General features: G+C 44.2%; 2 protein-coding genes and 1 pseudogene across 3 annotated transcripts; 1 reads left to right on the top strand and 2 right to left on the bottom strand.

Annotated features, from left to right (window-relative positions):
• Positions 1 to 8,998: 8,998 nt before the first annotated feature.
• tbc1d12b (TBC1 domain family, member 12b) lies at positions 8,999 to 114,770 on the bottom strand. 2 transcript variants are annotated; one of them, XM_055646590.1, is made up of 14 exons: positions 114,084 to 114,770; positions 70,103 to 70,226; positions 59,809 to 59,865; positions 47,746 to 47,855; positions 37,789 to 37,871; positions 36,678 to 36,795; positions 36,470 to 36,576; positions 34,520 to 34,600; positions 31,656 to 31,750; positions 29,474 to 29,545; positions 28,187 to 28,315; positions 25,708 to 25,817; positions 22,224 to 22,482; positions 8,999 to 10,803 (listed from the first exon to the last, which is right to left on the bottom strand). In XM_055646590.1, the coding sequence occupies exons 1-14, from the start codon at positions 114,710 to 114,712 to the stop codon at positions 10,735 to 10,737; spliced, it is 2,043 nt and encodes a 680-aa protein (XP_055502565.1). In that variant the 5' UTR covers positions 114,713 to 114,770; the 3' UTR covers positions 8,999 to 10,734. The 2 variants fall into 2 exon arrangements, with proteins under 2 accessions (XP_055502565.1, XP_055502566.1); XM_055646591.1 differs by lacking the exon at positions 59,809 to 59,865.
• A 45,194-nt stretch (positions 114,771 to 159,964) lies between these two features.
• Positions 159,965 to 160,069, bottom strand: LOC129704406 (U2 spliceosomal RNA; annotated as a pseudogene).
• Positions 160,070 to 178,607: 18,538 nt separating this feature from the next.
• On the top strand, positions 178,608 to 180,187 carry drd6b (dopamine receptor D6b). The gene has a single exon (XM_055646589.1). The coding sequence runs from the start codon at positions 178,633 to 178,635 to the stop codon at positions 180,070 to 180,072; it is 1,440 nt and encodes a 479-aa protein (XP_055502564.1). The 5' UTR covers positions 178,608 to 178,632; the 3' UTR covers positions 180,073 to 180,187.
• Positions 180,188 to 244,990: the final 64,803 nt, after the last annotated feature.

Genomic DNA, 244,990 nt, shown 5'->3' with positions numbered 1-244,990 from the left:
GAGTGAGTCCCACTGCAAATTGAAAGAGCAGCACCTCTTATTTCACTTGGGTAGTTTACACCCCAGCGGTATGAACATTGACTTCTCCAATTTCAGGTAGTCCTTGCTTTCTCCCTCCTTCCCCTCCCATTCCCAGCTCTCCCACAGCCTACTTGTCTCTGCCTCTCCCTTTCTTTTCCCCGCACCCTCCCCCCCACCTACCCCCACATCAGTCTGAAGAAGGTTCCAACCCGAAACGTCGCCTATTCCTACGCTCCATAGATGTTGCCTCACCCGCTGAGTTTCTTCAGCATTTTTGTCTACCTCCGAGGGCAGAAAGGTCAGTGTGGGAATGGGAAGGAGAATTAAAGTGTTTAGCAACCGGAAGGTGTTCAGTGAAATGATTGCCCAGTCTGCGCTTGGTCTCGCCGATGTATAAGAGTCCACATCTTGAACAACGGATACAGTAGATGAGGTTGGAGGAGGTGCAAGTGAACCTCTGCCTAAAATGGAGAGAGATAGATGGAGAGGAGGGGAGTAGGGAGAAGAGAGATGGAGGGAGGGATGGAGTGACTGAAGGTAGGGGAAAGGAGAGGTGAGGGAGGGATTGGGGGAGGGGAGGAGGGGGGAAATAAGGGGGAGTGTGAGGAGGGGGAGAAAGTGCTGGGGATGAGGGGAAATGAGCTGCCCCAGTGCAGTTGGGGCTATGGGTGAGTGGTGGAATATTGCATTGGGAGACCAAGTCTCCTGTGTGACAGGGACAGGGACTTGGTCTAGTTTTGTTCATCAGAAGGAGAATGTAACCAGCAGAAGATAGACACAGAAAGCTGGAGTAACTCAGCAGGTTGGATAAAGGAAAAGCTGCAGCATAAGCTTTGGGAAATTCAAATACATTTGATGCAGGTGGTACACACTAAAAAATACTCACAAAGAACAAGACTGTGTCTTGCTGGCCCTCCACTCCGCACTGGACCACTTGGACAACAAAAACTCATATGTCAGGCTGTTATTCATTGATTACAGCTCGGCATTCAACACAATCATCCCCTCCAAACAGGTTACCAAACTCGCAGAACTGGGTCTCTGTGCATCCCTCTGCAACTGGATCCTCCACTTCCTCGTCCACAGACCACAGTCTGTTCGTATTGGTGGAAATGTGTCAGCCACGATAACAATCAGCACGGGAGCACCTCAAGGCTGCGTGCTCAGCCCCCTGCTGTACTCACTCTATACCCATGACTGCATAGCGAACCACAGTGCGAACTCCATAATCAAGTTCGCTGACGACACCACTATTGTGCAGCACTTTGTTGCAACAGTGGTTGTTTTTAAAGTGCTCTATAAATAAAGTTATTATTATTATTATTATTATTGTGGCGCGTATCATTGATGGGGATGAGTCAGAGTACAGAAGAGAGATCGAGCTACTGTCCATATGGTGCCAGCGCAATAACCTGGCCCTCAACCCCAGCAAAACCAAGAAACTGATTGTGAACTTTGGAAGGAGTAGGAGGGGGACCCACAGCCCCATTTATATACGGGTCGATGGTTGAAAGGGTCAAGAACTTCAAATTCCTGGGCGTGCACATCTCTGAAGATCTTTCCTGGTCCGAGAACACTAACGCAATTATCAAAAAAGCACATCAGCGCCTCTACTTCCTGAGAAGATTACGGAGAGTCGGATTGTCAAGGAAGACTCTCTCTAACTTCTACAGGTGCACAGTCGAGAGCATGCTGACCGGTTGCATCGTGGCTTGGTTCGGCAATTTGTGCGCCCTGGAGAGGAAAAGACTACAAAAAGTAGTAAACACTGCCCAGTCCATCATCGGCTCTGACCTTCCTTCCATCAAGGGGATTTATCACAGTCGCTGCCTCAAAAAGGCTGGCAGTATCATCAAAGACCCACACCATCCTGGCCACACACTCATCTCCCTGCTACCTTCAGGTAGAAAGTACAGGAGCCTGAAGACTGCAACAACCAGGTTCAGGAATAGCTACTTCCCCTCAGCCATCAGGCTATTAAACCTGGCTCGGACAAAACTCTGATTATTAATAACCACTTTCTGTTATTTGCACTTTACCAGTTTATTTATTCATGTGTGTGTATATATTTATATCATGGTATATGGACACATTTATCTGTTTTGTAGTAAATGCCTACTATTTTCTGTGTGCTTAAGCAAAGCAAGAATTTCATTATCCTATACAGGGACACATGACAATAAACTCACTTGAACTTGAACTTGTGATGTTGGTGGTAATACATTAATATAGATCAACAAGGAGTTAGTTAACTAAATGAAGTCAAGCTGTTGAAAATCAGCAATTTGATAAACAGAACCAGTGAGATGCTAGGGACCAGTGCTTAGTCATTGAGTTTTACAGTGTGGAAACAGGCTCTTCGGCCCAACCTGCACACGAGCTGGCCAACATGTCCTAGCTACACTAGACCCACCTGCCTGCGTTTGGTCCATATCCCTCCAAACCTGTTCTATTTCATGTACCTGTCTAACTGTTTCTTAAACGTTGGGGTTTCCCGAGCCCCCATTCGCCGTGATGGTATTTCAGTCACAGTGGCTGACGTCAGAAGATCCTTCAGAGCGGTGAACCCTCGGAAAGAGCCTGGACCTGATGGTATACCCGGTCATGTTCTAAAAACCTGTGCAGACCAACGTGTAGTTTTTACGGACATTTTCAACCTCTCACTTCTGAGGTCTGAGGTTCCCACCTGCTTTAAAAGGGCATTCATAATACCGGTGCCCAAGAAGAACAAGGTGACGTGCCTCAACGACTATCGACCAGTGGTACTAACGTCTGTGGTGATTAAGTGATTTGAGAGGTTGATTATGGTGCATATCAACTCATACCTCGACAAGAACCTCTACCCACTGCAGTTCGCTTACCGCCACAACAGATCAACGGTGGATGTGATCTCGCTGGCTCTCCACTCCGCTCTGGATCACTTGGACAACAAAAACTCGTATGTCAGGCTGTTATTCATTGATTACAGCTCGGCATTTAATACAATCACCTCCCCCCCCCCAAGCTGGTTACCAAGCTCTCAGAACTGGGTCTCTGGGCATCCCTCTGCAACTGGATCCTCGACTTCCTCATCCACAGACCACAGTCTGTCCGTATTGGTGGAAATGTGACAGCCTCGATAACAATCAGCACTGGAGCACCTCAAGGCTGCGTGCTCAGCCCCCTGCTGTACTCACTCTATACTCATGACTGCGTAGCCTGGCATAGTGCGAACTCCACCATCAAGTTCGCCGACGACATCACTGTTGTGGGACGAATCACTGATGGTGATGTGTCACCATCACTTGACTTGATTTGACTGCACCAATTGGTGCACGTGACAATAAATGCAACTTGAACCTGAACTTGGAACTGGGTCTCTGACACTCCACCGCTAGGCACTTGAGACAATTCAGAAAAGATCCACTTGGTGGATTCTTGGGACACAGTTATCTGGTGAGGACAGGTTGACAGTTGGGCTGTACAAATTACAGAGATTTGAAGAATATCATTTTATTGAAGCTTTCTGGTTTAACAGATGGATTGCTGCAAGGATGATCAACCTTGTGCAAAACGACATGACTTGAGGGAATAATTTCAGAATTACCTGGTCAACCAGTTAAACGAGAGTTGATACAACTAAACTTCTAAGCAAGCTGAGAAAATCCCTTTTGCAACTGGATCCTCAACTTCCTCATCAACACATCACAATATATACAAATTGGCAACACTTCCTCCTCCATATTTTTTTTCCTTCTTTTTTTTCTCTTCCTCCTCCATATGCATCAGCACAGGGGCACCTTAAGGCTGAGTGCTCAGTCCCCTGATCTACCTCTTCCCAGTCACATGCTGACCTTTCTGTCCTGGCCTTCCTCCAAAGCCAGAGTGAGGCCACACATGCAAATTGAAGGAACACTACCTCCTATCGCATACCGTTTGGGTAGCAAACCACCCAATGGAACATTGATTTCTCACACCTAGTTTCTTCCCTCCCACTCCGCCCACATTGCCCCACCTGGACTCACACCTACGTCTTGTCTCCTCCTCCACCCACATTCCTTTCACCAGCTTCACAACTTAGGGCACGGTGGCACAGGGATAGAGTATAGAAGTGAGATCGACCGGTTGACCAAATGATGCCAGCACAATAACCTGGCTCTCGATACCAGCAAAACCAAGGAACTGATTGGGAACTTTGGAAGGGATAGGATAGGGACCCACAGTCCCATTTATATCAACCTCCTGGTGGAAAGGGTCAAGAACTTCAAATTCCTGGGCGTACATATTTCCGAAGATCTTTCCTGGTCCCAACACACTGATGCACATCAGCGCCTCTACTTCCTGAGAAGATTACGGGGAGTCGGTATGTCAAGGATGACTCCCTCGAAATTCTACAGGTGCACAGTAGAGAGCAAACTGACCGGTTGCATCTTGGCTTGGTTCGGCAACTTGAACGTCCAGGAGCGGAAAAGACTGCAGAAAGTTGTGACCTCTGCCCAGTCCATCATCGGCTCTGACCTCCCCACCATCGACGGGATCTATCGCAGTCGCTGCCTAAAAAAGACTGCCAACATCATCAGAGACCCACACCATCCTGGCCACACACTCATCCCTCCGTTGTCATCGGGAAGAAGGTACAGGAGCTTGAAATGTGGAACATCCAGGTTCAGGATCAGCCATCAGGCTATTAAACACTACATCAAACACACTCTGAACAATAACAGCCTATTATTACTATTGTACATTATGTTTATTTATTGTGTATATGGTCTATGATATATAGACACACCATATTTTTTATCTCCTGTTCTGGATTATGTTTACATATTCTGTTGTGCTGCAGCAAGCAAGAATTTCATTGTCCTATCTGGGACACATGTCAATAAAACTCTCTTGACTCTTGGGATAGTCCCAGCCTCAACTACCTCCTCTGGCAGCTTGTTCCACACACCCACCACATGCTGTGTGAAAAAATTATCCCTAAGATTCCGATTAAATCTTTTTCCCTTCACGTTAAACCTATGTCCTCTGGTCCTCGATTCTCCTACTCTGGGCAAGAAACTCTGTGCATCTACCCGATCTATTCCTCTCATGATTTTATACACCTCTCCAAGATCACCCATCATCCTCTTGCGCTTCAAGGAATAGAGTCCCAGCCTACTCAACTCACACCTTCTGGTCCTGGCAACATCCTCGTAAAGCTGCTCTGTACGCTTGCCAGCTTGACAACATCAATTATCTACATTCAGTATAAAATACCTGGGTGAAGTATGTAATAGACCAACATTGATTTTACAAAGATAAACATAAACATTATAGGAATTACAGTAAAATATTGAATAGTGGGAAAATAGTAGAGACAATATAACAATACTGCAGGGCCTGGAGGACCTAGGTGTCTGTATACAAAATGTAGAGTTAGTGTGCAGGTTCAGCTGACAATTAAGAGAAAGAATACTGGTCTTTATTCCAACCATAGAAATAGAAAATAGGTGCAGGAGAAGGTCATTTGGCCCTTCGAGCCAGCGCCGCGATTCATTATGATAAAGGCTGATCATCCACAATCAGTAACCCGTGCCTGCCTTCTCCCCATATCACTTGATTCCACTAGCCCCTAGAGCTCTATCTAACTCTCTTTTAAATTCATCAAGTAAATTGGTCTCCACTGCCTTCTGTGGCAGAGAATTCCACAAATTCACAACTCTCTGGGTGAGACGTTTTTTCTCATCTCAGTTTTAAATGGCCTCCCCGTTATTCTTCGACTGTGGCCCCTGGTTCGGGCCTCCCCCAATATTGGGAACATTTTTCCTGTATCTAGCTTGTCCAGTCCTTTTATAATTTTATATGTTTCTATAATGGGCCTGTCCCACTTAGGCGATTTATTCGGCGACTGCTAGCACCCTTCATAGTCGCATCTGGTCGCCGAAAAGTTTCAACATGTTAAAAGGTACGACTCTTTGGGCGGCTAGTCACGTCCATACAGGAGTCCCCCACGACATGTCGCCTGTATGGTCATTAGTTGCCCAAAGAGTCGTGCCTTTTTCAGGTCACCGTTGGAATTTCAACATGTTCAAATTTTTCGGCAACCAGTGACGGGTGCCGGCAAGTCTCCAAAAAAATTGCGTAAGTGGGACAGGCCCTTAAGATACCCTCTCATCCTTCTAAATTCCAGTGAATACAAGTCCAGTCTTCCCAACCTGTCCTAATATGACAGTCCCGCCATCCCAGGGATTAACCTCGTGAACCTACGCTGCACTGCCTCAATGGCAAGGATGTCCTTCCTCAATTGCGTGGAGGGGGATATATTGTGCTCCGTTAATGAGGAAGTTGAAGGCACTTTCCCTGGCAACCGCAAGAGATGCTACACCTGTCGCTTTACCTCCCCCCTCAACTCCATTCAAGGACCCAAGCAGTCGTTCCAGGTGCGACAGAGGTTCACCTGCATCTCCTCCAACCTCATCTATTGCATCCGCTGCTCTAGATGTCAGCTGATCTACATCGGTGAGACCAAGCGTAGGCTTGACGATCGTTTCGCCGAACACCTCCGCTCGGTTCACATTAACCAACCTGATCTCCATGTGACTCAGCACTTCAACTCTCCCTCCCATTCCAAATCCGACCTTTCTGTCCTGGGCCTCCTCCACGGCCAGAGTGAGGACCACCAGAAATTGGAGGAGCAACACCTCATATTCCGCTTGGGAAGTCTGCACCCTAGTAACATAAACATTGAATTCACCAATTTCCGGTAGCCTTTGCTGTCTCCTCCCCTTCGCAGCTCCCCCTCAGCCCTCAGGCTCCTCTTCCTTTTTTCTTTCTATTCCCCGCACCCCCACCCTACACCAGTCTGAAGAAGGGTTTTGGCCCGAATAGTTGCCTATTTCCTTCGCTCCATAGATGCTGCTGCACCCGCTGAGTTTCTCCAGCACTTTTGTCTACCTTCGATTTTCCAGCATCTACAGTTCCTTCTTAAACAAATTACAGACAATAATGAGAGATCAATCATGTGATTGAATGGTGCCAGAACAACAACCTTGCTCAAACTCAGTATCACTAAGGAGCTGATAGTTGACTTTAAAAGAGGAAGACAGAGGATCCACAAACCTGTCGTCCTGATGGGTTGATGGTGGAGAGAGTCAACAACTTCAAGTTCCTAGGCATGCATATTTCTGTAGCTCTGCCCTGGACCCATCACACTGATGTAATCATAAAGAATGCCCATCAATGCTTCTACTTCCTTAAAAGACGGAGGCGATTTGGTATGTCGACAAATACTCTCCTGGACTTCTACAGGACTATGCTAGAGAACATATTGCCAGGTTCAGTAACTCGAATGACCAGGAATGAAGATGACAAAAAGAGGTGGACACTGCCTGGTTCATCACAGGTACCAACTTCCTCATCATCAAAGAGATCTATAGGAGACATTCTCAAAGAGGCAGCCAGCATCATCAAGAACCCACACCATCCTCACTACATACTCATTTCACTCCTGCCATTGGAAAGAAGGTAGAGGAGTCTGAAAAACATGATCTCCAGGTTCAGAAATATCCTCTTCCCAACAATCATCAGGCTATTTATTGAACACTACAAACACCAACTAAATCACGGACTGTTTTGGTTGCACGAGAAATGCTTTTTTGCATTTGTTTTTGTATTAATCGTGTATTTCTTTTTATTTAATTTTTTATTTGTATATCATGTTATATATTGAGTTTACAGATGTTTACTGGTCTGTTATGCTGCTGTAAGAAATAATTTAATTGTTCCATTTTGGTACATTTGACAATTAAACTTGATTCTCCTGATGAAAAATTTATTCCGATGGTGCGAGACTGAGTTCTTGATTTTGGCTGCACCATTAAGTGTATGATGTTCCAAAACTCCCGCCGAGTAATCCCAAAATAACTTTCCTTCGCTCCATAGATGCTGCCTCACCCGCTGAGTTTCTCCAGCATTTTAGTCTACCTTTGATTTTTCAGCATTGGCAGTTCTTTCTTAAATAACTTGCTAACAGCCATGTTAACAAATGAACGTGAATAAATGAGCAAGTTGGAATCACCAGGAACTCCCAAAGGGCAGGTAATTAACATTTGCTTGGTCATCTTTCACTATTAATGTTATGCAAGTAAAATAGAAATTCAAAACTAAAGATCACAACATGATTATTGAAGTGTGTAGGAAAGAACTGCAGATGCTGGTTTAAATCAAAGGTAGACGCAAAATGCTGGAGTAACTCAGTGGGTGAGGCAGCATCTCTCGAGAGAAGGAATGGGCGACGTTTCTGGTCGAGACCCTTCTTCAGACCGATATCAGGGGAGGGGGCGGGACAAAGATAGAATGTAGTCGGAGACAGTAAGACTAGTGGGAGAACTGGGAAGGGGAGGGGATGGAGAGAGAGGGAAAGCAAGGGCTATTTGAAGTTAAATCGGTAGACACACAATGCTGGAGTAACTCAGCTTCCCTCTCTATCCACTCTTGCTTTCCCTCAATATCCCCTCCACCTTCATAGTTCTCTCACTAGTCTTACTGTCTCTGACTACATTCTATCGTTGTCCCGCCCCCTCCTGACATCAGTCTGAAGAAGGGTCTCGACCCTAAACGCCACCCATTCCTTTTCTCCAGAGATGCTGCCTGTACCGTTGAGTTACTCCAGCATTTTATGATTATTGAAGAAACGTGCTATGGAGATTTTAATTACGATCGCTTAATGTACATGTCATCCTGAAGTGGGAAAATACACAAAAACATTTTACCTGGTTTCATTAGTTTGATGCCAATCGCCTGGTTTTGCAGAAATCGTTAAGTATCAGCCGAACACCAAACTAATTAATGAGTCAAAAAGATATACCAATGTAGGTCTCAAGCTGGGAGTGTTAGACATTTTTGCTTATTTCATCACTAAACCAAGTACCGAACCATTCTTGTATTTTGTTTAAACACCAGACAATTTAAACCCATTTCAAGTTTGCAAAATTGAACAAAAAGCACACATTTGAAGGCACTTGACTTCATACTTTATTTACATATGAAACTGGTGTCTAGTGGTATTATTTGTGGACTGTCTCCCTCCTATATACAATTTGCATATACATTATATTTGTATTCAATATGAAATCTGTACAATAGAAAGCAAGATAAAGAAATTCATTTAACTAAATGAAAGGATATATAAATAAAAAATCTTACATTTTAAAGTATTTTGCACTCCATCTGTAGTACATTAATGCTTATAGAACATGCCAATTCCTTTAAAGACTTCAAAACAATCTCAAAAGTAAAAATTCCTACAGAATTCATATTCAATATTAACTTGCAACATGAGAATACAAGAGCTGGTTTTGCTAAAAATACAAAATAAAGTACAAATCCTTTCAAATTAACAAAAAAAGAAAAATGTAAGAAAGTATACTTTATAATTTGCACACGAGACAAATCTCAAATTTACACAAACATCTGTCACTTTTCACAGCAGAAATTACATCAAGTTAGAAAAAAAGCCTGATAGTTTAGCCCTCTGCTTTTTCGTGATTACCAACAAATAATTTCACCTCCTATTTCCGCACTGTGAGCAGACAAGTCCTGAGCAATGTAATATATACACTGCCACAGGTTGTGGTTCTCAAATTTCATCACCTGATTTGAAATAAATGTTACTTAATGTTATCATGGTTTACATTCCAAAACTTGTGCAAAGAACTGCCATTTTGGGGAGTTTCCTGTATTGCACATTATAAAACATACACACAGTTGCTCATGTCAAGTCCATAGCACCTGTCTGAGGACAATCACAAAGAATTATCAGCTGAGAGACACCGACTTCACTGGAGTAGTATCATATTTGGAATTTTCTAAACTTGGACATTTCACAGTTCTACCATTCTGTTGGTAACTCACCTGTAAGCTTGGAGATTATACAACACCCATAGTTCCATTGTTGAAAGCACCAGAATAAACAGATATTACTGAAATAAGTCTTTAAAAATCATTGTAGTACAGTTCAGTAATCACTAAATGCCACAGTTCAGTATTTGAATGAAAAAAAAATCATCAGATTTCCAGAAGACAGGAACTACATGAAAATATTAAAGAGAATGTTGTGTAATATTTTGAAACTATGCACTAACAGGTTGACAAATGCGTTCTTGCAAAACAGAAGAGTACTGGTTAGAATGCTCTCCCTTCCTTGTTTTTTTTTATTTCAGATTCCTTGAAAGCAAAATGATTGTATTAAAAAGGTTAAAAAAAATCCCAAATATGATCATGGCTAAAAAGCTACACATAACAGGATAGCAATTCAAAATCCGTTTGGTCCAAGTTAGGTAGTTTCTGGAAATCAGCTGGCTTTGGAGGTATGCTGGGCCACAGAAACATGGTATAGTAAGATGGTTGGTCTATAAGTGCTCCAAAATTTTACATCTCAGTTTTCAGTCAGCTAATAAATGCAGAATAAACTACTCTGCACAGGGCTCCACTTTTCATTTAATACTGACACTAGTGTAAACAATTATTTTTGCTGGGCAAAGCCACAAGAAGCTCCACTGCCCCTTTAACCTCTTCCCATCAATGCGTGCAACATACACAGATCTTTGGGTCATCAATAGTCCAAAATATTCAGTTCTTTAACCCCAACTGACAACAACTTTAAATAGATGAACTGAAGAAATTCCCATGTAGTATTGCTACACCATTAATTCTAACAAACTCCTGCAAACATCAAAAGTCCTTAAAGGAATATTAACTCTTCAGGGCGGGACTGTGGTTCTTCTCAATCTCTCTGTTTTCCTTCATCAGTGAAGCAAACACCTGCAGGTTATAAAAGGGAAGAATGAGTTCTCGTGTACAAATAATTCAAAGCAAACTGGTTCATAAATTGACTTTAGAATGGAGCTGCATGGCAACGTTGGTCATTATGGTAATTATTATTATGTACTTAAAATCAAATTACAAGGAAAATGCCTCTTCGGGTGCTGAACCTATAGATTTGGAAACAACAATATATTTGTTTCCAAATCTATTTTCCAAATATTGTTTCCAAATATATTTAATTAGAGTTGCTTTGGCAGACATCAGAGAGGTGAATTCCACACAGCTGCATTATCATTGCTAGAGCACCATAACTCAGTGCTTTAACACGGCATTGACTGCTACTGAAGCCTGAAGAAGGGTCGTGACCCGAAACGTCACCCATTCCTTCGCTCCAGAGATGCTGCCTGTCCCGCTGAGTTTCTCCAGCATTTTGTGTCTACCTTCAAGTCAAGTCAAGTTTTATTCGTCACTTGCATAGAAAGTGCAGCGAAATGAATTTGCCAGCAGCGGTACAATAAAAAAGAACATCCAATACAATACACAATAAAAATTGAACACAAACATCCACCACAGCATTCATCACTGTGGTGGAAGGCACAAAGTTTGGTCAGTCCTCCTCCATTTTCCCCAGTGGTCGGGACCACAACCCTCAGCAGTTGCCGCTGCGGGCGTCCGGATGTGCAGACAACGTAAGTCCAGGTAAGTCCTGAATCGGTGCTTCCCCGCCGGAGACCACGGCGTCAAGATGGTATAAGCCGCAGGCCGGCGGTCGAAGAGCTAAAGTCCCTGCCGCGCCTCAGCCGGAAGCGCTGCAGACCGCAGGGCCATCAGTGTAAATCAGCATCTGCAGTTCCTTCCTGCACATTGACTGTTACTAGCTGCACTTTAACATTTTGTATTATTCCATAATCCTAGGAGAGAACCAAATGTTCACATTTATTGCCACCTCTCATTGAATTACTGGAGATGATGAGGAGGTACGATTTATACTCATCTCCTGGTAGTGGGAGACCCCTAGTGGTTGAAATGCTCTCATTCATTAAAAGTGATCATTATTGGCTTGAATAGGACAGACTATAATAAATGAACAGTACACAGTGGGAACATGAACACAGAATGTGGAAGCTGGAGGAAAGGATGCTCAGAGATTTAAAAAAAGCAGCAGGTATGAATGCACTAGGAATTGGACAGGTTGGGAGAGTGGACAGAGATGTGGCAGATAGAATATAGTGCGGAGTCAGACTATTTTCTAAATGGGGAGAGAATCCAGAAATCAGAGGTGCAAACAGGCTTGGGAGTGCTGATGCAGGATTCCCAAAAAGTTAATCTGTAAATCGAATCAGTAGTAAGGAAAGCAAACTCAATGCTAGCATTTATTTCAAGAGAGCTTGTACACAAAAACAAGGATGTAATGCTGAGGCTCTATATGGCGCATTCGGAATATTGAGAGCAATTTTGGGCACCATATCTGAGGAAGGATGTGCTGGCTCTGGAGAGGGCCCAGAGGAGATTTACAAGAATGATTGCAGGAATTAGTAGGTTAACCTATGATGTGCGTTTGTCCGTACTGCGTCTGTAGCCTCAGAATGAAGGGATGTTCTTTTAGGAAGGAGATGAGGAGAAATGTCTTCAGTCAGAGGGTGGTGAATCTGTGGAATTCTTTGTCACAGAAAGCTGTGGAGGCCACATTAGTGGCTATTTTTACGGCAGAGATAGGATAGATTTTTGATTAGTACAGGTGTCAGAGGTTATGGAGAGAAGGCAGGAGAATGGGGTTAAGAGGGAGAGACAGATCAGCCATGATTGAATGGTGGAGTAGACCCGATGGGCCGAACAGCCTAATTCTACTATCATTTATGACCTTATGACCAAGACATGGGGAACTTTGTAGACAAAGGCAATGATAGGAATTTTTGTTTCCATCAAAATGTACCCATGTATATAACCTCCTCAGTGGCAGGGAAAAGGCACAGAATATTATGTGAAAGGCTATGGTAAATGAGAGCAGAAATAGAAAGGTCAATCAGAGTAATGAGTGGCTAGACATGTGGTATAGGAGGAGAGGCTTCGGATTCTTGGGTCACTGGAAGCAGGGCAGCAGAAGGAGGAACTAGTTCAAGAGGGAGGCTCTTCAAGAGTTCAAGAGGCTATATTTAAGAGTGAGTTAGATGTGGCCCTTGTGGCTAAAGGGATCAGGGGGTATGGAGAGAAGGCAGGTACAGGATACTGAGTTGGATGATCAGCCATGATCATATTGAATGGCGGTGCAGGCTCGAAGGGCCGAACGGCCTACTCCTGCACCTATTTTCTATGTTTCTAAGAGAAATGGGATGCACGACAAAAGGAGTGAATCTTATCTTCGTGGGGAGTATCACTAGTGTGGTGAGAAATGGTTTAAAGTAAATGGCCTCACGGATGAGCAATCACATGTGGCAGCTATAAAGAGAGGCACAAAATAAAGGGAGCATAAGATGGAATATTCTGTGCATACTGTAGTACATCAGGTGGGGCAGTCAAAGGGAAGGGCAAAAAAGGTAAATTTAGAACGCATGTGTGAAAACTCTCAAAATAGGTACAGATATTCATGCGGGAATATTGTCCTATCAGTAACAGCAAAGACAGGCAAAATACAGTTAGCTGAAGTGAAAAATATGTTACACTCTACTGTAGCAAAGAATAAGAATTTCTTATAAGAATAAGGATCCAGAAGGATTTCCACAAATAGTATATTTTGAGCTCAGCAACAAAGGAGACTTCACTGGATCAGGGAATTGTGCCAAGTAGACCCGGTAACCAACTTAAAAATAGTAAGCATGTATATCTTCATTCATATACTGCATCCATATCTCCCTCTATCACCATCTCTCATTACTCTTTCCCAGTCTCTCAGGCTGAAGAAGGCTCTCGACCCAAAATGCCATCTATTTCTTTTCTCCAGAGATGCTGCCTGTCTAAACTGAGTTACTCCAGACAACTCCAGCAATCTATCTTAAGCATCCCGTGAGATGCTTTAGATTACTGAAAAAGAACAGGAGCAAGCTGTTTATTAGTGGGAGCAAAGCTTCAGATTTAATTTGACAAAATGCCATGGGTAGCGTGCAACCAAAATACATTAGTAAAACAGTAACATAGTAATAAATCATCATATACCTATTAAAAGACTGATCTTGTAGTTGTGTGTATTTGTTTGTGTATAATCACATATTCTCGAAAAAACGACACGCTAACGGTAAAATCTTTACATATTGCGGCAGACATTTTTTCCGTGGAGTCCAAAATCACCTTATCTGAAAAATTAATTCTATATTTCTATAGTTATTAATGAAAATGCTCAAAAATCTGAAAAAAATTTGAAAAAAACCTCGCTGCCTTCTTCCTCATGCTGTGAGTGACATCACCCACCCGACCACTTCCCCCCATACTCTGGCCCTACCTCCTGGAGCCTGCAGCCGCTAGCGAGGGAGTATTGCGTTTGTGAACCAGCCTTCTCCTGTGACGACGCGCCCCCCCACCCCATAAACTCCCCCCCCCCCCCCCCCCGCTCCCTCTCTGCCCCCCGTGTCCCGTGGGGGCCACGGGTAGGGGACGGGTGTGTTGGGGAGCAGACCCAACGGGTCTGCACTTGGTCTAGTCTTCTTTAAAGATGTTTCAGGCAAAAGCCATTGTTATAAGAGAAAGGTCATGAAATAAAATCCAGACCTCTCTGTACCAAAAATAATGAATAAACACAAATATCAATGATTTTCTGCTCTACTTTTGCTACAAAAACACATACTTTGTACTTGTTCAATGTATAATTGAGTTGCTAGTGGCATACTAAGCCCAAAATAATTTTCACATTGCTCCAAAAAAATAATTGTATTTCCCCCAGAATAAGTTTATAATATATTGACATAAAAAAAATATTGTGCCTATCCCCATCCTTTATTTTATAAAAGGTCATAATTAGAATTTTTACATCCTGGTTTGCCTTAATCTTCAATCTGACTGACTCCATTAACGGAACAAAAACACCATATCCAGACACTCGCCCCAGGTGACACAAACAGGTTTGGAAAGGGAAAATCCAAGCCAAAAACTTATTCCGGCTGGTCTCCTCTTAACCAGAGTCTTAATTGCCTCCCAATTATACCTGGGATTAGAAGAATGGGGTTGATTTCTCTAGAACTGAGAGGCCGAAAGGAGGGATTTTGATGGAGTAAAAATGACTAATTTCCCCAAGGCAGATAGTGATAGGGTTCTGAGCTCAGTACATGTAGGCAATGAAATCAAGCCAACGTACATGGCAAGTTGCTATTCTATTCCAACTCAGTAGCTTCCCAGACACACTCTCGTCATCAGGAAGAAATATTTCCATCATCCATTGCTGATTTAATGCTTAAGTGTCCCCTTGCTTCAATCATTTCAATGCTGTCCAAGTCAGCCTCCCATTTTTGCACCCTCCATAAACTAAATTATCCCAAATTCTTCCGCTCCCTAAGTATTATTCTAACTTCACTTGTGTTTGTTGGCTTATGTTAACTTCCAGGCCAATCTATCAATCTATAAAACTCTGTGCCTGACGTCTGGCTGCCTTTCTGCCTTTTGATTCGTGCCCAATACTCGCAGATGTCCAATCGGAATGGCCGATGCTCGCAGATGTCCAATCGGAATGGATCCTTTTACTTTCTTCCTTTGATTCACTGCCACGCCGAATCCAGACGCTCAATCTTCCAGATCTTTTCCATTTCGGCGGAGATTTCGCTTTTCCTTTTAACTATCCGCTCCTCATTACATTACGTCGCCTTTAAGTACACGTTTTTAATCAAATCCTTCTCCCCCCCCTCCCCCCCCACTCACTCATTTTGTCGCCTCCTGCTGGCCAGCGACCATAACGGCTGCTGGTGCCCGCATTTCAACCTCAAGAGACGCCATTTAATTCGGCCTTTCAAGAACGGCTTCAGTTCGAGGACCACGTCTCCCGTGGGAGCTGCGGGTAGGGAACGGCTACGGGTAGGGAACAGCTGCGTTGGGGGAGCAGACCCAACGGGTCTGCCATTGCACTAGTATATAACTAAAACTCTGATCATTATCTTCCGGTTTGCGCACACTCTCATTTGCGTAAAAACGGTACGTGATAGCGCTACAATTTTTCGCGAGCTTACTTTATCGTTCTCCTGTGCTGTGAGTGCACCAAGTTTCCTTCCGATCGGTGGTCTGATGTAAGAGTTAGCAAGGTTTTAAAAATCCTAAAAACCGCTCGTGCACAGATTGATCTCCTCTCCTGACGTTCAGCGCCGCGTGGATTGGTCTTTTCTCCTGTCACCCTGCGGGACGGTCTGCCCCTTCCTGCACCATCGCGGCTTTACTGGAGCTGAGGAGGGCCAGCGGAGGTTTCCAACCGGACACAATATTAGGAGGGACCGGAAGCCTGGCACGGCACGGGAGATGTCGCCAAAGGGAAAGCAGAGAATCTGATCCTGGCGGAGGAGAGCGTCCAACGCCCGTTGTGAGTCCCTATCAGCCCTTCCCCTCCGGTCCCCCTCGCTGGCTCCTGCCCCCCTCCCCCGTGATACCGCCCTCTCCCCCACAACCGTCTTTTCTCCGAGCTCTCTCCCCCCCGCCCCAACCCCGCGCTTCCCCCAACACCCCCACCAACCGCTGAAGCCGTCTCCCTCCCCCGGCTACAGGATGCTCCTGTCGGTCCCCGCCAGAAGCCGTCCCCAACTGCAGGATGCTCCCCACCGCCCCAGCCCCCACCTGAAGCCGTCTCCGTCCCCAGCTGCAGGATACCCCTCCCTCCCCCACCTGAAGCCATCCCCCTCCCCCGGCAGTAGGAGGCAGCTCCAGGCCACGGGCCCGAGAGCCCCCTCCTGAAGCCATCCCCCTCCCCTGCTGGGAGCCACTCCCCTCCACCGGCCCCCGCCTGAAGCCGTCCCATCCACAGCTGCAGGATGCTCCCCACTGGTCACCGCCTGAAGCCGGATGACCATGACAGTGATAGACCAGTGATAGGGAAGCAGCAGCGGTTAGTCCATGACAGCAATAGGCAGCGGCAGGCCACCTCAGGGGTAGGCAGTAGCAGGCTATGGCAGTGGAAGGCCACGACAGCACTCCCCCCCACGACAGGCTCCCCCTTAAGCCGTCCCCCTCCCCCAGCTGCAGAATGCAACGAGAGGCTCAACAAGAAAGAATGGACTGAATAAATCTCATCTTTAAATTGTTGTTATATTTTAAGAGTTATTCACATTTGAAGCTTTAATAAATCCCTTTTCCACTTGCCGTGCCCGTCAGCTGCACCTGCGCAGTAATACCTGCGTGTTCTACGTCACAATGGGAACCCAATGGGAGGGAATGGCTGCGCCGCCAGAGAGCCGCGAATAGTGGGTGGGGGGTTGAGGTGGGATAAGTGAGTGCAGGATGCACCCCCACCGACCCCCAACAGCCACCGCCTGAAGCCGTCCCCCTCTCCCGGCTGTAGGATGCCCCCCACCCCCCACTGGCCCCCGACAACCCCGCCTGGGGCCGCCCCCCTCCCTAGGCTGCAGGATGCTCTCCCCGTGACCAGTCCCTGACAGACCCCGCCTGAAGCCGCCCTCCTACTCTGGCTGCAGGACGCTCTCTCACTCCCCCCCTCCCCACCGGCCCCCGACAATCCCCGCCTGAGGGGGGATGGAGTGCGTGCGTGAAGGGTAAGAGGTGAGTAGAGGAGGGGGATCAGGGGTGTCACAACAGGAACCCATCAGCTGCGCCTGTGCAGTTAGGGGCTATGGGTGAGTGGTGGAATATTGCGTTGGGGGAACGGGTTGCGTTGGGGGACCAGGTCTCCCGTGTGACTGGGACCCAACGGGTCCCACTTAGTCTAGTACCATTTAAAAATACTTCTTGTTTTCAGATATCTCCCTCTATTTCTGTAGTCTCCTTCAACTCTTATGTCCACATACTTTGCTTCACTTGTGGCAGAGATGCATTTAACTTGCTAGGTCCCAAGTTTTAGAGTTCTATCTGTAAAGTTCTTTGAATATTGATTCAAAGGATGAGAAAATAGGAAAAGCATGTCAGTTTTTGCTTGAATCCATTGAAGTGCTTTCAAATGTTTCCCCACTTGTCCTGGAAGACCCAAATCGAAGCAATGGCCAAGAAAGCACACCGATTCCTCTACTTCCTTAGAAGGCTTAGGAAATTCAGCATGTCCCCAACAACTCTCACCAACTTCTACAGATGCGCCATAGAGAGCATTTTATTAGGATGCATCACAGCATGGTTCTTGGTTTCGTGGTCCTCCAAAATATTCCAAATGGAATTTAAACTGGAGGTGGTTTGGGTACAGCTCCACCCAACACCACAAGACTGCAAAAAATTGTGGTCGCAGCCCAGACCATCACACAAACTCCCTTCCATCGATACTTCAAGCTGCCTGGGCAAGGCCACCAGCATGACGAGTGTCGCCCTGGTCATTCCTTCTTCTTCCCTCAGGCAAGAGGCACAGAAGTGTGAAAACGCATACCTCTAGATTCTGGGATAGTTTCTTTCCAGGCGACTGAACCATTCTATCAACAACTAGACAGCGGTCCTGAGCTCATGAAGACCCAAGGACAATCTTTAATCACACTTTTCCTTGCACTAAATGTTATTCCTGTACATATATCTGTACACTATGGATGGTTCAATTGTAATCAAGTATAACTGTGAATATGCAGACATGGGAGTGCTTTGGCAATGTAAGGTGACTGTGAAACTTGGCTTCACTAGTGGTTACATCACAGGTGCTGCGATTCCTGCAAATCACGTCATCACCAAGTCCGGACCCCTATAGAAGTTTCTGTTTTGTTTCAATGTACTGACGCTTGTTCTGTATCAGTGTTTGGGCAAAGGGGTTGCCTCCCACTGTATTTTCCAGCCACTATCTGTGATTGGGCTAAGGGATTGTCTCCCCCTGTACTTTCCCGCCACTGTATATTAGTATAAATAGGGGATCGTTTCATTGGGGCGTGTTGGTTGTCATTAATTCTGTTCTGTTTGCTCGAGGCTGCTGCAGGTTCGAGTGAGTGGATCCGAAGCCGGCCCTGCGGTGAATAATAAAGAAGGGTTTGGACTCCAGCATTCGATTCAGTGTTTTACTGACCCAGACAAGGGGTGGGTAGAAGAACTGGAATTACCATTGTCTTTCCGCTGACTAGATTGCACGCAACAATAGCTTTTCACTGTACCTCGGTACGCCTGACAATACACCATAAAAAATATATTAACTTTAAGGTTCTATATCAGATCCTAATTGCTGTAACTATCCTTTGGTTGTTAAAGAAAAATGAAAAAAAACGATCTCCTTCCTCCCACTTTACTTCAAAAAATTAGAACTTCGTCAACTCTCAAATATCCCATAACATCACCAATGCTGAGGTTTCCTAGTTCATTTCATCTTATCCCATGATATTAAATATCCTCTCAATAAATCTCTAACTGCGGTCATACATACCACATTTCTGTTTAAACTCCATGTTACCGGTTACTGTCTCCTTTCACTGGCAATGCAATATGTGCCGAGAATACAATAACTGCCAGCACTCACTGGGAAATGGAGGAAACATGATAACAATATCCATAGTCCACACAATACCTGTAAATCTAGAAATTGCCATCCGTGTTTCACTCAGGTGGCAAATCAAAAAATAATGAATTAACACAAATATCAATCATTTTTTGCTCTACGTTTGCCACCAAAACACATACTTTGTACTTTGTTCAATGTATAATTAAGTTGCGAGTGGCATACTAAGCCCAAAATAATTTCCACATTGCTTCTAAAAGCCAATTGTATTTTCCCCCAGAATAATTTTTAAATATGATGACATATGGTGCCTATCCCCACCCTTTATTTTATAAAAGGTCATAATTAGAATTTTTACATCCTGGTTTGCCTTAATCTTCAATCTGACTGACTCCATAAATAGAACAAGAACTCTATTTCCAGGCACTTGCCCCACCTGACAGAAACAGGTTTGGAAAGGGAAAATCCAAACCACAAAACATATTGCCGGCTAGTTTCCTCTTAACCAGAGTCTTAATTGCCTCCCAATTCACACAATACCATAATTTTTCCCTTTCTTCCCAACATAAACCCACCGCTGCTCATTCTCTAAACTTCATCTTTTACTTTTGGTTTAACCTAAAGACCCAAAAGATGAAACATATAGTGATTTCTAATTTTACTTTGTGAATACCATGTTACTAGACATGTCAAAAGTATCACAGGGTTGGTAGTACTGAAGCCTTTTTAAGAAGTCAGATGTTTGAATAACACAGGCATCTGTTGATCACACATCTGACCATGCACAATTTGCAGAGAGTAGGAGGCAAAAATGTGAAGCAATACATGGATTCATCTTTACTTTCCACACCAATAAACTTCATAAGATGTCCAAGGTCCGAAACGTTGTTCAGCACAAAGGGTAGGTACGTCATTAACAGCTTAAGTTACACCCTGTTCCAGTGTAGTTTATTGTTACGTGTACCGAGGTACAGTGAAATGCTTTTGTTGGGTGCTATCCAGTCAGCGGGGAGACAATACATGATTACAATAAAGCGATTGTAATGTGTGACTGTAGGTCTGCTTCTCAATTACTCGCCTGGGCTGGGCGCCGTCTTGGATAACTTTTGCTTTGATAACAAAAAAGAGTAAAATTGTCAGGTGCTTATCAATTAATTCATTCTTTATTCATGACACATGCAGCTCTTTGCAGCTCAGCAGGCCAGAAATCTTTATCAGCTTTTGCACATCCGACAGTCTCAGTTACCAGCAATTCTGGCTCGTGCCAACATGGATTAACGTAGCTGGTCTATTGAATACTGTGGGGAACATGTATGCCTTGTGAATCTCATGAGTAAACAGCGTTGAGAATGATATTTTATTCACTTAATTTTGTGCATCTTCGAAATGTTTGGGTTCTGAGTGCATTTTGGCATGAGAAACTAAATACATCAGTCATGTCAGTCATTTTATCTTTTAACAATGTAATGAGAAACTTTTAATCAAGCAAAGTGATCTCCTTCCCACAGACCTCCCAATCTTTAGTAGTAATTAAACCCAGTAATTTGAGATAGGAACTGCAACTCACCTTACCTTGCCTCCAAATAATTTCAGTAGCCATTGATACAGGGTTACAATCAGTATCAAATTACACAATCAGAAAAGATGTGTAGGAAGGAACTACAGATGCTGGTTTAAACCAAAGATAGACACAAAAGACTCAGCGGGTCAGACATCTATGGAGAAAAATAATAGGTGATGTTTCGGGTCGAGACCATTCTTCAGAGTCCGAAGAATAGTCTCGACCCGAAACATCATCTATTTATTTTCTCCAGAGATGCCGTCTGACCCGCTGAGCCTTTTGTGTCTATCTGCAATCAGAAACGTCATTATCAAAAATAACGCTCAACATTTAACCCAACAGGAAATGTGTAATTGTTGGCAACAAATAAAAGCTAAAAACAAGTCTATTATCTGTTGTTAAATCAGGAGGTTCTTATCCATGCAACAAATGATACTGTCATTTACAAAATCATATACAAAAGTAAGACATGTAATACTTTCTTAAACTCTCAGCAAACTAAACTTTAAAAGCTTTAACGCACCTTGTACTTTGGAATATTTACATGACAATATGCCACAATTGACCTCCGATTGCTTTGAGGTATATTGTTCTTAAACTAAAGGCATATTCCACAATATATATTTAGAGCTACTAATAGTTGTGAATGAAGCACAATACTTATTCAACTACATGTGCATTTTAGAAGCTAATCTAACCCATACCTTTGTAAACTGCATAAAAATTAAAACTTTTTGGATGGATATTTTTTAAAATATTTCTGAAGTTGTTAATATTCAATTGGATCCTGATCCAAAACTAATAATATTAGGAATATCAGAACAAAGTATAAAACTTACAATAAATCAAAGACATTTTCTTGATTATAGTCTAATAATTGGGAATAAATTAATACTAAAATTTTGGAAATATCCAACAACCCCCACATGTGGACCACAGAAATGTCTGAGACCTTACACTTGGAAAAAATTAGACTGGTCTTAATTGACAAATCAGAACTATTTGCTAGAATATGGTCTCCATTTATTGATTTTCTAAAAAGGTAAATTGGTTCAAATTGGACTGAAACTTGAGTCCAGGAATTGATGAATAATTACACTTTATAATCTATAGACCTATCTCCAAAATTGTGTTATTGGTAATTTGTTTTTTCCCTCCCGTCTCTATTAGTTGAGTTTCTTTTTTTTTTCTCTTATTTCTTTTTCTCCCTACAGCTCTAGCTTTCAAAAAAAAGCTTTGTATATATGTAATTGGTAAACAATTTTGTTATTATATGTATATGCTTCTATTAAAAATATTATTTAATAAAAACAACGTGCATTTCCTCACCTGTGTCCATTTTTTGTTACTACTGTGCATTTGAACAGTAGTGATGCAAGCAAAGAGTTTTTCTGATGTGATGTCTTCAGGCAGTTTGGTAAGAAATTGAGCTATGTGAATAAAATCCATTTGCACTAAAATTTCCTCGTACAACTTGAGAATGCCCAGTGCTGTCCGAAAAAGAAACTCTTCCCCATCACGGCAAAAGACATCCCAGACTCGACAAGCCAGGTCCAGGGGGAGTGACTTACTATAGAGTGTAAATATCCTGCAATTAAAGAATACAACTATTAAGTGAATTGCATCATAGTGGCTGATGTAGCCTCCTGCCCAACCAGAGGAAACAATGTTCTGCACTTAGTTTACACTAATATTACTGAAGCCTACAAAGCCCTCCCCCTTCCCCACCTTGGACAGTCTGACCACCTCTCCCTGTTCCTGCTCCCCAAATACACACCTCTGATCAGACGTGTGAAACCTACCATGAGGACAGTGAAGGTTTGGCCTGAGGGGGCTGTCTCTGACTTACAGGAGCAGTTTCAGCAGACAGACTGGAGTCTCTTTGCTACTCAGTCCACCTTCAATTCACAAGTGGACATCAACTCGTACACCTCAACAGTTCTGGACTATATAAAATTCTGTACCGATAATGTCACTACCCACAAGGAGATAAAGACCTTCCCTAACCAGAAGCCGTGGATGAGCAGGGAGGTCAGACTCCTACTGAAGGCTCGCGATGCCGCTTTCAGATCTGGCGACGCTGAGGGATACAGCTCATCCAGGGCCAATCTGAAAATGGGAATTAGGATTGCTAAACTCAATCATAAACAGTGGATTGAGGAGCATTTCCACAACAACTCTGACCCCAGGCGCATGTGGCAAGGAATCAAATCCCTTGCCGATTACCAGAAAGTTAACACCCCTCCCCCAGACAACGCCACACCTGCCTGACGAGCTAAACCACTTCTATGCTCGCTTTGACCGGGACAACAAAACCCCAGCCATTAAAGTTGCTCCACCCACGAATGAACAACCTCTCAGCCTCTCCACCTCTGCTGTACAAGATGCACTGAGCAAGGTGAATGAGCACAAAGCTGCCGGCCCCGATGGCATCCCTGGCCGGGTGCTTAGGGCATGTGCTGGACAACTATCCCCAGTCCTCGCCGACATTTTCAATCTCTCACTGGCCCAGGGTGTTGTCCCCACTTGCCTCAAGGCATCAACCATCGTGCCAGTGCCCAAACAGTCAGCTACAGGGAGTCTCAACGATTTCCGCCCAGTGGCACTCACCCCTTTCATTGCAAAGTGCTTTGAGCGGCTGATCTTGGCTCACCTCAAAGCCTGCCTCCCCCCCACACTGGACCCCCACCAGTTTGCCTACCGGACCAACAGGTCTACAGAGGACGCCATATCGGCGGCCCTACACTCTGCCCTGACCCACCTGGACTACAACAACTCCTACATCAGGCTGCTGTTCATTGACTTCAGCTCTGCCTTTAACACCGTCATCCCCGCCAGCTTGATCACCAAACTCAGTGGACTTGGCATCTCCACCTCCCTCTGCAACTGGACACTGCACTTCCTCACTAACAGACCACAGCCTGTTAGGGTCAATAACCTCACCTCATCCACTATAACACTGAACTCTGTGTGCTCAGCCCTCTCCTCTACTCCCTCTTCACCCACGACTGCATCCCAAAGTACGGATCCAACGCCATTATTAAGTTTGCTGACGATACCACGGTAGTAGGACTGATCAGCGACAACGATGAGTCAGCCTACAGGGAGGAGATCCAGCACCTGACAGCCTGGTGTGCCAACAATAACCTCGTCCTCAACTCCAAAAAGATGAAGGAGATTATTGTTGACTTCAGGCAGACCAGAGGAGGCAGTCATACCCCCATCCATATAAACGGGACTGAGGTGGAGCGCGTCTCCAGCTATAAATTCCTCGGAGTACATATCTCGGAGGATTTGTCCTGGTCCCTCAACACCTCCAAGCTGATCAAAAAGGCACAGCAGCGCCTTTACTTCCTGAGGAGGCTCAAGAAAGCCCACCTGTCCCCCCGGATCCTGACCAACTTTTACCGCTGTACCATAGAGAGTATCCTGACCACCTGCTTCACGGTATGGTACAGCAGCTGCACTGCTGCGGACAGGAAGGCACTACAACGGGTGGTGAAAACCGCGCAGCACATCATCGGTGCCCCGCTCCCTGCCATGGATGCCCTCCACCGAAAACGGTGTCTGAGACGGGCTGGGAAGATCATCAAAGACCCCTCACACCCCAACCATGGACTGTTTGCCCTCCTCCCATCAGGGAGGCGGTACAGGAGCCTCAGGTCACGTACTAGTAGGATGAGGAACAGCTTCTACAACAACACAATCACATTGCTGAACTCGGAGTCCCGCCGATAGATTTCTCCGTCCCCTCTGTCCCCATTGCTTAATTATTCTGTATTTTTTGATTATTCTGTATCTTCTCTCTTTCTATTTTTTTTTTTTTTTAATTTCTTTATGCACAACTACTACAGACTGACTCAAAACTGCATTTTGTTGTACTCATACTTGTATTTGTGCGATGACATTAAAGTTGAATTGAATTGAATTGAATTGAATGCAATATTAAATATGCGATATGCAGTATACAATCCTGTTTACATCAACAGGAGATGGTGGAGAGGGTCAAAAACTTCAAATTCCTGGGCGTGCATATTTCCGAAGATCTTTCCTGGACCCAGCACACTGATGCAATTGTAAAGAAGGCACATCAGCGACTCTACTTCCCGAGAAGATTACGGAGATTCGGTATGTCAAGGGGATGCTCCTGAACTTCTACAGGTGCACAGTAGAGAGCATACTGACTGGATGCATCGTGGCCTGGTTCGGCAACTTGAACGTCCAGGAGCGGAAAATACTGCAAAAAGTTGCGACCATTGCCCAGTCCATCACCGGCTGTGACCTCCCCACCATCGAAGGGATCTATCGAAGTCGCTGCCTCAAAAAGGCAGCCAACATCAACAGAGACCCACACCATCCTGGCCACACACTCATTTCACCACTACCATCGGGAAGAAGGTACAGGAGTCTGAAAACTGTAACATCCAGGTTCTGGAACAGCTTCTTCCCTACAGCCATCAGGCTATTAAACACAACAACAAATAAGCTCTGAGCTGCAACAGGCTATCATTATTATTGCACTATATTTGTTATTTATTGAGATTGAGTATGTATGCATGTGTATACACACACTGAACTTTTTTTCTTTTCCCGTTATGTACTGTGCTTACATATTCTGTTGTGCTGCAGCAAGCAAGAATTTCATTGTCCTATCTGGGACATGACAATAAAACACTCTTGATTACAAATTATACATCCTCATGCAACAAAAGTGAAATATAATGAGATTGGTTACGATGGCTATCAGTCATGTCCTAAAATAACAATATATCATAAAATGAATTTAACATACCCATTTTTTTAATGCACTTACCAGTCTATAAGGTAGATATCAGGAGTCAAACTATTTTTCATGAAGTGCACAAAAAGCTTTGGAAGATTTTCCTCAAAAAACACTTCAAATGATGCAAAGTATTTCAACATCTGAGGAAAATCAACATTTTTATAATTAAATACTATCTAAAATGCTCCCAAGGAATGTTGGCATTGGTTTTCAAAGTAAAAGCATCAACATTTCTACTTTGACTTTTGAATCAATTCTTACATTTAGAAAAATAAGCCAACATACAAGATAGTAAATGGCCCAAAATGAATGCTGGATACGAATTTCATTCGTCACAAAGTTATTTCAAAAACATTTTGTAATTCCTGTGGCCAGTTCACTACGAACACATCTAATAGGGAAATTGTGCACCACACTACTGCCCAATGGTGTCATTATTAATTAACTATATTTCTCTAGATACTGTTAGATATGTTACATTATACAGTTTTTACAGCTATTCTTTCGAATGATGCAAGTTATATTTGACCAAAGATAAATTAAAATAAAAAAAGACTATTCTTTAATATGTGGACAACACATTCAATGTTTTTTCATGGTATAGAGCAGGGGACTCCAAACTATTCAGCACGAGGGCAATATTATATATTTGGCACATTTTTGTGGGCCGTACGAAAAAATAAAGAAGTCACACACACACAGAGACACACACACACACCGATAGACAAACACACACACTGATAGGCAATCACACACACAATGACACACACACACTGATATAGACAAACACACATACTGACACACACACTGATATAGACAACACACACACACTGATATAGACAAACACACATACTGACACACACACACTGATATAGACAAACACACACACACACACACACTGATATAGACACACACACACACACTGATAGACAAACACACACACACACACACTGATATAGACAAACACACATACTGACACACTGATATAGACACACACACACTGATAGACTAAACACACACACACACTGATAGAGACACACACATACTGACACACAGTGATATAGACACACACACACTGATAGACAAACACACGCACACACATTGATATAGACAAACACACATACTGACACACACACTGATATAGACACACACACACACACACACTGATAGACAAACACACACACACACTGATACACACACACACACACTGATATAGACAAACACACACACACACACTGATATAGACAAACACACACACACACATTGATAGACAAACACACATACAGACCCGCACACCGACACACATACACAGACTCACACACATACAGGCTCTCACACTCTCCCTCTCACAAACATACACACGCGCTGTGATCACCCCTCAGACATATTAACAAAGACGCACGCACGCACAATGCTCACCCATCGGGCACACACACACACACACACACACACAGAGCCGGCTGTCGATCCGCTGACCTACGGGGGGGGGGGGGGGGGGGGGGAAAAGGGGGAGAGAGAGAGGGGGGGGGAGAGAGAGAGAGAGAGAGAGAGACACACACACACACACACACACACACACCGGAGCAACACAGGAGCAGTGGCACGGTGGTGCCGCGGTAGAGTCACTGCCTCACAGCGCCACAGACCTGCCACGGGTCCTACCCTGACTACGGGAGCTGTTTATATGGAGTTTGTACCTGCGTGGGTTTTCTCCGGGTGCTTTGGTTTCCTTGCACCCTCCACGTTTGCAGGTTAAGTGAATTTGTCCTGAGTGTGTGTAGTGATTGTGCTAGTGCGTACGGGCATTGCTTCGATGGGCCGAGAGGCCTGTATCTGCGCTGTATCTCTAAAGCTGCGCAGCCACAGAACCCGCCAAATAGCCCGCCGCACGGAACGTGTTAAAAGCTTGCTACGGGCCGGATGTGGTCCGCGGGCCATAGTTTGGAGACCCCTAGTATAGTGTGATAGTTTGTAAGTAGCATTTGTACTGATCACGAGCAGTGTCAAATGTGAATATTCCATCTGCACAGGTACAGAACAGAAACAGATAGAGAAAATACACAACAAAACAGAAAGAGAAAAGACACCAGTTGTATTGTACTTCCACAGCAAGCTTTTCTAAATATGGTATGAATGCTGGATATAATAGGTTTTTCCGATTTAATGTTCTTTCACTTTGCACCAAAAGAAGGAACATATCTTTCAGAATGAATAAAATGTAAGTTTAATCTGGAAAAAAAACTATGTTGATATAAATGGCTGTTTTTTTCTATAGAAAACTGAAACAAACTCAAAACTGGTGTCAAAGACCAATGTTGGGGAGTTCTCTGAAGCATCAGGTAGTATCATCACTTATAGAATAAAGGGGAAATAACATTCCGAAAGTGGATTTAGATCAAGGACTTCAGTCATGTTTTTAAATGTCTTGCATACTAGACGGTTCACATTCCATTGGAAATTTAATAGGGGCATGTAATGTGTTTCGCAATGCATACCACAATTTCCTTACCATGTCATGATCCACACGGAAAAATGCCAGCTGACAGGGTTTGTTCAACAGGTTGGCAAAGGCTATGAACGCATCGGCTTCTTCTAAATTAAGGATGAGGACAGCAGCAACAAAAGACATTCCTTGGACCTGCAGAAAATAGTACATTTCTAATTGCCTTTAGTTTAGTTTAGAGATACAGCGCGGATAAAGGCCCATCGGCCCACGAGCGATCCCCGCGCACTAACACTATCCTCCACACACTTGGGACAATTTACCTTTACACCAAGCCAATTAACCTACAAACCTGCACGTCTTTGGAGTGTGGGAGCAAACCGGAGCACCCGGAGAAAACCCACGCAGGTCACAGGGAGAACGTACAAACTCCACACAGGAAACACCAGTGGTCAGGATCGAACCCAGGTCTCTGGCGCTGTGAGGCAGCAACTCTACCCGCTGCACCACCGTGCCGCCCCTTGTGACTTTATATAACTTGACAAGATTCAGAATTCAAGGCAATGTCACGTTTCCTCTAACACAAATCACAGTTTATTATTTTGTTACCTCCCAATGCCTCAGGCAAACAGAAGTGGTAATGACTATGCAACATTCAATACCAAAAAAATACTTCTAAAAAAAAGTTCAGCTTGTTAAAAGATTAAAGGACCACAGAAATGTGCAACATTTATACTTTATTTCAAAGGGGAAATATTTTAGATTCCCTGGAGAAGATTTTCATAACGGCACATGCGAGTTAGCTCTAGAATGTGACAGCTACTTGATATATTATAAAGCAGCTGAACAGAAACAGCAGCTGATGCCTCTGAAGTAAAGGAGCTTGTACCTCTGAGGTTGAAAAGAGAACAATAAATCAGGTAATAAGCAGCCGAGCTGTTCTACTGCCAAAATTCTAGCTGTGATAAATAAAACTATAATAATCTGGCAAGTAATTAAAAAGCAAAAAAAAGCAAAGCAAAAAAAAGGCAAATGATGCAAATCTGAAACCTCCCCGAAAATGCTAGAAACACTCAAGCCCAAAAGATCATCGAGTTGTGATATTAACTGTATTTCTCATTCTGAACTGCTGGGTATATCTAGAATTCTGCGTTTATGTTTACCACATGGCACAAAAGATACTAAAATAAATGGACCAAAGACCTGAAATATTCAATGGGACTGAATTCTGATATTACTCACGATACAATTCTGATATGTATTCACGATATAAAAAATGTGTACACCAATACTATCATGAGAAATGTTAAGACAACATAAAAACCTCATTTTAGGACAATATAAAATACTTACATATCCCACATCGGGCCTGTAGCAGGTATATGCCCCAAGAACACTGTGAAGAAGGTCATGATATGGTCCACCCTTCAAAATTAACATATGACTGTCAGATCTATCAATATGAATAACAGAAAAACAAATCCAATGAACAATTCCTTTCTCTACCATAATCTCACTTTCAACTTTTCTTCCTATATCACCCCACCCTCACTTACATTATTGCTTGAACTAAATAACTCAAATTGCTCTTTTGACTCCACCTACATACACAAAATGACTAAGATGTTAAAAAATCCAGAGAAAACCCAGCGTTATAACTGATAAGACATAGCAAATCTGGGCAATGATTAGACCAACACAAACCTTGAATGATATTGAGTAGGTGATTGGGTTTTGCCCAGGGCGGCACGGTGGCATAGCGGTAGAGCTACTGCCTTACAGCGCCGGAGACCCCGGCTTGATCCTGACTACGGATGCTGTCTGTATGTTCTCTCTGTGACTTGCGTGGGTTTTGTTGCCTCGCACACTCCAAAGATGTAAAGTTTTCTAGGTTAATTCGCTTGGTATAAATGTAAATTGTAAAATGTAAATTGTCCGAGTGTGCGTGCAGGATAGTGTTAGTGTGCGGGGATCGCTGGTCGGTGCGGCCCCGGTGGGCCGAAGGGCCTGTTTCCGCGCTGTATCTCTAAAAACTAAAAGACAGAGCCTCACATAGAAAATACACTTGTAGAAAATGGATGGATCAAATAATTAATTGAAGGGCTGAGATATGTAATTGATGCTACATTTGGACTTTCAATAGTGAGATAGATTTCATAAATGTTGAATTCACCATTTTTAATCAACTTCTTAAAAGGAGGTTAACTTTGCCATTTCATATTTCAGCAGAAATGCACCCTGCTTAAAATTTGACAATACCAATACAATAAGATTCATTTAAAAGAGTTTAAATCAATATTGTTTAAGTGAAGCGTCTGAATGAACCAAATGAAGAACAGGAAGCTATTCCACTCTCATTTACCAAGGGAAGGAAATGTATAATTTCTAGTCTTGTTCCATAAATATGGAAAAATGTAGTTTCAATTACAGAAACCTTTAAAAATATATATATATATGACATAGATGGTGGTTAAAGGAGTTGTCCCACTTGGGCCGTCATATACGCGACAGGCCAGTAGTGACTGACGGGCGACAGCCGTGGGACAGGCCCTTAAGCTTACTCTGAAGACAGGGGTTTAAGGAGGCATTGTTTAAAAAATATATCATCTGGTTGTTTAAACATGCCAAATGTATTACTGACTAAATGTTTTAGTACTTCCTCTGAGGAATGTTCTTAATGCATTCACAGGCATAATTAAATCATTATCTATAAACTCCATTGAACTTTTCTCAATGCACCAACTCTCCTAATTTTAACCACTTTATGTATCAAAAATAGGTCACAAAAGTTACAAAAGTAGGCATTTCTCCTTGGTTTCATTAAAAATGAACTAAACTCAAAAAAACAAATTCCTGCTCAATTAATATGCTTGATGCTTGATTACCTTTGAATGCATTCCTTCAGATTTACTCATCTCAAAATATTTTGTCCTTCCTATTCAAAATAGTTTTGGCTAAATTTGACTACTGACTTTGACTAAAAGGTCAGTCCCACTTGGCGAATTTTTCGGCGACTGCCGGAATCATTGATTGGCGTATCAGGTCACCGGAAAATACGCGGCGTGATGACGTGTGACGCGACGTGACGACGCATGACGCGCGGTGTTTTTTCAAGTGTCGCAACATTTTTTTTGTCGCCGCTGGATTTTGAAATGTTCAAAATCTTTTGGCGACATTGATATGACGCTGGCAAAATTGTCAAGTGAGACAGGCCCTTAAAGGCTTAGGGGGATATGAACCAAACATGGGCAGGTGGGATTCCTATAGATGGGACAGCATGGGCATATAGGGCCAAAGCACCTGTTTCCATGCTGTATGATTCTATCATTCTATGACTAAGTTGTTTCAAAATTCAAGTCAACGTGGTTTCATACGCCTTAAATGTTTTATAACATATATATGTGCATCTAGCTCATCCCTATTACTCAGTAAACCAAATATTTTCAGTCAGTTGCCACATTCTATAAACAAGCATGAAATAGATCTGACTTAAAATTGTATGTTATTAATCAAACTTTTAGGTTAAATCTCAAACCTTCTGGAAAATGAAGAGAGATGGGAATGTACGGGAAATATCCAGCTTTATCAATTCAAGACTTGCTTCCCTGTCAGCTCCTGATGCTCCAGGTTCTAGAAATAAATGACAGTAAAATTATGACTGAAAATGAAATGTGGAAATTGAATCTTCATTGTGGCTTTAGAACGCAAAACAAACCTACCGATATTGGAAACCAGAAAGACAAGTAGAAAAATCTGGAGATGTTAACATCTGTGGAGCCAACATCTGTGGGGTTCGAGACACATGATTTTTCCACAAATGCTGCCTGACCTGATAAACATCTGCCATGATTTTCTGTTCATTCTACACTTGGCTGAATGAGTCCAATTTGTTAACAGTGTGAGGGTTCCTTTTGTTATCATGTGGCTGGCATTTCCAGTAGATGCAACACTACCACAAATTACACTGGGACTTGCGCATTCAACATTCAACTTAGATTCACACACAAGATGCCAATGATTATGCTTCATTTTTCATATCTTTCTCTTCTTCTTGCTTATGGCGTGCACAGCCTAAAGTTGTAGGACAACTTGTTCTATTTGATCTTATTTGATTGTGCACGCCAGGTTGATTGCATTTGTTGAAACATCATATCAAAATATACAATATCTTATTTTGTTTATTAAATAAATGTAAATGATAAGAGTACGCAAGTAACATATGGGATTTTCTGGGAAGGGAGATGGACAATACTGAGTTTGTAGTTTTAAAAACTTGACAAAGCTGCACATTACATAGAAACATAGAAATTAGGTGCAGGAGTAGGCCATTCGGCCCTTCGAGCCTGCACCGCCATTCAATATGATCATGGCTGATCATCCAACTCAGTATCCCGTACCTGCCTTCTCTCCATACCCTCTGATCCCCTTAGCCACATCTAACTCCCTCTTAAATATAGCCAATGAACTGGCCTCGACTACCCTCTGCAGCAGAGAGTTCCAGAGATTCACCACTCTCTGTGTGAAAAAAGTTCTTCTCATCTCGGTTTTAAAGGATTTCCCCCTTATCCTTAAGCTGTGACCCCCTTGTCCTGGACTTCCCCAACATCGGGAACAATCTTCCTGCATCTAGCCTGTCCAACCCCTTAAGAATTATGTAAGTTTCTATAAGATCCCCCCTCAATCTCCTAAATTCTAGAGAGTATAAACCAAGTCTATCCAGTCTTTCTTCATAAGACAGTCCTGACATCCCAGGAATCAGTCTGTTGAACCTTGTCTGCACTCCCTCTATGGCAATTACTGACTAGTTATTTTTAATACTTGTTGTTTTGGATTGATTTAATGTATTGAATTGATGGTTTGATTTTGTGGGCGGCACAATGTTGTAGCGGTAGAGTTGCTGCCTTACAGCACCAGAGACAAGGGTTGGATCCTGACTACAGGTGTTTGTCTATATGGACTTTGTATGTTCCCCCCCGTGACTTGTGTGGGTTTTCTCCGGGATCTCCGGATTCCTCCCACACTCCAGTAGTTAATTGGCCTGGTATAATTGTAAATTGTCCCTAGTGCGTATAGGATAGCGTTAGTGTGGGGGGATCGCTTGTCGCTGCAGACTCGGCGGGACGAAGGGCTTGTTTCCGCGCTGCATCCACCAAACTATTAATATTTATAAGAACAATTCAAGATAGTTGTTTCCTATTAAGCCTAAGTATAGAAGAATGGTTGTAAATAAAGTAGAGAAATAAATCTATATTGCATTTTGAAAATTGTCTAAAGAAACTTTCCAGCATTCTCGTGCTGCATTCACATTTGAACAAATGTAAAAGGTCATAAACAACATCGCCTCAGCAAAAAGCATTAGAGTGGGAGAGAGGACACTGCATTAGCTCCACACGCAGAATTCGTTTTCTGCTGAGTAACTTCTACTTTAATGAAAGTGTTGTCAATGAATAAGAATATGCATGTAACATATGGGATCGGCAGGCAAGACCGATGAACAGAACAAAGTTTAAAGGTTTTAGAAACTTGCGCACCGCTGCCTAGTCATTTTTAATCCTTTTTGGTTCATGCAGAGTTTGCAAAAGTAGTGATTCCCTCATTAGCAGCTACAAACACAGTATGCTTCATCTTCAAAGCATCAATGCTGTAGCACTTTCATATTGCAATCTGTAAAGCAACATTAGATGCTAATTGCGTGTGCATTATCTTTCGGATGGCCTCCAGTGAAATTGGACAAGTGCTGTCTTGGAAGAAAAGATCTTGGTGGGTAAGTGTTCACAAGATCCTCGAAAATTCAGATATTCGCCAGTCACACTATGCTTCATTTCTACAATGTACTGGGTGATAACAAATCCTCACGTAGTCCTAGTCACATTTGCAGAGGTGCCATTTTATATTGTATCATTAAGCTGGGTGGTTGAAATGCAGGATCTACCAGTAGGTGGTTGGCTCCTTCAGTTATCCACATCTTCCAGCACTTTACTTGAAAATGACTGAGTTTTCAGTTGAAACAGTAAGCATTTCTTGAACCTGAGATATCTCAGGACCTTTGTGAATAAGCAGATGACTTTGAAGGTCCTGGTTGTCGTTGAGTTTTTTTTTAATGCATTGAAGGTAATGCGCAGTGAAAGCTGATGGGAAAGGGGCCTAGGTTAACTATATTACAAACAATTCCACTGCATAATGAGGGGACTATGCATATTAGTCTACTGGTACACATCTACCAAAGAATGACTGTTGCATTTTTAAGGTGGCAAATGCAAACTGTGGGGGGGGGGGTGGGGTGGAGGAAGGAGTAGAATGGATAAGTAGAGAAAGAGTAAATTATAAACAGCAGAGAAGAAGCATCGCTATTTTAGCATGGAGCAGAGGTATAAAAACAGATGTGTAACACAATTTTACCTTCAGTTTCATTCTCAGATCCAACCTCACTGAAGTTTTTCCATCGCTCCTTAGCTCTGGACAGGAAGATTTCATAAAGCTCTGTCAAATGAAAACAATATCAAAAATGAAGGCAATTTCAAAATAAGTTGATTTCTACCAGTTCCATTTAGTTTATTTTAGAGATACAGCGCGGGAACAGGCCCTTCGGCCCACCGGGTCCTCGCCGACCAGCAATCCCGGCACATTAACACTATCCTACACCCACTAGGGACAATTTTTACATTTACCAAGCCAATTCACCTACAAACCTGTATGTCTTTGGATTGTGGGAAGAAACCGAAGATCTCGGAGAAAACCTACGCAGGCCACGGGGAGAACGTACAAACTCTGTACAGACAAGTACCCGTAGTCTGGATCAAACCCGGGTCTCCGGCGCTGCATTTGCTGTAAGGCATCAACTCTACCGCTGTGCCACCGTGACCGCCCCAAGTCAATCAAACCTGGAGCTACGTTGCAATCCAGTTCCCATGGCAGGGTGTAACCGTGACCCAGAATGGTTCACTCTCTTCTTGGTCAACACAGCATTCCATTCAGCAGCATTCATCAAGCCACAAACAGAATATCGTCTGAACAATGTATGACTTCAAATTCATAGCAGATTTGCTGGCCACTTTTGATTGAAATATTGATTGTGTTGTGGAGATTGTAAGTTCACTTCCAGGCCTCGTTCAATGGAATAGATGTTGTAATATAGCATGGAAATAGGCCCTTGGGTCCACTTCGGCCATGCTGACCATCTACACTAGTCCCACCTGCTGTGTTTGGCTCGTATCTCTTTTAACCATCCCTACCCATGAACCTGTCCAAATGTCATTTAAAATGTTGTTATAGTACCTGCCTCAACTACCTTCTCTGGCAACTCATTCCATACCCACCACTCTCTGTGCGAAAACATTGCCGCTCAGGTTCCTATTAAATCTTTCCACTCCCACCCCAAACCTATGAGCCTTGTTCTTGATTCCCCTACTCTGGGTATAAGACTGTGCATTCACCCCTATATATTCCTCTCATGATCCCGTACACCTGTATAAGATCATCCCTCATCCCCTGCACTGAAAGGAATATAGTCTGAGCTTGGAGACCTATAGCTCAGACCCTCAAACTATAGTCGGGCAAGCAAGGACTATATTCCTTGCATAGGCCCTCTAGTCCTGGCAACATCCTCAAATTTCTCTGCATGGTTTCCAGCTTAACAACATCCTTCCTACAGCTGGGCGACCAAAACTGAACACAATACCCCAAATGTGGCCTCACCTACAATTTTTACAACTGTAAGATAATATCCCAACTTCTGTACTCATTGCCCTGACTGATGAATGCTAATATACCGAAAGCCTCCTTGACCACACTATTGACCTGTGATGCCACTTTCATTGAACTATGTATCTGTACTCGTGGACTCCTCTGCTCTACAACACTCCCCAGGGCCCTGCCATTAACTGTGAAGTTCCTGCCCTAGTTAGACTTTCCAAAATTCAACACCTCGCAGTTATCTGCATTAAACTCTATTAACCGTTTCACTGCCCACTTACCAGCTGTAAAATTAAGAAGAATGGAACAAGATAAAAGATGATCAGAACAGGGACACTCGAGTTATCCACCTCTATAATAGTCCATTGATTTAATAAATTCACCACAACCAAAGCCATACAGAAAGTTCCACAAATAAATTCCATTGCCTTATCTTTTTTCTATGAATCTCAACTTCCCAATTTGTTGTAATGAGTGCAAAAAACTCAGTTAGACCATGGTAGTCATACAGGCCAACTCACTGCCAATGTCATCAGCCAAGCTCATGCAAGCACAAATGTAACAAAATACTGTTAGAAGTGTTTGTTAGAATTCTTCTAAAGCAGAACGTTTTGCCTTTATGTCTCAAAAGGGCAAGCAGAAATGCAGCATACGTACCATGAGTGATATTGAGTTCGTTGCCAACTGCCAAACTCCACACTTTCCCTCGGACACTCGGAGGTATACCCTGCCACCACAGCTCCCGCACCTTCCGTGTATTTCGACTAAGTATATGAGAAACAAACGAAAAAAGATATGTAACTATCACAATTTGACACTAATTATTGTATGGGTGAACCATCAGCTGGACAGATGCTACACTTACATCGTCTCCCAGTTGGGAAGAATATCTGTGTTCCAAATAATCATGGCATGAGCAATGTTTTCTTCCTGACGGAATCGCTCCTTCATAATTTTTTTTCTTCTCTGTGCTTCTTTTACCTCTAATCAAGATTCCAAAAATATATTTCAGTTACAGTTCACAAGTTACAAATGAGCAGCAATCAAACCTGCCTCGATTCATATTTGAGGTGGCAGAGAAGTCTTTTATTTTCAGAACTTTGACAATTGCCTCCAAGGTCACCGGAGACAGATATATAGTTCCTACCCTTGAAAGGTTCCTCCCACATGTTGCCTTCTCATCACCCCTACCACCACTCACACCAACCTTGCTTACATATAACACTTTAATTTGGTATCCTAGAACTTGCTGGTCAAACTCAATTTGTGATATTGTATATATTTGTTCGTTACAATAATAATTAACAAAGCGTAGCCAAGGAGCGAAAAAGACTACAAAAAGTAGTAAACACTGCCCAGTCCATCATCGGCTCTGACCTCCCTACCATCGAGGGGATCTATCGCAGTCACTGCCTCAAAAAGGCTGGCAGTATCATCAAGGACCAACATCATCTTGGCCACACACTCATCTCCCCGCTACCTTCAGGTAGAAGGTACAGGAGCCTGAAGACTGCAACGTCCAGGTTCAGAAACAGCTTCTTCCCCACAGCCATCAGGCTATTGAACTCAACTCAAACAAAACTCTGAACATTAATAGCCCATTATCTGTTTATTTGCACTTTATCTGCTTTATTTATTGATGTGTGTATATATTTATACAATGGTATATGGACACACTGATCTGTTCTGTATTTATGCCTACAATATTCTGTTGTGCTGAAGCAAAGCAAGAATTTCATTGTCCTATCTGGGACACATGACAATAAACTCTCTTGATCCTTGAACCTTGAACTTATAGATTGTAAAAAAAACTAGTTGGAAATCTCATGGCAAAAAACAAAACACAATAGGTTAATTTTCAGCACAAGAACAGTTCTTCCAAAACATTTTGTTTGAAGAACAAGGAATAAATCTCACTATATCACAGATGGCAGTACATGCAGCCTAGACCAAAATGAGGTAACTAACTGGAGCACCTCGTTTCTTTGCTTCTGCCACCATTTCATCATATTCTTGTCTGTGCCTTTGAGCTTCCTCAGCTGATTTAGCAGGTAGGTGCCTGTAAAAATGATAGTTTTATTGTAAATATGGGTGTAAAAGTTTCATTATCAAATAGTAAAATCAAAGCACAGAAAAACTATCAATGTTACCATTTACTTGTGCTAAAATCCATTCAAAATCATGTTTTCATAGTTTCTGCTAATAGAAATCTACCCAACAAAAGTAACAACTGACATTTGAAGCCATGTAGTCATGTTAGACAAATATATTTATTGAATGACTGAATTTCCCCAGCACCATAAAGCCTAGTTTTACCTCCCCAGCCCTTGGTTTAACACCAAAACACAACTGCCCTGGCAGACCCATTGCTTCTGCCCGCTCCTGTGCAACATGAAATGATTTCCACGTTCCTCGACTCAATCCTATCCCGCCTGGTCTAATCCCTTCCAACCCATGTCCAAGACACCTCACATACCTTAGTCTCTTCACTTACTTCCATTTTCCAGGCCCAGGTCCCTCATCTTTACTATGGACATTCAGTCACTCGACACCTCCAACCCCACCAGGAAGGCCTTAAAGCCCTTCCTCGACCTTCGAACCAGCCAATTTCCATCTACTAACACTCTCTTCCATCTAGTGGAGCTGGATCTCGCCCTTAATAACTTCTCCTTCCACTTCTCTCGCTTCCTTAAAAAAAAAGGCGTAGCTATGGGCACTCATATGGGCCCCAGTTACGCCTGGCTCTTTGTAGGGAACGTTGAACAATCCCAGTTCCGGGCGTACACTGACCCAATCCCCAAACTTCATTTCCATTACATTACCGGTGCTACCTCCTGCATCCATGCAGAACTCATGGACTTCATTCACTTTACTAACAATTTCCATCGTGCTATCAAATTTACTTGGACCATCTGCGACACCTCCCTCCTTTTTCTAGATTTCACAGTCTCCATCACAGGAGATAGACTGTCGACTTTCATCGACTATAAACCTACCGACACCCACAACTATCTCGACTACACTTCTTCTCACCCTGCCCCTTGCAAAGACTTTATCTCCAAATTTCTTCGTCCATGCCGTATGTGCACCCAAGATGAGTGTTCCATACCAGGACATCAGAGCTGTCCTCATTCTTTAAGGAAAGGAATCCACCATAGATGAGGCCCTCGCATGTCTCCTCGGTACCCTGCAGCTCTGCTCTTGCTCCCCCTTCCCCCAGTCGCAACAGGGACATTTCGTTGTAAATGCATTTCGTTGTCTCTGTACTGTACACTGACAATGACAATTAAAATTGAATCTTGAATCTTGACATAGTCCCTCTGGTCCTCTCCTTTACCCCATCAGCCATCGCATACAGTGAATAATCCTTCAACATTTTCACCACCTCCAACGGGATCCCAGCACTAGTTACATCTTCCCATCTCCACCCCTTTCCGTTTTCCGCAGAGACCATTCCCTCTGCAACTCCCTGGTTAACTCATTCCTTCCCACCCAACCCGTCCCCTTCTCATATACCTTCCCCTGCAATCGTAGGCGATGCAACACCTGTCCCTTTACCTCCTCCCTCGACTCTGTCCAAGGACCCTGACAGTCCTTTCAGGTGAGGTAGAGGTTCGCTTGCACCTCCTCCAACCTCATCAAATTTATCTATATGGGCGAGACAAAGTGCAGACTGGGCAATCGTTTCTCTGAACACATTTGCTCAGTCCACCTTTGCCCACTGCGATCTCCTGGCTGCCCTTCTCATTCCCAAACTGACCTTTCTGTCCTGGACCTCCTCCATTGTCAAATGCAAATTGGAGGAACAGCACCATATATTTCGCTTGGGCAGCTTACAACCCAGCGGTATGAATATTGATTTCTTTAACTTCAAGCATCCCCTCTCTCTTCGTCCCTTGCCCACCCCAATTGTTGTACCATTTCACTGTCATCCTGTAGTTTCATTGTATGAATAACTCATTATCACCTCCTCCACAGCCAACAATGGTCCACCACCTTTCCTAGATCTTTGCTGTTTGCACATCTTTCACTCATTTGTTCTATTTACTGTCTATATCTCTTGTTTCCCTTTCCCCTGACTTTCAGTTTGAAAAAGGGTCTCGACCCAAAACATCACCTATTACTTTTGTCCAGAGATGCTGCCGGACACGCTGAGTTAGCTCGTAGCTAACTCACCACATAACACCGCGTAGCTCGGAGGCTCCAGCTGCAGCCGCAGGTCCGGTGGACTGTCGGGACAACGGGAGCTCGCGGGTCCAGGTGGAGAGACCGCTTTCCGGAGCTCCCGCAACGCGACTTCTCTAACCCGTGTCGCGGGGTTGGAACGACCCGGAGCGGGGCCGTACATCGCCCGTCGCGGCTTCATGGCCGTGGGACATTCCAGCGCCCGCCAGGGGCTCCAACTTTGTGACATTTAGACCGGGAGCGGGGCCGTACATTGCCCTGCGCGGCCTAAAATGGCCGTGGGACTTATCATCGCCCGCCTGGGGCTTGGACATCGGGAGAGAAATGGAAAACAGGGGAGAGAAAAGACTTTGCCTTCGTTTGTTTTTGTAAATTGAATTGTGTGTATGTCTGTAGGATATTGTCTTTGTTTGTATGGCTGTGGAAACGCAGTTTCGTTTGAGCCTCAATGAGGTTCAAATGACATGTAATAAATATTGATGATATTGATTGATTGGTTACTCCAGCTTTTTGTGTCTATCTTTGGTGTAATCCAGCATCTGCAGTTCCTTCCTACACATTTATTGAATTAGTTTTTTTTTTAATCCAGGGAACATAATAAAGGGCCTGACCTACTGTACGAGCTAATTCAAGAGTTCTCCCAAGTTTCCCCTGATTTGAACTCGGAGAATTATGGTAATAGCCGCTCGTAGCTACTCGGGGCTCTCGTGGACATTTTTCAACGTTGAAAAATCTTCACAAGTCTTCACGAACTTACCGCGTTTCCCCGAGAAGCTGCTGTTAGCATTACGAGCCGCTAAGAGACGTCCTGAGCTCCGACAATTCGCACCCCTTCACGACAATCCTGACCTAAAGCATCACCTATCCGTATTCTTGACCTAAAGCATCACCTATCCATATTCCCTGCAGACGCTGCCTGACCCACTGAGTCACACCAGCACTTATTTTTTGTAAAGAAGCATTTGCAGTTCCCTGTGCTTCTAATTAAAACCATCATGTTGAAATATTTACATTAACTTTTGTGACAAAATTACTGAATGATAAGAACAAAAGTGACACAGGAAGAAATTCTCGCGTATTCTCACATATGTTTCGTTTTAGAAAGATTGGGCTTTTGCGGAATGCAAAGCAAGCAAGCAAAAAACCAAATTGATGAGTCTGATTGAAAATAGTCCTGAGGCTTTCGATATGGACATTAAAATCAAGAGGCTAAAAGCCTGTCCCACTGTACGAGTTCAAGAGTTCTCCCGAGTTTGCCCCGATTCGAACTCGGAGATTTACGGTAACGGCCGCTCGTAGGTACTCGGGGCTCTCGTGGACATTTTTTAACATGTTGAAAATTATTCACGAGTCTTCCCGAGCTTACCGCGTTTCCCCGAGTACCTGCCGTTAGCGCTACGAGCCACTAAGAGACTCTGACGTGCCCGAGCTCCAACGAACCCGCTACGTACATTCTGCGTGCTTACCACGAGTGATTTTTTCAAAACTCGGGAGAGCTCTTGAATGAACTCGTACAGTGGGACAGGGCTTTAACTAAGGAGAAGGTAGATAGGCACAAAAAGCTGGAGTAACTCAGCAGGTCAGACAGCATATCTGGAGCAAGAAGGTAAGGCAGCTCATGGTTCAAGGATGGAATATGTGTTTGGAGTCAGAAAATGCAGGTGTGACACTAAATGTATCTGTATTTGTCAAGGAGAAGGACAAGGGGACAGGGAGATCAGCGTTGCGAATACTCATATATTAGGGCAGTTTGAGATCAACAAGGTGGTGGTGTTGCGGCTGTTGGAGAACATCAAGGTGGATAAATCTCCAGAGCCACATGAGATCTATCCCAAGTGAATGAGAGACGCAAGAGAGGAGTTGCAGGGGTCTTGACAAAGATATTTGTATCATCTCTCGCGACAAATGAGGTCCCGGAGGACTGGAGAGTAGCCAATGCTGTTCCTTTGTTTCAGGAAAATAGCGATAATCCAGAAATTATAAACCAGTGGGCTGCACAGAGATAGTTGGAAAGCCATTGGAGATAAATTTTCTGGGTAAGATTTGCTCTCATTTAGCAGAGATAGGCCCATGAATATGCAGGGAATGGAGGGATAGGGAGCATGTGCAGGCTGAGGAGATTAGTTTAACTTGGCATTGTGTTCAGCACAGGTAAGGTGGGTCGAAGAGCCTGTTCCTGTGCTGTGCTATTTTATGTTCTATTCATCAAAAAAATTGAAGGAAGAAGATAGTACGTAACAGAACTCAAATTCAGATTTAAAATAACCCCTTACATTTTCTAGTGCTGAAAAGAATGATCTGCTTCAACGACAAAACCGCCGGCTTATTGCCATTAGATTTATCACAATACGATTGAAAATACTGCTGTGATATAAAAGCTTAATATTAAAATACTACGGTTTGCTATCTTTAACAAATTGGGCTTTCTACATTAGATATTTAATTGCCCTACCCCCACTTCACCTTCCTCTCCCCTCCCCCCCATGCATCAAAAATGATCACCTAGCCTTTGAGGGAATACACTCAAATTATTCACACTCTACTTTTCCTGTCAACGGTGACATTGAAAATGCAAATATTTATTCAGACCAGCTAGCAAACAGTCTGATATTATTTAAATTACTTGGATTGACTGCATGATGCAGAATAGAGTTTTCTATTAAAATACTGCACAGTTGTAGCAAGATCAAGTCTCAACCAAATACATGTTTTAAAAAAAGATATATTTTGCAACTGAACTGAAACAAAAGCAATGAATTGTTACATGCACAAAACAGTGCAAGGTGTTGGTGAGACCATGCGTAAAGTGCTGTGTGCAAATCTGGTCACCTAGCTATAGTAAAGGATGCCATTACGATAGGCCTGTTAGTTTGACTTCAGTGGTGGGCAAATTAATGGAAAAGATACTTAGAGATAATATATATAAGCATCTGGATAAACAGGGTCTGATTAGGACTGAGGCACCCCACTAGTCACCTGCCTCCAACCCGATGGTTGTTTGTTGGGTTGGAGGCAGGTGACTAGTGGGGTGCCTCAGGGATCGGTGTTGGGTCCTTTGTTGTTTGTCATGTACATCAATGATCTGGATGAAGGTGTGGAAAATTGGATTAGTAAGTATGCAGATGATACCAAGATTGGGGATGTTGTGGATAATGAAGAGGATTTCCAAAGTCTACAGAGTGATTTAGGCCATTTGGAAAAATGGGCTGAAAGATGGCAGATGGAGTTTAATGCTGATAAATGTCAATAAAGGACAAATCAAAATAGGACATACATGGTAAATGGTAGGGAATTGAAGAATACAGTTGAACAGAGGGATCTGGGAATAACCGTGCATAGTTCCTTGAAGGTGGAATCTCATATAGATAGGGTGGTAAAGAAAGCTTTTGGTATGCTAGCCTTTATAAATCAAGAGCATTGAGTATGGAAGCTGGGATGTAATGTTAAAATTGTACAAGGCATTGGTGAGACCAAATCTGGAGTATGGTGTACAATTTTGGTTGCCCAGTTATAGGAAGGATGTCAACAAAATAGAGAGAGTACAGAGGAGATTTACTAGAATGTTGCCTGGGTTTCAACAACTAAGTTACAGAGAAAGGTTGAATAAGTAGGTCTTTATTCTCTGGAGCGCTGAAGGTTAAGGGGGGACTTGATAGAGGTCTTTAAAATGATGAGAGGGATAGACAGAGTTGATGTGGATCAGCTTTTCCCTTTGAGAATAGGGAAGATTCAAACAAGAGGACATGACTTCAGAATTAAGGGACAGAAGTTTTGGGATAACATGAGGGGGAACTTCTTTACCCTTGGTAGCGGTGTGGAATGAGCTTCCAGTGGAAGTGGTGGAGGCAGGTTCGTTGGTATCATTTAAAAATAAATTGGATAGGCATATGGATGAGAAGGGAATGGAGGGTTGTGGTATGAGTGCAGGCAGGTGGGACTAAGGGAAAAAAGTTGTTCGGCACGGACTTGTAGGGCCGAGATGGCCTGTTTCCGTGCTGTAATTGTTATATGTTATATGTTACAAGATGGAAATGGTACAAAAAAGATTCACACAGATGTTACGGGGCATGGAGGGCTTGAGCTATAAGGAGAGACTTGATGAAGCTGGGACTTTTTTTCTTGGAGCTCAGGAGGCTGAAGATTGACCTTATAGATGTATACAAGATCATGAGGGGAATAGATAAGGCAAATAAATGGTCACTGTATTATTCCTTGGATATGGGTGTCCAAAACTAGATGGCAGAAATTTAAGGTTTAGAGACGACCTATGGGGCAACTTTTTCTTATTACGCAGAGGATCGCGGGTATGTGGAACGAGCTGCCAAAGGAAGTTGTGGACATGCATACATGCTTAACAGATATTAGGACAGGTACAAGGATTGGAATAGTTTAGGGAGATACTATCTAAACGCAGGCAAATGGAACTATTTCAGGTAGGCAAGTTAGCACAAATGAGATAGGTCAATGGGCCAGGCTTCTGCTCTGCATAACTATGACAAACAAATTTACTGGCCACCATGTCATGTGGATAAAATGTGAATACATCGCTAGCTTGTACTTAATCAAATTTTTGAAACTTGCAACGACGGGCCGCGCAGCCAGAAGGGCCCAACAGGCTGTGGCTGTGATCTCGATGCCTCCCGGATCGCTGCGTAGAAGCCCGGGTCGGGTGAAACGGCCGACGGAGCCCGCAGCTGGGGCCTGGGTCGGCACCATGGAGGCGTGAAGTGGGCTGTGGGGTGTCGACAACGGTGAGGCCTCGCGACGATGGGACCTTGGCGGTGGTGAAGCCTCGCGGCGGTGGCGATGCCTCACGGGTCAACCCGCGGTCGAACAAAAGGGGGAGCCGGCGTGCTTTGTAACTTTGTCAGTAACGTAGGTGGCCGCTAGTTGTATACATTGTGTATGCAGCAAAGAATCTCACTGTGCCCAGTCACGTGACAATAAAGTATTCCTATTCCTAAAACAAGATGACAAGCGGCAAACCAATGAACCTTCATGTTGGATTCAAGTAGCATTATAATTTCTTATTTCCCGGAATTGTTAATTCCGTCTCTTTCTCTTCATAGATGCTGCCTGAATTGCTGGGTATTTCCAACAAGTTCAGTTCTAAGAAATCTACTTTAAATCTATTTTTTTGGCACTACAATCGTTGCACTCTTTCACTCGTGTGGGATCGTGCGTATGCATCGCATGATTTTGCTGGTTTGTATGAAATACAAAGCATTTCATTGTCTTCTGCTACTACTGCAGTTTTCGTGACAATTTTCCTCATTCTATTGAATGTTGATAAAACACCTGTCAATCCTTGGAGCTAAGCTCTCCTTTGGGTAAAAGCCCTCGGGATTTGGAAGGGTTTAGGAGGCAAGGAATTATTGGCTGATGCCATTGGCAATAAATCCTCAAAACAGAATCATTATTGTTTTTAGGTACAAGTGGTCCAAATGGTTTATAATTTTTGCCTACAAAAATATAGGCTTAAAAAAAGAAATCACTTTTGTATTCATTTGTTGCACGAGAAGCGTTCATAGCTTTTATGGATACATCTTAGATTGCATAAATTTGGGTTAACTATGACAGCATTTCCTGTAACTCTAAAAGCCAAGAAATATTAATATCCTTATACACATTTTGTTGGGTGAAATAATAACTTATTTTCAAAATACTGGAGTAACTCAGCGAGTCAGGCAGTATCTCTCGAGAACATAGATAGATAGGTTATTTCAGGTCAGGACGCTTCTTCACTGATCGGGGTGTGGGGGGGGGGGGGGGGGGGGGGGGGGGGGGGGAGAACTAGTGGGGGGAACTGGTGGGGGCAGTAAAAAGCCTGGCAAGTCATTGGCGGATACAGGTGAGCGGGGATTGTTAGGCAGATGGATGGACAAGGGCTAGAGATTAAAAGACAAATAATGTCAGATAAGGACAGAAGTGGTGTGAATTATGAAACCAGAGGAAATATTTTTTTTTTGTAGACTAGCATCTGTAGTACTTTGAATCTCTAACTTATTTTCAATTTGAGAGTTTACAGAAGCAAAAATATTGTGTGAAGTATTAAACTATTACTAAAACTCTCATCTTGACCACTTCCGGTTTGCTTATTTTGTTTTTAATTTGCGCATAAACGGTACGCTTTATTGCTAGGATTTTTTCGCCACCTTACTCACTGTTCTCCTCTCCTCCAAGCGCACCAAATTTTGTTCCGACCGGTGGAATTATACATAAGTTATGAAGGTGAGATCAGCAGATTGGTCTTCTCGCCTGTCAGTCACCATAAAAGTAATGCCCCTTCCGTCACCCGCAAGTGCTGATTTAGTCCGTAAGAGTGGAGTTGGGAAAGTCGCTGTGTGAATCGGGAGGTGCTGTGTGGTGCCCGCGGCCAGTGAGTCGTGTCCGTCCCCCGGCACACACCCCCCTTTTCCCCCGTCCCACACCCCCCCTTCCCTCTCTCCCCCCCCCCCCACACACCCCCTTCCTCCCCTCCTCGTCCAGACACACTCCACCCCACCCCCCCCACCGTTACCCCCTCCCCCCAAACCACCCCCCTCTCCCCCCCTCCTCCCCAACACCACCCCCCCCCCCCCCCACACCACCCACCCACGCCCCCCCCACACACCACTCACCCCCTGCCCCCCCACACACCCCGCACCCCCCCCCCTCCCCCACCACCCCCCCCTCCCCCACGCCACCCCCCCCCCCCCCCCCCCCACGCCACCCCCCCTCCCCCCACACGCATTGGGGAATGGGTTGCATTGGGGGACTCCCGTGTGACGGGGACCCAACGGGTCCCACTTAGTCTAGTAATATATAAAAGCTCCAGCAAGTTAATTTATACATCAATCTTGTCTGCCTTCATTTAAAACATTCTGTTCCACTAATGTTTTTAATTTCTGTTTAGACTCCCTATGAAAGTAATCTAACATTGTTTTTGATGACGTGTGAAGAATAGAAAAGAACATCACCAAGAATGTGCATCTCAAGTATACTTCTCAAGGCAGGCAGAAGCAGCATCAAAGATGTTTTGTCTTCTTACATAACCATAACATAACTCTGGCTAAAATGAGGCAATAACACGTCACTGAGCTACTTGTTCCACGTAATATATGCAAACATGCAAGTGGGATTCCTCCTGGCAGCGAGCAGTGCAGCCGGGAATGTTCCCGGAGAGCGGCACGGCCGGGAGCATTCCCGGCGAGCGTGGCCGAACCCTCTAGTGGGCCCGGTTTGTCGGGACACACGCCGCGAGATCTTTGCCGACATCTTTAACCTGTCACTTCAACAATTTGTATAGGAAGGAACTGCAGATGCTGGCTTACACCAAAGATAAGACACAAAATGCTGGAGTAACTCAGTGGGTCAGACAGCATCTATTGTCCACATCCACGACAAGTAAACCTCTATCATTCTCGTCCCTGAGAAAAGTGACAATTGACTAGCAGCTCTAATATTGACTATAATAAAGTGCCCTAAAAAATTAGTTATGGGCACAGCTACCCCAGGGACTCTGGCAGGGGGTGGAGGGAGTCAAGGGTAGGGGGGGGGGGGGGGGGGGGGGGGGGGAGAGGGAGGGAGGGATCAAATGCTACAAATGTTCACACATTGATTGCCCACATCTATTCTCAGAAAGTTGGACTGAATGGTAGCAGAATTGAATTCTGTATGGGTGCAATATATCTTAATGCTGTGAATGAAAGGGAATAGAGGGTAGTAATTGGTGAACTAAACCACTCACTACATGATAACAAACTTACGCTGGTCGATCTTCCAGGATCAATGCAGTCGTGGAGAGTGGCTCAAATTCAAGATTACGTCGGCGTTGCAGTGGAATCTTGGTCATTCGGCCAGTTCGGGCTTCATATTCCTATTTTCAGCAAAAAGAGCAAATGAACACAAACATACTTCTAACAATTAAAGACTAATTGGTCAGATTAAAATGCATTCGCCCACCCCATCAACATAAAATGAAATAGAAAGAACAGCTGATAGATTGAACAAATCTGCAACTGTTCAAATAATAGTTTCTGACAGTCAATTAAAATCAACAGTTCAGTTTTAAGGTCACATATTTTCCAATGGTAAAGCACCGTTATATCATTAATAATAATACTTCTTGGAAGTTAATAGTCATCATCCATACAAGTATACTTATTTGAAATGTAAATCACCCAATTTACTATAGCACCGCAATTAATTCTAGTTTAGACGTTAGAACGGTAAAGGAAAAAAAGACACAGTATCAAACCAGTTACAGTAACCTTTCCACACCTACTTACCCAGCTCATATATTTTGTGATAATGATTACTTGTTTGATGTTTTGTTTGCAACAATAAAACTGAAAATCGCATCAAACGTCACTGGAAGCAGCACAACTCTTTTGATCAACCATGAATCATCTATGTATAATGGCCTTTGGGATATTTTAAAGCAATAATTTGTGGACTAATTCAAACAAAAATCTGACATATTCAACAAAATACTTTTCTCCCATTTATTTCCCAGTAACTTATTCTTGTGCACACCCATCAACACCGACTGCCGAGAACAAGGAGGGACCCAGCAGCCATCGTGAACACAACTGCAAAGAAAGGTCCTGTTGGTCACTGCATGCAGGAGGAAGGAGGTGGTGATTATGGACATGACGAGTGGAACAGTAGGAGAGGGATCGATTCCTCCATGCCTTCACCATCAGCTGTAGGAGGTGCTCCCCGGGACCTGGGCAAGGAGATGGGCGTCGGGTCGCGGGCCTGCTGCAGCAGCCTGGGGCCTACCTGGTCTTCCAACATGTGGACCGCACATTAGACTTTTTCTTTATAAATTGAGCCAAAGTATGGCAATTGTGCATTTGGTGGTTGTGCAACGGGGTTTCCCTGTGCTGTGCATACGTGACAATAAAGAACCATTGAACCATTAATTGTCTGCCATATTACAATGTACTAAGACAAATCCCACCAACCTGAATTGTAAGAACTAATATTTACGTTGAATTTAAAACAACTATTGTAAATAGAATTAGTTAAGTACAAACTATTCAATTCAATTCAATTTATTTGTCATTTGGACCCCTTGAGGTCCAAACGAAATGACGTTTCTGCAGCCATACATTACAAACAAATAGACCCAAGACACAACATAATTTACATAAACATCCATCATATTGCTGTGATGGAAGGCCAAAAAAACTTATCTCTCCACTGCACTCCTCCCCCCCCACCCCCCCCCCCCCCCGATGTCAGAGTCAAAGTCAAAGCCCCCGGCTGGCAATGGCGATTGTCCCGCGGCCATTAAAGCCACGCCGGGTGGTGCAAGGTCGCACACCGGGTTCTTGATGTTGGAGCCCCCGGCGGGCGCTCGCAGAGTCCCGCGGCCATTCCAAGCCGCGCGGGGCGGTGCTGTGAGGCCCCGCTCCAGGAGCTCTTCGACCCCGCAAATACCCACACCCCAAATAAAAAATAATAAAAACGCAGACGGGCTGCAGAGGCCGCTGCTGACGAGAGTCGCGCCGCTTACCGAAAACTAATTTAAAATCAGAATTGTTTATTGTAATTTGAACATGTTTATGACTGCAGAAACGTAATTTTGTTTAAACTTCCATGTTCAAATGACAATAATCTGATTCTGATTAAAGCCTGAGCAGTCCATAATTGGATTTGTATAATAATATTGATAATAATAGTTTTCAAAGTATTTTGTCTGAATAACTGAGCTAAAAATTAGATTTATGTGTAATGTGCCGACTTTTGGAAAAACATTTTCAGGAATCGCCAAAAGTATTGTCCTGAATCTTAGGAAACTCTTTGCACTATGCAAGGCTACATGTTGGTGATTCTAACAATGGCAAAATTTGTGCTCTCACGCCCACTGAATGATACATTTGCTCAGAGATTTTGCATGCATATTTCACTGATTTAATATATGATTTAAATGTCAACCTCTACCCCATTTATAAAATGTAAAATACAATTACAATTTTAAATTTACATGATTCATTCCATTTCTAAAAGAGTAATCCACAAACCATTTTTAAAAACGTTCATGGAGCATCTTCATGCATATAAAATGCACTTTTCCCTAAAACTCAAAATAGTTCAATGACATTTATATTAACAAACTCAGATTTGTTATAATTCAGCATTTCAAGATTATCTGAAAAGGATGTGATTTGTTACTGCCAAAGGATTTAATTTTTTAAAGTGGCATTTTATTTAATGTACCAAACAAAATATATTTTGGACAGGGCATAGAACTGCGAAATAGGCCACTCGGTTAAAGTGTGCACTTTAATTGTCTATTCTATTGTTCAGCAAGGTCATGCTGATTTTCTATTTGGCTTCATTCTCTGTTTTCTCACCATATTTCCTTAACCAATTCTCATCACCAAATATAATTTGCATTTTAGCCTTGAATATACTTAATAAATCAGCATACACAGCACTTGGTTAGAAAATTCAAACGCCAGAGAAAAACAAGATCTCCTCAACCTTAGGTGGTAGACCGTTAAAACCGAGACAATGCCCATTTACCCGAGGTATCGATGGCTAATTCTGGCCTTGCTGCCAGAGAAACACCGTCACAGCATTTAACGTTGCGAATCCTCTCAGAATCTTGTGTTTTCAAGGTGATAATCTTTCCTCCCTTTAATCTACTGGCATATTCTGCTTAATTTTTCCTCAAAGGACAACCTCACAGAAATAACCCAGTCAATCATCACTGAATCAATCCAAGGCAAGTACGTACGTACTTTATCAAATCAAATGAGATTAAAACCAATTCAAATGAGATTAAAAAAGAGATTCACCAGCTGAGTTTCTCCAGCATTTTTGTCTACTTTCAATTTTTCCAGCATCTGCAGTTTGTTCTTAAAACTGTACATGGTATTCTGGCAGTGGCCTGTGCAAAGCCCTGTATGGTGAATATGCATTTATCATGTACTCTAACCCTTTTGTAATAGGGACTAAAGGAATCTCTGGAAATAAGACATTTAGGCAAGTTTGGAATATGGTTAACCCTTGATCGTTGGAAAAGGATGAGGGGAAATTAGGCTAACACATGTGAAGGTCATTTAAAGGTCATTTTAGAAGCGGCAGTAATTAGATTGTACAGCATAGCTGGCAGGAGCAAAAATAAACATTGGGTGTTTTTAAACTAGGCTGAGTGCAGGAGAATTGCTCACAAGAAGTGACACAACAATGCATCTTGGTTATTATTTATAGCAATGATTTACAGAACAAATAGGGAAAATGGCTATTAAGTAAAGGAAGACAAGTTTCACCTGTCAGACAAATAGAGGGAACTCCCCCAGAGGTAAAAAGGGATCAACATTTACAAAGTTGATTACTGGTGAATTATTGTAAAAATGTTAAATCTGCATGTAACCATTGTTCTGTGTATATTACAAATTGCTGCAAGTTTTCAGAGTTAATTAAGTATCTTCAAGGCCACACATGGAGCGCTTCTCTAGTGGACACTGTGACAAGGCCAGAATAAACTGACTTTTGAGAAACTTGCCACTGCTGTAAGAGATTTTCTTTGTGTCCTGAACCAATCTGAGCCATGATTAAGAGAGTGGCTGAGGCCCATGTGAACGCAAGATTCAGGGTGCAGGGCAAACACACAAATCCTGCCAATAAGGACCAACACTCCATGTGGCTTGATAACATTTTGTCCCTTCATGCTAACTATGCCTTTCAAAGGCAGTTTCTCCCTATTAAGAACATTTAACGCTCTCACTATTTAAGTAACATTCTGCTTTTCAATTCTAGTAACTGTGCGTTTCACATAATTTACACACACCTTGATATTAAGAGCAAAATCAGATACATTATATCCCGTCATTTCATCCAAGTTATTAAAACAGCGGAGGACTCTAGTTTTGGATTTATATTACCCCAACTAAATATGAAATTCTATCATATTATGATCACTCTTTCTCAGAAGATACTTTACTATTACATTGTAAATTAATCCTTCTTGTTGCAAGAGCAAAGCTAAATTGGCCTGTTGTCTGGTTGAGTTACCAACATGTGTTGATAGTAAGAGATGGCAGGAACTGCTGGAGCTGGAGGAACTCAATGGGTCAGGCAACATCAGAGGAGAAAATGTACAGGAGATGTTTCAGGTCAGGACCCTTGTAGTTGGGGAGAGAAAGCTGGAAAACAAATTTGGGGATGGGCCAAGTGATAGGTGGATACAAGTGAGGGGGGTTTAGTTGACAGATGGGTAGAGTGAATGACAAAAGTAGAGGTGAGAAGGAAAAGGGGTTTCAGATAAAGAGTGAAATGTGAAGCCAGAAGGAAGGAAATTGAAGGCATTTACTACCCAATGTGAATAGTAAATTCTCAAAATTGAAGTAGCACCACCCTATCCCCATTCTCTTCTCTGTGTCCCCTCCTGCCTTTTCTCCTACTATGCAACCCCATACCTCCTTTTCTCTCCATCGTACACTCATTCACCACCCCAGAGTCACAGGCCTCCTGTGACCACATTGACCTTGTGTCACAGGTAGCCTCTGGACCATTGGCTTCTACCGGCTTGTGGTCCGATCTTCCCAGTGGCGGAAGGGCTATGGAGCTGTACGCCTCTTTAACATTGGCATACAGCAGGTCCAATGTTTTCATATCCCTGGTGGGAAAGTGGGTTATGTACAAACCAACATTTTTCACTCTACTTAAGAGGGGGATGAGAAGCGGATAGATGAAGTACATTACAAAGGCTAAAAATATTTCGAAGCTGGTTAGAGATACAACATCGAAATTGGCCCTTCGATCCACCCATGCTGACCATCAATTCACACAATGTTAGGTGAAATAGATAGCCTGGTCTATGTTTGGTCACGGTAAAGGAGGTCACAATGGGAGCACTAAATGCAGCAGACAAGATTTGAAGAGGTGCATATGTCTCCTGGAAGGAATGCTGATATTCTCAGGATGGAAGTGTAGGGACAGGCATTACATCTTCTGTGGTTGCAGGGGAAATTGTTTGGAATGGGATGGGATAGGTTTGGAGGGAGTGGCCTCTAAAATAAGGGGTTTTAGAGGGAGTGGGCGCTACGGAAAGCGGAAGAAGGTGAGGATGAAAACATGTAGGAAGAACATGTGATGGGATCTCGATGGAGGTGGCAATATCAAAGAATGATGTGTTGAATGCGGAGCCTGGTGAGACAAAAGGCAAAGAACTCTACTCTAGTTCCACCTGGCGAATGGTGAGTGGGAGTAGAAATGTGAGACACGGAGGAGACAAAGAAGAGGGGTCCATTCACATCAGCAGGGGATGCCCATTTACTGAAGGAGGATATCTTGGATGTCCTAGTGGAAAGCTTATCTTGGGAGCCGATGCAGAGGAGACAAAATTGGGACTAAGGAATGGTGTCCTTGCGAGAGGGATGGAAGAAGATGCAGTCTAGGTAGCTGTGGGAGGCAGTGGGTTTGAGGTCGACGTCAGTCTGTCTCCTGTGAAACAGACAGAGAGATCGAGAAAGGGGAGGGAGGTGTCAGAGATAGCCCAAATGAATTTGAAGGCAGGGTGGAGGTTAGTAATGAAGTTTAAGAAGTCCACGAGTATTGCAAGGGTGCAGAGGGCAAACCCGATACAATTATCGATGTAACAGAGTTGTGTCATTAATGATGCCAGAATACGTTTGGCACAAGGACTGTTCAACATAACACTTGCATGGCACCAGCTATGCCCGGTACATTAAGCACTCCCTGTTCCAAAAGTACTACAGCAGGGGCCTCTAAACTATGCAGTACGAGGGTCACATTATATATTTTGCACGTTTTTGCGGGCCGTAGGAAAAAATAAAGAAATGTCACACACACACTCTCTTTTCCAGCTTTCTCTCCCCATCCCCACTCTTCAGTCTGAAGAGACCTGATTTCAAATCCATCTGTCTATTTCCTCTGCAGATGCTGCCTGACCTGCCGAGTTCCTCCAGCATTCAGATTTTTGCTCAAGTTTCTTGTAGCTGCAGTTTTTTGTGTCGCCAGCGTGCATCCATATAACAATAGCATAGCATTGGACCAATTGTACAACTTCAAAGATGCGTTTTCAATGTACCTTTTTCTACGCTTCTTTTTACATGGAAACAAGGTTTTTTTTTCTCGTTCTTTTTTATTATTTATTTATTATTTTATTTTTTTGGATCACAATGCATTTAATGTCTTTTTGTCCTTAAATTTTGACTCCTGCATTAAACATTTGCATTAGTCACTGCAGTTGAGCGCAGTGCCAGCACAAATCTTTTTTTGTTTTTTTTTTGCTTATTTTAGTAGAAGTTAATACAGTACAAAACAGTATAGTGGAACCTAATTTTAGGTGCCAACTATGTCATACCGTAATCCATTCTATGTACAACCTCTAGTTTTATGTTATGAAAAGGAAGTAAGCAAGACAAGAAAAAGAAAACAATAGAAAGAGGAAAAAGTGGAAAAATAGATGGTAGAGAGTAGAAAAACGTGAAGTGTGTATATAAAAAAAAAAAAAATAAAATAAAAAGTGGAAAGTAGAAATAGAAGAGAAGGCCCCTTAAAAGAGAATGTTTCAAATCTGTATTCGGAGATGTAGATCTATCCGCGTCATGAACTGAAATCAGCAATCTTTACGGTACCGCTGCATCACATGATTCCAAAAAGTCGATGAAAGGAGACCAACTCCTTAAGAATTGGTCATATTTATCTATTAGTCAGAGTCTCATTTCTTCAAGGCGTGCTATGTCCATCATATTCCTAATCCACATTTTAACAGTTGGTATGGTTGTATTTTTCCAAAATTTAAGTATCAATTTCTTTCCAATTATTAACCCATAATTAAAAAAAACATTTTGGTCTTTATTTAAAGGAAACAAGGTTTTGATTGTTGGAATAACAATCTTATTAAAGCGTCTCCGTACTCTGACTTTGCTGATTTTTTTTGATTTTTTAAAAAAAGGTACCTAGCAATGTTTGAGGCCCAATCAAATGAAGCCGCTTAATCAATGATCTGACCTGCATCAGTGGGTATGTGACAAGAAAAATAAAAAATTGCCAGGCACGAGGAAATAACATGATATTGCACGTCCTTACCATCAACATGCTGTTTACCATCAGTTGGCCAAAATCTTAACAAAATCAATCAGTAAGATAGGGCTTGGATACTGTGGGTATAACAACATCAGGAGCCGAATACAGATGACTCCCACATTACAGCTGTCTGTGTTGCAGACTTTTTACTTTACACAGAATTCACATATCACTAACCAAGAATTTGTGAAACTGAATTAAATTTGCTCTCAGAATATGAAAAAACTAAATAGATTAATACAACATTTATTTTTCTTTCAACTATTGTTTGACGTATGCACAATCAATGTGGCTTTGTGATGAGGCTGATCTCGGAAAGCAACCCCGCAATAATGCGGGGATGGCGTGAATTCTGCAATGAGCACATAGGACCATTCACGCTGCAACATTTCTCCATATCATGCTCCTCCCTGGCATGCATATATCAGTGATCCTTCATTATTACTCAGTAAAGATGTTCGATTTCACTATATAAAAGCAATGTGGCAGATACTTTGCCTCAGGCTCCAGCAGCTCAAGATGCTGCACCTCCATTTTTCAATAGCGTTTAAGAGTGGGCTTTAAATGCTAAATCTACCTGCAACTCCTTTCATCCATGGAAGAATCAAAAAAGACCAACAAGCATTAAAAAGTGAAATGGTTCAGTAACAGAGCTATGATGTTGCTCACAGGAAAAAGAAGCACAAATGATATTTGCTACATTCCAAATGCAATGGAAGCAATTTCAAATTAATAATTAAAAGAAAACAATTTTAAAATAATCAAATCCAAAGAAACATGGGTTTTCTAAACAAAGACACATATACCCAGTCAATCAAAGAATATGTGGTACCAGTCAGCAACTCCAACAGGTGGCAGCTGTTATTTAAATCCAATCAGTAGAAACCAGAGCTTTTTAACAATTTGCTTCCTGTATTCCCTAAATTACATTTCAGCAGCCTATTCATAACGAGGAACTACTAAACGTGCCAATGGACTGCTGGTACGGCAGTATTTCAAAGACCATCTTATTCAATTGAAGCATTAAATAGAAAAAAGTCACTCTCAATAATCAACTGCAGAGATAACTGAAATAGCTTGTTTGCATTCTGGAAAGATTTCAGGACCAGAGGGATGGCAAGCCTAAATTCGGAAGTTTAATTGTTCAGATAAACAATAATCAATTCTGCCTTGGAACTTGAGAGATAGTGGGATCATTCTGCTTATGAAAGAAATAGAATATCATCCAGCTCAGAAGATGTTTCAAACAGCCAATTGATCGTAAAGTTCAGGAAAAACAAAGTTGAAGTTTCTGAATTCTTGTGAATATGGCACAAGGGAACAATGTATATTTAGAAAAATTGTTTAGCATTAAAAACAATACTCAACACAGAAGCATAATTAGGCTAAAATTTCCAAAGGAAAGTAATACTGGGATGCATGAGAAAAGTCTCACCAAAAGGGCTCCATGGGCAAAGGTACAAGGACAAGAAGATAAACAGAACTGGATTAACAATGAAGATAGACACAAAATGCTGGAGTAACTCAGCGGGACAGGCAGCATCTCTGGAGAGAAGGAATGGGTGACATTTCAGGTCAAATCCCGTCTTCAGACTGATAGACAGGATAATGGAAATAAGCAAAGGTATTTCCCTTGGACTGGGCAACAGAGGTAATGCACTGGTGGAAAAACAGAGGCTGCAGAGAAGAATAGAGGAGATTTATGCATCATTGTTACCTAGACCATTGAAATTCAGAGAGAGAACAGCAGGAAAGATGCTGTGGATTTGGAAGCTAACAAACTATTCAAAGCCCTCAGGGAAAAAGGAGCTTGCAGTTCGGTGGATTGATTTCTGAGCATGTGTTTCAAGAGTGGGGCTTGTGAGGCGAGTGCTTGCATGCTGTTTTCAAAAACTGTGAGAATCTTAAAATGTGCACAAGAACGCAGTTGAGGGATGATAGTTGAGAATCAAATGTGCAATGGAATAAAGGTCACAAGTATAAATAAGCACCTTGGCCAAAATGAGTCCAGTTTAGTTTCTTGTCACGTGAATTCAATTCAATTCAATTTTATTGTCATTGCACAGATACAAGTATGGGTACAACGAAATGCAGTGTAGCGTCAGTCCGTAGTAATAGTGCAATATAGAAATAAAAATACAGAATAAGTAAACAATGTGGACAGAGAGACTGGAGAAATCTATCGTCGGGACTCCGAGTTCAGCAATGTGATAGTGTTGTTGTAGAAGCTGGTCCTCATCCTACTAGTACGTGACCTGAGACTCCTGTACCGCCTCCCTGATGGGAGGAGGGCAAACAGTCCATTGTTAGGGTGGGAGGGGTCTTTGATGATCTTCCCGGCCCGTCTCAGACACCGTTTTCGGTGGAGGGCATCTATGGCCGGGAGCGGGGCACGGATGATGTACTGAGCGGTTTTCACCACCCGTTGTAGTGCCTTCCTGTCCGCTACGGTGCAACTGCTGTACCATACCGTGAAGCAGGTGGTCAGGATGCTTTCGATGGTACAGCGGTAAAAGTTGGTCAGGGTCTGGGGGGGGACAGGTGAGCTTTCTTGAGCCTCCTCAGGAAGTAAAGGCGCTGCTGCGCCTTTTTGATCAGCTTGGAGGTGTTTAGGGACCAGGACAGATCCTCCGAGATGTGTACCCCGAGGAATTTGTAGTTGGAGACGCGCTCCACCTCAGCCCCGTTTATGTGGATGGGGGTATGACTGCCTCCTCTGGTCTGCCTGAAGTCAACAATAATTTCCTTTGTCTTCTTGGAGTTGAGGACAAGGTTATTGTTGGCACACCAGGCTGTCAGGAGCTGGACCTCATCCCTGTAGGCTGACTCGTCGTTGTCACTGATCAGTTCTACCACCATAGTTTGTCGGCAAATTTAATGATGGCGTTGGAGCCACTCTTAGGGACGCAGTCATGGGTGAAGAGGGATTAGAGGAGAGGGCTGAGCACACAGCCCTGTGGCACGCTGGTGTTCAGTGTTATAGTGGAGGAGGTGAGGTTGTTGACCCTAACAGACTGTGGTCTGTTGGTGAGGAAATCCAGTGTCCAATTGCAGAGGGAGGTGGAGATGCAAATCCGCTGAGTTTGGTGATCAAGCTAGCGGGGATGACAGTGTTAAAGGCAGAGCTGAAGCTTTTGTTGCATGCTGACCAGTCAGTGGGAAGACAATACATGATTACAATCGAGCCATTCACAGTGTACAGATACATGATAAGGGAAAAGTATGAAATGCTGCTATAGGAGTAGAGATTTAAAAGTATGAAGTGATCGTAATATTTGATTGCAGATCTGCCGCTGTGGCTAGCACACAAATCTGGGTTGGGCACCTTCTTGGAAGAACTCGAAGGGGAAGGTTCAAGAAAAACAAAAATGATGAGGGTTAAAATAATAGGGTAAATGGGATCTTTATTGAGGTCTGGCTTGTTTGACCGTGGGAAAGGAAAACTAACAAATCATCTCAATCTGAATGACCAGGAGATTTTTAACATTGCAAAACTGTAGGGAGCTTGATGGTTCTGCAGAGAAAAACGATTAAAAAAAATATCTGGTCAAGTGGGTTGAGGGTGAATGTCGTTTTTTAAAGTTTGATTTCTACTGGATGAGTGCAAAACAACACAGTGCTCAACATGGTCCAGGCAAATCTGGCAATGGACGGTTAAAGCAACTGAATGCCAGAAATCGTTCCAATGTAGCTCATATTGCGCCAGGTATTGTGCTTCCCTGTAACCTTAGCTATGAGATTCCAACAACGTAGGCATAACAATGTCATCTTTATAGTGTAAACACATAAACAAAGATACCCATTTTCAAAAACTATTTGTCCCAGAGTACTCCTGGAATTTTCTGTATCTGTATTCTGCTTTAACTTTGAAAGGACGACAAAATATATTTGCACTAGGAAAACATTTATTGTGTTCTGTGCTTTACGATAATGAATCTGCAACCAGTTATATGTAGAAGAAAATACTGTTGATGACCTCTAAAGAAAAGTCGTCCTTGTGTTACTAGTCAGTAGAATCAAATTTGAAATTGACTGGTAGGTCAAATCCTGCCAAAATAGTTAGGATAGTAAAACAAAAACTATTAAAATGGCAAGAACATAATTACATTTTCTGCACATTCATTAAAAAATTGTTCCCCCAAAAAGCAATTGTCAAAATAGCTTAATGATCCATGTACCTCAATACTACAATAGTTAATAGTGAATACTTCTTTTTTTAACACTATTGCAGTGTTTTAGAATGCACATGTGTTTGAACAGTTGAGCAATTACATAAAATATAAATACATGCAAACTCTTTTACGGTTAAATAACTGCTACACAAGATATTTCAGTAAATTTAGTTCAAATTTATTTTCAGATCAAATTGAATTATGTATGCTATAACTTGAATCACTTTCAAGACCAAATCCAAGTCAATGTGCTTAGCTTCAAAACAAATGTTAAATTAGATCTGAAGGCAAGTTATCATTTTGTTTTAAGTTCCCAATATATTTTATCTAGCATTGAAAGATTGATGAAGAGTGCATAAATGATCGCGTGAATGGTATTTTGGGTACGGAAAACAATGGTGAATGTCAATGCATCCTGCTATTTCATTCCAATGGATGTTTCAATGTTTTAATGCCGCTACAGTGATATGCATTGTAAGCATCATGCTTGAATAAATATGACGTACAGGTGAAAATACGCACATAAACCAACAGCCAAGTCATGCATGGGTTAACAACTGACTGGAAGGAAATGTAGTAATTTCATACCCCTGTCATGAACAGGTTAGGTGCAGACACTGACGCAAGACTGCAACCATAGCTATCCTGATGAAAGAAACATAGTACAACTTTAGTCATCAACAACACAAGCACAGGGACACACAATCACATTGAAAAAGGATTAAGACAAAACCTTGATATAAAAACTTCAAGGGCCAAAAAGTAGTTTTATTATAGGATGGTTTATTATGAAACAATCTAAAATGCATGATACAGTGTCTACAATGCCCTCCATAATGTTTGGAACAAAGGCCCATCATTTATTTGTTTAAGAGGGAACTGCAGATGCTGGAGAATCGAAGGTTACACAAAAAAGCTGGAGAAACTCAGCGGGTGCGGCAGCATCTATGGAGCGAAGGAAATAGGCAACGTTTCGGGCCGAAACGTTGCCTATTTCCTTCGCTCCATAGATGCTGCTGCACCCGCTGAGTTTCTCCAGCTTTTTTGTGTAACCCATCATTTATTTATTTGCCTCAGTACTCCACAATTTGAGATTTGTAATAGAAATAAAATCACATGTGGTTAAAGTGCACATTGTCAGATATTAATAAAGGCCATTTTTATACATTTTGATTTCACCATGTAGAAATTACAGCAGTGTTTATACATTTGCCCCCCCCCCCCCCCCCCCAAATTTCAGGGCACCATAATGTTTGGGACACAGCAATGTCATGTAGATGAAAGCAGTCATGTTTAGTATTTTGTTGCATATCCTTTGCATGCAATGACTGCTTGTAGTCTGCGGTTCATGGACATCACCGGTTGCTGGGTGTCTTCTCTGGTGATGCTCTGCCAGGCCTGTATTGCAGCATTCTTTAGCTTACGCTTGTTTTGGGGGCTGGTCTCCTTCAGTTTTCTATTCAGCATATAAAAGGCATTCTCAATTGGGTTCAGATCGGGAGATTGACTTGGCCACTCAAAGAACTGACCATTTTTTAGCTTTGAAATACGTCTTTGTTTCTTCAGCCGTATGTTTAGGATCATTGTCTTGCTATAGAATGAACCGCCAGCCAATGAGTTTTGAGGTATTTGTTTGAACTTGTGCAGATAGGATGTGTCGAGACAAGAGTCAAGAGACAAGAGACATTTATTATCACATGTACCAATTGGTACAGCAAAATTTGTTGTCACCTTACAGCCATACGAATAAAAAGAGCACAGAACACGATAGTCTTTAACATAGACATCCCCACACAGCGGAATCAAAGTTTCCCACTCTGAGGGAAGGCACCAAAGTTCAGTCATCCTCCTCTGTTGTCCTCAGTTGTTCACCCGTGGTCGGGGGGCTCCCGAACCCCTCGCTGTCGTCCGATATTCAGATCCGCTCGCCGGATGATGAAACTCCGACGTCGGAACGAGAGAACATTCTCAGCGGATTGGACTTCCGAATCGGCCACTTCCTACGGAGACTGCGGCTCCCGAAGTCCACAGGCCGAGCTGGGCGGAGATTCACACTGGCGGCCCTCGGAAAAGGGATCCCAGGACTCCACGATGTTGAAGTCAGCGTCGCCCGCGCTGGAAGCTCCGCAAACCACAGCTCTGCAATGTTGAAGTAGCAGGCCCGACACTCCGGAGCTTCAAACCGCGATCCAGGCAAGGCATCGCCCGCTCCGCGGTGAATCCAGTGCTGCGCCGCTGCTGAAGCTTTGGTCCGGTCCCCGGCAGGAAAGGCCACGCCAATCCTGTTGGTACGCCGCGAGGAATTGACTGAGAAACGGTTTCCCCTTACCCTACCCCACCTCCCCCACATAAAAAATACTAAAAAAAACCTCCAAAGCAAACTAAAAATAAAAAAAATAGAAAAACAAACAAACTGTAGGCAGAGGCTGCCATCATGCGGCGCCCCTTGTGGGAATTTACACTTCAGAATTCATTATGCTACTACCATCAGCAGTTGTATCATCAATGAAGATAAGTGAGCCAGTACCGTCAGCAGCCATACATGCCCAGGCCATAACACCCCCGCCACCGTGTTTCACAGATGAGGTGGTATGCTTTGGATCTTGGGCAGTTCCTTCTCTCCTCCATACTTTGCTCTTGCCATCACTCTGATATACGTTAATCTTTGTCTCATCTGCCCATAAGACCTTTTTCCAGAACTGTGGTTGCTCTTTTAAGTACTTCTTGGCAAACTGTAACCTGGCCATCCTATTTTTGTGGCTAACCAGTCGTTTGCATCTTGCAGTGTTGCCTCTGTATTTCTGTTCATGAAGTCTTCTGCGGACAGTGGTCATTGACAAATCCACACCTGACTTCTGAAGAGTTTTTCTGATCTGTCGGACAGGTGTTTGGGGATTTTTCTTTATTATAGAGAGAATTCTTCTGTCATCAGCTGTGGAGGTCTTCCTTGGCCTGCCAGTCCCTTTGCGATTAGTAAGCTCACCAGTGCTCTCTTTCTTCGTAATGATGTTCCAAACAGTTGTTTTGGTAAGCCTATGGTTTGGCTGATGTCTCTAACAGTTTTATTCTTGTTTCTCATCTCATAATGGCTTTGTTGACTTTCATTGGCACAACTTTGGTCCTCATGTTGATAAACAGAAATAAAAGTTTCCTAAGGTGATGGAAAGACTGGAGGACAGACTAGGTGCTGAGAACTCTCTTATACCTGCATGAAGGAGGTAATTAAACATATCTGAGCAACTACAAACACCCGCAGAGCTGTGTCCCAAACATTATGGTACCCTGAAATGGGGAGGGGGGGGGAGACTATGTATAAACACTGCTGTAATTTCTACATGGTGAAACCAAAATGTATAAAAATACCCTTTAATAAAATCTGACAATGCGCACTTTAATCACATTTGATTTTTTCTATTACTAATCTCAAATTGTGGAGTACAGAGGCAAATAAATAAATGGTGGGGCTTTGCCCCAAACATTATAGAGGGCACTGTATATAAGGACTTCATGTAAAAAAACAAGTACACAAGTAAATTGCAGTTTTATTTGCATTATTTATATTTTACCCTTAAGTTCTCCCCAATATCCCAGCAAGTCAAATAAATATCCAATTGCTAAGTAAGTCAGCTCTTACTGACAAACTGCTTAAATCATACCTATGCTGATTCTCACTCAATGATGACACCGAGTACAATTAACAGCAAATGAAAATATGTTTGAATAAATCCCTTTCTCATTGTGTCCACTGTTCAGGCATAACACATGAAACTATCAATTTGTGGAACCAGAATTTTCAAACGAGGATCTGAGGGGTTATCTCCTATGATCCATAAAATTGTCAGATGGGAGAAAAAAAACAACTTGCTCTATTGCTACCCAGTGCTCCAGCATATCCAGCAATACCAACCCCATGGTCGGGGAGTCAGAAAACCATGTGCCTTGATTGGCATTAGTCAGTCCTACGCTCTCTGGTTGCAAGAGATGTCAAATTGTGAGGTGGAATCTGACCAAAAGAAAATTATGATAAGAAAAAAATATTAGGCCTCGAATTTATGCATTTCATACCACTCACTTCATGACTCACCTCTATGCTCCAAAACTGTGATTACATTAGTTGGTTCATCCTTCTTTAAAAAAAATCCTGTGGACAATTTAGCTAATCTAGTTCAGTGTTTCAATTGAAGCAAAAATATATATTTGAAAGAGTAAGATCATTGTACCATAGAAAACATTTCAGCAAAATTTGAAGTAGTGCTACTATCTGCATAAGTTGGAAATTACTGATGGGTACGATTTCGATTTGTTATTTCAGTAAATGCACCAAACTGTCAGTAGTGATTCTCAGATACACTGATGTTGAAGCAAGCAACAATATACCACATTAGATATAGAACAAATATCTATGGACCATGTAATTTATTACCATGTAATTGATTGGGCCATCACAATTTTGGCCTGCTCCAATAATATTTAACACATTGACTTTAATACTACCTTGCCTTCATTCCTTCTCAAGTCCATGTTTCAATTATGACTCGTTTCCTTCCCCCTACCCCACTCCACCCCCCCACCCCCAATAAAGACAACCCCTTTTATACTTTGGACAGCTAGCATAGGGATGAGTTCTGCATGCTAGTGGTTGACCTGGATAGAAGTAGCACGAGCGCTAGACCTAATGACAGGTATCACCGCACACTATTGCTCAACATCACATTGGGGTTTGATCTTGCTAGAATTCCCCTGTCATATGAAGGATAAACTATTTTCCAGACCCTATATCATGGAATATGAGAGTGGAATAGATATGGCTTGTGGCGGAAAGTACAGAATGGTGTACAATTTATTTTGTGATTATTTTACTATGGCGGTGGTGCTTTAAAAAAAAAAATATATATATATATATATATATATTGTAAGTGCCTTCATATTTTTAAGAATTAAAAACAAAACAATTTAGTTCAATGTGGATGGATACAATGAAAGAGAGAAACTAGTAATAATATAATAATAATAATAACTTTATTTATAAAGCACTTTAAACAACTGCAGTTGCCACAAAGTGCTGTACATGAGAACTCATGGACAAGAAGTTATTACAAACCATTAAAAACCGTAAAACAAAGGACTATAAAACAGTAAAAATTAAAAGACATTAAAAGCACTAAAAACAGGAGCAATGTCTCAGCCAGTGTCGAAAGCCAGAGAATAAAAATGAGTTTTTAGGGTGGATTTGAAGATGGACAGTGAGGGGGCCTGTCTGACGTGCAACGGCAAGGTGTTCCAGAGTGCCGGAGCAGCAACAGAAAAGGCTCTATCCCCTCTGAGCTTCCGAGTGGCACATGCTCGGCAGCTTTAAGAGTGCCCTAGCAAAGTAGGGCACCGAGCAGCTCCAAACATATACAGATACAAAGATACAGCACGGAAACAGGCCCTTCGGCCCACCGAGTCCACGCCGACAGCGATACCGCACACTAACATTATCTTACACGCACTAGGGACAATTTACAATTACACCAAGCCAATTAACCTACAAACCTGTAGGTCTTTGGAGGAAACCAGAGATCTCGGACAAAACCCATGCAGGTCATGGGGAGAACGTACAAACTCCGTACAGACAGCACCCGTAGTCAGGATAGAACCCGGGTTTCTGGCGCTGTAAGGCAGTAACTCTACCGCTATGTCACCGTGCTACCATAGTGGTGCTGGTGCCAGGATAAGGTGTACTACTAACATGAAGATCACAATTGTCAGCCTGTAGGTGAGTGGCAGCAGGTGGCTTCTATGCAGGCTTCAACACCGCCCTCCAGAAGAGGAGATACATGATGAGTTTCTTGCAGAAAACCCATACCCTTCCAGGAGACTAATCTGTTGGTTCCTGGTGGCGAAGGGGGTTTTCAGTCACCTCAGCTCCCTATCAAGTAGGGTGGATACTTTGTTGGCTCCGATTTTCCAGCCTCAGATCCTGGAAGTCCAGGATCTTGTTCCTATCCGTTTGCCCCACCTCGCCGTTTTGCACATGGATAGCGTGCCATTGCAGTTTGTGAATGTGTACATCCTCCCCAGGCCCAGCATATTGCAGGCCCGCCTTTCTCAGGACGTGTCCACACTCTGGAACTCCATTGACCCTGGTGAGTGCATTATCCCCAGGGGGGTGGGGGTGAGGGACTCACTTAAACTGTACCTCAAAGGAGCTGATCATTCTGGTATCCAGTGAGGCTGGCCGTCGATGAAGAAGTTGAAGGGGCTCTTTTGGCGGGTGAATATCTAGCAAAATCCTGGCTCCAGTGCCTACACCTGGAGGTCTGGGGGGCTTTCGAATTGAACTCCTGTACGTTTCAAAGGCCTCGGCAGCCTCGGTGTGGCGGCTGGTGCCGAGCTCAGACCACCACCTAGTGTGGGCCGAGTTCGCCCTGCTGTACACATGGGTGACACCCACCTACTGGCACGTTAACAACTGGCTTTAGACTTCCTTTGGACATTGAGAAACAGAGTGGGCAACTGCAGTGCAGCAGATAAATGCAAAGTTACCCACTTTGGTATGAAGTCAGGAAAGTTGGGTAGGATTTACATGGTTATAGACTAGGAAACATTGATGAACAAGGAAATCTGAGGCATTTTCTACACCAATCATTGAAAGTAGATTCAGCAAGCAATTATTATCACAAATGTTAATTTGGAACAATGAGGGAACCTATTGAAATGTAAAATTCTGGCTGGGGGAAAACAAGGCCACGTGTCAGGGTACAAGGACTGGCCTCATTTAGGACCACAGTGGAGGAAAAAAATCCAGAAGATTGCCAATCTGTGGAATTCCCTACCACAGAATGCTGCGAAGATGATGATTGTATTTAAATTTGAGTCAGAATATAGAATCAAAAGGCATCAAGGCGTATGAGGAATATGAGAGTGGAATAAAGGATCATTCACAATCATCTTGAATGGCAGGGTAAGCATTAAGGTAGGTATGTTGCAAAACTTATCTTCAGCGGCGGTGCAGATCTGTCGCTGCCCGTGTGCGAGGTTTTGGCGCCTTTGAAAGGGGGCGGGTTTAAAACGCGATTTTCTCTCGGCTATTCAAATCGAGGTTGTTCAGCCTACTTAGTTGCTGACGAAAAATCGCTGCGACATTAGTTCGCTGCAGCTATTTTAAAACTAAATTGGTTTATTTAATTGTTATAGTAGGTTAAAAATCATCCTCTAAACCCGCGACCGCCGCCAACGGGACGGATCTCATGTAGGGGACAACGCAAGGTAGGCTGTTTATTTTTACATTAAAAAGCGCTTCTTAAGATCCCTTTATACAAAATTATATGTTGCTAGTAGCTGATTTGGGGGCCCATTAAATCCTGCAGTATTTTTCTGGGCATATGGGCTTCAAATTCACCGCAATGGCAGCGTTCCAAACCAGCGCGTTCCACTCGAAAGCTGATGGCCATTAATTTACAGCAATTGAACGCTAAATTCCTTCCATTTGGCCTATAAATTAATGTCAATGAGATTTAAAAATCATGTTTTATTGTGAATTCTTGTGTGAATGTTATTTGGACACTTTGGCTATTTAAAAATGTTAATCTTTCCTTAAGAAATGGATAGATGTTTAGATCTAGTAATTGAATTTTGGAATTAGCTACAATTGGGTAACTAACTAATTATATGCTTTAATTTCAGGTCATCCAAGTAAGATTGTTTAATATTTGTTTCAGAATGCTTCAATCTATAATAACTGAACATTTATTTCAGTTCTCTTAATTTTTAATAAAGTTGTGGGCTTTAGACTGTCCTCGATCACAGCTTTTGTGTTAAGTCAATGGAAAATCAATAGGGAACAAGATGCTAATTTCCGAGTATGAAAATGGCCATAACTTTTTTAATACTGAAGATATGAAAGTGAATTAGGTGTCAAATTAAACTTCTTTTTATGCTTAATCTGATGGGATCAATTGCAGACATGATTTTTTAAATCTCAAAATTTTGTAACATTGCTAATTAAGGGCTGAACGATACACCCAGCTCATACTTTCTATGATTCTAATTGTACTTAATTTCAAAGAATATTAATTTTTCTTCCACTGTTCCTTTGTTCTTCCCCACCTGCCATGCAATACTATCCAAAGTTTTGCTGATTATTCAACTCATAGATGATGTCACCACAAACAACCTCCAGTACTTTCTCAGTACAATGGCTAGAAGCCCATCATCAATTTTAGGCCACATTTAAGCACCATGAAAGACGTCAGGGTCTTATAGATCAAACGGCCAGCCTCTTCCCACCACAAGTTCACCGGCATTTAAATATTACATTAAAATATTCTTTATTTTACGCTTTCAACTTCAATGCCATATCCAACCTTAAATTTTAATTAAAGTAATGGAATACTATATGTATAAAGATATTTGAAACATTATTTGTTTTTAATGTTTAGTTATCTTTGCCAAGGCAACAAGCAGGCATCCATTCTAATTCAAGGTATCACTTTGTTATTCTGCCACATGACACACGAGAAGATCGGTGTACAGAAACTTCACTGAAGAATGGTAATATTAAATGCAGGAGTACATTACACTAACAGGGGACAGATAAACTTTCTTTCCACAATAGAATTAAAGGAATGCATGAGATAACTCCTGGCAGCAATGGTGGAATTTTCCATCTTGGTGAAGTCTAAAAAAAAGTCACTTAAACCTTTAATTTTTTCCCACATGCACAGGCAAAACACTGCAATTAAAATGGACAAAAATCGCCTGGATAATATAAACTATTATGCATGTTTTAATTGATAGAAGAAGATTGCTCCTCATCACTAAAGATCCTGTCAACGTATCACCGAGATATACAGTATGTATACCATGATTAGTGATTATTGTGCAAGTGCAAATAAAAGCTAGCTTAGATGAGGCATCTTGGTTGGCATGGATGAGGAGCCCAAAGACCTATTCCTGTACTGTATAACTATGTCTAATATTAATGTATTCCACTCCAAGTTGAATGGAGCATTGCTCAATTGAAATCATAAGATAAATATTTCCAATCCAGATAAAGGAAGGATCCTTATCAGGTAATTTCTGTTTTAAATTGGACCAAAGGGCCGACGTATTCAAGAGCCTGTCTCATCACTAGAACAGATTTGGAGGGATCTGGACCAAATGCAGGCAGGTGGGACTAGTGTAGATGGGGCATCTTGGTTGGCAAGGGCAAGTTGGGCCGAAGAGAATTGTTTCTGTGCTGTACAATTCTACGACTGAGTCATTTCATTAATTTCAATGAAAAGTTCAGAGTTTATTCTCTACCCCCAGATGGAGTGGAAATTTAGAACAGGAGTGAACAAAAAATATGATTCATCATTAGCAGTTGGGGCAGCACAAAAAATAATCTTCAGAATGTTTGATAGATTTTTGGTATGAAGAACAGCATTCAAGTTTTGCATGTTGACATCAATATAGTTATTAATTGATTGCCTTTCAAAAATCACATTTCACGTTCCTTTCATGACATCCCAAATCATTAAAGAAAAATGTATTCACTTTTACAAAAATAACGCAATCACTTACAGTTTACAATCCTAACACTCCCCACAGTACAGACAATCCACAATGCTTTCACGTGGCCTGATTAGGCAATGTGGAATGCCATTAATGGCCTAGTTTTGACAACAAACAGCTCTGTAGGTTTATTGCTGTGAAGCACAGCTGTATCAGAGCCCAAGGATTTGACAATATCAGCATTATTAATGCCCATTGCAGTTAATGTATAGGTTTAACACTCAATTAATCTTGGTAATGGTTCCCAATGGTCAGGCAACAGAGATATAACATCACAATCTGAGTCCTCACTATGTTACCCCATGAACCATCTCTCTCCAGTCTGCCTTCCCTTCCTTTAAATGGAGCATATACCTGGGTGTCAACAAATCTTTACCCTTTGATCCTCCATGCCAAGTCCTGTCTCAGGAAAAGATTTCTCAGTGACAGTGGAAAAGATTCAAGGATATTCTCCAAACCTTGAGATTTTCACTGACTCCTGAGAATTGAACTTATAACTAGTGCAGTAGCAGCCACAAGATCACGGCAAACTTTCCAAAATGAGTTGAATTCGTACCTGGATGCCAAAGCAATAATTCTTCCCAACTTGTCTACTTCTAGTCGTCAAATAAATTAAATATTAATAAAACAGTAATAACCTTTCGACCTCAATGAACTATGAATGAGGATATACGATCTGGCATCATCAAGTGCACCTAACACTACACAAGTCTGACTTGTTTTACAAAGAAAGATCAATTGCTTTATCCTGCACCTTTTTCTTCAGATGAGCCATGTCTGCAAGCCACATAATACTCCAGCTAGTTTTTTAAAAAAAAGATAATTTATGCTACAGAACATTGGAATCCTTAAATTATCGACAACATCCACGTCAAATGTCAACGCACCTACATTTAAAAGATTACAAAAATGCAGGTGCTGGAAATCTAAACTAAAAACAGAAAATGCTAAAAGTACTGAACAGGTTGGGTCTAGCAATGAGTTTTCAATCCCAAACAATAACTGTTTCTAATTCCATAGATGCTGGCTTACTTGCTGAGTGCTTCCAGCACTTTGTTTTCATTTTGAACTGAAGAATTCTTACTTCATACCAATCCAAATATGTTTTTAATCCACATCACAGCTTCTTAACGTTCATTGATCATTGTCAGTTCACAAGAAGGGTCACAATAAAAAAATATTGCCTCAAGCCAACATTAAAGAATCAACATCTACCAAAATGGATGGTGTCAATTAAGCAGCAACGTCTTTTACAAATACAATTACAATACAAATACACGTTGTAGTACGGTACAAATACACTAGGTAACAAAAAATAAAGGACTTTCTTTTCAAAGTATACCTGCTGTATTGTTTTGGAATCTTTCTGTGAATTCTCCCTTGGAGGAATTTTCCCAAATAACTTCCAGCCAGGAGCACTAAAGGTGGAAGGAATTGTTTCTTTCGTCTTCTTAGTAAAAAAGTTTCTAAAAAACAGGAATGAAGAAATGTTGGTCAATGATATAGAAACATAGAAACATAGAAAATAGGTGCAGAAGGAGGCCATTCGCCCCTCAAAGCCAGCACCGCCATTCATTGTGATCATGGCTGATCGTCCCGTATCAATAATCCTGCCTTCTCCCCATATCCCTTGACTCCACTAGCCCCTAGAGCTCTATCTAACTCTCTCTTAAATCCATCCAGTGATTTGGCCTCCACTGCCCTCTGTGGCAGGGAATTCCATTAATTCACAACTCTCTGGGTGAAAAAGTTTTTTCTCACCTCAGTCTTAAATGACCTCCCCTTTATTCTAACACTGTGGCCCCTGGTTCTGGACTCGCCCAACATTGGGAACATTTTTCCTGCATCTAGCTGGTCCAGTCCTTTTATAATTTTATATGTTTCTATAAGATAACCCCTCATCCTTCTAAACTCCAATGAATACAAGCCTAGTCTTTTCAATCTTTCCTCATATGACAGTCCCGCCATCCCAGGGTTCAATCTCGTGAACCTATGCTGCACTGCCTCAATCACAAGGATGGCCTTCCTCAAATTAGGAGACCAAAACTGTACACAATACTCCAGATGTGGTCTCACCAGAGCCCTATACAACTGCAGAAGAACCTCTTTACTCCTATACTGAAATCCTCTTGTTATGAGGTGAGGTGTTGAATTGTTTATTAACTTTATTTGCTTGGTTTTGCTGTGTTGTTCGTACTCGTGTTTTATGTTTTTTAATTTATTGTTTGGATTTTCGTATGTAATTTATGCGCCTCGTGTTAGTTGTATGTTCTGTTGTTCTGCCTGTTTTATGATGTCTTGCTTGTTTTCTTTTTTCTGTACAGCACTTTGGTCAGCTTTGGTTGTTTTTAAGGTGCTTAACAAATAAAGTTATTATTATTATTATGAAGGCCAACATTCCATTAGCTTTCTTCAGTGCCTGCTGTACCTGCACGCCAACTTTCAGTGACCAGTGCACAAGGACACCCAGGTCTCGCTGTACCTCCCCCTTACCTAACTTAACCCCATTGAGATAATAATCTGCCCCCTTGTTTTTGCCGCCAAAGTGGATAACCTCACATTTATCTATATTATACTGCATCTGCCATGCATCTGCCCACTCACTCAACCTGTCCAGGTCACCCTGCAACCTCCTAAAATCCTCTTCACAGTTCACACTGCCACCCAGCTTCGTGTCATCCACAAACTTGCTAGTGTTGTTCCTAATTCCCTCTTCCAAATCATTAATATATATATGGTAAACAGTTGCGGCCACAACACCGAGCCTTGCGACACTCCACTCGCCACGGCCTGCCATTCTGAAAAGGACCCGTTCACTCCTACTCTTTGCTGCCAGTCTGCCAACCAATTTTCTATCTATGTCAACACCCTACCCCCAATACCATGTGCTCTAATTTTAGTCACCAGTCTCCCGTGCGGGACCTTGTCTAAAGCTTTCTGAAAGTCTAGATACATCCACTGGCTCCCCTTCATCCATTTTACTCGTCACATCCTCAAAAAATTCCAGAAGATTAGTCAAGCAGGATTTCCCTTTCATAAATCCATGTTGACTTGGACTAATCCTTTTACTGCTATCCAAATGCCCCATTATTACCTCTTTAATAATTGACTCCAGCATCTTTCCCACCACCGAAGTCAGGCTAACTGGTTTGTAATTCCCCATTTTCTCACTCGCTCCTTTCTTGAAAAGTGGGATAACATTAGCTATCCTCCAATCCACAGGAACTGATCCTGAATCTGTTGAACATTGGAAAATGATCATCAATGCATCCACTATTTCTAGAGCCACCTCCCTGAGGACCCTGGGATGCAGACCATCAGGCCCAGGGGATTTATCATCCTTCAGTCCCATTAGCCTACCCAATACTATTTCTTGCCTAATGAAAATTTATTTCAGTTCCTCTGCCCCCTTAGATCCTCTGTCCTCCAGTACATCTGGGAGATTGTTTGTGTCTTCCTTAGTGAAGACAGATTTGAAGTACCTATTCAACTCTTTTGCCATTTCCTTGTTGCCCATAATAATTTCACCTGTGTCTGCCTTCAGGGGACCCACATTTGACTTTGCTACTCTTTTTCCCTTAACATATCTAAAGAAGCTTTTACTGTCCTTCTTTATATTCCTGGCCAGATTCCCCTCGTACTTCATCTTTTCAGCCCGTATTGCCCGTTTTGTTTCCTTCTGTTGTCCTATGAAAGTTTCCCAATCCTCTGGCTTCCGGCTACTCTTTGCTGTGTTATACATCTTTTCTTTCAGTTTTATTCTATCCCTAACTTCTCTTGTCAGCCACGGTTGCCTCCTACTCCCCTTAGAATCTTTCTTCCTTTTTGGAATTAAATTAACCTGCGTCTCCCGGATTATGCCTACAAATTCCTGCCATTGCTGTTCCATCGTCATTGCTGCTACGATCCCTTTCCAGTCTACTTTGGCCAGCTCCCCTCTCATGCCTTCATAGTCCCCTTTGTTCAACTGCATCACTACCACTTCCAATTTAACATTCTCCTTCTCAAATTGCAGATTAAAACTAATCATATTATGATCACTACCTCCAAGCGGTTCCTTTACCTCGAGTTCTCTTATAGAAACATAGAAAATAGGTGCAGGAGTAGGCCATTCGGCCCTTCGAGCCTGCACCACCATTCTATATGATCATGGCTGATCATCCAACTCAGTATCCTGTACCTGCCTTCTCTCCATACCCCCTTGATCCCTTTAGCCACAAGGGCCGCATCTAACTCCCTCTTAAATATAGCCAATGAACTGGCCTACGTTCTGTGGCAGAGAATTCTAGAGATTCACCACCCTCTGTGTGAATTTTGTTTTTTCTCATCTCGGTCCTAAAAGATTTCCCCCTTATCCTTAAACTGTGATCCTTTGTTCTGGACTTTCCCAACATCGGGAACAATCTTCCTGCATCTAGCCTGTCCAACCCCTTAAAAATTTTGTAAGTTTCTATTACATCCCCCCTCAGTCTTCTAAATTCTATCAGTCGAGTCAAAATGCAGAAGACGCTCTAAAAATTGCAAATAAATTTAGATTTAATAGATCTATTAGGCTCTTAAAGAAAAAGCAAAACAAATTTGTTTCCCGTACCACAGATTTTATAACGTTCAAGGAAACTTAAAATATTGGGTTACATTTTACATAGGAACTCCCAACTTGCTCACTGAACCTATGCCTGGTTAATCATGGCACAGGATCTGTTACATTATTCATATAAATAAGAGGGAGGGAGCAAAGGAACAGTCAGCAAAGTAAATATCAAGTAATTCACATTTTTATTAACTGCAATTAGTTCAATATTCAAATTCTGATACATCAATAGTTCAGTGATACAGGGCTCTCACTGAACCTTTTTCCCTGTTGCCAGCCGGGTAACCTCGGCAGCTTTTTAGGCTGCCAAATGACAGTTTAGGTGGTCATTTAAGACGGCTTGCATGACGCGTGCGATAATGTGCTCGGACGAAGTGCGTAGTTACCAGTCTGAATTATGCTCAATGAAGCTTTCACATATTATTTCTGCTTCAAATAAAGTCACAAACTAAACATATTGACCAATCAAGACATGAGATATACCACAATGACATGCAGCAAAATTATAATACAGTATCTCAACTCTTTTTACACATTGCAATTAATGCAATTTTTATTATTTCTTTCCACTTCCAAACATGTGGTTATTCAGCGTATGATCAATCTCGGTGAGACCAAGCACAGGCTTGGTGATCGCTTCGCACAACACATACACTCAGTTTGCAATAACCAACCTGATCTCCCTGTGGCTCAGCACTTCAACTCCACCTCCCATTCCGAGCCCAAACTTTCTGTCCTGGGCCTCCTCCATGTCCAGAGTGAGGCCCACCGTAAATTGGAGGAGCAGCACCTCATATTTCGCTTGGGCAGTTTACACTCCAGCGGTATGAACATTGACCTCCAATTGCAGGTAGTCCCCTGCTCTCTCTGCTTCCCAGGTCTCCCTCAGTCCACTGTCTCCGCCTCCTCCTTTCTTCTTCACCTCCCCCCCCTCCCCCCGGCACCCTCACATCAGTCTGAAGAAGGGTCTCGACCCAAAATGTTGCCCATTTCCTTCGCTCCATAGATGCTGCCTCACCTGCTGAGTTTCTCCAGGATTTTTTGTCTACCCATTCACACAAGTTCTGTTATCCCACTTTCTTCAACCACTCCCTGCACATTAGGGTCAATTGTACAGAGACAAGTTAACCTACAAAACCAATGCGTCTTTGGGATGTAGGAGGAAACCTACACGCTTGCAGGGAGAATGTGAATAGTCAACACAGACAGTGCCCAAGGACAGGATCGAACACAGATCTCTGGCGTGTGAGGCAGCAAGTCCACCAGCTGTGCCACTATATTTTATTTTCCAACACACAAAAAAATTATAGGTTGATAACTTTGGTTACTAAAAAAAAAAAAAGAAACTATCCATTTTCAGCCTTAAATCTCTAAGTGACGCTATGCCCCCTTTACAGCTACTGTATTTTTTAATTCAGTTCAAGGCTATTGGGGCAGTACATTGGCCATAAAGATGCTGCCTAAAAGTGCCAGAGACCCGGAATTGATCCTGAATATGGGTGCTGTCTGTATGGAGTTATGTTTTCTCGTTTATAACATAGTTTACAGAGTGCTATGTTTACATATTCTGTTGTGCTGCTACAAGTAAGGATTTCATTGTTCTAACTGGGATGTGAGAGAATAAAACACTCTTGACTTACGTCGCTGATGTATGGGATAAGACTAGAGTACGGGTGATTGGTGGTCGGCGTGGACTCGGTGGGCCGAAGGGCCTGTTTCCACGCAATATGCATTACATAGAAACATAGAAAATAGGTGCAGGAGGAGGCCATTCGGCCCTTCGAGCCAGCATCGCCATTCATTACGATCATGGCTGATCGTCCCCAATCAATAACCCGTGCCTGCCTTCTCCCCATATCCATTGATTCCACTAGCCCCTAGAGCTCTATCTAACTCTCTCTTAAATCCATCCAGTGATTTGGCCTCCACTGCCCTTTGTGGCAGGGAATTCCACAAATTCACAACTCTCTGGGTGAAAACGTTTTTTCTCACCTCAGTCTTAAATGGCCTCCCCTTTATTCTAAGTCTGTGGCCCCTGGTTCTGGACATTTTTCTTACATCTAGCTTGTCCAGTCCTTTTATAATTTTATATGTTTCTATAAGATCCCCCTCATCCTTCTAAACTCCAGTGAATACAAGCCTAGTCTTTTCAAACTTATTATATTTTGAAAGTACTTAAAATTCTTCCCTTCCCACCCGTACCAACCCATCCCCGGGCACTTTCCTTTGCATCCGCAAGAAATGCTACACTTGTCGCTTTACCGTCCCCCTCTAGTTCACTCAAGGACCCAAGCAGTCGTTCCAGGTGTGACAGAGGTCCACCTGCACCTCCTCCAACCTCATCTATTGCATCCGCTGCTCCAGATGTCAGCTGATCTACAGCAGTGAGACCAATGAGCTTGGCGATCGTTTCGCCGAACACCTCCGCTCGGTCCGCATTAACCTACCTGATCTCCCTGTGGCTCAGCACTTCAACTCCCCCTCCCATTCCGAATCTGACCTTTCTGCTGGCCTGGGCCTCCTCCATGGCCTCCAAAGTGAGCACCACCGGAAATTGGAGGAGCAGCACCTCAATTTTGCTTGGGCAGTTTATACCCCAGCGGCATGAGCATTGACTTCTCCAATTTTCGGTAGCCCTTATTGTCTCCTCCCCATCTCAGCTCTCCATCAGCCCTCTGGCTCCTCCTCTTCTTTCTTCTTCCCACCCCCCCCTCCCCCCCCCCCCCCCCCCCCCCACCCTACATCAGTCTTAAGAAGGGTTTCGGCCCGAAACGTTGTCTATTTCCTTCGCTCCATAGATGCTGCCGCACTCGTTAAGTTTCTCCAGCACTTTTGTCTACCTTCAAAATTATTTTAATGTCTTGCAATTATAAGGTCAGGTATTATGCTAATTTGTAAATTTTTATCAGTACATCATTAAAAACTTGTTACCTCATTTAACCAAACAATCTCTTTCAGGATACGAATTGGTTCCATTATAAAATAAGTCACTTACAGTTGGTTCAGGTTTAGTTATTTCCTTCAATTGCCTGTACCTCAGTGCCAAGTGCCATGTATTAGTGAATAGCAATCCTGAGCAAGTGGCCCAAGTGCATCAGGCAATGGAGCTGGATTAAGGAAGTTTAAATGTTTAGTTGAAGCATGGGGTAGGTCCAAGCAGCAACTTGCATAATGGAAAACTTGCAAGAAACTTGTTTACCGAGTAAAGTCAAAAGCTATCCAATAGTCTCCTCCAAAAGAAAATGGAAATATAGTTAGTTCATTGAATAAAGAGCAACAATAACCTTTCTCGTGGATGTTAAATATCAAGACCTTGCAAATATCTCTTAAATTCAACATGAAATTCAGCATTTGGTGGCAGCACATGTCCCACTGAGTTTCAGTTAAACATGCAGCAAACTAAAACTAAAGATATCCTTAATGGAAGTGTTTAAGAAAGAACTGCAGATGCGGAAAAAATCGAAGGTAGACAAAAATGCTGGAGAAACTCAGCGGGTGAGGCAACATCTATGGAGCGATGGAATAGGTAATTCCTTAATGGAAGTGGTATCTTACATTTTTCTTTGTTTCCAAAAGACACGATGAACACAACCTTGTGAGTGTACCCCTATGAATTCCCATTGGTGAATCTGACTGCATACTTCTCAACACTTTTCCTTCCTCAGCGCATCTGTGCTAATTTCTTAATACATATTTGTTAACTCTACTGGACTCCGCATATTCCAGTTGAAGTAGACTGTTCATTTAAAACTTGCTTCCACAATCATAACTTACACCGATTTTGTCACACATTGTCTATTGATCTAGCAATGTCTTCACTTTTTAAATCTTGTTTTCACCTTCCTCCACAGCCTTACTTTTCCTTATATCTGTGACATCTTCAAGCCATCGCTCCACCACTGATGGCCATACTTGACTACAAGCTCCAACATTCCATCCCCAGACTTTTCAACTCTTGCTCCTGTAAACCTCTCCTTAAAATCTACTCTAGCAAACTTTTGATTTTCTGATCAATCATTTTGCATGTCAATATCAGAGTATTTTAATATAATTCTTAAATTACCTTGGATTGTTTATATTCAGATTGAAAATGTGCTACATAAATACAAATATCTGTTGTATGACTAATCATACAATCCCACTGGTGTTACAGCACTTTTCCTTTCATTCGAGAAACAATGTGAAAGAGTAAATGGAAAACATCTGAACATTATTGAAACAACAAACTGAACCATCTATTTAATAAATCTCAATTTGCCACCATTTTACGTTGCGCCATCTCTTAAAAATCAAGGGTAATTCTTTTTTTTCTTTTATTGCTTTATCTTCCTAATCCAACAACCACATTTAGCAAATTCAATTAAATGTTATTTTCCAATAGAGTGGTGAAGACAATTGAAAAAAACTATGTTGGTACATGTCAGCGCATTTTTATTTTATACTAGACCAAGTGCAGACCCGTTGGGTCTGCTCCCCCAAGGTAATATTCCACCACTCACCCGTTCCCCCAACGCAATATTCCACCACTCATGCATATATAAGCAACTTATTTTTGCTTTTGATTAAAGATTATTCCAAATTTATGATTCACAAGCTCAAATTCCAGATATGTAATGATCCAGGTACAAGCAATTTTGTTTCATGGAAATTTGTTATTGAATAATGAACTGAAAATGTAAACTACTTGATCCCCCAGCACTCCCTTCTCCTCTTCAATCCCTAGAAAGGGGGGGGGTGGGTAGAAAAGTGGTGGTAGATAGGGAGGGGGAGTGGGGTGGAGAGGGAGAGGGAGAGGGAGGGGGGGAGATGGAGGGAGAGGAAGGGGGAGGGGCAGAGAGGGAGAGAGGGAGAGGAGTAGAGAGGGAGGATAGAGGGCGGGAGAGGGGAGAGAGAGGGAGAGGGGCAGAGAGGGAGTGCTAGAGAGAGAGAGAGAGGGAGGTCGGTAAAGGGAGAGGGAGGGAGTAGAGTGGGGGGGGGTGAGTGACGGGAGAGAGGGAGAGGGCGAGGGAGGGGGTAGAGAAGGGGGTAGAGAGGGTGGGAGTGAGGATAGATAGGGAGGGGGTAGAGAGGGGGAGTGTAGACATAGCAACCACCCTCCTCTCCCTCAATCCCCCCTCTCCCTCCTCACCTCCCCAGTGGCCCCATAGTCGCGAGGCCTCACCGCTGCGGTCTCGTTGTCTCCTTCACCGACACTGTCTCAATGCCTCCTTGATGGAGTCCGGGTCGGAAAAAGCAGAACGTTAATTTAAATGCTGGCCTCCCTCTGAAGTCACTGGAAGCTGGTGGCCGCCCACTCCCCCTTTGTGGTGTCACTCGAAGCAGGTTGAAGGACTTTTGCCATTTAAAAACTTGGTTGTAGCTATTTATAAAACGCTATGACTTGTGAAATATAGCATGAAATCTGAAGTGAAGCGGTTTATTTTGTCGACGGGGTTAATGTGATTAATAATCTGTGAAAATTTAAGCGTTAGCGCGTAGCGTTTTGAGGAACATCACACACACACGCATGCACGCACGCAATCAGACTTTTATAGGTATAGAGATTTAATATACACTCCAAGGCTTTGGATCCAGAGAGAGTCAGGATTAATTTGTTACATAAAAATGAATAATGATAACTCATCTAAAACCATTGCACCATAATCATTTTATGAAGATATGGTCTCTACATGTATTCCAAATTACACTATAACAAAGCAGGTCAATTTGATACAAAATTGAATTGTTCTGCACTTGGCCCGTCAGGTCCATTCTTCAGTTCTATTGGTTATATGATATACTTAATCAACTTCACTTCCCCAACAATATCACATTACAAACACACCACAAATTACACGGTATTTTCAACCTCACCCAATATTTAGTCACTCCCATAATGACCCACAGACAGCTTCCATGTAAGCACACCACAACAGCTAGTGAAGTTTACATAGATTTGCACACACCAGCTTCTGCACCATGTACTTTAATTTTGTGACTTTACAATATAATTCAGATCAATGTGAATCTCATCAGTGCTGAATTTACTGAGATGATGGTGCCAATGGTTAAGGCCTTTGTACACTCTGGAAAAGGAAAATACTAGGAGAGTTTTGCCCATAATTTTTGTACTGTACCCTTTGCTCTAAATGTATGGATGGTGATGAGAACAAAGACAGATTATTTTCATGGTTAAATAACAAGATCTTATCGGCATGGCAGGATCGAGTGTTCCAGTCTCGTTGCATGACTACAGCACAAATCAAGGCTCACTGGAGAGCGGGGATGAGATATTAAACTAAGTTCTCAGCTGCACTCACAGGTAAAGACAAAAGGTTTTATAGTGGAGGAGCATGGCATTATTTTAAGAGTTATAAGAGTAGTTCTAATATCTTTGTATTCATCTGTCAAAAAACATAATTTAAAAAAAACTGAGGTACAGATATTAGTGACTAAACTTTAGAACTAATTAAATGCCATGCAGTTCATTGAGTTGCTTGGAAGACAATATACAAATATAATTAAATAAAAAGAAAAACCTACGATCCTGGAAAACTGAAATAACAAAGAATATTAGAAAGAGCAGGTCAAGCAGCAATTGTGATGAGAGCAACAGATGTACTCTTTGAGAACATATGCCCTTTCATAAATCAGTTTGTTTGAAAGGCACAGATTTTTACATAAATGATCATTTTTTTCTACATAAAGGGCATTTTCAAAAACCATTCAAGAAAATAATTACTTTTCCTACAAATTGTTATTTTTGACAAAAAGTATGTTATAATATATAATCAACCATTTTGAAAAGTGTCATCTGTACAACAGAAGGGAGAGGAGGTGAAGAGGCAGCCTGGAGGGAAAAACTCCACACTGGCTGACCAGCCAGCGATTACAACCACCTCACCCCCATGGAAGTCTCTGTCACCAAAGCCCACGACTGGTGCAATAAGTTTGATCACTCCACACAATTTTCTGTCAGTAAAATTCTCTCCCTTAGCACATAACATTTCTTTCTGCAATCTCTACAATCACACTTAGAGTGGTTTCAGCTACATCATGTCCCTTGGACATGTATCTCTAAATTAAACACATCCTCACAGGGCACCAGTGTTGAGGATTATTACTTAGAATGATTTGCCACCTATCCTCACTGTGATTGTGGTCTGATGATCAGGAAGTCGAGAATCCAATTGCAGAGGACCATGTTAACTCCAAGTTCCACAAGTTTGCAGAAGACCTTGGACGGGATAATGGTAGTGAAAGCAGAGGGTTAGTCTATGAATAGGAGTCTGATGCAAGTATCCTTCTTATCCAAGTGTTCCAGGGTTGAGTGTAGGGCCAGGGAGGTGGCATCAGCCATGGACCTGTTGTGGCGGGAGACAAACTGCAGTGGATTAAAGTTGCCTGATAGACTGGATTTAATGTGTTTCATAACCAGCCTCTCAAAGCTCTTTATGATAGTGGATGTTATGGCCAGTGAATGGTAGTTTTTAACAAGTGAAATCTTTATTTTCTTTGACACCAGGATGATAGTGGTCTTCTTGAAGCAGGTAAGTGCCTCAGAATGGAGTATGGGGAGATTAAAGATGTCCCTGAACACTCCACCTGGGCCAGTTGCATTCCACGGAAGGAAGGCAGACCGAACTTTTGCAACAGACCCAGGAAAAAGGCACACTTAAGCGTGAGTGGACAGGCACCGCTTAAGTGTGACGGGACGGGATCACCCTGTTGGCCTTCTGCTCAAATCGAGCATGTAATGTATTAAGTTCATCAGGGAGGGCATACTATCACCAGAGATGCTGTCTGACTTTTGCTTTGTAGCCAGTTATAGTATTGAGGCCCTGCCAGTCGTCAGGTGCCCTGGTGATTATATTGGGTCTCACGTTTGTCCTGGTATTGTCTTTTGGTATTCCTGATAGGTTTGCGATGATCATAGCGAGCTTTTCTGTACCGCTCGGGATCATTTGACTTGTGAGCAGCAGTCTTGGCCTTCACCTGAGAATGGACCTCATGGTTCATCCATGGTTTCTGGCAGGGGAACAACTGGACTGTTGTCTTCGGCACACACTCCTGGAGTCAAACTTTGAGATGTAGCTCAAAATATTATACATATGGTTGTTGCATGGAAGCATTTAAATTTTCAAATGGAAATATGCTTTTCATGTTTTGAATAGCCGTGCACAACTCATCATACCTGCATTATATTACTTTTTTTGCTCTGTACTTTGATCAGTACTTTATTGCCCAGTCGTCTGAAACTCTCAACCATTCAAAATTCTTTGTCCAATTCCATTATTTCTGTAACTCGTTTCCTGTTTACATTATGTCATTTCCTGAATAGTATTAATACTTTCCACAGCTGAGGTACTGCTTTACCAACTGAAACAAATTCTACACAAGGTCATGTAATTCCCAGTGGTAGTTACATTTGTACATGCTCCATGCATAGTTAACTGAGACAAGCTATTTCTACTCGACATTGGTAACAAAATAAAATTGCCAGATGCCGTAATAGATTTGCTCCATCTAAATAAAACCATTACAGATGTCAATAGACATCAAGGCTAATTTGTTAATTAATAGGACTTGCAGCATCAAGGACCTTGCTTTCTTTCTTTGAAAAAAAAGTAATGCTTTTACACAGCTTTGTAGTGAAGTTGAAGAACTTCTCATTTTGCTGAGCTTGCAATGAATTTAAAACTTTGGCTCACACTCTATAACTCGAAAAGCTGAACATTAATTGTTGCCACATGTGGATTTGACAGAGTTGGGGAAAAAAAAATTATTGGAACGCGTGTGAGAATTATTCACGGGTAAGAGAACTTAAGAGTTTAGTTTATTTTAGATTTAGTTTAGTTTAGAGATACAGTGCAGAATCAGGCTCTTCGGCCACCGATTGTGCACTGACCAGTGATCCCCACACCCTAACACTATCCTAGACACACTGGAGGCAATTTACATTTTACAATATACATTTGTACCAAGCCAATTAACCTACAAACCTGTAAGTCTTCGGAGTGTGTGAGGAAATCGAAGATCTCGGATAAAACCCACACGGGTCACGGGGAGAACGTACAAACTCTGTACAGACAAGCATTCATACTCAGGATCGAACCCGGGTCTCTGGCGCTGTAAGGCAGTAGCTCTACTGCTGCGCCACTGTGCCGTCCTCAAGAGTTGTAGTGTATATTTGTAATTGGTTCGTGGTGACATGTTTCAGAATTAGCTCTATTACCAATTAATTTAAACTAATACAGTATTCCTCACTTTTTTTTCCCATTGTAGGACAACATAATGAGACAAGTTTTATACTTTGTTAACTTGCCTCTGAATCCACCAGGAGATGAATACAGAAATAAACAAAGTAATTGTGCGAAGGAAGATGAAGCACTGGCCTAGGTGGAAGACTGAAGATCTGTATTTCAAGGGTAGATCATAAATCAGTCACTAGTCTGTAATTTTAAGAACATTCAAAATGTTGCGGACAAAATGTGTAGGAGGGAACTGCAGATGCTGGTTTAAACCGAAGATAAACACAAAATGCAGGAGCAACTCAGCGGGACAGGCAGCATTTCAGGAGAGAAGGAATAGGTGAAATTTCTGGTCGAGACCCTTCTTCCGACTGAAAGTCACGGGAAAGGGAAACGAGAGATATGGTGAGTCTATTCAAAATGCTAAACTCTATTTGTAGATGCTAATAAGATTACTATTTATTTGTAATGTCTTTAGTTGAGATTTGACGGTGCCCAAAGGGCGATACAAACCTTCATGATAAGACAAGAAGGTTGAAAGTAATAACACTGGTTGAACTATGTCAAACAACGGAGCCAAATCAATATCTTCTCTTCTACATTTGGAAATTGGTAACATTTTTAATCAATTTTTTTGAAGATCTAAGAAATGTTCAGTAACTTTTTATATTTATAAATAATAACTGCGACACGAGTTGACACTTCAACATAAAGACATACTTTGCAAAATATTAGACGCTCATTTTTGGAGTTCACGCAAGGTGCGGTAAATTTAAAAACAATTAAGCAAGATCGAAAGCACAGCCATATTCTTTCCTTTCTAATAATCCTGACCTCAAATTTGAAAATGAAAACCTTGTTGACTTGATAATAGTCCTAGAGTCAGCATCATACAGGGTTGAAACAGGCCCTTCTTCCCTACTTGCCCACACCGACTAATATGCCCCATCATTATCAGAATGTAAAACATCATACCTTAACATTTAATTTTATTAGCATACTCTGATTATTAAAATGCTTGCGCGCTTATCCTGGTGTTATAAATAAGTACTTTGTGTTTTAATTGTAATTCAGGTATACATTCAGCATTCACGCTCGCCGACCAAACAATCTATACATAAAATGTTTTAAAATGCATAGCAACTAACACTTTTTAGAAATTGTCACATACAATTTAAAATAAAACCAGGCAACAGTTTGCAAATGTTTAAGAGGGAACTGCAGATGCTGGAGAATTGAAGGTTACACAAAAAAGCTGGAGAAACTCAGCGGGTGCAGCAGCATCTATGGAGCGAAGGAAATAGGCAACGTTTCGGCCTATTCGGCCTGAGTTTCTCCAGCTTTTTTGTGTAACAGTTTGCAAATGTTTAGCTTCGCAATAAGTTAATATAGTTTAACGGTTGATACTCATTGGCAAAAATCCACCACTCTTTTCCAGTAAAATAATTTTCATGTTAAATAGAGTAGAATTAACAGCTTGATATTGATGTAATCAGAAATTAATTGCAAAGGTAAGTTCAGCAATTTATAAGCATTTTGAGACCATCCAAAATAAAAGCTAACCTATCCACTTCTGATTTTCAATTTGCTGATCTGTTACAGTATTTTATATCTTTTTTAAAAACGTTGGATTTTATTTCCTGTGCAACACTGACAAAGTTGCAAAAGCTGGATAATGTTGGTGATATACTTTCAGCACTCCAAAGGTCAGGAAAATTATCAGCAATCAAGCTCTTCAAAATAAATGACTGTCTTTGCAAAAAGTGTATTCTTATTTTGTTTAGAATGTTTCATCCCTTTTTCATGGCATTATAGACTAGAAATAAATGATCACAGTAAATGCATTTAATGATTGCTGGGTTTTGGCAAGAGAGAAAATCTGGTAACTTCCAATGTAGACAATATTTGCAATTTTATTATTTTTCTAAATCATACATACATTATAAAATAGGTAAACGATGAAGCAGGGTATTATAACATGGCAAAATGTTTTTTTACGCCAGCTAAAAGTCCCAATAAAAATAATTTGTCCTACAACGGTGGCACAGTGGTAGAGTTGCTGCCTTACAGCGCCAGAGACCCGGGTTCGATCCTGACTGTGGGTACTTGTCTGTACGGAGTTTGTACATTCTCCCCGTGATCCCGAGATCTTCTGCTCCCTCCCACACTCCAAAAACGTACAGGTTTGTAGGTTAATTGGCTTGGTATATATGTAAATTGTCCCTAGTGTGTGTAGGGTGGTGTTAATGTGCGAGGGTCGCTGGTCAGTGTGGACCCGGTGGGCCGAAGGACTTATCTCCGCGCTGTATTTATAAACTAAACTAAAACTAAACTTACCCTGTGCATTGGACTTAATCAAATTGTTAGACACCAAGCTGAACACTAAAATGCTAACTCAACATTAAACCAGGGGCCAAGTATTTCCAGATCAAATGCCTTCTCCATTGCTTCAGAAGCTTTGGGAATTTTTCCATGAAAACTTGCTGAGTTACCATTTAGGGCGGTGTTTTAAAGCTAACTGTTCTCGAAGAGGTATTAAAGGACCTGAAGTGGTTAAAGTACAAATTAATCTTTAAATGTATTTCTCCAAAGTGTGTAAACAATTAACAATGATGCCACTCACTATCAACAAAACACACGCACGCACAGAGATGGGAGAACCTAGTTCCAGGCACGAGAGAAATGCTGTAAAGCACAATCCCTCAAAGTTCTGAATACAGGGAGATTTTTTTTTTAAATGAGATAAGCAAATACATGCACTCGGTCAGGTGCTTCATGGGAAAGCTCCAAGGGCAAGCTGTCACCATACACACAAGGTTAGATTGGAGAAGTCCTGTTGGAAGTTATGCTCAAATCAAACAATACTACCCTTCAACATCAAATGTTTTGAACGTTGATCAAAAAAAAATAGATTTATTTGAGCAAGTCCTAACTTGTCAGTTTCACTGCCTGCTCACTTACCCAATAACATAGCTTTGTCCTCAAATATTTTCACCACCAACATTTAACCAAATTGGAAAAGCAAGTGCTGACATATGCAAAAAGACACAGATGCACTTCAAATTAGAGGGGTTGCTAATTAAACTGATACATAACAAAATAGTCAACCGGTTGATTCAACTCTGGCATCTTGTGGCAAGGAACATGTGTCTGCTTACTGCAATGAGCCACAACACTGAAAGTATATGCATTCCTTATGAATGACCTCTGGGTAATTAACTTGTAAAGGAATATTTGTCTCTGGTGACAATGGAAATCAAATCGTAATTGCTTCGTCAGACCATAATTTTAACCCAGCCTGCATACATAATTGATACATTCGTTCCCGCCAAAAAATCTCTCTACTGGCCTTTTCCAGCTGAGCTCCCAATTTTAATTATATGTGTTCTTTCAATTGTCTGAGCAATATGTTGATTTTGAAGAATTTTCAACTGCAATTTATCTGCACAAACTGCCATGAAATAAGTGTATGCATTCAGAGGCAATGAAGACAATAAGCACTATGCCAAAAAGAATGAACGACTTTGTAACTCCGACTATGCATGTGATTTTTCTTTTTATAAAATAGAAAAGGGGGGGAAAACATTCTGAATTTACTGTCAGCAGCTAGCAGCCTATTCTGCTGTCAAACTAAGTGGCAAGAATGGACTTTGTGCATCGGCTACTGTAAATTTGCACTCTCAGGCCAAACTGAACCAGAATAACAAAGGCTTTGACCATATAAAGGGCAGCATGTGGGGGAATTAAACAAGTAACACAAGTAATGTCAATTAACCACTGAAAAGGTCTGACATGGTTGGCTAAGGCTCACCTTGTCGTTTGAAGTCCTTCAAAGGTGTTGTTACTTGCGAGCGGAGCACCAAGGGAAATTCCTTGTATGTGCACATACTTGGCCAATAAACTTATTCATTCATTAAACTTATACATTTATTCATTCATTCATTCATTCAAATCTGTTTGTCGATGTCACTAAAGTGGATGGTATTGTAGATAGCGAAGATCGTTATTAAAATTACAGCAGGATCTTCATCAGTTGGTTTGTGAGTTGAGCAACAGTTAATGGAGTTTAATGCAGATAAATGTGAGATATTGTATTTTAGGAAGTCAAACTAGGGCAGGACACTGCCACTGTGAATGGCAGGGCTCCGCGCGCAGTGTTGTAGAATAAGGAGTACATAGTTCTTTGAGAGTGACTTCACAGATAGATAGGGTGGTCAAGGTGGCTATTGGTACATTGGCTTTCATCAATCAGGGTATAGAGGTTGGGCTGTTATGATACAGTTGTGAGGACACATTTGGATTATTATGTTCAGTTATGGACATTCTGCTGTAGCAGAGATGTTGTTAAGCTAGAAAGTGTGCAGAGAAGATTTACGAGAACGGTGCCAGGGCTTCACCACTTTAGCCATTGGGGAGAGGTTTGGTAGGCTAGCATGGGGAATAAGGCATGATTTTATAAAAGCATATCATGAGGGTGAATGCAGAATGTTTTACCCAGAGTTGGGAATCAAGAACCAGAGGACATGAGTTTAAGGTGAGGGGGGAAAGAATTAATAAGCTGGGGGGCAACATTTTCACGCAGAGGGTGGTGGGTATGTGGAAGGAGGTAGTTGAAGCAGGTACTGGAACAACAGTTAAAACAGGTGTTCTCCTGAGATGCTGCCTAACCCATTGAGATACTCCAGCACTTCTGTAATCCAGCATCTGCAGTTTCTTGGTTCAACATTTAAAATACATTTAGACAGGTACATGGATAGGAAAGGTTTGGATGGATCTTTGAAGGCAGATGAGATTAGTGTAGATGGGTCGTCTGTTTGGAATGGGCAAGTTGGGCCGAAGGGCTTGTTTCAATGCTGTACGACTAACAACATTCAATTAAAAAAAAAATACTGAATACTTCCTCCTCATCATTCAAATTAATGGAGACAGCGTGCTCACATCAGCATTCAACACCCACATATTTTCCATTCATACAGAACACTTAACATAGAATTGCCTACGTAAAGAAATTCCAACATTATTGCATTATGCTGTTGGCATTTCCTACAACAGGAATCTGATCCTAGCTCAAAAAGCATCATGAAATTGTGAGCATAAAATTGTGAGCATAAAATTTCAATTGACATATCTATTCAAAAATATAACATGCAAACTAGCAAAATACAGAAACTAACCCATTTTAACTTGAAAATGAATGGATTAGGTACATCGAATGTACTATTCATGTAATTTCTCCATGCAGAATTGTAACAGGCAAAGAAAGGGGCTTAGTTTGAAACTTCCCCCAATTTTCTATAGCTGTGCTCAACTATCTTATAGCCAATGACCCACATTCTGCTCCAGTTCTCAAGTACTCTTTACCCCACAAGCATTATTGTGCCCAGAGATACAACGCAGAATCCGGCCTTTCGGCCCACAGAGTCCGCGCCAACCAGCGATCCCCGTACATTAACATTATGGACAATTTCCAATTATACCAAGCCAATTAACCTACAAACCTGAACGTCTTTAGAGTGTGGGGGGAAACCGGAGCTCCCGGAGAAAACCCACACACGGGTAGAACATACAAATTCTGCACAGACAGCACCCATGGTCTGGATCGAACCCGGGTCTCTGGCGCTGCAAGGCAGCAACTCTACCACTGCACCATCGTACCGCCCCACATGCAGCGGTAAAATGGGATGCAATAGGCGGTAGTGACCCTGGCAGTCATCAATATGAGCTTGCTCAAGGTAGAAGGGCATGGTTATTGTATTGTATTGTATTCAAATTTATTGTCATTGTCTCAATTTGAGACAACGAAATGAATTTCCCGTACAGGCAGTATCGTTAAAAAAAAAATCACAAGAAAAATAATAAAAATAAATAATAAATAAATAATAAAACATATTAAAAATAAAATTGAAATTGAATTAAAAATTTAAAAAAAAGCACAATTACACAATGGCAACAGCACCACTGCCTGAATGTGGAATTTCAATCTCACGATGGATTGCTTGGGAGTACTACCACTGACTGAGCTAGCCAAGTCCTGAAAGAGAAAATTAAAAGAGTCTACAGCAGGTAGTTAGCATGTGACATCAATGTTAAGAGTGACCCACTGCACAATTCTCATGAATACAAAGTGCCACCTGGACATTCCACACACCCTCCTTCCATTATGCCAAATGTGATAGATCTGGGTGCTCAAGACGAGGAACTACAATATAAGCATATTCAACTATAATCTGAAATCTCATCCCATCCCCTCCTCCCTCTACCCTTATCACGAAGCTTCACCGCTATCCTGGTTCCAACGATGAACACAGAAGGGTATGCTGGCAGCAGCATCAAAGGTTAGTGAAACTCATGGCACAAAGCAGCAAAACACCAGATGTCTGCATGTGAGCTGAAGATGAAAGGCAAAATTAAGTAACCTCACTAATGAAATTACAGCTTTTAGTCTGTCAAAACTACTCATGAAAGGTGATGGACAACTGAACAACTAACAAAAACAAGCAGTGCACAAAACCCAGATCCACAACAACGCTGCAGATTCTGCACTTAATCCAAACGGCAAATAATATGATGGATTTTTTTGCAACAGGATGAGAGAGTATGAATAAAGTCACCTCATTAAGTGAAATGATAAGACCACATCAAACAAATGTGCATTTTTGGGCTTCACACTTGTTATAGAAACAAAAATTGTCCTATTAGTTCCTGAGATAGTCCGTCATATTAGGGCACATTGACTAAGCTGAGTCTCTATATTCTAGGGTTAAGAGAATCAAAAATACCTCAATTAAATTGTACAAAGGCTAGATAAGAGAGCTGTAGGAATGTTATCCATGGCGGAGAAGATTAGAACTAGGGAGAAACCATATAGGACTGAAATTAGAAATTTATTTCCTCAAGTGTTGGAGAAGCATTGGAAATCTCCATCCCTTAGGACTGTGTGAATAATTGATTAACATTCAAAACAGATCAATAGATTTCAGGGTATCAGAGGAATCGGGGGATAGGAAGAAAGGACAAGAAAACTGTATTGTGACTGAAAACATAACTGTGATTTTGTTTTGATAGTGGAGCATGATCAAGAGGTTTAATGCACCTCCTCATTTCTTATAGGCACCTCATTCCCATCATAAACATTATCTCTAATAACTGCATGCTGCATCATCTACAAAAAACATTGCAGTAACTCACTGAGATTGCTCCTTTAAGACCTTTCAAATGCACAATGTTCATTACCGAGGACCAAGACATTGTACACTGCAAACTTACCACAGCATCATGACATAGAAATATAATCACTGCTCCTAGTTTGTCAGTTTACTGGTGATAAGTAATTTAACTGAAAGAACAACCATATATGCAAGAATGACAAAACCATTAGGTCATCTGAACATTTTCAGCTGAAATTTGTACTCAGTTATAAATATGAGAAAACCTCCTTCGGTAATAAGAATTAAATTATTTGAGCAAATACTATTGACAACTTCCATCACGGGACACACACACACACACACACCTTTTTTTCCCCCTGCATAAAAGATGGGTTAAAGCCGATTTGTTTTACATTTCACATATGATTTGTGTTCAAAAGTATTATGAATGTAAAAAAGAATGTGCACATGCCTTTTGCAACCACAGCCCAAAAGAATTGTAGTCATTTAAAATGCTAGAATTTAGGCCGCCAGCCAAGTTGAGATTTTTGTAAGATGACAAACATCTCAACTGTTAGTTTTGTCATTGAATGTCATGTGCCTCTCCACAAAGTGCAAGATTCCTCTTTCTTTACTCATATTTTGATGATGCATACTCCTGAGCTGTAACTCGTGGCAAAGTTTGATTTATATTTTAAAAGCATTCCAGTGGTCTGATGAATGCCATTAAAACCTTCACCAGTTCACCTCAGATTCTCATTTAATGCAAATAATGTGTTGAACTATGAACTTGCAGTTTAAATTTGATGGTGAATTTCGAGTTCTACATGGGTAATTTCTTTCACATTGGATTTAAATATTAGACGGCAGTGTCCTATTAAAAGAAAACATGCCTTAAAAATCCAGAGTTGGATTGCATCTGAAAATCCAACTGGATAGAAGATTACCAAAACATATACATTATGTGCACAAAATGACATAGCAGGAGCTCTTTGAACAAAACAGCAGGGTGCAGTCCAAGTAAAACAGTAAAGAACCTCCATGGAAGCTTGTATAACCTTTTTTAAGCATGTTTTAACAGGGCACAAATAAGTGTCACATGAAAGACATGAAAGACAGTTCTGACGAAATCAAATGAATAAAATGCTCTCAAACAAAGACAGTTTCCAAACAATATACGTATCCAGCTTTTAAAAATCTAATCTGCATGAATCACTGTTCATACAGTGCCCTCTATAATGTTTGGGACAAAGACCCATCATTTATTTATTTGCCTCTGTACTCCACAATTTGAGATTTGTAATAGAAAAAAAATACATGTGGTTAAAGTGCACATTGTCAGATTTTATTAAAGGGCATTTTCATACATTTGGTTTCACCATGTTGAAATTACAGCTGTGTTTATACATAGTCCCCCAATTTCAGGGCACCATAATGTTTTGGACACATGGCTTCACAGGTGTTTGTAATTGCTCAGGTGTGTTTAAATGCCTCCTTCATGCAGGTATACGAGAGCTCTCAGCCCCTAGTCTTTCCTCCAGTCTTTCCGTTACCTTTGGACACTTTTATTGCTGTTTATCAACATGAGGATCAAAGTTGTGCCAATGAAAGAAGCAATTATGAGACTGAGAAACAAGAATAAAACTGTTAGAGATATCAGCCAAACCTTAGGCATACCAAAATCAACTGTTTGGAACATCATTAAGAAGAATGAGAGCACTGGTGAACTTACTAATCACAGAGGGACTGGCTGGCCAAGGAAGATCTCCACAGCTGATGACAGAAGGATTCTCTCTATAACAAAGAAAAATCCCCAAACACCTGTCTGACAGAACAGCAAAACTCTTCAGGTGTGGACTTGTCAATGATTACTGTCTGCAGAAGACTTCTATGTTAAGATGTAGTCATTGTGGTTAAAGGGATCAGGGGGTATGGAGAGAAGGACGGTACAGGATACTGAGTTGGATGATCAGCCATGATCATATTGAATGGCGGTGCAAGCTCGAAGGGCCGAATGGCCTGCTCCTGCACCTATTTTCTATGTTTCTATGTTTCATGAGCAGAAATACAGACGCAACACTGCAAGATGCAAACCACTGGTTAGCTGCAAAAATAGGATGGCCAGGTTACAGTTTGCCAAGAAGTACTTAAAAGAGCAACCACAGTTCTGGAAAAAGGTCTTATGGGCAGATGAGACAAAGATTAACGTATATCAGAGTGATGGCAAGAGCAAAGTATGGAGGAGAGAAGGAACTGCCCAAGATCCAAAGCATACCACCTCATCTGTGAAACACGGTGGTGGGGGTGTTATGGCCTGGGCATGTATGGCTGCTGAAGGTACTGGCTCACTTATCTTCAATGATGATGCAACTGCTGATGTTAGTAGCATAATGAATTCTGAAGTGTAGACACATCCTATCTGTTTAAGTTCAAACAAATACCTCAAAACTCATTGGTCAGTGGTTCATTCTACAGCAAGACAATGATCCCAAACATACTGCTAAAGCAACAAAGGAGTTTTTCAAAACTAAAAAATGGTCAAGTAAATCACCCGATCTGAACCCAATTGAGAATGCCTTTTATATGATGAAGAGAAAACTGAACTAGCCCCCCAAACAAGCATAAGCTAAAGATGGCTGCAATACAGGCCTGGCAGAGCATTGCCCGAGAAGACACCCAGCAACTGGTGATGTCCATGAATCGCAGACTTCAAGCAGTCATTGCATGCAAAGGAAATGCAACAAAATACTAAACATGACTACTTTCATTCACATGACATTGCTGTGTCCCAAACATTATGGTGCCCCAAAATGGGGAGACTTTGTATAAACACTGCTGTAATTTCTACATGGTGATACCAAAATGTATAAAAATGGCCTTTATTAAAATTTGACAATGTGCACTTTAACCACATGCGATTTTTTTCCTATTACAAATTGTGTAATAGAGACAAATAAATAAATGATCGGTCTTTGTCCGAAACATTATGTACGGCACTGTATATCCAATTCCGAGGAAAAGAAAACTAATAAACCCACCATTAATTCTTTACATATATGCAACTACATATGTAATTTTGTTAATCTCTATTCTAAACAGCATCAGCTCATTTCAGCTGGAAAGATAACACTTGTCAAAGCAAAAATAGTGTTAAAAATTGGTGAAATATGTATTAAGCGTAATTTCAATTTTGCGTAAAGGCTGGAGAGAATTGAAAATATTAAGGGGTTGCACAGTGACGCAGCGGTAGAACCATACAGCGCCAGAGACCCGGGTTCAATCCTGACTACGGGTGCAGTCTGTACGGATTTTGTACGTTCTCCCTGTTACCACGTGGGTTTTCACCGGGTGCCTCGGTTTCCCCCAACACATCAAAGATGCACAGCTTTGTAGGTCAATTGGCTTTGGTAAGTTGTGAAGCTATCCATAGTGTGTAAAATAGCGTTAGTGTATGGGGTGATCGCTGGTCAGCGTGGACTGAGTGGGCCCAAGTTTAATGTCTATTACAGTAATTCCCACAGACGTTCAAAACCAATTCCAAAAAATACTATCAATTATGCTGTTCTTATGATCATAGTGGGCCTCAATAACGTGACTATTTAGCCTCCTATGCTCAAAAGAAAAATGGGCCCAATCCACCCTCTCAAACATACAGGTGGATTTCTTTTGCGCCCTTTACAACTTAATAACATCTTTTCTATAGCTGGATGACCAGAACAGCACACAATACTCCAAGTGTGGTCTCAACAATGACTTGTACAGATGCATAATGATGTCCTAAGTTTTGCACTCAATACCCTTTACATTAAAGGCAAGTGTGACAAACGCCTATTCCACCAGATCACCCTGCCCATCCGAAGCACCATTTTTGGGGAACCATGCATCTGTACTCCCAGATCTCTTTGTTCCATTACATTCTAATATTTACTGTGCAAGTCCTGCCCTCGATTGTCATATGAAACTGCAACACCTCATACTTGTCAGAGTTAAATTCCATTGGTCATTCATTGGCCCACCTTTCTAACTGATCTAGATCCTGGTGTAAAGTTATATCCTTCCTCAATGTTGGTGCCATCTGCAAATGTACTAATAATGTCAATTACATTGTCATCCGTATCGTTAATGTAGATAACAGTGGACCCATTACTGACCCCTGTGGAACACCACTGGTCACAGGCCTCCAATCAGAAAAACAACGCTTCATGGTGACCTTTTGACTCCTTCCATCAAGCCAATTTTTAGTCCAATTGGCTTGTTCACCTTTGACTCCATGTCCTTCGAGACTATATTCCCATGTGGGGCAGTAAAAGGCCTTGCAAAACTCCATTTCAACAATGTCCACTGCCCATCCTTCATCAATCCACTTGGTGACCTCTTACAAAAGCTGTCAGGCTCAGGAGTTATGATTTCCCACACACAAAGCTCAGCTGACTATCTGCAATCAGTCCATGCTGATCCAAATGGTGGGAGGTCTTATCCCTCAGAATCACCTCCAACAACTTTTCCACCACCTTTTCTCCAGTGATGCTGCCTGACACCATGAGTTACTCCAGCATTTTGTTTATCTTCCCACCACAGACCTCAGGCTCACTGGTCTGTATTTCCCTGGCATGTCCTTGCTGCCTTTCTTAAATAATGGTACAACATTAGCCACCTTCCAGTCTTCTGCAACATTGCCAGTGCCTAACGATGATGCAAATATTGCCGCAAGGCCTTGACAATATATATATTTTTAATTTCAAGGTTTCATGGTTTCAAGGTCAGTTTATTGTCACATGTACCAATTAATGTACAGCGAAATATGAGTTACATACAGCCATACTAAGTGAAAAGCAACAAGACAAAGTCATACAAAGTCAGAAAATGCACTTTGTCGCTGGGGAATTGTCCACCTTGATGCACTTTCAAACCACCAATATCTCCTCTTTGGCAATTTATATATGGTCTATAGCAGGGGGTCCCAACCTTTTTTGTTCCGTTTACCACTGGCAACTTTTCAAAGTTGTAAATTGTAAATTTACCCCCACCTTGTTTTGTTCAGTAATTTGAGTTAACACTTCTACGGTAACCGACAAAGGGGAAATTTTAAAATACTGTTTTTACCAAATCCAGAATCAACAAATATACCCCCTGGGTCGGCGAAATTTACCTTCAGGGGGTAAATTTACCTCGGGTTGGGAACCTTTGGTCTAAAACACCTCAACTCGTTTGCCTCATTTTCTAAGCTCCTAGAATCTTCTTTTCAGCAAACAATGATGAGAAATAATAATTTAATATCTCCCCATCTCTATGATTATACACAAAGCCTGCCAAGCTCATCTTTAATGGGACCTATTCTTTCTCTAGCCATTCTATTACACTTAATCTAATCAAATTCCTTATCTGTTGCACAATATACTTTGCTAATAAAGTAAGTATGAGTATGAGTAGGATGTCTTAAGATTTTCCTTGCCCGCCAGATGCTCTTCATGTGCACTCAGCAGGTCAGGAAATGGTTACACAATGTTTTAGTTTGGGGCCATTCTTCAGACTGATTTTGAGTATGGAGAGAAAGCTGGGAGAGAGGTGGGGGCAGGACAAAGCTTGCCAAATGATAGGTAAACACACGTGCGGGGGGAAGGATCTGGCAGATGGGTGGAGTAAGTGACAGAGGCTAGAGGTAAAGAGAGAAGGAATGAAATATAAAGCTAGAGGACTGAACGTGGGTGGAAGGGGACAAGGAGACTCAGGGATGATAATGAATGTGTGACGGAAAGGAGAAGGATGACTGGAGAACTGGGAGATGTTTGAAGAAATGTGTGCAGTTCAGTGGGCATGGAGGAGGCCAAGGATAGATCGCCCAATTCCTAACCATTTTAACTCTCTATCCTATTCGTTATGGGAACTTGGTGCAAGAGTGCTTTTGGGTCTCAAGCCATTGTTTATTTGACATGGATTGATTATTTCATCACGTTTTTAAGAACATGCACACACAGGTGTACACATAAATTTACACACCTGAAATTATTTCTTGCTCTGTTTTACATTCAAAGGCCATGATACTGGTTTTGAAACCAGTGGGTGTATTCATAATCATTTCAGTTGGCTAGGCCCAAATGTTTTATTACTAATTCAAAGAAAATGAAAACCAGACCTTAGAAAAAACATACTTCGACCAGTTATAATACCCAGAAGCCAGAAAACTAGTTTAAAAGGATAAGTCAATTAACTTTGCTTGTCTGTCTCTTCAATAATTAGCAAACGCCAGTTGCCTACCATACCAAATCACATGTGTGTTTACATGGGAAATATCTGAACAAAAACATCAAAAAGAAAATACACAAAAAAAACCCAAAATAATTCCAGGAAAAATGCAGTTCATTATTTTATTATTGCTTCAATTATGCATAACAATCTCTTTACATAAAATGTCTGCAATACAACGAACATCCAGTACTGAAGAAGGCATTCATTAAGATATAGATCAAAATAACATTTAGATTTAACTTCGTTTTATGGAAACAACAGCATTTACTGAAGTGTGAAATCACACAAGCTAGTAACGGTTTCCTAGCAATAAAAACTTTCCAAATTGATGTACAAAAAACAACAGATAGACATCACTGAAAATCACCAGTGCAGGCGAGAGAAGAAAACTCAGTCACCAAACATTCTGGCATGAGTGCTGAAAACCAAACTTGGAGAACTGAGACCAGTAACAAGAAGCCATCACAACTGGAGTGCAAACAGCTGCAAGCCAGATCTCGAGAGCAAAAATGCACAGACTGTGGTTCTCCCTTTCAGAAAGTTCTTGTAGCACGTAGCATTTTGAAATTAGATGCTATAGATGAAGCAAAATTAAATTTAAACTGCATGTAAAAGTTCAAAATAGTAATCACTGTGCCATTACTGCTAAAATATGAACAACTCATTTAAATGTGCAGGTTATTTACCACAAATATGGCATAATCATGAAATACAAATTATGAAAATGGTTCATGAATTAGTCTGAAAAAGGGTCTTGCCCAAAACGTCACCTATTTCTTCACCCCAGAGATGCTGCCTGACCCGCCGAGTTCCTCCAGCCTTTTGTGTCTGTCTTTGGTTTAAAGTTCTGCAGTACCTCCCTACACATGAAAATTATTCATCCTTTCTACAATTCTAAGACTAAAATCTTCAATAAAAACTGTTGCCAAATAACACATTTCATTATATTATTCCACTAAAATATCAAATTACAAAAGTAAATCAACAGATTTATTTTTCTATCACAAACAAAATTAAAATTCAATTGTTTAATTCATAAATTAAGCCTCATATTTTGGCTAAACAGTTACTACTCCTTTTGTTTTGATGAGCCAGATGACTGGACTGGTCAGATTTACATACACACTTGATGTTTTGATACCATGATTATCTCATGGTACCGGAGGGCAATCGGTAGGGAGCATTCTGACTGGTTGCATCGTGGCCTGGTTCGGCAACTTGAACATCCAGGAGCGAAAAAGACAACAAAAAGTTGTGACCACTGCCCAGTCCATCACCGGCTTTGACCTCCCCACCGTCGAAGGGATCAATCGTAGTCGCTGCCTCAAAAAGGCAGCCAAAATCATCAAAGACCCACACCATCCTGGCCACACGCTGAAACCCCCTTTTCACGGGGCGACTTGACGCAAGAGGTAACCAGAGTTTAACATCGTGGGAACCTCGTGCGGTAACAGTACGGCATTCGTGGACCACCGTGGCGCTAACGGCAGGTAATCGTGTAACTTGGGTACTCGGGAGAAAATTCAAACATGTTTGAATTTGTCCAAGAGTGACTTGTACACTTGTGGTTGAGCATTGCAACATTTTATGAACGTAGTGGCCAGTGCGATATCCGTAGTAACTCTTGCGGTCACCGTGGGAACTCCTGCGAACGGTGAACCCGGAAGTTGGATAGAGTGAATCCAGCCAGTTTGCTATTTACATACAAATCTAATAAAACTAGCTAACAAGCATTTCATTAATGTCAGTGTGTCTCTTTTTGTCTGAAAGCAGTTTCTAACTGGAGGAACTCCGCGGGCCAGGCAGCATCTACGGAGGGAAATTGACAGGCGAGCCTTTCCTCAGGCTGCCTTATCTCTCTACCCCCCCAACTCCCACCCACACACACAAATGCTGGAGAAACTCAGCGGGTGCAGCAGCATCTATGGAACGAAGGAAATAGGCAACGTTTCGGCCCAAAAAGTTGCTTATTTCTTGTGTATGTGTCGGAAGGAACAGCAGATGCCGGTTTAAAGAGAATGAGTTCGACGGCAGGCAGCATCTTTGGGGAGAAGGAATGGGTGACATTTCGGGTCGAGACCCTTCTGATATGCTGCTTGTCCCGCTGAGCTACATGTTGTGTCTATCTTCGTTTTAATCCAGCATCTGCAATTCCTTCCTGGCCGAACCCGATTGAAAGATGAGAGGCTGGGCGATAGAAATCATTAATTGAATTAAATAACTAGATACCTGTCTAATCGTATCTACAGGATTGGACAGGCTAGATGGAGGAAGAATGTTCCCGATGTTGGGGGAGTCCAGAACCAGGGTCCCAGTTTTACAGTCTACCGTGGGAACTCTTTAATTACAGCGGGAAACCTTCAGTTTCCCAGGGGGTCTGGACGGGACTGGAGTTGGGAGGGAAAGGTGGGGGAGTCGAGGGAGAGGAGGGGGAGACAGATGGGGGTGTCTTCATTTAGTGGCGGTGGGTGTCTGTCACTGAAACAGGCAGGTGAGATTTCACATTCACCTTGTGTGTGCCTCTCTCTCTCTCTCCCTCCCTCCCTCCCTCTCACACAGGCATGAATGGAGGAACTCCGCGGGCCAGGCAGCATTTATGGAGGGAAATGGACAGGCGACCCATTCTTCAGGCTGCCTTGTGTTCTCTCTCCCCCCCCCCCCAACTCCCACCCACACACGCGAATGCTGGAGAAACTCCGCGGGTGCAGCAGCATCTATGGAACGAAGGAAATAGACAACGTTTCGGCCCCGCTGCACCCGCTGAGTTTCTCCAGCATTCGTGTGTGTGGGTGGGAGTTGGGGTGAGGGGGGGGGGGGGGGAGAGAGAGACATGGCAGCCTGAAGAATGGGTCGCCTGTCCATTTCCCTCCGTAGATGCTGCCTGGCCCGCGGAGTTCATCCATTCATGCCTGTGTGAGAGAGAGGGAGAGAGAGAGAGAGAGAGAGAGAGAGAGAGAGAGAAAGAGAGAGAGAGAGAGAGAGGCAGTCCTGGTCAGTCCTTTGAAGATAGACACCAGTTGCTTGGAGCAACTCAGCGGGACAGGCAGCATCTCTGGAGAGAAGGAACAGGTGGCGTTTCGGGTCGAGAGCCTTCTTCAGACTGAAAGTTTCACCTCTCAGTAGATCATAAAATAACACAATCATCACGGTCAATGTGAGATACAGTGTTTATTCATATTTGACAAAATAAAAAGACGACTTCTTGCACATATTGAGAGAGGGTGCATCACACCAAACAACATTTGTCTAAAAAAAACAGATTATTCTTCAGCTCATTAAAGAGCTCGGGTGAAAAAAACCAATTTAGTGTGTGACAACAAAGTAACATCATTTGTGCCACGTGATTAACTACACTACAGTCCACGATGTTCATTCATGATTAACGGGAAAGATCGGGAGACGGACAAGTCACTCGCAAAAATGACAGAATTGCCGAGTACCGTGGGAACTCTTTACTCTACCCCCGTTATATCGTGTGATATCGTGCTAGACCACGACCACTCCACTCTGGCTACATCTTGCGTCAAGTCGCCCCGTGAAAACTAGCCATTATCTCACCATTGCCACCAGGTAGAAGGTACAGGACCCTGAAAACTGTAACATCCAGGTTCAGGAACAGCTTCTTCTCTACAGCCATCGGGCTATTAAACACAACAACGAATAAGCTCCGAGCTCTGAACTGCAAAAGACTATATTAATATTTGTTATTTGCACTATATTTGTCATATATTGAACTTTTTCTTTTTCTCGTCTCTTCCCCCGTTATGTACTATGTTTACATATTCACATATTCTGTTGTGCTGCAGCAAGTAAGAATTTCATTGTCCCGTCCGGGACATATGACAATAAAATACTCTTGACTCTTTTGTAATACTTCCCATATCCTCAGCATTCTCAAAAGTTGTTAGAGCCTGTTATAATTTAGGCAATTGTACCAGAAAACTCCAGCAAAGCAGAAGTTCCACACATAACAATGAGATGAAGTGTCACTGAATTTGCTTTGGAGGCATCAAATGAAGAATTAACATTGGCTGGAAACAAAAAGTTCAACGAGCTGCCTCCCTACCAAGAAGCTGTATACGAGGGAGAGGCAATTTCCAGCTGCCGCTGATTTCTTTACCATCTGTGAAAGATGGCAAAAGCATCCGTACCGGGGGTTGTACTTCCACAGGAACAGCCGGAAAAATGGAGATCTCAAATTCTGCTTTAAGTATTTACAAAAAGTTCTGGGTCCTCCATTTTGTTTTAAAATAATCAATATTAAAGTCAATAAGAATGAAGAAGAGTCTTGGTCCAAAACATCATCTATTCCTTTTCTCCAGAGATACTGCTTGACCCACTGAGTAACTCCAGCATTTTGTGCATCTAATGTTAGACATGATGTTAGAAGTAAGCTAGTTGCCTTGAGTCATAGGTAACAGTGGATATATGCATGAAATCCAGTGTTGTTGGTGGCAATACTACTGCTAGAGTAAACATTTTCAATTAGAAAGAGTAGTAAAATGTCTGGGGAAAAAAAGTTAACATTTAAATCCACGAGTATGATTTGTTGGACTGTCAAAGATCTGTGGGTGTTATATTCAAGGGTCAGTTCTGCATTATCTTTCAAATGGACAGAGGGAGCAGTGTCAAAGTTCTCATTGATTGCAGTTTAGTTTAGTAATACAGCGTGGAAACAGGCCCTTTGGCTGACCAAGTCCACACCGACCAGCAATCACCGCACATTAACACTATCCTACACATACTCGGGATAATTTACATTTATACCAAGCCAATTAACCTACAAACCTGTACGTCTTAGGAGTGTGGGAGGAAACTGAAGATCTCGGAGAAAACCCACGCGGTCACAGGGAGAAGGTACAAACTCTGTACAGACAGCACCCATAGTCGGGATTGAACCCGGCTCTCGGGTGCTGTAAGCGCTGTAAGGCAGCAACTCTACCGTTGCGCCACCAGGTATTAACCCAGGTATTTATAATTATACTCACTAATGACATCAAGCGTAAATCATATTAGTTGCTGGAACAGATACAAGAACTGCAGAAAGACAGAAGAATAGAATTGTGAGCAATGGGCATACAATGAAGTTTAGAAAGAATAATGTAATGTCCTATATTTCAAATATATAAAAGGGGTATGGGGGAATCAACATAGCAGAAAAGCTGGTGCTAATAAATTATACTAATGCCCATGCAAATACAAGACAATAAATGAACAGCATTCAGAAACGTATATGTACAAAAATAATAGAATTATTGTACACCCAAACATTATGAAAAATTAAAATCCTAGAGACTGCATAACATCAATGCATGCAGTCATCAATGGGGAACACATCAGAGATTCTACAGAAAAAGAGTGAGTTTTAAAGAGAAAAAGCATTAGTGATCATTCGTTCAGTCACAAAGTAGCACGTAGTAGACATTTTAAAATACGTTTTATGTCATCTGAGCCTGACGTCAAAACACCCTTTGTAATTTTCTTTTGCAAAAATTAAATAAATATTCAAAGGTAAGAGAGTAATTCGGGAAAATAAAGTAGTTCTGTATCATTATTATGGGCGTCACACTTACTGTTCTATAAACAACATCAATTATTGAAGCCATACCAAGTAAATGTGCCATACCAAGTAAATGAATACTCAAGCTAAAGCCTCTTCACAATCAATTAAAATGACATGCTGAAAATTAAAAAACAAACTGCAAAAGAGAATACTGTTGCAATAAAATGAAGCCCAAAGTCCATAATTCATTGCTTTTCATAAACAGAAACTAAAATTATTCAAGATGTAGAAACAAGGAACTTTAGATGCGGGTTTACCAAGGATCAGTCTGAAGAAGGGTCTCGACTTGAAGCATCACCTATCCACTTGAAGTCATGATGGGATCTGTTATAGAAGTTATCCGTTGTCACATTTACTTGGCTGATCAGTTATTTTCATAATTTAACACCTGTCTCTGCCTTCCTGCAGGGATTACACAAAAGAACAAGCTCATGGATGATAACATGGACTCAGGGTCCGAGGGCTTGCTTCTATGCTATACAACTCTGACATCCTTTAATCTTTTTTACATCCTATAGTTATTCAAGAGCCAACCTGCCTGATGCCAAAAAGCTCAATTAAGTAATTCCTATATTATTTCCATGTATATTGCCATTGATTTAACTTTACAGCTGCTACATCTTATAATCCTCAGTGAAGGAATGGCTTCTTCAAAAGGACAGTCCAGTTAGCTTTTTGTTTGCTACTATTCAGGCTTCCATGAAGTCTGACGTGTTCAATATGTCAGGATATTAATTATTCTCCGACATGCTTAATGGCAGCTGGAACAACATCCAAAGAAATATTCTCCAAAAATATTCCATAATCCTACAACTCCACCTCTTCGTACTTGACAGGAATTATCCTAATTTATTTTCCTTTTAGTAATAGTGATTAGACAGACAGTTTGGAGAAACCAATATTACTCCTCTCTGTTTGAATACTAGAAAAATCGCCTTAACACTCTCCTTGAATTACCTAACTGCCTGTTAAGGCATAATCACAGCAGCCTGAGCAATTTGGCACTGCAGAAGCTAAATCTGCTTCAGTGATAAACTGCTGGTATGCAAGCATATGAATAGAAATAACAACATGGGTCATGTATACACTTAGGCTATGTCCTCTAGATTAAATACATCTGCTTTGGGGAAACCTTTCCCACTTTCTACCCTATTTGTTCCTATAATAACTATGTATTCATTTGAGGGGGTCTCTCTTCAATCTCCTCCACTGCAAAGAAAACAAATCCAACCTTTCTGGTCTCTTTTCATGACTATAATGTTTCATTCCAGGCTACATCTTGGTAAACATCCTCTTGTATAATCATATCCATCCTATGGAACGGTGACAAGAAATGTGCTCTGTGCTCCAGCTGGCATTGGATAGATGCATCAACAATAGCTAATCAAATGAACTTACGATCTTCAGAAAGGATATGACATTGCTTCACTTATCCTTCCAGTAAATTAGGAGGATTATGTGGAGACAGCATTAGTGGTATATTTTCCATGTTGGAGGCTGCAATTGTTATATATCAATTTCTATCATGTGTTCTCTCAGAAAACACTATGAATGGCTCCAACAATTCGTACTAACTGCTGCAGATGCACTGTAGAAAGCATTCTATTGGGATGCATCGCAGCTTGGGATGCAGGATGCAGTAACAGCTCTGCCCAAGACTGCAAGAGATTGCAGAGTTATGATGTAGCCTATTCCATCATACAGACCAGCCTCCTCACTAATCTACACATCATGCTTCCTTTGAAAAGCAGCCAATATATTCAAGGACCTTTCTTACCTGATCATTCCCTCTTCTCCCCTCTCCTGGCAGGTGGAAGAGACAAAAGCTTGAAAGCACATGCAGAATGCAGAAACAACTTCTTCCCTGTTGTTATCAAACTATTGAATGGTCATCTCATAAAATAGGGTGTAATCCCAATCTTCCAAACTACCTTACTGCAGATCTTAGAATTTTGTTATGTAACCAACACCATAATGCTCTCACTATATTTTTCACTCTGCTATTTTCTGCTTTGCACGACCAGTTGTAATTGTGTAAGTTGCCTGTACTTATGTATAGTATGAATTCGATAGCATACAAAGCTTACATTGTATCCTGATACATATAATGATAATTAAACCAATACCAATATCTAGCAGCTGATGATTTTCTCAGTTATTCAATAGAGGTAATAGAACACACATCTATGAGAAATGTGTTGCCAGTACATCTTGTCTCACCACTGTGCACCCAGTGCTAATATTGCCCTCCATTGAACTGTGAGATAATAGGAGCTCCCTTCTATTCACAGGAGCATTTCAAAAAAGACCGAACAACAATACAGGTGCTCAACCTTTTATCCGAAGTTCCAAATAACGAAAAGCTCCGAATAGCGGACATTTTTTCGGTCCTTGAAGAAAGGTCCTTGAAGACGTTCACCGAGGGCGGCCCGCAGAGGTGACAGTGGAACCTCCGGTTGGTCCTCAAAGAAAGGGGGACTAAATCCCCATTCATAAAAGAGAAGGTGAGGGTATATTGCGCGGGAGGGTTAATAATTGACAATCTGCTGCTGCCTGCCCGCTGAGTTAAAAAGTTCCCACGGTAGACTCGCGATACACAGTGTATCGTGAGTCTTGCGTGGGAACTTTTTAACTCGACGGGCAGGCAGCAGCAGATTGTCGCTCCCTTCAGTTTCACCGCACCTACACCCCTCTGCTTCCCGGCCATGTATGTGACCCCTTCCCACCCCTCACCAGCTCCCCGCCCATTGCACCAGCGCGGGGGCTTTGCACTGTCTTCACATTGGAGTTGCCAGCAGGTCAGTGCCAGTCACCGGAGACGTTAGGACCAACGGGACACCGGCCCCCAGGCCCACTGCAAGCACGGAGATCCCAGAGACCCACAGCCAGCAGCAGCCCAGCCCCGTTCCAACTCCAGAGGAACACGCTCCCCGTAGGGACCGAAGCTGATGGTGTGCAAGGTACGTCTTGGTCTTGGGGTTGCGGATGAGGGGGCGCAGCTCGGGCTGTGACGTCTCCGGCGACCCCCCCTGTACAGGAGCTGAGACTGGGAACTGTACCGACCTTGCAGGAGAGTGGGGTTGTTTGCAGTTGCAGAGGGGGGCAAGGGCAGTACAGTTCCCAGTCTCAGCTCCTGTACAGGGGGGTCGCCGGAGACGTCAGGACCAAAGGAACACCGACTGCAAGCACGGAGATCCCAGAGACTCACAGCCAGCAGCAACTCTAGCCCAGCCCCGCTCCAACTCCAGAGGAACCCAGGTTGCGGATGAGGGGGCGCAGCTCGGGCTGTGGGCGAACTGCCACTTGTCGCTGTAGCGGCGAATTGGGGAGCGGGTTCTTGTTGGTCCTGACGTCTCCGGCCACCCCCCTGGACAGGAGGTGAGAGACGTCAGGACCACCAGAAGCCGCTCCCCGATGGGCTGCTACAGCAACAAGTGGCAGTTCGCCCACAGCCCGAGCTGTGCCCCCTCATCGGGACACCGACCCCCAGGCCCACTGCAAGCATGGAGATCCCAAAGACTCACAGCCAGCAACAACTCTAGCCCAGCCCCGCTCCAACTCCAGAGGAACCCGGGTTGCGGATGAGGGGGCGCAGCTTGGGCTGTGGGCGAACTGCCACTTGTCGCCGTAGCGGACCATCGGGGAGCGGATTCCTCTGGAGTTGGAGGGACAGGGAGACACAGCGGCTTTTGAGAATGGTGGGCAATCACTTCCAAAGTTCTGCCCACACAGTCAGTACACCTCTCCTACACTTGTCTCCCGCACTAAGATCATCTCGCAGAGAAAGATCCCAGCCTAACCCTCCCTATTCTCTCCTATTCTGCAAGAAACAACTATATTGAAGACTCAAACTCGCGATCGAGTAACTGCCGGGATCGATGCGCAAACTCGCGACCTTGCGGATATGAGCCGAGCACTCTACCACTGCGCCAGCCGTTAAAATCTACGCTAAAAATCTTCCATTCCGAAAGCCGAAAAATTCTGAATTACGAAAAGTGTCTGGACCCAAGGCTTTTGGATAAAAGGTTGTGCACCTGTACTAGAACTTTGTTATGCCACATGCAAGATGTTCATCGCTTGTTATAATGCGGTTATTTATGGCCACATACTTTACCCAAGTATGCTTCTGTACAGGATGAAATAGTGTTCTCCAAAATAAAATAACTCCAGTGTGTCCTGCTGCAAAAAGGATCGGATTTGTGAGCTCCTTAGTGAGAATAACTTTGGAAATGAATTAACAATGAAGCCTATGTGAAATTTCCCTGGACTAAACCAAAAAAGACCGATTTAGATGAATAATATTCCAAAGAAAATACACAATGGCTTGTACAAGGACCACTTGCTTTATATGATCCAATATCAATGAAAATAAATTAAGTATTGAACTGCAAACAAAAACGAATACAGAAAATATAATCTCAAGACATTTGATTATAACCAAAACATTTATTTGCACCGAAGGAAATAGGCAACGTTTTGGGCTGAAACCCTTCTTCAGAGGCCCGAAACCTTGCCTATTTCCTTCGCTCCATAGATGCTGCCTCGCCCACTGAGTTTCTCCAGCATTTATGTCTACCTTCGATTTTCGGCATCTGCAGTTCTTTCTTAAACATTTATTTGCACCATCTGCAACTCTCTTGTATGCTCTTCCATCTCCACCAATCACATTTTCCCGCATGCAACCATCTCTTTACTTCATCACATCATGCAAAGACTCCAGATAAAGCAGAAATCCACTCGAATTTTAGTGTATTGAATTCAGTGCTCATAATGTGATTTTGTCAAGAAAAAAATGTAAATTGGATAAATTTCTCACAAACTTACGTGTCTTACAAATCAAATGTGACCAAAAAGGTTAATGACAGCAGACCTGCAGGCGTATATATGTATTTGACAGAGTTCCGTATTGGAGGCTGCTCTGGAAGGTTAGATTGCATGGGATCCAAGGAAAGATAGCTGAATGGATGGAAAATTGGCTTTATGGAAGGAAGCAGAAGGTGATGGTGGAAGGTTGCTTTTTGGTCTGGAGGCCTGTGACTAATGGTGTGTCTCTGGGTTTGTTGCTGGGCCCATTGCTGTTCGTCATTTATACAAATAATATGGATGAGAATATACATATCCAGCAAGTTTGCAGATGACACTAAAGTAGGTAATGGAGATGGTTTGTCAAAAATTGCAGCAGGATCTTGATTGATCAGGTAGGCTGAGGAATGATTGTTACAATTTCATACTCAAATGTGATGGGTTGCATTTCGGCACGTCTAACATGAGCTAACATTATTTCAAAGACGTTACCTTAACGCCTGATAACGGCGAAAAAACGAATACTTAAATTTTGGAAACACACATCAGTCCCTACTGTGAAGATGTGGATTACAAACATGTCCGAGACACTACATTTGGAAAATATTAGTCTTGTCTTGGCAGAAAAATCATATCAATTTTTCAAGACATGGACACCCTTCACCAAATTCTTACATGGATATTATGGCGCGACACAAATTTGGATTTAAATCCGATTCTGGGTTGGGTGGGGGGGGAACGAGGGGCAGGTATATCTCCACTTTTTTCTTTTTCCTTTTTTTCATCTCTCTTATAACTTTATTCACTCTTTGGCCACACTACTTCGGTAGTCTAGGGGTCTTATCTTTTCACTTTTTCCCTCACTTGTTCTTTCTCTCTTTTCTCTAATTTTCAGGTTAAAAGGTTAAAATTGAAGCTGTACAATCATTGTATAATTTTACATGCCGTATGTTTTATTCTTGTACAATTGCTTCTAATAAAAATAATTAAAAAAATAAAATAAATAACATGGGCAGGACCAACACTCTGGGGAGTGTTGTAGAGCAGAGGGATCTATGAATATAGATACATAGCTCCTTGAAAGTTGCATCACAGGCAAATTGGCTGGTACCGGCACATTGTGATGCTGAGTTGGGAGGTCATGTTACAGTTGTACAAGACATTGGTGAGGCCACATTTAGAATATTTTGTTCAGTTTTGGGTGTCATGTTATAGAAAATATGTTGTCAAGCTAGAAAGGGTGCAGGGAAGATTACGAGGATTTTGCCAGGTCATGAGAGCCTGCGCTATACGCAGAGGTTGAGCAGGTTAGTACTTTATTCCTTGGAGTGTGGGAAGATGATTTTATAGAGGTGTACAAATTCATGAGCTGAATAGATCAGGTAAATGCAGAGGCTATTATCCAGATTCAGTGAATCAAGAATCAGGGAACATTGGTTTAAGGTGGAGGGGGAAAGATTTAACAGAAACTTTAAGGGGTAGCTCTTTTCCCCACAACGGATGGTGGGTATATGGAACGAGCTGCCGGAGGAGGTAGTTGAGGCAGGTAATATCATAGCATTTAAAAGACATTTGAACAGGTACATATAGAATAGGTTTAAATAGAGCTAAATGGGGGCAGGTGGGGCTTGTGCAAATGGGGCTTAGTGGTTTTCATGGGCTAGTTGAACCAAATGTCCTGTTTTCATGTTATATGACTATACTTTGAATAGCCATCCATTACCCTTCTCCTGTATCTTTCAGTTTCATTTTTTCCTTTTCCGTACTAGTAGCCAGTTTTAAAATGATTGTTACAGTGGCAATTTTCATCTCACATTTTCACTGGGATTTTTTCTAATCTGCGATACCTTTCCCCTTGCCTGCATTTGGCCCATGTCTGTTTCAACACTTGCTGTTCAAATAAATTTAAAAAACTTGTAACTGTATCCATTCCCATAGCTTCCTCTGGCAGCTCATTCCAGATACGGACTAGACTCAGTGAAAAAAAATAGACACAAAAAGCTGGAGTCATCAGCGGGTCAGACAGCATATCTGGAGAAAAGGAATAGGTGACATTTCGCATTGAGGCCTCCGTAATGTGGAAAAAAGGGTCTCGATCCGAAACATGACCTTTTCTCTAGAGCCGAGTTACTCCAGCTTGTTGTGTCTATCTTAGGTTTAAACTAGTGTCTGCAGTTCCTTCCTACACCCTCAGTGAAAAGGTTGTTCAAAATCACTTTTAAATCTCTCCCCTCACACCTGAAGCCTCACCCAGTAGCTTTTGAATCCTCTAACTGGGAAAATGACTGACTATTCACCTTATCCAACCCCCTCATGATCGTGTATACCAATAAGATCACGAGTCAGCCTCTCACACTCCAAAGAAAAAAGCTCTGGCATATCCAACCACTTCCTATAACTCAGGCCCCAGAACTGTACACAGTACTGCAAGTATGGTCCCACCAACAACCTGAATGGCTAAATCATTATGTCCCAACTTTTGTACTCAATAACCCTTACGCAAATGTGCCAACCACCTTCGCTACACGGGTCTGCCTGACACGACGTTTTAGGAATTACACACCTGTATTTCCATATCTCTGTTCTGCAACACTCTCCAGGACTCTACCCTCAACTGCCCTGGTTTGACATCCCAAAGTGCAAGAAGCCTGCTGAAATCTAATATGTTTGAAACCAGCTAATTTCAACAGCACCAGTCATCAAAGAAGCATTTGGGAGAGAATGCCCAATACCTGTTGAGAAAGGGCAATATATGTTTTCACTGTCAGTGTTGCTTGCTGAAGCTACACTCCTAACTGAAAGTTCTTGGGCAACAGGATGGCAAACAGAATGATTTTTGTGATTTATCAGTTACATACAGCACACTCTGATGGTAATGTGTAATTATTAGTCTGGATTGCAGGATGAGATTGTTTCATGAGGAGGAAAATTAATTCACTCTCCACTCAAAGATTAGAGTAGAATTGGTCAAGATGCTGATGCAAAGGTCAAATTGAAGTGATGACATGTTCAAAGCATAATTTGCCATATTTTAATGTAAAGGGCAGTACATTAAATTACACATTTGAAACGTTAAACTACTAATTTTAGAGTATAACGTTCCAAGAGTTGATGTTAATGATATTTGGCAAGCAGAGGACAGAATAAGCAGTCTTTTAATCTAACAAATGTCACAAACACATTCATGGGCAAATTCAAGCCTGATACTGGCATTGAAAAGATTGTTATCGGATAAGTTTTTAATCTGAAGATACACTGCTTTTTGGTTGGAATAGTCATTTAAATATATGTGAATGTGGTGAACACATGGAAGAACCTAACTGAACAAATCAGTTGAGCAGCTCGATTGGCATGGATGAGTCGGGCTGAATGGCCAGTTTCACTGCCCTGTAGCTCTGTGTCTCCATGCTCTGCTTATCTGATATGGCAGACTGGATTAATCCACTAATGGCACCCAGACAAGCTCTACAACCAATGGAAATGAAAACATTAGCATTTAGAGTAAAACAGCACTTCTAACTCAATGTTCATCTTCAATTATATTTGAAAATAATTCACTTGTAGATAGATACAAAATTACTGGAGTAGCTTCTCTGGATAGAAGGAATGGGTGATGTTTCGGGTCGACACTCTTAACAGACCCCTTGTAGATATCATTCTATGTTATTTATCTTCTGATAAAAGTCCTGGCTTCAGTCAACAAACTTTTAAAATACAGACTTGTTGCCATCGAATCCAGAAGCCTACAATTTATTGACTGATTTGAAATACCGAATCTATCAATATTCCATGCACCCAGACTTTAGTTTCATTGAATGGAGATTACAGAGTTAGAAATAGCGAGGCAAAAAGCTTTGTATCTTAAACATAAATTATAAAACATTAAACTGAAAAGCTATTAGTGTATGCTGGTGATAAATGTTTGAAATTCTTAAAAGTTATTGTTTTAAAATGTCGTGCTTCTTGTGTACTAGTTGTTAAATATCGCTGAATGGCACCAGCATTTTAAAATGAGATTACCCTAAAAGGATCCTGCTCGAGCAACAAGCTTCAATTTCTTTCCATCTCCATATCATTTGTTCAGCACCTCCTCAGAAGCATAGCCAAATTATTGGGGAACTTATCAAATCCAATTATTAATTCATACTCTAATTTGAAACAATACACACTGTAGTCCTTGTGCTAGATTTCCTAGATGAAGTCAATGTCACCAAGTAGGGCAAACTAGGCTTTAGATATCTGCATAATTATAAATGTCCAATGGGCTAGATCACATTTTCTCCTGTCAATGAACAAGGTCGTGCTACACCCCTCAGTTTTTACGGATATGAAGCTGAGGTGCACTATTTCAACATTGTATACATTTGACCATCCATACTTTTCTGCAAGCACACTCAACCAACTGCAGAACTGCCAGTGAGCTTTAAATGCCCTATGGGTCCACATTGGGTGGCAACACCCATTTTCACACAGTATGCGACACTAGGTAAATTCCGTTGACTCAGTTTTCCTACCATGAAATGGTCTCACAATGTTTCCATCCAACAGCCCATCCAAGAAATGTCAGAATTTGTGCCACCATATGATTGTGTAAAATGGGTGGCATGATTTTTTTTGCAAAAGATTGTCTGTAGAGAAATGCAATCAGCTGCTTACTGCAATGAAGGAAATGTTTCAGAATCATGTGATAGAGCGGGTAATGTAATGCATCTGGAGATCCAGCAACTGTAGATGCTGGAATCGAGCAAAACACAAAATGCTCGAGTAACTCAACCGTTCAGAGAGGAGTGGATAAGCAAAAAAGACAAAGTGCTGGAGTAACTCAGGGGGTCAGGCAGCATCTCTGGAGAACATGGACAGGTAACATTTCAGACATGACATGCTGAGTTACTCCAGCACTTTGTGTTTTGTTCTTTGGTGGATCTGAGAGCTATGAAATTGCCCTACTCCTCTCTTTCCCTTACCTATAATTTAGCTCAAAAGCAATTCTTCACTTTAAATTTACTTTTGAAAGTTATTTCTGCATCTACTTTCAGAGCCTATCCAGACATTGGTTTCCAGATCATAATTACTACTAATTTGTCTGTGGCATTGACAAACAATTTTGCCTCATCTTCTTTATCAAAATCTCTCAATTTAAAGAAATCCAATGGACAATTATTAATCTCCCCGTTCCAAAGCCCCAGCAAAAAGCCTTTGTTTCTGGCGCCCCTTTGGAAATGTACTGAGTATATATTGTCGTGCATCATCTTACTTCCTAGACTTTATTCTAAAATGAAAAGTCATAAAAAATTTTTAATATTTTACAAAACTGACTGAATAGACTATGCACAGCTGTACTGCACATTTCATTGTTCTATGAATTTGCTTAAACATCAGGATTTTTGGAAGCGCTGTTAGAAGATATGTATTAAACTACAAGTTTTGTTTTCGGGAAAAGGAGTCATTAAAAAAACTTGGGACAAAGACAATCTGCATCCGAAGTCAAACTATATTTGGGATGTCGACTCCAAATGTCGAACCACAATTCGAAAAAACGGAATACGCAAACTTGAAATGAGTGGTCTTGTGGTGGAACTAACATTCACTCCAGATGTCCAAAAGTGTTTATACTACCACGCCTTGACCCGCAAGGAATGGTTTCATTGATAAAAGCAAAGTAGGAGCTTGATATATGAAATAATCTAAAACAAAAGATATTTTCACTAAATGTCCATTTCTTACAGCTACCCAGGTTCACATATTCCAAATATTCACCACATCATTGTTATTCATAAATACTGCTCATTTTCAGTTTTTTTCAAAAACACAGTAAATTTCTAATAGCGACGCTGCCAGCGACTCTTAACTCATTGTTCTCTAACCCAACAGGGCAGCTGATTGAGGAAATAACATGTACATGACCAAAAGGTTCCTCCGAATTAAAGGACGTTCCTTTAGGAAGGTGATGAGGAGGAATTTCTTTAGTCAGAGACAATAGACAATAGGTGCAGGAGTATGCCATTCGGCCCTTCGAGCCAGCATCGCCATTCAATGTGATCTTGGCTGATTATCCCCTATCAGTACACCGTTCCTGCCTTCTTCCCATATCCCCTGACTCCGCTATTTTTAAGAGCCCTATCTAGCTCTCTCTTGAAATCATTCAGAGAACCTGCCTCCACCACCCTCTGAGACAGAATTCCACAGACCCACCACTCTCTGTGGTGAATCTGTGGAGTTCATTGTCACAGAAGGCTGTGGAGGCCGAGTCAATTGATATTTTTAAGGCAGAGATAGATAGATTCCTGATCAGTAACAGGTGACAGGGGTTATGGGGAGAAGGCAGGAGAATGGGGTTGAGGGGGAGAGATACAGTGGCCTCTATAATGTTTGGGACAAAAACCCGTCATTTATTTATTTGCATCTGTACTCCACAATTTGAGATTTGTAATAGAAAAAAAAATCACATGTGGGTAAAGTGCACATTCCCAGATTTAATTAAAGGCCATTTTTATACATTTTGGATTCACCATGTAGAAATCACAGCAATGTTTAGGAGCAGAAATGGAGGGACTATACATAGTCCCTCCTTTTCAGAGCAGCATAATGTTTGGGACATAGCAATGTCATGTAAATGAAAGTAGTCATGTTTAGTATTTTGTTGCATATCCTTTGCATGCAATGACTGCTTGATGTCTGCAATTCTCTTTATAATAAAGAAAAATCCCCAAACACCTGTACGACAGATCAGAACACTCCTCAGGAGTCAGGTGTGGATTTATCAATGACCACTCATCACAGAAGACTTCATGAACAAAAATACAGAGGCTACACTGCAAGATGCAAACCATTGGTTAGCCGCAAAAATAGGATGGCCAGGTTACAGTTTGCCAAGAATACGTAAAAGATGAACCACAGTACTGCTCAAGTTCAAACAAATGCCTCAAAACTCACTGGCCAGCGGTTCATTCTACAGCAAGACAATAATCCCAAACACACTTCGAGAGCACCAAAGGAGTTTTTCAAAGCTAAAAAATTGTCAGTTCTGGAGTGCCCTTAGTCAATCACCCGATCCGAACCCAATTGAGAATGCCTTTTATATGCTGAAGAGAAAACTGAACGGGACTAGCCCCCAAAACAAGCATAAACTAAAGATGGCTACAATACAGGCCTGACAGAGCATCACCAGCGAAGACACCCAGCTACTGGTGATGTCAATGAATCGCAGACTTCAAGCAGTCATTGCAGGCAAAGGATATGCAACAAATTACTAAACATGACCACTTTAATTTACATGACATAGCTGTGTCCCAAACATTTTTTTCTATTACAAATTTCAAATTGTGGAGTACAGAGGCAAATAAATAAATGATTGGCCTTTGTCCCAAACATTATGAAGGGCACTGTAGATCAACCATGATTGAATGGATGAGTAAACCTGCTGGACCGAATGGCCTAATTCTCCTCCTACCATTTATAAACTTTAACCGTAGGCCTGTGTTTTTGTTTCTGTTTCTGATCAGAATTTAAGCCTTCTGCTGTTGGCCGAAGTGCCTTCAGCTACAAAATGCTTGAATCTCAGCGATCTCAACATCATTTCTGAAGGAGGGTCTGGACCCGAAACGTCACCCATTCCTGCTCTCCAGAGATGCTGCCGGACCCGCTGAGATACTCCAGCATTTTTGTGTCTACCTATCATTTGTGGAGGTGAATTACAGTGGGTGCGTCCCCTGGGTTGTGGTGACGGTGAGTGAGCGGGTTACCTGCTGATGTACTCGGCGATGGCCAGTTTCTTGGGCTTGGCCCCCTCGCCGTTGGGTAGTGTGGTGGTGGGCGGCAGCTCCAGCTCCAGCTCCAGCCCGTCCTCCAGCTGCTCGGCTGCGCTCTGCCGCCGACTCGCTTGCAAGGAGTTGCCGGGGTGGAGGTTGCCGTCCATGTAGTGTGGCGCCTTGTTGTTGTTGTTGTGGGGCCCGGGGCTGTCAGGCTGCTCCCGGCCCCGGGCTGGGGCTGGGACTGGACCTGTCCTCATCCCCGCTGCCATCGCCCCGGAGCCGCGGGCAAGGAGCAGAGTCCCCGGGCACCGACTCCAGCTCCAAGCCCGGGCCGGTGCTCGCTTCCCCCGGCGAGGAGGAGAGCGACGAGGCCGGCGACGACGAGGACAAGGAGGAGGAGGATGCGGAGCCGCCCGCCCGCGGCCTGGACCCCGACCCCGTCCCCGACCCCGCCGCCACCTCGCCCGCGGAGCAGCAGCCGTTGACGAGGCCCCCCAGCGCGGGCTCGGGCTCGGGCTCGGAGCGGCCGGTGAAGCGCGGCGGGGCCGGGGCGGGGGCGGGGGCGGGGGCCGGGGCCGGGGCCGCTCGGTGGGCAGCGGGGTCCCGCAGGCAGCTCTCATGGTGACTCTGGCGGTAGATCATTCCCGACATCAAGCGGCCGGGCCGCTCCGCTCCGCTCAGCTCAGCTCAGCTTCTCTCGGCGCCGGTGCCGCTCCTCCCTCCCTCCCTCCCCACCCACCGGCCTCCGACACAGGCAGCCGCGTCCCACTCACACCCCCCCGCCCGCCCGCCCGCCCGGCGCTGCTCCTCCTCCTCCCCGCTCCCTCCGCCCACCCCGGAACTGGCGCCGCACTCGCAGCCCGCAGCCACCGGAAAGGAGCAGCCGGGGGACGGACAGTGACGTGAGAGGAAGATGAGCAGGAGCAGCAGTGAAAACCAAAGATCGTAGAGGGACAAGATAGACCACTCCTCGAAAAACGCGTAGTATGACGTGTGTGACCGTCGACGCCATATTGTTAAGCATTTATTGGGCTGTAATGGCGTCCTCAGCTAAATCTACATCTCACTGCTCCGCTATCAAGTATTCTAATCGTAAATCTAAACGACCCAACCTGTCATTCTTTAGGTTCCCCAATAAAAAAGAAAGGTGAGAAAATATTTTTATTATTTTCAGTCGATATTCTGTCGTGAAAATGGTATTTTCTGTTCTCCCATCAACGGCCATTGGGAAACATTAGTCGGTACATTAGAAAGTTCTTAGACTTATTTTTAATAGTTCTTTACTCACCACAATAATAAAGACAATTTTAACACTTCTGTACGTTTTTGGTTTTGTTTTGTAAGGGATTAGTCTGCACAATATGGCCCGCGGACACATCAGGTCCAGTGACCAGGAGATTTTTCGAGTCCGAGAATGGGCGGCTGTTATCCATTATATTCCTCGAACATAGGGACATAGCAAACAACACTCACATACATAGACATCACAAGCAAAGATCACAAGCCCGCCGTGAAGAAGGGTGCAATCAAATATTATATAACTCTGCTCTATCATCTTTGCGTGCAATGGTGGGTCGGGGGGTTCGGTGGCGGCGGCCGCAATCAAAGATACTAGTGGAGCTCTGCTCTATAATCTTTGGTCGGAATGGGACGGCTGCGCGTTATAATGTGCTATCGTTCCACTCTCCCTCTCCCTCTCCCTCTCCCCCCCCCTTCTCCCTTTTCCCCTACCCCCCTTGTCCCTGTCCCCCTTCGTCCCTTTCCCACTGATCCCCTGCCCCCTTGCCTTTTCCCCTTTGGTTCCTTCTCCTCCCCCTTCTCCCTCTCCCCCCTCTCTGTCGATCTCTCTCGATCTCTCTCTCCCTCTCTCGATCTCTCGCTCCCCTCTCTTCTCTCGATCTCTCTCTCTCTCTCTCTCTCCCCCTCTCTTCGCGATCTCCTTCCCTTCCCTCTCTCCCACCCTTCCATCTCTCCCTCCCTTACCTCTTCGTGAGAGTTGGCAGCTCTGCTATGCCTTGGGTCCCAAAGAGGATAGATAGAAAATACTTAATTGTCTTTGTAAGAAGATTTTAATAAGCTCTTCTACATTTAAGGTAAATTGACAAATTAGAGACAAAACACATTTTCAATATACAGGTTTCTCCACACAACTGAAAACAATTGCATTTAAGTGATATATCATCCATTGTTCAGGCAAGTAGCACTAGGTTACAATAAACTTCCTGCATATTCCAGGAATTCATCTCATAAAAATGGGAGAGGCTTAAATGCATTGTAAAATCATAAATCCATGTTGACTTGGACTAATGCTTTTACTGCTATCCAAATGCCCCATTATTACATCTTTAATAATTGACTCCAGCATCTTTCACACCACCAAAGTCAGGCTAACTGGTCTGTAATTCCCCATTTTCTCTCTCGCTCCTTCCTTGAAAAGTGGGATAGCATTAGCTATCCTCCAATCCACAGGAACTGATCGTAAATCTATTGATCGTTGGAAAATAATAGAAAGATAGAAATTAGGTGCAGGAGTAGGCCATTCGTCCCTTCGAGCCTGCACCGCCATTCAATATGATCATGGCTGACCATCCAACTCAGTATCCCGTACCTGCCTTCTCTCCATACCCTCTGATCCCCTTAGCCACAAGGGCCACATCTAACTCCCTCTTAAATATAGCCAATGAACTGGCCTCGACTACCCTCTGCGGCAGAGAGTTCCAGAGATTCACCCCTCTCTGTGTGAAAAAGGTTCTTCTCATCTCGGTTTTAAAGGATTTCCCCCTTATCCTTAAGCTGTGACCCCTTGTCCTGGACTTCCCCAACATCGGGAGCAATCTTCCTGCATCTAGTCTGTCCAACCCCTTAAGAATTTTGTAAGTTTCTATAAGATCCCCTCTCAATCTCCTAAATTCTAGAGAGTATAAACCAAGTGTATCCAGTCTTTCTTCATAAGACAGTCCTGACATCCCAGGAATCAGTCTGGTGAACCTTCTCTGCACTCCCTCTATGGCAATAATGTCCTTCCTCAGATTTGGAGACCAAAACTGTACGCAATACTCCAGGTGTGGTCTCACCAAGACCCTGTACAACTGCAGTAGAAACTCCCTACTCCTATACTCAAATCCTTTCGCTATGAAAGCTAACATACCATTCGCTTTCTTCACTGCCTGCTGCACCTGCATGCCTACTTTCAATGACTGGTGTACCATGACACCCAGGTCTCGCTGCATCTCCCCTTTTCCTAGTCGGCCGCCATTTAGATAATAGTCTGCTTTCCTGTTTTTGCCACCAAAATGGATAACCTCACATTTATCCACATTATACTGCATCTGCCAAACATTTGCCCACTCACCCAGCCTATCCAAGTCACCTTGCAGTCTCCTAGCATCCTCCTCACAGCTAACACTGTCCCCCAGCTTAGTGTCATCCGCAAACTTGGAGATATTGCCTTCAATTCCCTCATCCAGATCATTAATATATATTGTAAATAGGTGGGGTCCCAGCACTGAGCCTTGCGGTACCCCACTAGTCACTGCCTGCCTAATGAAGAACTCAACCATATTATGGTCACTCTTGCCCAAGGGGGCAGTACAACAAGATTGCTAACTAACCCTTCCTCATTACTCAATACCCAGTCTAAAATAGCCTGCTCTCTCGTTGGTTCCTCTACATGTTAATCATATGTATAAATATATATGTATGTGTATATATATGCATGTATATGTATATGTGTGTATATATGTATGTATATATATGTTTATATGTGTGTATGTATGCATATAAATGTATCCATATGTATGTGTGTATTTGTATGTGTGGATATGTATGTGTATATGTATTTATGTATGTGTATATATGTGTGTGTATATATGTATGTGTATATATATGTGTGTGTAAATATATATATGCATATATATATTATTACTATATAATTATATATATAATTGCCTTTATGGTTTATGTATATCATCTTACAAGACAAATAAATTAATAGCGATTATTTAAATCAAAGTAGCTTCTGATACATGAGAATAAACTATTATCTCTAACTTGCCTCTCACACACAGACACACATTCATATAAATATATTAAATATATATACGTTAAATTTAATTTTTTGCAGTGTGTGTTAAAGCAATACAATGCAAGGGAAACTACACAAAGGAGGGGTCTGTTCCCGCTACAAGATACTTGAGGATCTTTGCTTTGGATCAAAGATTATAGCGGAGCTCTATAATCTTTGCTTTGAATCACAGCGGGTGGAATACCGGAAGTCGAGTGTCGCTGTAACAAATGGCGGCCGTGACGTTCCGTTGCGTACTACACGTCAGCCCATTGAATTTCGAAGGAGTGGTCTATCTTGTCCCTCTACGATCTTTGGTGAAAAGTAAAGCCTGAGGGAGGGATATGGTTGGAAGCAAAGATTCTCTATAATCTGAGGAAGGACATTGTTGCCATAGAGGGAGTGCAGAGAAAGTTCACCAGACTGATTCCTGGGATGTCAGGACTGTCTTATGAAGAAAGACTGGATAGATTTGGTTTATACTCTCTAGAATTTAGGAGATTGAGAGGGGATCTTATAGAAACTTACAAAATTCTTAAGGGGTTGGACAGGCTAGATGCAGGAAGATTGTTCCCGATGTTAGGGAAGTCCAGGACAAGGGGTTACAGCTTACGGATAAGGGGAAAATCCTTTAAAACCGAGATGAGAAGAACTTTTTTCACGCAGAGAGTGGTGAATCTCTGGAACTCTCTGCCACAGAGGGTAGTCGAGGCCAGTTCATTGGCTATATTTAAGAGGGAGTTAGATGTGGCCCTTGTGGCTAAGGGAGTCAGAGGGTATGGAGAGAAGGCAGGTACGGGATACTGAGTTGGATGATCAGCCATGATCATATTGAATGGCGGTGCAGGCTCGAAGGGCCGAATGGCCTATTCCTGCACCTAATTTCTATGTTTCTATGTAATCTTTGGTTGGAAGGGCACAGAGAAAGAGGGAGGAGGGAGAGTATGGAGAGAGAGGGGTGGAAGAAGGAAGGAGGGGGGGTTCTCCGAGATCTTCGGTTTCCTCCCACACTCCAAAGACGTACTGGTCTGTAGGTTAATTGGCTTGGTATAAATGTAAAATTGTCCAAGTTGGCCATATGCAGAGTACTGCCCTGCCCACTATAAAATTCAGAAGGTTCAGAAGAGAGGGAGGGGGAAGAGGGAAGAGGGAAGAGGCAGGAGGCAGGAGAGAAGTGGGGGAAGGAAGAGGCAGGAGAGAAGTGGGGGAAGGAAGAGGCAGGAGAGAAGTGGGGGAAGGAAGAGGCACGAGGAGAGGACGGGGAAAGGAGAGGAGGGGAGCAAGGGAGGCAGGGAAGAGGGACGGGCAGCAGTCTCGCCAACCACACATGCCAGAGTCTGACGAAGGGGCTCAACCAATATGTCACCCACCCCTTCTCTTCAGAGATGCTGCCTGTCCCTCCAGCTTTTCGTGTCTATCTTGGGCAGAGGAGATGTGTCAGCTCACAGAGTGGCAGCTGTGGCCCGGGTGGATCCAGACCATGCTGGGAGGCTGAGACGTCCTTGCCTCCCATCATCAGGGGGCAGGAATAGCCCATGTGGTTGACTTCCCGTGCCCCAAATGTATTCACCAGAGCGCACCAATTAGGCATTTCTTTCTCCAGCGGGTCGAGCAGCATCTTGTTGTTTGCAGCAGTTTTGTTGTTCGGTCCTCAACCCTAAACAATGACAATCCCATGCTGCCTGTACTGCTGAATTCCTCCCAAGTTTTTTTTTGTCCCTGATTCTAACATCTGCAGTATTGTGTCTCTCATTTCAAAACTGACCTTTACATTTGAAAGTCATCAAAGTTAATGCAATAATAATCAAGATATCAGTGTGTGCTGATTATTCGGCGTTACAAACACGTTGGCAGCTTTCCCTAAAGTTATTTTGGCGGGGGGAAATGGTTAAATTTGCAGCCGTTCATTTGAAAACAATGCTGCAAACTCGCTCATGTGAAGGGAACTGTGTAGGGAGCACTGGGCAGATGACAAACTTATGGCTTTGGTAGAACATTTCTGTAATCATGAATGGAACAAAGTTCACTGCAACAGAAAAGCAGCACTCATCGTACATGACCTTGCTTTACAAATAGATTACCAAGGTATGGTGGAAAGATTTCGTAGAGAAGTGTACCATCAGAGTAGCGCAGGCAGTTGAGGGGATTGTGCTTGTGGTTTAGCGGTCACAGATGTCAGTGAAGGCATCCCTGTGGGAGGGTGGTCTGCAGAGATATTCTCCCTACAGAAAATGTTGATAGGAGGGTGCCTCCCTGTGAAGTTTCGGCAGAGAAGTTAATGAAACCACTTCTTATATTGAATGTTATTCCTCGTAGTTACTTTCAACCAAATGAAAATGGAACCACTGATCTTGCAGAATTATTTTAAGCCACTGATTTTTGAGGGAAGACCTGCGGAAGATATTGGGGTTTTGTGACTGAGATCCGTTTGTGTCAATTGACTGGAGATTTTTCTGTGATCTCTGGAAAAACGCACGTGCAAGTTCACACAAGTGTCTGTCATGCTCTAAATGTCATGGTAACCATCCTCTCGGGCACCTTGCCCAGCAACTTTGCAGGTTGATTTTGGAGAAATTTCATATGGTGGCTGTTGTTTCAGAAGCAGGTAGGAAGGCAGGGTTGGCTGAGTTTGCTGAGCATACATTTTGTACCAGATTGAGGTCACAATTCTTCAATCACCCATTTTCAGAGCCATTGTTGTAGAGTTATACAGCACGGAAATACAGTTATACAGATGCCCCATCTAAGCTAGTCCCATCTGCCCCTGTTTAGTCCATATCCCTCTAACCCTTTCCTTTCCATGTACCTGTCTCTTTTAAATACTGTTGTAGTACTTGCTTCAACTACCTCTGGCTGCTCATTCCATACCCACCACGCTCTGAGTAAAAAGGTTGCTCTTCAGGTTCATACTATATTTTGCCGGTCTCACCTTAAACAAATGGCCTCTTGTTGAATCCCCCACACTAGGTAAAAGGTTCTATGCATTCACGCTATCTATTGCCTCATAATTTTATGCACCTCTATAATATCACCCCCCAGCCTATTGTGCTCCAAGGAATAGAGCCATAATCTACATAGCCTCTTCCTACAGCTCAGCCCCTCCAGTCCTGGCAGCATTCTCGTAAATCTTCTCTGCACTCTTTCCAGCTTAATGACATTCATCCTATAGCACAGTGACCAAAACTGAACACAGTACTCCAAGTGCAATCTCACCAACATCTTGTGCAGCTGTCAGGCAAACGTTATGCGGTTGTACTGAAAGAAAAAATGAAATTCAGCACTGACCAAGAGCATGTAGATCAAAGCACAGGAGAGATACCTCAACACTATCTCCATAACAGATAAGTTCATCAATTTTCCACTATTCTTTCCCAAACAACATTCCTGGTACAGAAGTCCTAATTATGCACAATGGGCTCCAAGCCACCTACTTGGAATACCTGACACTGCATTCCCAAATCAGATACACTATTCAAAGCTCTCACATAAAGGGATTACCTTGAAAAGGTGCAGCATTTCCACAAATTCCTCACAATCTCTGGTCATGATTGATCCAAGTGAATCAATCTTTCCGAAAAGAACATCCTTTAATTCTGAGGCTATGAACTCAAGTCCCTGACTCTCCCACTAGTGGCCATTAGTGGAAACATCCTCTCCACATCCACTCTATCCAAACCTTTCACAATTCTGTATGTTTCAATGAGGTCCCCCCCTCATTCCTCTAAACTCCAGCGAGTACAGGCCCTGTGCCGTCAAATGTTCATCATAGGTTAACCCACTCATTCCTGGGATCATTCTTGTAAACCTCCTCTGGACCCTCTCCAGCACATCCTTCCTCAGATATGGTGCCCAAAATTACTCACAATATTCCAAATGCGGCCTGACCAGTGCCTTATAGAGCCTCAGCATTACTGTTTTTGTATTCAAGCCCTCTCTAAATAAATGCTAGCAAATAATGTTGTCATTTCTGATATGTGGAAGAGAATTACTTTGAACATTTTGCATTTCTTCTGCATTTATGGCCATTGACATTTTCGAGGGAACCACTTGAATGTGTGAAGTCTTTGTTCCCACCTTGGGTTAGTTGTACTGCCACTTGTTTGTAATGAAAATGTGAAATATGTCAGGTGATTTATAGTCATGTTCAGCTGGTGTTTTCTACAGAAGTTTTAGTTTAGAGATACAGTTCGGAAACATGCCTTTTCCGCACTGACCAGTGATCCCTGGGCACACTAACACTATCCTACACACACTAGGGTGTAAATTCACATTTACACCAAGCCAATTAACCTACAAACCTGTACGTCTTTGGAGTGTGGGAGGAAACCGAAGATCTGGGAAAAACCCACGCGGTCACTAGGAGAACGTACAAACTCCGTGAAGCCAACACCCATGATCAGGATTGAACCCGGTCTCCGGCGCTGCAAGAGTTGTAAGACATCAACTCTACTGGTGCGCCACCGTGCCGCCCTCTGAAAGTACTGAAAACTTTTTCCTGTGAACGAAAAGTTTCAATTTTATTAATGTCAATGAGGTAGAAAATTATGACAGAAACAGACTTTGGGCTTTCTACTATTGATGCCATCTGATCTTGCTGCATGTCAGAAAATCTGCATTATGATGTGTGAAATTCTCTCACCAAAAAAATAATCCATGTCAACTGGGTATTCCCATTGAAAATGTATTAAGGCAAAGTCTATTACCACAATATTCATCTGATGATGCTGTTTCTTTGTGTTGTTGTACAGATATATTTCTAAATGTCAATTTTACTATGCAGTATTTCTCAAATATAGCAACAAGAGTTTTACTTTGTGAGTTTCACTCTTCTGCAGGTGGTAATTTGTAATGCCGGGTAGTTCCCCTGACTCAGTGTGCAATTTAGTGCCACCATCCAAATAACTATTTGTACATGATCGTACACGTGGGCTATTGGGTAACTGTCAGCCTTGAACCTAAGGCTATATATCAACCCCTTAGAGTGTTGTGGTTATCATCTATTACAGCCATGGAGCAACACACCAAGATTATCTCAACAACCCCACCCAGCTCCACAATCTCGACCACCAACAAACAGACAAAAGAAACAAGATTAGGGGAAACAAAGTCACTACCAAATTTCGCATTTATTATTTAATATTTTCCTTCACCAGCATTGCAAGCAATATTCTGGAATACTGTACTGAATAATGTACTGATAATACAAGGGAAAATTCTGCTTATTAAACCTCACTATTATATATGGCTCTTATCATCAAGGTGCCTGTTTATTACTCCAAACCTCCCCCCCTCCCCCGGTAAAGATTGTTGCAATTGAATTAGTTCATAGCTAGTCCTCCCAATTTAACTTTTTTAAGCAGTGTTGAAAAGTAGTGGAAAATAGTTTAAAGATTTTGATATTGCAACATCAAATTTTAATATCACACGGTAGGCTAGTTAATAGACAATAGGTGCAGGAGTAGGCCATTTGGTCCTTCGAGCCAGCACCGCCATTCAATGTGATCATGGCTGATCATCCCCAATCAGTACCCCGTTCCTGCCTTCTCTCCATATCCCCTGACTCCGCTATTTTTAAGAGCCCTATCTAGCGCTCTCTTGAAAGCATCCATAGAACCTGACTCCACCGCCCTCTGAGGCAGAAAATTCCACAGACTCACCACTCTCTGTGAGAAAAAGTGTTTCCTTGCCTCTGTTCTAAATGGATTACTCCCTTGGTTCTGGACTCCCCCAACATGTTTCCTGCCTCTAGCGTGTCCAAACTCTTAACAATCTTATATGTTTCAATGAGATACCCTCTCATCCTTCTAAATTCCAGAATGTACAAGCCCAGCTGCTCCATTCTCTCAGCACATGATAGTCCCGCCATCACCGTGTAAACCTATGCTGCACTCCCTCAATAGCAAGAATGTCCTTCCTTAAATTAGGGACCAAAACTGCACACAATACTACAGGTGTGGTCTCACGAGGGCTCTGTACAATTGCAAGTCCAGAAAGTTAAGGTGCAAGGAATCCAAAGTATGGTGGCAAACTGAATACAAGTTACTCCAGCACTTTGTGTCTTTTCTGGTAAATCAGCATCTGCAGTTCCTTGTGTCTGCAAAATGGGCTTGTTGAATTGAGGCAGGTAACAATCCTCAAAAAGGTAACAATCTCGGGATTACTGCCTGTGCCACGCGACAGTGAGAGTAGGAATGGAGCGAGGTGGAGGATAAATGCGTGGCTGAAGGACTGGTGCAGAGGGCAGGGATTCAAATTTCTGGATCATTGGGACCACTTTTGTGGAAGGTGTGACCTGTACAAAAAGGATGGGTTGCACTTGAACCCGAGGGGGACCAATATCCTGGCGGAGAGATTTGCAAAGGCTACTGTGGAGACTTTAAACTAGAATGGTTGGGGGGGGGGAGGGACTCAAATAGAGAAAGCTAGTAGAAGTGTGTGAGACAGGAGGCAGAGAAGGAAAGCACTCAGACCCAACATGTAGGGGGGAAAGAAGAAAACAATTATAAACAGAGAATAAGAGGTGGTAGGGGTTCTTAAATGGGTAAGCAGAGAGCAGAGGGGTGTAAAATGGGGGTAGAAGCAATAGGTAGCAAAGTGAAAAGTAAAAGTGGCAGGCAGACAAATCCAGAGCAAAAATCACAAAGGGCCACTTTTCAACATAATTGTAAAAGGGGTAAGAGTGTTGTAAAAACAAACCTGAAGGCCTTGTGTCTCAGTGCAAGGAGCATTCGTAATAAGGTGGATGAGTTGAATGTGCAGATAGCTATTAATGATTATGGTATAGTTGGGATCACGGAGACACCCAGGGATATTCAATATTCAGGAGGGATAGACAGAAAGGAAAAGGAGGTGGGGTAGCGTTGCTGGTTAGAGAGGAGATTAACGCAATGGAAAGGAAGGGCATTAGTTTGGAGGATGTGGAATCGATATGGGTAGAGCTGCGAAACACTAAGGGGCAGAAAACGCTAGTGGGAGTTGTGTACAGGCCACCTAACAGTAGTAGTGAAGTTGGGGATGGCATGAAACAGGAAATTAGAAGTGCATGCAACAAAGGTAAAACAGTTATAATGGGTGACTTCAATCTACATATAGATTGGGTGAATCAAATTGGCAGAGGTGCTGAGGAAGAGGATTTCTTGGAATGTATGCGGGATAGTTTTTCTAAACCAACATGTCGAGGAACCAACTAAAGAGCAGGCTATTCTAGATTGGGTATTGAGTAATGAGGAGGGGTTAGTTAGCAGTCTTGTTGTGCGTGCCCCCTTGGGCAAGAGTGACCATAATATGGTTAAGTTCAGAGCAAAAGATGAAGCATACAAATTAGCCAGAAAAAGCAGCCTCCCAGAGGACTGGGAGAAATTCAGAGACCAGCAGAGGAGGACAAAGGGCTTAATTAGGAAAGGGAAAATAGATTATGAAAGAAAACTGGCAGGGAACATAAAAACTGACTGCAAAAGTTTTTATAGATATGTGAAGAGAAAGAGATTAGTTAAAACAAATGTAGGTCCCTTGCAGTCAGAAACAGGTGATTTGACCATGGGGAACAAGGATATGGCGGACCAATTGAATAACTACTTTGGTTCCGTCTTCACTAAGGAAGACATAAATAATCTGCCGGAAATAGCAGGGGACCGCGGGTCAAAGGAGATGGAGGAACTGAGTGAAATCCAAGTTAGTCGGGAAGTGGTGTTGGGTAAATTGAATGGATTAAAGGCCGATAAATCCCAGATAGGCTGCATCCCAGAGTACTTAAGGAAGTAGCTCCAGAAATAGTGGATGCATTAGTGATCATTTTTCAAAACTCTTTAGATTCTGGAGTAGTTCCTGAGGATTGGAGGGTAGCTAATGTAACCCCACTTTTTAAAAAGGGAGAGAGAGAAAATGGGGAATTACAGACCAGTTAGTCTAACATCGGTAGTGGGGAAACTGCTAGAGTCAGTTATTAAAGATCGGATAGCAGCACATTTGGAAAGTGGTGAAATCATTGGACAAAGTCAGCATGGATTTACGAAAAGTAAACCATGTCTGACGAATCTTATAGAATTTTTCGAGGATGTAACTAGTAGAGTGGATAGGGGAGAACCAGTGGATGTGTTGTATCTGGACTTTCAGAAGTCTTTCGACAAGGTCACACATAAGAGATTAGTATACAAACTTAAAGCACACGGTATTGGGGGTTCAGTATTGATGTGGATAGAGAACTGGCTGGCAAACAGGAAGCAAAGAGTAGGAGTAAACGGGTCCTTTTCACAATGGCAGGCAGCTGGGACCCTAGCTATTTACGATATATATTAATGAATTGGATGAGGGAATTGAATGCAACATTTCCAAGTTTGCGGATGACACTAAGCTAGGGGGCAGTGTTAGCTGTGAGGAGGATGCTAGGAGGCTGCAAGGTGACTTGGATAGGCTGGGTGAGTGGGCAAATGCATGGCAGATGTAGTATAATGTGGATAAATGTGAGGTTATCCACTTTGGTGGCAAAAACAGGAAAGCTATTATCTAAATGGTGGCCGGTTAGGAAAAGGGGAGATGCAACGAGACCTGGGTGTCATGGTACACCAGTCATTGAAAGTAGGCAAAGTGTTCAAGCTGCTAGAAAATCGAAGGTACACAAAATGCTGGAGAAACTCAGCGGGTGCAGCAGCATCTATGGAGCGAAGGAGATAGGTAACGTTTCGGGCCGAAAAGTTACCCTTCTCCTTTGCTCCATAGATGCTGCTGCACCCGCTGAGTTTCTCCAACATTTTTGTGTACCATTGAAAACAGGCATGCAGGTGCAGCAGGCAGTGAAGAAAGCGAATGGTATGTTAGCATTCATAGCAAAAGGATTTGAGTATAGGAGCAGGGAGGTTCTACTGCAGTTGTGCAGGGTCTTGGTGAGACCACACCTGGAGTATTGCGTACAGTTTTGGTCTCCAAATCTGAGGAAGGACATTGCCATAGAGGGAGTGCAGAGAAGGTTCACCAGACAGATTCCTGGGATGTCAGGCCTTTCATATAAAGAAAGACTGGATGGACTCGGCTTGTACTCGCTAGAATTTAGGAGATTGAGGGGGGATCTTATAGAAACTTACAAAATTCTTAAGGGGTTGGACAGGCTGGATGCAGGGAGATTGTTCCCGATGTTGGGGAAGTCCAGGACAAGGGGTCACAGCTTAAGGATAGAGGGGAAATACTTTAAGACCGAGATGAGAAAAACATTTTTCACACAGAGAGTGGTGACTCTCTGGATTTCTCTGCCACAGAAGGTAGTTGAGGCCAGTGCATTGGCTATATTTAAGAGGGAGTTAGATGTGGCCCTTGTGGCTAAAGGGATCAGGGGGTATGGAGAGAAGGCAGGTACAGGATACTGAGTTGGATGATCAGCCACGATCATATTGAATGGTGGTGCAGGCTCGAAGGGCCGAATGGCCTACTCGTGCACTTGATTTCTATGGTTCTATGTTTCCCTCTCCTCACCCCTCTCCCTCTCCCACCCATCCCTCTCTCCCCCACCCCCCTTCCCTCTCTACGCCACCCCCTTCCCTCTCCACCTGCCCCCTTCCTCCTACCCCTCTGTCCCTCTTCCATTACTCCCCCTACCCCTCTCCTCCTCCCTCCCTACTCTTCCACCTCTCCCCCTTCCCCCTCCACTCTCCCTCCCCACTCTTTCCCCTCTCTCCCCCACCACTCTCCCCCTCCCTCCCTCCCTCCTCCCCTACCTCCCCATCCTCCCCCTCCCCCACATCTCTCTCCCCATCCCCCTCTCTCATCCCCTACCCCGCTCTCTTTTCCCTCCCAAATCTGTCCCGTTTCCTCCTCCTCCTCCTCTCCCCTCCCTCACCTCTTCTCACCACCCTCCCCCCACCTGTGTGTTTGGGGGGTGGTTAATGTGAGTTTGATGCCGCAGCCCCCCCTCCCCCACCCCCCCCGCAAACCCCCCTGGGGAAACAGACCCAACGGGTCTGCACTTGGTTATTTTTATATAGTTATTATATAAAAGTCTGTGGCTGCCGCCTGCCGTCCGTCCGGCTGCCTTTCTGCCTTTTGATTTGTTCCATCGTGTGATGTCACAATGCCCAATGCTCGCAGATGTCCAATCGGAATGGATCCATTTACATGGACGGCTGTCGGCCTCCTTTCTTCCTTTGATTCCTTGCTACGCCGAAACCAGACGCAGAATCGCCGACATCTTTTCCATTTCGGTAGAGATTTCACTTTTCTTTCTAAGTATCGACTCCTGATTACATTTTGTCGTGTTTAAGTACACATTTTTAATTGTATTGTATTGTATTGTATTTTAATGGCCACACAGCCAGGCTGGTGGAATTTGTTATCAGTACAGCTCGGTACAGGTTCCAACATTTCATCAAACATTAAACATATAGCATAGATATACATACAAACAAATGCATTACATAATACATAAGGGCCATGCTTATTCTTACTCCTCACCGTAGAGAGTTTAAAATGTTAATTGCAGTGGGAATGAAACTGTTTTTAAAGCGGTTTGTTTTGGAGGCAATTGTCCTGTAGCGCCTCCCAGAGGGCAGTAGCTGAAAGGCATAGTGTGCAGGGTGAGTAGGATCAGAGATGATCTTGCGGGCTCTGTGTAATGTCCGTTTGTGGTAAAGTGATTCAAGGGATGGTAGGGGTAAGCCAATAATTTTAGATGCTCTGTTGATGATGCGCTGTAATTTCTTCCGGGAGAGTGAGTCGAGACTGCCGAACCAGACTGTGATGGATGAAGTGAGGATGCTTTCGATGATGGCTGTATAGAAGCGGAGCATGAGATGAGACCTTGCTCTGAACTTCCTGAGCTGTCGGAGATGGAAAAGTCTTTGCTGGGCTTTTCCATAGATGTGGTCTGCGTTTGTCCTCCATTTGAGGTTGTTGCTGATGTGGGTTCCAAGGAGTTTGAATGTGTCAGTGATGGAGATGGATTCACCTTTAATGAGCACAGGAGTGTTGGGGGATGGCTGGCGTCTTGGGTCGATGATGAGTTCTTTTGTTTTTGATGAATTGAATAAGAGATCATGGTCTGTACACCAGGTCACTGCTTGGTTGACCTGTGCACGGTATTCAGTTTCTTGGTTGTTGGTGATGAATCCAATGATGGTTGAGTCGTCCGCGTACTTGTACAGGTTGACGGAGCTGTGGTGGGATGTGAGCTGGTTTGTGTAAAGGGAGAATAGCCAGGGTGAAAGAACACAGCCTTGGGGTGTGCCTGTACTGAGGAACAGAGGGGAGGATGTGTTATTGTTGATCCTCACCCTTTGTTGCCTGTTCCAGAGAAAGCTGTGAATCCAGTGACAGATGCATGGGTCAATGTTCATGTCCAGTAATTTATTGAACAGTTTGGCCAGGTTTATTGTATTGAATGCGGAGCTGAAATCCATGAACAGGATGCGGGCATATGTGTTTGCGGACTCCAGGTGGTTCAGAATGTGATGAGTTGCTAAGTTGATGGTGTCCTCAACTGACCTGTTGGCTCTGTATGCAAATTGGTATGGGTCCATGAGTGGGGCGGTGACAGTTTTCAGGTGATTTAGTATGATGCGCTCAAGTGATTTCATGGCTGCCAATGTCAAGACAATGGGTCTATAGTCATTGAGGCTGGAGATGGTCTTGGTCTTGGGAACCAGGATGATAATGGATTCTTTGAAGCAATTGGGTACTGAGCTTTGACAGAGGGAGGTGTTGAAGATGTTGGTAAAAACCCCAGCCAGTTCCGCAGCGCAGTGGTGGAGAACGGAGGGGCTAATGTTATCTAGGCCAGGGGCTTTATTCGTCTTTAGTCCCCTGAAGATGCTCCTCACCTCCTCCTCGTAGATTAGATGGTCGGAAAGGGGGGGGGGGGGGGGGGGGGGGTTATGGGGGGAGGATGGTGGTGGAGCCGGTGCCTGCTCAAACCTCCCATAGAAAAAGTTGAGTGTATCAGGAAGCTGATTGTCGCTGTCAGGTGTGGGGGTTGGTTTCTTTTTGTAGTTCGTCATGTTTTGGAGTTTTTTCCAGATGAAACGTGTGTCACAAGTAGTGATTTGTTCTTCTAGTTTAGTGTCATAGTTGGATTTGGCTCTTCTTATAGCAGATCTCAGTTTGTATTTGACAGCCATATATTGTTCTTTGTTTACTGCCAGATGTGCTGAATTTGTCTCCTTTCTTAATTTTTTAATGTCCTTATTAAACCACAGTTTATTATTATTGTAGTGTTTAACTTTTTTGAGTGGTATGTACAGGTCCACGCAGTAGTTAACGTATGACGTCACTGCAACGGTGACGTCGTGGAGGTCACCTGCAGCATGGAAAACATTCCAGTCTGTGCACGCAAAACAGCCCCGGAGTTTTTCGATGGCTTCAGGGGACCAGCACCGGACAAGTTTTATTGGTGTCTTGGAGGATTTAACTTTTTGCCTGTATTGTGGAATCCTTCTCAACCCCTCTCCTTCTCCACCCCTCACCCTCCCCCCCCCCCCCCCCAATATTTAAAACATAAACTGGCTTCCCACCCATAGAGGCAGCACCAGCCCCAGCCACTGGTGAACGTTCCATCGTGTGATGTCACAATGCCCAATGTTCACAGATGTCCAATCGGAATGGATTCATTTACATATGCCTTTGCAGGAGCCGCAGTGCCTGGTGAACGTTCCATCTTGTGATGTCACAATGTCCAATGCTCAAAGACATTGTTGCCATAGAGGGAGTACAGAGAAGGTTCACCAGACTGATTCCTGGGATGTCAGGACTTTCATATGAAGAAAGACTGGATAGACTCGGCTTGTACTCGCCAGATTTTAGAAGATTGAGGGGGTATCTTACAGAAACTTACAAAATTCTTAAGGGGTTGGACAGGCTAGATGCAGGAAGATTGTTCCAGGTGTTGGGGAAGTCCAGAACAAGGGGTCACAGTTTAAGGATAAGGGGTAAATCTTTTAGGACTGAGATGAGAAAAAAAGATTTCACACAGAGAGTGGTGAATCTCTGGAATTCACTGGCACAGAAGGTAGCTGAGGCCAGTTAATTGGCTATATTTAAGAGGGAGTTAGATGTGGCCCTTGTGGCTAAAGGGATCAGGGGGGTATGGAGAGAAGGCAGGTACAGGATACTGAGTTGGATGTTTCCCTCTCCTCACCCCACTCCCTCTCCCACCCATCCCTCTCTCCCCCACCCTCCTTCCCGCTCTACCACCACCCCCTTCCTCCTACCCCTCTGTCCCTCTTCCACCACTCCCCCTACCCCTCCCTCCCCACTCTTCCACTTCTATCCCCTTACCCCACCCCTTTCTCTTCCCCTCCCTTCCCCTCTCTCTTCCCCTCTCTCCCCCACCCCTACCCCTCTGTCCCTCTCCCACCACTCCCCCGTCCCTCTTCCACCACTCCCGCTACCCCTCTACCCCTCTCTCCCTCCCCACTCTTCCACTTCTCTCCCCCTTCTCTCCTCCCCTCTCCCTCTCCCCTCTCCAATCCTCCCTCTCTCCCCACACCCTTCCCTCTCTATCCCACCCCCTTCCCTCTCTCCCCCTGACCCCCTTCCCTCTCTCCCCCCTGCCCCCTTCCCCCCTATCCCCCTGCCCCCTTCCCCCTATCCCTCTGTCCATCTTCTATCACTCCCCCTACCCCTCTCCTCATCCCTCCCCACTCTTTCCACTTCTCTCCCCCTTCCCCTCCACTCTCCCTCCCCACTCTTTCCCCTCTCTCCCCCACCTCTCTCCCCCCCCTCCCTCCCTCCCCCCTCCTTTCCCATCCCCCCCTCCCCCACATCTCTCTCCCCATCTCTCACCCCCTATCCCGCTCTCCTTTCCCTCCCAAATCTATCCCGTTTCCTCCTCCACCTCTCCCCTCCCTCCCCTCTTCTCACCCCCCCAAACGCCGTTGGGGAAACAGACCCAACGGGTCTGCACTTGGTCTAGTTTATCTTAAAAGTGCCTTCCTTGGGCCACTTCCTCACAACTTTCCTTTCTTTTCCATCATACCTCAGAGTGCTTTATAATACCCTCTTTAGATACAGAAAGCTTTTTACTTAGCAATTCAACTGCAGTAACCTTACCTATTGTATTATCTTGTGTTGTGCACTTTATCAATCAATCGAGTCATTGTCCATACTCTTATTCTGCCCCCTTCTGTAGTTCTCCTGTCCTATACACTGTCTGTTTCTGAAAATCTCAGCAAACAATCATTACCCTTCTCCAACCAGAATGTTTATCTAAACAAACCATAAAAGCTGGTTGTTTTTCAGCAATTAACTTATTTCCAATTATTTCAATCCATTCTCCCCATAATTTTCAATTTCCAATTCCTAGTACTAGTAACAATTTTCCAAATTAACTTACTGAAAAGAAATATAAAAGAAACATCAGAGAAACCAAGCAAGCTACATTTTCCAACTTTCCCCTTTTAAGTTGAGAGGAAACAAAGCATATATGAACTTCTGCATTCATTCAAAACCGGTTTTTACACACGTCACATTTGTTCCATTCTTACTTCAAAGAAATTATGCAATTTTCTACACGTATTAACATTTCAAAATGCACATTTATACATTCTTATCTCCCTTTTTAAGTTAAAGTAGGATGGTCTAATCCCCTATTAGTCAGATTCCTGAGCGCTGTGATTGGACATAGATTCAGATTGTGATTAGTCAGACTCACCGTCACTCAGATTCTAACCACACCCCACTAAGATCACAACCAATCAAACTCTTAGTCACTGAACATCTGACCACACCCCAGTCCCATCCAAAGGATCTTTGGTCCCATCAATCTTCAGACAAAGGGAGCATATTTCGTCTTGGCCTCTCAGCAGAGAGAATGCAGCAAGTTGGCTCCACAAACAGTTAAGAAACTATGTCCTTACACCTCCTCCATCCTTGTAGTCACTATATTACCTTACACTATTCTTATTGATAGTCTAATTTCTGCTATTCTACAATATTTTATCACTGTGTACACTGTTTCCGTTACCCACTTACCTTAAATCCGTATTTTGCCCGTACCACCCTCAGTCACCCAAGGCGGTATCCACAAAATACTTTATTCTGCCTGTACAAACCCCTGACCTCTCAGGGTGGTGTCCACAGAATACCTGCCTCGTCCGTGCAACCCCTGATCCTTCAGGGTGGTATCCATGAGGTTTTAATACCTGTCTCATCCGTGCAACCCCTGATTTCTCAGGGTGGCATCCACGAGGTCTAAATAAATTAATAATATCACATAATGCAATGCTGTACTTTCTTATCACAAATATTATTACTCACCACACAGCGCAGCCTTCTTGGACAATTCTCCGGGTCCCCTTTTTAGAACAATTTAGTGTCAAATTCTTGGGTCGGAGAGACCTTCTAACTACCTAGCACTTCTGTGTCCCCAATGTTTCCCATGTACAACAGGTTATTAGTCCAAATGAAGCGGAAAACCGCATAATTTTCATGGGTGGCCATCCTTTTTCCTGTTGTCCTTGGGAGCCACAGAGAGGCTGTGAAGCGCCCTGGGCTGTTTGTCTTTTAATTCACGGTCTCTTACCGACCCTGCTCGCAGCGTCAATTTTGTCGTGGTTTAGGGACTGGGGTTGGATAAGATGACACAGACACGGAGAATTCTTCAAGAAGACGAAAGCCTTTATTTGCAAACATCGGCTGGAACATTCAGAGATGACACCACCTGTATGTTCTCTAATTTCTCTCCGATTCACAGAAACAGGCAGCTTTTTATTACAGTTTTTCAGCCATATATTCTCTACCTTATCTTGCATGCTGTACTCCTCTCGCATCAATCTATCTTTGATTCTAATATTCTCTGTCCCGCCACCATTAACTCCCGACCCATGTTCAGTCTTATTAAACTTTACATTTCCCCCCATATCTCTTCCTCTTTCGCCACCCTTACATTCCAAACTGTTACACTAATCTCCCAGCTGTGTCTACTTTGCCACCATTATGTTTTAGCTACAGCCAAGGTTACACACACCATATTATAATGTTACATATTAGTTTATAAGCTTAGTACAAAGATACAAATGTATTTATTAAGAATACAAAGATGCAAAAGTAGAAATAAGTCACTTGCTTAGTGCCTTGATTACTAGATAAATTATTTAATTAAGTGCTGCTAAATGGCTTACAATCACGTGAGGCTAAGGAAAATAAGCTGATGTCTGATTTCATAAAATAGCTGTGCAATGATAAATGTTTTAATTAAGTGCTCTTCTATATAACTTCCATAATACCTGTCGAAGTTTAAGACAGTATTCATTGACATACAGAATTGCCTTAATCTTCTAAAGAAGTAACCATATAACCATATAACATATAACAATTGACATACAGAATTGCCTTAATCTTCTAGTCCCAAGTAGAGACATTGATGTGCTTTCTTTATAACTAGACTAAGTGGGACCAGTAGGGTCCCAGTCACATGGGAGGTCTGGTCCCCCAAACCAACCCAATCCCCAACGCAATATTCCACCACTCACCAATAGTCCCCTAACTGTGCAGGCACGGCTGATTTCTCCTCATCCACCAAGTACTCTCTCCCCCTCCTCTTCATGTGTAGGAGGGGAGGGATGTGGCGTGGGGTGGGAGGGTAGGAGGGGTGTGTGTGGGCGGGGGATGGTAGGAGGGGGGGAGAGGGTGGTGTGGGGGGAGGAGGTGGTATGGTGGGAGGGGAGGGGTTGGTGGAGGGGGTGTGTGGGTGGGGGGGGGGGGGTTGTGGGGGCAAGGGGGGGTAGTGGAGGGGAGAGGTATGGGGGCAGGGGGGGTTGGGTGGGTAGGGGGTTGTGGGGGGTGCAGCGAGCATTGTGGAACTGGAGAGGGGCAGGGGTGTGTGATCGGGAGGAGGGGTGTGTGGGCAGGGGGTTTGTGGGGAGGAGGGTGTGGGCTGGGGGGGAATGTGGGGAGAGAGCTCAGAGAAAAGACAGGTTGTGGAGGAGAGGGGGTTTTATCACGGGGGAGGGGGGCAGGAGCCAGCGAGGAGGACCAGAGGGGAAGTGGGGGAAACATTTTTTCAATCTCTTACCTAGCTGGAGATGTGATTGTTTTCCAGATCATATCTCCGGTCGTTCTGCGGCCTAACATCATGGAACAGGAGGCCTTGCTCAGGACTGACTTTGACCCCCACCGCGGGGCGTAGACTTACCATCAGAGCCGATTCCATGTCTGGGATAGATGCTCCAACTGCGGCCTGCGGACTTTAACATCAAGGAGCTCACAGTCTCGATTGAGACCGACGTCGGGAAGCTCCAAAAGCTGCACGGCGTTCGACTAGCCCTGACCCGAGGGAGCTGAGATTCTCCCCCCGATGCAGGAGCTTAATTGCCCCGACGCGGAGGCCTGCCGCCGGCTACGGGAGTAAGATCGTCCCGTCAACGGAAGGTTAGAGGCCCCCGACTGCTGGAGGACAAAGAGGGGAGAGATTGAACTTTTTGTCACCTTCCATCACTGTGAGGAATGCGGAGGAGTCACTGTGATGAATGTATTTAGTGTGTTCTGTTGCTTTTTATTAGTATGACTAATAAATCAAATTCCTCGTATGTTGCAAAACATACTTGGCTAATAAAGTAAGATTATTATTATGATTCAATCAGACGGCCGATCTCCCTCCTACACCCTGACTCATCAGTTTGCCCAACAAAGGTGTCATCAGTGTATTTAAAGAGGAGTTGGTACAATATCTGGCTACATATTCATGGGGACTGAAAATATCTGGCTACATAGAGCAGGGAGCTGAAAACACAAACTTGAGTGGCCGTGCTGATGGTTGTCGAGGAGGAAATGTTGCCAATTCGTACCGACTGTGTTCTTTTGGCGTGGAAGTTGATGATTCAGTTGCAAAGGAATGCGCAGCGACCCAGTTCTCTGAAGTCGGTAGCAAGTTTGGAAGGGATGTTGGCGTTGAGTGCCAAGCTATAGGCTATGAACAACAGACTGACATATGTGTTTTAATTGTCCAAGTGTTCCAGTGCAGAGTGGACAGTGAGATTACATCCCCTGTTGATCTATTGTGGTAGGAAAATTGCAGTTGGTCTAGGTTGCTCAGGTAGGAGTTGATATGCTCCTCTATGATAACCTCTCAAAGCCACCTCATCACCACTGATGTTAGTTAGGTCGACCGCTAGTCATTGAGGCACGTCACTGTACTCTAGGAGGGGGGGGGGGGGGGGGGGGAGGGGATTATGTGGGCCTGAGACGGCACATCAGTGTTCTCCCTATTGTAGTGTGCATTGAACTGATCTGGGAGTGATGCCTCGCTGTTATTTGAGCTGCTGCTTGATTATGCCTTATAAGAAGTGGTGGAATACAAGCTCTGCCACAACTGTCGAACATCCGTCTCATTCTCCAGTTAGAGCAGAGGTGCCTTTTGGCCTTTGTGATGGCTTTCTGGAGGGTGTGTCTGGACTTATATGATTCTGCGCTGCCAGACTTGAATGCCAGAGATCTGGTCCTGAGAAGATTGCAGACTTCCTTATTCATCCAAGGCTCCTGTTTCAAGAATACTCGGATGGTTTTCATGGGAACACACTCCTCTACACATTTCCTTATGAAGTCAATAACAACTGTGGTGTAATTGATCAGGTCCGTTACCGAGTCCTTGAACATTGGCCAGTCTACTGACTCCAAGCAGTCCCGGAGTCATTCCTCTGTCTCCCCCTGGCCAGATCTGTGCACTCCTCACCGCTGGGGGTGTGCTCTTCAGTTGCTGCCTAGATGCAGGAAGAATGTTGGTCTGATTTCCCAAAGTGAAAGCAATGGATGGAGCAATAGGCATCTTTGATGATGGAATAGCAGTGGTCGAGGGTGTTTGATCCTCTGGTGCTGCAGGAAACAGTTGATGGTAGTTTGGGAGTGACGTCTTGACCCGGAACGTCACCCATTCCTTCTCTCCAGAGATGCTGCCTTACCCACTGAGTTACATCAGCATTTTGTGTCTACCTGTGACTTCTTCAAGCTGGCCTTGTTGAGCTCTGACTATGAAAGGAAAGGTGTTGGGTATGCTGTTTGATGTTTTTTGACCGCCAACCGTAGCTCCTGCAGTGCTAAATGAGCAGCTGCCTGGGGTGGAATGCAGACCCTGGTCACGATGATTGGTGGGAATGGAAGGGAGAGCACATCACCACCAGATGTTCCAGTGCAGAGAGCAGGAGTTGGACAGGACAGCTGCATCTGAGCACCACGTGGAGTGGACCATGAGGCAGACGGCCCGCCTCTGACTTTCTCAGATGCTTCACTTCAGTCCATCTTGTTGTTGTGTCGCTACACTTTTCCAAGCCACTGCATAACACAGGCTCTGGCACGTGGATTGAAGAGCTTGAGATCTTCTGGTTTGCAGGGCTCTGGGAGGAGGGGGCAGGTAAGTAAGTGCTCCATAGTTTGGGTTGCCACCCCGCAGTCACATTTGGTAGGTCCATTGTCGTTGTACCCCCACTTCTGCATGAGGGCTTTGCATCGTCCTGTGTGTGGACGGGGCGTCGAAGGACGAGAAGCTGAAGCGAAGAAGTGGAAGCCAAGATACAGAACGGAAACAACACCAAAAAGCCAAATAACAGAACGGACACGATGCCCAAAAGCCAAATAACAGAACGGACACGATGCCGAAAAGCCAAATAACCGAATGGACACGACGCCAAAAAGCCAAATACACGACACCGAAAAGCCAAATAACGGACATGACGTCTCCGGGGACGGGATTTGTTCAAGACCTTGTCAGCGATTGGTCTAGACCCCCACATTCGCCTACCGCCACAACAGATCAACGATGGAGGCGATCTCGCTGGCTCTCCACTCCTCTCTGGACCACTTGGACAACAAAAACGCATATGTCAGGCTGTTATTCATTGATTACAGCTCGGCATTTAATACATTCATCCCCTCCAAGCTGGTTACCAAACTCGCAGAACTGGGTCTCTGTGCATCCCTCTGCAATTGGATCCTCGACTTCGTCATTCACAGACCACAGTCTGTTTGTATTGGTGGAAATGTGTCAGCCACGATAACAATCAGCACAGGAGCACCTCAAGGCTGCGTGCTCAGCCCCCTGTTGTACTCACTCTATACTCATGGCTACGTAGCCGGTCATAGTGCGAACTCCATCATCAAGTTCGCTGATGACACCACTGTTGTGGGACGAATCACTGATGGGGACGAGTCAGAATATAGAAGTGAGATCGAGCAACTGTCCATATGGTGCCAGCACAGTAACCTGGCCCTCAACACCAGCAAAACCAAGGAACTGATTGTGGACTTTAGAAGGGGTAGGATGGGGACCCGCAGTCCCGTTTATATCAATGAAAGTGTCAAAGCTTCAAATTCCTGGGCGTGCATATCTCTGAAGATCTTTCCTGGTCCAAGAACACTGATGCAATTATAAAAAAAAATCAGCGTCTCTACTTCCTGAGAAGATTACGGAGAGTTGGTTTGTCAAGGAGGACTCTCTCTAACTTCTACAGGTGCACAGTAGAGAGCATGCTGACTGGTTGCATCGTGGCTTGGTTCGGCAACTTGAGCGCCCTGGAGCGGAAAAGACTACAAAAAATAGTAAACACTGCCCAGTCGATCATCGGCTCTGACCTTCCTTCCATCGAGGGGATTTATCGCAGTCACTGCCCCAAAAAGGCAGTATCATCAAGGACCCACACCATCCTGGCCACACACTCATCTCCCCGCTACCTTCAGGTAGAAGGTACAGGAGCCTGAAGACTGCAACAACCAGATTCAGAAATAGCTACTTCCCCACAGCCATCAGGCTATTAAACTTGGCTGGGACAAAACTCTGATCATTAATAGCCCATTATCTGTTAATTTGCACTTTATCAGTTTATTTATTAATGTGTGTATATATTTATATAATGGTACATGGACACACTGATCTGTTCTGTATTCATGCCTTGTATATTCTGTTGTGCTGAAGCAAAGCAAGAATTTCATTGTCCTATCTGGGACACATGACAATAAACTCTCTTGATCCTTGAACCTTGAACTCTTGCACATGTAAAGCAGCCAATTTAACTAAAACTCAGTTGGACTGGCATTCATGGAACAATATAAATCTGTCTCTGGAAGGGGAGTGGTGGAAAAAAATTGTTCACATTTAGAGAATAGATTCCTTGTTGTTTTGGTTTCTGGCTGGTGTCACTTTCCTTGGCCTGATGCCTTAAATTGTCAACGTTTCACTTTACCATTTCCAATCACTACCTACTACAGGGAATTAAATCAACAATGGTTCTGTCAAATTAAAGTGAAGTAATCTACCGGGTATAATTCTAAGAATTATATTTCTTCACTTAAGTATTGTCTTGTCATAAGTGACAGGAGCAGAATTAGGCCATTTGGCCCAGCAAATCGACTCCGCCATTCAATCTCCCTCCTAACCACATTCTCCTGCCTTCTCCCCGTAACCCCATGACACCAATACTAATCAAGAATCTATCTATCTACCTCTGCCTTAAATATATCCATGGATTTGGCCTCCACAGCCTTCTGTGTCGAAGAATTCCACAGATTTACCATCCTGTGAGAGAAATACCTCATCATCTTCCGGTAGGAACATCCTTTAATTCTGAGGCTATGACTTCTAGTCCTAGACTCTCCCACTAGTGGAAAAATCCTCTCCCACTCTATCCAAGTAGGTCATGTTTTCCTCATATTATATTCATCATATATAATGTCCCGGGGAGCCGTGCGGACCCAATCCACCCTCCAAACAACCGCAGTGCTGACCGCAACATGCCCCTGTAGGCCCGACTCACGCCACAGGCCTCCCAGAGGACTGGAGTGATGCCGGGCGGCGAGGCCAGTCTGGGCCAAAGGAGCCTCAGTGACGGTGACATTGGGAGCTTCGGCGGCTGCAGCAGGTGCCCCGGCGGTGATGGGGTCTCGGCGGCATCTGGGGCCTTGACGACGGCATCTGGGGCCTTGACGGCAACATCTGGGCCTCACAATCGACCCACGATCAGTGGTCGGTGAGTGTGAGTGGGGGAGGGAAGACAATGGGGACTCAGCCTGGGGGGGCTGCCATGAGGGAAGGTGGTAGAACAAAGGGGACCCAGTGTGGGGGGGGGGGGGGCGCACTCTAGTTTAAAGCCCACTGACCAGGGGAATAGTCCGTGTTTGGTTGTTTGTTTGTTCCAGTGAAGGCGCTGTGCACACAGCAGCCAGCCAACACTCGCTTGTCCATTTCTTTTTTTTTCACACTTTATTTCAAATTTTTGTGTACCTTGTGTGTTGTGACTGTTGGCAGACCAATTTCCCTACGGGGATGAATAGTAAGATTAAAAGAGAATTACCACTTTGAAGTTTGAACTTTATTTTATGAGCAGTTACGATGAGGGATTACGTGAAGAGCCTGTCAGCCTGCAAATGCGCGTCAACCTTCAAAGCAGCGGTGTGGGGTCACAGACAACAAACATTGACCTGTGAATAGTAAGATTCATGAAACTAGAACTACCAGCTGATTTTTATGAGGAGGGGTTGGGAGCGGAGGGCATGTAATCCCTCATCGTAACTCCTCTTAAAATAAAGATCAAACTTCAAACTGGTAAGTTCTCGTTTAATCTTACTATTTTACTTCGGAGTCACGTGAGTGACTATGTGAAGATTTTAAAGCTCTGTGACTCCATGCCGTGGAACGAGTCCATGCGTCACACACTGTATAGTTGACCAATGAAGAGTGGACAAAAATGACTGTTCAGTCATGACATAAATGAAACAATTTGACAATTTAATGTACAAAAGAAAACAACAATAATAGTCACCTCTCTACCTGAGAGGAACTATAAACCCGAACTTAAAACTGAGTTCGCAAACACGCTCGGTCTGGTTAAGGGTTTGTTTTGAACGTCTGAAACGTGCCTTCTGAGGACCATCCTGCGGCCGATAAAATCTGGTCTAGCAGGACGTCCATGTAGTGGGACGTCCATGACGTTGCGGATGTAGCTGCAGCCCTGGTGGAATGAGATTTAAACATTTCAGTATCAACCCCAGCATCTGCCAGAATCTGCCAGAACCTGAGGCTGACCAATAATGCAAACTCAGACCCCCTAAGCCCCATGGTGACCTTGATGTATTGCTGGACGTGAGCAACTACACATTATTTGGGATCCAAAGGGTATGCCATGAACTGTAACTTAAGACCCGAAGTACCTGGTCTACTCTGTTTAATAGGATCGTACACAAAAAAGATGATACCACTGGCAGAGGTGAGCATCCTGTCCAAACGTAGCTTCTGCAATGACTGGACCCATTGAGCTGACACTAAAGCCATGAGCATGGCCACCTTGTGTGTGAGCCGGAGTAGAGACAGGGATGTTGCTGGAGACCATGAGGACCACTGCTACATCCCAAATTTCAATGTATCTGGGCCTAGGAGGGTTCGAATTGAAGACTCCCCTCATGAACCTTGACACTAAAGGGTGAGGCCGCAGTTAGCACATCCACCGTACGATCAGCTAGACCCAGTCCGAGGAAAGGTCTTCTCAAAACCTGCAAATCAATAAGTTCAGCCGATCATGCAGAGGATGCACTTCACCAGAAATGGGATTAGTTAGCAGAGACCAGCTTTTGGGAACCGTCATGACAGGTTCTACAACCATGCCCAGGATGAGAGGATACCATGGCTGAGTGGGCCAGTCTGGGACTACCAGAACATCGGAGGCAGAGTCCTGCTGAATATTTTGCAGACATCGACTGACAGGGCAGGATGGGGGGAATGCATAGAAAAACATTCCACCCCAATGTAGCGAGAACGCGTCTACCACTACTGCCCCTGGGTCTGGTTCCCATGTAACATACTTTGGTAACTGATGATTTAATCTTGAAGCGAACAAATCCATATCCTGTGTTCCATACCTAGAAACAATATCCTTAAACACTCGATGATTCAACATCCATTCTGTGTTGTCATTGAATTAACGTGACCTGGTGTCCGCCACTGTGTTCAACCTACCTGGGAGGTAGGTAGCTGAAACCCAAATATTTTGAATGATGCACCAGTGCCAAATGAGGTTAGCCAATTTATCATCCAAATAAGCCATTACTATGTGGTTTTGCGCTCGCAATAGAGCAAGAACAGGTTTTAATATTTTAGTGAATAATCTGTGAGCTGAGGTTAATCCATTAGGCAATGCTTTAACTGCCATTGCTGCCCCAACCAGTTAAATTTCAGGTATTTTCTGTGGTCCTTGTGAACAGGCACCAAGTAGTAAGCATCTTTAAGATCGATGCATGCCATGTAACATCCCTTGGAAATCAATTGTTTAGCAGTAACAAAGCTTTCCGTTTTGAAATGTTTGTACTGCACAAAGGTTAGGTATGTTACAAAACCTACCTGAATCGTCGTTGAGAATCTGTCCCAGCCCCGTGTGTGTGATTTTGGCGCTGTTTAGAGGGGGCGAGTTTAAAACGCGATTTTTACTAGGCTGTTGCAATCGAAAATGTTCAGCCTAGTAAATCATTAACGGAAAATCGCTGAAAGACCCCGTCGCAAAAGGTATTATTAGTTTTTATGGCCTTGTATAATAGTTATAGTAGTTTAAAAATCACTCTCTAAACCCGCGACCTCTCGCAGCCCCAGGGTTTTATAAAGCAAACAATTAAAGGTATGTACCTTATTTTTACATTAAAAGGGGCTTCTTAAGAACCCTGTATATAAAGTTTTCTATAGCGAGTAGCTCATTTTGGGCTCTTTATATCCCGCAGTATTTTTCTGGGCATTTGAGGGCACAAATCCACTGCAATGTGAACGTTCTAAACCAGCGCGTTCACAGGATCCCACTAGAAAGCTGATTTAAATGGACTTTAATTTACAGCAATTGGACACTAAATTCCTTCCATTTGGCCTATAAATTGATGTAAATGAGATTTAAAAATCATGTTTTATTGTGAATTATTTGTGAATATTATTTGGACACTTAGGCTATTTAAAAATGTTAATCATTTATTAAGAAATGGATAGAAGTTTAGATCTAGTAATTGAAGTTTGAAATTAGCTACAATTGGGTAACTAACTAATTATATGCTTTAATTTCAGGTCATCCAAGTAAGATTATTTTATATTTGTTTCAGAATGGTTCAATCTATGATAACTGAAAATTTCATTCAGTTCTCTTAATTTTTAAGAAGGTTATGGGCTTTTGACTGTCCATGATCACAGCTTTTTTGTTATGTCCATAGAAAATCAATAGGGAACAAGATGCTAATTTCCAAGTATGAAAATGGCCATAACTTTTTTATTACTTGAGATATGAAAGTGAATTAGGTGTCAAATTAAACTTATTGTTATGCTTTATCTGATGGGATAAATTGCAGACTTGATTTTTTAAATCTCAAAATTTTGTAACATTGCTACATAGGTGTTAAATTGGGTCAAGTCCAAGATGATGCGGCACCCCCTATCCTACTTTTGCCTGGTAAATGTGTTGGATACAAATTTTTTGCACATAATGTCTCAATTTCAGCCTGAACTTCCAAACCATCCTCTTTTGAACGAACAAAGGTACGGTTTGGGGCATGCTGCGTGGGTGGCAGTGAGCCAGCAAACTCAATTTGGAACCCGTCTATACTGCGCAGTATGAACAAGTCAGAAGTTATCTACCGCCACTCATGCAAATATAAACATAACCTACCACCAACATGCGATAGACCCACACCCCTAATGTTACAGAGCGAACCAGACCCACCTACCTCTGTGGTTATTGGTGGATTCTGGATGTTTATTTCCTCCCCCGATGTTTGGGGATTTGGGGTGCTGGAGTGTGCGAGCTGCTCATCTTGGATGTCGACTGGTTTGGGCCATGTCTTTCCGGCCGGTTCTTTCGGTCCTTGAGCTGGAGGTGGTTTCTGCAGACAGTCTAGTGCTGGTAGAGGCATAGGGGTGATGGCGTTGAAATGACGCCTGTCTGCCTGCTGATGAAGCCCGAAGTAGCCCCACAGCCTTCGACTCGTCATCCAGGTCCTTCACCTGCTTGGACAGGTCTTCTCCAAACAGTAAATTGGGCGGCTGCACATTACTGGACTTGCAAACCCCGCAAACTTGGGGTTGAGAACAGGACGAATGGCATTCTTGCGAAAGCAATTAATTTCAAAGTGTGCATTGCACATCAATGCCATTGCGTCCCGTTGTGCCTCAGATAAGGCACTGCCGTCCACAGACCTGGTGAATGCTTTCAACCCTGATGCCAGCAGATTCAGGATTCTCTGTAATTTGACCTCTTGAGTCTTAATGCCATCGCCAATGTAGCTCCAAATGGAACTGTTCACCGCCGGTACCTTGAGGGAGGTGCAGTTGCTGGGTGTGTGGTACCTCATGGCTGTCTCCATCATCACCTGCTCTTGAAGCTGGTGCGAAGCGATGTAATTAATGCTGGCCGGCAGCTCTTCGTCCAGCGGCTCCCCAACCAGTGAACTTGGAGACCATTGTTGGCACCTCTGCTGCTCATGGGTCCCGTGTCGAACGTTCCCCCCGCATCTCAGAGCAATGTGAGTCCACCCAGGACTGGTGGTCTACACTCCCATCCTCGGATGGGGAGACATAATGCAGCCCTGCACCAGGCGCTGCTGTGGGCCCCCGAACCACTCTCATATAACTCCCGACCAAGGAGCATATCATCTTGGAGCATTTTCTCCATAAGATACTCCACTCGGGAAAGGCGTCTGACAACGCTCCCCGCTGGAGGAGGCGAACCCTCGCGGCCGGACTCATCCGTGTCAACTGGCCTGTTGGACTTGCACTTGGCCTTCCCGACCCGTGGGGTAGCCACAGTGCTCTCCATGGGCACCGAGCCCGAAGTCGCTGGCTGTGCTGTCAGCGACCTCGATGATGAAACGTACTGCCGCCCGCTGACCGCACTCCCGCGGTCTTCCGAAGCGGTTCTCCCTGCGGCCCGTCATGACTTCACCCTCGCCTTATCCATGCTCGTCCGTTCTTGAAGCTGCAACAAGAACGGAAGACAAACGACCGCAGACTAAGTTCAAGAAGTTACCTGGAGGTCTTTTAAAACTTACCGCTGGTAGAGCAACGCGCCTACCAGCCAGTCGCAGCGCCATGCGTTAGACGTAATAACGCGCAAGCGGGCTGACGGGCTCTTCACGTGGTCACTCACGTGACTCCAAAGTAAAATGAAGTTTTATCGTATCATACAATGGGAGGTACCAATTAATTCGTGTTTTTTTCCCTCTCGTCATCAAATACACCATTCAAGAAGGATTTTTCATTGTGCTAAAATCAATAATGATTGTGTGCAAGAAAAACTGAAAATACTCATCAAGTCTGTGGAGAGAGAAACAAATTAACATTTCTGGTTGGCAAACAACTTCACTAACATGGGCCCAAGCTACACCTATCCTTTGTGGGGTGTGTGGATCTTGAAGGATCATCATATTGCCAATACAGTGATTACTGCATTGCTGCTGCTTCATGCATTCAAACCGAATTTTAAAAGCCATTACAGCCACTCTCCACCCTGTTCTCATCCTTGCACCTCTGATCCTTTCCTTTCTGAATCACAGTGTAAATCTCAGGGATAGGTTAGGAATAAACATCAATTACAAGCTGTGCAGGAAAGAACTGCAGGTGCTGGTTTAAACCGAAGATAGAGGTAAAAAGTTGGAGTAACTCAGCGGGTCAGACAGCATCTCTGGAGAAAAGGAATAGGTGATGTTTCAGGACGAGACTGTTCTTCAGACACCTATTCCTTTTCTCTAGAGATGCTGTCTGACCCGCTGAGTTTCTCCAGCTTTTTGTGTTTATCCAATACAAGCTCGCAGGTTTACACAATTATTTCCACTGCACTTCCCCCTCCCTTTCTTCCATTATCCCAGTTTGAGAATGGAGTGGCTGGGCTTGTATACACTGGAATTTAGGATGAAAGGGAATCTTATTCAAACATATAAGATTGTTAAGGGTTTGGACACGCTAGAGGCAGGAAACATGTTCCCGATGTTGGGGGAGTCCAGAACCAGGGCCCACAGTTTAAGAATAAGTGGTAAGCCATTAAGAACAGAGACGAGGAAACATTTTTTCTGACGGAGAGTTGTGAGTCTGTGGAATTTTCTGCCTCAGAGAGCGGTGGACGCAGATTCTCTGGATACTTTCAAGAGAGAGCTAGATAGGGCTCTTAAAGATAGTGGAGTCAGGGGATATGGGGAGAAGGCGGGAACGGGGTACTGATTGGGGATGATCATCCATGATCACATTGAATGGCGGTGCTGGCTCGAAGGGCCGAATGGCCTACTCCTGCACCTATTGTTTATTGTCTATTCCTCCATCTCTGTTGCATCTGCTCAAATATGACACAGCTCCCTCCAAGATTGCTTGCTTCTTCCTGAAGCATGGCTTTCCCTCATCCATCATTGACTGAGTCATTGGTTTATTTTCTGCGTCTCTGCTCTCTCCCTTTCCTCTTGGCCAGAGCAAGGATACAGTTCCCTGGGTCCTCATCGTCCACCCCATTAATCTCCTCACTAAACAGATCATCCTTCAAGATCTCCATCATCTTCAGAGAGATCCTACAACCTGACACACCTTCCCCGTCCTCTGTCTGCATTCTGAGGGGAACATTGCTTTTGTAACTCCCTGGTCCACTCTACCAACTCCGCCAACCTCTTCTATTTTATAAGAGCCATTGTCATAGAGTTATAACATTATGAAGCATGAAAACAGGCCCACCTGTCCACCATCTGCGAGCCTCCCATTGAGTATTAATTTATACTAATCCTATTTGCCTGCACTTGGTCCACACATAGGCTTCCACATGTTGGATATTCCAGTACTGAATGGATACTTCATAAATGCTGTGAGACTACATGCCTTCACCACCTACTCAGGCATTGAATTGCATGCTCTAACCTGCCACTGGGTGAAATAATTCTTCTCATCTAAGCCTCCTACCCCAAGTCTGTGCCATTTGGATTTAGATGCTTCTGCTATGTGGAAAGGTTCCTTACTATCTCCTCTATCTGTACCTCTCCAATATTGTACACCTGCACCCAATGCCTCCTCAGCTTCCTCCAAACCAAGAAATACAAACCCAGCTTATCAAACCTGTTCTTATAACTGTAACTAGACTAAGTGGGACCCGTTGGGTCCCAGTCACACGGGAGGCCTGGTCCCCCAACGCAACCCATTCCCCAACGCAATATTCCACCACTCACCAGTTCCCCCAATGCAACCTGTTCCCCCAAAGAAATATTCCACCACTCACCCATAGCCCCTAACTGTGCAGGCACAGCTCATTTCCCTTCATCCCCGAGCACTCCCTCCCCCTCCTCTTCATGTGTGGGAGGGGAGGAGGGGAGTGGGGGCAGGGGGGAGGGTGGGAGGGGAGGAGGGGAGTGGGGCAGGGGGTGTGTGGGGGGGGAGTGTGTGGGGGAGGAGTGAGTCGGCGGGGTGTGGGGGGGAGAGTGGGGGTGTCAGGGAGGGGAGTGTGGTTGCGGGGGTGTGTGGAGGGGGGAGGAGAGGGGAGTGTGTGGCAGAGGGGGATGTGTGTGGGGGAGGGGGGCAGCAAGCGTTGTGGAGTCGGGGAGGGGGGAGTGTGTGTGGGCGGCGGGGGGAAGGGGGTGTGTGGGGTTGGGGGGGGATTGTGGGGGGAGGGAGGTGTGTGTGTGGGGGGTGAGAGAGCTTGGAGAAAAGATGAGGGTTGTGGGGGAAAGGGGGTATCAGGAGCCAGCGGGGAAGGGGCTGGAGCTGGCAGTGCAATGGTGACTCACAGCGGGCGCTGGTCGCTGGTCATTCTCCTTTGCTGGGATCAGAGTCTCAAGTCAAGTCAAGTTTATTTGTCACATATACATACGAGATGTGCAGTGAAATGAAAGTGGCAATGCTCGCGGACTTTTGTGCAAAAGACAAACAACAAAACAACCAAACAAATTATAAACACAATCATAACACACATATTATTTTACATAATAAATAATAGAAGGAAAAACGTTCTGTACAGTTAGTCCCTGGTGAGAAAGGCGTTTACAGTCCGAATTGCCTCTGGGAAGAAACTCCTTCTCAACCTCTCCGTTCTCACTGCATGGCAACGGAGGCGTTTGCCTGACCGTAGCGGCTGGAACAGTCCGTTGCAGGGGTGGAAGAGGTCTCTCATGATTTTGTTTGCTCTGGAGTTGCACCTCCTGTTGTATAGTTCCTGCAGGGGGGTGAGTGAAGTTCCCATAGTGCGTTCGGCCGAACGCACTACTCTCTGCAGAGCCTTCTTGTCCTTGGCAGAGCAATTCCCAAACCAGATGGTAATGTTCCCGGACAAGATGCTTTCCACCGCCGCTGCGTAGAAGCACTGGAGGATCCTCGGAGACACTCTGAATTTCCTCAATTGCCTGAGGTGGTAAAGGCGCTGCCTTGCCTTACTCACCAGTGCTGAGGCGTGTGATGACCATGTCATATCCTCAGAGATGTGGACTCCCAGATATTTATAACAGTTCACCCTATCCACAGGATCCCCATTTATACTCAATGGAGTGTATGTCCTCGGATGATGTGCCCTCCTAAAGTCCATGATCAGCTCCTTCGTTTTTTTGATGTTCAAGAGGAGGCTGTTCTCCTGGCACCAGAGTGCTAGATCAGCCACCTCCTCCCAGTAGGCCCTCTCGTCATTGTCTGAGATCAGGCCCACCACCACAGTGTCATCAGCAAACTTAATTATTGAATTGGAGCTGAACCTAGCCACACAGTCATGTGTGTACAGGGAGTACAATAGGGGGCTGAGGACGCAACCCTGGGGCGATCCTGTGCTCAGGGTGAGGGACTTTGATGTATTCCCTCCCATCTTGACTACCTGGGGCCTGGCGGTGAGAAAGTCCAGGACCCAGGCACACAGGGAGGTGTTGAGCCCCAATTCCATTAGCTTCCCGGCCAGTCTGGTGGGGACTATCGTGTTGAAGGCTGAACTGTAGTCTATGAACAGCATCCTCACGCAGCCCCCCTTCTGGCTGTCCAGATGGGAGAGAGCGGTGTGCAAGACCTGGGAGACCGCATCGTCCGTGGACCTGTTCGGACGGTATGCAAACTGCAACGGGTCCATGTTCCGAGGGAGGAAGGCGCAGGTGTGATTCTTCACCAGCCTCTCAAAGCATTTCATGACTACCGAGGTAAGGGCCACCGGACGGTAGTCATTCAGGCAGGCTGGGGAGGCATTTTTTGGTACCGGTACAATGATGGATTTTTTCTCCGCTTTCTGTTTCGGCCATCCCAGGCAAAATGCTGGTGAATTCCTCTTACATTTTCTCCAAACAATCACATCCTTGCGATAGTGATCAGAACTTGACAGTACTCTAGCTGTGACTTAACCCATTCTTTATAACATTTGCCATAACCTTCCTGCCTCTCCAACATGCCTTCTTCACTGTTTCATCTATGCCTGTATCTGCAGCCACCTTCACCATTTCTCATTACTCTCTAAGAACCTATTATTGGCATTCTACATCCTTTTGCTCTGGTATATTATTTAATTCACATGTTTAAACTATAATGTTTTATTATTAATGTTTAATGTTTTATATGTCATTCTTAATTGTTACTGTATGTCGTGTTGTTACTTGTAAGCGGAGCACCAAGGCAAATTCCTTGTATGTGTAAATACTTGGCCAATAAACTTATGCATTTATTCATTACTAGTTCCCCACAAGTGCAACACCTGACACTTATCAGGATTAAATTCCTCATGTTTTTCCCCTGCCCATCTAATCAACCAGTCAACATCATATGTAGCCTAAAACTATCTTTGTCACGAACAATACAATCACCAATTTTCATCGCATCCAGTGAACTTACTCGTCATACCTCATATCCCTGAACTCATCGCAGGGGTGTCAAGATATTATAAACAATAGGCATTCATTTATTGCATGCCTTGTGTGAAAACGCAGACACCCCATACCTGAAGGCAGTGGTCAGTACTTTTAATGTATCAGTGGTCTTCCTGAGGTGCCATGGCCACCCAGGAGGTTCATTGGTCGGCAGGACCTCGTCCAAAGGCATGGCGGTCGATGGGACTTGGAACCCACCCGAAGGCCTGTATGTCGGCGGGACTGGGAGGGAGCTGGAGACATTGGATGTGAGATGTGTGGACTGTGGTAATGCCTCTAGTGCCTTCAACATGGGCTGCAGGAGGCACCCCGGGACACAAAGATGGCCAGATGATCAGATGTTATGGCAGTACCCCGAGCATGCGGGCCAAACCACACTTTGGACTTTGAATAATGGCGCCAAAAATGACAGGGCCCGCATGTGGAATATATGCAAAATGAATTCCACTGTGCATTTGCACAAGTGATAAATAAAGTTCCATTGACTACTGACATTGTAACAAGAGCGAGTTTGCGTTTGTATTACCAGTTGGTTCAATGGTGCTTTATTTATCACATATGTGACTGCACAGTGGAATTCATTTTGCGTATATATCACATGCGGGCACCACCATTACTCAAAGTCAATAGTCCGGTCGGCCCGCACGCTCCGGGTACTCACATAACATCTGATCACAGTTGAATAACAATGTCGTACAGTGGGCTTCGTGCTTCAAATTCAAAATGTCACAAATGTATGCCCATTCATTAATCTGGGCTGGCATATTTATATACTACTAAATGAATGCTACATTGTCAGAGTTTTTGCGTAAATTGTTAGACCAAGAGATATCTTTCATTTTGGTTGAATAGTGCATTAATGACCATGAAGAAGAACAGAAAAACTCTCGATGCCCTTCAACCTAAACTATAAAATGCATTATCTGAGCATTTATCTTTTTATATGTTTGACTATACAATGACTACATATGCCACAATTTACAATTTTATAAAATGCATGCTTATTCAATATTTGTAGGCAATGTAGTTTGCCTGATAGACACAAAATGTTGGAGTAACTCAGCAGGTCAGACAGCATCTCAGGAGAAAAGGAATAGATGACGTTTTGGGTCGAGACCCTTCTTCAGACTGAAGAGTCAGCGGAGAGGGAAACAAACCCATTGCCTGATAGTTTAGATGTCCATAATATTATCTTCATGCCACAAGATGTCAATATGGTGCTTTGTTAAAAGTACACGTCATTTTTGATTTAGTATCCAAAGGAAATTAGATGAATATCAATGGAAATTCTAATGGAAATCAATGTACGAAACAAATGGCCTGAGATATGAGCTTGCAGTCTATGTACATTAAAAATGTAATCTCATAATAGATTAATTTTCATTTTATCATGTACATCTTCTGACGCAGAATATACTTGGTATTACATACACCAGTCCAGTATTATTGATCATTATTCACCTCCGAGTGAATAAATAATTTCCCATTCTTCATTGCTGATTCCCACGAGTCACTTGGTTATATTCCATGGATAACTACTGTAGGAGCCATTCATGCTTAGGCTAGTTACTGTTGGCATATTATATTATGTTGTCTATATATATTTTATCTAGCAGTATTACTTTGAATGCTTGGGGGTGGGTATTTGAAGCTGCAAATAGCTCATTCTAAGCTTCCCCCCAGTCTAGTTTCAGTCAAAAATCACGGAGTCAAAAAGCACTTGCGCATCTAAACTTTATTTTGACAAAACATAATAACAGTTCTACTACTATGCCTAACCACCGCGGGTTCGATCCTTGTATCTGCCTGGCCAAGCCCTCTTTAGCCTTGCTCAAGCAGAGACACTCCAGAAGGTCACGCAGTCCCAAGCGTTCTCCCAGAAGATCGACACAGGACCTCGTGGGAGCGGTCTTTTATAGGTCTCCGAACCACATGGGGATGGTCTCTATACAGTCCAATAACAGATATCGATTAATACAGTACATGATAGACATTTCCCCAACCCAATAACACAGTGACTAATACATTGTATTCAAACGGTGCTTCTCAAAGGAAATGAACATCGCAACATGTGCCTTGATATGCAAGAAAACCAGACAAGGCTCAATACTTAATCCAATCAACATCCAGCAATGTAAAGCTTTGCAACATTATTTTTACAATGTACGTCTGGTTTGCATTCATCCCATCCATTCTATGCATTTTGCATCTAATTGTCATAATCTGCAGATGTTCCATTCTCTTCCTGCAGATTTAATCTAGGCTCTAGACAAACTGGCACCATTCTGCAGCTTGTCCCATTTCTGCAGAAGGCACATTTAAATTGACCAACTGGCCCAGCAGCCCAGAAGCCTTTACTCAATATTAATGTCCTGGCCTCTCCAATTTGACCAGAATGAACAATAGATGGATGAGCATTACATATATTATAGTTGGAGAGGGAGTGGGCAGATCAGACCAGGCACGGGAGTTGGAGAGCACACAGTTCTCACCAGATAGTAGGACGGAAAGCTACAATTTGTATAAAAATAAAGAGGATTCTTTAGTCATATGTTCATATTTTTGTCTGTACAACTACTTCAATAAAGAATCAATTAAACTCAACATAACAACTGGGAGATCCGTTCTTTTTGTCTGCGTAAGATCACTCCCACTTAGTAATGGCAACGGAAAGTTGGACATTGAAAAAGTTAGAAATTGCCATTACATTTAAGTGAGAACTTTCACTATGAGTGAAACTGGAGCTTGTGAAACGTGGGTAGAGAGGATTGTTTTATTTCACAAGCCTGACTCAGTCATTCTCGATCAATTGGACAAAGTCGCCACCTGTGCTCAGCTGAATAACAGTTGTACAGGGTATTGGTGAGACCACACCTGGAGTATTGCGTACAGTGTTGGTCTCCAAATCTGAGGAAATACATTCTTGCCAAAGAGGGAGTACAGAGAAGGTTCACCAGACTGATTCCTGGGATGTCAGCACTTCCATATGAAGAAAGACTGGATAGACTCGGCTTGTACTCGCTAGAATTTAGAAGATTGAGGGGGGATCTTATAGAAACTTTCAAAATTCTTAAGGGGTTGGACAGGCTAGAAGCAGGAAAATTGTTCCCGTTGTTGGGGAAGTCCAGAACAAGGGGTCACAGTTTAAGGATAAGGAGGAAATCCTTTGGGACCGAGATGAGAAAAACATTTTTCACACAGAGAGAGTGAATCTCTGGACACTCTCTGCCACAGAAGGTAGTTGAGGCCAGTTCATTGGCTATATTTAAGAGGGAGTTAGATGTGGCCCTTGTGGCTAAAGGGATCAGGGGGTATGGAGAGAAGGCAGGTACAGGATACTGAGTTGGATGATCAGCCATGATCATATTGAATGGCAGTGCAGGCTCGAAGGGCCGAATGGCCTACTCCTGCACCTATTTTCTATGTTTCTATGTTTCTATAACGAAGATTTGAAACTTCAAAGCCAACGCGCAGGGAATCGTAAGCACGTACTGTACTAAGCTTTATTTGAAAAGCTAAACATACAGCTGACCGTACAACATTAAGCTGTATTAGAAAATGTCTGCTAAAGTTGAGATTTAAAAAGTGACCTTGAGAAGGAAGGGGTGATGTTTCGGGTCGAGAGGAAAACAAGCCCTTTGCCCGATAGTTTGTATTTACAAGTCCATAATATTATCTTCCTGCCACAAGATGTCACTATGTGCTTTAATAAAAGTATATGTCATTTTTGATTTAGTACCTGAAGTAAATTAGATCAATGAATATCAATGGAAATTCTAATGGAAATCAATGTACGAAACAAACGACCTGAGAAATAAGCTTGCAGTCTATGTACATCAAAAATGTAATCTCATAATAGATTAATTTTCATTTTATCATGTACATCTTCAGATGCAGAATATACTTGGTATTCCATATACCAGTCCACTATTATTGATCATTGTTAATCCCCCCGAGTGAATAAATTATTTCCCATTCTACATTGCTGATTCCCACGAGTCATTCCATAGATAACTACTGCTTTCATTATTATTTTATGAATTGTGAATAATACCAGTCATTTTTCATGGATCACTGCTGATTGCATTAAGTGTACAATATAAGTAATTTTTTGGGTGTATGAGTAACATTGACTGGATCGTTGATGACATCTCTGACTGTATAAGTTGATTTTTCCCAGGATTATGGTAAAACCCAGCCTTGTATAAAATATACCATGTGGAGTTATGCTAACCTTCCTTTCCCTATTCTGGTACATGGTTGGGGCAGGAGTTGTGATAATGAAATGAATGTCACCTTTGTCATGCTCCTAAATCTACTTCCTATTATTTTAAACTCCTTTTGCAGTACCATGTTCTTTCTTTTCTATCTTGGTTTGCTGCCCTTTTCTCAAATTTCATTTTCCACGGTCCTTGGAAGCAATAAACTAGATATCCATGCGAAACACTGCTAGAAAGTAAAGATAGACACAAAATGTCACCAACACATCGGGACAGGCAGCATCTCTGGAGAGAAGAAAGGGGTAATGTTTTGGGTCAAGACCCTTCAGTCTGAAGAAGTCCATGTCCATGAGGTGGGTTTTGGTGCTATCTTGACGAGGAATGATTAGGGCTGTGCCAGGCGGTTTGATAACCTGATAGTTACAGGAAAGTAGCTGTTCGTGAACTTGGTGATGTGGGACTGCAGGCTTCTATGGATTTCTGCCTGGTGATAGCAGTGAGGAAAGGGCCTTACCCAGATGATGGGGATCTTTGATGATAGATGCCGGCTTCTTGAAGCAACACCTTACGTAGATACTTTCCATGATGTTGTGGACTGTGTCCGTGAAGGACTGGGCTGAGTCCACCACTCTCTGCAACCTCTTACATTTCTGTGTGTTGGAATTGCCATAACAGGTCATGTTGTTGCCAATCAAGATAGTTTCTACAGTTCATGTGTGTTTGAATATTCAGTGACATGCAAATAAGTAGAGGGCTGACATGCCTCTATGTGGCTGTGTGCTGAGCTCAGGACAGGTCATCAAAAATGTTAAAAGGATGACACAGGCTAGATTCGTTGCCTTACAGTGCCAGAGACCCGGGAGTATTGTGTGCAGTTTTGGTCCCCTAATTTGGGGAAGGACATTCTTGCTGTTGAGGGAGAGCAGTGTAGGTTTACAAGGTTAATTCCCGGGATGGCGGGACTGTCATATGCTCAGAGAATGGAGCAGCTGGGCTTATACACTCTGGAGTTTAGAAGGATGAGAGGGTATCTTATTGAAACATATAAGATTGTTAAGGGTTTGGACACGCGAGAGGCATGAAAGATGTTCCCGATGTTGGGGGAGTCCAGAACCAGGGGCCACAGTTTAAGAATAAGGAGTAAGCCATTTAGAACGGAGACGAGGAAACACTTTTTTGCACAGAGAGTTGTGAGTGTGTGGAATTCTTTTGCCTCAGAGGGCGGTAGATGCCAGTTCTCTGGATACTTTCAAGAGAGAGCTAGATAGGGCTCTTAAAGATGTTGGAGTCAGGGGATATGAGGAGAAGGCGGGAACGGTGTAATGATTGGGGATGATCAGCCATGATCACATTGAATGACGGTGCTGGCTCGAAGGGCCGAATGGCCTACTCCTGCACGTATTGTCTATTGTCAATTGATCCGGACTACGGGTGCTGTCTGTATGCAGTTTGTACATTCAGTCCATCTTACCAGGCCTTTTGTCCAGCCGTCTCCACGCTCCTCTTCGATTCCTGGTCTTCAGGGACGAACAGGGAACGGGCTCGGTGGCTTCTCCCCCAGGCGGGTTCTCCAGATGGAAAGGTGGAGCTTCATTATTTGACATGTTGTCAAACAATATTGCAAACAAAGACACAAAGTGCTGGAGTAACTCAGCGGGTCAGGCAGCATCTCTGGGGAACATGGATAGATGATGTTTTGGGTCAGGCCACTTCTTCAGGCTGTTTGTATTGGGGGAGAGAAAGGTGGAAGAGAGGTGTGGGCGGAGGCGGGGCAAAGCCCATCAAGTGATAGTTGGCTACAGATGATCACTTTATCCACCTATCACTTGCCAGTCTTTGCCCCACCACTACCTCTCTCCCAACTTTCTCCCCTCTACTACTGTTTGAAAAAGGGTCCTGACTTGAAATGTTGTCTGTCCATATTCTCCAGAGATGCTGTCTAACCCACTGAGTTACTCCAGCACGTTGTGTCGTTATTTTTGTATGCCACGTTAGCCAACATCTGAAGTTCTTTGTGTTTAAATATGGCAAACAAGTCTCAGTTAACTGAAAATTGTTGTTGAGAGGAAATTCATATTTTGTTGTGACACAGGTTCTTATGCAGCACGGTTCTGTAGAATAATAGTAAGATTAAACGAGAACTTACCAGTTTGAGGTTTGATCTGTATTTTATGAGGAGTTACGATGAGGGATTACGTGAAGAACCCCGCTTCCACGCATGCGTGTCATTCTTCAAAGCAGCGGTGTGAGGTCACAGGAACCTATAATGATCTAACATAGTAAGATTATCAAAGAGATACCAGTTTTTGATATGATCATACGAGGGTGGGAGCGGAGGGCACGTAATCCCTCATCGTAACTCCTCATAAAATACAGATCAAACCTCAAACTGGTAAGTTCTCGTTTAATCTTACTATTTTACTTCGGAGTCACGTGAGTGACTTCGTGAAGATTTCAAAGCTCTGTGACCTCATGCCGTGGAACGAGTCCATGCTTCACAACTGCCTTGGGTATTGGGAGAGAGCATCATTAGTAATTTTAAAACACAATTATACAAAGAGTTGTGTGGTATAACGAAAAAATATATAGAATTTTTTTAAATTTGAGAATCATAGCCCTGTAACCTTTCGGGCAAATTATTTTGTTGAACGTAAAATGTTTTCTGAATACAATGATGGCTCCAAAAAATAACTGTTTTTTTATAAAACCTGTGGAAAACCCTTTTGGATGACCATCCTGCGATTCTGAGGATTTGGTCTGTGGGTACCTGTACAATTTTTGCTGCGGATGTTGCTGCAGCCCTGGTGGAATGAGAGTTAAAAACATTAGTGTCTATTCCTGCCATCTTTAGGACATATTTGAGCCACCTTGATATAGTTTGAGTCGTGACCCTTTCATGCGGTTTCTTGTAAGAGATAAACAACGCCATTCTCTGACCTCGAATGCTCTTAGTATATTCTATGTATTGTTAGATGTGTCTTGCTATACACAGTCGTTTGTCATATGGGTATACCATAAATTCAAACACTTAACCCGATGAACCTGGTCTGTTTTCTTTTATTTAATCCTGTATGACAAACACCAGTTTCTTGGGTGAGATGATCAGGGAGTCCAGGCTCAGTTTGCTAAATGGCTGGACTCGTTGTGCGGTAAATAACACCATGAGCATAACCATCTTCCTGGTCCGTTGCTGAAGTGACAATGCTGTTATGAGCTACAAGCTCCTCAGCATGTTGAGAAACGACACCCACGTCCCAGATTTCGGAGTACCTGGTTTTCTTACCAGGGGTGCGTTCCCACCGCGTGCCGCTCCGTTCCTTGTGATAGGTAATTGGAGAGTGCACTTGTGGCACTATTGATGGCACTGTAGCTCCATCGATTATCATAATGGAGGCTTGTTAAAATTCCAATACGGCCAGAATGTTCTTGGCCTTTTGGTCGAGGTTGTTGTCCAAGCAGTATATGCCCCATTTCTTGATGTGTCCAAGGTACTGCTTCCGTGCTGACAGTCTTAGTGCAGATGAGATGAGATTCATCGTCCTGTCTGACAGCCCAATGCCGTGTAGTGGGTCTTTTAGACTCTACAAATCAATAAATTCATAGTCTTATGGCATGGATGACTGCCTCCAGTCACTGGATAAATTAATAATTTTTGGCTATGTTCATTAGGGAACATGGTTCTAACACCATCCCCTGTATGACTGAATACCATGATTTAGTAGGTCAGTCGGGTACTCTGAGAATTCCAGATGCCGAGTGTAGTTGAATTTTCCCTAGTACCCCATTGATGGGGCCGAACGGGGGAAATACATCACCCTATGGCTTTGTTTACATAACAATGCCAAGCTGGTTTTAGAATTTTAGTAAATAATATTGGGGCTGATGATTGCCCCTTTTGTAAGCTCTATATTGCCAAAGTTCCTCTTTTGAGTCAATGCCTGCCATATAGAAAAACCCAGCTGACACCAAGTCTTTATCAGTAATAAGAGTATCCATCTTAAAATGAATATCTTGAACGAATGTGTTTAGGGTTGAAAAGTCAATGATAATCCTGCAACCCCCATCTATTTTATTTTAATAAATATGATTGATACAAATTCTAATGTTCCATGAAAAGTATGCTCAATCACACCTTTTGTGTACAATTTTTGTAGCACCATGTGGGTTTTTAGATTGTTTGGTTTATGCAAGTACAAAATGCCATTCTGGTGTATGTTGTACTGTGGTTATTGGGATGAGTAAATCCTATCAGATAACCCTGAATACTGCTGAGATTATATGAATCTGTAGTGATTATATACCATACATAACTGTAGTGTTGCAACCTCCCCTCCCCCACCATCGTAGGTCCCTTTTTTAACAGAAGAAAACCACACCCACCTATCTCCATGGTTACCGGTGGTTGTGTTATTTCCTTGGTTTTTTGAAAAGGAGGTTCTGGTTTGATATCTCTTGTTCGGGGTTGTGTGGGAGGTTGAGGCTTCCGCATCTTCCAGGGTGGCCGCCCTGGCCATACCCTAAAAAAGGATCCTGCGGGTTATATTGATTTCTGGCACTGCCACTGGTATGAGCCACATTTTTCATGGCCTTGCCTGTGGCTGGTATCGTGCTCCAAAATAGGCCCTTGCGCTGGCCTTGATGAGCCCCAGTGTCTTGGCTTCGTCCACACATGGTTCTTTGTTTGCAAATGGTAGCATTTTTGGGGTCCCAGTGCTGGCTGAATGGCAGCCTTCCACATGTAGTTCAGGTCATATTGCATATTACTAAACAGAGCTAGTGCGTCTTGATGGTCTTTGGTTACCTACGTTTAGTCCAGGGTGCGGGTGTATGCTGTGATCCCTTCCGTCAATCCCGTTAAGGTTTTCTGGATCTTGAGGTCCTGGTTCCTGATGTTCGTCCCCATATGCTGCCAAATGCATTGGTTTACACTGGGCACCTGTAATGCCTCACCGTTGCCAGGTGGCAGATGTCTGGCCAGTCTCTGTAAATATTTCTTGTTGGCGTTTGTGGCCAGACATATAGTAATACTATTGCCATCCTGGATCCAAGTCTACCCATGTTTGACTTGGTTAAAGTAATCAGCCACCATGTCCAGCAGAGTTCCTGCTGTGTTAGGATCATGGGATGCTTAATTACCAGGCTCTGGCCCATCAGGGTCCTGCCTACTCTTTTTTAGAGTTAGAGATCTCTAGGGTCCCACACGGGGTACCCATGTGGGGCTTAACTGCTGCCCACTTGTCTTTTGTTCTGCGGACCCCTCTTGCAGGTCAGCCCAGAACTGACCCACAGTGCTCCCCTCTGATGGGGTAGAAGCATTGTGCAGCCCTCAAAGAGGTACTGCTGTGGGTTTATCACGTTGGAGCAAGGCTCCATACACCGCTTCTTCCCGCTCCTGCGCTCTCGGGCGCTGGTTGCCGGCGGTTATGCAAAGTCGGACCCTTCTGAGTCCACTACCTTGTTTGATTTGTGTCTAGCCTTACCGCTCGGTCACATGGATCTGGCCCGTGCGGGGCCGACATCGGGCACAGCTGATCCCACTACGGATGATCCAAGTGCCGCTGGCTGCTGCTGGCTGCCCGCTGTTCCACGGTCCTCCTTCTCCAGCTTTGTCCTTCCTTCTGTGGAGTGGATATGGCCGGTGTGGAGGACATCTGGCACAGCTGATTCCATCTATTCCATTTCTTTAACCCGGCTCCAACGCTCTCAGCGCTCCTGGCTGCTCCTTTATCTCAGACCCCTGGGACCGACCCCCGTACTGATGGTACTGGTCCCTTATGGTCATTGCAGCCGGCCAACCCCACTCTAATGCCCTCAATTCTGGGCACTCCTACTTATATGGTCCTTAGATAAGGGACATATAAGATATTAAAACTGATAATAACAGCTACTATAGTTGATCTTAGTCAAAAGGCCCAAGAAGCGATATCTGTAACTAAAAAACCCGCTGGGACCGACCCCGGTACTCACATTACTGGTCCCTCGCGGTCTATTGCAGCCAGTCAACTGAACTGCAAAGTCCTTGGCCTCGGCGCTGGCCGTTAGTGCTGCTGCCGAGAAATGAATTTTCCCATCGTGCTGGAGTGAAGTTGGGCACAGGTGTTTTCCCTCTCCGGGAATCGATGTGCCCATGCTGCTCCTGCGCTGCCGGCTGCCGCTGCTGCTCCTGCCGCTGCCGCTGCCGCTGCCGCTGCTCCTGCCGCTGCCGGCTGCCGCTGCTGCTGCCGCTGCCGCTGCCGGCTGCCTGCACTCCGCGGTTCTCCCGCCGGCTTTCTGCAGCTAACATGGACCCGGTCCATGTCTGCACCTAACGGGTAAGTGGAAGGAAATGCAGAGTCTCTTACCTGCTGTTCCCGACTTTTCATTCTCCCGCTGGTGAACGTCGTTCCCTGCGTGTCGGTTTCGAGCCGCTCGGACCGACCCCGGTGTTCACGGGCCTGGTCCTTCGTGGCAGATCCGCAGCCGGTAAAATCCGGCTGTTCCTAGGGACCCCTTGGACCAACCCCGGTGCTTACCTTTTGAAGAAGGTTTTCGGCCCGAACGTCCCCAGTTCCTTAGCTCCATTAGTGCCGCTGCACTCGCTGAGCGTTTCCAGCCCTGCTGTGTACCCCGGGTACTTACAGCGCTGGTCCACGCTGGCCGCTAGCGACTGCTCCCAAGCCAGTCTCGCTTGAGACTGGCATACGGGACCTCTTTGCTTTGCTTCCCGCCCGGCCGAGAAGTGAATTTTGCCGGTGCGGGAGCGAAGTCGGGCACAGGTTTTTCCCCTCCAGGGAAACTCGTGCTGTTGCTGCTGCCGGCTGCTCGCACTCCACGGGTCTCCCCGCCAGCTTTCCGCAGCCTCCTAAATGGTAAGTAGAAAAAAGGAACGCAGAGTCTCTTACCTGCTGTTCCCGACTTTCAAATTCTCCCGCTTGGGGAACGTTGTTCCCCCCTGTGTGACTCGTTGCAATGCGTGTAGCGATATGACACGCATGCGTGGAAGCGGGGTTCTTCACGAAGTCACTCACGTGACTCCGAAGTAAAATCCTATGTGTTGTTATGGCCTTGAGATGTCATTGCCACCATCTCACCCAAACAGTTATTACTACTTTGCAGTGACATTGACCACATTCACTCAGTGTTCTGTATTACCAATGAGATATGTAATTGCTGAGATTACTTGAGTGGCTGAACATAAAAATATGTCATTCTTTGTGGAGCTGCCATTTGCATTGAACATTTATTTTAAAGTAATTGTTAAAATGGATGCCCAGAATAGTTCCTTAGTTTAAATTTATGATGTATTGTTAAGTTTATGTGCAGTGTTTCTGAAGTCTTTTGGAATCTTATGCCCCTGTCCCACTTAGGAAACCTGAACGGAAACCTCTGGAGACTTTGTGCCCCACCCAAGGTTTCTGTGCGGTTCCCAGAGGTTCCCGGAGGTTTTTGTCAGTCTCCCTACCTGCTTCCACTACCTGCAACCTCCGGCAACCACCTGCAACCTCCGGGAACCTCACGGATACCTTGGGTGGGGCGCAAAGTCTCCAGAGGTTCCGTTCAGGTTTCCTAAGTGGGACAGGGGCATTATGCTGTTGGGTAAAAACAAAATCCAGATTTTTGTATCCAATGTTGTCTGACCTCAGTTCTTCTTGAAACATCAAAAGCATTTATAGTGAATTAATGTGGACTTGATTACAGCTAAGTGCACAATATTGAGAGAACAAATTCTCATTTGAAAGGGGATGGTATCATTATAAGATTCAAAAATGATAGCGTTGAAACAGGCAAAATGCTTCATTGATCAATGTTGACATTTATACATCACAATCCACCCAATCCATAATACTCCAATCCTTTTCCATGTTACACACTTTATGTATAACCATCTATTATTTACCCCTTAATTTTCAGAAACTGTTTCATGAAATTGGTAAATCAAATTATTTAGTAAGCACTTTTGGAAACAGAATTTAACTGCAACTGGGATGTGTCTTAGTAAAATTTGAAACTATTTAGCATTGCTGTTGTGGCCGGTTACTGCATGAATATTCTTTGCCTAGTAAAAGGCTATTTGAAATAAATAATTTTGATCCAGTGACCAATGTTTGACTTTATGTATTAGGTGTCAACATGAAGCATCCAATTTTAGTACATTAAAGCAGAAATTTGCAATATTTTAGTGAACAAAATGAAGATATTAAGGCAGGCGAATAAGCAAGTCATGCGTGGTGAATCAAAGAGGTCTTTATTGCTGAAGCGAAGAGAACAACACACACACAAATTGGGGAAGGCTGACCCAGGGCTCTATACTTATACTACGGCACATCCCTAAACCTCGTGACAACACCTCCCCGCCATTACCCAGTCACGTGACACTGCCCTCGACTGCCATTGGTTCGCATAGTGAGTGGCCTACCCACCAGGTGGCGCCACAATAACATACAAATATTGACATTTTTTTAACCAAATACGGAAATGATATGAGAAAGGGAATTTGTAAGTAATTCTCTTTAAGCTGGCATTGGTGAAATAGCAATTTTACTTCGGAGTCACGTGAGTGATTCCGTGAAGAACCCGTTCAGCATGCATGCGCAGCATTATGTCCAGCAGAGCAACAGCGGCACAGCGGGAGTCGGGCGCTCCCACTATGGAGGTGAAAGAACGGACCATCAGGTAAGCTGACGCCGGCTTTTTCTTTCACAAGGAGCCTTCTGCTGTCCGGCAGAGAAGAAAGGCTCTACAACAAACCTGTCCCCCGCTCGACTCCACGGAGGAGCGTTCCATCTGGGGGGGGGGGGCAGCATCAAGGTGGTAGGATCACTTACCCGGCGCTCCGCTATCCCGACACCGTGCCGAGTCCAGCCCCGCTAGCGCCTGAGCAGCGAGCTGGAAGTACCACCACGGAGGCGTACGGCCAGTGGCTCCGACTTATCGGATGGGACGTCTTTCCACCCGCCTGGGGGGGGAAAGACAGCCGCCTGTACAGACCTGCACCCGCTCGACTCCATGGAGTAGCGTTTCATCTCGCGGGGGCAGCAACAAGGCGGGAGGACCGCTTACCGGGCGGTCCGCTACCCCGACACCGCGCCGAGCCCAGCCGCGCTAGCACCTGAGCAGCGGGCTGGATGTAAAGCCAAGGAAGAGGCATCCGGCCGGTGGCTCCGATTTATCGGACGGGGACGTCTCTCCACCCAGGCGGGGGAGAGACAGCCGCCTGAGCCACATGGAGCGGCTCTTGGAGCAGGAGCTCCAGCGAGGTGCACCCCAGGAGGGACGCACTCGCAGAGGGGGTCAGGCTCTCCCTCCACAGTGCCTTGTGCACTGTCCATTGCTTCCTCCTTTCCAGAGGATAGCTTTGGTGACCAGGACTGGGCTGGTCAAGAACAGGGGCAATGGTTGAAGATCTCGGGAGTATGCAAGGGGTGCAGGAACAGGAAGAGTGGTGGATTGGACAGCACCATGGAACCCCACGTGCAGGAGGCGTTAAAAGCCTGACGACAGCCATCATATCGTTTTTTCCTCGTTCCATGGACAAATACGGAGATGACCACAACCTTCGTAAACAAGTCATAAGATCCCACCCACTGAGCCAGATCCACTGCTCTGTGGCAAAAACTTCACAAAGCATATGAAGGACATGCAAGAGGTTTTACAAAACTTTCGGCTCATGAGGGCAGGGCCAGGACGAGTAACCAAAAACAGTAATTCCTAAGCAGCAGCACCCCATCGCGTCCATCAGTCAACGTCTACCATATCGGACTGATGAAATCTCGGGGTCCGCATTCTATCACCGAAAGTCTTCTTTAGACCAGGGCCCAGAGCGGACCCCATGGAAAATGTGCCACCCCCCAACGTCACCGCCACGTCAGACGACGTGCAACACTCGTTGGACCGGCAGGAAACAGAAGAATACCCATGGAGGTAGGTGGGTCTGGTTCCTACCAGTATATAGAGGAATACTAACACATGGGAGTCTATCACGAGTGATCAGTATATACTCAATGGCATTAGTAAATACAAATACAATTCATACTAGAAAAATTGCCACCAGGTCAACATTCACCCCAGAGGGTATTTTTTCCCTCTCCGTTAAAGAAACAAGAGGGACATGCTGAACTGGTGAGAATAATTACAAAGGGTATCATGGGAAAACCTGAACCCTTGCAATTCGTATCAAATATATTCACTAAACCCAAAAAAGATGGTGGATGTCGCATCATCATTGACTTAACTTCACTAAATATGTTTGTTAAGTATATACATTTCTAACCCAGAATCATCATTACCACTTACACTGGGCATTAATTATCTGGAGATGTTGGGTGACTTTTATGGTTTAAAAGCATATGCATAAATATGCATCACTTGCATGTACGGTTGTTACTGCCAAACAACTAAATTCCAAAGGATACTTCATGGCAAGCATTCATCTTAAAGATGTTTACTATTTAGTACCATTCACAAGGATCATCGCAGATACCTGAAATTTACCTGGATGGGGCAGCTATAGCAGTTTAAAGCGTTACCCAATGGGTTCACATCAGCCCAAGAGTGTCACCAAGACACTAAAACCAGCTCTGGCAATATTCAGAAGACATAAACATATTGTCATGGCATAGCTTGATGATATCCTAAATGGTAGGCAAGACCATGAATTTGACTATGTTAGCTGTTTCAGCTACCAAACAGTTATTCAAAACCCTGGGGTTGTCTTACATCCAGATAAATCTAAGTTGAAGCCATCCTCTATCATGGACTACTTGGGCTTCACAATTAATTCAGTCTACGTGACTGTAACATTGCCAAGAGACAACATAGTTGAATTGGCACAATCATGCAACAATTTAATGGTCAACAAACTACCAACTACTCGACAAGTAACAGAGTAATTGGGATAATGGTAGTAGCATTTCCAGCTACATAATTCGGACCTTTGTACCAAAAATGACATACAAGTCATTATGATCATTTCATGAAGTTACCCACTGAAGTAATATCAGAACTACAGTGGTGGGCAAAAAACGTTTGACATAGTTTCAGCCCATTATCATCACTAACCCTACGTCAGTTATCCAAACAGATGCCAGTGCTCAAGACTGGGGAGCAACTAACTCTATATCCAGCACAAGTAGTAGATGGACTAACCCAGAATCATCATTACCACTTACACTGGGCATTAATTATCTAGAGATGTTGGGTGACTTTTATGGTTTAAAAGCATATACATAAATATGCATCACTTGCATGTACGGTTATAAATAGTTAATACTACGGTGGTGGCCTACATTAACTATATGGGCGGCATAAAATCGGTATCATGCGACAAGTTGGTCAATACAATTTGACAATGGTGTGTCCAAAGACAAATTTGACTATCAGTAACTTACCTGCCAGGTAAGCTAAATACAGTGGCAGACACCAGGTCATGTAAATTTAATGACAACATCGAATGGATGTTAAAACCCCAAAAATATATATTTTTCACAAAGGTTATCAAGCAATAAGGCACGCCAGATATCGATTTATTTGCATTGGGGCTAAATCACCAGGTACCTATGTATGTCGCTTGGGAACCAGACCCTGAGGCAGCAGCGGTAGATGCGTTCGCGCTGGATTGGGGAATTCTTCTATGCATTTCCTCCCTTCTGCCTCATCAGTCGGGGACTACGCACAGTACAAATGAACTCTGCTTCAGGTATTTTGATAGTACCCGACTGGCCTACACAGCCATGGTTCCCAATACTCCATGACATGGTTGTTGAAACTCCGATGGTATTCCCCAGTGACCCAGAGTTATTAACACCCAGTGTCAGGCACAAGCCACCCGAGCCATGAAAAAATCAAACTCCTGGGTTGCAGATTCTGCACAAACCACTTCTGGGACTGGGATTATCATAACAAACCGTCGACACCATGTCAGCATCCCTCCGAACATCCACTAAAAAACAGCACTTGTCCAGCATCAAAAAATGGGAGAAGTACTGCTTGGATACAGGGACCACCTACTCAACCGCTACAGTTACCAACGTACTGGAATTCCTGGCGAACCTTCACCACGATGAAGGACTTCAGCTACAGAGCCATCAACACAGCTAGAATTGCCCTGCCTGTCTATTTAAAACCAGCTCCAGGCCAACAGGCCATGGGGTCCCACCAGCTGGTGGTCAAACTAATGAAGGGTATTTACAACTCTAACCCCCTAGACCAAGGTACACCCATATATGGGATGTCAGTGTGGTCCTGACATACCTCAGGGGATGGCCACCAGCCAGATCCCTCAACCTGGAACCATCTATGCTCAAAACACTCATGTTGATGGCACTTGTAGCTGCACAGAGGGTCCAGTCACTACACCTATTGCGACTGGACACCATGCTCACAGCTCCAGACCAGATCTCTGTCATTGTCCCAGGGAATGATCAAACAGATCAGGAACACCTAATCCAGTCGTGAGGGCTTACCCGCCAGAAACATGGTTATATGCCATGACCCTATTATCCTACAGTCGTTCGAGGGAGATGAAAAGCCTTGTGGGTCCGGGTGACAAGCCATTTCGAGATGGCTCAACACTGTTATGTGCCAGACATAGAAATTATAGGCCCTACATTCGACACCAATGAAAATATGATCGAGGGATCCAATGAAATCCCGCCTGCCTTCTGGGTCCTGATCCCCTAGCCACAAGGGGCCATCTAACTCCCTCTTAGCCATTTCAATGAAGATGGCCTCAAACTAGCATGTGGCAGAGAATTCCAGAGATTCACCACCCTCTGACATGTACAAATTTCATTCCACCAGGGCAGCACCCACGTCGACGGCTAAAAGAATGGTCGTGCCTATAAACCACATCCTGGCTACAGCAGGATGGTGGAGGAAAAAACGTTCAGAAATTTTATAATAAGCCGTTGGCAAAACCTGTTTTATTTGCTGGAAAGATTTTACAGACTGCAAATATTTAATTTAAGCCCAGGGGAGCAATTTAATTTATTTGTTGTTATTGTTAAAAAACACCATTGTGTTTTTCTACAAACAGATTCATTGGTTGGTTACGATAACACACTTCCTCCCTCAAAGACTTTGGCAGTGATGTAGTAATAACTGTTGCACGGTTTGAAATTTCAGAGCTTTGAAATCTTCACGGAATCACTCACGTGACTCTGAAGTAAAATAGTAAGATTAAACGAGAACTTACCAGTTTGAAGTTTGATCTGTATTTTATGAGGAGTTACGATGAGGGATTACGTGCTATCCGCTCCCACCCTCAATAATATGGGTCAAATTCATAAACTGATGTCTCCTTATCTTTACTATGTTTACTTCAATAACTGTGTCTATCTGTGATTCCACACCGCTGCTTTGAAGTATGCCGCGCATGCGTGCTGAGCGGGTTCTTCACGTAATCCCTCATCATAACTCGAACCTGCACCGTCATTCAATATGATCATGGCTGATCATCCAACTCAGTATCCTGTACCTGCCTTCTCTCCATACCCCCTGATCCCTTTAGCCACAAGGCCCACATCTAACTCCCTCTTAAAGAAGGTGTGCAGTATGCTCACCCTCATCGTTAAGTGCATTGAATATAAGACAGACACAAAATGCTGGAGTAACTCAGCGGGTCAGGCAGCATCTCTGGAGAAAAACAATAGGTGACGTTTCGGATCTCGACCCTTCTTCAGACTCGTGAAAGAGCACTATAAGATTTTGGTTTGGCTGCATTTGAGCATTAGTTCAAGTTCAAGTTCATATTTATTGTCACATGCATCAATTAAGGTACAGTGGAATTTGACTTACTATGCAGCCATACAAACAAAAGGTCACGATATACAATAGAATATAACATGAACATCCACCACAGTGGAATCAACATTCTTCATTGTGGTGGAAGGCAATAGCTTTGTTAGTCCTCCTTTGTTCATCCGTGGTTGGACCCTTGAACCCTCCGTAGTCGCCGCTATGGATGGCCTTATGTACAGGTCCTCTCGTCGGGATGCTTGAAACTCCAACGTCGGGATGGACAGATATTCGTGGAGGTCCCAAATCAGCCGCTTCCTACCGGAGACCGGGGCTTCACGATGTTATAGGTCGCAGGCCGGCAGGCGGAGCACTTCTTCTAGCGACCCCCGGCAAAGGTTCGCCCACTCCGCAATGGAAAGTCCACGCCCCGCCCGCGGCTAGAAGCTCCGCAGACCACGGCTTCAGGATGATATAGTCCGCTGGCTAGCGATCGGAGCATTTCCTCTAGCGACCTCCGGCAAGGGATCGCCCGGCTCCGCGATGGAAGTCCGCGCTTCGCCCGCTGCTGAAGCTCCGGACCCGACTCCGGGAAAGGCCACACCAATCCAAGCTGTTAGGCCGCAAGGGAGGGTGAAATGCAACTAGGGGAAAAGTGGCATTCCACCGAGGTAAGTGACTAAAAAAACTGTTTCCCCCAATTCCCACAAACACACTAAAACACAAAAAAAGTGGAAAGGACAAACAGCTGCGGACGAGGTTGCCAGCTCGTGGCGCCAACTATCGATGAAAGTGCAGTTCTGGTCACCCACTGTCGGTGGAAAGTTGAGGTTCTAGGGCAGACGATTATTAAAGGAAACAACACTGTTTGTTCATGGTTGGAAACTAAGCTGAAGCTCAGAGGGGACCGTGCCTTTGCTGTGTCGGCACCCAAATTATGGAACGATCTGCCTCTCCACATTAAACAGGCCTCTTCTCTGTCTGTTTTTAAATCACTTCTTAAAACCCATCTCTTCTCCGTGGCCTTTGATACCCAGTAAGATGTCGCCTTTATTTATTTACTTGAGTTAATCTCTTTTTTTTTGATTGCTTTTATTCCGTGGTTATTATTTTTACTCATGTTTTATGTCTTTTAATTTATTGTTGTATTTCATATGTAATTTTTGCGCCTCATGTGAGCTGTTATGGTGTCTGTTTATGATGTCTTGTTTATTCTTCTGTACAGCACTTTGGTCAACATTGCTGTTTTAAAGTGCTTAACAAATAAAGTTGGATTGGATTGGATGGTAGTATACGTGACAATTATCCTTTAATCTGGAAGAGAGGTGTTTTAAGAGCCTTCTAGATAGGCACATGGGTCTGCAGGGACTGGATGGATATGAATCATGTGCAGACATAAGTGAGTAGTTTATCTTGGCATTAAGTTCAGCCACAGACATTGGCCTGTACTTTTATATGTTCTATGTTTTCTTTTAGAGATACAGCACCGAAACAGGCCCTTTGGCCAACCGAGTCTGTGCCGACCAGCGATCCCGCACACTAACACTAGGGACAATTTACAATTATACCAAGCCAATCAACCTACAAACGTGTCAATTATACCAAGCCAATCAACCTACAAACGTTTTTGGAGTGTGGGGGGATTCTGCAGCTCCTGGAGAAAACCCAAGCAGGTCACAGGCAGAAGATACAAACTCCGTACAGACAAGCATCTGTAGTCTGGATTGAGCCGGGATCTCTGGCACTGTAAGGCAGCAACTCCACCACCTCCACCATGCCGCCCTATATTTACATGTTCTAAGTTAATGTCATCAAATATATTGTTGGTGCATGTTAGAGAAATCTTTAAGAAATCCTGTGTTTCCTGTAATAATGTTATTGGCTCAATGTATGTTTAAGACCAACTAAGTAATAACATAAAATACAGATTACTGTCAAGGACATTCCAAGAATGACAGAGTAATTTTGTACTTATGTTTTAATAATAGATGGTCATATCAATGACATTTTTTAGGTTTTCTCCCCTTAATGCTAACCTGTTTCTCCCCTAACACACTAACCTAACCTCACTACATTTCCAGCAGAAAATCATTAAACAGAACTACATCTTTTAAAATGATTCATAACAGTAGAACTGTGAGTTATCCCTTAATCAAGAAAATTTCATAGTCGCCATCATGGACAGTATGATATCTCCCATGCTTTGTTAAAATGAGTTCATTGTCACAATGCATATTAAGGCACAACATGAATATATTCAAATGTTTTTTTTTTAATAAACCATAGCATCTATAGGGGTAAGAGGAACCATGAAGCGAATATTGAAGCCTGCAAAATGTTACAAAACAAAGATCTAGCATTCTATCTTTACAGACTGTAATGAGCATTGTGTGAGAAGGCAAGTTGTTGACTTTCCCTTAATCCACTAGAAGATTAAAGTAGAAAATCACAGCAAGAGGATAGCCACAGATTGGACCATAAATTGCTTTGACCATTTTGTCTTTGATATAAAGAGAGCCTCCATTTCCCATTTACCCTATGATATATATGAGTGATTTATAAATTATTTCTAATACAGTTCTCGCATTTGTTTCAACCTTTGAACAAATCATAAAGGTTCCCTTTGGCATCAGACAGTTAAGTATATAATTAATCATTTTCCTTCAACTGAAACCACTTCAATGTCAACGTCAATGAATTGGAACACACGTATAACATCTGGAGCCACATTTCTTTCTTCAGGTTTATTAGCATTCAAATACCTACCTCTAAATTCTGTCGTGGAGTTAAATATTAAATTGTAAGCAAAGGCAGCTTCATATTTACTCCATATTTAATAATGTTGCACACATTTTTACACATAGACACATGTCTATGCCATCTACAAAAAATACTGTTGTCACTCAGCTTGGCTACTCCACCAACACCTTCCTAGCTTGGGACCTTTATCAACAAGAAAGACAAGGTCAGCAATGGGGCACCGCTGCTTGCAGATTCCCCTCCAGGTTACACAGCTTCAAAAATCCCCAAGTACATGCAAGCTGAAACAGCAAAAGGAACATGATAGTAACAGCACTAAATGATCCCAAATATCAATTGTTTGCAATCCTGATATGCCCAATACTTTGCGATAGTGTGCAATTAAACACTATCTGCGGAGGTGGCATGAGCCATCCTGAATGATTAGGCTCGATGGGTGTAATCATAATAATCATAATAATACCTTATTAGCCAAGTTTGTTTTGCAACATACGAGGAATTTGATTTGCCACACAGTCATACCATTAAAAAGCAACAAAACACGCAAAATACATTTTAACAAGAACATCCACCACAGCGACTCCTCCACATTCCTCACTGTGATGGAAGGCGGAAGGAAAGTTCAATCTCTTCCCTTCTTTGTTCTCCCGCAGTCGGTGACCTCGAGTCTTCCGGTGACGGGGCGATCTTGGCTCTCGTGGCCGGCGGTCGGCCCCTCCACGTCAGGGTGATCAAGCTCCTGCATCGGGGGGATGTCAGCTCCCCCGCGCTGGGCGATCGATGCCGGGTCAGGGCTGGTCAAACCTTCTGCGTTGTTTGGAGCTTCCCGACATCGGCCTCTACCCGAGACTGCGAGCTCCTCGGTGAAATCCGCAGGCCGCGGTTGGAGTGTCGATCCCAGGCAAGGGATCGGCTCCGATAGAAATTCCACGTCCCCACGGTGGGACTCAAAGTCAGTCCCGCGCAAGGCCGCCAGCTCCATGATGTTTCCCCCAAGTTTCCCCCGACCCCCTCCACCACCCCCACATAAAATAAACCAGAGAACGTTAACACAAACTTTTAAAACACACTAAAAATAACAAAAAAAACCCAAAAAGACAGACAGACTGCTGGTGAGGCTGCCCCCATGCGGAGCCCCCTGTAAGCAAAGATACAGAACGGGGTACTGATTGTGCATGATGGAATGGGATACTGATTGTGGATGATCAGCCATGATCACTGTGAATGGCGTGGCTGGATTGAAGGGCAGAATGGCCTACTCCTACATCTATTGTCTATTGTCTGTAAGGTAGAACTGTTCACAACTATCTTCAGCCAGATGATGAATGAATGAAGAATTCTGAGCTTCCTCCTGGTATTAATTGCGGATGAAAGTCGTCATTTAATTCATTGCAGTTCATATAACATCAAGAAACGAAAGAGTGCATTGGATACCACAAAAATGTTTGAACCTTGCAAATATCTCAAAAGCGGTGCTGAATAAGGCTATGCTCCAGAATCACACTTTCAGTATAACTGCAACATTGGCATCTTTACATAAAATGTGAAAAAAAATGGCCATATATAAACACAGGAAACATACAATCCACCCAAATTATCAATTTACAGCTAGATGCTAGAAAGCATTTGGCAATTGTTAAGAAAATCCTGCATACTTATGTGCAGTTATAGTTTTGCTCTAAACATATAGGTCCAAATCTCATCGCATTCATTCAACCAACATGCATTAAAGCCATGGATTCCAGAGGTGGGATAGGAAAGATTTCTATTTAAATTATAGAACTCATTGGCATATTTGTTCTGCTAAAAAAAAAGTATTTTAAATGGATATTGAATGCATTGGTGATGTCACCAAAAGTCAAATATAAAGAGTAAATGCTGAAAACACTCAGCAGAAAGGAACACCATTCCTTCTCTCCAGAGATGCTGCCTGTCCTGCTGAGTTACTCCAGCATTTAGTGTTTATCTTCAGTGTAAACCCACATCTGCAGTTCCCTCTTATACACGAGTTACCGTTGGGAGCCCAGGTTCCAGTTGCCTATCTCTGTATTTCTCCATCCTACTCCTATTCAAACCTCTCCGGCTGTGACCTATTGAACTGGGCCAATGAAGCCAACAGCATCATTATCTTCTTTCAGGCTCAACGCAGCTTTCTGGACCCAACACTAACATCTACAAGGGGGCACAAGGGCTGCAGATGTTGGAATCTTGAGCAAAACATAATGTGTTGGACTCAACATTTCAGGCAGATTCTTTAGACTTTAGACTTTAGAAATAGAGTGTGGAAACATGCCCTTCCGTGCACAGAGTATGTTCCAATCAGCGAATCCCCGTACTAGAATTTTCTGATGTTAATTAACCTACAAAGCTGTCTTTGAAGTGTTGGAAGAAAATGGACCATCGGAGAAAACCCACGCGGGTCACGGGGAGAACGTACAAAGTCCATACAGACAGCGCCCGTAGTCAGGATCGAACCCAGGTCTCTGGCGCTGTAAGGCAGCAACTCTACCGCTGTGCCACTGTGCCATACTGTGGAGGGATTGGCAGGCAATGTTGCGGGTCAGGGCCCATCTTCAGATGGATAGGAATAAGCAGAGGAAAATTGGGAAAGAGAGATGGGAGTGGGACAAAGCCTGGCACGTGATAGACGGATTCAGGCAATGGAGTTTGACCGGCAGGTGGGTGGAGGGAGTGAGTGAGTGGGAAAAGCTGACAGATGGGTGTCAGAAGAATAGGAGTGAAAAGTAAAGTCAGAGGGAGGGATGTGAGTGGAAGGATACAGGGGCGAGAGGAAATGGGAAACGGGGGGGATAAGGGGGAATGGGTAACTCAGGGATAGCAGATGCATGCATGACGGAGGGGAGGGGAGCACTGTGACTGGAGATGGGTGTTATGGGGCCTGCACCCACCACATTAAGGGCACTCAAGTCAGGAAGGAGGGAGTAGGGGGGGGGTTGAAGGTAGACAATTCAAGGTGGGGGGGGGGGGGGGGGGGGGGGGGGGGGGGGGGGGGGGGTGGGGGGGGGGGGGGGGGGGTAGCCCAAACAGACCCAAGACTAAATTAAGTCACTTCTCTCTCATTCTTACACCACTGGCGCCTCCCACCACATTAAGGGCACTCAAGGTCAGTAAAACTACACTCACAGTTTAGTAGACATGTGTTCAGTGTTATTCACAGCTCAGACTGACCCTCTCGCTCTCCCATCTTGCAGAGACTGACTGAGGCACTCAACATTTCGGGTTTTATAGTCCCTCAGGAAGGGGCGTGGACTTCAGGAGAGAGAATCTCAACATTTCTTAAACACTAATAACTCAATTATTTTTCATCGATGTGAAAAATCCTCTTGTCCTGCGCAGCGGAGAGAGACTCTGTGTAAGATGGCCAAAAATCACAGCCGTAAGTGACAGCGTTTTTTCTAAAAACAATATGCAGAACAACAGGAAGTGTTCAAGATCAGACTTTTAGTAATATAGATTGTCTATTGTCCATAAGGTAGAACTGTTCACAACTATCTTCAGCCAGAGATGCTGAATGAATGAACCATTCGGGCTTCCTCCTGGTATTAATTGCAGATGGAAGTCTTCATTTAATTCATTTCAGTTCATCTTACATCAAAAAACGAAAGAGTGCATTATATACAACAAACATATTTGAACCTTGAAAACTCTTAAATTAAATGTCAAAGAGCAGAGGGCATAGCGAAGTAAGAGTGGTGGCGTTTAAACAAGATGTGTGGGGTAGGTTTTTTACAGCGAGGGTGATGGGTGTGTGGAACTCGCTGTCAGGGGTGGTGGTAGAGGCAGATGCGACAGTGGCATTTCAGAGTGTTTTAGATAGCACACGGGTATACGGGGATTGGAGAGATGTGGATCAGACAAAGGAGCTTAGTTTAACTTGGCCCGGACATTGCGGGCCAAAAGGGCCTGTTCCCGCACTGCGCTTGTTCTCACAAGTTCACAAGTTATAGGGATAAAATTAGGCCATTCGGCCCATAGATTCTACTCCATTATTCAATCATGGCTGATCTTTGCCTCCTAACCCCATTGTCCTGCCTTCTCCCCATAACCCCTGACATCCATTCTAATCAAGAATCCATCTCTCTCTTAAAAAATATCCACTCACTTGGTCCCCACAGCCGTCTGTGGCAATGAATTCCCCAGAATAACTACCCTCTGACTAAAGAATTTCTTCCTCATCTCCTTTCTAAAAGAGCGCCTTCTGTGTTCTTAAAGTCAAGTCAAGTCACTTTTATTTCTATAGCACATTTAACAAAACAACTCTCGTTGACCAAAGTGCTTTACATTGGTGGAGGTACTAACGTTATACAACAGTGGTTCATAGATTAAGTACATACATAAATACAAACATATAGCCCTCACTCAGAGGAAGTCAAGAAAGGCTTGAGAGTAAAGATGAGTTTTAAGTCTCGACAAAAAGGAGTCGATGGAGGGGGCAGTTCTGATGGGAAGGGGGATGCTGTTCCACAGTCTAGGAGCTGCAACCGCAAAGGCGCGGTCGCCCCTGAGCTTATGCCTAGACCGCGGGATGTTCAGTAACCCCAAGACGACTGATCTGAGGGACCTGGAGGTGGTGTGGTGGGTAAGCAGACTTTTGATGTAGGTGGGGGCAAGCCCATTAAGGGCTTTGTAGACATAAAGAAGGATCTTGAAATTTATTCGGAACCGCACAGGGAGCCAGTGGAGAGAGGCCAGGATCGGGGTGATGTGGTCCCTTTTTCGGGTGCCCGTCAGGAGTCTCGCTGCGGCGTTTTGGACCAGTTGCAGGCGGGACAGGGAAGATTGGCTGATGCAAGTGTAGAGGGAGCTGCAGTAATCTAGGCGGGAGGAGATAAATGTGTGGATGATCTTTTCGAGGTCATCAAACTGGAGGAATTGGTTTATTTTAGCAATCGTCCGAAGCTGGAAGAAGCTAGCTTTTACCATGGCATTGACTTGTTTGTCAAATTTCAATGCCGAGTCAAATATCATGCCAAGGTTTTTGACGTGAGGATTGAGCAATGGGGTAAGGCTTCCAAGGCTGCCTGCTATCATTTTGATGGAGTCCGAGGGGGGAGAAGGATGACCTCAGACTTGCTCTCGTTTAGTTGGAGGAAGTTCTGGAGAGACGGAAAGGGACATTTTAGTAAATAAAAAAAATAAACGATTGCTCCACACATATCCTATATCGACATGTTCACATGTTCCTGGGTTATATACTTTATACTCCGGCTTTATTGTCGACGGTAGTTCCCTGACAGTCGAATAATGTCGCTTTGAGCAAACGTACTTTCATATTCAGATCGGTAGACACAAAATGCTGGAGAAACCCAGCGGGTCAGGCAGCATCTATGGAGAGAAGGAATAGGCAACGTTTCAGGTCGAGACCCTTCTTCAGACTGAGATATATTTCAGATATAACTTAAACTGTACAATTATCAACTCCGTTTTCTTTAACACAGCCGTCCTACGTGGCCAAGGATTGGCTAACGTCGCCTTTTTTTGTGATTTAAAGAAAAAAAGTTCCATGGTCCGGGATAGTGCGGATACCGTCTTGTTCTTCACTCAACCGTTTTATTTCGGCTCCGGTAACCGGTCCATGTCAGCATCAGTTCCAGTCACGCCGCGTACATCAGCTTCTGAAAGCAACCGTGTAAAACCAAGGCAAGAGTTACTACACTGTTCTACGACGACTTTCCGCTTGGGATCAGATGTCGTACAATTAACGTGACTGTTGCCGGAGTCCTTCCCACCAACACACCCAAACAGATAACCATACCAGTATGAAGAACGTCACCTATTCCTTCGCTCCACAGATGCTGCCTGACCCGCTGAGTTACTCCAGCATTTGGTGTTTGTCTTCGTTTTAAACCAGCATCTCCTTCCTACAGATAACTTTACTGTCTAAACCAGTGCAGTCTGTAGATGCAGCGCGCCCGTGTTCGCATGGACCTGCACTCCATACAGTGGTGGTAGAATGACACCACATAGCCGGTCACCAAACTCAAAGGTGGCTCATTTGTGGCTTGTGTTTTTCACGCACCGGGGCTGCTGTGCTGTGCTTGGACCCAGGTGTACGCGGTGAAGCTCGGCTTTAGTTCACTGCAGCGTCTGAACACAGGATCGCGTCCCGGCTCCCGGCTGCCCGCCTCGCGTCAAACTGTGAATGAGCCAAAGCCTCCTCCAGCTGGAGGCTGGCCAGTCCGAACTCACCTTCAGCTCGAAAACAGGCACAACATGCTGGAGATACAGCAGCGGGACATACAGCATCTCCGCAGAGAAGGAATGGGTGACGCGAAGGAAGGAACTGCAGACGCGGGTTTACACCGAAGATAGACACACAATGCTGGAGTAACTCAGCGGGACAGGCTGAGTTTTCGTGTCGAGACCCTTCTTCAGCTCGTTGAGTTCAGAGGACAATTAAAATTGAATCTGAATCTTCAGTCAGAGGGTTCAGTCTCACCGGAGGATTAGATGCAAAGTTGGTCTATCGCTGATTAGTCTAATCCTGCTATTTATTATCTAACCTGTGTTTACATATGGAGTTTGTCTCGGAGAGGAACCCTCTGCAAAAAGCTGATTATTCGATGTAGCTGTTTAACTGGACTGATCAAAGTGTTATTTGTTAAAATTGGGGTTGCATTCAGTACATCCATTGAAAGATAGCAAAGATGCTGTCGCGTTTCCAGGTGGGCGCTACATCGGCATGGTCTATTCTAGAGGTGGCATTGGCAGTCCGTGCTCCGGCGACGGCCGAGCAGTTCAACATCTCAATCTTACTTCACAGAATTGCCCTTCAAAGGTAAGGCAGCTACATCAGATCACCTGCACCATGGTGTTACTATTTACCATGTTCACGGCCATAACGCATCGAGCCTTTAGAATACTAGTCACTAGAAGACGGTACTTATTCAGCGTCCAAAAGTGTAGGAAGGAACTGCAGACGCTGGTTTAAACCGAAGACAGACACAAAAAGCTGGAGTAACTCAGCGGGTCAGACGGCATCTGCGGAGAAAAGATATAAGTGACGTTTCGGGTCTGAAGAAGGGTCTCGACACGAAACAGTCAGCTATTCCTTCTCTTCAGAGATGCTGCCTGTCCCGCTGAGTTACTCCAGATTTTTTGTGTATATCTTCAGTGTCCAATATGTGGTTAAGATGCAGAACGAGGTGTAAACAATATACACGTGTTATAAATTAATGTAGTTAGTATACGAGTTGATGCGCTTATACAGCGTGTGTTGCGCGGTTACATGTGGTTTCAAACACTGCACAAAGAAACATATAATGTAAGGTATTCTTGTATTACGGTTCAATTCTAATGTGGTTAATAAATAGAATGTAAAGCGCTCAGGTCACCTAAGGTGGCTATATTATTGTCGTTGGTGATTTTGCACGAATCGGTGGGCAGTGCATCAGTTTTAATCTTTGTTTTAATAACTCCAGTATCTCAGTTTCAATAGACAATAGGTGCAGGAGTAGGCCATTTGGCCCTTCGAGCCAGCACCGCCATTCAATGTGATCATGGCTGATCATCCCCAATCAGTACCCCGTTCCTGCCTTCTCCCCATATCCCCTGACTCCGCTATTTTAAGAGCCCTATCTAGCTCTCTCTTGCAAGCATCCAGAGAACCGGCCTCCACCGCCCTCTGAGGCAGAGAATTCCACAGACTCACAACTCTGTGAGAAAAAGTGTTCTCCGTTCTAAATGGCTTACTCCTTATTCTTAAACTGTTCTGGCCCCTGGTTCTGGTTTCCCCCAACATCGGGGACATGTTTCCTGCCTCTAGCGTGTCCAAGCCCTTAATAATCTTAAATGTTTCAATGAGATACCCTCTCATCCTTCTAAACTCCAGAGTGTGCAAGCCCAGCCGCTCCATTCTCTCAGCATAAGTTTCCTAATACCGATTTTATTTTTTCCGTTCTAGAAGTATTGTACCATCAGTTGGTGGCGATAAACCGCAACACGCGATGGACTACAGACAGAGTGAACCTTCCCCTACTTTGCTGTGCGGTTGATGGAACAGGCGATACGCGAACGCTCTTCCAGAAACCCAGGTCGACGTGATTCCTGCCAGAGGAATGTTTCTGCAGGTCGGGCAGCTGTAGACGAGTGTACCTGGTCTCAAACAGAACAAGGAGTCTGGATCTCCATGGGAAACGCTACCAACCACACTAGGATCTCCGGGGTGGTGGGACGGGAGTTGACCCTGCGGGCAGTGACCGGCTGTTTGCTGTTTCTACTCATTGTCTCTACTCTGCTGGGCAACACGCTGGTGTGCTTGGCCGTGATCAAGTTTAGGCACCTGCGCTCCAAAGTCACCAACTTCTTCGTCATCTCGCTGGCGGTGTCCGACCTGTTCGTGGCCGTGCTGGTGATGCCCTGGAAGGCACTGAGCCAGGTGGCCGGCTACTGGCTCTTCGGGTCGTTCTGCGACACCTGGATCGCCTTCGACATCATGTGTTCCACCGCGTCCATCCTCAACCTGTGCATCATCAGTTTGGACAGGTACTGGGCCATCGCCAGCCCCTTCAGGTACGAGCGTAAGATGACCCAGAGGGTGGCCTTCATTATGATCGGGGTGGCCTGGACACTCTCCATCCTCATCTCCTTCATCCCGGTGCAACTCAAGTGGCACAAGGCGGAGGTCGACTTGTTGCTGCTGTCCCCACAGCTGGACAACAACTGTGACTCCAGCCTGAACCGGACCTACGCCATCTCCTCGTCGCTCATCAGCTTTTACATCCCGGTAGTGATCATGCTGGCCACCTACACACGGATCTACCGCATAGCACAGACACAAATCCGCAGGATCTCCTCGCTGGAGAGGGCGGTGGAACATGCCCACAACTGCCACGACCACGCCGCCGACTGTCCCCACGAAGCGGCCCTCAAAACCTCCTTCAAGAAGGAGACCAAGGTGCTGAAGACACTGTCCATCATCATGGGGGTCTTCGTCTTTTGCTGGCTCCCGTTCTTCGTGCTGAACTGCATGGTGCCGTTCTGCGACCCGCAAGTGTCCAGCGGCTCCCGGCTACCCTGCGTCAGCGAGATCACCTTCAACATCTTCGTGTGGTTCGGCTGGGCCAACTCGTCCCTCAACCCGGTCATCTACGCCTTCAACGCTGACTTCAGGAAGGCGTTCTCCACCATCCTGGGCTGCGGCCGCTTCTGCCCCAGTAACGCGGTGGAGGCCGTCAATTTCAGCAACCAGCTGGTCTCCTACCACCACGACACCACCTTGCACAAGGACGCCACCGTCACCCTGGTCAACGGCAGCGCCCTGCCCAACCAGCTCAGCCAGCCCGAGGAACGAGAGCTGCCCTTCCACAAGGTCTCCAGCATCTCCTCGGACCACAGCCCCGGGGAGCAGGACAATGCGCACCTCCCCGGCGGCGTTCAATACGAGTGCGAGGCAGAGATCAGCCTGGACACCATCACCGCCATGTACCGCTGAGACCAACTCAGCCGCCGCTACACTGGCACCCACCGGCCACATTCACCATCTGAGAATAACCATTGCGCTGCCTGTCACGGTGTCACAGCGGTAGAGTTGCTGCCTTAAGCCCCTGTCCCACAGGAAACCTGAACGGAAATCTCTGGAGACCTTGCACCAAGGTTTCCGTGAGGTTCCCGGAGGTTTTGGTCACTCTCCCTAATAGTCGAAAGTGGTTTCCACGTAGTCGAGGCTTCTTCTATGTTCTTGCGATTATTTCAACAAAACCAGCCTCGACTAAAAATAGGTTGCGGTTTGGTCGAAGCCAGTGGAGTGGGGTCGCTATTTACTCTCAGACAATCGAAGGCAATCTCCTTCCACTGCCTGGCCATTTTGATTGGCTCATTTGAGTTTTCAGCAAAGATCCTGTAAGATCCTGTAGGATCTATGGTTTTCAGGACCTAGAAGATCCGCCGGAAGGTAAAATGCCCACTAACTTTATTAAACTTCTTAAAACTGTCTCCACTCTTGTCTCCACTCCTCCTTCTCTCTCCCCTTCTCTCTCCCCTTCTCTCTCTCCTTCTCTCTCTCCTTCTCTCTCTCCCTTCTCTCCCCCATTCTCTCTCCCCTTCTCTCTCCCCCTCTCTCTCCCCTTCTCTCTCCCCTTCTCTCTACCCTTCTACATTTTCTCTCTCCCTACACTTTCTCTTTCTCTCCCTTCTCTCTCTCTCTCCCTTCTATCTCTCTCTCCTTCTCTCTCTTCTTCCCTTCTCTCCCCCTTCTCTCTCCCCTTCTCTCCCCTTCTCTCTCCCCTTCTCTCTCCCCTTCTCTCTCCCCTTCTCTCTCCCCCTCTTTCTCTCTCTCCCTACCCTCTCTCTCTCGTTCCCTCTCTTCCCTATACCTTCTCTCTCCCCTTCTCTCTCTCCCTTCTCTCTTCCCCCCTTCTCTCCTCCTTCTCTCTTCTCTCCCCTTCTCTCTCCCCTTCTCTCTCCCCCTCTCTCCCCCCCTCGCTCCCCCTCTCTCTCCCCCCTCTCTCTCTCCCCTCTCCCTCTCTCTCTCCCCCTCTCTCTCCCCTTCTCTCCCCCCTTCTCTCTCCCTTCTCTCCCCTTCTCTCCTCTCTCCCTCCTTCCTCTCTCTCCCCCTTCTCTCTCCCCTTCTCTCCCCTTCTCTATCTCCTTCTCTCTCTCCTTCTCTCTGTCATTCTCTCTCTCCTTATCTCACTCCTTCTCTCTCTCTCCTTCTCTCTCTTCAATTCTCTCTCAACCCCTCTCTCTCTCTCCTCTCTCTCCTTCTCTCTCCCCATCTCTCTCCCCTTCTCTTCCCCTTCCTTTCCTCCCCCCTTTATCCATCCTCTCTCCCCTTCTCTCCCTCCCTCCCGCGCTCTCTCTAACGGATTTACCGTGCTCTGTGGCAGCTGTTTACCTTCCTCTTCATCGCGCAGACAGTGCTCCTTCTCTATCCCTGGCCCCCACCATCTCGATGTGTGTGTGTGTGTGTCTGTGTGTGTCTGTGTGTGTGTGTGTGTGTGTGTGTGTGTGTGTGTGTGTGTGTGTGTGTGTGTGTGTGTGTGTGTGTGTGTGTGTGTGTGTGTGTGTGTGTGTGTGTGTGTGTGTGTGTGTGTGTGTGTGTGTGTGTGTGTGTGTGTGTGTGTGTGTGTGTGTCGGTGTGCAAATATCTTTGATCAGTAGATGCAGCTCACGCTTCGGTCGAGGCTTTCCAGGCGAGTGACCAAAACCTCTAGCGACTCATGGAAACCTTGGGTGGGGCGCAAGGTCTCCAGAGGTTTCCGTTCAGGTTTCCTAAGTGGGACAAAGCAAAATGCAGCGCCAGAGACCCGGGTTCGATCCCGACTACGGGTGCTGTCTGTACGGAGTTTGTATGTTCTCCCCGTGATCTGCGTGGGTTTCCTCTGAGAACTTCGGTTTCCTCCCACACTCCAAAGACGTACAGGTTTGTATGTTAATTGCCTTGGTGTAAATGTAAAATTGTCCAAGTTGGCGATATGCAGAGTCCTGCCTTGCTGACTACAAAATTCAAAAGGTTCAGAAGGATGAACCACCAAAACAGCCATCCTGATGTTATTCACATGAATGCCACATATATCCAATTTGGAGGGAATCCTTCTGTCTGTGGAAGAAGGCTAGATCCTACACAGAACTTTAAACACATTAAAACATAACATGTAGAACTGTGCAGCCAGGAATAGGCCTTTCAGCCTCCATGTCTGAGCTGAACAACATGCCAAGTTAAACTCATCTTGGTAGTTATTGTAATTTAAATAATACTCTCACTTCATCTGTATTTGAAAATGTATTAATATTTAGACGATGTTCTCAGGAACAAAAACTGGCAATGTGGCCTGGCGTTAGGATTTCAAAACTGACCAACTATTCCTTGTGTCGGTGACACTGTGCACGTCATAACTGTATCAAACAGAGTCGTCATTGCAATGTGGTGTGAAATGTGCCGGAAGGAACTGCAGATGCTGGTATACACCAAAGATAGACACAAAATGCTGGAGTAACTCAGTGGGACAGGCAGCATCTCTGGAGAGAAGGAATGGATGAAATGTGCCCCATTCCTTCTATCCAGAGATGTTGCCTGTCCCGTTCAGTTACTCCTGCATTTTGTGTCTATCATCGGTGAAATGTTGATCTGGTTTATGTTTCCTTCTTAGCTGTGTTTTCTTTTCTGCCACCTATTCTTCAATGTTCCCAGTGGATTTCAGAAGCCCATTCATTACCTATTCGAAACTGAACTATAAATGTCCTCATTACATTTTCAATTAATTGTGACGTCTTCCTTTTATTTGCAATCACCATCCTCAAAGCTGATTACACATGTGGAGGGCAATGAAGGAAGAACAGGAGCAGGACTAGAAGGGTTTCGGCCCGAAACGTTGCCTAATTTCCTTCGCTCCATAGATGCTGCTGCACCCGCTGAGTTTCTCCAGCATTTTTGTCTACCAGGAGCAGGACTAATTGAAAAGGCGCAGAGGTATAGTTGCTGCCTTACAGCGCCAGAGACCCGGGTTCGATCCCGTCTGTACGGAGTTTGTACGTTCTCCCCATGACCTGCGTGGGTTTTCTCCGAGATCATCGGTTTCCTCCCACATTTCAAAGACGTACAGATTTGTAGGTTAATTGGCTCGGTATAAATGTAAATTGACCCTAGTGTGTTAATGTGTGGGGATCGCTGGTAGCTACAGACTCGGTGGGCCAAAGGGCCGTGCTGTACAGCAGAAATATTGTGGGCTTTTGTTCTTCTGTGTATATGGTATTTTCCCATTAGCAGCTTGCACATGTGCAACACACCTACACACACACCACACACACCTACACACACACTTCCTTGGGTCATGGAGTAAGTTTGTTGTAAATCAAGAACTGTTGAATCAGCAAGAGGCTCAGAGCATCAACATATTTGGAATGTTCCTGTCTACAAGATGAAGGTGTCCAAGTCTTGAGTCCATTAACAATCAACCTTGCCTTTGATTTAAGACTAAGTCACAGTCACTCTGTGGCCCATGGTCTCACTCAGTTACCAGGTCAATTACGGTTATGTGTTATTGTAAATGTGTCAACATTATGTGTCTGCTGCTTCCACCCCATTCCAATATTACAAAATCAAAAACAATGTTAAAATGTTTGCACATCTTAAGCCTGACTTTTCTTTTCTAGCATTGTATAAAGCATCAACACATCAGAGAATGGTGGGGGTATATTGAATGAGCTGTCAGAGGAAGTAGTTGAGACGGGTTCTATAACGGTATTTAAAAAACATTTGGACAGGTACACGGGTAGGAATGGGTTAGATAGATATGGACCACGTGGGACATCTTAATCGGCATGCTCAAGATGGGCCGAAGGGCCTGTTTTCCTTGCTGTATGGCTGTATGACTCCATGACATCCAATTTGAAGTAATGTGACAACAGGATTGTAATTTTAAGAATTCTCCTAATATCTTTAATGCAATATCAATACATTTAATATGTTCACATTTTCTATAGTCTGCTGGCAAGGCACTAAGTGTATTTGGAAAGGTGCAATATGGCAAGAGAATGCAGAATAAATGACGAGGCATTGACTGTTGCAGGGAAGCAAGGGATCCCTGGAATACATGTCTCGAAGCTTTAAAGGTAACAGGTCTGATTAACAGTTAATTTAAAATGTATTCCCTTAGCAACTGAAGCAAAGAATATAAGGTCAAGAACATTGTGCCAGAGCTGCAATAAATAGAACTTATGTCAAAGCTTGAGTACTACAAACAATCCTGGTTGCCACATTACAGGAAATGTATTTGCATTGGAGAAGACACAGGCCAAATCTGTGTGGATGTTGCCAAGCCTAGAAAATTGTAGCAAGGAAAAATAGATTGGTTAACCTGCAGCTATTTTCTTTACAAAAGGGAAGATTGAGGGGAGATTTAATTGAGGTGTATGCATCTGAGAGACCTAGATTGAGTAAGTAGGAAGGACTTATTTCCATCAGTAGAGGGATCAAAGTTTAAAAGAAGTGATGGAATGATTGGAAAAGAGTTTAGTTGGGATCTGGATTTTACAGGCTGAAGGTATAGTGGAGCTAGAAAGCTTCATCCCATTTACACACTGGTGTAATGTTGAATAGCCATGATTTGAAGGCTCCGGACCCAGTGCTAGAAGGTGGAAGTAAACTGGGTAGCTGTTTTAGGACCTTCACAAACATGATGGCTGAATGGATTTGAGTGCCATAGATGTGTCCTGGTTCTACAATCTCACCATCTAGACCTACCCACCCCTACCAACCTCATCCCTGATTGTGTGGTGTATGCAAATAGCTGCCACATAAAGGGCACTGACAAGTTACACAGTATTCTGTGCCAGGTCCACCCTTGTTCTCCCCCCCCCGCCTCTCGTGGTGCCCCCCCCGCTCCGAGTCCTTCGTAATGGTAAAGAAAGAGGTCACATGCTATAATACCTTTCAACAAAAATGAGTCAACAATTTTACATATGTGGTCATCTCACTGGGCTGGGTGGGCTCAGCCTAAAGACATAAATAGATAACTCTCTGTGAGCTTGTGGAGTCACTTTTCTCTTGTTTTGCAGCAGCCCAGAAACAACTTCCAGATTGTTGAAAAGTCAACAAGGCTAAATATGTTAATTGAATATAGTGAATTTGTAAAGAAAGGATACCCATTTTTATTTGATGAAGATTTAAAAAAATGGCATTTGTTCTTTCAACTAAAAGGGAGATGGAAGGGAGAACACTTCACCCTCCAGTGGCTGCCCAGCATTTTGTGTAAATTTGTCCAAGTTAAAGGAGAAATGAGCGGTGGATATTTCACATTGAAGAATGGGGCTTTGTTTGTTGTCATGAGGAACCTGTCTCTCACAAATACTGGTGAGATACTCGGTGTCATGTACTTCATTTTTGCAGGTTTTGCCCTCCAGGTAATCCACTTACAAGGGCGGCACGGTGCCCCAGCGGTAGAGTTGCTGCCTTACACCGCCAGAGACTCGGGTTCGACCCCGACTACGGGCGCTGTCTGTAAGGAGCCTGTACGTTCTCCCCGTGACCTGCGTGGGTTTTCTCTGAGATCTTCGGTTTCCTCCCCTACTCCAAAGGCTTGAAGGTTTGTAGGTTCTTTGGCTTGGTATAAATGTAAATTGTCCCTTGTGTGTGTGTAGGATAGTGTTAATGTGTGGGTATTGTTGGTCGGTGCGGACTCGGTGGACCGAAGGGCCTGTTTCCGTGCTGTATCTCTAAACTAAACCAAACTAAACTAAAAGGGAGTGGCAGAGAAGAGGTGGGTGGGGGCGAGTGTGGCATTATATGTGCTGTGCTCATCTTTAAATTTGAAATCGCTTTGCATGCGTAGTTACAGAGTATTAACACCAGTCCATACTCCGTCAGCACCAAACATGGTTGGCACAGGATTGTCGTACTTACAGCAGTACTTACTGTGTTAGACATCAGCATTAGCACAGAAACTATTTCCTCAAGTGTCTGCTGGAGTTATGTTTGCCCTTTGGAAAACAATTGGTGGCAAAATTTCACTCACTATGTCTAGCAATGTTACAAAATTTTGAGATTAAAAAAATAAAGTCTGCAATTTATCCCATCAGATAAAGCATAACAATAAGTTTAATTTGACACCTAATTCACTTTCATATCTCAAGTAATAAAAAAGTTATGGGCATTTTCATACTCGGAAATTAGCATCTTGTTCCCTATTGATTTTCTATGGACATAACAAAAAAGCTGTGATCGTGGACAGTCAAAAGCCCATAGCCTTCTTAAAAATTAAGAGAACTGAATGAAATTTTCAGTTATCATAGATTGAAGCATTCTGAAACAAATATAAAATAATCTTACTTGGATGACCTGAAATTAAAGCATATAATTAGTTAGTTACCCAATTGTAGCTAATTTCAAACTTCAATTACTAGTCTAAACATCTATCCATTTCTTAATAAATGATTAACATTTTTAAATAGCCTAAGTGTCCAAATAATATTCACAAATAATTCACAATAAAACATGACTTTTAAATCTCATTTACATCAATTTATAGGTCAAATGGAAGGAATTTAGTGTTCATTTGCAGTAAATTAGTCAATTTAAATCGGCTTTCTAGTGGGTTCCTGTGAACGCGCTGGTTTAGAACGTTCACATTGCGCTGGATTTGTGCCCTCAAGTGCCCAGAAAAATACTGCGGGATATAAAGAGCCCAAAATGAGCTACTCGCTATAGAAAACTTTAATAACAGAGTTATATACAAGCCCCATTTAATGTAAAAATAAGGTACATACCTTTAATTGTTTGCTTTATAAAACCCTGGGGCTGCGAGAGGTGGCGGAGTGAGAGAGTGATTTTTAAACTACTATAAATATTATACAAGGCCATAAAAACTAATAATACCTTTTGCGACGGGGTCTTTCAGCGATTTTCCGTTAATGATTTACTAGGCTGAACATTTTCAATTGGAACAGCCTAGTAAAAATCGCGTTTTAAACCCGCCCCCTCTAAACAGCGCCAGAATCACACACACGGGGTAGGGCAGATGCTCAGCCACGATTCAGGTATGTTTTGTAACATACCTACTATGTCCAATTCCTACTGGTACAGTATTAAAGAGTATTTCTCGCCTGGGCAGATTACATCCCAGCGGTATGAGTTTTGATTTCTTTAACTTCAAGTAACCCTTGTAACTCTCTCTCTGTTCCTCCCCCACCCAAGTCGTTGTACTATTTTTAAAGTCATCTTGTTGAGTCTCATTGTCTGTAACCTGTTTTCACCTAGCTCACAGCTAACCCCTTTATCAGCCTGTCTCGTTTACATCATTTTTTGCATATCTTTCATTCATTCGTTCTATATCTCTCTATATCTCCGTCTACATCTCTCGTTTCCCTTTCCCCTCAGTCTGGAGAAATAGTCTCGACCCGAAACATCACCTATTCCTTTTCTCCAGAGGTGCTGTCTGATCCGCTGAGTTACTGTATCTCTCTTCGGTTTAAACCAGCATCTGTAATTCTTCCCTCCACTAAATTAAGAGTATTGGTCTGTCCATTTAGAATACCTAAAGCATGTCTGTAAATATTTACTGCCTTGATAACATGCATGTTGTAATACTTATCATCTTTGAAAGATATTGAGACAATGAATCTTATTCTGTAACGTTAATTTATGCAGTACAGAGCTGGGTGAAAAGAAATGTGCTACTCTCAGTATTTCTAGCATTTTCAAACATCATGGTGTTGTAATTAATATAATAGTAAAACGGTATTTGCATTCAAGGACAGCGGTTAATAGTTTAAAGAATTCATTAAGACGTGCAGGTAAGTATTAATTTTCCATCTCAGAAGCTGCTGTGAAAAACCTCACAAGAACATTTATTTTTAAAGACTTTGCATTTACAATGCATGACGTGAGCATTCGCCCTTTAACACAAAGAAACATTATGATAGCGTTGTGACAACATAATCAGTGAATCAGTGATGAGACATGAAAGATAGCTGAACAATTGTCAGCCATTCTCATCAAGTATTCATAATGCCGGACGGATCCTACAATTTCTGTAAAGTGAAACACTAATGTGTGGATCAGTCAACCATATCACTCCGAACATTGTCCGCATTCTAAATCCCTGATATTACTGCTCGTGCTGTGTTTAAAAATAAGGAATTCTTCAGTCTGTAATTTTCGGGGAGGTTGATTGTAATGAGCACTTCTGCAGCAGGTTAACAAGTTTGACCTTCACAAATTCAAATCTATTAAACCATTCAGTCTTGATAAATTGTATTCACAGAATAATAATCCAGAAAATCTCAATGCTCATCATTTGTTTTACTTCCTGTTTCTTGCGACTATCTGTAAATCGCTTTTATCATTGGAGGTTTAGGGATCTAAACCAAGTATTTAGTCTGCCAAATATATTGCCCAACTTACTGATACTGAAAGATACAGGACTCATGGACAGAATATTTAATACCTGTTCACCGATCTTTAAAATCAAATCAGTATAGGGCCTGGCCCACTGCAGGGGCCTAATCCGCGAGTTCAGAAGAGTTTGCCCTCGACTCATACTCGCAGCATGATCGACATGAGGTGCTAGGAGGTCTTTGTAACTCTCCTTCATGCTCGAGAGTAGTCCCCGCGTACTCGAGGCCTCAGCAAGATCACGCCGTTTTTTTCAGCATGCTGAAAAATGCCCGCGAGTAAAAAAAGTTCGCCATAGATAAAATTGATATTATTTACTCGTAGGTTTAGTCGAGGTAGGTCATAGTAGGTCGTAATGCTATCGTAGGTAGTCGAAGGTAAAGCTCGTTGAGAAAATAAATGTAAGTAATCCGACCGGTAATGATAAATGCCCGCTAAACTTTATTAAAAGATGTCTGGCTTCTTAAAAGTGTCTCCACTCCTTCTCCCCCCCCTTCTCCCCCTACTCTCCCATTCGCTCCCCTTCTCTCCCCCTCTCCCCTTCTCTCCCCCTCTCCCCTTCTCCCCTTCTCTCCCCCTCTCTCCCCTTCTCCCCGAAAACCCAGCGACTGGACCCCCCTTCGACATAAAATTTGAAATAGAATCATTACTTTAAGAACAGGGGTATCTTTTTGTTCTTTTGTTTTTTTAGTTATGTTGAAGTGTGTTTTTTTATGATTTTTTTTAAATGTTTTTATGTGGGGGAAGAGGGCACGGTGCGGGGGATACCGTCCTTCAGCCGTTTCCTGGTGAGGACGCGACTATTATTCAAGTCGCGTCCTCGCCCCATCCCCCACAGCGGCCTACCTACCTGGATTGGCGCGGCCTTTCCTGCCGGGATCGACCGGAGCTCCAGCAGCGGCGGGACAGCGCTGGAACATCGCGGGGCTTGCGATGCCTTACCGGGAGTCGCCGTCTGGAGCCCGGAGTGCTGGACCGACATCCTGGAGCTGCGGTTTGCCGAGCTCCCAACGCGGGCAGCGCTGACTAACAACGCGGGGTCCTGCGACTCTGCCCAGCTCGGCCTGTGGACTCAGGAGCTGCGGACTCCGGCAGCGGGAGGCGGCTGATCAGGAGGTCCGGGCCGCTGAGGAGGAGGATGCTCACCGTCGGGGTTCGGCTGCGGCGTTCCACCAGCCCGGCGTGAGCGCCTGAACATCGGGCCATCCAGGGCGGCGATTGCAGGTGCTCGGAAGGCCCCGACCACGGATGAACATCTGGGAAGATCGGAGGGGAGGCTGGCTGGACTATGGTGCCTTCCTCACCTTGGTGCCACTGTGTTGTGTTGTGTCGTGGACTTTCTGTGTTTGTGCTTTTTTAAAAAAATTCTATTTTATTTTTTTAATATGTTTTAATATTTATTATTTATTTATTTTTATGATACTGACTGTAAAGGGAAATTCATTTCGTTGTCTCTAATTGAGACAATGACAATAAATTTGAATACAATACAATACAATACAATACAATACAACAAAAAAATGAAGTCAGCTCTGGCGACAACTACGTTAACCTGCCGACAACTACGACAGCATCTACATCAGGAGAAGTCAAGCTACGCTCATTGGCGTCAAACCCACAGTCGCTGACTGTCTCAGAAAATTTTTGAACATGTTGAAAATCCAGCGGCGACCAGAAAGGCACTACGACTCTTTGGCCGACTGAGAAGACTACACATGACCATACAGGCGAGACCCTGGCGACCATGCGTTACAGAGATAGGTTGAATAAGTTAGGTCTTTATTCTCTGGAGCGCAGAAGGTTAAGGGGGGACTTGATAGAGGTCTTTAAAATGATGAGAGGGATAGACAGAGTTGATGTGGACAAGCTTTTCCCTTTGAGAATAGGGAAGATTCAAACAAGAGGACATGACTTCAGAATTAAGGGACAGAAGTTTAGGGGTAATATGAGGGGGAACTTCTTTACGCAGAGAGTGGTAGCGGTGTGGAATGAGCTCCCAGTGGAAGTGGTGGAGGCAGGTTCATTGGTATCATTTAAAAATAAATTGGATAGGTATATGGATGAGAAGGGAATGGAGGGGTTATGGTATGAGTGCAGGCAGGTGGGACTAAGGGGAAAAAAAAAAAATTGTTCGGCATGGACTTGTAGGGCCGAGATGGCCTGTTTCCGTGCTGTAATTGTTATATGGTTATATGGTTATGTGGCAACAGCCTAGTCACCTGTAGTCGCCTAAAAAATCACCTAAGTGGGACACAACCATAACTCAATGAAGCACCAGTGATTGGAGGTGCCCACTCTATAACCCCAATGATATCTACATCATCAATTTTTATGTGCATATGGAGTTAGTTATTGTCTTTAGCATAAGGCTGTATAAGCAGTTTAGGTACTACTTTGGCTTTGGGCTTGGTTTTTTAGGTTGAGCACTTAAGTACAAGTACCTGTACTTTGTGTTTTTTTAATAGTATTGTCAAAAAGCAGTCATGCTCAAAACATTCCATTGTTTAAAATATTCAATAGTTTACATGGTATAAAACACTAGGGCAATATTTTCTACCACTTACCTGTACTGATTTGATTTTATGAATACTCATGAAATGTTTCTTACAAGTTCCTGTGGAACTTGGAGAACATGCTCGTGTCCGAATCAGAACCTATTCTCTGGTGATTTCATTTTATGCCAATATAGAGTGATACAGAGCGGAAACAGGCCCTTCGGCCCAACTTGTCCCAGCTACACTAGTCCCACTGGCCTGCTTTTGGTTCATATCCCTCCAAACCTGTCCTATCCACGTACCTGTCTAATTGCTTCTTAAACAAAGGGATAGTCCCATCCTCAACTACCTCCTCTGACAGCTTGTTCCATACACCCACCACCCTTTGTGTGAAAACATTACCCCTCAGATTCCTATTAAATCTTTTCCCCTTCATCTTAAACCTATCTCCTATGGCCCTCGATTCCCCTACTCTGGCCAAGAGACTCAGTCCATCTATCCAATCTATTCCTCTCATGATTTTATACACCTCTATAAGATCACCCCTCATCCTCCTGTGCTCCAAGGAATAGAGACCCAGCCTACTCAACCTCTCCTTGTAGCACAGACCATCTAGTCCGGGCAACATCCTTGTAAATTTTCTCTGTACTCTTTTCAGCTTGACAACATCTTTCCTATAACATGGTGCCCAGAACTGAATACAATATTTTAAATGTGGTCTCACCAACATCTTACACAACTGCAACATGACCTCCCAACTTCTATACTCAATACTCTGACAGATGAAGGCCAATGTGCCAAATGCCTTTTTGACCACCTTAACTACCTTCAAGGAACCATGCACCTGCACTCCTAGATCCCTTTGTCCTACAGCATTCCCCAAAGCCCTAACATTCACTGTGTTGGTCCTACCCATGTAAGACTTTCCAAAATGCAACACCTCACATTACTCAGTATTAAATTCCATCAACCATTCCTCAGCCCACCTGGCCAATCGATCCAGATCCTGCTGCAATTTTTTACAACCGTCTTCACTATTGGCAAAAACGCCCACTTTTGTATCATCTGCAAACTTGCGAATCTTGCCATGAATGTTCTCATCCAAATCATTGATGTACTTTGTGTTTTTTAATAGTAAGCAGTGGAGGAAAGAATTGTCAAAAAGCAGTCATGTTCTAAACATTCTGTTAAGTTTAGAATATTCAATAGTTTACATGGTATAAAACACGAGGGAAAATATTTTCTTTTTTTCTACCACTTACCTGATTTGATGATTTTAAATATCAAAAATTAAACATTTGCATCGGTACATTATTTCCGCTGATAAATTTCCAGAATTTTATAAAATACTAGACCAAGTGGGACCCGTTGGGTCCCATCCCCTCAATGCGCGGTTGTGGCGGGGGTGGGGGGCGGCCTGTGGCATCACACACACACACACTAACCACCGCCCTTGATATTATATTAATATTATTCATTCACTACCTTTCCCTCATCCCAGCCCTATCCACTCACGCATAGCCCCCAACTTTGCAGGTGCGGCTAGAGAGGGAGAGGAAGGGGGGTAGAGAGGGAGGGGGAGGGGTAGTAGAGAGGGAGAGTGTGAATGGGTAGAGAGGGTGGGTAGAGGGAGGGGGAGGGGGGTAGAGAGGGAGATGGAGGGGGGGGAGTTTTTAGAGAGTTTGGGGGGCGGCGTCACAGGGGAGTGCTGGTTCCCAAATGCATTTCCCTCCTCCTCATTTCCCCCATCCTCGTCCCCTCACTCCCACTCTCTGCCACAGCACCTATCCAGGTCGTAGAGCAGCGCCGGGGCCTGGAGCTCGGCCTGGTTCTCGTACTCAGCCCGGCCCTGGATTTACGGTCGAGACCCTTCTTCAGAGCTTTCATGAGTAGAGTGATAAATGTTTGATTTTAAGACAAAGTTGATGTTTTTACACTTTCGCCTCCAACTAAAACTGCTGATCAATTTCTGATAATCCCAAAAGTGCAAGTTGTCACTGATGCACAAGTAAAGGCCAAAGGATTCACACCACTAACTTGCTCTCATTTTACTTATCCCAGCCCAAGTAGAATTAGTGCCAATATTTGGTCAATCTCTACAGTATGTTCGGCAAACTGCTGCAAAGCAACAAATAAATCATAACATATGACAATTAATCATCACATTGATCATCAGATTGTCATGAGGAAGTGATTTTTATCTTTTATGTTGCACATTTTCTTAAAATGCCTCAAATTAGATTTTATCCTGTCATGCTGTGTTGCATATTGCACTAAGGTCCATTTGGATCCTATTACAAAAATTCCACAAACTCCACAAAATGAGATAAGAATCAGTAGCATGGTGATTTATACACAGAAGCATTCGCTAAAAGTAATGTTCCCAATCAGGAAATGCATTGAGTGGTTACCAAGTCATTGCCATTCTGACCTCTGGGAAAAGACTAACAAACTTATAAGATCACTAGACCAAGCGCAGACCCGTTGGGTCTGTTCCCCCAACGTGCGGTTGTGAGGGGGGAGGCGGCATGCTGCGTCACACACACTAACTATCCCCCCCCCCCCACACTCACGCTGATTACCCCCCTTGATATTATATTAATATTATTAATTTGCTCCTTTTACCCCATAACCACCCTATCTACTGACGCATAGCCCCCAACTTGCAGTCACATCTAGAGAGGGGGGGAGGGGGTAGAGAGTGAGGGCAGAGACAGAAGGGGCAGAGACACAGAGAGAGACAGAGACACAGAGAGAGGCGCAAGAGGGAGAGAGGGTGGAGAGGAGGAGAAGAGGGAAGGTGGGCGGGGGGAAAGGTGGGGGAGGAGGGGAGAGAGAGAGAGAGGGTAAGAGTGAGAGGGGGGGGGAGAGAGAGAGGGGGTGCTGAGAGGGGGGGGGGTGATGGGGGAGAGGTGGGGAGAGCAGAGAGGGGGAGGGAGGGGGGAGGGTGGAGGGAAGGGTGTAGGGGGTGTGGAGGGGAGGGGATTTAGGGGGGAGGGAGGGAGGGAGGGTGAGGGAGGGGAGGAGGGGATGGGGGGGGAGGAGGGATAGGGAGAGAGAGAGAGGGGGGGGAGAGGGGGGAGGGGGGATGAGAGGAGGAGGGGAGAGGGAGGAGAGGAGGGGGGGGAGGGGGGAGGGGGGGGGGGGGAGAGAGAGGCTGTGCTGAGAGGGGGTGAGGTGAGGGGAGGGGGAGAGGAGGGGGAGGAGGGAGGGGAGGGGGGGAGGGATGGAGGGAGGCGGGGGGGTGTGGAGGGGGAGGGGGGGGTTAGGGGAGGGACGGGGGGGGGAGGGGATGGAGGGGGAGGGAAAAAGAGGGGAGAGGAGGGAGGGAGGAGAGGGGGAGTGAGGGGGAGAGGGGGGAGAGGAGAGGGAGAGAGGAGAGGGGGAGGGGGAGAGAGAGAGGGTGGGAGAGGAGGGGGAGAGGAGAGGAGGGGGGGGAGAGGGGGGGGAGGGAGGGGGGGAGGAGGGGGGGGAGGAGAGGGGGGAGAGGAGATATGGGGAGAGGAGGAGGGGGGGGAGGAGGGGGAGGGAGGAGGAGGGGGGGGAGAGGAGAGCGGGGGGGAGGGAGAGGAGGGGGAGAGGAGAGGGGGGGGGAGAGGAGAGGGAGGGGGGGAGAGGAGGGGGGGGAGAGGAGGAGCGGAGACGGGGGGGGAGAGGAGAGGGGGGGGAGGGAGGGGCGGGGAGGAGGGGGGGAGGGGGGGGATGGGGAGAGAGAGGAGGGGAGAGAGAAAGAGAGAGAGAGGGGATAGGGAGAGAGAGAGAGAGGAGGAAGGGAGAGAGAGAGAGCCTTTTTACTTCAACCCAAACCCCCCAAACAACCATTTGCAGGCAGTGCTTTTTTACTTCAAACTAACCATATTTTCATTTTCAAACCACATTAAGTATACTCACAGTTGTGTAGACATTTGTTCAGTGTCATTCAGAGCTCAGAGTGACCTCCATCTTGCAGAGACCGATTGAGGCACACCACTTCCTGGTTTTATAGTCCCTCCCCCTCCCTCCAGCAGGGGCAGCAGAGAGAATGGTGAATTTTTAAAAAACATTAATTTCTCTCTGAATTTTCATCGATGGGAAAAATCCTCTGGTCCAGGAAGGCAGACGTGGGCTCTGATCGAGGTGGACAAAAATGACGGCTGTAGGTGGCGGCGTTCTCTCGGAAATCGCAGCACAGTGGGCCAAAAGCGGTCAAGATCAGACTTTTAGTAATATAGATACCAAGGAAGCAGTGATCACAGCTTAGATACAAAAGCTTGTGTAACTCAACAAGTCAGGCAACATCTCTAGAGAATAGGAATGGGCGACGTTTCAGATCATAAAGTCATAAGGTCATAAGTGGTGGAAGTAGAATCAGGCCATTCGGCCCATAAAGTCTACTCCACCATTCAATCATGGCTGATCTATCTCTCCCTCCTAACCCCATTCTCATGCCTTCTCCCCTTAATCTCTGACACCCGTACTAATCAGAAATCTATCTATCTCTGCCCTCAAAATATCCACTGATTTGACCTCTACAACCTTTGGTGGCAAAGAATTCCACAGATTCACCACCCTCTGACTAAAGTAATTTCTCCTCATCCCCTTCCTAAAAGAACATCCTTTAATTCTGAGGCTAAGACCTCTAGTCCTAGACTCTCCCACTAGTGGAAACATCCTCTCCACATTCACTCTATTCAAGCCTTTCAGTTCAGACAGTCAAGGGAAAGGGAAACAAGAGATCTAGAGGGTGTTATGGTGAGATATTGAACAAATGAATGAAAGATAGGCAAAAAGGTAACGATGGTCAAGAAAACGGCCCATTGTTGGCTAGGGTTAGGTGATAATGAGTTATACTAACAGTGAAATCAAATAGGACGACAGTGAAACTAGTACAATGACGAGGGTGGGGGGGGGGGGGGGGGGATGGAGAGAGAGGGGATACAAGGGCTACTTGAAAAGTTAGAGAAATCAATATTCATACCGCTGGAGTGTAAGCTGCCCAAGTGAAATATGAGGTGCTGTTCCTCCAATTTGTGTTGGGCCTCACTCTGATAATCCCTGGAGAGCATGGACAGGTGATGTTTCAGGTCAGGATCTTTCTTCAGACGTGACTTTTGGGTCGGGCCACTTTGCAGAAGAAGTCTGAAGTCGGGTCCTGAACTGAAACGCCACCTATCCACGTTCTCCAGGGATGCTGCCTGCCCCAATGAGTTACTCCACCACTTTGTGTTTTTCTTTCCTCAGAAGGTATTATTGTTCACAGTTCTGGTTAGGTTTTTTATCAATTATATAACCTTGAGTTCACAAGCTATACTCTGTCTCTGCGTTAGAGTTCATATACGCTTTTAAAGGAGCCAGCAGCTTCTAACAAACTCACCCCAGTAATTCTGTGCAAATTCCAGCAATTTTCGGCGCACCCATGGAATGTAAACTCTCCATCACCATGTACGTTTTGTAACACAAATCTTAGTTGCATGATTTCCTTACATTTCATGCACAGGAAGCTATTAATCTGTTCTGGTAGTTTCCCAAAGCATACAAAACATAAATCATTTTCTAGTACAAATGTGTCTGTGGGTTTATGAAGCATTTATGATAAGGTTGAAATTATCCCATCTACTGAATTTAGAAATTCATAAATTATGCAGGACAGTTCCGTTTTCTTGCTGTTATGTTTGTTAGGATTTTATCAAAAAACTAGTGACTGTAATTTCTGTAATCTTATAGGAAAATAATTTTTTGGATTCTGTTACTTAGTTTAGTTTATTGTCAGGTGTACCGAGGTACAGTGAAAAGCTTTTTGTTGCATGCTAACCAGCCAGCAGAAAGACAATACATGGTTACAATTGATCCATTCACAGTGTATAGATACATGATAAGGGAATAACGTTTAGTGCAAGGTAAAGCCAGCAAAGTCTGATCAAGGATAGACTGAGGGTCACCAATGAGGTAGATAGTAGTTCAGGACTGCACTCTGGTTGTGGTAGGATGATTCAGTTGCCTGGTAACAGCTGGGAAGAAACTGACCCTTGAATCTGGAGGTGTGCGTTTTCACGCTTCTATACATTTTGACCAATGGGAGAGGGGAGCAGAGGGAGTGGCCAGGGTGCAACTCATCCTTGATTATGCTGCTGGCCTTGCCGAGGCTGTGTGAGGTATAAATGGAGTCAATGGAAGGGAGGTTGGTTGGTGTGATGGTCTGGGCTGCGTCCACAATTCTCTAGAATTTCCTGCAGTCTTGGATGCAGCTGTTCCCAAACCAAGCTGTGATGCATCCCGATAAAATGCTTTCTATGACGCATCTGTGGAGGTTGGTGAGAGTTGTTGGGGACATGCTGAACTTCCTAAGCCTTCTAAGGAAGTGGAGGCGTTGGTGTGCTTTCTTGGTCGTTGCTTCAATATGGGTGGTCCAGGGGAAGTTGCTGATGTTATTGACTCCTAGGAATTTGAGGTTCTCATCCATCTCTACTTCAGCGCCGTCAATGCAAACTGGGGCATGTGTACCTCTTCACTTCCTGAATCCGATCACTATCTCCTTTGTCTTGCTGACATTGAGAGAAAGGTTGTTGTCTCCACACCAGGACACGAGGTTCTCAATCTCCTTCCTGTGCTCCGTCTCATCATTATTTGATATCCGGCCCACAATGGTGGTGTCGTCTGTGAATTTGTAAATTGAATTAGATTTGTACATGGCTGCACAGTCGTGGGTGTACAAGGAGTAAAGAAGGGGGTGAGAACACATCCTTGTGGAGCACCAGTGCTGAGGATTATCATGATTCGGGGCGGATGAAGCTGCTGTTGCTGGAGTTTTGAGTCGGTGACCAACCAAGTCAGCTCCCGATGTTACCGTCCTTCTTATAATGTGGAAATATTTCATGTTTAGCTTAGTTTAGAGATACAGCTCAAGAGCAGGCCTTTGGCCCGAGTCCGCACCGACCAGTGATCCCCGCACTTTAACACTATCCTACACCCACTAGGGACAATTTTTGACATTGATACCAATTTATATACAAACCTGCATGCCTGGGTTGCGGGAGGAAACCGAAGATCTCGGAGTAAACCCATGCAGGTCACGGGGAGAACGTGCAAACTCCATACAGACAGCACCCATAGTCAGGATCGAACCCAGGTCTCTGGCTCGGCAAGCGCTATAAGGCAGCAACTCTACTGCTGCACCCTGTGTGCTTTAAGCAAACCATTTTCTAAGTGATTTGTGAAGGGAACAGAAAATGAATGGGGTACACTATCAGATACACTGCTTGTAAAAACCATGGACAATGTTCTAGTAAAACATATGAATGGAAACTTAATGTTTGGTATATTTAGATTCTAAATGACTGGACATCCATATTAGAAGTTTCCTACTGGGATGAGAGGCTTGTAATGAATGATGAAAGAAATTTGATCTATATTCTTCTACATTTAGATACATGAGGGTGATCTTATTGAAACAGAACTGATCATAAGGAGGCACAGGGTGTGTATATCAAGGGGTTTCTGTTAGTAAGAGAATCTCAATCAAAGGGGATATGGTTACAAGATTAGGGGATGGTCACTCGCAACTGATGTGCGTGGAACTTCTCGTCGCTGGTGGTGTATCCTTGCAATTCTCTTTGCTGTAGTGTTATGAAGGCAAGATTTTCAGGGGTATTTAAAGATGGCATAATGGGGCGGCAAGGTGTCACTGCGGTAAAGTTGCTGCCTTACAGCTCCAGCAGATCTGGGTTCGATCCCGACTACGGGTGCTGTCTGTACGGAGTCTGTACGTTCTCCCTGTGACCTGCGTGGGTTTTCTCTGAGATCTTCGGTTTCCTCCCACACACCAAAGACGTACAAGTTTACAGTACAATACGGTTTATTTGTCACATTGCACATAAAGTGCAAGTGAAATGAATATGTCAGCAGCGGTACAATGATAAAGAACACACACAAAAACACAATAAAAATTTAACATAAACATCCACCACAGGATTCATCACTGTGGTGGAAGGCACACAATTTGGCCAGTCCTCCTCCATTTTCCCCCGTGGTCGGGACCTCAACCCTCCGCAGCCATTGCTGCGGGCGTCCAGATGGTAAAAGGACAAGGTACAAGTCCAGGTAAGTCCAGAGTCGGCTCTTCCCCACCAGAGACCGCAGCTTTAAGTTGGTGTAGGCCGCAGGCCGGCGGTCGAAGATTTAGTCTAATATTCCCGCCGCGCCGCAGCCAGAAGCACCGCAGACCGTAGGGCCGGCTGTCGAAGCTCCCCTCCAGGGGTGATGGTAAGTTGCCACCGCGCCCGCGGTAGAAGTTGGCCGCGGGCCGGCAGTGATGGCTTCTTCTTTCCCCGGGTCCCCCACGAGGGATCTTGGGATGTAGGCGCCGTGCCAGCCCCAGCTTCAGGCTGCCGGCTGCCGCGGGCCAGCGAAACGGAGCGTTAATTAGCTTAGTGTAAATGTAAGTTGTCCATAGTGTGTGTGGGATGGTGTTAGTGTGCGGGGATCACTAGTCGGTGTGGACTCGGTGGGCCAAAGGGCCTGTTTCCGCGCTGTATCTTTAAACTAAACTAAACTAAACTAAACTTGAAGAAGATCATTTTTTTTTAAAGATCAGGGAATTGAGGTCTTTGGGGAACCAGTATAGAAGAATACATATTGCAGCGGTAGAGTTGCTGTCTTACAGCAAATTCAGCGGCACAGATCCGGGTTCGATTCCGACAATGGGGACTATCTGTACAGAGTCTGTACGGAGTTTGTATGTTCTCCCCGTGACCTGCGTGGGTTTTCTCCGAGATCTTCAGTTTCCCCCCACACTCCAAAGAAGTACAGGTTTGGAGGTTAATTGGCTTGGTAAATGAAAAATTGTCCCTGGTGGGTGTAGGATAGTGTTAATGTGCAGGGATTGCTGGCCCTGTCGGCCGAAGGGTCTGTTTCCGCACTGTATCTCTAAAACTAAAAACTAAAACTAAAACAAAGGTGAATAACCTCACACTTATCCATATTATTTTATATTTGCCATGTATATCGCTGCCCAGTTCAATCGATTTGAAGATTATTTGAATCCACTTCACTATTCACCATTCCACCAAGTTTCATGTCGTCATCAAATTTAGGAATATTACATTCACTTCCATCAGCTAAACCATTGAAGATGTTATGAACAGCAAGGGACCAAGCACTGATCTCAGTAATATCTCATGACCGGTGACATAGTCCTGACTCACAGCACCAATGCCCCAGGTTCAATCTTCATCTGCACTGCTGTTGCTATGTTGCATTGTCCCAGTAACTATGTAGGATGCTTGGGTTTTCTTCAACATTCCAAAAATAGGTGGGTTGGCAGATTAATTGATCACTGTAAATATCCTCAGTGGTTAGGTAAGTGTAGGAAAGGGATGAGAATGTGGGGGAGAATCAAATTGGAAAGTTTTCATAAAAGATTCTCCACAATTATAAATTGTGGCCTTTATAAATCAGAGCATTGAGTATAGAAGTTGGGATGTAATGTTAAAATTGTACAAGGCATTGGTGAGGCCAATTCTGGAGTATGGTGTACAATTTTTGGTCGCCTAATTATAGGAAGGATGTCAACAAAATAGAGAGAGTACAGAGGAGATTTACTAGAATGTTGCCTGGGTTTCAGCAACTAAGTTACAGAGAAAGGTTGAACAAGTTAGGGCTTTATTCTTTGGAGCGCAGAAGGTTAAGGGGGGACTTGATAGAGGTTTTTTAAAATGATAAGAGGGATAGACAGAGTTGACGTGGAAAAGCTTTTCCCACTGAGAGTAGGGAAGATTCAAACAAGGGGACATGACATGAGAATTAAGGGACTGAAGTTTAGGGGTAACATGAGGGGGAACTTCTTTACTCAGAGAGTGGTAGCTGTGTGGAATGAGCTTCCAGTGAAGGTGGTGGAGGCAGGTTCGTTTTTATCATTTAAAAATAAATTGGATAGTTATATGGATGGGAAGGGAATGGAGGGTTATGGTCTGAGCGCAGGTATATGGGACTAGGGGAGATTATGTGTTCGGCACGGACTAGAAGGGTCGAGATGGCCTGTTTCCGTGCTGTAATTGTTATATGGTTATTATATGGTTATAATGTTACATGGCCTTGCGGGCATCATAGAAACATAAAAACATAGAAACATAGAAAATAAGTGGAGGAGTAGGCCATTCAGCCCTTCGAGCCAGCACCGCCATTCATTGTGATCATGACTGATCGTCCCCAATCAATAACCCGTGCCTGCCTTCTCCCCATATCCCTTGATTCCACTACCCCTTGAGCTCTATCTAACTCTCTCTTAATGAGGAGAAATTCTCATTAAGAGAGGATTTCTTCAGTTACGAGGAAAAATTGATTAGGCCTGGATTTTTTTATTTGCAGTGTAGAAGGCTGAAGGGTGGTATGCTGGATAGGAAGAAACTGCAGATGCTGGTTTGCATCGAAGATAGACACAAAATGCTAGAGTAACTCAGCGGGACAGGCAGCATCTCTGGAGAGAAGGAATGGGTGACGTTTTGGGTCAAGACCCTTCTTCTAGAAGGGTGATTACAGGAGGGAGCGCAGGCTCGGCGATCGTTTTGCTGAACACCTTCGCTCAGTCTGCCCAGACCTACGTGAGCTCCCAGTTGCTAAACACTTTAACTCCCCCTCCAATTCTCACACTGACCTTTCCGTCCTGGGCCTCCTCCACTGTCAGAGTGAGGCCCAACGCAAATTGGAGAAACAGCACCTCTTGTTTCGCTTGGACAGCTTACACCCCAGTGGTATCAACTCCATGTAACCCTTACTTTCCCTCTCAATCTGTCCCAACCCCAGCTTAGTTCACCTTACCCTTCCATATCTCTAGTCTCCCTCTCCCCTGACTCTCAGCCTGAAGAAGGGTCTCGACCCGAAACATCAGGTGGGTATTCCTTCTCGCCAGAGATGCTGCCTGTCCCGCTGAGTTACTCCAGCATTTTGTGTCTATCTTCAGTGTAAACCAGCATCTGCAATTCCTTCTTGTTCATCATATCACCCTTCAGTCTTCTACACTCCAAAGAAAAAAGTCCAGGCCTAATCAACTTTAGACAGATAAATGGATATGAATGCCAGAGGAATAAGTAAGTAAGTAAGTAAGTTTATTGACCAAGTATTCACATACAAGGAATTTGCCTTGGTGCTCCGCCCACAAGTAACAACATGACATACAGTGACAGTTACGAATGACTCAGAAAACACTAAACATTAATAATAATAAAACATTCATGATAAAACACCATGAACACCTTTTATGAAAAAGGGTCAAATGAGGGGAAATGGGGCTGGCCCAGTATGCCACTCAGTCCGGCTGTTCCAGTCCTGTACAGTTCTGTGACTCTATTATCAATTGGGACTGATGTACTCTGTCCTGCCAGTATTTCATAGTACTACTCAATGAATTTCGAGCACTATCCCAAACACATCCATTTAGAGTGGATTACAGAAAGGAGGAGGTGAGATGAAACTCAAAAGACAAATGAAGTGGAGTTGCCGGGAGCGAATGATTAAGATGATGTTGCAGACGCAGACTAGAAGCTGGCTTAATGAGTTTGAAGATTGGCCAACAGCTAGCTCCACATTGTAAGAGGAGGATCAATATTCACGGTGTTACTGAGGATTGTTTCCAATGTGTACAGCAGATGGAACCTCAAAAGTAGTAGCAGATTTTCTATGATGTCCTCATGGATGCCCTTCAAAACCGTTCAGATGAAGGGTCAACACTAAAATATTAATAACTTTCATTTTTGTAGACAAGCATTGATCTGTTGTAAAATCCTGGAATTTACATTTGTATTTTGCCTGTCTGCTGCAGTAAATAGAATGTGATTAGAATGCACTGAAAGGCAATCAGAATGGCAGAAACAGGCATTTGAACTGGCATTTAAATTAAATAATCAAATTAATATTCTGAATGAACATACCAGAGGTACCACACCAATAGCTTTTCACAACAGTACTTTCACTCACGACCCAATGCTTTTAAAAAAAAAATAGATCTCAACAAAATAAAGAGCCTTGGGAATTTTGATGATATTTGATTATTAAATTCATTAAATTCCAAATTATTCTCCAGTGACATCGCTCATAGGAAGTGAATGTCAAAGGTGAATAATGATTCGATGCAAATTAGGGGGCAATTACATCGTTCACAGGCATAATTCAGACCTGATTTTAACATCACATGCCACTTTTAGTTTTGTGGCTTTATGGTATTAATAATTACATTGCAAAATATGCATCCACTTGAGAAACAGTAGTCAGTCTAAGCAAAATAATTTCTGTGCATCACTGAGGATTACACTTTATAAAACGAACACAACATGACCCCACCATTTGAGGGACGAGGCAGCTACATGACTTGCTTTGGGAGAATTCATAATGGAAAAGCTGGAAGATATAAAATGGCTCTGATCAAACTCCACCCTCTTTGTCGAAGATAGACACAAAATGCTGGAGTAACTCAGCGGGTCACACTCAGGAGAGAAGGAATAGGTGACGTTTTGAGTTGAGAACCTTCTTCAGACTGAAAGTCAGGGGAAAGGGAAACAATAGATATAGATGGTGATACAGAAAGATGTAGAACAAATGAATGAAAGACATGCAAAATAGTAACAATGATAAAGGAAACAGGCCATTCTTAGCTAGGTGCTAGGTGAGAACGAGTTGCAGACAATATCCATACCGCTGGGTTGTAATTTACCTGCATTTGGCCCAGAACTCTCTAAACCCTTCCTTTTAAATTTCTTTCATGAGCTTAAAGCGAATCCCATTAGGAAATGTATTTCCCTCGGCAAATCAGTACTTTGGGCAAAACTAAATTATACGGGCAATAAAAGTCTTCCAAAAGAGCAAACAAATTAATATGGAGAAGGAACTGGCCTTTACTAACATGGGACAAAATGTCTCTACAATGGAATATCAGGTCAAGGAAACTTCACAGCACCTCACAACGCCATTTGGTACAGTGGATATAATGGTGTAGGAACTGCAGATGCTGGTGTACACCAGACACAAAATGCTAGAGTAAATCAGTGGGACAGGCAGCATCTCTGGAGACAATGAATGGGTGATGAGACCCTTCTTCAGACTGAGAGTCAGCAGAGTGGGAGACACAGGGATATGGAAGGGTAAGGTGTGAAAATGAGACATCCAAGGGGACAAGGTCAAGCAAAATGCAGAATAGATTATTGGTAGCTAGAGGAAGGTGACAACAAGGCATACAAAGATAAAATGTACTCAGGAGGATTGTTGGAGAACTAGGAAGGGGGAGGGATGGAGAGAGAGGGAAAGCAAGGGTAAATTGAAGTTAGAGACGTCAATATTCACATCGCTGGGCTGTAAGCTGCCCAAGTGAAATATGAGGTGCTGTTCCTCCAATTTGCGTTGGGCCTCACTGTAGTTGGCATTAAGGAAACATGTTGCTCAAGTTCCTTTGATCCCATTTGGATGCAATAAAGCACCTAAGGGAGAAAGGCACATTTCAGGGAGGATTATTCCAGTGTAATTGAGCTGCATATTTGAAAACAGTGGTCCTTACATACATCCCCAAATCCCGTGCAATTCAGAGACAAGGTTCCATTCATTTACTACCTCTCAAGCTCATTCAATCATGGAACTTCATTCCAATTGAGATGTACAATCATTGTGTGATTACATTGAATATTCCTAAATCAGGTTCTGCGGTTAGAAGGGCCTAACGAAAATGGCCAACATTTACATGCAGCATCATTTAAGCTTGTAAGTGGTGTAATGATTTGCATTGCTAATATTAAATCACTTGTCAGACTTTGTAAGTTAAGCCAGTTTTCCAACAAAGGCACTGACGAGCTGGAAAGGCTCGAAAGGCAAAAGATAATTATTTGTAGTAGCAAATATACAGTAATGGCAATTACTGCGTTTAAGATTAGTATTCATCTTCTCCAGCTGCTGATTTAAGAAAAAGCCCCTTTCGTGCCAGTAAATCTGATGGACTCGAATAGTGAAATGCTTGGGTGGAATGGATGTGGAGAGGATGTTTCCACTGGTGGGACAGTCTACAAGCATTCAATCATGGCTGATCCATTTTCCCTCCCTCAACCCCATTCTCCTGTGTTCTCCCCACAACCCCAGACACCCGTACTGATCAACAGTCTATCTATCTCTGCCTTAAAATTATCAATTGACTCGGGCTCCACATCCTTCTGTGGCAATGAATTCCACAGATTCACCACCCTCTGACTAACGGAATTCCTCCTCATCTCTATCCTAAAGGAACATCCTTTTATTCTGAGGCTATGACCTTTGGCCCTAGACTCTCGCACTTGTGGAAAGATCCTCTCCTCATCCACTCTATCCGGGCCTTTCATCATTCGGTAAGTTTCAATGAGGACCCCTCCAATGAGGACCCCCTTCTAAACTCCAGCAACTACAGGCCCAGTGCCATCAAACGCTCTTCATATGTTAACCCACTCATTCCCAGGATCATTCTCGTAAAACTCCTCTGGACTCTCTCCAGCGCCAGCACGCCCTCCCTCAGATATGGGGCCCAAAGTAAATTGAGAGAGATGACTCCATTCAGAGATTTAAAAAGAAAGGGAAGAGTTTTCAAACTGAGGTGTTGTATATCTAGGAGCCAATGTGGGTCAATGAGTTCAGTGACGCAAGATTTGGTGCAAGTTAGGATATTGGCAGCGCAGTTTTGAATGTCCTCAAGTGGAGGGTGGAGGAGGAGGAGAAGGGAATGAAGGGAATAATTCAAGACTTGGAATAAATGTGGAGGCAACAAAGGCATGGATGAAGGTTGCAGCAGCAGATGAGCTGAGGCAGGGCAGGATGCAAGCAATGCATTGGTGGGAGAAGGACACATTCACTGTATTGCTACTCATTTGCAGCCTGAATTGCACATTACGTTTGAAAAGAAAACCCACCGGGCTATAAAACCTCGGTTTAATTTCCAGAGGGTTGCCAGTGAGTGAGACGGGATTGGGGGCTAGGCTAAAAAAAAGCTTATAATGAGATCTTTCTTTATAAGCAAATTATATTATAATGAATATCTTTCTTTAAAACTTCTAAAGGGTGGCATTGTGGCGTAGCGGTAGAGTTTCTGCCCCACAGCGCCAGAGACCCGGGTTTGATCTTGACTACAGGTGTATGGAATTTGTATGTTCTCCCCGTGACCTGTGTGGCTTTTCTCCAAGATGTTCGGTTTCCTTCCACACGCCAAAGACGTACATGTTTGTAGGTTAATTGGCTTGGTATAAAGTGTTCCGGGAACCGGAAGTGGCGGCGCCGTGAAACAGCTGCGGCTCGCCTGCAGTCTGTCTGTTTTTAATTTTTGTGTTGTTTTTTTTGTGTTGCTCAGTTAAACTTTTGGTTATTAGGTTGTGTTATGTGTGTGGGGGGGGGGGGGGGGGGTGGAGTGCAACAGGGCTTTTTCTGTCTCTCCCTTCGGGGGAATGCGACTTTCTTGTCGTATCCCCCTTCTCTTCCCCCGTCTGAGCTGAGGCCTAATGGCGGAGCTGGCGGCCTCCAACCTGCGACCGACCTCGAGGATCCGGAGGTAGAGCCAGCCAGGACTTACCAACGCGAGGCTGGCCGTCTTCGAGCTGCGGCGGCGTTCGGGCAGCGGCACGACTCGGCGCTCCGGTGAGGGTGGACGGCGCGGGGCTGAGACACTCCTGTGTGGGCGGCCCGGCTCCCGGCTGGAAGGCGCTCCCGTGGGGGCGGCCTGGTGCGGCGCTGAGACGCTCCCGTGAGGGCAGCCCGGTGCGGGGCTGGAAGGCGCTCCCGTGTGGGCGGCCCAGTGCGGGGCTGAGATGCTCTTGTGTGGGCGGCCTGGGTCCCGGCTGGAAGGCGCTCCCGTGTGGGCAGCCCGGTGTGGGGCTGAGACGCTCCCGTGTGGGCGGCCCGGTGCGGGGCGGAGACGGTGCTCCGGCTGCTGAGGCGGCGTTCTGGCGGCGGCGACCTGAATCCGGGGCTTGGCCGTGGGCCAGTGGACGACATCGTCGGGAGCTCGCGGGTCACAGGCTGGTGCCTGTTTTCTGGAGCTCCCGTGGCAACAACTGCGTCCGCTGGACTGGAGGGCGGCAGCTTCGACCATCCCCGGGCCGCGGAGCTTGAACCGCGGGACTGATTTACCATCGCCCGGTGGGGTATCGTCTCAGCGCAGAGGGAGAAGAGGAGGGAAGAGACAGTAACTCTAAGACTTTTGCCTCCATCACAGTGAGGAGGTGCTTGTTGAACTCACTGTGGTGGATGTTAATTTGTGTTTAGTGTGTGTTGTTTATTATTACATGTATGGCTGCAGGCAACGACATTTCGTTCAGACCGAAAGGTCTGAATGACAAATAAAGGATTCAATTCAAATGTAAAATTGTCCCTAATGTGTGTAGGTTGGTGCTATTGAGTGGGGATTGCTGGTTGGAGCGGACTCGGAAGGCTGACGGACTTGTTTCAGCATTGAATCTCTAAACTAAACTAAGGAAGATTACTTTGACCTTCCCAATACTTTGATGGATAAAATGTCTGCTCATCTTGTCCTGGATGTCAAATGAGTAATCTTACGATGCAAATTCTGGGCATTGGACGGTACAGAACTGTAAAGGTTCAGATATAATGCAAATATGGGAAGGAAAGCTATTGATTGTGAGTTTGTGTCTAGATCGATGAATGAAGCAAGCAAGTGTTCAATGTGGATGAGGAGCTGCTGGAGCAGGAAGCTGTGACTAAAAACTTGTAGACAAAGAGGGTGCCTTATCCTCGACCTGCCTCTTCGTAGGGTATGTAGAACAATCCCTGTTCCAGGGCTATTCTGGCCCTATCCCGGAACTCGACCTCCGTTACATTTACATCTCTGACACCTCCCTCCCCTTTCATGATCTCTCCATCACAGGAGATAGACTATTGACTGACGTCTATTACAAACCCACTGACTACCACAACTATCTCAACTACATCTTCCCAACCTGCTTCCTGCAAAGACTATCCCCTACTCCCTATTCCTCCGTCTGCGCCACATCTGCGCCCAAGATGAGGTGTTCTGTACTAGACCATCCAAGATGTCCTCATTCTTTAGGGAATGGGGGTGCCCCTTTCCCATCATAGATGAGGCTCTCACACGTGTCTCCTTGGTATTCTGGAGATCCGCTCTTGCTCCCCCTCCCCCTCATCGCAACAGAGACAGTCCCCTAGTCTTTACCTTTCACCCCTCTGCCGTCGCAAACAACACGTAATCCTCCAACATTTTTGCCACCTCCAACGGGATCCCACCACAAGTCACATTTTCCCATCTCCACCCCTTTCTGCCTTCCGCAGAGACCGTTCCCTCCACAACTCCCTAGTTAACTCATCCCTTCCCACCCAAACCACCCCCTCCCCAGGTATCTTCCCCTGCAACTGCAGAAGATGCAACACTTGTCGCTATACCTCCTCCCTCGACTCTGTTCAGGGACCCCGACAGTCCTTTCAGGTTAGGCAGAGGTTCAGTTACAACTCCTCCAACCTCACCTACTGTATCCGTTGTTCAAGATGTGGACTCTTATACATCGGCCAGACCAAACGTAGACTGGGCAATCGTTTCACTGAACTCCTTCGTTCAGTCCGCCTGGACCTACCTGATCTCCCGGTTGCCAAACACTTTAATTTCCCTTCCCATTCCCAAACCGACCTCTCTGTCCTGGGCCTCCTCCATTGTCAGAGTAAGGCTAATCGCAAATTGGAGGAACAGCATCCCATATTTCACTTGGGCAGCTTACAACCTAGCTGTATGAATATTGACTTTTCTAAATTCAAGTAACCCTTGTATCCCCCTCTCTCCATCCCTCCCCTACCTAATTCATTGTACTAGGTTCAAAGTCGTCTTGTTGAGTCTCATTGTCTGTAACTCGTTTTCACCCAGTACACATTAACAATGGCCTGTTTCCTTTATCATCGTTACTTTTTTGCATATCTTTCATTCATTTGTTCTATAGCTCTCTAAATTTAAGTCAGTCTTGCATCCCCTCTTTTGCATCCGTCCCCCACCCTAGTCATTGAACTAGTTTCACTGTCGTCCTGGTGAGTTTCACTGTTTGTATAATTAGAAAGTTGACTCAACTTACAAAGACTGACAAGTCCTTTAATATTAGCAATGTAAATCACTACACCACTAAATGATACTGCATGTAAAAGCTGCCCATTTTCGTTTGGCACTTCTAAGCGCAGAACCTGATTTAGGAATATTCAATGTAATCACACAATGATTGTACATCTCAATTGGAATGAAGTTCCATGATTGAATGAGCTTGAGAGGTAGCAAATGAACTGAACCTTGTCTCTGAATTGCATGGGATTTGGGGATTTGGGGATTCCAAGATGGCGGCGCGGTCATAGCAGCTGCAGCTCGCCTGCAGTCAGTCTGTTTTTTTCTTTTTTTTGTTGTTCTTTTGTCCTGTTTTTTTTTTTTTTTATATTTTATTTTATTAGAAGTAAGTACAGTCATATGGCACCAAAGTGCCTAATATATATTTTCATAATATATTTTATGTACAACTTCTTTTTATTTTTTTGTTACATTGAAAAAAGATGAGAATAAGGAAAATAAATTGGATAGTAAAGGATAGAAAGATGTGAAATATATAGTGTGTGAAGAAAGAGAACGAGTAAATGAAGAAAGTTGAGAGAGAAAATAGTGAAAATAAAATAAAATAAAAAAGAAAAGGAGATCATTATTTATAATCTTGACCAACCCTCGTCCAGTCCTGAAAGTTATTTTTTACAATTGTGTTGCACCATATGATTCCAAAAAAACGACGAATGGAGCCCAACTCGTTATGAATTGGTCTGATTTATCCATTAGGAGGAATCGCATTTCCTCAAGACGAGCGGTGTCCAACATACTTGCAATCCACATTTTAAGCGTTGGTATTGATGTGCCCTTCCAAAATTTAAGTATTCATTTTTTTGCTATTATTAAACCATAGTTAAGGAATAGATTTTGAGATGTGTTCAATTTATTCCCATCTTCCATTACAACAAATATAATCATTTCAGTATTAGGTTCCATTCTTGTCTTGAATAATTTTGTAAATATTTCAAAAATATCATTCCAAAATCTATAAAGTTTTATGCAGGCCGCTCCCCAGACCCGCAGCTCCGCGATGTTTTACCCGGCGGTCTCAGCTCACTGGAGTTCAGGCAAGGCATCGCCTGCTCCGTGATAGCGCTCCAGCGCTGTACCGCCGCCGAAAGCTGTGGTTCTGGGCGGTCCCCGACAGGAAATGCCGCTCCAGGCCCGCTGGTAGGCCGCGAGGACGGGTCGAAGCTGCAGCCCGGAGAAAAGCCGCCTCTCCGACCAGGTAGGGACCCTGAAAGGTAGTTTCCCCCTTCCCCACCCACCCCCCTCATAAAAAAAAGTCTAGACCTCCAACAAAACACTTAACAAACTAAAATAAAAAATAAAAAGATGAAGGGACAGACAGCTGCTGGCTGGGCAGCCATGCACAGGACAGCGCCCCCTCTGTTCCGAAGATGAAGCTTTTCACTCTAAAACACCTAAGATGGATCCTTTCCTCAGTCAACGTGGCTTTCCCCCCTGCTGTTGTGGATGGAGCTCTCACCTTAGTCTCCTCTGTTTCCTGCATTCCTGCACTCACTCCTCTATCCACCAGACGGAATAAGGACAGAGTTCCCTTGGTCCTCACCTTTCGCCCACCTGCCTCCGCATCCAACACATCCTTCTCACTATCTTCAATGTGATTCCATCACCAGTCACATCTCTTGTGCCCATAGACCTCACTCTTATTCACACTTCAGTCCTCATCTTCTTTCCCTATCTGAAACCCTTTTGTCTCCGTTTCACCACTTGCCTGTGTCGCTATCTCCACCCATCTGCTAATCACCTCCCCTCACCTGTATCCATCTATCACTTACCAGGCTTTGTCCCATCTCTCTTTTCCAGTTTTCTAACCCCTATTCAATCAATCTGAAGAAGGATACCAATCCAAAACATCTTATGTCCATTTCCCACCACAGATGATCCTGAGTTCCTCCAGCACTTTGTTTTTGCCACTTTATTTATTCATTGGCTCATGATCTCCATTGGAAAGTTAGTACTCATCACCCATTGTTTGACCATTTCAGATTACTATTGTTCTGCAGTGGTAAAGTTAACAGCTTTCCTGCTCTGAAAGATATCAACAGATGGGTTTTAATAAACTTTACATCTACTAATTCCTAATTTAATTATTTGAGCTTAAATTCCCATGCTGATATGGTGGGATGTGAACGCTCACCCTGCACCAGCAACAGGAGACACAAGGAACTGCAACTGCTAAAAGCTTGAGCAAAACACAAATTGCTGGTGTAACTCAATAAGTCAGAGAGTATCTGTAGAGAGAATGGTTGCTGTAGATGATATATTGGGTCGGGACCCTGTTGTGGTTCCTTTCACTTTAAACAGAAAATAAACAGAAAATAAAATCAGTAATCAAGTAGTAAAATCTTTATTTCGCCAGGCGGGTATGTTAGCGACTCTTACAGTATGTAGATACAGACTATACAGAGCAACTCTATCCCCTCACAAAGAGGCAGTGTTTAAGTAGATATATTTATACTCCAATAATAAGTGAGTCAGCAATACTTTATCTTATAGAACATGGTACAGCCTCTTGCTTCTTAAGTTTGACAGCTTCTTAAGATTCACAGCTTCTTAAGATTGACAGGTTCTTCCGAGAGAGGGTTAGCCCCTATATGGGTATGATGAGGAGGCTATTTTTCTGCAGATCAAGCATCGTGCTTTTTTACTTTAATGACTCACATTATAATCTAATGGAGCAAGGGTAGAAGCCAAGTATCTGAACATCCTCCTAATGTTTATATTATAGAGGAAAAACATTCATGAAGTTGTGCTTGTTATCTCGCTTGTGTTATGTGGAAAGAGCATAAACATCTTTGTTAGCCTTGATAGTGTAACAGAAGAAAGGGTAAAGCATTTTCTGCTGGTTTTGCAAATATAATAGAAGAAAGGTGAAAGCCTGTCTTTGCTTCTAGTTTTACAGCTGAATCCGTTTTGTAATTATAAAACTTCCTCACCCTTCTTAATTACTCAACACTTGCTTTTGCTCTTGTCAATGCAACAGGTCTCCAGATGGATCTTGGTCTGAATTTAGTTGTAACAGCATTCTTCAAGGCATCATTGGATGACAATTCCCAAATTATTTCAGTATCTGTTCATAACTGTGGTGATGACAGATTGCTCTCTAAAGGTAAGACTCTCAAGTCAGTGGATATTTTTAAGGCAGATAGACAAATTCTTGATTAGATTGGGTGTCAATGTTGTTGGGGAGAAGGCAGGAAAATTGGGAATAGGAAGCAGAGATCAACCACGATTGAATGGCGGAGTGGACTCGATGGGCCGAATGGCCTAATTCTCCGATAATTTCTGAACTTGTGAGAATGGGGCAACTCAAATCTTTCACAATGGGTCCAGAAAAAAAAGTAGAGTAGATAATCAAAATTGCAAATATCAAGATCCTTTAACTTGAAACAGAATAGGTATCAGTTTTAGTAATATCAAAATAATGTGCAGAGCTAATCATCCGTTCTGACTGGGGCAGTATGGAGACAAACTGATCCAAAGGAAGTGCTTAGCAGACATTTGCCATGGAGATTTAAAGATCCAAAATATTGGGAATTATCGCATTTGCTCGCTGAATTTCATCAAAAGTAAGGCATTATTAACTTACTTTTGATGAAATTCAGCGAGCAAACGCGATAATTCCCGATAATTTGGATCTTTAAATCTCCACGGCAAATGTCCGCTGTTCACTTCCGCTGTTTTTCCACCTTCAGTTCCCTCTTGTAATTACCTTACTTTCTATCTTTTTTTTTGCCTGGAAATTTAGGTCGCTGTGCTTCACGGTCACCCCGACTAGCACAGAAAATTTCAGCTCAAATATCGGCCGTTTTTCATGTTTTTAACGGGTGGGAAAGTACGTGTTTTCCCATTCACTAACATGTACCGATGTATAACATGTACTCCAGTTGAGAGTTTCGGTCACGTGGGTACGGATCTACGCTCCAGTGACCTTTCGTGAAATCACCCTATTGCTGAAAGTTCACCGCTGGTAGCCTCGTCATTTCAAGAATAACGCTGGACTCGCCAAATAAAGTAACTTAGCATTTTCTTGTTCTTAGTTTAGTTTAGAGATACGGCGCAGAAACAGGCCCTTCGGCCCACCGAGTCCGCACATTAACACTATCCTACACACACTAGGGACAATTCATATTTTTATACCAAGGCAATTAAGCTGCAAAAACCTGTACTCTTCGAAGTCTGTGTGGAAACCAAAGATCTCTGAGAAAACCTACACAGGACACTGCGAGAACGTACAACTGTGAACAGACAGCACCCGTAGTCAGGATCGAACCCAGATCTTTGGCGCTGTAAGGCAGTAGCTCTCCCACTGCGCCACTGTGCCGCCCTGTGTTCCCCCTCAGCAACACCAGTAAATACCTTACCGCTGAGGATTTCTTCCAGGTTCTTTCGTGAGACGAAAATGTTCACGATTTCTCTGCTGTTGTCCAAATTCCAAAGTTTGGAAATCAATTCAGAAATGAACATAAAGCATTGATCGAGATCAACAAGTTCCTGTAAAAACTAAATTGCCAACAATTAACTCACCCAATCCCCACCTGCCTTCTCAATATCGGTTTAATCACAAGCCATTTATTTGCTCAAACTATTAACTGCTCGGGTAAACTGTCCCTTTAGTGACAGAAGGTTCAGAAGTGGACAATTGTAGTGTGTGTCCTCTGGGACTTTCTTGGTCTCAGCTACAGTAGTTCTACTCTAGTGAAGCTGCTGTACTAGGGAGATGGCTTGTCACAGTTTTCTCTTTTGAAGTGGCAAAGGGATTACTTTTCTGAAGCAGCATTTCATCCGAGAAAACAGGATCATTGCCTCTGTTCTTGCAGCATTCAATCTACAAAGGGCAGGAGGAAATATCTGAAGCCTATGAAGAATATTATACAGAAACGTGTTATTTCAATAAAACATGAGGATAATCATTGCAGGGACATCAGGTGAAATGTAAAATAGCTCTCATGAATCTTGAAAGCATTAAAAGAGGCTGGCAATTCATCATAATTCACCGTTCAGTCTGATGGAAAATTTTGGAAAGATGATTACTTTTGAAAAATAACTTTAGCAGCTGTAATGAAAGTGACTGCTGTTATTTTGTTTCATCATCAGGGCGGCACGGTGGTGCAGCGGTAGAGTTGCTGCCTCACAGCACCAGAGACCCAGGTTCGATCCTGACTACGGGTGCTGTCTCTACGGAGTTTGTACGTTCTCCCCGTGACCTGCATGGGTTTTCTCCGAGATCTTCGATTTCCTCCCACATTCCAAAGAGGTACAGGTTTGTGGGTTAATTAGCTTGGTATCAATGTAAATTGTAAAATGTAAATTGTCCTAATGTGTGTGTGTGTGTGTGTGTGTGTGTGTGTGTGTGTGTGTGTGTGTGTGTGTGTGTGTGTGTGTGTGTGTGTGTGTGTGTGTGTGTGTGTGTGTGTGAAGGATAGTGTTAGTGTGTGTGTGTGTGCAGGATAGTGATAGTGTGTGTGTGTGCAGGATAGTGTTAGTGTGTGTGTGTGTGCAGGATAGTGATAGTGTGTGTGTGTGCGGGATAGTGTTAGTGTGTGTGTGTGTGCAGGATAGTGTTAGTGTGTGTGTGTGTGTGTGTGTGTGTGCAGGATAGTGTTAGTGTGTGTGTAGGATAGTGTTAGTGTGCAGGGATCGCAGGTCGGTGCGGACCCGGTGCACCTGTTTCCGCACTGTATCTCTAAACTAAACTCAAATTGGCTTTGTATAAAAGCAAATTGTCCCTCTTGTGTGTAGGGTAGCGTTAGTGTGCGGGGATCACTAGTCGGCATAGACACAGTGGGCTGAAAGGCCTGTTTCCACAAGAGTCAAGAGTCAAGTCAAGAGTCAATTTAATTGTCATTTGGACCCCTTGAGGTCCAAATGAAATGCCGTTTCTGCAGCCATACACACAAACACATAGACCCCAGACACAACATAATTTACATTTTACATAAACATCCATCACATTGCTGTGATGGAAGGCCAAAAAAAACTTATCTCTCCACTGCACTCCCCCCCCCCCCCCCCCCCCGATGACAGAGTCAAAGTCAAAGCCCCCGGCTGGCGATGGCGATTGTCCCGCGGCCATTAAAGCCACGCCGGGTGGTGCGAGGTCGCACACCGGGTCTTGGTGTTAGAGCCCCCGGCGTGCGCTCGCAGAGTCCTGCGGCCATTCCAAGCCGCGCGGGGCGGTGATGTTAGGCCCCGCTCCAGGAGCTCTTCGACCCCGCAACTCGGGCGGGAGAAGTCGCCGTTGCAGGAGCCCTGAAAAGCGGTCTCCCTCCAGGGACCCGCGGGCTCCCGGTGCCGCCGTCCGCAGACCCGCAGTTGCAGCCTCCGCATCAGCAGCAGCAGCAGCAGCAGCGCTCCACCACCGCTCCACCCGCTCTGGACTCGGCCAGCTCCGCGACGGTGAGGTGAGTCAGCACCAGAGTCCCCGGCTTCTCCTGTTGGAGGCCGCTCCTCATTGCAGCCCCAACGACAACGCAGACCCGACAAGAAAAGGTCTCCAGTGCAGGGAGAGATTTAAAAGTTACCCCCTCCCTCCCACCCCACCCCCCACACACACACCCCAACAAAAAATAACAAAAACTACATGTAAACATAGACAAAAAATAATAAAAAAACGCGGACGGGCTGCAGAGGCCGCTGCTGACGAGAGTCGCGCCGCCTACCGGGTTCTCACCGTCTGTATCTCTAAACTAAAACTATGTTGGTATTGCTTGATAGACATTGGAAATGAGATGATGAGATAGATAGAAAGCAGAGTGGCAAAGTACGTTCAGTTTAGTTTGTCAGTTGAGTTTAATTTATCGTCATGTGAAAGTTTTTTGTTGAATTTATGCTTGTACAACTGCTTCCTCACAGCTCCATTGACCTGGGTTCCTTCCTGATCACTAGCGCAGTTCATGTCGAGTTTATACGTTTTTCCTGTGATCACATGAATTTCTCCAGGTGCTATGGTTCGTTCCCAGATCCCAGAGATCTGCCAATTGGTAGCTTAATTGACTACTGTAAATGACCTCCCTTATCATGTTATTATTGTCTGTATTATTGTCTGTCGATTGTAATCATGTATTGTCTCTTTGCTGACTGGTTAGCACGGAAAAAGCTTTTGACTGTACCTCGGTACAAGTGACAGTAATCTAAACTAAACCACTGGTGTAATTGGGTTGAAGAGAATCTGGGGCACGCTGACAAGAATGTGGGTCAGCATGCCACAGCAAAGTAAGTGGGGGAATGAAAATTGGAAATGCTCTGAGACCCACCACAGCCTTGATGTTAAAAGGCCTCCTCATACGGCAAAAAAACATATGTGGGAAGTGAAAGATAATCGAAAATGTTGGAAGCACTCAGCAGGTCGGGCAGCATCTGTGGAAAGAGAAGCAGAGACAACATTTCACATAGAAAATGCTTTGTCAGAACGTGAAAAGAGAGAAAATATATTGAACTACATAAGCAGTTGGAAACAATATATTTAATGAAAATAATCGTTATATTTTAGGAAAAAAAATGATATTAAAGTATAAACTTGGTGGGCCGAAAGACCGTAACTAAAACTGAACAGTCAAATGTATTTATAAAGTGGAGCAACCCCACCAACCCTCATCTTATTTGGAGTTTAGAAGATTGAGAGGTTGAAACATATAAGATTGTTAAAGGCTTGGACACACTAGAGACAGGAAACATGTTCCCGATGTTGGGGGAGTCCAGAACCAGGGGCCACAGTTTAAGAATAAGGAGTAAGCCATTTAGAACGGAGATGAGGAAACACTTTTTCTCACAGAGAGTAGTGAGCCTGTGGAATTCTCTGCCTCAGAGGGCGGTGGAGGCAGGTTCCCTGGATGCTTTCAAGAGAGAGCTAGATAGGGCTCTTAAAAATAGCAGAGTCAGGGGATATGGGGAGAAGGCAGGAACGGGGTACTGATTGGGGATGATCAGCCATGATCACATTGAATGGCGGTGCTGGCTCGAAGGGCCGAATGGCCTACTCCTGCACCTATTGTCTATTGTCTATTGTCATATCCCCCCACCCTCAGCCCCGCAATGGCTTTCAGACATTTCTTTGCTATTCATAACTAACTTCCATTGTAAAAGCATGGCAAAATCATATTATGTTCAGACGCATGAATGGCTAATAAGAGTGCAAGATCAAAATTTAAATGTCATTGAGGATTAACACAAAGAGTCACTTATTGGGGAGAATGTGATTATTCAGCCATGTCTAATTGGGAAAATAGAACATAAGATTAAAGCAAGAGGCATTTACTCTTGGCAAGGGGTACAGAAATACTGAAGGCATTGCACATAGAAACATAGAAAATAGGTGCAGGAGTAGGCCATTCGGCCCTTCGAGGCTGCACCGCCATTCAATATGATCATGGCTGATCACCCAACTCAGTATCCCGTACCTGCCTTCTCTCCATACCCCCTAATCACTTTAGCCACAAGGGCCACATCTAACTTCCTCTTAAATATAACCAATTAACTTGCCTCAACTATCTTCTGTGGCAGAGAATTCCAGAGATTCACCACTCTCTGTGTGAAAAATGTTTTCCTCATCTCGGTCCTAAAAGATTTCCCCCTTATCCTTAAACTGTGACCCCTTGTTCTGGACTTCCCCAACATCGGGAACAATCTTCCTGCATCTAGCCTGTCCAACCCCTTAAGAATTTTGTAAGTTTCTATAAGATCCCCCCCTCAATCTTCTAAATTCTAGTGAGTACAAACCGAGTCTATCCAGTCTTTCTTCATATGAAAGTCCTGACATTCCAGGAATCAGTCTGGTGAACCTTCTCTGTACTCCCTCTATGGCAAGAATGCCTTTCCTCAGATTAGGAGACCAAAACTGTATGCAATACTTCAGGTGTGGTCTCACCAAGACCCTGTACAACTGCAGTAGAACCTCCCTGCTCCTATACTCAAATCCTTTTGCAATGAATGCTAACATCCCATTCGCCTTCTTCACTGCCTGCTGCACCTGCATGCCTACTTTTAATGACTGGTGTACCATGACACTCAGGTCTCGTTGCCATCTCCCCTTTTCTTAGTCGGCCACCATTCAGATAATAGTCTACTTTCCTGTTTTTGCCACCAAAGTGGATAACCTCACATTTATCCACATTATACTGCATTTGCCCACTCACCCAGCCTATCCAAGTCACCTTGCAGCCTCCGAGCATCCTCCTCATAGCTAACACTGCCCCCCAGCTTCGTGTCATCCGCAAACTTGGAGATGTTGCATTCAATTCCCTCGTCCAAATCATTAACATATATCGTAAATAGCTGGGGTCCCAGCACTGAGCCTTGCGGTACCCCACTAGTCACTGCCTGCCATTGTGAAAAGGACCTGTTTACTCCTACACTTTGCTTCCTGTCTGCCAGCCAGTTCTCTATCCACATCAATACTGAACCCCCAATATCGTGTGCTTTAAGTTTGTCTACTAATCTCTTATGTGGGACCTTGTCGAAAGCCTTCTGGAAGTCCAGATACACCACATCCACTGGTTCTCCCCTATCCACGCTACTAGTCACATCCTCGAAAAATTCTATAAGATTCGTCAGACATGATTTACCTTTTGTAAATCCATGCTGACTTTGTCCAATGATTTCACCACTTTCCAAATGTGCTGCTATCCCATCTTTAATAACTGATTCTAGCAGTTTCCCCACTACCGACGTTAGACTAACTGGTCTGTAATTCCCCGTTTTCTCTCTCCCTCCCTTTTTAAAAAGTGGGGTTACATTAGCTATCCTCCAATCCTCAGGAACTACTCCAGAATCTAAAGAGTTTTGAAAAATTATCACTAATGCATCCACTATTTCTGGGGCTACTTCCTTAAGTACTCTGGGATGCAGCCTATCTGGCCCTGGGGATTTATCGGCCTTTAATCCATTCAATTTACCCAACACCACTTCCTGACTAACCTGGATTTCACTTAGTTCCTCCATCTCATTTGACCCCTGGTCCCCGGCTATTTCCGGCAGATTATTTATGTCTTCCTTAGAGAACCAAAGTAGTCATTCAATTGGTCTGCCATGTCCTTGTTCCCCATGATCAATTCACCCGTTTCTGACTGCTAGGGACCTACATTTGTTTTAACTAATCTTTTTCTCTTCACATATCTATAAAAGCTTTTGCAGTCAGTTTTTATGTTCCCTGCCAGTTTTTTTTCATAATCTATTTTCCCTTTCCTAATTAAGCCCTTTGTCCTCCTCTGCTGGTCTCTGAATTGCCTGTGGCCTCAGGAAGGGCAGAGGATGGCCAAACATGGTGGAGATAAAATACAACAGTAAACCGTGCGTGTGTGACATACAAGTAGATTGTAAATCTGTGGGAAATAAAAATAAAAATAACAAAAGTAAATACGTCCCTTATATCTAGAGGCAAGAGAAAAGGAAATTGCAGTGATACCAAGTGAATGTTTTACTTCAATAGTAAATACACAAAAAATACTACAAATTGTAGCAGATGAGTCGAGTTATGGGGCTGTCCCACTTAGGCGATTTTTTGGGCGATTACAGGCGACTGCGCAAAATTTTCCACATGTTGAAAATTTTTAGGCGATAGTTGCGACAATTTTTGCTGTCGTAGGTTGTCGCCAGGTGTCGTAGGTGAATTCCATTAAAACTAGTCGCTGGCAGTCGCCTAAAGAGTCGCCTGTGGAATAGGCCCATTAGGAACTGAAAGTTATTAGTGTAGAAATGGTGTGTGTGGGCACTTTACTGTTTCATACTATCAAATTACGATTGAGAGGAGATAATTTGGCAATAATGTATCAATCTAGATGGTTCTCTCTAATATGTACTCACTATCTCGGCAGAGCTTGGAGACATCATCATAATAACTGCCTCAGCTATAGGTTTGCGAATAGTCTCTATGAATCCCAGGATAGTTTTTGTGGCTCTGTTAATGGCTGCCTCCGCCTGCAATCTCTTTGTCTTTATATCTTTTTAATTTTTAGTTGTTTAAAGTAAGTTTTTTTTAGTATTTTATGTGGGGGAGGGGGGGAGGGTAAGGGGGGAAACCGTCCTTCAGTCACTTCCTGGTGAGGATGCGACTATTATCCGAGTCGCGCCCTCACCCCGCTGCTCGTGGCCTACCAACAAGATTGGCGCGGCCTTTACTGCAGGGGACCGGACCAGAGCTTCAGTAGCAGCGGCGCAGCGCTTGATTCACCATAGAGCGGGCGATGCCTCACCTGGGATCGCCGTTTGAGGCTCCGGAGTGTTGGGCCTGCTGCATCGACATCGCGGAGCTGTGGTTTTGCGGAGCTCCCTGCGCGGGTGGCGCTGACCAACATCGCGGAGTCCTGGGACTCTTTGCCGGGAGCCGCCAGCATTGAATCTCCTCCCAGCTCGGCCCGTGGACTTCAGGAGCCGCGGACTCCGGTAGGAGGTGGCCGATTCAGAGGTCCAGGCCACTGAGGATGTTCTCCCGTTGGACGTCGGGGTTGCATCGTTCCCGGCGAGAGGGCCTGAACATCGGACCGCCCGTAGCGGCGACTGCAGGGGGGCTCGGGAGGCCACGACCACGGGTGAACATTGGGGACATTAGCGAGGAGGTTGACTGGACGTAGGCTCCTTCCCTCACAGTGGGGAACTTTGGTGCCACTGTGGGGATGTTTGTGTTGTGGACTATCGTGTTCTGTGTTTTTGTTTATTCGCATGACTGTGTGGGAAATAGCATTTCGTTGTCTCTTACTTGAAGACAATGACAATAAAGTTGAATCAAATCAAATCAATCAAATCAAACTATCATCAGGAGAAGCACCTGGGCAAGGTAGAACTAACATTGACATCCCATGATAGGATTAGACTATGGCAATGTCTGTCTGGGTGTAGAGCCCCACATGATGTGCGGGAAGGAACTGCAGATGCTGGTTTAAACCAAAGGTGGACACAAAAACTGGAATAACTCAGCGGGACAAGCAGCATCTCTAGAGAGAAGGAATGGGTGACGTTTCAGGTCAAGTCCCTTCTTCAGACTGAAGGAGGGTCTCGACCCGAAATGTCACACATTCCTTCTCTCCAGAGATGCTGCCTGTCCCATTGAGGCCCAGAAGATGCCAGACTCCAGTACCTGGGATTTCCTACACCAGGACTCATGACCCATACATTGAGATCCACCCAACTGTACTAATGGGCACTGGTTCATGTTTAGAGATACAGAGTGGAAACAGGCCCTTCGGCCCATCAAGGCCTCGCCAACCAATGATCACCCCTGCACTAGTTATGTGTTTTTGTATCCTACATGCCGGAGACAATTTAGAAAAGCCAATTAACCTACAAGCCTGCGTGTCTTTGGAATGTGGGAGGAAACCAGAGCAACCGGAGAAAACCCACGAGGACACACGGAGAACGTACAAACTCCATACAGACAGCGCCCGTAGTCAGGATCGAACCCAGGTCTCTGCCGCTGTGAGGCAGTAGCCCTACTATTTATCAAAGATCCTATAGCGGAGCAAGATAGACCACTCCTTCAAAGCCGCAGGAGGTTCGACCTGCCCCGACTCGGGGTCCGATCGTCCAGCACGGGGAAGCTGAGATCCATCCTACCTTCCTTTCCCCCAATACCATGGCACCATCCATAAAATAACTGAGGGATCAGATTCCAAAATCACCCTACTCTTTTTGTTCTGGCTATTTTTGATTCACCAATATATTTTAATTATAGCGGACATTAGTTGAATTAACCAATTGAACATGATTTAGCAATGTTACAAAATTTTGAGATTTAAAAAATCAAGTCTGCAATTTATCCCATCGGATAAAGCATAACAATAAGTTTAATTTGACACCTAATTCACTTTCATATCTCAAGTAATAAAAAAGTTATGGCCATTTTCACACTCGGAAATTAGCATCTTGTTCCCTATTGATTTTCTATGGACATAACAAAAAAGCTGTGATCGTGTACAGTCAAAAGCCCATAACCTTCTTAAAAATTAAGAGAACTGAATGAAATTTTCAGTTATCATAGATTGAAGCATTCTGAAACGAATATAAAATAATCTTACTTGGATGACCTGAAATTAAAGCATATAATTAGTTAGTTACCCAATTGTAGCTAATTTCAAACTTCAATTACTAGATCTAAACATCTATCCATTTCTTAATAAATGATTAACATTTTTAAATAGCCCAAGTGTCCAAATAATATTCACAAATAATTCACAATAAAACATGATTTTTAAATCTCATTTACATCAATTTATAGGCCAAATGGAAGGAATTTAGTGTTCATTTGCTGTAAATTAAAGTCAATTTAAATCGGCTTTCTAGTGGGTTCCTGTGAACGCGCTGGTTTAGAACGTTCACATTGCGCTGGATTTGTGCCCTCAAGTGCCCAGAAAAATACTGCGGAATATAAAGAGCCCAAAATGAACTACTCGCTATAGAAAACTTTATAAACAGGGTTATATACAATCCCCATTTAATGTAAAAATAAGGTCATACCTTTAATTGTTTGCTTTATAAAACCCTGGGGCTGCGAGAGGTTGCGGAGTGAGAGAGTGATTTTTAAACTACTATAAATATTATACAAGGCCATAAAAACTAATAATACCTTTTGCGACTGGGTCTTTCAGCGATTTTCCGTTAATGATTTACTAGGCTGAACATTTTCGATTGGAACAGCCTAGTAAAAATCGCGTTTTAAACCCGCCCCCTCTAAACAGCGCCAAAATCACACACACGGGGTAGGGCAGATGCTCAGCCACGATTCAGGTAAGTTTTGTAACATACCTACATGATTAGACCTTTTTTTCACGTTACATAAAATATACTCGAGGTGCAATCTAGTATCAATTCCAGTTTGCAATAATATAGTTTTGTGTTTATTATGGTAAAATGTCCCAAAACACTTCACGAGAACATCAACTAAATTCAACACCAAGCCAAGGCAGATGATCAAAACTTCACCAATCAAATAATGTAGGATGGAACTGCAAATGCTAGTTTACACTGAACATAGACACAAAATGCTGGAGTAACTCAGCTGGACAGGGTTGCTGCCTGTTTTTTTTGTCTCTTAAAGGAGAATAGAGATAGAATAGAGGTAGAAACCTGAATATGTAGTAGGCTGGTGAGGCTCAATAAGGTGCTGGTAAGGCCCCATTTGGAATATTGTCAGCAGTTTTGGGCAACATATCTGAGGATGGATTCGCTGGCTCTGGATAGGGCCCAGAGGAGTTTACAAGAATGATCCCAAGAATGAGAAGGTTAACATTTGTCGGCACTGGGCCTGTATTCGCGGGAGTTTAGAAGAATGAGGGGGGACCTTATTCAAGATTCAAGATTCAATTTAATTGTCCTTTTAATTGTCATTTGGACCCCTTGAGATCCAAACGAAATGCCGTTTTCTGCAGCCATACATTACAAACAAATAGACCCAAGACACAACATAATTTACATAAACATCCATCACATCGCTGTGATGGAAGGCCAAAAAAACTTATCTCTCCACTGCACTCTCCCCCCCCCCCCCCCCGATGTCAGAGTCAAAGTCAGTTATTGAAACATACAGAACAGCAAAAGGCTTAGATAGAATGGATGTGGAGAGGATGTTTCCATTAGTGGGTGAGTCTAGGACAGGAGGTGTCATATCCTCAGAATTAAAACATGTTCGAGGAGGAATTTCTTTAGTCAGTGGGTGGTGAATCTGTGGAATTCTTTGCCACAGACGGCTGTGGAGGCCAAGCCAGTGAATATTTTTTTTAAGGCAGAGAAAGATAGATACTTGATTAGTGCAGGTGTCAGAGGTTATGGGGAGAAGGCAGGAGAATGGGGCTAGGAAGGTCAGAGAGATCAGCCATGATTGAATGGCGGATCGGACGATGGGCCAAATAACCTAAATCTTATGACCTAATTCTACTCCTATCACTTATGACCTTTGATCTTATGACCTTGTGGACCTTATGGAATGCAGAGCAGCAAAAAATAAATTTGGGGGTGATTAAGATGCCAGAACTAGAGGAACATATGGTCATTCAAAGGATACTGGGACTGGGGATGCTACAAAGACAAGAGGGAATGAAGGGACAGAGGTATTTGAAATCAAGGGCAACAAACTTTGCTATTGAATATTGAATAGCTATGGTCAACAATTATAACCATATCTTCCTGTCACTCCTTTGTTGATAAATCGCCACTTGTTATCAGATGCCACCCGAGCATCCTGGACAATACAGCTCACCCCCTCCATGACGCATTGGTCAACCTTCAATAACAGACTGGTTCCGCCAAGGTGCAGGTCAGAACGCCACAGGAGATCCTTCTTCCCTGTGGCTATCAAACTGTACAACTCCTCCCCCTTCTGTCGTGGGGTAGACTCACTCCCTCCCCATCTTTGCACATCCCTCATCCTGGACTTTTCCACTCGATAAGTTAATTTCACGTGTGTGCAATAATACATATGTGCCGTGCAATAACTGGTCACTAAAATGTCATTATTATTATAATGCCCACGACACTTTCAATGCTTTGTAACTGTCTCTTTTGACCAAAGATCCTATTGCGGAGCAAGATAGACCACTCATGCTAAATGCAATGGGCTGACGTGTAGTACGCAATGGAGCGGAACGTGGGCCTTTTTTTCATCCATTTCAGTAACCCGACCCGACCCGACCCGACTCGCAGTGTAATCAACGTTGCGGGGGAACAGTTTGTGTTAATAAATTATAATTCCGAAAATAAGGAGAAGATTTTTACCAAAGAACTTTTATTTTTACGAGGATGTTTCCGTAACCAGTTTCCGTCTCTGCACTAGTTATCTTTGCTCCTCTATGGGATCTTTGGTGTAGAGACTGCCGCCGGTTACGGGAATGAGGTCGAAAATTACCCATGTATCTGCCCATGACCATACTACGTCTTTTCCGTCGAGTGGTCTATCTTGCTCGCTATAGGATCTTTGATATTTATTACTCTTACGTCAATACTGGTGAGCTGGTCTGGCAGAAAGAGCACAGGTGATGTGTGAATGGACCACAGCTGGGGCAATGAAAGGAATAACGAGCAAACTCTTTTGCCCTTTGTCAATCATTATACTGTACCTTCAAGTTCACTTTAATTGCCCTTCAAACACCAAATCAAACACCAGCTCCTATTTATACATACTAACACTACTAACATTGGTTTCTCCTCATCTACACCATGTGTGGCACCATCAGTGATGGCAGCCTCACCGACGGTCTGTCTGTCTTTCTGTCTTTTTTATTATTTTTAGTGTGTATTAAAAGTTTATGTTAATGTTCTCTGGTTTGTTTTATGTAGGGGGTGGGGGAAGAGGTCGGGGGAAACTTTTTTTCAATCTCTTACCTTGCCGGAGTTGCGATTGTTTTCCGGATCGTATATCTGCGGTCGCTCTGCGGCCTAACATCGTGGAGCTGGGGGCCTTGCTTGGGATTAACTTTGGTAAGACCTCCTTGGTGGAATAAAACTGGGTGAATAAAAGGTCTTACCTTCCACTACCTGCAACCTCCGGCAACCACCTGCAACCTCCGGCAACCACCTTCAACTAGCATCGCAACCGGCTTCAACTAAAAAATTACCGATTTTTAAAACGGCAACCTATTTTTAGTCGCAGCCGAATTTGAATTTTTTGAAATAATCGCCGGAACATAGAAGAAGCGGAAACCACTTTCGACCATTAGGGAGACTGACACAAACCTCCGGGAACCGCATGGAAACCTTGGGTGGGGCGCAAAGTCTCCAGAGGTTTCCGTTCAGATTTCCTAAGTGGGACAGGGCATAAATGTTCGGCACGGACTAAAAGGGCCGAGATGGTCTGTTTCCGTGCTGTAATTGTTATATGGTTGTATGCTATGAGTCTCAGGAGAGCAAATGTATTTCCACAATGGGGATGACATGCTGTGTCATCTCTTCAGTTCCTCGCTCTTTGCTGCAGGAAGTCAGCTGCACCTTGCTGTGTGAGTGGGAGTTACAATACAGACACTGGTAATGGGGGCAAACATGCCTGGGGAATTGAGCAGCAGAGCGTCTTGTCAATTCTGTCACATTGTCAATAGTCTATGGTGGTTTAGTTGTCACGTATGTAACTGCACAGTGAAATTCATTTTGCGTTTATTACATACAGGATCCAAGATGGCGGCGCGCACAGTCGCAGCGGCCCCTCGGGAGATAGTCGGAGCTTTTAAAAGTGAGTGTTGTGTGTCTTGTCCTGTCTGTCCAAGATATATGTACTGCAGGAACATGCTCCTAAACATCGGGGCAAACCGCGGGAGTAGTAAAGGCGCGTTTTGGTGCGATTTAGACCAAATACGCCGCTATGGACTTCTACTACCGGCTGCGAGGCCGAGCATATCGGCCGCAGATGTGACTACGACCGGAGAGAGGAGGCGAGAGAGGAGAGAGAGGAGGAGGAGAAGACGCAAGCGGTGTGAGAGGAGGCAGAAACGGGGTAAAAGAGCAGGCTCTTACGTGAGGCGGAGACGGGGGAAAAGAGCAGGCATTCACGCTAGGCTAACAGCCAACCCCACCCGACCTGCAGTGCCCTCGCTTCTCCTCTCTAATGTCCGCTCCCTGGACAACAAACTCGACGAACTGCGTCTTCTCAGGACAACATACAAGGATATACGAAACTGCTGTGTGTTTGTCTTCACTGAATCATGGCTCCACAGCAATATCCCGGACACGGCAATACAGCTGGAGGGAATGACATCATTCCGTGCGGACAGAGAGGCAGCTAGCTCTGGTAAGAGCCGAGGTGGAGGCCTGTGCTTGTACATAAACAAGGACTGGTGTGTGAACGCTACGATAGCCGGGAAACACTGCTCTCCGCTGATAGAATTCCTCATCGTGAAATGTCGGCCTTTCTATCTGCCGAGGGAATTCTCCGTTGTTTTTGTTGTGGCTGTATATGTTGCACCAAGTGCAAATGTAAATTCCAAGGCCAACGAAGCACTGGGAGCCCTGCATGACGCCGTCAGTGAGTTCCAGACCAAACATCCTGATAGCTTCATTGTGGTGGCCGGTGATTTTAATCACACCAGCCTTAAGACTGTGCTCCCAAAATTCAAGCAATATGTGGATTTTGAGACCAGGGGAGAGAACATCTTGGACTTGGTGTAGACCAACACCCCAGAGGCTTACAAGGCAGCCCCACGCCCTCACCTGGGCCACTCGGACCACATTTCAGTGTTTTTAACACCAGCCTACAGACCTCTGCAAAAACAAGTCAGAGCGGAGAGAAAACACACCAGGGTCTGGCCAGAGGGAGCAGCCTCGGCACTGCAGGATTGCTTCCTGCACACTGACTGGGATGTGTTCAGGACAGCAGCATCCTATGATGACCTCATCAACATCGAGGAGTACGCAGAGACTGTAACCAGCTACATTGCCAAGTGCACTGAGGATGTCACCATCATGAAAACTTTCACTGCACGTGGTAACGAAAAGCCATGGATGACAGCAGAGGTGCGCTCGCTGCTGAGGGCTCGTGATGCAGCCTACAGAGCCGGTAACACAGCCGCTCTCCGATCCACCAGGACTGCACTGGGAAAAGGAATCAGGGCAGCGAAACGTGCCTTCGCGGGGAAAATCCAGGGACACCTCTGCGACACAGGAGACACCAGGAGAATGTGGAAGGGAATCGAAACATTGACGGGGTACAAGGCAAGGCAGCAGGTAACCGACACGGACACTTCTCTCCCAGATAAACTAAACAACTTCTTTGCACGTTTTGATGCAGCAAACACCACACCCAAGGGGAGAGCCAGCCCCTGCCTACAAACCGACCAGCCAGTCCTGACCATAGACTCAATGGACACACGGAGAATCCTGTCTAAGGTCAACCCGTGGAAAGCAGTCGGACCCGACAACATCCCAGGACGTGTGCTCAAGGAATGTGCTGAGGAGTTAGCAGATGTGCTAACAGACATCTTTAACATCTCCCTTAGTCAAGCCATTGTCCCCACATGCCTCAAAACTTCCACGATAATCCCCATAGCGAAGAAACCAGTGGTTGCCTGCCTAAATGACTACCGCCCTGTCGCCCTGACCCCAATAATAATGAAGTGTTTTGAACGCCTGGTGAAACCCCACATTACTGCCAGCCTCCCCTCATCGTTAGACCCCCTACAGTTTGCCTATCGCCCCAACCGCTCTACAGAGGATGCCATCTCTACCACGCTGCACACAGTAATCGCGCATCTGGAACACAAGAACACATACGCCAGAATCCTGTACATTGACTTCAGCTCAGCGTTTAATACCATCATCCCACAGAGACTTGTGGAGAAACTAACCCTGCTGGGCCTCAACACCACCCTGTGTCACTGGATCTTGGACTTTCTCACAGAGAGACCGCAGTCAGTCCGTGTTGGCAAGAACACTTCAGGCTCGATCACGCTGAGCACCGGCTCCCCTCAAGGCTGTGTGCTCAGCCCGCTGTTATTCACACTGCTCACACATGACTGTGCTGCCAGATTCAGGGACAATAAAATCATAAAGTTCGCGGACGACACTACAGTGGTGGGACTCATCAGTGGAGATGACGAAACAAGGTACAGGGAGGAAGTAGAACAACTGGTGGACTGGTGCGGCAAAAATAACCTGGAATTGAATGTCGAAAAAACTAAGGAGATGGTTGTCGACTTCAGGAGGGCGCAGCCAGAGCATACACCGCTCAACATTAGTGGCACTGCAGTGGAGAGAGTGGAGAGCATAAAGTTCCTCGGTGTGCAGATAACGGACAACCTCACCTGGTCCAGGAACACCACTGGGACCGTCAAACGGGCCCATCAGCGACTGCACTTCCTGAGGAAACTAAAACAGGCCTCACTCCCCACCAACATCCTCAGGACTTTCTACAGGGGCACGGTGGAGTCTGTACTCACGTACTGCATCAATACGTGGTACTGCACCTGCAACTGCTCGGACAGGAAGGCTCTGCAGAGGGTAGTGAGGGGAGCAGAGAGGATCATTGGCGTCTCCCTACCCTCGGTACAAGAACTGTTCCAGAGCCGCTGTCTGAAGAAAGCACAGAGAATTGCCAAGGACAAACTGCACCCCCTCCACACACACCTGGATCTCTTGCCATCAGGCAAGAGATATCGAAGCATCAAAGCCCGGACTACGAGGCTGCTAAACAGCTTCCTACCACAGGCTGTGAGGCTGCTAAACAGTCACTCTGCACTCACAGTCACTTGACTTGACTCTGCGGCTGGCACGGACACTTTAATAACTGGCACTGGCCACTCAAATCAGCGGCCCCGGACATTTTTTTATGATTGGTTTACTGTTTTTAACATTGTGTTTTTTACCTGATTTTAACTATTTATTCTGTTCCATCAGGGACTGGATTGTTTTTTTTAGTGTTATTATGTGAGAAGTGTTTTAAATTTCATGTGCGAGGCTCCGCTATTCACTGGGAAACGTCTTTTCATTTTGCACTGTACTTGTTGCTTGCAAGATGACAATAAAGGTTGATTGATTGATTGATACAGTGTGTGGGGGCCGCCATGTTTGGCACCATTATTCAATGTCTGTAGTCTGGTCAGCCCGCGCACTCGATGTACTGGAGCAGTTTTTGCGAACCGGCGTCCCTCACCTCTCCTCGCCCGGCCATCTTTGTGTCCCGGGGGCACCTCATGCAGCCGACCTTGAACGCGCTGGAGTCATTACCCTGGTTCACCCTAATACAGTCCTCGCCCCTCGTGCCCGGTGTCTCCAGCTCCCTCCTGGTCACACCGTCTGCCGGGCCTTCGGGCGGGTTCCTGGTCCCGTTGATCGAGGAGCCTTTGTGCAGACTCTGATGAGCCTTCAGGTGGGTTCTCGATCCCATCAGCCAACGACCCCTCGGGCGGGTTCATGGTCCTACCCGGGAGGGTACTCCCACTGAGTCCTCCACTGCCCACCGGGACAGTCCCACCCGCTGCTATCTCAGTCTCCTGCCAGGTTTACGAGATTGATCCCTGGGATGGCGGGACTGTCATATGAGAAAAGATTGAAAAGACTAGGCTTGTATTCACTGGAGTTTAGAAGGATGAGGGGATCTTATAGAAACATATAAAACTATAAAAGGACTGGACAAGCTAGATATAGGAAAAATGTTCCCAATGTTGGGCGAGTCCAGAACCAGGGGCCACAGTCTTAGAATAAAGGGGAGGCCATTTAAGACTGAGGTGAGAAAAAACTTTTTCACCCGGAGAGTTGTGAATTTGTGGAATTCCCTGCCACAGTGGGCAGTGGAGGCCAAATCACTAGATGGATTTAAGAGAGAGTTAGAGATCATGGGGCTAGTGGAATCAATGGATATGAGGAGAAGGCAGGCACAGGTTATTGATTGGGGACGATCAGCCATGATCACAATGGATGGCGGTGCTGGCTCAAAGGGCCGAATGGCCTCCTCCTGCACCTATTTTCTATGTTTCTATGTTTAGGACACTTGGCCAGTGCAGACAAACCCTGTCTGGTAGGAACCTCCCCGAAACATAAAGCCACTGACCTTCTCAAGGGCATTCCTTCCTCTTGTCAAGGTAACCTTTACACAATGGCAAGCCCTGAGCAGTGTGTCAGGCCAAGCGCCTGCCGTGACTTTGCATCTTCTGACTGAGCTGTACGTACATGACACAGTCCTTGATGAAGGTTTGGGAAGAACAGGGTGATTGTTTGAACAGGGCGGCACTGTGGCACAGCGGGATAGTTGTTGCCTTACAACGCCTGACTATGGGTGCTGTCTGTACGTTCTCCCCATGACCTGTGTGGGTCTTGCGTTTCCTCCCACGTCATCTCCAAAGACCAACAGGTTTGTAGGTTAAGTAGGCTGGTGTAAATGTAAAATTGTCCCAAGTGAGTGTAGGATAATGTTAGTGTGTAGGGATCGCTGGTTGGTGAAGGGCCTGTTTCCATGCTGTATCTCTAAAACTAAAAACTAAAACTAAAGCGTGTATTCTCTAAAAATTAAGACGAGCCATGAATGTGAATATTGATTATTGCCTCTCCTATGAAGTTATTGAACAATGCCTCCTATCAAGTTAAACACTCAGTCAGTGCTAACTGGAGACCAGGCAACTGCTGCTGCAGTGACATCAACAGAGCTTAATGGTCGTATGTACCAAAATCAAAACCATGACATTCTTACTTGCAGCAGCACAATAAACACTGTAAACACAGTAATCATAGAAAACATAATGAACAAAACATTCAATAAATTACAATCCATGTGAAAGATACATTTTCTAGATGCGCTGGGACACACCCTCAGTGATGTGACGTGGGGTCATCGGGTGTTTCGGGTCTCACAACATCTGAAACCCTCGCCCAGGCGACCCAGCCAGGGTTGATCAAGCCCCGACTTGCGTCCCAGCAACAACCGCCCACGGATCAGCCATCTTAATCTAACACCACCTAGTGGTTTATCTGTGGCTTTGCTTGCAGATTGAATGGCCCTCTTCTTTGCCAGCCCCGTTATGCCCAACTGGCTGAGGACTTTGCAGAGTGAGCATCCTGCAAAGCCTCTACAGCCCACCTCTATGGGCTCATAGTATGTCTTCCAGCCTCTGTCCTGGCACATCTACACCAGTTCCTGGTACTTTGCGCGTCTCCTCTCGTTAGCCTCTTCAATACGCTCTTCCCAGGGCAGTGTCAGCTCCAGAATGATCAGCTGTTTTGTCACATCGGAGGTGATGATCATGTCCGGCGAGAGTGATGTTGCTGTGATGTGCTGTGGACATTTCAGCTGTTTGCCCAGATTGATGTGCAGTGGCTGTGTAGAGGAGGCTCGTCCTAGTTTTTGGTTGTGGTCAAGGCTTCTCTCCAGCTTTGACAAAAGTGATTGATTTCTTTGGGATGTGGTGGTGTTTGCTGTTACCGATGGCAGTGGCTATGCTCTCAGCACCCACCTTGAGCACCTGGTCATGGTGCCACCGATAGCAACCTTCCACAAGGGACTTTGGGCAGCTACTGAGGAGATGGTCTAGTGATCCTATTCCAGAGCAAAGTGGGCAGGAAGGTGTCTCGCTCTTGCTCCAGATGTGGACATTTGCTGGGCTTGGTAGGGCATCGTAGACAGCTTGGACAAGGAACCGGATGCGCTGGAAGTCTGCCTAATTTATTGCAAAAGGCCCAAAGTCATTGAACAACCAAGAGAGTTCATAGTCCATCACAACTGATGCAAATTGATGAATTTAGTAATAGATCATTATCAATTGTCTCTGCTCCATTTGGGGTGATACTCACTCCAATACACTCTATGGTGTGGCACAATGGCGCAGCGATACAGTTGCTGCCTTACAGCGCCAGACCCTTGGGTTGGATCCTGACTACGAGTGCTGTTCGTATGGAGTTTGCACGTTCTCCCTGTTTCCACGTGGGTTTGCTCCAGGTGCCCTGGTTTCCTCCTACACTCCAAACACGCACAGGTGTGTAGGTTAATTGGCTTCTGTAAATTGTCCCTAGTGTGTAGAATAGAACTGGTGGACGGTAGATTGCTGATTGACGCAGACTCAGTGGGTCGAAGGGCCTGTTTCCACGCTGTATTTCTAAACTAAACCAGAGTTCATCACTTGTACTCCACTTCCTTAGCAGGCTTAAGAAGTTTGGCATCTCCCCTACATCTCACCAACTTCTACAGATGCACCATTAAAAGCATTTTATCAGGATGCATCGCAGCTTAGTTTAAGAACAGCTCCATCTGAGACCGCAAGAAATTGTAGCAAATTGTGGTTGCAGCCCAGACCATCACACAAACCAACCTCCCTTCCATTGACTACATTTATACCTCAGGCTGCCTCGGCAAGGCCAGCAGTATAATCCTCTCCCATCAGGCAAAAGATATAGAAGTGTGAAAATGCACACCTCCAGATTCAGGGACAGTTTCTTCCCAGCTGTTATCAGGCAACTGAATCATCCTACCACAACCAGAGAGCAGTGCTGAACTACTATCTACCTCATTGGTGACTCTTGGACTATCCTTGATCGGACTTTGCTGGCTTCACCTTGTACTAAATATTATTCCCTTATCGTATCTGTACACTGTGGACGGCTCGATTGTAATCATGTATTGTCTTTCTGCTGACTGGTTAGCACACAACAAGAGCTTTTCACTGTACCTTGGTACACGTGACAATTAAATGAAACTGAAACTAAGACATAAAACCCCTGCCAGTCTGTCTCTCTGATCCTGACAACGTTAGGTGATTTCACTGTAACAGTACATTTTCCCAGTTAAGGCCCTGTCCCACTTTCCCGAGTTACTCACAAACTCTCCCGTGTTTTCCCCTTGAGTTGAACTCGGGGAATTACGGTAATAGCCGTTCGTCGGTACTCGGGGGTATTTTTTAAACTCGTGGACATTTTTCAACATGTTGAATAAACGTCCCACCTTACCATCTGAAGAAGGGTTTCGGCCCGAAACGTTGCCTATTTCCTTCGCTCCATAGATGCTGCTGCACCCGCTGAGTTTCTCCAGCTTGTCTGTGTAACCTCCCACCTTACCTGATGGCCCGAGTTCCTGTGGCTGGCATTACGAGCCGCTACGAAACATCTACAGGCACCTGCAGTCTCCTACGGACTCGCTACCGACATTCCCCAACATTTCCCGAGTTCAAATCAAGGGGAAAACCCGGGAGAGTTCGTGAGTAACTTGGAAAAGTTGGACAGGGCCTTTAGTTTACTAGGTTGCTGTTGCACTATTGCTCCCTTACTGGTCATAATGATCAAATAGCAGCAGCTCGCCGAAATGTGTGGGTCTGAGTTTGTCTGTGTGTGTGTGTTTGTGTGTGTCTGTCAGCATGTGTGGCCTCTGTTTGAGTGTGTTTTCTGTGTGTGTGTGTGTTTGTCTGTCTGTGTGTGTATTTGTCTGCCTGTGTGTCTTCTGTGTGTGTGTGTGTGTTTGTCTGTCTGTGTGTCTTTTCTGTTTGTGTGTGTGTGTGTTTGTCTGTCTATGTGTGTGTTTGTCTGCCTGTGTGTCTTCTGTGTGTGTGTGTGTGTTTGTCTGTCTGTGTGTGTGTTTGTCTGCCTGTGTGTGTGTTTGTCTGTGTGTGTTTGTCTGTGTGTTTTCTTGGTGTTGTGTGTTTGTCTGCTGTGTGTGTGTTCTGTGTGTGTGTGTGTGTTTGTCTGTCTGTGTGTGTGTTTGTCTGCCTGTGTGTGTGTTTGTCTGCCTGTGTGTGTGTTTGTCTGTGTGTTTGTGTGTGTGTGTGTTCGTCTGTGTGTGTGTGTGTGTGTGTGTGTGTGTGTGTGGGTTTGTGTGTGTGTGTGTGTGTGTGTGTGTGTGTGTGTGTGTGTGTGTGTGTGTGTGTGTGTGTGTGTGTGTGTGTGTGTGTGTGTGTGTGTGTGTGTGTGTGTGTGTGTGTGTGCGTGTGTGTCTGTGTGTGTGTGTGTGTGTGTGTGGCTGTGTGTGTGTTTGTCTGTGTGTATGTGTGTGTCTGTGCGTGTGTGTATGTGTGTGTTTGTGTATCTGTGCGTGTGTGTGTGTGTGTGTGTGTGTGTGTGTGTGCGTGTGTGTATCTGTGTGTGTGTGTATCTGTGTGTGTGTGTTTGACTGTGTCTCTGTATGTGTGTGTGTATGTGTCTGTCTGTGTGTCTCGGTGTGCGTGTGTCTATGTGTCTGGGTGCATGTGTGTCTGTGTGTGTGTGTCAGTGTGTGTGTGTATCTGTGTGTGTGTGTGTCTGTCTGTCAGTCAGCTTGTGTGTGTGTGTGCGTGTGCGTGTGCATGTGATTGGTCTGTGTGTGCGTTTGTGCTTGTGTAAGTAAGACCTGCGAACTGTGTGAATATGAAACCATGGAGCAGGCAGGAGGGCTGAAGAGATTTAGGTATCTAACAGGATATGATGGTTGAGAACACTAATGTTGACCCCAAGAGTAAGCTCAGTGAGTGTGTTGCTGCATCACTGTCAGATCCGTGGTTCTCAAATAACCTCCTCCCTGCTCTGCTTCCCTGGTACTCAGCCTTTCCTTGTACTTCTCCAATTCAGCTGCCAGGTAGGTCAGGTAGCCAATGGCAAACCCTCTGGCCTTCCACAAGCTCAGCTGAACCTCTGAATCCCAATGGTCCACGGGCAAAGTTTTAATGGTCAGGTGGCCTTTAACAGCTGGAGGGCCAGTCCCACAGGACTGATCACACAAATGAACAGAGTTTAAACCCTGTCAAGGAATAAACACATACTGAGCTGCCTGGGGAAAACATGCAACCCAAGCTAGACATGGTTCTGAAGATAGACATAAAAAGCTGGAGTAACTCAGGGGGTCAGACAGCAACTCTGGAGAAAAGGAATCAATGACGTTTTGGGTCGAGACCCTTCTTCTTTGGACCGAGAGTCAGGGGAAAGGGAAACAAGAGATTTGGATGGAGATGTGGAGAGATGGAGAACAAATGAATGAAAGATATGCAAAAAAGTAACGATGATAAAGAAAACTGGCCATTATTTCATTTGTATTCTGACACAAAACCAGGCATCAGGATGAGCAGGTGTACCCGACAAACACAGCACCCAATTACTACAATTATAGACAAAGACAATAGACAATAAGTGCAGGAGTACCTACGCTGCACTCCCTCCAATCCAATTATTGATGGATTTAAGAAATTCTAGCCCCTAATATTCAACTTCGAACATCTAACTAGAATTAAACTGATGCATGATAAGTGGATACATGTGCCTAAAAGTAAGCTTTCGAACCATGGTGTTTGGATCTGTTGTGAAAATTAATTGACACTCGGCCAATAGTGCTGGATTGGGCATAAAGCCTATTGGGGATGGAGCACATCACTGTTCTCTTTTGTACAGAAAAAACTAAATTCTCCAGAAATGAATGCTTTTAAAAGTCAGTGGAATGGGTTTCAGACACAGTGTAGAAAAAAGAAATATAGAAAAAGGTGCAGGAATGGGCCATTCAGCCCTTCGAGCCAGCACCGTCATTCAATATGATCATGGCTGACATAATGCTCTAACACAACCCATAACATTACTGTTTAAGAATCAGATTGTAAGCAGATCTATATCGGTGAGACCAAGCGGAGGTTGGGCGATCGTTTCGCCGAACACCTCCGCTCGGTCCGCAATAACCAAGCTGACCTCCCGGTGGCTCAGCACTTCAACTCCCCCTCCCAATCCGTCTCCGACCTCTCTGTCCTGGGTCTCCTCCATGGCCACAGCGAGCAGCACCGGAAATTGGAGGAACAGCACCTCATATTCCGTTTGGGGAGTCTGCATCCTGGGGGCATGAACATCGAATTCTCCCAATTTTGTTAGTCCTTGCTGTCTCCTCCCCTTCCTCAGTCCCCCTGCTGTTTCCTCCCATCCCCCAACCTTCGGGCTCCTCCTCCTTTTTCCTTTCTTGTCCCCGCCCCCGATCAGTTTGAAGAAGGGTTTCAGCCCGAAACGTTGCCTATTTCCTTCGCTCCATAGATGCTGCTGTACCCGCTGAGTTTCTCCAGCTTTTTTGTGTACCTTCCATAACATTACTGAATGGGAACAAATACTGGGCAATTAAGTCTTGGATCAAAGCAAGGAGCAGGTGTAGATTGTCTGGATCAATATACTTCACATCTTAAGTCGGAGCACTGAAAAGGGTTTGGCACAAAGCAGCAGATATTTAGCATGGCTGGCGGATTTAATGATTTATTGCCTTGGAGGTGATGATATTTAATTTGCAATTCAAAATATTCTCAATCTGAATGAAGGTTATGGTTTGCACAAATGATTGATGGCAGATCAACTGTTAGCAGCTTTAGTACTTGCATTGTACATTGTCTGATCTGATGAAATACAACATAATAAGATACTTCACATTGCACACTTTACATCAGATTTATGGAAGAAATCCAGGAATGTTTCCATGCATGGTCGTCCAATTTCCATTTTGTACTAACATTTTCGGTGAACAATTAGGAACAAAAATCGTACAATTAATTCCAATTTCAATATTTCAAAACAAGTAAAATGGTATTTGTGCAGAATTGGCATGTGTACCTAACCACAGGATGAACAGGCATTAAACATCCTGATACAATGCAGCCACAATAATTATGCCCATAAGAAATCATGCAAAATTGCTACATAAAATGATACATCACTAAAATAAACTGATAAATATCAGGCGAAAGGAGATAGATGGGGAGATGGGACAAGTAGCACGATCTATTCAAGGGTTGGAAAGTGTTGTAGGGAATTTTGAGTATTGTAAGGGAGATGTCAGTTATAGTTTGGTTAACCCTGGAGCTCACATGCTGGGAAACATGATGGGGAAAATGGCCAAGATAGAATGTAGTTAAAGCAGCTAAGGCTGAAGCATTCTGCAGTGAAACGGGCTTCCTTATCAGTCAGGGGAAGGATAGTCCTTTGTAGTTCTGGCTAGGTTCTTATCTGTTGCAATCTTGCATTGCAAGCTATTCTTGGTCACTGTGTTTAGCAGGCAAATCTCCCAAAGTTTAACAAACCACCCCTTTTACGAGGGGGTTCGATTTTGACGGGGAAATCTGGACATTTATGGAATTTACGTGAGATATGTGGGTGGTAGATTTCCAAACAACAAGAAATGCAAGATTTGTTATCCTTGGGGAGACATTGGTTAATGATTGTTTATTTCAACTCCACAAGGAAGCGTTGTGTCATGAGGGTATATGAATCCTACAGTTGCTGTAGGATTTTGAAGTAGTTTGAGCTTGCTCACACTGCTTCACGATGTACATCGCTAAGGCCTTTATTAATCCGACTTGTTCGACAGACTCACCACTGATCTATGAGTTGTTTTATTTTGTGTCCGTGCCATCTGAGTGAATCAGATATAGAGCAGGGGTAAAGGACAACATTCCTTCCAACATCAAGGTATAGGAGTGATAGAGTGGTTCACTCAGGGCCACAGAGAGCAAGAAGATCAGATATCAGTTGACACACGGCAAAGATGGAAGTGAAACAAGAGACCAAGGGTGAGAGGGATGGACTTTGAGCGTGTCTGTGTCTGTGTGTGTGTGTGTCTGTGTCTGTGTGTGTGTGTGTGTCTGTGTGTGTGTGTGTGTCTGTGTCTGTGTCTGTGTGTGTGTGTCTGTGTCTGTGTCTGTGTCTGTGTGTGTGTGTGTGTGTGTGTCTGTGTGTGTGTGTGTCTGTCTGTGTGTGTGTCTGTGTGTGTGTGTGTGTGTGTGTGTGTGTGTGTGTGTGTGTGTGTGTGTGTGTGTGTGTGTGTGTGTGTGTGTGTGTCTGTGTGTGTGTGTGTGTGTGTGTGCGTGTGTGTGTGTGTATGTGTGTCTGTGTGTGTGTGTATGTGTGTGTGTGTGTGTGTGTGTGTGTGTGTGTGTGTGTGTGTGTGTGTGTGTGTGTGTGTGTGTGTGTGTGTGTGTGTGTGTGTGTGTGTGTGTGTGTGTGTGTGTGTGTGTGTGTCTGTGTCTGTGTGTGTGTGTGTGTGTGTGTGTGTGTCTGTGTGTGTGTCTGTGTGTCTGTGTGTGTTGTGTGCTTCTGTCTATGTGTCTGTCTCTGTGTGTGTGTGTGTGTGTCTGTCTGTGTGTGAGACCAAGGGTGAGAGGGATGGACTTTGAGAAGGCTGAACTTGCAGTGTCACAGATCAATGAAGATGTGAACCAATCCAATCATTTCAAATGAACTCAAGATGTTTCCAGTGTAAGTGTTTGGGAGACCAGCAGTTCATGCAGGGATGTGTAGGAAGGAACTGCAGATGCTGGTTTAAAACAAAGTTAGACACAAAATGCTGGAGTTGGAGTAACTCACAGGATCAGTCTGAGGAAGGGTCTTGACATGAAATGTCACCTATTCCTTTTCTCCAGAAATGCTGTATAACCCACTGAGTTACGCCAACTTTCTATGTCTAGGTTCATACAGATAGAGGTGAACTGAAATTGGACAGGCTGCAGGGTTTCAGACAGCTGAAGTTTGTGGAGTGTAGGTGATGGCAGGCCTGACATGAATCCACAAGACCACTTAACTCAGGGAATGACAAAAGCAGGGTTCAGTTGCTACCAAGATGGTGCCCAAGTCAGGCGACTCTGTGTGTGCTGATGCATCACAATCGCCCCACTATTTTAAACCTCTAATCTAACAGTAACTTCTCTTATTTAACCATGCTTTTCTTAATCTCCTCTCAGATCAGTTGATTCTCCAACTGCCAGGGCCAGAACAGCTACCACAACGACTCCTGGATGGTTGAGGGCCCGACCAGTGAGGCCTAGTGCGACAGATGAGACCTGCAGCCTAGTGACCTCCCAGGCCCTGCGACAGTCTCTACCGTCCTTTCCCCGGAGCTGCCGACCCCACGACCTCTAGGCCCGAGCACGAATGGGCTCCAACCCGCAGCTTATATTACGAATGCTCCCTTTGTTCTCCCCTCGGGCCTACTGAGTCCGACCCAACCTGCGGCCTACTAACCTCCAATGGGGCCTCTGGATGACCTAATCAGCTGCCTGCCCCACAGGTTGACATCCGGGCCTACCAGGAACAGGCCCCAAGTGGCAAGGGCAGATGGTTCCACCCCCCAGCCTCGACTAACCAGGGACACTGAACCTGACCTCCCGACCACTGTGACACCAGTGGGAGAGTCCAGAGGTCATTGCCACAAAATTAAAGGACGTTCCTTTAGGAAGGAGATGAGGAGGGATTTCTTTTTTCAGGGGGTGGTGAATCTGTGGAATTCTTTGCCACAGAAGGCATTGGAGGCTAAGTCAGTGGATATTTTGACACCATATCCGAGGAAGGATGTGCTGGCTCTGGAGAGGGTCTAGAGGAGGTTTACAGGAATGAGTAGGTTAATCTATGATGGGCGTTTGTTGGCACTGGGCCTGCACTCACTGGAATTCTTTGCCACAGAAGGCATTGGAGGCCAAGTCAGAGGATATTTTTTGGCACAGGTAGATAGATTCATGATTAGTACGGGTGTCAGGGGTTATGAGGAAAAAAGGCAGAAGAATGGGGTTCGGAGGGAGAGATAGATCAGCCGTGATTGAATGGCGGAGTAGACGATGGGCCGAATGGCCTAATTCTGATCCTATCACACAAAATTATGATCTCCCAGGCTGACCACCACCGACACAAGGTCAAAGGCCCGATCCAAGCAGCTCTCGATGATGACTATAGCCTCCAGGAGCCTGGAGCCTGGATGGGGCCCCGAGGCACCGTAGCGCTGGTCACCCCCACGGAAACGCAGGCAATGACTTTCATGGCCCTCCACCAACAACTCCAGCCTAGGGAACACTCACGAGGTCAAAGTGCTGCCACCTTGTGAGGAAAAGAGGGAGGTGCATGTGCTATAAGCGAGGTTAAAATATTTAAAGACCCCCCACCTTGCATACTACTGGCTATTGTAAAGGCTATGGAAAACAAACTGGATGAATTTGAAACCAGACTGACTTATCTCCAAGAAGTGAGAGACTGCTGTGTGATCCGATTCAGGGACATGGCTCACCCCTGACATACATGACTGTGCCATTCAGCTCCAGGCTTCTCCCTTCACTGGGTGGACTGTACAGCATCTTCGGGCAAGGTTAGAGGCGGCAGTGTCTGCTACCTAATCAACACCTCATGGTGTTCAGGTGTGACAGCCCTGGCGACTTCATGTTCCCCGAACCTGGAATAACTACCTGACTGTAGCGTGCTGGCCCTGCAACATGCCGAGGGAATTCCCTCAGCTATCCCGACAACAGTCCGCATCCCTTCCCTTGCAGATGTCCAGCTTGCTCTGAACGAACTGTGCACTGCTATCAACAGCCTCGAGACGCTGGTCATTGTAGCTGGAGACTTCAACCAAGCCTATCGAGGCAATTGGGTGACTTTAATCAAGCCAAACGTTGAGCGGCACGGTGGCGCAGCGGTAGAATTACTGCCTTACAGCGCTTGCAGCGCCAGAGACCCAGGTTCGATCCTGACTACGGGTGCTGTCTGTACGGCGTTTGTACGTTCTCCCCGTGACCTGCATGGGTTTTCTCTGAGATCTTCGGTTTCCTCCCACACCAAAGACGTACAGGTTTGTAGGTTAATTGCTTGGCGTAAATGTAAATCAGCCAAGTGTGTGCAGGATAGTGTCAGTGTGCGGGGATCACTAGTCGGTGCGGACTCGTGGGCTGAAGGACCTGTCTCCGCGCTGTATCTCTAAACTATACGAAACAATCTTAGGGGCATACTACCCATGCACTACCAGCATGTCTCTTGCCCACCAGGGGCCTAGAACACCCTCCACCACTGCTACACATCAATAAACAAAACCTGTGTCCCTCGACCACTTTTGGTAAATCTGATCAACGAGCTGTGCCGCTGCTCCCTGCCTACAAATAAAAACTAAAGCAAGAGGATCCGATACAGGGAGTTGTGAAATGCTGGTCAAACGACATGGGTGACATCTTACGAGACTGCTTTGAGTCAGTGGACTGGTCCATGTTCAGGGATTCCACAGCTAACCTGAATGAGTACGCCACTACCGTGACTGACTTCCTCAGCAAGTGCGTAGAAGGCCGACTAAGTCAATCTGAGTGTTCCCCAACCGGAAACCATGGATGAACCATGAGGTACGTACATTCACAGGTCACGGCCCGGTCTGCTGCATATCAGTCAAACGATCCCAAGCATTAAGAAAGCTTGTGATAATCTCTGCAAAGCCATCTAGGATGCCAAGACACAAGACCCGGGACAAGCTTGAGTCCCAGTATAATCATTCGTTGCTTACAGGACGAGCCACGCGGCCAGAAGGCTTCCCAACGGGCCGCAACCATGGACTGGGTACGCGGCCGGAGGCGTTGAACGAGGCGCATTGGTCCCGATGCCTCCCGGATCACTGCGTAGAAGCCCGGGTCGGGCGAAGCGGCCAATTGAGCCCGCAGCTGTTGCCCGGGCCGGCACCTCAGAGGCGTGAAGTGGGGCATCGACAGCGGTGAGGCCTCATGACGATGGGGCCTCAACGGTGGTGATGCATCGCGGGTCAACCCGCGGTTGACGGTCGATGAGAGCGTGGAGGACCGCCGTGAGGGGGGAGGGGAAAAACAATGGGGGAACTGTTGGGGTGGGGAACAAAAGGAGGAGCTGACGTGCTTTGTAACCTTGTCAGCACCGTACGTGGCTACTATTTGTATACATTGTGTATGCAGCAACGAATCTCACTGTGCCTAGTTACACAGAACAATAATGCATTCCTATTCCTACACACGGAGAATGTGGCACAGTCTGAATAAGATAACTGGCTGCACAGCGAGCTCAGGCAACATCACTGGTGATAATGCAACCCCACCTGATGAACTAAATGCTTTCTATGTTCACTTTGAGCAGAAGGCCAACAGGGCAGTGATACCTGGCCCTTCAGACTCCAGTGGGCCTCTCCCCAGAGTGACTGTAGCAGAGGTTAGATCGGCCTTGCTGAGGGTGAATCTACAGAAAGCAACGGGCCCAGACGGAGTTCCTGGCCCTGTCTTTAGTCGCTGCGTGGACCAGCAAGCAGGACTATTCACGGAATCTTTCATCTCACCCTACTACGCTCTGATGTACCCATCCACTTCAAGAAGACCATGGCTGGATATCAACATAGAAACATAGAAACATAGAAATTAGATGCAGGAGTAGGCCATTCAGCCCTTCGAGCCTGCACCGCCATTCAATATGATCATGGCTGATCATCCAACTCAGTATCCCGTACCTGCCTTCTTTCCATACCCTCTGATCCCCTTAGCCACAAGGGCCACATCTAACTCCCTCTTAAATATAGCCAATGAACTGGCCTCAACTACCCTCTGTGGCAGAGAGTTCCAGAGATTCACCACTCTCTGTGTGAAAAAAGTTCTTCTCATCTCGGTTTTAAAGGATTTCCCCCTTATCCTTAAGCTGTGACCCCTTGTCCTGGACTTCCCCAACATCGGAGCAATCTTCCTGCATCTAGCCTGTCCAACCCCTTAAGAATTTTGTAAGTTTCCATAAGATCCCCTCTCAATCTCCTAAATTCTAGAGAGTATAAACCAAGTCTATCCAGTCTTTCTTCATAAGACAGTCCTGACATCCCAGGAATCAGCCTGGTGAACCTTCTCTGCACTCCCTCTATGGCAATAATGTCCTTCCTCAGATTTGGAGACCAAACTGTACGCAATACTCCAGGTGTGGTCTCACCAAGACCCTGTACAACTGCAGTAGAACCTCCCTGCTCCTATACTCAAATCCTTTTGCTATGAAAGCTAACATACCATTCGCTTTGAAACAATGATGGACGGAATACAGGAGGGAGATTGAGAACCTCGTGACTTGATGTCAAGTCAACAACCTTTCTCTCAATGTCAGCAAGACAAAGGAGATCGTGGTCAACTTCAGGAAGTGAAGCAGCATATATGCATCAGTTTGCATTGAAGGCGCCAAAGTAAAAAAACATCAAATTCCTAGGAGTCTATATCACCAGCAACTTCTCCTGGACCACCCTTGTTGAAGTACCACACAAGAAAGCACTCCAATGCCTCCAGTGCCTTAGAAGGCTTAGGAAGTTCAGCATCTCCCCAACAACTCTCACCAACTTCTACAGATGCGCCGGAGAAAGCATTTTATCGGGGTGTATCACAGCTTGGTTTGGGAACAGCTCCATCCAGAACCGCAAGAAATTTGCGAGAATTGTGGACGCAGCCCAGACCATCGCACAAACCAACTTCCCTTCCATTGACTCCATTTATACCTCACGCTGCCTCGGCAAGGCCAGCAGTATAATCAAGGATGAGTCACACCCTGGCCACTACCTCTTCTCCCCTCTCCCATCAGGCAAGAAGCACAGAAGTGTGAAAACGCACACCTCCAGATTCAGGGACAGTTTCTTCCCAGCTGTTGTCGGGCAACTGAACCATCCTATGAACAATGAGAGCGCGGTCCTAAGCTACCATCTACCTCATTGGTGGCTCTCGGACTATCTTTAATCGGACTTTATCTTGCCCTAAACGTTATTTCCTTCATCATGTATTTATACACTGTGGCTGGATCTATTGTAATCATGTATTGTCTTTCAGCTGACTGGTTAGCACGCCACAAAAGCTTTCACTGTACCTCGGTACACGTGACAATAAACTAAACTAAAAACAGCAGCAGGTAGACTGAAGTTATGCTGAAGGCTTGTAACGTTACATTGGTGCCAGCTTTGATCTTCCCATTGAACATAGAATATAGAATGTAGAATAGTACAGCATAGGAACAGGCCCTTCAGCCCATAATGTCTGAGCTGAACATGATCCCTAGTTAAACTAATCTTCACTGAGGTATTTATAGTGTGTGATCCATATCAATATCCTGCATATCCATGTGCCTATTTGAAAGCCTCTTTAATACCAGTAATTTTATACCATAATCTTTGTTGAGCCTAATGGTTTTCATATGGTTTATTTTGTCTCTCAAATCACACAGAAATCTGTCTGAGTGTATGAATCAGAAGCTCTCCAAAGTTATAATACCTTCACAGTAATTTGTTCAAAGCGATAATCATTTCTCCTTGACTCTGAATGCATCTCTGAAGTTATAATTCTGCCATCGCAGACTTTTTCCACCCTCCCAATTACTTTGCAAATGAGATATCTGCAGCTTTCTGTGCCGTTACTACATTAAGAAATGAGTGATGCTCTTGGCAGTCAAAGTCCATAAATAAATTTTTTTGTTTAAAATTTGTCACCGCAGTATTCAATACCTGCATGTTTTCAGAACAGTTTTCTAGCTCAGGTATATTATTGGCCTGGTTTAAAAAAAAAATCACATTCACAAGGCCAGCAGCATAATCAAGGACCAGTCGCACCCTGACCACTCCCTCTTCTCCCCTCTCCCATCGGGCAAAAGGTAGAAAAGTGTGAAAATGCACACCTCCAGACTCAGGGGCACTTTCTTCCCAGGCTGTTATCAGGCAACTGAGCCATCCTACCAGTTTACTTTAGTTTATTGTCACGTGTGCAGTGAAAAGCTTTTGTTGCGTGCTATCCAGTCAGCAGAAAGACAATACATGATTATAGTTGAGCCATTTACAGTTTATTCGATACATGATAAGGGACCA

Source organism: Leucoraja erinacea, chromosome 15 (genome assembly GCF_028641065.1).
Source record: "Leucoraja erinacea ecotype New England chromosome 15, Leri_hhj_1, whole genome shotgun sequence".
In the NCBI taxonomy this organism is placed as follows: domain Eukaryota; kingdom Metazoa; phylum Chordata; class Chondrichthyes; order Rajiformes; family Rajidae; genus Leucoraja; species Leucoraja erinaceus.
This window is presented reverse-complemented; position numbering and strand designations above follow the sequence as displayed.

Excerpts from the sequence above, each read along its gene's own strand:
- drd6b (XM_055646589.1), top strand. The coding sequence starts at position 178,633 with ATGGAACAGGCGATACGCGAACGCTCTTCCAGAAACCCAGGTCGACGT.
- tbc1d12b (XM_055646590.1), bottom strand. The coding sequence starts at position 114,712 with ATGAGAGCTGCCTGCGGGACCCCGCTGCCCACCGAGCGGCCCCGGCCC. Across the intron at positions 70,227-114,083 it reads ATCGCCGAGTACATCAGCAG|AAACTTTTTTACTAAGAAGA; the intron begins GTAACCCGCTCA and ends CCTGTTTTTTAG. Across the intron at positions 22,483-25,707 it reads GATATCTACCTTATAGACTG|GATATTTACACTCTATAGTA; the intron begins GTAAGTGCATTA and ends CTTTAATTGCAG.